Source organism: Hoplias malabaricus, chromosome 7, assembly GCF_029633855.1.
Source record: "Hoplias malabaricus isolate fHopMal1 chromosome 7, fHopMal1.hap1, whole genome shotgun sequence".
Taxonomy (NCBI): Eukaryota; Metazoa; Chordata; class Actinopteri; order Characiformes; family Erythrinidae; genus Hoplias; species Hoplias malabaricus.
The window spans coordinates 1,231,604-1,447,517 of NC_089806.1; the positions used below are offsets into that span (position 1 = coordinate 1,231,604).

Below are 215,914 nucleotides of genomic sequence, written 5' to 3' on the forward strand. Positions count from 1 at the left end.
GTAAATTACACTACAGTACACTAAAGTAAAATACTGTAAAGTAACATACACTACACTAGAGTACACTAAACTACTTTAAAGCAAACTACACTAAAGTACACAAAAAATACTCTATACTAAACTAAAATACCCTAAACTAAAAAATACTTAACTACACTAAAATACTCTAAACTTCACTAAACTACACTAAAATACTCTAAACTTCACTTAAGTACACTAAAATACTCTAAACTAAAGTTCACTGAACTAAATTACACTAAAATATTCTAAACTAAACTTCACTGAACTAAACTACACTAAAATATTCTAAACTAAACTACACTAAAATACTCTGAACTTCACTGAACTAAACTTCACTAGAATACCCTAAACTAAAGAATACTGAACTACACTAAAGTACTCTAAACTTCACTAAAGTACACTAAAATACACTAAACTACCCTAAACTAAATACTGAACTACACTAAAGTACTCTAAACTTCACTAAAGTACACTAAAATACTCTAAGCTTCACAAAAGTACACTAAACGAAAGAATACTGAACTACACTAAAGTACTCTAAACTTCACTGAACTAAACTACACTAAAACACCCTAAAGAATACTGAACTACACTAAAATTCTAAACTTCACTAAACTACACTAAAATACTCTAAACTTCACTGAAATAAACTTCACTAGAATACCCTAAACTAAAGAATACTGAACTACACTAAAGTACTCTAAACTTCACTAAAGTACACTAAAATACTCTAAGCTTCACAAAAGTACACTAAACTACCCTAAACTAAAGAATACTGAACTACACTAAAGTACACTAAAATACCCTAAAGCTCAGTGAACTAAACTACATTAAAATACCATAAACTAAAGAATAGTGAACTATACTAAACTACACCTAAATACTCAAAATTTCACTAAAGCACACTAAAATACCCTAAACGAAAGAATACTGAACTACACTAAAGTACACTAAAATACTCTAAACTTCACTAAAGTACACTAAAATACCCTAAACTAAAGAATACTGTACTACACTAAAGTACTCTAAACTTCACTAAAGTACACTAAAATACCCTAAACTAAAGAATACTGTACTACACTAAAGTACTCTAAACTTCACTAAAGTACACTAAAATACTCTAAGCTTCACAAAAGTACACTAAACGAAAGAATACTGAACTACACTAAAGTACTCTAAACTTCACTGAACTAAACTACACTAAAACACCCTAAAGAATACTGAACTACACTAAAGTACACTAAAATACTCTAAGCTTCACTGAACTAAACTACACTACCCTAAACTAAAGAATACTGAACTACAATAAAGTACACTAAAATACTTTAAACTTCACTGAACTAAACTACACTAAAATACCCTAAACTAAAGAATACTGAACTACACTAAAGTACACTAAAATACTCTAAGCTTCACTGAACTAAACTACACTACCCTAAACTAAAGAATACTGAACTACAATAAAGTACACTAAAATACTTTAAACTTCACTGAACTAAACTACACTAAAATACCGTAAACTAAAGAATACTGAACTACACTAAAATACTCAAAATTTCACTAAAGCACACTAAAATACCCTAAACGAAAGAATACTGAACTACACTAAAGTACACTAAAATACTCTAAGCTTCACAAAAGTACACTAAACGAAAGAATACTGAACTACACTAAAGTACTCTAAACTTCACAGAAGTAAACTACACTAAAACACCCTAAACTAAAGAATACTGAACTTCACTGAACTAAACTACTAACTAAACTACACTAAAATACTCTAAACTTAAATCTTCTAAACTAAACTACACTAAAGAGTGGTCCAGTGAAGACCGTGTAAATTGTTACAGTTTGAGGAAAATGAACAGCACAGTCCTGTTTTTATTGTAATTTTACAGAAGGTCCCACTGTTTCTGGAAATGGGTTTTATATTGTAATATTTAACTCTTTATTCTCCTCCAGATTCCACTGGAGCTGTGACTATGAGGAAATCAGTGTAGTTTAATAGAAGTGAAATGATATTGTAAAAGCTTTTATTTTTAAATCAGTTCAGTTCTGCTGTAGTCACTCCAGTAGTGCACCATGTAAACGGTGCTCAGACGTGAATTAAACCATATTTCTGTTGAGAGGGAGGGGTGCGGTGTGGAGGGTCGTTTCTGCTGTGAGATGTTCTCAGTGTGATATCAGGACTCAGAGGAAACCCAGGGTGGAACTGAGATAACTGAGATGTTGAAATGACCAACATGACTTCAGTGACATCACTGAGGGTGAAACACACACTCGTCAGGAAACACCTCCCTGTTCCACACTCACCTTCCCTCTGTGTGCAGTTAGACCTGAGACCTGTGTGTCAGTAGCTCCCCACAATGACAGAGGTGTGTGTGTGAGAGAGAGAGAGAGATGTTGGTTAATGGAGTGTTAAAAGAGCTCTAAAGGCAGCAGGAGGAAAGGGTTTCATTGTCTTTATTAAAACATTGTGTCACAAAATACAAACAGCAATAAAATAAACACAAAGAATCAAAATTAAAGCCAGAATTGAACATTTAACCCATAATTAGTCAGAGTTTGACCCTGAGGACACAGGGGGTTTAGACCCTGCAGAGGACGACGTTACAGAGTAATAAACTAAAGATAAAAACCCTGAGAAACTGCAGCAACACCAAACAAACAGCTTTAGAAATACACAACGTACAAACATCTCAGTTCACTCTTAATATCACAGTTATAACCCTGTATTACACAGTAATTAACCCTGTATTACAGTTATTTACCTGTATTACAGTTTAACCTGCTTTAAACCAGCACCAGCCTACATTATTGATTAGTGTGTGTGTGTGTTAGGAGGTGGTGGTAGTGGTGGGTTTGTAGACCAGGTTTTCCGTCTCCTCGTTCAGAGTAACCGCTGGACTGTGTGTGTGTGTGTGTGTGTGTGTGTGTGTGTGTGTGTTAGGAGGTGGTGGTAGTGGTGGGCATTTCCGTGTCCTCGTTCAGAGTAACCACTGGACTGTGTGTGTGTGTGTGTGTGTGTGTGTGTGTGTGTGTGTGTGTGTTAGGAGGTGGTTGTAGTGGTGGGCTTGTAGACCAGGTTTTCCGTGTCCTCGTTCAGAGTAACCGCTGGACTGTGTGTGTGTGTGTGTGTGTTAGGAGGTGGTGGTAGTGGTGGGCTTGTAGACCAGGTTTTCCGTGTCCTCGTTCAGAGTAACCGCTGGACTGTGTGTGTGTGTGTGTGTGTGTGTGTGTGTGTGTTAGGAGGTGGTGGTAGTGGTGGGCTTGTAGACCAGGTTTTCCGTGTCCTCGTTCAGAGTAACCGCTGGACTGTGTGTGTGTGTGTGTGTGTGTGTGTGTGTGTGTGTGTGTGTGTTAGGAGGTGGTGGTAGTGGTGGGCTTGTAGACCAGGTTTTCCGTCTCCTCGTTTAGAGCGACCGCTGGACTGGACACTGGAGCTCTTTGATGTTGAACTTCACTCCTCTTTTTCTTGATTAAACAGTACCCGAGCAACGCTAACAACACCAACACCACCACAGCGATAATCACCGCCGTCGCCACGGAGCCTGGACAACAACAACAACAACACACACATCACAAACAAACAAACACAGCAGCAGTGCTCTGGAGCTGAAGGGGTTAATGAGGAGTGTGTTCCTCCTCCTGCAGAAACACCACCCCCCACCCTCCCGGGAGACTCTACACACAGGAACACTGCTGTGAGGATCTGCTGGAGTTCAGCCTCATAATCATGAGTGAGGAGGCAGGGCTAAGGCTCCCTCACTCTGATGACCTCACGCTGTCGTCATCACGTGACGGATCAGGAAGAGGGGTCAGAGAGTGATGAGGAGAAAGAATGAGACAGAGACGCTGAAGGACATCTGTCTGTCTGTCTCTATGGAGATAAAACACTGGCATAACTATTTCAATCACAGCTCCCTCTTCCCTCGGCCGCCAGAGACTCCTCTGTGTCCAGGGCTCCTTTCACAGCTGTGTGAGACCCACTCTGTCCAGCAGCACAGCTGTGTGAGACACCAACCCCCCCCCCCCCCCAGCTTTAATCAGCTTTAAGACATTTATGAGATGAGAAGTGTTGAAGGTGAAGGCTTTACCTGACTGATGTTCCTCCTGCTCAGAGCGTTCAAACAGACCCTTCGCAAAGACCTCGCTGTCTACAACAAGACAAGAGCAAGTCAGTATCATTCACTCTGTCATGTACTACACTGCTTCATCTGTCTTCTAAGAGCCAGGCAGGCAACAGACCACCTCTCACCCACACACCCCCATGGACAGTTTCACACACACACCCAGTCACACCTGTAGACAGTTCACACACTCACCAAGTCACTCCTGTGTGCTGGACGCCCAAGAGATGACAGAGGGACAATGACACAGTGGGACAGAGAGACAGTGGGACCATGAGGCAATGTGACAGAGGGACAATGAGACCGTGGGGCCATGAGACAGTGGGACCATGAGACAGTGGGACAGTGAGACAGATGTAAGTGTTCAGACCTGTGACGTCTCTGCAGACGTCCATACAGCTGTCCTTCTTCTCAAAGTTGTTTTTGTTTCCGCCGCAGCCCCCAAAAGTGAAGCGATGGCAGTTTCTGTTCAGAGGGTCGTAATAAAACCGCGTCAAACTCGCTCTGCAGGGTCCGGTCACCGGGGGGTCCACACACCGTGCTGCGCACACACACACACACACATGGACTCATATCACACAGAGCTTTAAAAGACCTCCATTGTTTGAGGAAAACCCACCTTTTTCTTCATTTACTTGTATCTCCAGTAACCGAGAGAGAGTCCTGTTCACTGATAACACACACACAGAGAGAGAGAGAGAGAGACATGTGTAAAACTCAGATGATATCACTTCTATATTATTTAAATAAAAAAAAATAAAAAACATTCAAAAGTGGGCGTGGCCTCACATTGACCACAGTCACTTTCATCAGAGCCATCAGTGCACTGCGTCTGTCCGTCACAGTGAAGCTCCTCCTCCACACAACAATCACTGGAACACTGGAACTGACCCGCCCCACACGGAGAACCACACACTGTAGTTACACACACACACAAAGAAAATCAACAGAAACTGAGACCTGCACACTACTTAAACATGACCAAAAATAAGAGACACAAAAAACAACAGCACTGTGTTTAACTACAAACAAAAACATAAGCAAAAGCAACGTACTTAGAAATCTACACACTAACTATACACAGGGACACAAACAGACACAAATCTACACACTACTCACTGAGACACAAACAGACACAGACAAAAACAGACACACAAATCTACACACTACTCACTGAGACACAAACAGACACAGACAAAAACAGACACACAAATCTACACACTACTCACTGAGACACAAACAGACACAGACAAAAACAGACACACAAATCTACACACTACTCACTGAGACACAAACAGACACAGACAAAAACAGACACACAAATCTACACACTACTCACTGAGACACAAACAGACACAGACAAAAACAGACACACAAATCTACACACTACTCACTGAGACACAAACAGACAAAACTACACACTACACAAACAGACACAAAACTACACACTACACACAAAGACACAGACACACAGACAAAAACAGACACAAAACTACACACTACACAGAGACACAAACAGACACACAAAACTACACACTACACACAAAGACACAAACAAAACTACACACTACACACAGAGACACAAAACTACACACTACACACAGACACAAACAGACAAAACTACACACAGAGACAAAAACAGACACACTACACACAGAGACACAAACAGACACAGACAAAAACAGACACACAAATCTACACACTACTCACTGAGACACAAACAGACACAGACAAAAACAGACACACAAATCTACACACTACTCACTGAGACACAAACAGACAAAACTACACACTACACAAACAGACACAAAACTACACACTACACACAAAGACACAGACACACAGACAAAAACAGACACAAAACTACACACTACACAGAGACACAAACAGACACACAAAACTACACACTACACACAAAGACACAAACAAAACTACACACTACACAGAGACACAAAACTACACACTACACACAGACACAAACAGACAAAACTACACACAGAGACAAAAACAGACACACTACACACAGAGACACAAACAGACACAAAACTACACACAGAGACACAAATCTACACACTACACACTGAGACACAAACAGACACACAAATCTACACACAGAGACACAAACAGACAAATCTACACACTACACACAGAGACACAAATCTACACACAGAGACACAGACACAAACAGACCAAACTACACACAAAACACATAGACACAAACAGACACAAATCTACACACAAAACACAGACACAAACAGACACAAATCTACACACTACACACAGACACAAACAGACACATCTACACACTACACACAGACACAAACAGACACATCTACACACTACACACAGGGACACAAACAGACACACAAATCTACACTACACACAGAGACACAAACAGACACACTACACACAGGGACACAAACAGACACTACACACTGGGACACAAACAGACACACAAATCTACACACTACACACGGGGATAGAAACAGACAGAGACACAAACAGACAAAACTACACAGGGACACAAACAGACACACAAATCTACACACTGGGACACAAACAGACACACAAATCTACACACTACACACAGGGACACAAAGACAAAACTACACACTACACACTGAGACAACTCTACACACAGACAAAAACAGACACAAAACTACACACAGACACAAACAGAAATCTACACACTACACACAGGGACACAAACAGACACAAATCTACACACTACATACAGAGACACAGACACACACACACTACACACAGGGACACAAACAGACTACATACAGAGGCACAAACAGACTACACACAGGGACACAAACAGACACACAAATCTACACACTGGGACACAAACAGACACACAAATCTACACACTACACACGGGGACAGAAACAGACAGAGACACAAACAGACAAAACTACACAGGGACACAAACAGACACACGAATCTACACACTACACACAGGGACACAAACAGACACACAAATCTACACTACACACAGAGACACAAACAGACACACTACACACACAAATCTACACACTACACACGGGGACAGAAACAGACAGAGACACAAACAGACAAAACTACACAGGGACACAAACAGACACACAAATCTACACACAGAGACACAAACAGACAAAACTACACAGTACACACAGACACACAAATCTACACACAGAGACACAGACAAAACTACACAGTACACACAGAGACACAAACAGACACAAATCTACACACTACACACAGACACACAAATCTACACACTGGGACACAAACAGACACACAAATCTACACACTACACACGGGGACAGAAACAGACAGAGACACAAACAGACAAAACTACACAGGGACACAAACAGACACACAAATCTACACACTACACACAGGGACACAAACAGACACACAAATCTACACACAGAGACACAGACAAAACTACACAGGGACACAAACAGACACACAAATCTACACACAGAGACACAAACAGACAAAACTACACAGTACACACAGACACACAAATCTACACACTACACACAGGGACACAAACAGACACACAAATCTACACACAGAGACACAGACAAAACTACACAGTACACACAGAGACACAAACAGACACAAATCTACACACTACACACAGGGACACAAACAGACGCACAAATCTACACAGTACACCGACACAGACACACAAATCTACACACTACACACAGGAACACAAACAGACAAAACTACACAGTACACACAGACACACAAATCTACACACTACACACAGGGACACAAACAGACACAAATCTACACACAGAGACACAAACAGACACACAAATCTACTCACTACACACAGACAAACAGACACACAAATCTACACACAACACACAGACAAAAACAGACAAAACTACACACTACACACAGAGAGACACAAAACTACACACAAAACAGAGACACAAACAGACAAACAGACACAAAACTACACACTACACACAAATCAACACTACACACAGACACAAATCTACACACTACACACAGGGACACAAACAGACACACAAATCTACACACAGAGACACAAACAGACAAAACTACACACTACACACTGAGACACAACTCTACACAGACAAAAACAGACACAAAACTACACACTGAGACACAACTCTACACACAGACACAAACACAAATCTACACACTACACACAGGGACACAAACAGACACACAAATCTACACTACATACAGAGACACAAACAGACACTACATACAGAGGCACAAACAGACACTACACACAAACAGACACACAAATCTACACTACATACAGAGGCACAAACAGACACACTACATACAGAGGCACAAACAGACACTACACACAAACAGACACACAAATCTACACTACATACAGAGGCACAAACAGACACACTACATACAGAGGCACAAACAGACACTACACACAAACAGACACAAATCTACACTACATACAGAGGCACAAACAGACACACAAATCTACACTACATACAGAGACACAAACAGACACACTACATACAGAGGCACAAACAGACACTACACACAGGGACACAAACAGACACACTACATACAGAGGCACAAACAGACACACAAATCTACACTACATACAGAGGCACAAACAGACACTACACACAGGGACACAAACAGACACACAAATCTACACTACATACAGAGGCACAAACAGACACTACACACAGGGACACAAACAGACACACTACATACAGAGGCACAAACAGACACACAAATCTACACTACATACAGAGGCACAAACAGACACACTACATACAGAGGCACAAACAGACACTACACACAGGGACACAAACAGACACACAAATCTACACACAGACACACACAAATCTACACACTGGGACACAAACAGACACAAATCTACACACTACACACGGGGACAGAAACAGACAGAGACACAAACAGACAAAACTACACAGGGACACAGACACACAAATCTACACACAGGCACACAAATCTACACACTGGGACACAAACAGACACACAAATCTACACACTACACAAGGGGACAGAAACAGACAGAGACACAAACAGACAAAACTACACAGGGACACAGACACACAAATCTACACACTGGGACACAAACAGACACACAAATCTACACACTACATACAGAGACACAGACACACACACTACACACAGGGACACAAACAGACACTACACACAGGGACACAAACAGACACTACACACAGGGACACAAACAGACACTACACACAGGGACACAAACAGACACACAAATCTACACACTACACACGGGGACAGAAACAGACAGAGACACAAACAGACAAAACTACACAGGGACACAAACAGACACACGAATCTACACACAAACAGACACACAAATCTACACACAAACAGACACACAAATCTACACACTACACACAGGGACACAAACATCTACACAGAGACACACAAAACTACACAGTACACACAGAGACACAAACAGACACAAATCTACACACTACACACAGGGACACAAACAGACAAATCTACATACTACACACTGAGACACAAACAGACACACAAAACTACACACAGAGACACAAACAGACAAAACTACACAGTACACACAGGGACACAAACAGACACAAAACTACACACAGACACAAACAGACAAAACTACACAGTACACACAGGGACACAAACAGACACACAAATCTACACACTACACACAGGGACACAAACAGACACACAAATCTACACACTACACACAGGGACACAAACAGACAAATCTACATACTACACACAGAGACACAAACAGACAAAACTACACAGTACACACAGGGACACAGACAAAACTACACACTGCACACTGAGACACAAACAGACAAAACTACACAGTACACACAGGGACACAAACAGACACACAAATCTACACACTACACACAGGGACACAAACAGACAAAACTACACAGTACACACAGGGACACAAACAGACAAAACTACACAGTACACACAGGGACACAAACAGACAAAACTACACACAGACACAAACAGACAAAACTACACAGTACACACAGGGACACAAACAGACAAAACTATACACAGACACAAACAGACAAAACTACACACAGACACAAACAGACAAAACTACACAGTACACACAGGGACACAAACAGACACACAAAACTACACACAGACACAAACAGACAAAACTACACAGTACACACAGGGACACAAACAGACAAAACTACACAGTACACACAGGGACACAAACAGACAAAACTACACACAGACACAAACAGACAAAACTACACAGTACACACAGGGACACAAACAGACAAAACTATACACAGACACAAACAGACAAAACTACACACAGACACAAACAGACAAAACTACACAGTACACACAGGGACACAAACAGACACACAAAACTACACACTGAGACACAAACAGACAAAACTACACAGTACACACAGGGACACAAACAGACAAAACTACACACAGAGACACAAACAGACAAAACTACACACTGCACACTGAGACACAAACAGACACACAAAACTACACACTACACACTGAGACACAAACAGACACACAAATCTACACACAGGGACAAACAGACACACAAAACTACACACAGACACAAAACTACATACTACACACTGAGACACAAACAGACATAACTACACAGTACACACAGGGACACAAAGACACAAATCTACACACTACACACTGGGACACACAGACAAATCTACACACAAAGACAAACAGACACACAAATCTACACACAGGGACACAAACATACAAAACTACACACTACACACTGGGACACACAGACAAATCTACACACAAAGACAAACAGACACACAAATCTACACACAGGGACAGAAACAGACACACAAATCTACACACACAGACACAGAACCCTGAACACTATTAAACTCACACAACAGAGACACACAGACACAGAACCCTGAACACTATTAAACACACACACAACAGACACAGAACCCTGAACACTATTAAACGCACACAACAGACACACACAGACACAGAACCCTGAGCACTATTAAACGCACACAACAGACACACACAGACACAGAACCCTGAACACTATAAAACGCACACAACAGACACACACAGACACAGAACCCTGAACACTATTAAACACACACAAACAGACACAGAACCATGAACTCTATTAAACACACACAACAGACACACAACTACACACTAAACTACAAACAGACACAGAACCATGAACACTATTAAACACAAACTTTACTGTTTTTATTATTATTTAAAAAGGGAAAAAAGTGAAAAATTGACAAAACATTTCTTATTAAATTGCACAATAAAATGAAGTCACCTTCCACAAGAGAAGTCAATTTCCTCCCTCCAGGGGTCACTGCAGAGACAAAATAATAACCAATCACAGGTCAATAACACTGACCAATGTCTTCTCTCCTAAATAATTTTAAATCACTGATAATGAAAATGATCACAGCTTAATTACACTGACCACTAACTACAGCTCAACTACAGATGAAGCTAATGATAATACACTGTGTGTCTCGTCTCATTTTAAATGAAAACGTATGGGTTGTGTCCTGTGTCATCACTGTTTCTGCCGTTGTCCTAATAGAGTTCTCCTAAGACTACAGACGTGCTGCGGTGGTGTTTACCCGTGGTCCAGTTACAGGCCTCGTCACACTCTTTATTCTGTGCTAATAGAATGCTCCTAAAACTACAGATGTGCTGCTGTGGTGTTTACCTGTCGTCCCGTCACAGGCCTCGTCACACTCTCGCTGCGAGATGAAGTTGTTTTCGTTGGGGACACATCCTCCAAAAGTGAACTCCTCACAGCTGTTGGACGCAGCGTTGTAAAACCAGCGAGGAAAAGACCCTCGACACGGACCCACCTTCTTAGGCGTCAAACAATGACCTAAGAGTTACACAGTAATCCTGAGATTAACACAGGCTAATGCAGGATAACTCAGTAATTATAAAATCAAAACATAACTCAGATTAACACAGTAATCCCCAGATTAACCCAGTCAAACACATATGAAACCAGAAGTCCTGATCTTAAATATTCCTGGGATTAACCTAGACTGAAACAGTAAACCTCAGATTAACACAGTCACCCCGACACTGAAACCGTAAAAACTGTAATTACTCAAATAAAACCAGGCTAATCCAATAAAACAAACGTGACATATAGTTTATATCTAATACATAAACTTTAATATCTAATGTTCCACTGTTTTTAATGTTTAATCTCTGAATGATGAATGTCATTTTAATATCTAACCCGCATTAGATTCTAATATCTACCTGATTTTAAAATTATATGTGTCCAGTAGCTCACAAGCTTTAATATCTAATCATTTTTACTGTTTAATATCAACATTTCCAATTACTATTCCACACCGATATAACACATCCTTTCTCTATCTGTTCTCATCATCTGTCTCCGCCCTGAACAACCTCTACTCTAATCAAAACAACAGCATAAGGGCCGGGCTCTCCAAGATCAAATCTAACAGGCACTCATCAGACACTCTGCACACCTCTACATCTGGACTAAAAACACCTGGATCCAACACGTAAATCAAGCAGCATTTAAGGGGGACTGGAAGGTTGTTGTTACGGAGGACAGTTCTGAAGGATTTAAGGGGGACAGGAAGGTTGTTTTTATGGAAGGCAGTTCTGAAGGATTTAAGGGGGACTGGAAGGTTGTTTTTAAGAGGGCAGTTCTGAACTATTTAAGGGGGACAGGAAGGTTGTTTTTATGGAGGGCAGTTCTGAAGGATTTAAGGGGGACTGGAAGGTTGCTTTTATGGAAGGCAGTTCTGAAGGATTTAAGGGGGACTGGAAGGTTGTTTTTAAGAGGGCAGTTCTGAACTATTTAAGGGGGACAGGAAGGTTGTTTTTATGGAAGGCAGTTTTGAAGGATTTAAGGGGGACAGGAAGGTTATTTTTAAGGAGGGCAGTTCTGAAGGATTTAAGGGGGACTGGAAGGTTGTTTTTAAGAGGGCAGTTCTGAACTATTTAAGGGGGACAGGAAGGTTGTTTTTATGGAAGGCAGTTTTGAAGGATTTAAGGGGGACAGGAAGGTTATTTTTAAGGAGGGCAGTTCTGAAGGATTTAAGGGGGACAGGAAGGTTATTTTTAAGAGGGCAGTTCTGAAGGATTTAAGGAGGACTGGAAGGTTATTTGTAAGAGGGCAGTTCTGAAGGATTTAAGGGGGACTGGAAGGTTATTTTTAAGAGGGCAGTTCTGAAGGATTTAAGGGGGACAGGAAGGTTATTTTTAAGAGGGCAGTTCTGAAGGATTTAAGGGGGACAGGAAGGTTGTTTTTATGGAATGCAGTTCTGAAGGATTTAAGGGGGACAGGAAGGTTGTTTTTAAGGAGGGCAGTTCTGAAGGATTTAAGGGAGACTGGAAGGTTATTTTTAAGGAGGGCAGTTCTGAAGGATTTAAGGGGGACAGGAAGGTTATTTGTAAGAGGGCAGTTCTGAAGGATTTAAGGGGGGCAGGAAGGTTGTTTTTAAGAGGGCAGTTCTGAAGGATTTAAGGGGGACAGGAAGGTTATTTTTAAGAAGGGCAGTTCTGAAGGATTTAAGGGGGACAGGAAGGTTGTTTTTAAGGAGGGCAGTTCTGAAGGATTTAAGGGGGACAGAAAGGTTGTTTTTAAGGAGGGCAGTTCTGAAGGATTTAAGGGGGACAGGAAGGTTGCTTTTAAGGAGGGCAGTTCTGAAGGATTTAAGGGGGACAGGAAGGTTGTTTTTATGGAATGCAGTTCTGAAGGATTTAAGGGGGACTGGAAGGTTATTTGTAAGAGGGCAGTTCTGAAGGATTTAAGGGGGACAGGAAGGTTATTTTTAAGAGGGCAGTTCTGAAGGATTTAAGGGGGACAGGAAGGTTGTTTTTAAGGAGGGCAGTTCTGAAGGATTTAAGAGGGACTGGGAGGTTATTTTTAAGAGGGCAGTTCTGAAGGATTTAAGGGGGACAGGAAGGTTGTTTTTAAGAGGGCAGTTCTGAAGGATTTAAGGGGGACAGAAAGGTTGTTTTTAAGGAGGGCAGTTCTGAAGGATTTAAGGGAGACTGGAAGGTTATTTGTAAGAGGGCAGTTCTGAAGGATTTAAGGGGGACAGGAAGGTTATTTTTAAGAGGGCAGTTCTGAAGGATTTAAGGGGGACAGGAAGGTTGTTTTTAAGGAGGGCAGTTCTGAAGGATTTAAGAGGGACTGGAAGGTTATTTGTAAGAGGGCAGTTCTGAAGGATTTAAGGGGGACAGGAAGGTTATTTTTAAGAGGGCAGTTCTGAAGGATTTAAGGGGGACAGGAAGGTTGTTTTTAAGGAGGGCAGTTCTGAAGGATTTAAGAGGGACTGGGAGGTTATTTTTAAGAGGGCAGTTCTGAAGGATTTAAGGGGGACAGGAAGGTTGTTTTTAAGGAGGGCAGTTCTGAAGGATTTAAGGGGAACAGAAAGGTTGTTTTTAAGGAGGGCAGTTCTGAAGGATTTAAGGGGGACAGGAAGGTTGCTTTTAAGGAGGGCAGTTCTGAAGGATTTAAGGGGGACAGGAAGGTTGTTTTTATGGAATGCAGTTCTGAAGGATTTAAGGGGGACTGGAAGGTTATTTGTAAGAGGGCAGTTCTGAAGGATTTAAGGGGGACAGGAAGGTTATTTTTAAGAGGGCAGTTCTGAAGGATTTAAGGGGGACAGGAAGGTTGTTTTTAAGGAGGGCAGTTCTGAAGGATTTAAGAGGGACTGGGAGGTTATTTTTAAGAGGGCAGTTCTGAAGGATTTAAGGGGGACAGGAAGGTTGTTTTTAAGAGGGCAGTTCTGAAGGATTTAAGGGGGACAGAAAGGTTGTTTTTAAGGAGGGCAGTTCTGAAGGATTTAAGGGGGACAGAAAGGTTGTTTTTAAGGAGGGCAGTTCTGAAGGATTTAAGGGGGACTGGAAGGTTATTTTTAAGAGGGCAGTTCTGAAGGATTTAAGGGGGACAGGAAGGTTGTTTTTAAGAGGGCAGTTCTGAAGGATTTAAGGGGGACAGAAAGGTTGTTTTTAAGGAGGGCAGTTCTGAAGGATTTAAGGGGGACAGGAAGGTTGTTTTTAAGGAGGGCAGTTCTGAAGGATTTAAAGAGGACTGGTGATAATGAGTCAAGCGAATAATGCCAGAAGAAAGTTAAAGCCGTTAACCCTTAAACTCTACCTTTTGTTCTGCGGCTGAGAGTGAGGCACATGTTGAGGCCTGTTGGGCTTTTGTTATTGTTGTTCTTTCCTACGGGTTTCTGCTGAGTTTAAAGTGAGACTAAAGCTCAGTCTGAGCTCAGTTAAACCCACACTGTGGAGACAGACACTGTCAGAGTGCGAGTTAATTCCAAGACAGTTCTCCAGTGAGGGATGAACAGGATTAAACATTCTGTTCTACTAGGTGAATGGGCTACGCTACTGTAGGCTGGTTGGGTGGGGCTACTGTAGGCTGAATGGCTAAACAGACTCAACGTTTCTAAGATGTGCTGTAGATTTTGGGACAGTTCTGTTTTATGTCGTCTCAGGTCATAATGAGTGAGGGTCAGGGGCTAGTGTTGGGGATTAGTTCTGGATCAAACTCACCACTCTAACTCATCCCAGAGGAACTCCATCACTCCAGAGAACACAGTTCCACACACCAGAAGAACCCCATCACGCCAGAGAACAGTTCCACTGTTCCACACACCAGAGGAACCCCATCACGCCAGAGAACACAGTTCCACACACCAGAGGAACCCCATCACGCCAGAGAACACAGTTCCACACACCAGAGGAACCCCATCACGCCAGAGAACACAGTTCCACTGTTCCACACACCAGAGGAACCCCATCACTCCAGAGAACACAGTTCCACTGTTCCACACACCAGAGGAACCCCATCACTCCAGAGAACACAGTTCCACTGTTCCACACACCAGAGGAACCCCATCACTCCAGAGAACACAGTTCCACTGTTCCACACACCAGAGGAACCCCATCACTCCAGAGAACACAGTTCCACTGTTCCACACACCAGAGGAACCCCATCACTCCAGAGAACACAGTTCCAAACCCAGACTGAACAGAGTGACCCCAGACTGATGTCAGGAGGAGCTCAGATTAAACTGAGATGAACCTGTAAAGTAATGAGAGTCTGCAGAGTGAAAGAGAGAATGAGGAGAGGCTGGACTCACGCTCGGATTGTTCATGGGTCAGAACCAGGATTCGGACCGTGTCTGTGTCCGTCTGACCCTCAGAGTCTGTGACCGTCAGCTGGAACTCGTAAAGTCCTGCTCGAAGGTTGGACACCAGCAGCTGGTCAGGAAATTCTGCCGTCTGGAGAAATAACATTTATAAAGACTTCACTGCATCATTATAATAAACAAAACATAAATCATACATAATAATTATTTACAATAGATAAGACAACTGTGCTGTAGCCCCCTGGAATGTGACTCCACCAGCTTGTGGAGAGGGCATGGTGTAGTTTAATAACCCTGGAGCGGGAAGAGTGAGGTTAATCAGCCTCGGTTCTGTTCATTCCACTGGCTTTGGGAACTGAGGAGACTCAACGCTGAGGGTTTGAGAGTGAAGCTCTCTCTCGATACGAGACTCCAGCTGCTCCACAGTCTGTGGTCACCGCCGTCTGGTTCTCTTCATGACGACCACAGGAGACAGATCTGGACGCAGTCCTCTGTCTTTCAGACCCTGAGTCTAGTGTTTCTGTACAGAGTTGATAGTATTTCCCCTGTGTGTTTCAGAGTTTAAGGTGTGTTTCTTGATGAAGAAGCGGACTGTGTTCAATGTCAGTGGTTTTCTGAAGTTCTGAGTTCCTGCGTCTACGTTTATCACAGAACCAGGATCAGAATCAGACTTCACCAGGTGTGTGCGCACATACAAGGAATGCGTCTCTGGATACACAGCAGCTCACAGTGCACGGGATCAGACAAAAGACCTTTCACAGGACAGTAATATAGACGTCTCAACACACACACACACACCTCTAAATAAGAGTAAATGTTTATATAATGAAGAGAGAGTAAACAGAGGTGTTTAAATGTAGAACACAGCTGGATAAACATCATAAGATAATTATAAATAACAATGATCTAGTGTTTAATAAGAGAAAACATTAGTATTAAAGTTGCCCTGTACCTGAGAGACGACAGAGCTGTTTCCTGAGAAAAGAACCCACTTGTAGCTGGTGATGTTGTGTTCACCAGAGCTCTCAATGCCATTGAGTTTCACACTCTCTCCAGGTCGAATCACCACATCTGGACCAGCATTGGCTGTAGGAAGTCGATCCCCCTTATCTACACACACACACACACACACACACACACACACACACACACCATACCTGTAATCATTCTGACGATTATAAATCTACAAACCACAGAAATGTTGGCCCGTGTGTAAACTGCAGTAAACAGAAAAATCTCTGAACAACTGAGCTGTATTTTATAAATATAAACATATTTGGAGTTTACAGAATATTCCATTTCCTCTGATCGAGCGTTCCACTGTAAAAAGGAGAATATCAAAGGAATAAAAGGAGCATCCACCAAAGGATCAGTTACTGCAGCAGAGAGGGGGTGTGGCCATCATTCAGAGAGAGGCGTGGTCTAAACCCAGAGATCTCACAAGGTTTATGTCTCTCACCATCTCCCATCCACAGCACTGCAGAAGACTCAGGAGACTCCTGAGAAATCTCAGTCCACGTCAGACAAGGTTGGACACCACTGCTGAATGAGGATGACCTTCCAGCCCTCAGATGGCTCTGCAGGAGACACCCTTATCACACTGTGATTAACACAGACACATGGGCTCTGGAGGACTTTAGGAACTAAACTCTGAACCCAAGCTCATCTTAGAGGGACAAAAAGACAGAGGAGACCTGTGCCGTGGTCAGATGAGTCCATGTTTCAGCTTGATTTCAAGACAAATTCATAAAAAAAAATGACTTTGGAAATCTGTTCTTTTGTTGTTAAATAAATCTTCAGAAGGATTTACACAGCACAGAGTCTGTTTTACTGTGGTTTATAAAATGGCTGAATAAACAGAGATGTTTAAAGTAGTGTTACTGTATCAGACTGAACTCAGGCAGGTTTTCAGGTCACTCTCTTACTGTCTCGGAAACCGATATCGCATCTATAGTTAGATTTTACACCCTGTGAAACCTGACCAGCCCTCAGTGGAGTCGAGTACAGAGACAGGTGGTTCAGAAGAGCAGTCGGCTGGGACTCACCTGAAGCGCGAGTCGGTCCCTGCAGGTAACGCTCATACACAGACTCCCGGATGTAACTGCTGAACCCGCTCTTCTTCACGAACTTACAGACGAACCGGTTCCGGTAGACACAGTCGAACAGCACGCAGCTCTTGACGGAGTCGTCTCCCTCCGCGCGCTCCACCAGCGCCAGGTTACAGCGGCTGATCCCGCAGCACGCGCTCTGGCAGTCCTGCCCCCCGTGCACCGTCGTGCTCGAGAGCAGCGTGGCTCCGTCGGCCACAGAGTCCTCGGCGTTCACCACGAAGTCCGCGCGGCCCTCTCTGAACCCCGCGGGACAGCTCGGGCCCACGCGCGCTGCTCCACACAGCAGCAGGAGGAGGAGAGGCCAGGCCAACACCGCGCGAACACTCATTTCACACACATTCATATTCATAATTATACCTGCGCGCGACCACTGATCAATCAACTCATCAATAACAAAAACGGCCACGAGCTCCGCGAGACGCCCTTCTTCCTGTTTACCTTCAGAGTCTCAGTGAAAAAAAAGCTGATTCAGTTTCAGTCACACCCTCCACCTCCACATAACTCTATCTCTATCTCTCTCTCACCCCCCTCCTGTCTCTCTCTCTGACTCACCTGTGTCTCACGGCCTCTCTGCTCAGGTGAATTATCCAGGTGTGTCGTTCTCATACGTCTGAAAAACTCACGTGAACATATTTGAATGAATCCACTTAAGAACACACCTGACATGCCACAGAGCTCACCTGAATCATATGAACGACTCGTCTGAAAAACACACATGAACACACCTGAACAACTCACCTGAACCACTCCCCTAAACAACTCCTCTAAACAACTCACCTCAACAACTCCTCTAAACAACTCACCTCAACAACTCCTCTAAACAACTCACCTCAACAACACACACGAACAACTACCCTAAACAACACAGCTGAACAACTCACCTGAACAACTCACTTGAACAACCCACCTAAACAACTCACCTGAACAACTCCCCTAAACAACTCACCTGAACAACTCCCCTAAACAACTCACCTGAACAACTCCCCTAAACAACACACCTGAACAACTTCCTAAACAACTCACCTGAACAACTCCACTAAACTACACACCTGAACAACTCACCTGAACAACTCCCCTAAACAACACACCTGAACAACTCCACTAAACTACACACCTGAACAACTCACCTGAACAACTCCCCTAAACAACTCACCTGAACAACTCCACTAAACAACACACCTGAACAACTCCACTAAACAACACACCTGAACAACTCCACTAAACAACTCACCTGAACAACTCCACTAAACTACACACCTGAACAACTCCACTAAACAACACACCTGAACAACTCCCCTAAACAACTCACCTGAACAACTCCACTAAACTACACACCTGAACAACTCACCTGAACAACTCCCCTAAACAACTCACCTGAACAACTCCACTAAACTACACACCTGAACAACTCCACTAAACAACACACCTGAACAACTCCACTAAACAACACACCTGAACAACTCACCTGAACAACTCCACTAAACAACACATCTGAACAACTCCCTTAAATAACCCACCTGAACAACTCACTCAACAACTAACCTGAACAACTCCCCTGAACAACACACTTGAAGAACTCCCCTAAAAAACTCACCTGAAGAACTCACCTAAACAACTCATCTGAACAACTCCCCTAAACAACACAGCTGAACAACTCACCTGAACAACACACCTGAACAACTCCCCTAAACAACTCACCTGAACAACTCCACTAAACAACTCACCTGAACAACTCCTCTAAACAACACACCTGAACCACTCCCCTAAACTACTCACCTGAACAACTCCCCTAAACAACACACCTGAACAACTCCTCTAAACAACACACCTGAACAACTCCCCTAAAGAACTCACCTGAACAACTCCCCTAAAGAACTCACCTGAACAACTCCCCTAAAGAACTCACCTGAACAACTCCCCTAAACAACACACTTGAAATACTAGGACACAAGGAGCTTGAGCTAAGAGTGAAACCTACCCTCCTCCAAAAGTTACATAGTTTAGTCTGGGGGTGGTGAGGGTAGCCATGACCTTGAGGTTAGAAAAGTGAGCTTGAGTCCGGAGGGTCGCCCTTCAATTCCCAGGACTAGCAAAACAAAATTAATTCACAGCTGAAATGCCCTTGAGCATAACCCCCAAACTGCCCCCGAGTGCTGAGGTGGTCACAGCCCCCTGTTCTCGTTGTGTGTGTGTTCACTGCTCCTAGTGTGTGAAGAAAGACTAGTGTGTTTGTGTGTTCACTGTCAAGGATGGTTCAAATGCAGAGAAGCAGTTTCCCCAAGGGATCAATAAATCCCTTCTTCTGTTTCTGCAGTGCTGAGCTGGAAGTAGTAATGACAGAGCCTCTGTCCTCTCTGTTACAGCTCAGTGGAGCATCACAATAATTTTAAAGCTGCAATTTTAATATTAAAATTTACCTCAACTAAAATTTACCTAGTGTTGCTTTACATGAGCACTAAGTATTTATTGAAACTTATTGTATTTGCAGTAATTCTGTTCTTAACTCTTTTTATTTCTTTCCTGAGGAGAACACAGGGATTGTTTGGTACTGTAGTTACGCTGTGTTTAACTCATTGTTTTCCTCTGTAGGTGAGAGCACTGGCTCCTGTTCTGGCAGTGTCTGAGCTGAAGGGTATTTCAGACTCTAACCGATCTGTACTGGCTCCAACACAAACTCTGACTGAACACAAAGCACTTCTGTACGTCGCTGTGGATAAGAGTGTCTACTAAACACCATAAATGTAAATGAATGGAAATGAGAAATGGGCTGTGGTCCTGTGTCTCTGAGCCTGGAGTGTGGTGGAGTTCACACTGAGCTGAGGGCTGTTCTGCAGAGACCTTCAGGTTTGTGAACACACAGCCCAACAGTAGAAATCCAGAGGTGGATGTAAGCCTGTGGAGACAGGGCTGGTTCGTTTAGTCTGAGAGTAGTCTAGATGCTCAGTGACACCATAAAAAATGTTCAGTTTCCAAAGACCTCAGACCCTCAGAATGTTATCCTCAACTGGTCTCCAGAACCATCTCAGAGTCCACCTTCAAGACCCAGACCAACACCAGACTGGTCCGGACTGGGGTGCTACACCAGCTACATGTAAAAGCCATGTTCTGATGGTGAATCCTCTCTGTGGAATCTTTCGCCCTCTAGGGGTCAGTCAAATAAATACTAGTCAGCTCCCTTTTTTGTTCCAGAGCACAGAAGAAAACAAGACACAGCTCAAATAAGAAATACAGTCCTTTATTATTGATGTTTTTTTAGAAATATATGAATCAGCTAATTGATTAATGTTGTGTGTGTGAGAGAGAGAGAGAGAGAGAGAGAGACTAAGTAGGTTCATATATAACTGCACTGATGTTCTTGGCACTTTATAGATTATTTCTCTGATTTATTGTGGCTGACGTCTCATCAATCACAGATGCTCTAACACTAATTAAAACAGTTTTCATCATGTTTCAGAACCAGATTAGTTTAATTTCTGCCAGTTTTCAGCAGCAGGTTTAAACACCTGATCAGAATGGCCTTCCTCAGATCAGAGGAGCTCCAAACACCTCCACTTCACACAGCGTGAGATATTCTTTCTTCTCGGGAATCACCACGTTAACAAAGCGTCCCTCCACACCTTTACAGTCAAATGACATCACAGGGTTTTCTTTATCGACCGAGACCACCGCACACCTGGAACAGCAGGAAATCCTGATCAGCTGTGGATTCTTCTACGATAATTATTGGTCACAGACGTGTTTATACTGGTAAAAGACTCTTTATTCCCCTCCCAGCTGAAGCCGTTACCTGTGGTTGTTGTTGCCGTTGTTTTCCAGACTGTCTCCCACTCTGACCTCGGCTCCGTCCAGTCGGTCAGGAACGCTGTCCATTCTGTTGACGATGATGATGGAGAAGACTTTATGTGTCTTCAGCAGGTCCAGTCTCCACCAGGGGCCGTAGTCGTCGTTGGTGTGTGTGCAGGAGCCGTGCGCATACGCTCCATCTCGGTTCCCATCAATGGCATTAGACGCAAAACCACGGTCATACAGACTGGACTGTGTCGCTCTGCCACTCAGCGTCACATTTTCCCCTGAACAGAAATCAGTCTGAATACTGACACTGACAGATCGCTGTGCACATCCAAAAGAACAGCATTCTCATTGGTCAGCTCTTATTTCAGACCCAGTCCTCGGGTATTGATTAGTTAGGGATGTCTCCAGTCGATAAAAGACTGGATTTGAGATCTAACACTGTCTGCTCATGTCTGACTTTCTTCACTGAGGGTGAGACATTCATTCATTCATTTAATATCTATAACTGCTTATCCAATTCAGGGTCGCGGTGGGTCCAGAGCCTACCTGGAATCATTAGGCACCAGGCAGGAATACACCCTGGAGGGGGCGCCAGTCCTTCACAGGGCACCACACACACACATTTACTCACACACTCACACCTACAGACACTTTGAGTCTCCAATCCACCTACCAACGTGTGTTTTTGGAGTGTGGGAGGAAACCGGAGCACCTGGAGGGAACCCACACAGACACTGGGGTAGGGGGGTAGGGGGGAGTGAAGACATAGTTAAAGAAATTCACTATGTCTCTATTAAATTGAGAGAAAATAGCAGCACAGTTATGTTTAACACTGTCCCTGGGGCATGTTCTGAGGAAATGCGCCTGTAAGTTTACAGCTCTGTTCACATTTATGGGACACTGCAAACTGTCAATAAAACACAGTGCAATTAAGACAAAATATTAAATGAAACTGAAATGTCTGTATAATTTTATGAAAAATATTCAACCCTTTTTAATTTAAAGATAGAGTAGGCGTTTGGGAACGGGGGAGACCAGTTGCTGTATGTTTTTACACTATTGTGTGCTTCAGAATATTAGCTGCTCCATGTTCTAGGTCCTTTGATATATTCATTCATTAATTGTCTGTTACTGCTTATCCAGTTCAGGGTCACAGTGGGTCAGGAATACACCCAGCAGGGGGTGCTAGTCCTTCACAGGGCGACACACACTCACACCTACAGACACTTTTGAGTCACCAATCCACCCACTAACATTTGTTTATGAAGCGTGGGAGTTAACCCTAGCACCCGGAGGAAACCCCCTCATAGACAGTCACCTGGAGCGGGACTCAAACACACAACCAGGGTGTGTTTCTGCCTTGTGCCCAGTGATTCTGGGTAGGATCAGGACCCACCGCCACCCTAAAGTGGATAAGTGTTACAGAAAAAGTATTAATTAATTTATATTTTAAAAATTTGCAGTGTCCCAGTGTTTGGCACTAAGTAAATAATGGAGTCTCTCTTGGCTTGTTTTTGGTTTCAAAAGCTTGATTTCTGAGGAGAAGATAATAAAGTAGGAAAGAGATTTACGCTCTCACCTTGTGGTGTGGGGAAGCCGTAGACCTCAACCTCGCAGAGGGCCAGGATCTGGTTTTCTTTGGGGATAATTACATTAACGTAGCGACCAGAGAAATTTTTAGTTAAAGGTGATGGATTGTCCTGCAGGAAGAGTGGGGATCACTCCAGCCCTGGACACAAACCACACACACATCACACACTCTTCAACCGCTTATCCAACTGTTTATTTATATGAAGAGCAATTCTGTTTTACAGTGAGGTACAGTTCTGTTTAACAGCGAGATAGAGTTCTGTTTTACAGTGAGGTACAGTTCTGTTTTACAGTGAGTACATTTCTGTTGTACAGTGAGGTACAGTTCTGTTTAAGAGTGAGGTACAGTTCTGTTTAACAGTAAGGTGTAGTTCTGTCTTACAGTGAGGTACAGTTTTGTTTAAGAGTGAGGTAGAGTTTTGTATAAGAGTGAGGTAGAGTTCTGTTTTACAGTGAGGTGCAGTTCTGTTTTGCGTGAGGTAGAGTTCTGTTTAACAGTGAGGTAGAGTTCTGTTTAAGAATGAGGTAGAGTTTTGTTTTACAGCGAGGTATAGTTCTGTTTAACAGTGAGGTATAGTTCTGTTTAACAGTGAGTAGAGTTCTGTTTTCCAGTGAGTAGGGTTCTGTTCTACAGTGACGTAGAGTTCTGTTTCACCGTGAAGTGCAGTTCTGTTTTACAGTGAGGTACAGTTCTGTTTTACAGTGAGTAGAGTTCTGTTTTACGGTGACGTAGAGTTCTGTTTTACCGTGAAGTGCAGTTCTGTTTTACAGTGAGATAGAGTTCTGTTTAAGAGTGAGGTACAGTTCTGTTTTCACAGTGAGGTACAGTTCTGTTTTTACAGTGAGCTGCAGTTCTGTTTTACAGTGAGGTAGAGTTCTGTTTAAGAGTGAGGTACAGTTCTGTTTTCACAGTGAGGTACAGTTCTGTTTTTACAGTGAGGTGCAGTTCTGTTCTACAGTGAGGTACAGTTCTGTTTAACAGTGAGTAGAGTTCTGTTTTACAGTGAGGTACATTTCTGTTCAAGATTGAGGTAGGGTTCTGTTTTACAGTGAGGTACAGTTCTGTTTAACAATGAGTAGAGTTCTGTTTTACAGTGAGGTACTGTTCTGTTTTACAGTGAGTAGAGTTCTGTTTTACAGTGACGTAGAGTTCTGTTTTACCGTGAAGCGCAGTTCTGTTTTACAGTGAGGTAGAGTTCTGTTTTACAGTGAGTAGAGTTCTGTTTTATGGTGACGTAGGGTTCTGTTTTACCGTGAAGTGCAGTTCTGTTTTACAGTGAGGTAGAGTTCTGTTTAAGAGTGAGGTACAGTTCTGTTTTACAGTGAGGTACATTTCTGTTCAAGAGTGAGGTAGGGTTCTGTTTTACAGTGAGGTACAGTTCTGTTTTACCGTGAAGTGCAGTTCTGTTTTACAGTGAGGTAGAGTTCTGTTTTACAGTGAGTAGAGTTCTGTTTTACGGTGACATAGAGCTCTGTTTTACCATGAAGTGCAGTTCTGTTTTACAGTGAGGTAGAGTTCTGTTTAACAGTGAGGTACAGTTCTGTTTTCACAGTGAGGTACAGTTCTGTTTTTACAGTGAGGTAGAGTTCTGTTTTACAGCGAGGTATAGTTCTGTTTAACACTGAGTAGAGTTCTGTTTTCCAGTGAGTAGGGTTCTGTTCTACAGTGACGTAGAGTTCTGTTTTACCGTGAAGTGCAGTTCTGTTTTACAGTGAGGTACAGTTCTGTTTTACAGTTAGTAGAGTTCTGTTTTACGGTGACGTAGAGTTCTGTTTTACCGTGAAGTGCAGTTCTGTTTTACAGTGAGGTAGAGTTCTGTTTAAGAGTGAGGTACAGTTCTGTTTTTACAGTGAGGTGCAGTTCTGTTTTACAGTGAGGTAGAGTTCTGTTTTACAGTGAGGTAGAATTCTGTTTTACCTACATGCGTGGCTTTTCCATAGAGAGCCAGGTTTTTGGCTGAAATCCAGTTAATCAGGTTTTGTCTGAGATCACATTTTTACACTCTGCAGCTAACACAAGAGCTCAACACACATGGAGGAGAATGCTAAATGCCCTGTTCTGATAGATTTACATGAACTTCACATAACAGATGTAAACAGTGTGTTACTGCAGTGGATTAGAGGCTGTTGCTCCACCCGTGTCTTCAGTGAGAGAATTTGTGTGGCATTAGTCATATGATATAAAAGCACATCTTTAACAAAGAGCCAATAAAATGTGTTTAGAAATTGTGGATTATTTGTGTGTGTGTGTTAGTGTGTGTGTGTGTGTGTGAGTAAAGTTGATGTTTACCTTTCATAGAGGAGGTGACAGCAGATCCAGCCACTGTAATTATAATTCCCAACAGGTAAAACACACAAACCTCCATTTTCTTCAAAACAAATAAAAAAAAACACAAACACAAACACAGTCTTGAACTATTACAGACTCTAGCACTTCTGTTTAATCTACGCCCTGTTAAAGTCCATCTGAAACCTGCAGAGTCTCCAAACTGATCTGAAGAGCTGCTTATATAAGGTTTAAAGGGGGAACTCCACCCATTTTTATAACATATGCCCTTTAATGGACAGAGACTCAGATTTCTCTCCAGTGTTGGTAAATGGAACCAGACTACAGAGTCTCTATGGAGTGATGATGATCATGATTATTATTATTATCGTTACACTTATATAGCGCCTTTCTAGACACCCAAGGACGCTTTACAATCTACACTGCTCAGAACGCTTAATTCACACACACTGGCGAGAAGCGGCAGCCAAACGCGCACAGCGTACTCTCAACCAGAAACGACCGTCCACCTGGAGGACTGCATCGGGCACTAGGGTTTAACCCAGGACAGAGCGCCAATCCATTTCTGGGCTCACACATACAGACATTCATTCACACACCAGGACAGTTATTAGAGAAGCCAATTCACCTACCCTCCATGTTTTTGGACTGTGGGAGGAAACCGGAGCCCCCGGAGGAAACCCACGCAGACACGGGGAGAACATGGAAACTCCACCCAGATGGGACTTGAACCCAAGATCCCAGCGCTGGGAGGCGAACGTGCTAACCACCAAGCCACCGTGCCGCCTGATGATGATGGAGGTCAGTGTCCCCCACAGTGTCCTGTACGTCCCTCTTCACCAGGACTGGGTTTAAACACCACCCCCTTCTCCCAACTACAGTCAGACACCAGCCCTGTGTCCCCCACCGTCTACTGTCCTCACTTTCTGTGAGGGGCTTTTAGAGAAGGACGTCTGGCTCCATTCCCCTCCACTGTCCAATGTCCCCCACCATCTACTGTCCTCACTTTCTTTCTACATCAGTTTGTTCACATTTTACACAGAGGATACTGGAGGAATTTTGGAAAAGGGGTGGAATTCCCCTTCAGCGTTGTGTAGTTGAGTCTTGTCTTGTTGTTTTTTACATAATTATCTCCTCCTACACGGGTCTAAACCCGCAGAAATATCTGTGTTATATAAAACTTTACAGTACTACTATAACAAGGAGAACTCTTACCTTTTAATTTACTTATTTAGGAAAAACATTAATAAATATAAATAATAAAAAGAGAAAGATTTATGAGTGTAATATTATTATGGTTATATTTATCATAGTGTACTGGCAAATGTCTAAATACTAAATGGAGTAAGGATTATTACATTAACATTATTATTACATTCATTCATTCATTGTTTTATCCTCCTCATGGTCAGAGTCTGAAATACACACAGCACAAAACAGAATAAATATGAGCACAGTATCAAACCCCAAGGTCAGTCACTCTAAACCCTACTGGTCAGAGCCTCCACTCTCCTCCAGAGACTCACTCATGGTTCCTCAGCTGCTCCCCCTCCTTTTGACGGACAACACAGGTACAAAATCTCTCCTCTGAATACCCTGCAGGCTCCGACAGTGTTTGACAAATCTGTTCTGTTATTGGAGCCTGGGCAATCTGACATCAAATACATGGCATTTTACAAAGAGTGACATGGAGTTTAATATATTAACAGCATTATAAGTGATTATTTGATCAAATAACAGGTGATAATAATAGAGTTAATGATTAAGGGTTGGAGTTAGGCATAGGATTAGACTAAAGGTTCAGAATAATGGCTGGGGTTAACTCTTAATCAGGGTTATTTCAGACTCTAACCGATCTGTACTGGCTCCAACACAAACTCTGACTGAACACAAAGCACTTCTGTACGTCGCTGTGGATAAGAGTGTCTACTAAACACCATAAATGTAAATGAATGGAAATGAGAAATGGGCTGTGGTCCTGTGTCTCTGAGCATGGAGTGTGGTGGAGTTCACACTGAGCTGAGGGCTGTTCTGCAGAGACCTTCAGGTTTGTGAACACACAGCCCAACAGTAGAAATCCAGAGGTGGATGTAAGCCTGTGGAGACAGGGCTGGTTCGTTTAGTCTGAGAGTAGTCTAGATGTTCAGTGACACCATAAAAAATGTTCAGTTTCCAAAGACCTCAGACCCTCAGAATGTTATCCTCAACTGGTCTCCAGAACCATCTCAGAGTCCACCTTCAAGACCCAGACCAACACCAGACTGGTCCGGACTGGGGTGCTACACCAGCTACATGTAAAAGCCATGTTCTGATGGTGAATCCTCTCTGTGGAATCTTTCGCCCTCTAGGGGTCAGTCAAATAAATACTAGTCAGCTCCCTTTTTTGCTCCAGAGCACAGAAGAAAACAAGACACAGCTCAAATAAGAAATACAGTCCTTTATTATTGACGTTTTTTAGAAATATATGAATCAGAAAATTGATTAATGTTGTGAGAGAGAGAGAGAGAGAGAGAGAGAGAGAGAGACTAAGTAGGTTCATATATAACTGCACTGATGTTCTTGGCACTTTATAGATTATTTCTCTGATTTATTGTGGCTGATGTCTCATCAATCACAGATGCTCTAACACTAATTAAAACAGTTTTCATCATGTTTCAGAACCAGATTAGTTTAATTTCTGCCAGTTTTCAACAGCAGGTTTAAACACCTGATCAGAACGGCCTTCCTCAGATCAGAGGAGCTCCAAACACCTCCACTTCACACAGCGTGAGATATTCTTTCTTCTCGGGAATCACCACGTTAACAAAGCGTCCCTCCACACCTTTACAGTCAAATGACATCACAGGGTTTCCTTTATCGACCGAGACCACCGCACACCTGGAACAGCAGGAAATCCTGATCAGCTGTGGATTCTTCTACGATAATTATTGGTCACAGACGTGTTTATACTGGTAAAAGACTCTTTATTCCCCTCCCAGCTGAAGCCGTTACCTGTGGTTGTTGTTGCCGTTGTTTTCCAGACTGTCTCCCACTCGGACCTCGGCTCCGTTCAGTCGGTCAGGAACGCTGTCCATTCTGTTGATGATGATGATGGAGAAGACTTTATGTGTCTTCAGCAGGTCCAGTCTCCACCAGGGGCCGTAGTCGTCGTTGGTGTGTGTGCAGGAGCCGTGCGCATACGCTCCGTCTCGGTTCCCATCAATGGCATTAGACGCAAAACCACTGTCATACAGACTGGATTGTGTCGCTCTGCCACTCAGCGCCACATTTTCCCCTGAACAGAAATCAGTCTGAATACTGACACTGACAGATCGCTGTGCACATCCAAAAGAACAGCATTCTCATTGGTCAGCTCTTATTTCAGACCCAATCCTCGGGTATTGATTAGTTAGGGATGTCTCCAGTCGATAAAAGACTGGATTTGAGATCTAACACTGTCTGGTCATGTCTGACTTTCTTCACTGAGGGTGAGACATTCATTCATTCACTATCTATAACTGCTTATCCAATCCAGGTTCGCGGTGGGTCCAGTACCTACCTGGAATCATTGTTAAAGAAATTCACTATGTCTCTATTAAATTTAGAGAAAATAGCAGCACAGTTATGTTTAACACTGTCCCTGGGGCATGTTCTGAGGAAATGCGCCTGTAAGTTTACAGCTCTGTTCACATTTATGGGACACTGCAAACTGTCAATAAAACACAGTGCAATTAAGACAAAATATTAAATGAAACTGAAATGTCTGTATAATTATATGAAAAATATTCAACCCTTTTTAATTTAAAGATAGAGTAGGCGTTTGGGAACGGGGGAGACTAGTTGCTGTACGTTTTTTCACTGTTGTGTGCTTCAGAATATTAGCTGCTCCATGTTCTAGCTCCTTTGATATATTCATTCATTAATTGTTTGTTACTGCTTATCCAGTTCAGGGTCAAAGTGGGTTAAGGATACACCCAGCAGGAGGCGCCAGTCCTTCACAGGGTGACACACTCACACCTACTGACACTTTTGAGTCACCAATCCACCTACTAACGTTTGTTTATGAAGCGTGGGAGTTAACCCTAGCACCCGGATGAAACCCCCTCACAGACAGTCACCTGGAGCGGGACTCAAACACACAACCAGGGTGTGTTTCTGCCTTGTGCCCAGTGATTCTGGGTAGGATCAGGACCCACCACAACCCTAAAGTGGATAAGTGTTACAGAAAAAGAATGAATGAATTTATATTTTAAAAATTTGCAGTGTCCCAGTGTTTGGCACTAAGTAAATAATGGAGTCTCTCTTGGCTTGTTTTTGGTTTCAAAAGCTTGATTTCTGAGGAGAAGATAATAAAGTAGGAAAGAGATTTACGCTCTCACCTTGTGGTGTGGGGAAGCCGTAGACCTCAACCTCGCAGAGGGTCAAGATCTGGTTTTCTTTGGGGATGACCACATTAACGTAGCGACCAGATAAATTTTTCTCAAAGTTAAAGGTGAAGGATTGTCCTGCAGGAAGAGTGGGGATCACTCCAGCCCTGGACACAAACCACACACACATCACGCACTCTTCAACCGCTTATCCAACTGTTCATTTATATGAAGTGCAATTCTGTTTTACAGTGAGATACAGTTCTGTTTTACAGTGAGGTAGAGTTTTGTTTTACAGTGAGGTACAGTTCTGTTGAAGAGTGAGGTGCAGTTCTGTTTAAGAGTGAGGTAGAGTTCTGTTTTACAGTGAGGTAGAGTTCTGTTTAAGAGTGAGGTACAGTTTTGTTTTACAGTAAGGTATAGTTCTGTTTTACAGTGAGGTACAATTATGTTCAAGAGTGAAGTACAGTTCTGTTTTGCAGTGAGGTACAGTTCTGTTTTACAGTGAGGTGCAGTTCTGTTTAAGAGTGAGGTACAGTTCTGTTTTACAGTGAGGTACAGTTCTGTTGAAGAGTGAGGTAGGGTTCTGTTTTACAGTGAGGTAGAGTTCTGTTTTACAGTGAGGTACAGTTCTGTTTAAGAGTGAGGTACAGTTTTGTTTTACTGTAAGGTATAGTTCTGTTTTACAGTGAGGTACAATTATATTCAAGAGTGAAGTACAGTTCTGTTTTACAGTGAGGTACAGTTCTGTTTTACAGTGAGGTGCAGTTCTGTTTAAGAGTGAGGTACAGTTCTGTTTTACAGTGAGGTACAGTTCTGTTGAAGAGTGAGGTAGGGTTCTGTTTTACAGTGAGGTAGAGTTCTGTTTTACAGTGAGGTACAGTTCTGTTTAAGAGTGAGGTACAGTTCTGTTTTACAGTGAGGTACAGTTCTGTTGAAGAGTGAGGTACAGGTTAAAATCAGTTCTCACCACGGGTTGCTGTTCCCTTCGTTCACTAGAGAGTTTCCGATGTGCACCTCGGCCCCGTTGATCCTCTCAGGGCAGCAGTCCGCTCGGTTGGTGATGGTGATGGAGGTGATGGTGAACTCGTTCAGGAGGTCCACCCTCCACCAGGGGTGATGCTGTTGGTCTGTGGCAGTGCAGGAGCCGTGGTGATAGTGGGAATCTGTATTTCCATCAATAGCATTGTAGGCGTGACCGTACTGTGCCCAGGGGTTTTCAATCAGGTCCGACTGCGTGGCTTTTCCATAGAGAGCCAGGTTTTTGGCTGAAATCCAGTTAATCAGATTTTCTCTGAGACATCACATTTTTACACTCTGCAGCTAACACAAGAGCTCAACACACTTGGAGGAGAATGCTAAATGCCCTGTTCTGATAGATTTACATGAACTTTACATAACAGATGAAAACAGTGTGTTACTGCAGTGGATTAGAGGCTGTTGCTCCACCCGTGTCTTCAGTGAGAGAATTTGGGTGGCATTAGTCGTATGATATAAAAGCACATCTTTAACAAAGAGCCAATAAAATGTGTTTAGAAATTGTGGATTATTTGTGTGTTTGTGTGTGTGTGTGTGTGTGTGTGTGTGTGTGTGTGTGTGTGTGTGTGTGTGTGTGAGTAAAGTTGATGTTTACCTTTCATAGAGGAGGTGACAGCAGATCCAGCCACTGTAATTATAATTCCCAACAGGTAAAACACACAAACCTCCATTTTCTTCAAAACAAATCAACAAACACAAACACAGTCTTGAACTATTACAGACTCTAGCACTTCTGTTTAATCTACGCCCTGTTAAAGTCCAACTGAAACCTGCAGAGTCTCCAAACTGATCTGAAGAGCTGCTTATATAAGGTTTAAAGGGGGAACTCCACCCATTTTTATAACATATGCCCTTTAATGGACAGAGACTCAGATTTCTCTCCAGTGTTGGCAAATGGAACCAGACGTCATCACGTCTCCAACACACTCCCAGGAGGACGTCTGGCTCCATTCACCTCCACTGTCCACTGTCCCCCACCGTCTACTGTCCTCACTTTCTTTCTACATCAGTTTGTTCACATTTTACACAGAGGATACTGGAGGAATTTTGGAAAAGGGGTGGAATGCCCCTTCAGTGTTGTGTAGTTGAGTCTTGTCTTGTTGTTTTTTACATAATTATCTCCTCCTAAACGGGTCTAAACCCGCAGAAATATCTGTGTAATATAAAACTTCACAGTACTACTATAACAAGGAGAACTCTTACCTTTTAATTTACTTATTTAGGAAAAACATTAATAAATATAAATAATAAAAAGAGAAAGATTTATGAGTGTAATATTATTATGGTTATATTTATCATAGTGTACTGGCAAATGTCTAAATACTAAATGGAGTAAAGATTATTACATTAACATTATTATTACATTCATTCATTCATTGTTTTATCCTCCTCATGGTCAGAGTCTGAAATACACACAGCACCAAACAGAATAAATATGAGCACAGTATCAAACCCCAAGGTCAGTCACTCTAAACCCTACTGGTCAGAGCCTCCACTCTCCTCCAGAGACTCACTCACGGTTCCTCAGCTGCTCCCCCTCCTTTTGACGGACAACACAGGTACAAAATCTCTCCTCTGAATACCCTGCAGGCTCCGACAGTGTTTGACAAATCTGTTCTGTTATTGGAGCCTGGGCAATCTGACATCAAATACATGGCATTTTACAAAGAGTGACATGGAGTTTAATATATTAACAGCATTATAAGTGATTATTTGATCAAATAACAGGTGATAATAATAGAGTTAATGATTAAGGGTTGGAGTTAGGCATAGGATTAGACTAAAGGTTCAGAATAATGGCTGGGGTTAGGTCTTAATCAGGGTTATTTCAGACTCTAACCGATCTGTACTGGCTCCAACACAAACTCTGACTGAACACAAAGCACTTCTGTACGTCGCTGTGGATAAGAGTGTCTACTAAACACCATAAATGTAAATGAATGGAAATGAGAAATGGGCTGTGGTCCTGTGTCTCTGAGCATGGAGTGTGGTGGAGTTCACACTGAGCTGAGGGCTGTTCTGCAGAGACCTTCAGGTTTGTGAACACACAGCCCAACAGTAGAAATCCAGAGGTGGATGTAAGCCTGTGGAGACAGGGCTGGTTCGTTTAGTCTGAGAGTAGTCTAGATGTTCAGTGACACCATAAAAAATGTTCAGTTTCCAAAGACCTCAGACCCTCAGAATGTTATCCTCAACTGGTCTCCAGAACCATCTCAGAGTCCACCTTCAAGACCCAGACCAACACCAGACTGGTCCGGACTGGGGTGCTACACCAGCTACATGTAAAAGCCATGTTCTGATGGTGAATCCTCTCTGTGGAATCTTTCGCCCTCTAGGGGTCAGTCAAATAAATACTAGTCAGCTCCCTTTTTTGTTCCAGAGCACAGAAGAAAACAAGACACAGCTCAAATAAGAAATACAGTCCTTTATTATTGACATTTTTTAGAAATATATGAATCAGAAAATTGATTAATGTTGTGTGAGAGAGAGAGAGAGAGAGAGAGAGAGAGAGAGAGAGACTAAGTAGGTTCATATATAACTGCACTGATGTTCTTGGCACTTTATAGATTATTTCTCTGATTTATTGTGGCTGATGTCTCATCAATCACAGATGCTCTAACACTAATTAAAACAGTTATCATCATGTTTCAGAACCAGATTAGTTTAATTTCTGCCAGTTTTCAGCAGCAGGTTTAAACACCTGATCAGAACGGCCTTCCTCAGATCAGAGGAGCTCCAAACACCTCCACTTCACACAGCGTGAGATATTCTTTCTTCTCGGGAATCACCACGTTAACAAAGCGTCCCTCCACACCTTTACAGTCAAATGACATCACAGGGTTTTCTTTATCGACCGAGACCACCGCACACCTGGAACAGCAGGAAATCCTGATCAGCTGTGGATTCTTCTACGATAATTATTGGTCACAGACGTGTTTATACTGGTAAAAGTCTCTTTATTCCCCTCCCAGCTGAAGCCGTTACCTGTGGTTGTTGTTGCCGTTGTTTTCCAGACTGTCTCCCACTCTGACCTCGGCTCCGTTCAGTCGGTCAGGAACGCTGTCCACTGTGTTGACGACGATGATGGAGAAGACTTTATGTGTCTTCAGCAGGTCCAGTCTCCACCAGGGGCCGTAGTCGTTGTTGGTGTGTGTGCAGGAGCCGTGCGCATACGTTCCGTCTCGGTTCCCATCAATGGCATTAGACGCAAAACCACGGTCATAAAGAACTGGACTGTGTCGCTCTGCCACTCAGCGCCACATTTTCCCCTGAACAGAAATCAGTCTGAATACTGACACTGACAGATCGCTGTGCACATCCAAAAGAACAGCATTCTCATTGGTCAGCTCTTATTTCAGACCCAATCCTCGGGTATTGATTAGTTAGGGATGTCTCCAGTCGATAAAAGACTGGATTTGAGATCTAACACTGTCTGGTCATGTCTGACTTTCTTCACTGAGGGTGAGACATTCATTCATTCACTATCTATAACTGCTTATCCAGTTCAGGGTCATGGTGGGTCCAGAGCCTACCTGGAATCATTGGGCGCAAGGCAGGAATACACCCTGGAGGGGGCGCCAGTCCTTCACAGGGCACCACACACACACATTCACTCACACACTCACACCTACGGACACTTTTGAGTCTCCAATCCACCTACCAAGGTGTGTTTTTGGAGCGTGGGCAGAAACCGGAGAACCTGGAGGAAACCCACGCAGACACTGGGGTAGGGGGGTGGGGGGTGAGACATAGTTAAAGAAATTCACTATGTCTCTATTAAATTGACAGAAAATAGCAGCACAGTTATGTTTAACACTGTCCCTGGGGCATGTTCTGAGGAAATGCGTCTGTAAGTTTACAGCTCTGTTCACATTTATGGGACACTGCAAACTGTCAATAAAACACAGTGCAATTAAGACAAAATATTAAATGAAACTGAAATGTCTGTATAATTTTATGAAAAATATTCAACCCTTTTTAATTTAAAGTTAGAGTAGGTGTTTGGGAACGGGGGAGACCAGTTGCTGTATGTTTTTTCACTATTGTGTGCTGCAGAATATTAGCTGCTCTATGTTCTAGCTCCTTTGATATATTCATTCATTAATTGTTTGTTACTGCTTATCCAGTTCAGGGTCACAGTGGGTCAGGAATACACCCAGCAGGGGGCGCCAGTCCTTCACAGGGCGACACACACTCACACCTTAACACTTTTGAGTCACCAATCCACCTACTAACGTGTGTTTATGAAGCGTGGGAGTTAACCCTAGCACCCGGAGGAAACCCCCTCATAGACAGTCACCTGGAGCGGGACTCAAACACACAACCAGGGTGCGTTTCTGCCTTGTGCCCAGTGATTCTGGGTAGGATCAGGACCCACCACCACCCTAAAGTGGATAAGTGTTACAGAAAAAGAATGAATGAATTTATATTTTAAAAATTTGCAGTGTCCCAGTGTTTGGCACTAAGTAAATAATGGAGTCTCTCTTGGCTGGTTTCAAAAGCTTGATTTCAGAGGAGAAGATAATAAAGTAGGAAAGAGATTTACGCTCTCACCATGTGGTGTGGGGAAGCCGTAGACCTCAACCTCGCAGAGGGTCAAGATCTGGTTTTCTTTGGGGATAATTACATTAACGTAGCGACCAGAGAAACTTTTCTCAAAGTTAAAGGTGAAGGATTGTCCTGCAGGAAGAGTGGGGATCACTCCAGCCCTGGACACAAACCACACACACATCACACACTCTTCAACCGCTTATCCAACTGTTCATTTATATGAAGTGCAATTCTGTTTTACAGTGAGGTACAGTTCTGTTTAACAATGAGGAACAGTTCAGTTTAACAGTGAGGTACAGTTTCGTTTAATAGCGAGATAGAATTCTGTTTTACTGTGAGGAAGAGTTCTGTTTTACAGTGAGGTACAGTTCAGTTTTTCAATGAGGTACAGTTCTGTTTAACAATGAGTAGAGTTCTGTTTTACAGTGAGTAGAGTTCTGTTTTACAGTGAGGTAGAGTTCTGTTTTACAGTGAGGTAGAGTTCTGTTTAAGAGTGAGGTACAGTTCTATTTTACAGTGAGGTAGAGTTCTGTTTAAGAGTGAAGTAGAGTTCTGTTTTACAGTGAGGTACAGTTCTGTTTAAGAGTGAGGTACAGTTCTGTTTTACAGTGAGGTACAGTTCTGTTGAAGAGTGAGGTGCAGTTTAAAATCAGTTCTCACCACGGGTTGCTGTTCCCTTCGTTCACTAGAGAGTTTCCGATGTGCACCTCGGCCCCGTTGATCCTCTCAGGGCAGCAGTCCGCTCGGTTGGTGATGGTGATGGAGGTGATGGTGAACTCGTTCAGGAGGTCCACCCTCCACCAGGGGTGATGCTGTTGGTCTGTGGCAGTGCAGGAGCCGTGGTGATAGTGGGAATCTGTATTTCCATCAATAGCATTGTAGGCGTGACCGTACTGTGCCCAGGGGTTTTCAATCAGGTCCGACTGCGTGGCTTTTCCATAGAGAGCCAGGTTTTTGGCTGAAATCCAGTTAATCAGATTTTCTCTGAGACATCACATTTTTACACTCTGCAGCTAACACAAGAGCTCAACACACTTGGAGGAGAATGCTAAATGCCCTGTTCTGATAGATTTACATGAACTTCACATAACAGATGAAAACAGTGTGTTACTGCAGTGGATTAGAGGCTGTTGCTCCACCCGTGTCTTCAGTGAGAGAATTTGTGTGGCATTAGTCGTATGATATAAAAGCACATCTTTAACAAAGAGCCAATAAAATGTGTTTAGAAATTGTGGATTATTTGTGTGTGTGTGTGTGTGTGTGTGTGTTAAGTTGATGTTTACCTTTCATAGAGGAGGTGACATCAGATCCAGCCACTGTAATTATAATTCCCAACAGGTAAAACACACAAACCTCCATTTTCTACAAAACAAATCAACAAACACAAACACAGTCTTGAACTATTACAGACTCTAGCACTTCTGTTTAATCTACGCCCTGTTAAAGTCCATCTGAAACCTGCAGAGTCTGCAAACTGATCTGAAAAGCTGCTTATATAAGGTTTAAAGGGGGAACTCCACCCATTTTTATAACATATGCCCTTTAATGGACAGAGACTCAGATTTCTCTCCAGTGTTGGTAAATGGAACCAGACGTCATCACGTCTCCAACACACTCCCAGGAGGACGTCTGGCTCCATACACCTCCACTGTCCACTGTCCCCCACCGTCTACTGTCCTCACTTTCTTTCTACATCAGTTTGTTCACATTTTACACAGAGGATACTGGAGGAATTTTGGAAAAGGGGTGGAATTCCCCTTCAGCGTTGTGTAGTTGAGTCTTGTCTTGTTGTTTTTTACATAATTATCTCCTCCTAAACGGGTCTAAACCCGCAGAAATATCTGTGTTATATAAAACTTTACAGTACTACTATAACAAGGAGAACTCTTACCTTTTAATTTATTTATTTAGGAAAAACATTAATAAATATAAATAATAAAAAGAGAAAGATTTATGAGTGTAATATTATTATGGTTATATTTATCATAGTGTACTGGCAAATGTCTAAATACTAAATGGAGTAAGGATTATTACATTAACATGATTATTACATTCATTCATTCATTGTTTTATCCTCCTCATGGTCAGAGTCTGAAATACACACAGCACAAAACAGAATAAATATGAGCACAGTATCAAACCCAAAGGTCAGTCATTCTAAACCCTACTGGTCAGAGCCTTCACTCTCTTCCAGAGACTCACTCATGGTTCCTCAGCTGCTCCCCCTCCTTTTGACGGACAACACAGGTACAAAATCTCTCCTCTGAATACCCTGCAGGCTCCGACAGTGTTTGACAAATCTGTTCTGTTATTGGAGCCTGGGCAATCTGACATCAAATACATGGCATTTTACAAAGAGTGACATGGAGTTTAATATATTAACAGCATTATAAGTGATTATTTGATCAAATAACAGGTGATAATAATAGAGTTAATGATTAAGGGTTGGAGTTAGACATAGGATTAGACTAAAGGTTCAGAATAATGGCTGGGGTTAACTCTTAATCAGGGTTATTTCAGACTCTAACCGATCTGTACTGGCTCCAACACAAACTCTGACTGAACACAAAGCACTTCTGTACGTCGCTGTGGATAAGAGTGTCTACTAAACACCATAAATGTAAATGAATGGAAATGAGAAATGGGCTGTGGTCCTGTGTCTCTGAGCCTGGAGTGTGGTAGAGTTCACACTGAGCTGAGGGCTGTTCTGCAGAGACCTTCAGGTTTGTGAACACACAGCCCAACAGTAGAAATCCAGAGGTGGATGTAAGCCTGTGGAGACAGGGCTGGTTCGTTTAGTCTGAGAGTAGTCTAGATGTTCAGTGACACCATAAAAAATGTTCAGTTTCCAAAGACCTCAGACCCTCAGAATGTTATCCTCAACTGGTCTCCAGAACCATCTCAGAGTCCACCTTCAAGACCCAGACCAACACCAGACTGGTCCGGACTGGGGTGCTACACCAGCTACATGTAAAAGCCATGTTCTGATGGTGAATCCTCTCTGTGGAATCTTTCGCCCTCTAGGGGTCAGTCAAATAAATACTAGTCAGCTCCCTTTTTTGTTCCAGAGCACAGAAGAAAACAAGACACAGCTCAAATAAGAAATACAGTCCTTTATTATTGATGTTTTTTAGAAATATATGAATCAGAAAATTGATTAATGTTGTGAGAGAGAGAGAGAGAGAGAGAGAGAGAGAGAGAGAGAGAGACTAAGTAGGTTCATATATAACTGCACTGATGTTCTTGGCACTTTATAGATTATTTCTCTGATTTATTGTGGCTGATGTCTCATCAATCACAGATGCTCTAACACTAATTAAAACAGTTTTCATCATGTTTCAGAACCAGATTAGTTTAATTTCTGCCAGTTTTCAGCAGCAGGTTTAAACACCTGATCAGAATGGCCTTCCTCAGATCAGAGGAGCTCCAAACACCTCCACTTCACACAGCGTGAGATATTCTTTCTTCTCGGGAATCACCACGTTAACAAAGCGTCCCTCCACACCTTTACAGTCAAATGACATCACAGGGTTTTCTTTATCGACCGAGACCACCGCACACCTGGAACAGCAGGAAATCCTGATCAGCTGTGGATTCTTCTACGATAATTATTGGTCACAGACGTGTTTATACTGGTAAAAGACTCTTTATTCCCCTCCCAGCTGAAGCCGTTACCTGTGGTTGTTGTTGCCGTTGTTTTCCAGACTGTCTCCCACTCTGACCTCGGCTCCGTTCAGTCGGTCAGGAACGCTGTCCACTGTGTTGACGACGATGATGGAGAAGACTTTATGTGTCTTCAGCAGGTCCAGTCTCCACCAGGGGCCGTAGTCGTTGTTGGTGTGTGTGCAGGAGCCATGCGCATACGCTCCGTCTCGGTTCCCATCAATGGCATTAGACGCAAAACCACGGTCATACAGACTGGACTGTGTCGCTCTGCCACTCAGCGCCACATTTTCCCCTGAACAGAAATCAGTCTGAATACTGACACTGACAGATCGCTGTGCACATCCAAAAGAACAGCATTCTCATTGGTCAGCTCTTATTTCAGACCCAATCCTCGGGTATTGATTAGTTAGGGATGTCTCCAGTCGATAAAAGACTGGATTTGAGATCTAACACTGTCCGGTCATGTCTGACTTTCTTCACTGAGGGTGAGACATTCATTCATTCACTATCTATAACTGCTTATCCAGTTCAGGGTCATGGTGGGTCCAGAGCCTACCTGGAATCATTGGGCGCAAGGCAGGAATACACCCTGGAGGGGGCGCCAGTCCTTCACAGGGCACCACACACACACATTCACTCACACACTCACACCTACGGACACTTTTGAGTCTCCAATCCACCTGCCAACGTGTGTTTTTGGAGCGTGGGCAGAAACCGGAGAACCTGGAGGAAACCCACGCAGACACTGGGGTAGGGGGGTGGGGGGTGAGACATAGTTAAAGAAATTCACTATGTCTCTATTAAATTGACAGAAAATAGCAGCACAGTTATGTTTAACACTGTCCCTGGGGCATGTTCTGAGGAAATGCGTCTGTAAGTTTACAGCTCTGTTCACATTTATGGGACACTGCAAACTGTCAATAAAACACAGTGCAATTGAGACAAAATATTAAATGAAACTGAAATGTCTGTATAATTTTATGAAAAATATTCAACCCTTTTTAATTTAAAGTTAGAGTAGGTGTTTGGGAACGGGGGAGACCAGTTGCTGTATGTTTTTTCACTATTGTGTGCTGCAGAATATTAGCTGCTCTATGTTCTAGCTCCTTTGATATATTCATTCATTAATTGTCTGTTACTGCTTATCCAGTTCAGGGTCACAGTGGGTCAGGAATACACCCAGCAGGGGGCGCCAGTCCTTCACAGGGAGACACACACTCACACCTTCACACTTTTGAGTCACCAATCCACCTACTAACGTGTGTTTATGAAGCGTGGGAGTTAACCCTAGCACCCGGAGGAAACCCCCTCATAGACAGTCACCTGGAGCGGGACTCAAACACACAACCAGGGTGCGTTTCTGCCTTGTGCCCAGTGATTCTGGGTAGGATCAGGACCCACCGCCACCCTAAAGTGGATAAGTGTTACAGAAAAAGAATGAATGAATTTATATTTTAAAAATTTGCAGTGTCCCAGTGTTTGGCACTAAGTAAATAATGGAGTCTCTCTTGGCTGGTTTCAAAAGCTTGATTTCAGAGGAGAAGATAATAAAGTAGGAAAGAGATTTACGCTCTCACCATGTGGTGTGGGGAAGCCGTAGACCTCAACCTCGCAGAGGGTCAAGATCTGGTTTTCTTTGGGGATAATTACATTAACGTAGCGACCAGAGAAACTTTTCTCAAAGTTAAAGGTGATGGATTGTCCTGCAGGAAGAGTGGGGATCACTCCAGCCCTGGACACAAACCACACACACATCACACACTCTTCAACCGCTTATCCAACTGTTCATTTATATGAAGTGCAATTCTGTTTTACAGTGAGGTACAGTTCTGTTTAACAATGAGGAACAGTTCAGTTTAACAGTGAGGTACAGTTTTGTTTAATAGCGAGATAGAATTCTGTTTTACTGTGAGGAAGAGTTCTGTTTTACAGTGAGGTACAGTTCAGTTTTTCAATGAGGTACAGTTCTGTTTAACAATGAGTAGAGTTCTGTTTTACAGTGAGTAGAGTTCTGTTTTACAGTGAGGTAGAGTTCTGTTTTACAGTGAGGTAGAGTTCTGTTTAAGAGTGAGGTACAGTTCTATTTTACAGTGAGGTAGAGTTCTGTTTAAGAGTGAGGTACAGTTCTGTTTTACAGTGAGGTACAGTTCTGTTTTACAGTGAGGTGCAGTTCTGTTTTACAGTGAGGTACAGTTCTGTTTTACAGTGAGGTACAGTTCTGTTTTACAGTGAGGTGCAGTTCTGTTTTACAGTGAGGTACAGTTCTGTTTAAGAGTGAGGTAGAGTTCTGTTTTACAGTGAGGTACAGTTCTGTTTAAGAGTGAGGTAGAGTTCTGTTTTACAGTGAGTTGCAGTTCTGTTTTACAGTGAGGTACAGTTCTGTTTTACAGTGAGGTGCAGTTCTGTTTAAGAGTGAGGTACAGTTCTGTTTTACAGTGAGGTACAGTTCTGTTGAAGAGTGAGGTGCAGTTTAAAATCAGTTCTCACCACGGGTTGCTGTTCCCTTCGTTCACTAGAGAGTTTCCGATGTGCACCTCGGCCCCGTTGATCCTCTCAGGGCAGCAGTCCGCTCGGTTGGTGATGGTGATGGAGGTGATGGTGAACTCGTTCAGGAGGTCCACCCTCCACCAGGGGTGATGCTGTTGGTCTGTGGCGGTGCAGGAGCCGTGGTGATAGTGGGAATCTGTATTTCCATCAATAGCATTGTAGGCGTGACCGTACTGTGCCCAGGGGTTTTCAATCAGGTCCGACTGCGTGGCTTTTCCATAGAGAGCCAGGTTTTTGGCTGAAATCCAGTTAATCAGATTTTCTCTGAGACATCACATTTTTACACTCTGCAGCTAACACAAGAGCTCAACACACTTGGAGGAGAATGCTAAATGCCCTGTTCTGATAGATTTACATGAACTTCACATAACAGATGAAAACAGTGTGTTACTGCAGTGGATTAGAGGCTGTTGCTCCACCCGTGTCTTCAGTGAGAGAATTTGTGTGGCATTAGTCGTATGATATAAAAGCACATCTTTAACAAAGAGCCAATAAAATGTGTTTAGAAATTGTGGATTATTTGTGTGTGTGTGTTAGTGTGTGTGTGTGAGTAAAGTTGATGTTTACCTTTCATAGAGGAGGTGACATCAGATCCAGCCACTGTAATTATAATTCCCAACAGGTAAAACAAAGAAACCTCCATTTTCTACAAAACAAATCAACAAACACAAACACGGTCTTGAACTATTACAGACTCTAGCACTTCTGTTTAATCTACACCCTGTTAAAGTCCATCTGAAACCTGCAGAGTCAGCACTGTCTCCAATCTGATCTGAAGAGCTGCTTACATAAGGTTTAAAGGAGGAACTCCACCCATTTTTCTAACATTTTTTTTAGAACTTTGCCCTTTAATGGACAGAGACTCGGATTTCTCTCCAGTGTTGGTAAATGGAACCAGACCTCATCACGTCTCCAACACACTCCCAGGAGGACGTCTGGCTCCATTCACCTCCACTATCCACTGTCCCCCACCGTCTACTGTCCTCACTTTCTGTGAGGGTCTTTTAGAAGAGGATGTTGTCATTACCACGACGTATTAATCTTATATCTAGTCTAACTATAATACTTTAAAGAATAAGTTATAATAAATGTTCCTAGTTTTTTTAAAAATACTTGAAAGATGAAGACGACTTCTTGGAAGATCAGCAGGCTCTTTATTTTCTTACAGCATTGGGGAGCAGTCTCAGAAGCGTCCTGCAGACTCACTCACAAAGACACACGGAAAACCACAGTTTACATACACTTTGCAGTATATCATAGGAGCCCAATTAAAAAGGTATTCTTATCTTCTAAGGATGTCGTATATCACACCGTACCAGACAGTCCCATGCTACACCATTCTCCTTTTTTTCTACAGAGTGCAGGGCTGAGTTTTAACTCAAGTATCCCTTTGACCATTCTAATATCCTCTGCCACAAAACTCATTTGTTTAAAATAATTCTCATGTCTTTATATTATTTGATTATTACAGTCACACATTTTCTATATTATTTGTTTATTGCAGTCACATGTCTTTATATTTTTGCCTCTGGGGAAATGTCCCATGCCTGATCTATGAATAAGTGAATTCTCCATCATTCCCCTCTTTCACGACTATTAGTCGTGAACCACTGCATGTTTTTATAAGTGTAAATAAAGGTGCATATATTCATTTATATAGTTGTTAGTATATACTGTGTATAATAGCTGGATATATGTGTCTGAGTAATGCAGAGTATTGAACTAAAAATAAACTAAATAAAACATACCATAAAAAATAAAAATAAAAACATTAAACATACCAAAACATACCATCATTCCTCCCCAGACAGGTCATACTATTGTACGATAGAATATTAGGCAGGTACCCTTAATAAGACACGTCCTAGCACGGACGGCTATAACAACTTTTAGAAATGTCAACTGTCCTTGGACAAACTGTCTTGGGTGACTTTAAGAGTCAGTCAACACTGGAGGCTTGCACAGCTTATATACATAGACCATGCTCATCAATGAAGCACAAACCCTCTCTTGGGTAATAGGTCCATAATGCTGAATCTTCAGATCCTCCTTTCTCCCATTATATGGGCATTTCACGACTGCTCAGGCCTTATAGCCCTGTCTTCACACCCTTTCACAGTCTTTGGGGCTAATCAACCAATACCCAATAGGCCAAATTACATCCTAATATTGACTACCATACAATACAAAGTCTATCTGGGAGTAATGTATATGTAAATATTTAGCAAGCTTAACTATCCCTGTTCCTAATAAACAAGAATGGCATGTGCAACTGCATTTTCTCATGAGTAAATACAAATGAATATATGGATAATTGATTACAGCAAATAATAACAAAAAGAATAACATATGAGTAAATACATGGATAACATGAAACATGCAACGAAGCTGTTTGCTCCTGAAGATGTTGTCTTCTACCTATTGTGATTTTACATCACGTAGATAGGCACGTTGCTGACTATAGGGAGAGGTTCCTAGCACTTCACCTCAGTCAGATGACTTGACGATCCGAGTTGGTGTAAGGTCGGACATGACATGTCACACGAATAGTTCGAGAATATCCACTGGATTGTATAGCTTGAAGTACGGGATACTGTCCTGTGAGTCCAGACATGATCTTACCCACCATATTGCAAAAAAATGGCATAACACAACTTCCCAATAAAAACAAAATAAAAAGAAACAAAAGCAAAAACATACCCATTCTAATCAACACAGCTTTCCATTGGCCTGAAAATAGCCAAGACAACCATCCCTCTCCAGGGACTCCTCCCTTTGTGTTGGTCACATGTTCATCTCTCAAATCCTTTAACTGTGTCATAAATTTAGTGAAATTACCATCTTCAGCAGTGTTCATAGGAATGTAAGTACAACACTCTTCTCCAAACAGAACACAAACACCATCATCTGGAGTTCTCATAGAATCAATAGCAAACCTGTTTTGTACCACCATTTTAGAAGTTGCATCTATCTGCTGGCCTAAAGAAGCCAGAGCACCTATAGTGATATTAATAAATCTTTGTTGGTTGTACCAAATATAATTAATCCAATGGGCATTTTTATAAGTCTGATGCCATGGAAAAAAGGCTACCAAATTGTCAATACTAGAGTGAGACATTACCATGTGTTCAGCTGATATATCAGTTGGCACTCCAGAATACGTTAGAGTAGGTTTCAAAAATATAGTGTCTTTACCTGCGAGCCAAGATGATACATCTCGCTTGTTCCGAGCTGTTGGTATGTGTACAGGTAATAGTGCAACCTGACCTGATAAAGTAACTGGAGCACAACATCCTTTCCAGGTAGGAGCTAAAGATTGAGCTATTTGTTTACCATCATCACAGACCCAAAATATACCAGCCACTGGTACTGTACCCTCACCCAAGTCAATGTTCAATAACTTTGTATTACTGTCCAGATCCCAACCTGTACTATTTAGCTTTCTCCTGCATCTCCACAACAAGCAGATTAATGGGCACACTGTAGACTTATTTACACATTCAGCTAAACCTCCCAATGGAACAATTGTTGGGACCCCTTTTTTAGAGTAACATGCTATGTAATCATTGTCAACATTCGTATGGGCTGTGAATTGCAAATATTTATATAACATGTTCTGAGTGGTGTACATTGTAACTACCTCACCTTTATCCTCTTGGCCATTGTTTGTCTCTGAATCAATAGTTCCCATTAACACGTACCATTCTAGAGCTTCCCATTTGTGTATGACTACTCTGTGTGAATACTTAAGGTGTATACTTTCATAGCACATCAACAAGTGGCAATGTGCACTAACAGTGAAAATCCCACGCCTTGAACATTGTGAACTTTTTTGAGTTCCAGTTGAGTGGAACTTACCCTTTATGTCTGTAATTGTATCATTAGCTCCCAAAATCTGATTTTTCACAAAATAATCTTGCTCTATTTTGGACTGATTTAGGTGATGTACCATTATTAGTGCCAAGGCACAACGTATCTTATGAGACTGTTTTCTTGGTTTTTTGAAGCTGGATTGACACAATTTGGGATTTGAGTACAATTAGATATACCTGGCTTATGTAAGCATGTCATTGACCTCGTGTATTTCTTATTTCCTCTCACCAATGTCCATTCATTAAGCATATTGTATTCTCCTAGTGAACAACTTAATGTCTCCATGCAAACCTGCTGACTATTTATTGGACAGTAGCATTCACAAACTAATCCTTCTGATGTATTCCAGGTCTGCTGTACTGCAGAATATTCTATAGATAAGGCTACTGCTCGCTTCTCACGTTTGGGTGAAATTAGAACTGGACCTGCGTCATTTATTTTGACCTGTGTGGATGTGTTTAGTGGTGTGAACACATGTCTATCATTCAAGTTACCTTGTGGGTCATAATTTGTGTAAGAAACACCTGCAGACAGAATGATTATCACAATGATGCTGGACAACATAAAAAATACAGAAGTGGTTCCCTTCAGTCCACAAAGTCCAGGATGTTTAAATGGGTGCCAACCAGGCACAATGTCAAATTATTCAGTCAGAGTTTATTAGTTGTCCTGTTATTTTGTTACTGCAGCAGAGGCGGCGCTTGGCTCACACCTCAAACTGAGCTAAAAATAAAAATAAAAATGAAAAATGAGTCTGGATGACTGTTTGCCAGCCGTTGCCTAGACTCAACATCAATCAGTCAGAGTAGTCAGCTGATGGTGGTGTAGCTCTAGTGACGCTCCTAGTTACTGGTCTTTGTACTCCGCTCGGACCTGGCTCGATGACGTCTGGTGCTGGCGTTGTCTGGTCACTTGCTTCTGCTCCTGTGTCTGTGCTTGGTTGGTGCACAGTGGGTGTAGCTGATGGGAGTGTTTTTTTGTTTTTTTTCTTCAGACATTTGACATACTCTTGTAGTTCTTTTGCAACTGTTCAAGGCTGGGGCCACAGGTGGGTCCCTTCAAATATGTTACTGGCATTGGTCGACCAGTTAACATTTCATGAGGCGTTAGGTGAGTGACTCTGTTGGTTGACATTCTCATGCTTATCAATGCTAAAGGTTTTTTTCTCTTTACTATCTGCCATAATCTTTGCAATCTTTGCACAAATTATTCCATTTTGCCTTTCTACTTCTACTATGATAAACACACCCTAGTCTGTGTTTGATTCTCAGTGCTTGTGAGATATTCTGAATCACTTTGTTCACAAAGTGTTAACCATTTTTGCTAATTGGCACTACTGGTACTTCATTTGCCACTGTTGAGGCAACCAAATTTATATACTCCCCCCTTAGGTCTCCTGGGCACCATTAATACCATTCTTGACTCTGGCAATCACAACTGTAGTGGCCTGGCTTACCACACGTCCAGCAGTATACAGGAGATCTCTGATACTGTTGTGCTTCTGGCTGTCTTGTCTGCTGCACACTTTATTTCAGGGGCATACGGTGGGGGTCTATCTTTAACTCCCTGTCTTCCTTAGTCACTGTGTCTTATCTTTTCCAGGAACTTCCCTTTCTTCCTCCTGCACTTTTTCCTCTCATTTTAATTGCACGAGTTTCAAAAGCTTGTATTATAGCTAAGCAACATAACTTCCTCCCTACCTGGGCCTTAGTTCTAGTAATTTTCCTTTCCACCATCTCTCTCTCCTCCTGACATAATTCAACATCAAATGAACCTCTAAGCAGCCAATGCTTTTCTTTTTTAGCTGTTTTTTATTCCACTGCTTCATTCATTCTGACAATTCTGCCTTCGGTCCTACCCCTTCAGACAACATCAGGAAAAATAGTGTAATCTCATCTTTTTTCGGTTTCTTCTTATTCCCCATTTATACTTCACTGCTTCAACTTAAACTGTGTGTTCATAGTGTAATCAACTAATCCTGTGTTTGTGTATATATGTGAGAATAAATTCACACTTCCCTTTCTCAGTTTGGCTTTTCTCTCTCTCGCTCTCTCTCCTTCTACCTTGTATTGATGGCACCACCTGCTTTCAGCTTTATTTTGGTGAAAACACAAATTTGCTTGACAAACATATATACATGTTAATTTATCCACATTAATTCCCTATCTTATTTTATGTGTGTTATTCCTATTATTACTGGTATTATTTACATAATTTATGCTCAGCACACGTGTGTCTCTTAATTCTCATCCTGTCTCTTTGTACACACACAATGCTCTCCTGGAGCTGCATTCCTTTGAGTGGGTCTGGGGTTAAGCACAGTCTCCTCATTCCAGTCAAACTCCATACACGCACTACACCCACTGGAAAAAAAAACCTAGTTCAAACGCACCCAGTCTCAGGAGCTCCAAACCCCTGTACAGCACTATACCTCAATATTTTTCATACATTTATATTTTTAATTTGCCCCAGAAACTATTATTTTCCATTTAGACCAAATCAATGTGGTTTTTATCAGTAAGTCCTTCCATTTCTCTCTTTTTCAAGAGTGAATCTTAGGCCTTACACACTTGTCAGAGGAGACCCCCGACAAAGCATAAGATCTCAAAGATCCAGCGAAACTGAGAGGAACTTAGACCCGTGATCTCTTTTTTCTCCCAATAAAAGCCATCATATGGAGATCTCAATTTCACCTTTAATTCCGATGATTACAGCTTTCCCAATGTACCCTCAGCTTTAACACCTTTCTCTCCTTTTCTCTATTCTCAGCATCTAAAAAATGTCTTTCTGGAGCTCATTGTTTCATAGTCTCCCACAAAGCTCATAAGAAATGTCTTTCTGGGGCTCATTTTCTACTGTTTTCTTTAATTTACAGTCTCCCAGAAAGCTCATTGTTTTTTATTTAAAAACATCTTCTGTTCAAGGCTCATTTTCATAACAAATACAAAACCCTCAGTTTAGAGGTTCATTAAATTATTTACTAACTGTCCTTGAACGAAGCTCATAAATTTTACCATTACAAATGTCTTTCCCTATTGATTTCTAAATCTTTCATTCTTTATCACATTTCCCACTTTCTCTAAACACTTTTTTACTCTCTCTGATACTCTCTGAGCAGCGCTGTTTGTTTTTTCTTCTACTTTCTCTAAACACACACACAGAATATGTATGGCTCTTTACAGCACAAGAGAGAGACCAGTTCTGCTCACACTCTCCTGATGAACCAAAGAAAGGAGAGGGGTGATCATTCCCCCAACTGCACTCGACACTCACAAACATCTCTCAGCTGACCATACACAAACACACACACACATAGAAGGGGAAAAGGAGGGGTTAGAGACACACTCACACTGACACACACACACAGAAAGACAGTTCTTTTTTCTAAACTCACTAAGCTTACACACACACACATCACTTTCAACATTCAACACAATTCTCGTAGTCGACTCATTCACACTTTAACAGCATGCTTTTTATTTTCTACCTCTACTTATTTTCTTATACCTTTATTCCTTATTTTTAATTTATGCTCCTTATGAAGTGTAATAATTCAAAGAGAGGCAGCATCAAGACAGTGTTCGTCAACAGTGTTTTGAGTGGGCACCCCTAATAAAATCTCAGTATCACACCTCCAGTTTCTCATCAAACTGACCCTAAAATCACCTAGTGAATTATTCAGGGTTTACGGCCGGGCTAATCCCACCTCAACAAGAGGGCTTAATCCAATCTGCAGCATCCTTTCTTTATTTAACTTAACTATCAACCATTACTTGACCATAGACAAACAAACACACAACACTTAACTCTTGGTACCTTTCATGCGCATTTTTCTCTCTCTTTTTGTGCACTTTTATTTTTCCTTCTCTTTTCTCTATTCTCTTCTGAGCTCTTTCTCTTTCTTATTATTACTTTTTATTCAGCCAAAGGTTTTTTTTTTTGTTTTTTTTTTAAGTATTTTAGTCTTTTTATGCTTGCGGCCTTTTTCCTGAGCTTCCACTCTGCAGTTGTGTAAGTCCCCGCAGCTTTTTAAAGGACCCACAACTGTATTTTTATATTTTAGACTTTTTTAAGGCTGTTTTTTCCTTTTACTCCTTTTTCTCAAAAGGTTTTTAATCACGCCTCTCTTCCAATAAGCCTTCTTTACATAACAAACTGCATTACAACTTTTTGTGGCAGAGAGACACAAGCTCATCAATATGCAGAATTTATATGAAAAAAAGGCCCTGCTTACCTGTTTTAATGATGCATGCTACGATGAGGTTGGTTCTCTCACCCCCAAAACGAAATGCACAAGTTCTGGTGCTGATAACGCCAAGGTCGCGGGTTCGATCCCCGTACGGGCACCAAAATGTCGTTACCACGACGTATTAATCTTATATCTAGTCTAAACTATAATACTTGAAAGAATAAGTTCTAATAAATGTTTCTAGTTCTTTTAAAAATACTTGAAAGATGAAGACGACTTCTTGGAAGATCAGCAGGCTCTTTATTTTCTTAAAGCATTGGAGAGCAGTCTCAGAAGCCTCCTGCAGACTCACTCACACTGAGATACTGAAAACCACAGTTTACATACAGTTTTTGGGGTGAAGTCATCTCGCCCCTTCTATTAGGTTGTATTCCATAGGACCCCAATTAAAATGATACCCTCATCTCCTTAAGGATGCAGTGTATCATAGGAGCCCAATTAAAAAGGTATCCCTATCTTCTAAGGATGTCGTATATCACACCGTACCAGACAGTCCCATGCTACACCATTCTCCTTTTTTTCTACAGAGTGCAGGGCTGAGTTTTAACTCAAGTATCCCTTTGACCATTCTAATATCCTCTGCCACAAAACTCATTTGTTTAAAATAATTCTCATGTCTTTATATCATTTGATTATTACAGTCACATGTTTTCTATATTATTTGTTAGTTACAGTCACATGTCTTTATATTTTTGCCTCTGGGGAAATGTCCCATTCCTGATCTATGAATAAGTGAATTCTCCATCAACGTCTGGCTCCATTCACCTCCACTGTCCACTGTCCCTCACCGTCTACTGTCCTCACTTTCTGTGAGGGGCTTTTAGAGGAGGACGTCTGGTTCCATTCACCTCCACTGTCCACTGTCCCCCACCGTCCACTGTCCTCACTTTCTGTGAGGGGCTTTTAGAGGAGGACGTCTGGCTCCATTCACCTCCACTGTCCCCCACCGTCTACTGTCCTCACTTTCTGTGAGGGGCTTTTAGAGGAGGACATCTGGTTCCATTCACCTCCATTGTCCACTGTCCCCCACCGTCTACTGTCCTCACTTTCTGTGAGGGGCTTTTAGAGGAGGACGTCTGGTTCCATTCACCTCCACTGTCCACTGTCCCCCACCATCTATTGTCCTCACTTTCTGTGAGGGGCTTTTAGAGGAGGACGTCTGGCTCCATTCACCTCCACTGTCCCCCACCGTCTACTGTCCTCACTTTCTGTGAGGGGCTTTTAGAGGAGGACATCTGGTTCCATTCACCTCCATTGTCCACTGTCCCCCACCGTCTACTGTCCTCACTTTCTGTGAGGGGCTTTTAGAGGAGGACGTCTGGTTCCATTCACCTCTACTGTCCACTGTCCCCCACCGTCTACTGTCCTCACTTTCTGTGAGGGGCTTTTAGAGGAGGACGTCTGGTTCCATTCACCTCCACTGTCCAATGTCCCCCACCATCTACTGTCCTCACTTTCTTTCTACATCAGTTTGTTCACATTTAACACAGAAGATACTGGAGAAATTTTGGAAAAGGGGTGGAATTCCCCTTCAGCGTTGTGTAGTTGAGTCTTGTCTTGTTGTTTCAACATAATTATCTCCTCCTACACGGGTCTAAACCCGCAGAAATATCTGTGTTATATAAAACTTTACAGTACTACTATAACAAGGAGAACTCTTACCTTTTAATTTACTTATTTAGGAAAAACATTAATAAATATAAATAATAAAAAGAGAAAGATTTATGAGTGTAATATTATTATGGTTATATTTATCATAGTGTACTGGCAAATGTCTAAATACTAAATGGAGTAAGGATTATTACATTAACATGATTATTACATTCATTCATTCATTGTTTTATCCTCCTCATGGTCAGAGTCTGAAATACACACAGCACCAAACAGAATAAATATGAGCACAGTATCAAACCCAAAGGTCAGTCACTCTAAACCCTACTGGTCAGAGCCTCCACTCTCCTCCAGAGACTCACTCACGGTTCCTCAGCTGCTCCCCCTCCTTTTGACGGACAACACAGGTACAAAATCTCTCCTCTGAATACCCTGCAGGCTCCGACAGTGTTTGACAAATCTGTTCTGTTATTGGAGCCTGGGCAATCTGACATCAAATACATGGCATTTTACAAACCGGATTCCAAAAAAGTTGGGACACTAAAGAAATTGTGAATAAAAACTGAATGCAATGATGTGGAGATGGCAAATGTCAATATTTTATTCGTAATAGAACATAGACGACAGATCAAAAGTTTAATCTGAGTAAATGTAACATTTTAAAGGAAAAATATGTTGATTCAAAATTTCAACAAAAGTTAACAAATCCCAAAAAAGTTGGGACAAGTAGCAATAAGTGGCTGGAAAAAGGAAATTGAACATATATCGAACAGCTGGAAGACCAACTAACACTAATTAGGTCAATTGACAACATGATTGGGTATAAAAAGAGCTTCTCAGAGTGTCAGTGTCTCTCTGAAGCCAAGATGGTTGTTGCCCACCGTTGTTGCACAGAAAGATAATCTTGAGCTGTATTTCAAACTCAAGGAATGCAGATAAGTTAGAGATTTAATATGTGAAATAAAGGTGAGACATGGGTCAAATAGTACACCTAGGTTTCACACAGTAGAAAGTGAGATAAACCCAACTCTGTTATCAAGACAGACATAAAGGTCAGAGGGGCAGAAAGCTGCAGCTCAGAAAATAAAACAGCACACAAAACTAGACATACTTGGAAATAATCAGGATGTGACACAAGGAACATGAGGGGCAGGATGATCACTAGAAGGAAAACACAACCAGGAACCAAAACAAAACACAACACAGGGAAGAGCAGCGAGCACATGTTACAAAGACATGGATGTGTGCAGTCTGTGTACAAAGATGAGGGAGAAAAACTGACTGAAATATTTCAAAAACATTGAGTTCAGAAAAATCTTACAGCTCTGAGGCAACATCTTTCTCAAGAACTTCAGAGAAGAATGTTAAAGTTTTTCATAAATGAACTGAAAAGGCCTTTTTTAGAGCACAGGATTATGAGAGAGACTGAGGAGGTGGGAGATTGGGGTAAGAATGTCAGAGTTATAGCTTTATGAGTCGGGTAGGACCAGTGTACAGCTCACATGATGATGAGGATTTAGATTTGAGATTAATTCTGAGATGTGATCAGGCTCAGCAGGACAGAAGTCAGGGAGGAGGCAGCTGCAGGGGAAAGTATTTATAGATAGAGCTACTTTTATTTTGGAAAAAAAATGGAGAAAAGCTTTGCGGCAGCACGGTGGAGCAGCAGGTAGTGTCTCTCTCACAGCTCCAGGGTCCTGGAGGTTGTGGGTTCGAGGCCTGCTCCGGGTGACTGTGAAGAGTGTGGTGTGTTCTCCTTGTGTCTGCATGGTTTTCCTCTGGGTGACTGTCTGTGAGGAGTGTGGTGTGTTCTCTCTGTGTCTGCATGGGTTTCCTCTGGGTGACTGTCTGTGAGGAGTGTGGTGTGTTCTCTCTGTGTCTGCATGGGTTTCCTCCAGGTGATTGTCTGTGAGGAGTGTGGTGTGTTCTCGCTGTGTCTGCGTGGGGTTCCTCCGGGCGAATATATGTGAGGAGTGTGGTGTTCTCCCTGTTTCTGTGTGGGTTTCCTCCGGGTGCTCCTGTTTCCCCCACACTCCAAAAACACACGTTGGTAGGTGGATTGGAGACTGCAAGATGAAGAGACTACTGTGCAGCATCAGGTTCAACCATAATCCTAACCCCTAAACCTACATGTCTAACCCTAAACCCAAACCTTCACTAACCTTAAAACCCAACTTCAAACCATCCTCCGAAAGCCCTAACCCCTACACCCTTCACCACAACATAACCCAAACCTGTCTGGCTTTGGCAGAGAGGATTTGGCAATTTTTTCATGGGTGCAACCCACATACTCAGCTCTACTGCTCCTCCCACAAATGCATGTTCCTTACAAATGTGGCACCATTGAAAAGGGAAATTAACAGGCTCCAACGGTATAAGGTTTACTGCCAAGAAGCATTGTTACAACAAAGATATAATCTACAAACACACATTTCCTTACTTTTTGTACTATGTTTACATCATTTGAATATTTCACAATGAATGGACCCATAAAAATGCTCCAAAATTACTCTGAATAAAATCTTTTTGCATTGATTCATTTGAGAGTTAAGAGGTTTTTTGCTCTCCTGTAAAGTTAATATTTTGGGGAGATCCAGAATGGCTCCTTGAGTGATGCTCACTACTTAATAGATTTCTTGCCTAAAAATATTCACACCACACCCCTTCAAAGTCTCCGTAGATTTATGTAACTCCTTGATCCTGGAGAAACGTTGTTTCCTTTCACTTTGTAGTCTCCACACTCTATAGTGGAAATGACAATAAAATCCACTTGAACTTAAGAATCCTTAGATAACTTTTATTTTTAAGAGTATATTATAAATGCAGCAGAATGCTTTCCCACTCAATCCAACTAAGGAGCTCAGTGTACACCCTCGGTATCGAAGATTTCCCATAACATCTCTATCTCATACAAAATCTGCCTAATGAGATATATATTGTTATCATTTTATCAGCATGAGCATGAATATTTTTATTAGAAAAAATAATATACACAAGAACTTTCTTAAATACATAACTGTTTATTTGTTACACAAATAGTTTAATGCATATATTAACATAGTGGTACATAAATACAAATAACTTAATGTACAAATGAATATAACATTATATTATAAATGTACATCTGTATCTTTAATTTACATTATTTAAATTTAATTGCACCAAATGGAAGTATTTATTTAAGGGGAAGATTAATTTTATTTAATAAATTAATGACAAACACTGCAGGATGTTTGAAGTACCTCCTAAGCTTATTATACAACATTTTCAATAGTTAATTAAATGCTCTGAGGAGCTTTAAATCCATCCACCTGAAGATACTCTCACAGAGCTACTGCTTCTGCTCTGTGTGAATGCACACATGCTTTTGGAGATTCCTCAGTCGTGTAAACGTCTTTCCACACTCTGAACACTGATAAGGTTTCCCTCCTGTGTGAACGTGGCGGTGTTCTTGGAGAGTCCTTAAGTTCGTAAACATATTCCCACACTCTGAGCAGTAATACGGTCTCTCTCCTGTGTGAATGCGCTGGTGTCTTTGCAGAGAGTTCTGTTGACTGAACCTTTGCCCACACTCTGAGCACTGATATGGCTTCTCTCCTGTGTGAATGCGCTGGTGTATTTGGAGATCCCTCAAGTTTGTAAAATTTTTTCCACACCCCGAGCAGTAATACGGTCTCTCTCCAGTGTGAATGCGCTGGTGTATTTGAAGCGAATTATGCTGAGTAAAACTCCTCCCACACTGGGGGCAGGTATACGGTCTCTCTCCAGTGTGAGTGCGCTGGTGTATTTGGAGATGACTCTTTAGAGTAAAACACCTTCCACACTCTGAGCAGGAATATGGTTTCTCTCCTGTGTGCATGCGCAGATGTATCTGGAGATGACTCTGTCTAGTGAAACCCTTCTCACACACTGAACAGTAATATGGTTTCAGTCCTGTGTGAATGAGCTGGTGTGTTTGCAGATTACTCTGTGTAGTAAAACTCCTCCCACATTCTGAACAGTGGTACGGTTTCTCTCCAGTGTGAATGCGCTGGTGGGCTTGGAGATTACCTTGCTGAGTAAAACCCTTCCCACACTCTGAGCAGGAATAGGGTCTCTCTCCACTGTGGATGCGCTGGTGTTCTTGGAGATGACACTGTCTAGTAAAACTCTGTCCACACTCAGGGCAGAAATACTGTCTCTTTTCTGTGTGAATTTGTCGTTGTTTGAAATTACACTGTTGAGTAAAACTCTTCCCGTAATCTAAGCAGTCGTAACTTTCCTCTTTGTCTTTACGTTTCTGTGCTTGTGTGTCAGAGGTGTTAATGTGAGGTGTAGCCAAAGAGGTTTCCTGAGACCTGGACCTTCCACACACTGTATCTTCACATTTAATCTCTTCTAATTTCAACATTGTGTTCACCAGGATCATTTGGTAAGTCCCCTGATGATATTTCTTGCTGTATTTGTGAACACTGGGTTCAGGAAAAGACTTTCAAAAATGTTTTTCTAATCTGAAAGAGAAAATGGAAAAGGAAGTTTAAAATCAATGTGAATATCAGTAAAATCTTGGAAGTGTCAAAACTACTCGGTTAGATTTGCAAAAGAGTTTGATGCCATGTGATTTAACTTTAGCTGGGGACAGTCATCAAGAGAAGAAGAACAAGCAGAATGGAAGATATGGAGCCTTGGATTAGCAGTCATCATCCTCTGATTGGTAGGTAACATGTAACTAATACGACTATATACTGTTAAGAAACTAATGTTAGTTTCCTGAAATAAGCATGAAGTTTAATCTACTGAGGAGCATTAGCTTAATACACAGATAAAAACATAATGTATAATGCCATTAGGATTGGGCAGAGTCACAATTTACCTTTCTACACCTGTTACATCTAACAATACTGTCTCCAAGCAATGTGACATGTTGAGGATTAACTGAAAAACTACAGGAGGAGAATTAATGGGTTATTAAAGCACTCACTAATAAATTACAGGAGGATAATTAAAGGGTTATTAAAGCCCTCACTAATAAACTACAGGAGGAAAATTAAAGGATTATTAAAGCCCTCACTAATAAAGCCCTCGCTAATAAATGGGACAAACTCGCCATACTCCACACAAATCTATACCTTATTACCTCAGAGAGTCCGAGCTAAGAGCTAACACGATCCTCCTGAGTTCTGTGTGCACACAGCTCCCACATTTACCCCGTTCTCCATCTTCCTCTTCAGAGAGAGAACCTGTCTGTCTCTGTTACTGAGAGAGAGACAGTTACACAGAGTGTAAACAGTTAGAAAAATATCTTTACCTTCTGTAAACACAGCTCCTGATTTCTCTCCAACACATAGCTCTCCTTCCGCTCCTCCCTCAGACACAGACCGCGCCCACAACACCCGCTTCCTCTCAAGTGATTGGCTGAACTTCACACCCGCTGCTCCCTGATTGGACAAATATCGTTACGACGCAGTCTCCGTTACCATAGCAACCGTGTTCAGGGGCAGACTCTACTGCTCCGCCAAGGAGCCAATCGAATCGCAGCTCCGCGCTATACAGCTGTGCTAAGGAGCCAACCACTGTCTCTGAAAATACAGCGTCCTAACGGCAACTGGCCAATCACAGAGCAGGTGGTGTGAAGTTAGAGGGCGGGGCCTGTGTCTGAGGGAGGAGCGGAAGGAGAGCTGTGTGTTGGAGAGAAATCAGGAGCTGTTTTTACAGAAGGTAAAGAGCTTTATCTCACTGTTGACACTGTGTGTAACTGTCTCTCTCTCAGAAACGGAGACAGACAGGTTCTCTCTCTGAAGAGGAAGATGGAGAACGGGGTAAATGTAGGAGCTGTGTCCACACCGACCTCAGGAGGGTCGTGTTAGCTCTTAGCTGGGACTCTGAGGTAATAGAGAAGGGGTCACTACGTAATAACGTATTGCGTCCTGGTGCCCGCCGCATTGTGGGGCACGCCACATGTAAACAAAACAGAGTGGACGGGGGATTTGATCCAGCTGCTGCACGTCACGCTTCCAGACGTGTATTTACCTCGTCTGTGGTGAGAGCGTTTAAACATTGGGGCAGTTACAAAAGGAGAAATCTCTCAAGACGCAGTTTACAAATGGATGTGTGCAGGACCTGCAGTTTAATATGTGTGTACTACACTGAACTGTAGTGGAACTTAAGCCACTGTAAAGTGCATGTAATTCAAGACAATCAGAACTAATCTTCCCTCCTTTATTACACAACACATATATATAACATAGTACTTTTAACTCAGAAAAGCATTTTATATAACGCTATTTTTCAGAAGATTTATGGTCTTCTAACGACACTGGGGCACATATCCAGTGCAGAACACATGGCCACAGTCTGTCACGGAAAGTTATGTCCAAACTTCACATATAAGCGCCGTACTCAGTAAAGGACTATTTTGTACATAAACATACAATCAGCCTCTCAACATTGACCCTAAGCTTTATTCCGAGTACCAACATCGGAATAACTGGATTACAACGAGCAACCTTTTGCGACGCCCGCTGGCAGAAAAGAGAATTACAGCTTTGAAATGCAGGCAAAATATTCGCTGATGGCAATACGAGTGAAACTGCTTTAAATGATAAGTATCCTGTAAGAAGTACCATTCTGAGGAATGTCATGAAAGAACGTGTTCTGGAACTTGATGCAGTACAAAGAATATAATGAGGGTCACTGCAGTCAAATAACTGGTGCTCAGCACTTCTTGCGGGAAAGATTTTATTTACTGATGTTTTGAGGCATTGTTTTCTTGTGTGGTTTATAAATAAAATGATATAAAAATAGACAATGAGAGTTATGTATGCAGTGGATTATTTGTGAAACCACTTATTTCATATATTTAAAATATTAATGTTACAAAGTTGAACAATAAAAAATAGTTCAGAAGCACATTCTTACCTTAAAACGCTATTGATTCAGGAGTATTTAAATAAAGTGTAGGTTAAAGCCTTTTCATAACTCGATAGCTGCTTTTGAGAACAGCAGGAATGGTTATGTGTGGAATGGTGTGGAAATCCCATGATTTGAATTGTTTAGTTACATCCAGTTTCCGTTTACAGCACAAATACACTTCAAATTGCAGTGTCCCTCCCCTTGTACTTATGGTTTTGTATTGTCTTGTACTGTTTGGGTATTGTTTTGTATTTTCTTAGCCATATCTTCTGCACTTTAATGTGTGTGCACTGTTTTATGTTGCACTAGCTTTGCACTAGTTGCACTTTAATGTTGTGTACTGTTTTATGTAGCACCTTGGTCCTGGAGGAACACTGTTTCGTTTCACTGTGTACTGTAAACACTGTATACTGCTGAAATGACAATAAACTTCTTGAAGCTTGAACCTGAACTTGAATTAGCAGGTGTTAAGGGTTCAGGGTGTGAACAAACTGGCTCCACAAATTTTACCTAGAAACCTACAGGAATTTATTTAAAAAAAGTTTCAGTCAGAAGAATGTTTTGCCTTAATCCCTGCGCACTTCATTTGCACCAGTTTTCACCACTGGTCTTGAAACCATGATGTCAAACTCACTATCCAGTCTGTGCCTGCTTCTCCCACAATGCCTTGGGTTCACAATTACAAACATATATAGCTATAAACTATATAGCTAGCTATAAAGACACAGAGGTCTGGACCCTTTTTTTAAAAACGCTTTCCCCATCTCCCATGTTCCCATATCTCTAGAACATGGGTTTTAGACAGGCTTTAGTCTGGATATATTTTGCTGGACCTGGCAACCCTGCTCTCAGTTTGTCAGTAGAATTGCCAACCTGCTCTCCCAAGACCTTTCAATTACTAACCATCTTTATGTGCTCATTGAGAGGTATGTTATGCACATATTACAGATTCACATACGGCACTGCTGCTATGACATGAACGTGAGGACTTTGTGAGGGCAAACTGAAGGTTTAGTCAGAAACGTGTGTAGCACTGCTATTCAAAACCTGTTCCCTAGCTGCAGCACTGTTAGCTGAGATTTAATACCGGTCAGGTTATGCTATCTTGTCAGAGCTTGCTACCCAGTGTATATTTACAGGTTTAACTCCCAAAATACGAACATCTTAACACAGATATACATGGAATAATACAAAATGCGTTCGGTAGTTACATGTTTTATAGCAACATTATATTTATCTTTATAAAAATCCAACACAAATAATATAAGTAATATATTTTGTAATTTGTCTAAACATGATTCCAGCATCAGTTATTTATATAAGTTGCTCATTTCTGTATTGTAATAACTTGCTTCCAGCTTTAAACATTTATTATTAAAATATGATATAATCTATGCAGTATATTAGTACAATATAAGAACATTAACTGATTTAATTAGTGCTATAATACAGTAATTTTGATTGGTCATGCAGTGTATTACTAATATTACTAATACAGAAAGAGAGAGTGCACACAGTGAGAGAGAGAAAGGTAAACGTAAAAAAACATTCATAGTCTTAAGTGGAGTCAAAGCAGTTTATGGGAGAATTGATGGGAAACATAAATTAGAATTCAGCATTTGAAGTGGTAAACATTTAGCATTGTGAAGTGAAGTGAGTATGCATTCCCACAGTGTGGACCTCACTAAAACTTTAATTCTAATTATGGCCCGGCTTACAAATTCATATTAAATATAGATCTCAGGCCAAGAAAGTTTGGGCAACCCTGACCTAAAGGAATGCCAGCAAAGACCTTACGAAAAAATAAGAAACTGTTCACTCCCATCTGATGTCCCCATACCGAGACCCCAGAATATAAGTATGGGTCCTGTGTCTTCTGTCACGGAACGAGAGGAGCATCTGCCCTAAATGTTGACAGGACAATGTAGGCGCAGAGTGGATCCTCGTACTCTTATTGTACAGGATATTAATGGAGCCTTGTGTTTTATGAAACACAGGAGTTCATACGAAATGAATTCTCAAGCATTTGGGCCTAGTTTTTTGGCCTAGGTCATACATTCAGAGGTAAGATAACTGAATTATGTAGAGACTGAAATCTGTGAAGTGCATTTTTATCCATGTTTAGTTTACCATATCATTTGATCACAGCAGCTGTCCTTAACACTGTGTGAAAATTTCATTTTGATTGGACCAAAAAAACACTCCAAAATTACTTGGAATAAAATCTTTGTACATTGAGTTCCACTGGAAGTTGAGGCGTGTTCCTTCTCCTGTAAAGTTGCTATTTTGGAAGTAAATGTTTTACAGTGGGCGGCACGGTGGTGCAGCAGGTAGTGTTGCAGTCACACAGCTCCAGGTGCCTGGAGGTTGTGGGTTTGATTCCCACTCCGGGTGACTGTCTGTGAGGAGTGTGGTGTGTTCTCCCTGTGTCTGCGTGAGTTTCCTCCGGGTGACTGTCTGTGAGGAGTGTGGTGTGTTTTCTCATTGTCTGCATGAGTTTCCTCCGGGTGCTCCGGTTTCCTTCCACAGTCCAAAAACATACTTTGGTAGGTGGATTGGCGACTCAAAAGTGTCCGTAGTTGTGAATGTGTCTGTGTTGCCTTGTGAAGGACTGGCGCCCCTCCAGGGTGTATTCCTGCCTTGCGCCCAATGATTCCAGGTAGGCTCTGGACACACCGCGACCCTGAACTGGATAAGGGTTACAGATAATGAATGAATGAATGAATGAATGTTTTACAGTGGAGAGCGACAATAAGTGAATGACTTTATGCCTAACCCATATTGATTTAACTTGTCTTTAAAATTTGTGATTTTTAATCCACTACACTCCGGTCTTTAAGAATGATTTATGATTCTGCGTTATTGGGCGTTGCTCTGCCATTACACCGCCTGAACACTAGGCCTGAATTTCAAAGTGGTGGTAGTGGTGTAGCAGTATTAGCTTTATAATCTGTTAAGTGCACTATGAAAATAGTAGTGTACTAATTGAATCAGAGCGGCTGAACTCCCATGTTGTTCTGTAGAACAAAGTGAATTAAGAATGTGTGGTTTTTAGTTGCAGTGTTTAAAATGAAGTGATATATATATATACAATAAAATGACAATTTCCAGCATCTTTCTGTGATTTCAGGGTGTTTAGACCAAAAAAAAATTTATGTCTTAGTCTAAAGGTTCAACTACATTAAAAAATCACTTCCATTTTTTGTGTGAATAAATTGTACACTGTTAAAAGGCATATATGGGTGCATAAAACTCAATATAGAATATAAACAGTTTTAATTTGCATTATAAACTTATAAAGAATTACTACACCAAGCTCCAGAACTTATGTATTCCTGTATTTTTCTTTTTTGTTTTTCAGATTTGGAAAATATCAATTTGCAAGATTCGTCTGCTCCTAATGTCCAAGACAGTTCTACTTTCCATCCACAAATATAACAACAATCACCAAGAGGAATAAATGGCAATGTTGGGATTAGGAGAGATTAAATGTGAGGATACAGAGTGTGGAATCTCCAGTTCTCTGGGAAAAGCCTCAGATACGACTCTCACTAAAACATCTGGCAGAAAAAGACAGAAAAATCCAGACAAATTAAAAAAACATTACTGCTCAGATTGTGGGAAGAGTTTTGCTTTTCCCATAAGTCTCAGAAGACACCAGCGCATTCACACCGGAGAGAAACCGTTTTTCTGTTCAGAGTGTGGGAAGAGTTTTTCTCAAGAGGGTAATCTCCAAAGACACCAGCGCATTCACACAGGAGAAAAACCATATTCCTGTTCACAGTGTGGGAAGAGTTTTTCACAGAAGATTGGTCTCCAAATACACAGGCGAATTCACAGTAAAGGGAAACCATATTCTTGTTCAGTGTGTGGAAAACGTTTCAGTGAATTGGCTAATCTTCAAATGCACCAGCGCATTCACACAGGAAAGAAACCTTATTCATGTTCAGCATGTGGAAAGACTTTTAACAGGATCGATACCCTCAGAATACACCAGCGCATTCACACAGGAGAGAAACCATATTACTGTTCAGAGTGTGGTATGAATTTTAATACACTGAGCAATCTCAAAGCACACCTGCGCATTCACACAAGAGAGAAACCGTATCAGTGTTCAGAGTGTGGGAATAGTTATATTTGGATAAGTAATCTCAAAAAACAGCCAGGTATTTACACTGAAGAGAACCCACAACAGTGCTCAGAGGACACGAAAGGTTTAACTATGTGTAGTCATGTCGAGGGTCAACAGAATACATGCAACGGAAATGGAAAATATCACTGCTTTGAATGTGGGAAGGATTTTAGGAAAACATATCAGTGTATTTACGTTCAAGAGAAACCGTATTCCTGTTCACACTGTGGGAAGAGGTTTACTAAAGAGTTTTCACTCAAAACACATCAGTACATTCATACAGGCGTGAAACCTTATTCATGTTCAGCATGTGGAAAGAGGTTTACCAGGAATGATACCCTCAAAAAACACCAGCGCATTCACACTGGAGAAAAAACAATTTCCTGTTTGAAGTGTGGAAAGCAGTTTAATGAACTGCGTCATCTCCAAACACATCAGCACATTCATACAGGAGTGAAGCCGTATTCATGTTTATTATGTGGGAAGAGTTTCAGTAGGACTGATACACTCAAAAAACACCAGCGCATTCACACTGGAGAGAAACCGTATTCCTCTTCAGAGTGCAGAAAGAGGTTTAATGAACATAATGATGTCAAAACACATCTGCACACTCACACTGGCGAGAGACAACATTCCTGTTCAGAGTGTGGGATACATTTTACAAGACTGAGTTATCTCCAGGAACCCCAGTGCATTCAAACCGAAGAGAAACCAAGTCAGTGCTCGGAGGACCGAGATCATTTTACTATGGTTAATCATCCTCAAGAACCACAGCATATTCACACCGGAAAGAAATCGTATGCCAGCTTAGAACGTGAAAAAACTTTTAAGAAGACTGATCATCTCAAAAAACACCAGCTTATTCACAAAGGAGAAAAACCTTATCAGTGTTCAGTCTGTGGGGCGTCTTTTACTTTGCGGGTTCATCTTAAAAGGCACGAGCACAAACACATTAGAGAGAAACCATATTCCTGTTCAGAGTGTGGACAAAGTTTTAGTCGACATACTAATCTCCAAAGACACCAGCGCATTCACACTGGAGAGAAACTATATTCCTGTTCAGTGTGTGGGAAGAGGTTTAATAAGAAATTTTCTCTCCAAACACACCAGCACATCCACACAGGAGTGAAACCTTATTCGTGTTCAGCATGTGGGATGAGTTTTACCAGGAATGACAACCTCAAAATACACCAGCGCATTCACACTGGAGAAAAAACACTTTCCTGTTCAGAGTGTGGAAAGCGTTTTAATGAACTGCGTCATCTCCGAACACACCAGCGCATTCACACAGGGGAGAAACCTTATTCATGTTCAGCATGTGAGAAGAGTTTTAATAGGATTGATACCCTCAGAAAACACCAGCGCATTCACACAGGAGAGAAACCCTTTTCCTGTTCAGAGTGTGGAAAGGAATTTACAAGCCAGCACACCCTGAATACACACCAGCGCATCCACACCGGAGAGAAACCATATTCCTGTTCAGTGTGTAGCAAGTGTTTTAACGGACTAGGTTCTCTCCGAAGACACCAGCTTGTTCACACTGGGGAGAAACCTTATTTATGTTCATTGTGTGGGAAAAGTTTTACTGTACTGAGTCATGTCAAACGACACCAGCGCACTCACACAGGAGAGAAACCGTATCAGTGCTCAGAGTGTGGGAAAAGTTTTAAACAGATTAGGACTCTCAAAAAACATCAGTGTATTCACACTGGAGAGAAATAGCATCAGTGCTCATAGGGTGGAAATATTTTTACTGTGAAGAGTCATCTCCCAGGACAGTGTTCACACTGGAGAGAATACCTCTTCCCGTTCAAAGTACGGTGTAAATGTTACGTTCTCTCTAATAACATTAGCACATTCACACAGGAGAGAAACTGTATCAGAGGTCAGAGTGTGGGAAGAGTTTTATTATTACATTCATCCAGAACAGAAGAGGTATCTCTGCACATTGTGGGAGTACATTCAGACGTTGGATTTAAAACATTTATAAACTGCATTTAGAAGAAGTTGCATTCAGATGAAAGCCATTCTGCGGATGCTGTTATGTTGGAATGGTTGTGATTTTTCCAATCAAAGATCATGTGTTTTTATTTTTCCTTACGTCTTCATTGTATAACATTGAGGGGTTTGGATGCCTCTGTTGTGTAAATTATAGGTATGATGTAATTGTACCAAACATTAAACAATATTTTGTAAATGAAGTTCTTTAATTCTTAACCAAGTGGCTCAGCGCGCTGACTCCTGACACGGCTGTGGAGCTCGTTTCATCTGGGAGTTCTGTTTTTTTTAAAGCTGCAGTAAAATCAGGATACCATGTTCTGCCAGAAACCTTTACACACATACACACATTACTCCAATACACTACCAATAGCTACACATTTATTCAGGTGTTCACTCTCCATTCTCTCCCACTGTTTGGAAACTGTGTTCATTGTCTGTGTCTCTGTACTGTTCACGTAACCTTTGTCCATGCGCTTGCACTTTAAATTCTCTCATCCTCATTTCATAGCAATTAACAACACAGCAACGAACATTTCAGTTGGCGCTCCTCAATAACACATCCATGTTTTCTGCTCAGAAGAGATGTTTTTATATCTTTTATATTTAAGTCTTTATATTTCAGTCCAAGATCAAAGTAAAATTCAACGAGCTGCTCCATAGTTCACTTGACACACAACAAGCACATAATCAACAGCAAGCACAGTACTACAGAGCCCACAAAGTATTTGCGAGAGAACGCAAAATCAATAGTTTTTTTTTATTTTTCCCCCAGTTCCTTTAGGGGCTCCGTAGGATACCCCCAGTGGCGTTTCTGTTTTGTTTCTATTTCGTTTTTAATGTTTTATTTACTTTGTAAATATAATGCCATAATACATAAACTATAGCAAAGTTTATTAAAGTGATTAAGGTGTAATAGCATTTTTTCTCTGTAATTAAAATAGCCCCGTTCCCACAGCACCCGCCCCCTGAGTTACGATTGGCTGTAACTTAGCTTCAGCTCTTCTCTGATTAGACAGATGCCTTGTGACGCGCTCTCCTTTACTATAGCAACCGTGTTCAGGGGCAGACTCTGCTGCTCCGCGCTCTACAACTGTGCTGAGGAGCCAACCACTGTCTCTGCCTGCGCCGCGTCATGAAGGCAACGGGCCAATCAGAGAGCAGCTATAATGAAGTTTCAGCCAATCGTTTGTAAGGGGTGGGTGTTGTGGAGCGGAGTCTGTGTGTGAGGGAGGAGCGGAAGGAGAGCAGCGTGTTGGAGAGAAATCAGCAGCTGTGTTTACAGGAGGTAAAGATATTTTTCTCACTGTTTACACTCTGTGTAACTGTCTCTCTCTCAGTAACGGAGACAGACAGGTTCTCTCTCTGAAGAGGAAGATGGAGAACGGGGTAAATGTGGGAGCTGTGTGCACACCGAACTCAGGAGGATCGTGTTAGCTCTTAGCTCGGACTCTCTGAGGTAATAAGGTATAGATTTGTGTGGAGTAGACTGACTGCCTGTGCAAAAGAGTCATTGGGGGTGAGTGTGGAATGCCATTTGTGATTTACTGGCGAAAATGAACGAATTAATTTGTTTATAATTGAATGTCATTTAACAAACACTACCCAAAACACATGCTAACAAGGCTAGACATTTTCACTTGAGGGGGTATTTAGGCTTCATATTAATATCACTGGAGAGACTCTTAGTGCTTAATGGTTCTTATATCACAACAGAGAATTTTAATATTTTAATTTACATAAACCTGTAAAGAAGGTAATGTACACCAACTGCAGGCTAATGTCTTATTTACTTTTTTTTTCTTTTTTTTTGCTTTCCAGATTTGAAAAATATCACTTTGCAATTTTTCTTCTGCTCCTGATGTCCAAATGACTTATAATTTCCATCCACAAATATAACAACAGTCATCACCAAGAGGAATAAATGGCAATGTTGGAATTAGGAGAGATTAAATATGAGGATACAGAGTGTGGAATCTCCAGTTCTCCATCTTCAGCTACGACTCTCACTAAAACATCCGGCAGACTGAGATGTACCGACAAATTAAAAACCTATGACTGTTCATATTGTGGCAAAAGTTTTACTGGAACGCGTACTCTGAATAGACACCATCGCATTCACACTGGAGAGAGGCCGTATTCCTGTTCAGAGTGTGGGAAGAGGTTTACTCAACAGGGTAATCTTAAACAACATCAGCGTATTCACACTGGGGAGAGACCATATTCTTGTTCAGAGTGTGGGAAGTGTTTCAGAAGGATCTATACTCTCAGGCAACACCAGCGTATTCACACTGGATACAAACCATATGTTTGTTCTGAGTGTGGAAAGAGTTTTAATCAACTGAGTGATCTCCAAATTCACCAGCACCTTCACACTGGAGAAAACCCATATCACTGCCTTGAGTGTGGGAAAGGTTTTAGGAAGAGTGATAATCTCAAAAAACACCAGCGTGTTCACGCAAGAGTGGAACCATGTCAGTGCTCAGAGTGTGGGAAGACTTTTACTTTGCAGAAGAATCTCAAGAGGCACCAGCGCTTTCACAAAAAAGAGAAATTGTATTGTTGTTTGGAGTGTGGGCAAAGTTTCACTCAGCAAATTATTCTAAATATACATCAGTCCATTCACACAGGAAAGAAATCACATTCCAGTTCAGAGTATGAGAAGTTTAGAACTAAACCTACTCTCAAAATCCACCAGCGCATTCACACTGGTGAAAAACTATATTCATGTTCACTGTGCATGAAGAAGTTTAATCTGTGGCATGATCTCCGAATACACCTCGGCACTCACACAGGAGAAAAATCATATTGCTGTTCAGAATGTGGGAAGACTTTTAGTAGACTGAGCTATCTCAGACAACATCAGCTCATTCACACAGGAGAGAAACCACATCAGTGCTCTATGTGTGGGAAGGGTTTTATTTGGATAAGTACTCTCAAAAAACATCAGCTTATTCACACAAGACAGAAACCATATCAGTGCTCAGTGTGTGGGAAATGTTTTACTCTGCACCTTAGTCTCAAAAGACACCAGCTTATTCACACAGGAGAGAAACCCTATACATGTTCACAATGTGGGAAGAGTTTTACTCAACAGATCTCTCTCCAAAGACACGAGCGCACTCACACTGGAGAGAAACCGTATTCCTGTTCACAATGTGGGAAAAGTTTTACTCAACAGATCTCTCTCCAAAGACACCAGCGCATTCACACGGGAGAGAAACCATTTTCCTGTTCACAATGTGGGAAGAGTTTTACTCAGCAGAGTTCTCTCCAAATACACCAGCGAATTCACACTGGAGAGAAACCATATTCTTGTTTAGAGTGTGGAAAGCGTTTTACTGAAGTGGGTACTCTTCATGTACACAAGCGCATTCACACAGGAGAGAAACCTTATTCGTGTTCAGTGTGTGGGAAGAGTTTTAACAGGATTGATACCCTCAAAAAACACCAGTACATTCACACTGGTGAGAAACCATATTACTGTTCGGACTGTGGTATGAGTTTTACGAGACTGAGCTATGTCAAACAACACCAACGCATTCACACTGGAGAGGAACCACATCAGAGCTCAGAGGACACAAAGAGTTTTACTGCCTTGAGTCACCTCAAAGAACAACAGCATATTCACACTGAAGAGAAACCAAATCAATGCTTGGAGGACATGAAGAATTTTACTACATCGAGTCCCCTCCAAGAACAACAGAGTATTCACACTGGAGAGAAAAAGTATCACTGTTTAGAGTGTGGGAAAAGTTTTAGGAAGGGTGATAATCTCAAAAAACATCAGCGCGTTCACACAGGAGAGAAACCGTATTCATGCTCAGACTGTGGGAAATGTTTTAGTCTGCAAAATAATCTCAAAAGACACCAGCGCATTCACACTGGAGAGAAACCGTATTCCTGTTCAGAGTGTGGAAAGTGTTTTAATGATATGGGTACTCTCCAAAGACACCAGCGTATTCACACTGGTGAGAAACCTTATCCCTGTCCACAGTGTGGAAAGCATTTTAAAGAAAAGAGTCATCTTAAAACACACCAGCGTATTCATACTGGTGAAAAACCATATTCCTGTTCAGACTGTGGAAAGCGTTTTAACGAACTGCATCATCTCCAAACACACCAGCATATTCACACAGGAGAGAAACCACATTCATGTTCTGCATGTGGGAAGTGTTTTAATAGGATTGATACTCTCAAAAAACACAAACGCATTCACACAGGAGAGAAACCGTTTTCCTGTTCAGAGTGTGGAAAGAGGTTTAATCAACGGCATGATCTCCAAGCACACCTGCGCACTCACACTGGGGAGAGACCATATTACTGCTCAGAGTGTGGGATGAACTTCACAAGACTGAGTTATCTCCGACAACACCAGCACATTCACACTGGAGAGAAACCGTATCAGTGCTCAGAGTGTGGGAAGAGTTTTGTTTGGAGTAGTACTTTCAAAAAACATCAGTGTATTCGCACAGGACAGAAACCACATCAGTGCTTAAAGGACAGGAAAAGTGTAACTACGGTTAATCACCTCCAAGAACAACAAAACATGGCAGACAAAACACTTCACTGCTTCAAATGCGGTAAAAGTTTTAAGAAGACTGATCATCTAAAAAAACACCAGCTTATTCACACAGGAGAGAAACCGCATCAGTGTTCAGAGTGTGGAAAATGTTTCACTCTGCGGGTTCATCTCAAAAGACACCAGCACATTCACACTGGAGAAAAACCATATTCATGTTCAGAGTGTGGACAAAGTTTTAGTCAACAGAATTCTCTCCAAAGACACCAGCGCATTCACACTGGAGAAAAACCATACTCCTGTTCAGAGTGTGGAAAGAGATTTAGAAATCAACATACTCTTAAAATACATCAGCGCATTCACACTGGAGAGAAACCATATTCCTGTTTACAATGTGGGAAGTGTTTTAATGAACTGGGTCATCTCAAAGAACACCAGCGAATTCACACAGGAGAGAAACCATATTCATGTTCAGTGTGTGGGAAAAATTTTACTCTACTGAGTCACCTCAAACAACACCAGCGCACTCACACAGGAGAGAAACCGTATCAGTGCTCAGAGTGTGAAAAGAGTTTTGTTTGGATTAGTACTCTCAAAAAGCATCAGCGTATTCACACTGAAGAAAAAACACAGTAGTGCTGATAGGAGGGAATATGGAGTCAAAACGATAGTGAGTTTGTAAAAATACTAATGTACTGACATTTGCACTTGGGTTTGTGCAGTTGCATATATGTAAAATCTTATAACACTAATGAATTGAGATGTGCAAATATGAAACCAAAAGGAATTATAACAATTTAAATTCACAAATGTATTTAAAATAATTAATATTTAGATATCATTTTGAGTTTCCAGTTGTGATGTACAAATCTGCACATACAGCTACAGTTCTCCACACTGCCCACACATTAATCAGTCAGAAGCATGCCCACTGAGTCAATTGAAGCATTCATTCATTATCTGTAACCGCTTATCCAGTTCAGGGTCACGGTGGGTCCAGAGCCCACATGGAATCATTGGGCGCAAGGCGGGAATACACCCTGGAGGGGGCGCCAGTCCTTCTCAATTGAAGCAGCAGTTTAAATTTTATGGTTTCCATTTAAGTTCCCTCTGCATTTTCTCTGGATGCACAGGACAAGTCTTCCTTATTTTCCTCAAAAATACAATATCAGCTTTTAATTTCCTAGCTTTTTCAGAAGTTTCTGTTCCTGCCAAAATGTAACTGTAGAATGGGAACATTTTTTGTCTTTCTGTAAGTTCCTGTTAATGTTGTTAAGAAACATTGCACAAACACAAATATCAGTACATTTGTGAATATTGTTTTACAAGCACAATGTATTTTGTTCTTTTTTGATGCTATATAAGAATATCATTGGAGTCATATCCAAGTAAAACTCACACTGGAGAGGAAAAGTTTTACTAGACACTAGTCTCTAAAAACATCAGTACTTTAATCCAGAACAGAAGTGGTATCTCTGCAGAATGTGGGAGTACCTTCAAACATTTGTTTTCAAAAATGCAGTTAGAATGATTTTTGTGTTAATGAGAGATGTTCTTATGCTGATATGCAGATTGGCTGGGAAATTTTTAATGTGGAGTTCTGTCTTCTAGTGAGGATTTGTTTCAGTTACTAATAATCATTCATTTAGCCCTATTAATATAGTATGACACTAATTATGAACTACATTGTGTAATATTGAGGGATACACACCTCTGTGGTGTAAATGTGTAATTGTACCCAACATGAAGAACAATTTATTGTGTATTATGTCCATGTGAATTGATCTGATGATTAAGAATGACTCTGATGGACTTAGTATCTGCCATATACCCAGCCATCACGTCTTTACATATGACCATACCATCTGTAATAGAACCTCTCAGCTGTCCTACATATATAAAAGATTCCATGGTGGTGTGAAATTTGCTGCTGTTTCACAGGCCCTTGGGTTGTGGGTAAAGAAATAGCTCCAGGTCACTGTGAGGAGTTTGGTGTGTTCTCCCAGTGTCTGCACATGTTTCCTTATCATCCAAATACATGATAGGAGGTGAATTGGCTATTGAAAAGTGCTCATAGGAGTGAGTGTATGCGTGACTGGAAGCTATAGGCAGCCAATTTGAATGCATAAAGTGAGGGAGAGAAACTGCACATTTTTGTTCATTAGTCTTCAATAAATGCATTAATATACAATATTTCTGCAGCACATCAACCTGTGTATGTGGTTGCACATAAACTTAGCAAAAAAAAAAGTAAGGAAATGTGTGTTTGTAGATTATTTCTCTGTTGTAACAGTGCTTCTTGGCAGTAAATTTTATACCGTTGGAGCCTGTTAATTTCCCTTTAAATGGTGCCACATTTGTAAGGAACATGCATTTGTGGGATGAGCAGTAGAGCTGACTATGGGGGTTGCGCCCATAAAAAATTTGCCAAGTCCTCTCTGCCAAAGCCAAACAGCTTATTCTGTCATTGACTCGTTTGGTGTGTGGTGAACTGGATGATTGAAATTTGAAGAAATAAGAACATATCGGCAATTTAACAGTTTATTCATTTAACAAACAGGTGCCCCAGTAGTGTGTGAAAGAACCATACACAGCCACAACAGCCTCCACCTCCTCCTCATTCTTCAACTCCACACTCCGTCTGTTCTGCTGTGACCCTGGGGTGCTGCTAGTGTCTGCGACTAATATCCGGGAACTGATGAGAGGCTCCAGGATCCACCATCGCTGTAAAAAAATGGTCCATTGGAGTCAATGGAGTTGACGCAACTCACTCTCTCTATACAGCTCTGGTTTTCTTGTGCTGTGGATTGTTAGCTCCTCCCTCCGGCTGAGGGAGAGCTGCAGAGCTTTGTCTTTACAGCTTCACCTCAGAAATACAGAAAAAAACGTCTCCAGTATAAGCACAGAATATGGCTTTTAGTGTTCAAATACGGGACGGTTGGCTAGCCCTGATCCCCTCTAGTCAAAGATGAGCCCCATATTCATGAATCTTTAATGAACCCCCAGCCTCAGAGTCACATATTCTACGGAGCCCCCGAAGGGACATGTGGGGAAAAAAAAACCGAAAGGACAATGTGGGGGAATTTGTTTTTCCATAATACATTAAGAATTGGGAAATTTGGTTGGGGGGGGCAAAGGACATGTGGAGGAAACATTTTTTCATGATACAAAGATTGTTTTTAATTTTTTGGGGGGACATTAAATTTTTTTTCCTTATCTTAATAAAGGTATATATAAGAGCTATATCTGTATAACCCTTCCTTTGAAACAGTCTGTTGTGTTTTAAAACACATTTCAGATGGCGCTCTAATATAGTATAGCAATGTCTGTTAGCGAGTACAGAAATGTGTTTGTATTTCAAGCCAAGTTAAAATAATAATAATTATAAACTATAATTAAAAAATATAATAATAAACATTTCCCCACGTCCTTTCGTTTTCCCCCCCACTTGTTCCTTCGGGGGCTCCGTAGAAAATGAATAAATTAGCAGGTTCTTTTTATTTCTCCATTCAGTCCAAGAATAAAGCAAATAAAATGTACACGGACCCTGCTGCCACCACCAGGTCAAAACAAGACGCAGCAGATCACGCATGCGCACTATATCCAGTCGCTTGGTCGCCTGCTCAGTGTATTTTGCCCAGTGACGTATTTTTGACAGTGTTTACTCACTTTCCAGTTCATGTTCGTAATCTAGAAGTCGTACTCATTTTGCATTTCTTAATGTTCTTATGTGTGATTTCATTTGTGTTTGTGTGAAAACATACTTTTGTGTACAAATTAAATATTTATGTACAAATGTAGATGAGCCGTCATTTTACAGTCATTTTACTTCATACAGAGACGCCCCGAAATGAATGGGAGTGAATGGAGAGCTGCTCTCGAATGGTCCTCTCTCGTAGCTCCGCAAACCTGGCCCTGGGTTTATATGTGCTCCTGTCTCTTTAAAGACTTCACACACACACACACACACACAGAGACACGCCCCCTCGGTGAAGTAGAGAGGAGAAGACGAAAGTAGATTTACCCCTTCACAATTATAAAGAGAGAGAGAGAGAGTATGTATTTAACGGTGAGTTTCTTCATTGTTTCCGTCTTTATTTATACAAGAGGACCAGGAGTAACTTTAATACACACCACACACACTGAACCACACAGAACACACACATGTAAAAAGATCGAGACACACTTTAAAGATGTAAGAGCTGCAGTGAGGTAAATCAGTGAGGGACTGTGGTCAATGCAGTGTTACTGAGTGTGTTTGTGTTTAAAGGAGTAACGCCAGCAGCTCCAGAGTCAGAATTAGTTTAATAAATTAATATTTGTTTATTTGTCTATATTTATAATGTATTTGGTCTTAAAAGTGAGATCATTGTTGAAGTAAGGCTGTGATGTGAGGAGTGAGTGAGAGAGAGAGAACGGTGCAGTGTTGCAGCAGAAAAAGGACAGAGAGAAGATGCTGACTCTGGTGTAGTCGGAGTTGCCTGTTGTTAAATAGTTCTTGATGCACATGTCCCCAGATAACACAACGCAGAATTTGGCTACTTATTCGTTCCACATTAAATGGTGCACTAGTAACGACATTTTATTTCTTTTCTTTTATTGTATCATTTTAAATTGTTTTAATCATTTAATAATTTTACTCTTTTGATGTAATAGTTTTATTGGACTTTTATGATTTTATTCTGGCTTTTAATTTAACAGTTTTTTTCTGTAAAGCACTTTGAATTGCTTCTGTATGAAAGGTGCTCTATAAATAAACTTGCCTTGCCTTGCCTAGTTGCATTCTGTCGCCGCTAGATGGCAAAATACGAACACAACTTCCATACCGTGGAAAAAGTAAACGTTTAGCTTCCTTCCGCGGATATTATCTCTTTATTTTTAAAGTGTCTCAAAAATCTGAAAGGCTCACTAAAGACACAATATAACAGACTATTGATGTCCTGAAGATGAAGAAATTTTACTGTGGAATTATTTGTTCATGGTCCTATGAATATAGCAAGTGACATGATGAACATGTGGAAACATGAACTGTGGAGTAAATGTCCTATGGCATTTTTATTTTTTAATTGTCAGATTATCAAGAATCTGAAATTGATTTTACAGAAGGTGTAGTACAAATATAATATCCCAAAGTGTAGCGCTTAATTCATAAATGTGTGTTTGTTTAAAACCTGAATGTCAGTGTGTATATTCACAATGTCTGGTTATTTCCAATATTATTATTTTCTTATTATGATGCCATCTTATATCAATTAATCAGGCTGCCTGGCAACATTTTAACTGTAGGACCCTGTGTTCATGTCAATTGAGAAAACAGAAACCACAGCTGTGTATTAGACGCAGAACACTTCAGAATTTTTCACCTTTTTTTTCCACACCCCATGCATGATCCCGCCAATCATTCAAGGAGGTGCCTTTGCACTGCCATGGACCCAGATCTCTCCACCCATCCTCAAGAAGTTTGGACAGTGATAGATGAGGCTCAGAATGCAAAAATATACTTCTCTTTGAACAAACAGTTTAAAAAGTTGCTTTTGTGAGGGTGAGAGGATGACCTGAGCCACGGAGTGACAATTTTCCCACTAGAGATACACAAGGTTTAGCTTTTCACTTAAAACCCATCAACTTCCTTTTGGTTTAAAATCTTCATCAGGCACTTCATGCATGTGCACGGTTCGATGGAGGTCCTCTACCGACATGACATCGACCCAGTCTGTTAGGAGGTCAGTGGACTGCAGAAATTTAGACTGAACAGTGGACAGTAAATCTGCTGATAAAGCCAAGCTTTCCCAGCTTCCACTCATATATATAACAGCAAGCCACATGCCTGCTTCACCATGACATACACCACTGTATCCTCCACACAGCCCTCGATACCCACATAGACTCAGTATACATTAAATACTCAATTTACACATTAAATCCCCGAATCCCTGCTCAGGAGATTAATTGGGTGAAACTTGCAATTTTTTTTCTGTCTGCATGGAACATCCCAAAGACTCTGTTACTGCATCCGGAACTTTGGCCAGACACCCCTTACGCTGAGGTCTAATTGAAAACATGAAGCTCAAAAGTGGCTACTAAAAGCTAAATTCTATCCTTGCTACTGTCATCTTTGTTCTAGGCATGGCAACATAAGAATCAGTTTGTGTTAATGATAAAAATTGTTCACTGCTCTTGGTCTTGTCCAGATGCTCCATTCCCCTCTGGCTCCTCTGTCCCGCTCCCTTCATCTCGGTCTGCTGCCTCCATTGTCGTCAGGTTCAGTCTCCTATGAAGTGGTCATACAGTCCACAGAAGAAACAACCTGAGTTTCATCCTGCTGTTCCGTGTCCTCGCCCATGTCCATGACCATGGTGAAAACCCCTTCGTGGGTCTTTACCAGCTACTTGTTTCCACAGAGCCAGCTGAGCCTCTGCCGGTTTACACTCTTCTTTCTCCTTGCTGTTCAAAGTCTTTTCTGCGTGTAAAGCAAAGTTCTCCACATAAGCAATGTGTTTCCTCATGAGCATTCAAGTCTCCCATTCGAACTACCAACACTCTTTCTGTTGCAGTCATCTTTGGAAATGTAATCGAAGAAACTGTGTTGTCTCTCCGATCTTAACTGTCTCCCTGACGGCCCCTTCTGCATGCTTCAACTGTTGTTGTGGCTGTGTGGTCAGTGCCGGCTGCTGCAGCTGCGACAGTAGCACTGGCTGTGCTGTCAACTGCGCTACAATGGACAGAGGTGCAGGTGGTGGTGGAGATGGTGCAGGTGAAATCAGTTGAGGAAACACGTCCAGGTCCCAGTCAATCTTCGGATGATGACCATACTCAGGAGGCGCATTTGGAGGAAGCCGGTTCAGTGCCAGAGCAGGAGCCAGAGCACATGGAGAAGTTGAGCAAACATAAGACACACATCAGTTTTTGTTCTTTTATATTCATTGTTTTTTTTTTCTTCAAATTTTTATTCTGTGTCTGAATTCTTTTTCTGACTCACCCTTCCACATCTGTAGTGCTCGCCAGTCCGCTACAAATGTCCCACAAAAATCCCAAGTTGATAAAATTAACTAATTAATTAATTAAAGTTGAAAGAAAAACCCCTTTTCCCTTTTTTGTTATACAAATCCCAGGTTGATAAAACTATTTTTTTGTTTCTCCCTTAGAAACTATTTTCCGTGTCTCTCATAGAAACTGCTCGTTTCTCCCATAGAAACAAACCTGGCATCACCTGTATGTGTCACGCCCTCGTCTTGTCATGTCTGTTTTCCCCGCCATGTGCTCTCTCTGCACATGGCTCTATTTGTTATTGTCCTTGTCTCCGCCTTTGTTCTGCCTCCTTGTCCGTCGTCCTCGTTATTTGTTTCAGGTGTGTCTTGTCTGTGAGATGTATTTAAGTTCCCTTGTGTCCCTCCCGTTTGTCAGTCATTTTGCATTGTTTAGTTTCATGGTTCCCGAGTCTGTCTGTCTTTGATTCGTTTCTTGTCGTTTTCACTATTGTCACCGCTTCCTTCCCGCTGTCATTGTTGCAAGTCTGTCTGTTTCTGTTATTTCTCGTTTTGGTTTGTTTCCTTGTCTGTTTCCTCTGTTACTAGTTTTGTTTTGACCCAAGTCAGTCTGTCTCTATTTGTTAGTTCGCTTTATTAAAGTTTGTTGTGTTTTAGTGTGTGCGTCTGCCTCAGTCAGTCCGCCCCGCTAATCAGAATGACTGACCATTATAAGGATGCAGCAAACTTCTCAATCAGGCTCTCTCTAAAGGTGGAATTAAAGCTGAAGACCTGAACAAAGCTCGAATAGATCAGCTTGTAAAAGGTGCTCTTACGAGTGATATGGTGGCCCTCAAGTTTCGACTCACTCATAAGTTGCTAGATCCCATATCTTTTGCTCAACTACTAAGAGAAGTTAGGGAGGAAGAGGAATGGATCAGAGTAAGAGCAAAGGTTGCCACTACCATAATTTCTCCGCAATCTAAGACATCTGAGTCGGAAAGTCTAAAGCATGAGGTGAGAGAACTGTCCGCTCGGGTAGCAGCACTGTTGAATACAACTACAGAGAAGCCTGTACCTGATGTGTTGGTGGAAAGGGCTGAGGCTGTTCACCACAGAGTGTCTGATGATGCAAAATGAGATCAAAGCAAAGCTAGACCCAAGCCTGCAGGGGTCTTTTGTTATAGGTGTGGGGAGGATGGACACACCAGAAGAGAATGCAGGGGATCTGAAGATTTAAGGAAAGCTAATAGAAAACTGATTGACCTGCCTAAGAAGAAGGGAAACCCCAACGGAGCTCTATGAGGGAACGGCATGGAGTTCCAGTTGAGACTCGTTCCACCAAATGCTCATCCACCCCAGTTCGCACCACATATTTACCTAAGGATTGAGTTTATTCTAAGCTTGAGTTTTTAGCATTGAAATGTGCTGTAGTAGATAAATTATATGATTATCTCTATGGTGGTCCCTTTGAAGTAGTAACCAATAAAAACCTTTTGACCAATGTAATGACCTCAGCGAACCTCGACACTACTGGGCACAGGTGGTTGTCTGCTTTTTCTACGTACAATTTCAGCCTGAAATACAGACCCGGACGACCAAACATAGATGTTGATGCTTTGTCCAGATGCCCTCATGATAGTCTGTACTCTGAAGATGAATGGCAGGAGATCTCAGCTCCAGGAGTTCGAGCCATGTGCCAGGGACTGACCCTGAACATTGGGAACAGTTCTTCTAGTTGCCTGATAAATCACATGTGAGCCCATGTATCTGCTCTTCCTAAGGATTATTGCAAGAGTACCACAGTGGGAGCTCGCCTACCTGAGGTTCTGATGAGATTCAAAAGGCTCAGAAAAGTGACTCTTATATTGGAGAAATCTGGTCAGCTCTTAACGAAGGTAGAAAGGCAATGAATATGAAGACTAAGCATCCAGACATTCGTGTCCTGAAGAAAGAATGGGAGAAATTGTCTTTGAAGACAGGTCTATTGTACCGTACCATTAGGCTGGCTGACCAGAGAACCAGACGACAACTTGTGCTGCCCAGGCAGTTTCATAGCTGTGTCTTAAAGTCTCTGCACGATGACAGTGGCCATTTAGGATTTGACAAAACCTATGCACTACCTTGCATAAAACGTGAGGTAGAGTCATATCATCAGACTTGTGACAGGTGCATCAAGAGAAAGACTTTACCCCACACGGCTGCTCTGTTATCTCACTTGAGTAGTTCTGTGCTTATGGATCTTGTGTGTATTGATTTCTCACCATTGAACCAGATTCCCACAACATATGTAATGTGTTGGTGGTGACAGATCATTTCACACGCTACGCACAAGCTTTCCCTACAAAAGACCAAAAAGCTGTATCTGTAGCCTAAACTCTGTGTGAGAAATACTTCTTCCACTACGGTCTGCCTAACCGAATATATTCTAACCAGGGGAGGGGTTTCGAAAGCAGTTTGATTCATGAGATGTTGTCCATGTTGGGAATAAAGAAATCCCGAACATCACCGTATCACCCTCAAGGGGACCCGCAGCCAGAAAGATTTAATCACACATTAATGAATATTTTGGGGACTTTGAGTAGTGAGAAGAAGTCTAACTGGAGTCAACACATCACACATTTGGTACATGCATATAATTCTACTCCCAATGAGGGGACAGGTTTTTCTCCTTACCTTGTGTTCGGACACGAAGCTAAACTTCCCATCGATATATGTTTTGGTGTATCCGTTGATGGGGATTCCAACACTTCATACTTGAAGTATGTGTCCCATATGAAGAGGGATTTGGAAGGGGCTTATCAGCTGGCACAAGCTACTGCGGCAAAAATGAATCAGGGAAACAAGCACCGTTATGATCAAAACGTGAGGTACCATTGCTTGAGCCCTCATCCGAAGCTTGGGTCTTAAAGGAAAGCAGAAGCTTGCTGACCGGTGGAGTCCTAGTTCTTATGTGGTGGAAAGTAAACTTTCTGACTTACCAGTATACCGTCTGAAACCTTTAGATGGAAAGGGGCCTACAAAAATCATGCACCGCAATCATCTGTTGCCTTTAGGACAGGAAGTTAGGCTAAACGCTGATGTCGATCCTAGCCCTGTGTCCTCAAAACATGCCCTTAGGAGGAGTAAATCTAAAGAAAAGGGAGTTATGTCCATTCCAGCAACCAGTCCTGTTATAAGTGATGATACCTTACCAGCGGCACAATATTCATCAGACAGTGAGTCTGAGGATGGATGTTATGCTGAGGATATTATTGAGACATCTCGGAGAGCAGAAGAAAGTGCCGGAGACTCTACTAGTGAGCCTGTTTTGTTCTATCTGTTGAAATGGATGCTCCCCTTGTGTCTGATTCTCTATGTACTATACCTGAGCCAATAGTCTTTTCCTCAGAGAAAGTAGTGGAACCAAGTCAGGAGGAGAGGGACATTAGTCAAGCTGAGGTTAATGACACTGACATAACAGATAACAGGCCTACTGAACATTTAACTTATGATTTACTAGGTGAACCTAGTAGAAAGCTTGTGGTAACAACTAAAGCATGTAGTGTCAAAGTACCCCACTGGGAAGAGACATGTTTTCCTTTTGATTTCAACAGTCACCATGCCTGGCCTCACAAGCCTTATGTTTAAAATGTGTACATACCGCTATGGCATTGCTTCGTCCAATTGTTGTGACTTAGATGACAATTCATTAAGGTTTAAAAGATTTACTCCCTTGGAATTTGAGTTCAGCATGGGGTCCTGCTGTGTTCTTTGGTCCTGTGCTTTTTTTCCAACTGTTTCCTGTGAATTCCCGGGAGAATTGGCCAATCAAGTGAAGTAAAAGTCATTCACCTATCAGGTGTTGGTAGAGGAGAGGATCCAGAGAGAGAGAGCTGCTGCAGAGGCTGGAGAAGACATGTTTTATCTCTCTCTGAAAAAGAAACTGTTATCTCTGTGTTTTGGTGAAGTTTATCCTCCGTTTGTTTTTGGAAGTGAAAACCCATGGGAATTGGCCTTAAATTTACTGTCGAGGGTTTTAGTAACGGCTCTGGACGTTCAGCTCAACACTGGACACTTTGGGTGCGCTAGCTAACTTACTGCTAGTAGATGCTAGTTGTTCGTAGTCTCGAAGGCGGCACGGAGAAGGGACTGTTCCGGCTCCATATGTGAGTACGGTGGTTTTTCTGAAACTCCATTTTTTTTCGAGGAGTGGATTTTTTTTTCATGTGCACCAACGATATGGGCCCCAACGATAAACTGTAAACCAATCACTTTAAGAGAATACCGTGGTTGCTTGAGACTGCAGTACTCTGGATAGATACTTACCCCGAGAGTTCCACTCTTTGTGTTTGATATTATTTCTTTCAACTTTTCATGCTATATGTTAAGTAAATTCTCTTGTTTAGTTTAAACTGTGTGCTGTTCTGGTGGTAATTATTTTATAAAGTGCTTTAACAAAAACAATATTCAACGGGACAAAACAGGAGTTGTATTTTACATTACTACAAAATAATCTTTTAAAGCCTAAAAGAGTTTTACATCTTACCCGGCGATTTAGGAAAGGGTTACATAAAATAAAAGAGAGTTTAAATATGAATAAAATTGTGTAAAAAAGCCATACCCCCCCCCCCCTCACTGAACTCCTACCAGAGTCTGTACACACCACTGGTTCTGAATACATACAGTATCCCTTCCTGTGTTCTCTTAATCAGTCTACTGTCCTGTTCACTCTGTTTAATATCCACAGGACTGAAACCCAGAGAGCAGAATCTCCAGTGTCCAGCTGTGTGTCTGTAAAGAGTGACCAGATCATGGAGGACCCTCCTAAAGTCAGCACTGGGGGAGGAGAACCCAGCTGTGTGTCTATTAAGAGTGACCAGTCCATGGAGGAACCTTTTAAATTCAGTAAAATGGAGGAGAACCCAGCTGTGTGTCTATGAAGAGTAACCAGTCCATGGAGGAACCTTTTAAATTCAGTAAAATGGAGGAGAACCCAGCTGTTTGTCTATGAAGAGTGACCAGTCCATGGGGGAACCTTTGAAATTCAGTAAAGAAGGAGGAGAATCCAGCTCTGTGTCTATGAAGAGTGACCAGTCCATAGTGGAACCTCCTTAAATTATATTTAAAAAATTCAGATACTCTATCACAGAAAAACAAGAAGCTTTTGAGAATAAAGTAAAGAAATAAAAGATAGTTAAGCAACAAAGTATCTGAACGGCAAGGAAGCAGTTTATTGTTCTTTACATCAACATACACATGAATATATATATATATAAACATATTCCATCCTTGTCTCTCTCTCTCTCTCTGTAATAACTGTTGGCATTGAAGTCATTTTTTGTGAGTGAACACAGCAGAGGGAGCCAAAATCGCATCTCATTCTTAATAAAATTACTGAATACAAATCCAGCTGATCTGTTGTTTTTACAATATTATATTCTAAAAATGAATAAACCCAATATAAATACAGTGTGTACAGGACTGCAGCTGCACTGCTGAACACATGTAGATAAACTACTCTTTAAAGTCTATGTGTATGACTATATTTGTGTGTGTGTGTGTGTGAGTGAATGTGTGTATATTCTCTCTCACACAGATGCACTGAGGAGTCAGAACTCCAGACTGTAAACCCAGCGTAGAGGGGCTCAGTGAATGTGGAGGTGAATGTGTGTAAGTGTGTGAGTGTGTGTGTGTGAGGTGAGATGGTGTAGAAGGACAGAGTGCCGGACCCCCAGTCCAGATACACTCCGACTCTGTTAGAGTGAGAGGGGGGGTGTATCTCAGTTTCCTGATTATTGTGTCTGACCCAGTATATGTTCCCAGAGCAGAACAGACTCCAGGAGAATTTATTGGATCCAAACCTACTCTCAGCTCCAACTCCTTTCCTCCTGATTCCTCTGTACGACACTGAGATAGAAACCATTTCCCCGCTCCACTCCACCTCCCAGTAACAGCGTCCAGTTAAACTCTCCACACTCAGAACCTGAGGAACAACAACAAATCTCTCTGGATGATCTGGACACGGCTGAGTCTCCTCCACACGCTCCATCTTCCTGTTTCCCTCAGACAGAGAGAGAGCAGTGTGTGCTGTGTTTGCATCCAGAGTCAGATCACAGTAATCTGTAACACACACACACAGATTTTAAAACAGTACAACAGAATAGTAAAGTTTGTAAGATGTTGTATTACTGTGTGTGTGTGTTTAAGTTTTCGTGTATATCTTGTCTATTCAGTGATCAGCCATAACCCTATGAACAACTCCTTGGTTCTAAACTCATTTAGGGTCTGGTTGAGCCTGTAACCAACAACAAAAGTTTAGAAATTTCTGGGTTGATAACATTTGAACACAAGAGATATTGTGAATGCTACACGGCCAACTTGCCATTGGAATAACTTTTCTGTGATATTACCGAAACCAAGACAAATAATTTCATGCTGAAAGATGAAGTTCCTCTTTAGCTTCAGCTTTCTAGCAGAAACCAGAAGTTTTTGTGCCAGAATTGACTGGTATTTGGAACTCTTCATAATTACTTCTACCTTGACTAAGGCCCCAGTACCAGCTGAAGAAAAACAGCCCCACAGCATGATGCTGCCACCACCATGCTTCACTGTGGGTATGGTGTTCTTTTGGTGATGTGCACTGTTTTTTTGGAATTACCTTTTATAATTAAGGCTGAAAAGTTAAACCCCACCCTACTCCATAGCCCAGACATATGAACAATACAGGATATTGTTGTCACATGTAGTACACAGCCAGTATGTGCCAGAAATTCCTGCAACTCCTTTAATGTTGCTGTAGACCTCTTGGTAGCTTCCCTGACCAATTTTCTTCTTGTCTTTTAATGAATTTTTGAGGGACGTCCTGTTCTTTGTAATGCCACTGTTGTCCTATATTTTCTCCACTTGATGATAACTGTCTTCACTGTGTTCCATGGTCTATCTGACTGATGCCTTTTGACAATGAGATCCCTGATGCTTTGGGAGCTCTCTGTGGACCATGGCCTTTTTTGTAAGACGCAACAAAGAAAATGTCAGGTAAAGCCTGCTAGAACAACTGAACTTATTTGGGGTAAATCAGAGGCACTTTAAATGATGGCAGGTGTCCACTGATTCCTATTTAACATGACTTTGAATGTGAATGGTTCATTCTGAACACAGCCACACCCCCAGGTATAAGAGGGTGTGCACACTTATGCAGCCACATTAATTTTATTTTATTTATTTTTTTACTATGTCCCCCTAAAGATTTCAGTTTATTTTTTAATTGAGATGTACAGGTTATAGGTCTCATTAAAGGTGGAAAACAATTCTGAATTCTGAAATGATTTGTCTGGGTCTCGTTTTTTAATATCACTAAACCTAGTATTTTAACAGGGGTGTGTACACATTTTATATCCCGTGTGTGTGTGTGTGTGTGTGTGTGTGTGTGTATATATATATATATATATATATATATATATATATATATATATATATATATACACAAACGTTTAAAGGTTGTGCAATGTTCTTTTTCATGTGTGTTTTCAATAGAAACACACATGAAATTAGGAAATATAGCAAAAAAACAGAACCTAGAATGTCATGCTCCCTTTTATGTTCCCTTATTAGTATACTGTTGTTCAACTATGCAACAAAATAGGAAAAGGGTTTCCTATCAATCAGTTAGTCTAATAACATTCTTATCTTGAACCGGCAGCCATATACGGAGATTGGGGCAGAAGACTGAGAATTGCTGATAATAGGACTATATGCAAAATAGGCCTCTATACAAAAATATGATCTGATCCACTCTACACCAGCACAACACACTAACACACCACCACCACGTCAGTGTCACTGCAGCGCTAAGAATTATCCACCACCACATCACACCTGCTCTGTGAGGGTCCTGAGCGCAGAAGAACAGGGGGAAAGGGGTCTAAGAATGTATGCAGAGCAACAAGTGAACTACACTCTGTAACAAAAGAACTACACAGTTACATTTGGTGTTCCTAGTACAGTAATTTTTCAGAGTATGGTTGGTTTCTGTATTAGTGTATAGTGTGTGTGTTACTGTATAGTTAACAGTGTGTGTGTGTGTGTGTGTATTGTGTATGTGTGTGTTAGTGTATCTTACATTTCTTTAGTCCTGGTCTCATTCTGCTGATTCCTCCGTGTTGGACTCTAAAGATCAAACACACACATTTATAAACTCATTAAACTCCACATCAATCTGAAACTAGGTCAGTGACCCCTCTGTAACTCTTCTCTAGACATTGTGTAAAATGCAATAAAACGATCTGTGATTTTTTAAAATTCTCTTGAAGCTTCAGTTAACAGCAAAATTTCTGTTCTATCAATCAGTCACTGTAACTGTATATTTAAAAATGAACTTATTTACCCTGTGATGCCTGTAACACACCCTACAGCGTTGGGAAAGATGCGAGTTTATCACTGTATCTATTTTTAACATAAACCCTCCTGTTCCTTTCAATGTTAATTCATTTGCAACTGGGACAAAATAAACATGTAGAAAAATCCCATAATTTATTAAATAAACTCTCTAAAAAGATAATTACAATTAAAATAACTTTTTTGCACTTCACTGCACACAGAGCAATCTGCATTTAACCCAATCTGTGCAGTGAAACACATATTTACATACACACTAGTGAACACTAGGGGCAGTGAGCAGTGCCTGGGGCGGTGGACAGCCCTAGCAACGGCACCTGGGAAGCAGTTGGGTGTTAGGTACCTTGCTCAAGGGCACTTCAGTCATGACCTGCCAGCTCATGCCCAGTTCCCTAACCACCAGGCCATGGCTGTCCCCTGGCTTCATGCAATAATTACCATGCACAATCAACACAAGATAAAAGCAAATCAAAAAATAATAAGTTAATAAACCCATTAAAAATATTTGCAAAGAGACCAATCGTGTGAACACTTGAAATGAAGTTATGTAATAGCATAATTTTGGGAGTAGGACCATGACTGAATACCCAGTGAACTCCCGTCATTTCCATGTTGGACAAATTCATTCTCACCTCCACCCTTTCTCCAGTCTTCTTCTTGTATTCATCTATCCAACAGGCGGTTTGGCTTTATATACATTCCAAAGCCACCCTGAACTTCTGCCAAAAACATCAGAGTTCACCTACCCGTTGCATCCTTTATGGGTGTGGTCCATGCAAGAAAATGTGCTGCAGAAATGACAGAGCCTGTAAATTGTCGGTTGGCTTCTCAAGTGTATATATTTCTATGTGGAGTTTGCGTGTGTGTATGCATGTGCGCCACCATTTTTTGCAACCTGGGTTTATGTGAGTGAGTGCATGGGTACATGTGTTTGTGTTTAATGGTGCCAGAGAATGCCAGTTGTAGCTGCCAAGAAAATGCAGCTAAAGAGTCCTTATGGCAGGTTTAAAGCATTAACGACGGACGGAGATTCTTAATGTGAGTCTAGGTCATGTGCACAATGTGTGTTTGTGTGTGTGTGTGTGTGTGCATGGCCTGCACATTGTAGGATTGGAAAAGAGGAAGGCTAAGCAAATAGTGAAGTACCGTTCTGTCTCTGTAGTTATAGGGAGCCTGTTTACCTGGAGAAGACTCTCTTACTTGTCTTCATAAGCAATGAATATTAATCGAACCTAATACTTAACTGTGTAATGACTCTGAACTAACATTTGGGTTTTATATGTTAAATCCAAACAAAGTATTGAAAACTTTGTTTAACCATGGACTTCCCATGAGATAAGTTGTAACAGAGGCATAATATATCTCTCTTAAAAACAGAATGTTGGATTTTGCACCTATCGCTGATAACAATCTGGATGGTCCCCTTTCATTATTAGAAATGAAAACATGGAATTTTTTTTCAACAAAACTATATGAAACATGGACTCTCCTGACCACAGCACAGGGCTCAGAGAAAACCCTAGATGTTCCAGGTAGAGATGATGTGTGGCTTTCGCCTTGTGTAGTAGAGCTTCATTTCTCAATAGAGTGGACGACTATGTTATGTGAGAAATCTATTTATCACCGTAACCTGACAATTTCTCATACCGTGCCATCTGAGGGCTCAAAATCAAGCACTTCAATGGCGTGGCTCTACAAAGAAAGATTTCTGTGGATTACCAGAAAGTAAATTTACAATCCCCTCCCTGGATCACCAATTTGCATGCCTGCATGAGCCTAGGAGCTATGTTGTCAGGGGCAATAGCACCTGGTAGGGTCTCCCAAGGCAAATTGGTCCTAGGTGATGTGCCAGACAAAGAGTGATCCATAAGACCCTGATGAAAAATATAACAAGGGCACAGCTTCCCTTGCCCGGAGTAGGATTACCGGGGCCCCACCCTGGAGCCAGGCCTGGGGGAGGGGCTCCTTGGCGAGCGCCTGAAGGTCAGACTTTTACTCATGGGGTCCAGCCGGGCTCAGCACGAAGGAGCAACATGGATCCATCCTCCCATGGGCCCACCACCTGTGGGAGCGGTAGTAATCCGGGTATAGATATATAATCCGGGCTATATATAGTTGGGCTCACCTCGACACACAGTATGGGCTCTGGAACCTAGAGAGGGGCTGGATGCTCTTTCATTCTGGAGTTGCCCAGGGTGAGAGGCGTAATGCAGTAGTGGGCTTACTCATAGCCCCCCGTCTTCACACCTGTACGCTGGGGTTTACCCCAGTGGATGAGAGGGTAATTTCCCTGCGCCTTCAGGTTGGGGAAAGGGCTCTGATGGTTGTTTGTGCTTATGCACTGAACAGCAGCTCAGAGTACCAGGCCTTCTTGGGGACCATAGAGGGGGACCTGGAGCGGTGTGATTGGGAGGAACGGCCCCGCTGATCTGAACCCGAGTGGTGTTCAGTTATTGAATTTATGTGCTTGTCACAGTTTATCCATTACGAACACCATGTTCTAGCATAAGGGTGTCTACAAGTACACCTGGCATCAGGATACCCTAGGCCGCATTTTGATGATAGACTTTATAGCCGTATCATTGGACCTGTGGCCATATGTTCTGGACACTTGGGTGAAGAGAGGTGCTGAGCTGTCAACTGATCACCACCTAGTGGTGAGTTGGATCAGATGGCGGGTAAGGAATGCCGGACAGACCTGGCAGGCCTAAACGTGTGTTGAGGGTTTGCTGGGAACGTTTGGCAGAGGAACCTGTCAGAAAGATCTTCAACTCCCATATCCGGCAGTTCTTTGTTGGCATCCTGGGTGAGACTGGTGACATTGGAAGTTGGAAGTGAAATCCTGCCTCATGTGGAGGAGTTCAAATACCTCAGGGTCTTGTTCACAAGTGAGGGAAAGATGGAGCAAAAAATTGACAGGCGAATTGGTGCAGCACCTGTAGTAATGACTCTGTACCGGTCCATCGTGGTGAAGAGAGAGCTGAGCAGAAAAGTACAGGTCTCGATTTACCGTTCAGTCTACGTCCCAACCCTCACCTATGGTCACACGCTTTGGGTAGTGACCGAAAGAATGAGATCGCAGGTACAAGTGGATGAAATGAGTTTTCTCCACAGGGTTTCTGGAAACTCCCTTAGAGACAGGGTTATGAGCTCGAACATCTGGGAGAGACTCGGAGTGGAGCCACTGTTCCTCTATGTCGAGAGGAGCCAGTTGAGGTGGTTTGGGCATCTGGTCCGGATGCCTCCTGGACACCTTCCTGGTGAGGTGTTTCGGGCATGTCCAATAAGGAGTAGGCCCCAGGGAAGACCCAAAACACGCTGGAGAGACTACATGTCTCGACTGGCCTGACCACGCCTCGGTATACCCCCGGAGGAGCTGGAAGCAGTAGCTGGGGAGAGGGAGGTCTGGGTTATTTACTCTGACTGCTTCCCCCACGACCCGGATAAGCAGTGGATAATGGATGGATGGATTGATTGATAAATTTATAATATTGTCACTTACAAGAAAAATATAAAGTCAAAGAGAGAAATCCAAAATTCCCTTTGTACATGCTATACTAATGTCAGCAAAGTGAAACGATTTTTTGGACCTGACTTTATCCACTCTACAGATTCTGCTTTTAAAATGTATGCAAATTAACAAGTTTTTAATTAGATAGTTCCTGCACATTTAGCAAAAACCCCTGAAAAGCTATAATACAAAAAAAATGTATAATTAATAATGATTAAAAATAATAATTAATGCAAGTGGAAATTTCATAACTTTGAGTATCATGATTATATATATATATATATATATATATATATATATATATATATATATATAAACATAGATATGACTAACAGATAGAATGAGGATCATCAAGCAAACATAGGAAGAGAACAGTAAATGAGAGCATAAATAGAGGAAGACTGACATTACAGATATTCCGTGTTGCACCATACAATATCAGGGGATTAAGCCAAAAGACATTTTTGTATGGCAGCAAAGTAGTAATACATAAAATTGATTAAAAAAATTATAAGTAAAAATATAAAAATTTAGTAAGTACATTTTGATACACTGTTCTCAGCCTGCTAAAGAAAGGGAAGACATCCATCTTCAGAAGTTACTGCTCATTTTGTTTAATGAAGGGGCTTCCCAAAGTGACATTTTACATGTAATACTGACTCCCAAATATTTAAATCTATTGGGTTCTGATTTAAAATTGATTTCCATTTGTGCAATTGTTGAAGATTGTTGAAGTGAGAATTCACTTACGGAAAAATATAGTTCATAAACAGAATAGGAGACACATATCTTCTAAAACAGAATTAATAATTGGGATAGATTTGCAGGGATGACCTAAGTATATTAAAAGGTCATCAGCATATAGAGAGATATAACGGTATAGTTTCAATTCCATTTAGGATAAATCCCTGTATATCAGATGTAGTTATAAGGGCAATCGAAAGAGTTTCTAAGGCCACAGCAAAAATTAAGGGCAAAAGAGAACATCCCTGACATGTGTCTCTGTGTAAGAAAATATAGAATGAATACAGAGAATTTGTGTGAACATGTGCCAAAGGTGCAGTGTAGCGTAACATAATCCAGGAGGTAAGATTTTCCCATATCTATTATAAACAAGAAATAAATAGTCCTACTTTATATGGTTGATTCTCTGCATCCCTTTTTTTATTTTTTAAACACATCTACAATAATGTATTTCAATATTTCAAATTTTATTTCAAGGTAAAGCTGGTAAAATGTGTGTGCGTGCATATATGTAAACCACAGTAGTTTTTCCAGAGTGGATCCTGCAGTAGATCAGAGAGCAGTGTGTGTGTGTGTGTGTGTGTGTGTGTGTGTGTGCATCTCACTGTAGCTTCTCTAGTGCACAGTGTGGATCCTGTAGTAGATCAGAGAGCAGCTTCACGCCGGACTCTTCTGGGTGATTGTAGCTCAGATCCAGGTCTCTCAGGAGGGAGGGGTTTGATTTCAGAGCTGAAGCCAGAGAAGAACAGCCTCTCTCTGTAATCATACACCCAGGCAATCTGCAGAAAGGATGGCAAGAGAGGTACAGTTGCAATTAATACAGAGAAAAATACAGCAGCACTTCATTAAAACAGTAGCTAGTTTTTAAACAACAAATGAAGTTATTGACAAGTTAATACTTAAAACATTAGCATCAGCCCCTGTTTAGCCTGGGTTGAAACCCCTGCAAGCGAAGCACAAAATGAAAAAGATTCACACAATCTACAATAACGTGCACTTGCACATTAATTTGTGTATCTGGAGTTCAGGTGATTTATGCTGCTTCTTACTTAGATAGCAGGGACTTCAGAACTCTCCCACCACCTCATCTGTGTCTGTCCTATCATAGCAGTGAATCCACATCTATGTGAGATCACCAAAATGATTTTAAATGCAGCAAAACAGACACAACGAGCACAGAGAAATAAGAGAACTGAGTAAAAGAGGAAAAAAGGAGAACAGAGAAGAAAGAGAACCGAGTGAAAACAACAAAAAAACAAAGCTTCTTCTCCTTGCTCCTCACTGCCATGCGCTCGGGGTCTGGGTGAACAGCAAGTGACTCATTATCATTTAAAGGAATAGGCATTCTTAACAGGGCTTTTAGACAGGGAGAACACTGATGTGGGGGTTTTACCAAAGCAGGTTTCTGACAGCCACAGAATTTCTTCCTCCTGGATTCACATGAAGCCAACTCTAAACAAAAACAGACAGCCTGAAAGGAAGGCCACATCCAATTTTTTTTTGTAGCAAATACACTTGTGTTTTTTGTTGTTTTTCACTGTGACTTTGTGATTATACCAATGAATATTAGACTAAATGTTTTACCCCACACCTGAAAATCCATAATAAAAACAAGCACATTAAACAAATTACAAACTGGATTTCAAAAAAGTTGGGACACTAAACAAATTGTGAATAAAAACTGAATGCAATGATGTGGAGATGGCAAATGTCAATATTTTATTCGTGATAGAACATAGATGACAGATCAAAAGTTTAATCTGAGTAAATGTAACATTTTAAAGGAAAAATATGTTGATTCAAAATTCACATTCAAATCACAGTGTCAACAAATCCCCAAAAAGTTGGGACAAGTAGCAATATGTAGCTGGAAAAAGGAAATTGAGCATTTAACGAACAGCTGGAAGACCAATTAACACTAATTAGGTCAATTAACAACATGATTGGGTATAAAAAGAGCTTCTCAGAGTGTCAGTGTCTCTCTGAAGCCAAGATGGTAAGAGGATCACCAATTCCACCATTGTTGCACAGAAAGGTAGTGCAGCAATACCAGAATGGTGTTACCCAGCATAAAATAGCAAAGACTTTTAAGTTATCATCATCAACTGTGCATAACATCATCAAAAGATTCAGAGAATCTGGAACAATTGCTGTGCATAAGGATCAAGGCCGTAAAACTCTACTGGATGCTCGTGATCTTCGGGCCCTTAAATGTCACTGCACCTCAAACAGGAATGCCACTGTCAAGGAAATAACAGAATGGGCTCAGGAATACTTCCAAAAAGCATTGTCAGTGAACACAATCCACCGTGCCATCCGCCGTTGCCAGCTGAAACTCTACAGTGCAAAGAGGAAGCCATTTCTAAGCAAGCTCCATAAGCTCAGACGTTTGCACTGGCCCAGAGGTCTTTTTAAATGGAGTCTGACAAAATGGAAGACTGTTCTGTGGTCAGATGGGTCACGATTTGAAGTTCTTTATGGAACACTGGGACGCCATGTCATCCGGACCAGAGACGACAAGGATAACCCAAGTTGTTATCAATGCTCCGTTCAGAAGCCTGCATGACTGATAGTATGGGGTTGCATGAGTGCTTGTGGCATGTCTGGAAAGGCACCATTAATGCAGAGAACGATGTTTAGGTTCTAGAACAACATATGCTCTTATCTAGATGTCATCTCTTTCAGGGAAGACCCTGCATTTTTCAACAAGATAATGCCAGACCACATTCTGCAGCAATCACAACATCATGGCTACATAGGAGAAGGATCCGGGTACTGAAATGGCCAGCCTGCAGTCCAGATCTTTCACCTATAGAGAACATTTGACGCATCATAAAGAGGAAGGAGCGATAAAGAAGGCCCAAGACGATTGAACAGTTAGAGGCCTGTATTAGACATGAATGGGAGAGCATTCCTATTTCTAAACTTGAGAAACTGGTCTCCTCTGTCCCCATACATCTGTTGAGTGTTGTAAGAAGAAGGGGGGATGCCACACAGTGGTAAAAATGGCCGTGTCCCAACTTTTTGGGTATTTGTTGACGCCATAAAATTTTGAAACAACATATTTTTCCCTTAAAATGATACATTCTCTCAGTTTAAACTTTTGATCTGTGATTTGTGTTCTATTCTGAATAAAATATTAGATGTTGGCACCTCCACATCATTGCATTCATTTTTTATTCACAATATGTCCCAACTTTTTTGGAATCTGGTTTGCACATACACATGCAGTAGCTTGCAAAAGTTATTCATACCCCTTGAAGTTTTTTACATTGTTTCACCTTTCATTTTATTGAGATTATAAGTGATAGACCAATACAAAGTAGCACATAATTGTGAAGTGGACAAAATGGTCAAAATTTTAATCAAAAGTATTCAGGCCCCCTATATTAATACTTTGTAGAGCCACCTTTCGCTGCAATTATAGCTACAAGTCTTTTGGGGTAAGTCTCTAACAGCTTTGCGCATCCAGACACAGATTTTAGCCCATTCTTCTTTGCAAAATATTTTTGCTAAATTGCTGGTGAAGGTAGGTCCCAGAGTGCATTGTGTCAACTACACTAAGGTGAGATATGGTGCTGTTCTCTGAAAGTAAACAGATAGTTTATTTCATAGAGTTAACGGTTCCATTTGAGGATGCAGTAGATGAAGCATTCAAAAGGAAGATGCTGACGTATGCAGACTTGGTTGCTGAGGTGAGGGAACGTGGGTGGCAGGCACATATAAGACCGGTGGAGATAGGTGTTAGGGAATTTGTAACACATCCCTGTTTGTGCAGTTTCTCATCAGGGGCTGGAAACTAAGAGCAGCTGTGAAGGAGTTATCAGAAAGAGCTGAAAGGTGTAGTGAGTGGTTGTGTATAAGGAGAGCACAGAGTACTTGAAGAAATGCACTGTAGAGGTGCTGTTTTGGTGGTTAGCAATATATCATGTAAATTTCACATGGAACTGAGCATGCATTAATGGTATCAGTGGGGCTAGGTACAGCCTTAGATACCAGGGAGTCCAGTGTGGATTTATGGTTGCTGATGGTAAAGGGTAAGGTAGGACTGTAAAGCTGGCTTGGTGGGGGGTGGGTCTGGGACGTCACTTTTGAGACTTCGGGAGGTGTCATGGCCTTAATTCAGTGAAACACAGATGAGAGGAGGTGCCCAATTGATGGAGAAGAGCTAGCAACGTAGAGTTTGGTTGTAATTGACTCAGTGAGTAACCGTAGAATAAAACTAGATGGATAAACAAAAGACAACAGGATTAAGGACTAATAATAAACATCAAGGGAGCTGAAAAATCAATAAACCTATCTAAGGAGAGGAGAAAGGGCACAGGACATGAGACAAGCATAAAAAAGATGCTAGATAACAGAGAAAGCTAAAAAGGAGACAAAATGAATGTAAAAGCTAGAATTGCGGGACTAGAAATATAAAAGAATAACAATGAGAACAAAGACAGGACAAAAGCCTAAAAGTACATCCTGAACACAAACCATGAAGGTAAAGGACATAAAAAATCACTAGGAATGAAAGACTAAGACTGAAACCTGTACTGAAACAAACAGCAGCTGATACAAAGGAGACAAGTAAAAACCTGAGGTAGAAATCAAAATTGGGACTGGGGATATCCGAGGAACACAAAGATAAAAAGAAACCAGCAAACAAGAGAATAACATGAGAATACTACAGAACTGAGAGAACCATGGAAACTCAGGGAGTCCAAGATGGAGAAAGTTATAACCCTGACTGTACAAGGAACAAACATCACAACCAAGAGCAAATAAATAAAGCAAGAACCAAAAATGAAACACAAACAGTGAGACCAGGAACAGGACTTAAAAAGCTTAACCCTCTGGAGTCTGCGCTCCCGCAGACTAACACAACTCCACGAGTTTTGAGATGTATTTTTACCTGGTTGTTATAGTAACAAGAGGTTCGTCTCTCTTTGAGACTCAGACCATGAACCTTGATGGCCCAGCCATTCATATTAATATGATAATAGCATGCTAATCCAGCTGCTCTTATTGGAGGATTATGACACATGAAAACGCTCATTTTAGTCATATAAACAAATGCACATGGCTGTGTTTTTGCACTGAGCGCGGAGCTCCAAAACAGCGCTGTCACGCCCTCGTCCTGTCAGGTCTGTTGTCCCCGCCATGTGCTTTATCTGCACATGGCTTTGTCTGTTATTGTCCTTGTCTCTGCCCTTGTCCCGCCTATGTTCCGCCTCCTCGTCTGTGTCATTTGTTAACCTGCCCCCTCGTTATCTGTCCAGGTGCATCTTGTCTGTGTCTAGTATTTAAGCCCCCTTGTCTCACATTCTGTTTGTTGAACATTTCACCTTTGTTTTGTCGTGTTCCCAGTCGTGTTATTTCTCCTTTCTCCTTGGTCGTTCCTTATTCAGTTATCTCGTTTCCGATCATCGTTTCGTTCCCCAGTCTAGTCTGTCTTTGTGATAGTTTAGTTTCATTTCGTGTTGTGTTGTTTCTACTGTTACCTTTGTTTTGTTATATCTTTTGTTAAATTAAACTGTCCGTGTTTTAGCAAGTGCTCAAGTAACAACATATCGACACCTTCCCTTTCCATCAACTCCTTTTTGTCTCCAGACCACAGAGAGGAGACAACCGAGACCAACTGAATAGAGGGGGTGCACAGAGTCCACCTGGGAGGGTGTTAGAAATACAGAAGAGAGTAAAAACAAATGGTAAAAGACTTGGAGTCAGACTGGAAGCAGAATACATTGAAAGGTGATTGAAATATAAAAGAGCAAAAAGATGGTAAGTTCTAAAGGAATTCTGGGTATAAGAGATGCTACAGTGCTATGCGTACCATTCTCTCTCCATTAAATTGTTGTTTTACTTGATGCAGACTCAGAAACTCAGCTTTCTTATTTCTGTCATAATTTTCCACCACAATTTGGCGTTGTCTGCAGGATGAGCAATGGATTGTGGCGGAGAGAGGAGCAGTTAACATGGACCAAGGAAGCTCTCCAGTAGAGACTGGACCCAAAGGCAGGGAAGAAAAAACTGGTACAGTGGGGGTACGTGTGACTGATCGTCCCTCTGCTAACAATCCATGTCTCATCTACGAATATTGGTGGTGAGTGACAGACTAATTATTTGAGAATAATTATAGTTTAATCTGTTCCCCTCCACCTCCCTTTAAGCACTCCATCCTGAATAAAGTGTAGTTGCATAACAGTGTAACTAGTGGTGTACTGCTTAACGGTGCAGTAGTGAAAGATTAGCCTGCTCATAGCGAGTCCTCTATTGATAGATGTATCTTTAGAGCAATAGGTCCGGACCGTGGGAAGGAGTGCTAATAATGTTAGGTACAGGTTACCAAAAGTGAATAAGTAGATAAAGAGAGGTGTTGTATTGTTTTTTGTTTTTTGCTAGTTTGTTTCACTAGCAGACGTTCTGAAATCTCAGGTGTCAGTGGCCCAGTGGGCTGATGGCTTATCTGAGGAAATGAGGAAGGTTTTGCCGCTGTTGAAGCCCAACTGGCGCACTAGTACACTAACTGAATTGTCTGAGTGTTTAACAGCATACGAGAGAGATGCCCATGTTAAACTACATGTTGCCTCTGTTTTGCAAACTGTTCCCCAGCTGACAAGTAGTCAGGTCCTCCAGAATAAACATAACATGTGTCACTTTTGTGGGGAATAAGGGACATTTGAAACGAGATTGTAAAAAGAGGAGATGGCAAAATTATAAATACAAGTCTAGTCCAGAAGAATTACAGTCTCAGTCAGATAGTCCTCTTACCCCAGAGGTAGCAGGACATCTGTTAAAACTTATACAACAGGCTACTCAGCTGGCAGCCCCCACTCGGATTTCTGCTCTTTCAAAAGAGTCAGAGCATTTATACTAGAGATGTCTGCTGTGAGAGCGTATTTGGAGCCAGTTCTCCAAAATAATGACAATAGATTGTATGTGAGAACCACTGTGAATGAAAATGAATGTGATTTTTTGATTGACACAGGAGCACAAGCTACTTTACTACCCACTGCAATGGCTAAAAAATCAAACTGTCTTTGGTTAATACTGGTACTGTGATTACAGGTGTAACAGGTGAAAGCTACAATACATATCAAACAGAGCCTGTGTGTTTAAGGTTTGGTCCTAAATCTATTTCTCTCTCCCTCATAGTAGCTCCAATTAAGTCACCTCCAATTTTGGGTATTGATGCCATTTATCAATTGAAAATGCAATTGGAGTTTGGAGCTGGGAATCCTAAGCTATCTGTCCTTCCAGTTCAAGTGTTTGATCCTCAAATTAAAGATCATCTTATCTGGTCAAAAACCAAGGATGAATATGGACTGTTGGACATTGAACCAGTAAAGCTCACAGGAAAACCTCCACCTGTGACTAAGCAATATCCGCTAGCCAGGGAAGCAATTGAAGGTGTTCGACCAATTAAACAAGAATTGGTTGATAAAGGTATATTAATTAAGGCACAGAGTGAGTCATGCTCTCCAATTTGGCCTGTAAAAAAGGCTTCAGTGGCATGGCGTCTCACAGTAGAATATCGCATTGCTAACACGTGCATAGATCGTATAACACCTATGGTTGCAGATCCTAGCAGCATTTTTGATGGAGTACCAAACACACACAGTCTTCTCTGTCATTGATATGTCTAATGGATTTTGGTCTGTTCCACTTTACCCAGACAGTCGACCATGATTGGCATTTTCTTTTGATGGTGAAATGTTTCAGTGGTCAAGACTAACACAGGGCCTACACAATAGTCCAACTATTTATCACCAGGCACTAAGGCAGCATTTGGCAGAACCACAAGGTCCTGTTTACAATTTCACACTAGTTCAATACATTGATGATGTCATGCTTGCTTCACCTAATAAGGAAGTGCACATCAATGAACTTGTGGCATTACTAACACATCTCAGTGCACATGGTCACAAAGCTAGTCTGGCCAAAGCACAGTTAGCCACACCTTCAGTGCATTATTTAGGGCAGTTAGTAACTGCAGGATAAAGGTCCATTCTTCCTTACCGTGCTTCTGCAGTGCGTGCACTCCCAGTCCCAACCACCATCAAAGGGCGTAGGTCATTCTTGGGCTTGTGCAATTATTGTCGTCCCTGGATTGAAAATTATGCTCAAATTGCTCAGCCACTATATGATATTTTGAAGGGAAGCCCCAAAGAAACAGATACTGTTCAGGTTTTCAACACGGTTGAAATAGCAATTAAAGAGCTTAAGGATGCTCTGACATCTACCCCAGCATTAGGTTTTGTTCAACCTGATCTGCCCTTCACATTGTATGCTCATGAAAATGATGGTTTTATGACAGCATGCCTCATGCAAGATCATGGTGGTCAGTTACGGCCTGTAAAGTACTGTTCAGCTAAATTGGATATACATGCAACTGGGTTTGGTCCATGTTTGCGTGCCGTGCAAGCAACATATTTAGCCATGACTATGTGTACTCCAGTGGTCTTATCACAGTCACTCACAGTGCATTGTCCACATGCTGTTAAATCTCTATTGTCTTCGGCTCGTGTAATTACAGTTACTACTCAGAGATGGGGTAACTGGCTCTCTGCACTCACAGCTCCTAACATTTGCCTGCAAAGGGCACAGATCACTAATCCCTCATCATTAATGATGACTGCATTGTCTGATACTTGTAATGAGAGTGAAGATGATCATGACTGTGTTGTTTTGTCACACAGTCCACATATGGATATTTCTGAAATTCCATTGGAAAATCCTGATTTGATTTTGTTTACTGATGGTCCAGCACAGATTCTGAATGGCTGTAAACATGTTGGATGGGATGTGTGCTCGCCACATGCAGTAATAGCTCAGGGTCGTCTTCCTGATCATTTTTCTGCTGAATTGGTGGCCTTAGCTAATGCTTGTATGCTAGCTTCAGGTCTAACTGCAACAATTTATACGGATTCAAGGTACGCATTTGGTGTCATTCATGATTTTGGCTATATTTGGCGACGTCATGGTTTTCTGACAGCTGCTGGTACAAGATGCGTCTTTGGTTTCTGATCTCATGTCAGCCAGTGAGCTTCCAACAGAACTTGCAGTTGTTAAAGTAAAAGCTCATAATTCCTCTGACACAGATGAAGCACGAGGTAATGCCATGGCTGATGCAGCGGCAAAGGCTGCAGGGAAATTACCAGCAGTGACAGTGGCTGCTAAAAAAATCTAATGACACTAGTTTACAAACTGTACGTTCATCACTAATGCAAATATACTCTGATGCTCCTGCTGTTGAAGTGTGGTCTTGGATGGATAAAGGTGCGTGTTTTGATTCCAGTGGGTTTTGGACTAAGGGAGTGAAGTATGTAGCACCTGAGGCACTTTTACCATACTTAGCTCAGCAAATTCATAGTTTAGGACATGTGGGTGTCCACAGCATGGTTCACCAGTTCTCCTCAGTATGGTGGAATCCTAAATTCCGCTCCCATGCATCTGATGTAGTGAAGCGGTGTATATTGTGTCAGTCAAACAATACAGTGGCGGGTGTCTCCACACCAACTGTGCACACAATGGCACCCCCAGGACCATTCACACATCTGCAAGTTGATTACATCACACTACCTCCCTGTCAGGGAAAGCAAGATGTGTTGATTGTTGTTGATAAATTTTCACGCTGGATAGAAACTTATCCAACCAAAAAGGGAACTGCTTTGCACACAGCCAAGGTTCTGGTCCAAGACTATATTCCACGTTGGGGTTTGCCTGACATCATAGAGTCTGACCAGGGAACACACTTTACAGGAAAAATAGTGCAGGAAGTGATGAAAATGTTGCAGGTTAAATGGAAGGTCCATTGTCTGTACAGACCTCAAGCATCTGGTCAGGTGGAACGACAGAACCAAAATATAAAGCAGCATCTGTCAAAGCTACACCAAAGTGGGGTTTCTTGGGTGGATGCACTACCTGCTGTATTGTGTAGCATCAGAGCCTCACCTACATGCAAAATTGGTTTGAGTCCATATGAAATCATTACAGGACATGCCATGTCTGTACCAGGAAGCATTAACCTTAGACAGGCAGATGTGCATCTTACGTCAGATGCCTTATTAATGTACTGTAAGCAGCTCACCAATTCTGTACATTCTGCTCAACAACGTGTCAAAGATGCTTGGACTGCTGAGGCTTCCGGGGGGACATCCAATTTTTCCAGGACAATTTGTGATGATTAAAAATCACACAGCTGGTCCACTTGAAGCAAAATGTAAAGGCCCATTCCAAGTGCTTTTAGTAACAGATGCAGCAATATTGTGTCAAGGGAAGAATGCTTGGACACACGTGTCACATTGCAAAGTAGTTTTACCACCTAACTAGGGACAGATGGCTGAACTGGTTGGGAGAGCTTTGGGAAGAACTGTAAGCATGTAGGCTACAGGGGCCACACCCAAAGTGAAGACACCCTCTTTTCACCCTACGATTAGCGTTCCACACTTCCAGCCAGTATCTTAGGAGCCCAGTGTTAGGTAGGGTAAGATGTGGTAATACTCAATGCAATAGTGAAGTGATGTTCCTCAAAATGTTAAAAGTTTATATACAGCCAACATGATACTGCCAAGTCTTTTAGGTTTTGTTTTTGATTTTTTTTTTTTTAACATGATACTGCCAAGTTTTCTTGTTTATTTGTATTTGTACCTTCTAGGTAAAGTCAAGAACAACAGTGGATGAAATGAAACTCCCTTGAAGATTTCTGCATGGATGTGTTCATCTCACCATTCCTGATAATTATCAAGGAAAATGACACAAATGAAAATGGAATTGTTGTTTCTTCTACTGACTCTATGGACTACATGTGCTGATGTTCACATCTCAGATGTGAGCAGTGACAATGTCTTTCAACTACACTACACTACGCTACACTAACAATTATATCTAATGTAAGATACATTAGGAAAGAAATAAGGCCTATTCCACATAGGAATATGAAATGTTTTTTTTTGTTTGTTTTGTTTTGTTTTTATTTTTTGTTTTATTTTTCTTTAATTTATTGTGTGTACGTTTCTTTTACGTACAAGAGGGAGGAATGTTGTATTGTTTTTTCCTTTGGATCTGAATTGTGCCATTTCTCCCATAACATTTTGGACTGTTTTAGAGATCACACATTCCCTGTCTTAAACACCTCTGATAAGAACAGCTGTTAACTTTATAACTTTTTACGACAGTTCCTGGTGCTTCCAGATCCTGTTTTAGGTCAAGATCAATCCATGTGTGAAGTTGTAAAATGGGTATAAAGATGTATGCCTCTTACAAATCATTAGATCAGTCTGAGATTCAGCCTGTGACCAGATCATTCTGAGATCAGTCTGAGGATCAACTAGAGCGCTCAATAAACAGCATTATATCCAGACTGGTCTCCTCTCTTCACTTTGAAACCACCAGAAGACAAGTTTACAACAGAGGTGAGACGTTGTTGGGGCTAAATTTCTCTGAGTCACTAAATCAAGTAAGAGAACAGGATGGGATCCCAATTAATCAAAATATTATATTTTAACCTAAAGATTCACACTGCAGCTCTTTTTAGTCCGATGAGCCAGGATTGTGGCACTGAGTGTAACATATGTCCCATTGTGGATTAAATATTTCCGATTCCCGACTACTGGGAACCTCAGTGTGAAATATTTAAATAAGTTTACAGGGTGAAACAACCACCTGTGAGGTGCCCACGGACGGTGACTAAACACTATGTAAAAGAAAAGAAAAAGTACCTCTGGGTGCCCACAAGCAGTGATTAAACGTTGTGTAAAATGGAGGGCAAAACTAAACCACTGTTTCAGTGTGTCCCTTTTCCAGGCGATCCTGACCTCGATGCTGCCCCGCCAAAAAGAACCACACCAGAGAACAAGCAAGCCACAGCAGCACCTGAGCAAGTGGCAGTGCAACCACCTCCACCAAAAAAAACCAAAACAAAACACCAGAGCACCAGGCCTCAGTGGACCCACATCCAGCACCCGGCCCCTATGTCAATCTGCAGCAGGAAATCGAAGTATTGAACAGAGAGCAGTGGGGAGCCGGCTTTTACTCTCCACCTGTCTCCGCCCGATCCCGAACAAAGACTTCAGGTGGAACTGAAGAGGGAGAATGATTCCAGAACCCAAGCAGCTCCTTCCCCATGGTAGAGGTGGCTGGCCCAGAAGAACCCCTGTTAGTACATTGATACTGGACTGAAAATGACATGAGAGAAGCTACCTCTGATCTGTCCAACCCCCTACAAGAAGGAGGACGGAAGTTCATGGAAGAATTTGAGGATTTTTGCAAGTCATGTCGCCCGACTGAGAACAAGATAAGGCAAAAAAGAAAGAGAAAAAAGCGGACAGACACTTTGGTAAAGCAAGTTGACGATGGAAAACGGCAAGTTGATGATGGTAAAGCAAGTTGACGATGGTACAAGCAAGTTGCGACACTCCCCATCAACGTTTCACATGAAGGAGGCTGAGGAAGAGGACAGGGGAGGGGTCGAGGGCAAAGCAGAGGAAGAGGATTTGCAGGCAATAGGCCAGCTTTCCAGCCAAACGTGTTTCAGAGAGATATATGGGTGAATCGGTGCTACAATTGTGGCAAACAGGGACATTTTGTCAGAGACTGCCTGGAGCAATATGCTCAGGAGGAAGAAAACCAGAAACAGCACACTGCGAGAAGTGACGGGTGGATCTTAACAGGGTCCACTATATGCTGGCTACATTTGTGAACCAAACCATTAAAGGACTAGGAGGAGTAAGATTTGAACTAACAGCATTAAGGTTATTGACCACACAGGACTGTATCCCGCTCGATTTACTCCTGGCAAAGGAGGGAGGAATCTGTAGCATGATTGGCGAACATTGTTGTACGTATATTCCTTCTAACGATGCCCTGGAAGGTAACATCAGCACGGTTCTGGGCAAAATGCGTACTGTGGCTGCTCAACTCAGGGATGAAGAATGAGGGTTTAGTTCATGGCCTAGGGTTTGGGGCTCTATGTTTGCTAGTTTACAGAACATATTCTTCATGATTTTGCCTATTCTCATATTGCTGGTGCTTTTGCTTTGCTGTCAACCATTACTGTATAATTGTATTATCGAAAATTTGTCTTGTCATGTTCAAGCAAGATACCAGCTCCTGCAGATCGCAAAGGACTCTAAACCTGATGAAGTAGATAAAGACCTGTAACTGGAACATTTGTTTGATGAAAATAATTTGTAAAATGATTGATTAGAATCAAAGGGGTGAATGTGGTGGAATTTGTTTAAATGATTCATAATCAATAGAGGTACTTTATTATTTTAAATCATGTATGCTTGTGTAACTGGGATTGTTTTATTCTCTGTGAGGACAGCAGACTTAAGTGTGTGCGAGTGTTTCAAATAACAACATATCGACACCTTCCCTTTCCATCAACTCCTTGTTGTCTCCAGACCACAGAGAGGAGACAACAGAGACCAATTGAATAGAGGGGGTGCGCAGAGTCCGTCTGGGAGGGTGTTAGAAATACAAAAGAGAGTAAAAACAAATGGTAAAAGACTTGGAGTCCGACTGGGAGCAGGATACATTGAAAGGTGATTGAAATATAAAAGAACAAAAAGATGGTAACTTCAAAAGGAATTCAAGGTATAAGAGACTAGTTGAGAAACGGTCAGACAGAGAGGAAACAGTGCTACGTGTAGCATTCTCTCTCCATTAAATTGTTGTTTTACTTGATGCCAACTCAGAGACTTAGCTTTCTTATTTCTGTCAAAATTTTCCACCACAAGAGGCACAGAGTTATGCTGATAGAGGGGAAAAAACAGCTCGTTGTAAAGTTTGGATGCTATCTGCTGCTTTCAAGCAGTCATCTGAAGCTCATATTTATGGCTTTGTTGCTCCAAAGCAGTCAGAGTCTTTGCTAAATAAATAAACACCACCGTTTCCAAATGATTCAGTTGTTCTCAATAATGGGGTGGGGGCTAATGGCCCGTTATCTTTGACAGTGGGCAGGGGATTTCTCACGTGTCTCACACCTATCTCATGAATAATCAATGTGTGAGTCACAGGTTTAGAAAAATATCATGTAGCACTTTTGAAAATATTTTTTGTGAAGTCCATGTTTAGAGTTTAAAAAAAAAACAGATGAATGACACATACTTGTCTTACATTATTCTTGTTCAGTTTGTGCTAAACATTAGCATCTGTAGCTTTTTGGGAACAAACGTTTTTAAGTAGGTGAAATTTGTTAAAAGATCAAGGCATGTCAGATTACCTCAGATGTGGCTGAAAGGCCTCAGACTCCAGGGGGTTAAAAAATAAGGAACACCAGTGAAAATCAAATGAGGGGAAAAGTGTGTGGCTAGCAAAGGAACACTAGGGTGAATCACATGAGAGGAAGGGTCCTAGCTAGGGAAGCATGTACATGAGAAAATAAGTACAAAGTGAAAACAGAGCACAAGGAACCACATGAAAACATGGACAGGATGTGGTAAGGCAGAAATCAGCTGACAAGACCTGGCAGAATCACTGTAGCAGTGCTAGAACTGGTTCCATGTTCTCACAGGTTTTCATTATAATTATATGAGTGTTTATACATAATTGGCAATACTATCCCGAATGTAGTTTACTAATTTTTAACCGTCCATCTCTCAGAGTCCCTTTTCTTTGGTCAACCCCATATTAATCATATTAAAACAATTTTCTGTAAACTCAGCTAACGTCTGGCCAAATTAATGCCCACTCCTTGTCCTCAGGTTGTTGTCCTTTGGAGTCTTGACTTATCTTGTCCATTGTTGTATACTTAGGATTTTTCCTTTCAATGTCACATTAAACAATGTCTACCATGTCTTTGTTTTGTATCTTTTTAGCTGTCTCTCTTCATTGCATGCACCTCCCCTATCATTGTTTTGTGTCTGTCTCTCCCTCCAACTTTAATGTATTCAGCTTGTAGTAAAGTGTCCGTAGATTCCAAACTATTACACAGGTCCTATCTCATTCCATTTTGTGCACTTTTATTAATCACAACATGAAGCACAAAGCCTGTACAGTCAGCTCAAACTGACCACATTGCTCAAAGTGAGTTTGTTTTCACACATTTCATCTTAAACCAGTCACGATATTTGATCATGCCAGTGTGAACAGTGACTCATGGGGGGTTAAAGCAGCAGATATTTTTGAATTGATGTTAAGAATGTTAATCCCTCGTGTCATGGAGATCAGTCAATTTTTAAAAAAGAATGTAAACAATGAGATTTATGAGAGTCATAGAAACCTCACCTGAGAGTCTCCATTTTACAGAGTGAAGTCTTCAGTCCAGCAGAGAGCAGCTCCACTCCTAAATCCTGCAGGTCATTGTTACTGAGGTCCAGTTCTTTCAGGGAGGAGTTTACTGACTGTAGAGCTGATCCCAGAGTTTCACAGGAGTCCTTGGTGAGATTACAGCCAGGGAGTCTGAAAAGAAATAATTATCACTGAATACTGCTGATTTAATGCATTCTCAGTTTTCCTCTTGCTGTAAGGGGGTGGCTATCTACAGGGGAAAACTAGAAAGGGTAAACTCTAGGATAGCAGTCCTGATAGTATTTACCAAGAGAAATATTCAAGAGCAGATATGAATGCTTTGCAAATAGGAGGATTCAAACCGAGGCTGTTTGGGTGAGAGAGCAGTGTAACTACTGCTGTACTATGCAGGAGGTAGTAGTGCTTGTGACAGTAAGTGTCCTAATCCCAGGGAGAGGAGAGAGACTCCCAAAAAACAGAAAAAATAAATTCTTGGAATGAAATCAATAGATGCTTAAAAAGGGACAGAAACTAAAAAAAAAGGGAAAACAGAGTAAAAAGACATTAAGAAAGATCAAAAATTCAAACCCAAAAATAATGCTTAGAGCGGGATTTGATCACCCGCATGGAGCAGTAGTCGCTGGTCGATGTTTGTTGTCTTTGCACTGTTGTATAGTAGTGTTTCAGTCTTGCTGCTTTCAACAGGGAACAGATCCAGATGAAGAGCAGACCCAAAGTGTCAAGATGTGTGTTCTCAGTGTTGAAGAAGATGATGAACTTGCCTTGCTGCCGAAAGTCATCAATATGGTCATTGTGTTGGAAAAGGCCATTGTCCTCACAGATCTTCCAAACAACACTACTGCATTTACCTGTATCTAACAGTGAAGCTAATCAGAGTGTTGGTTGTTTATTATTTACTGCAACTCCTTATTTATATTATTTTGCTTGGTGACCTCAAAATATGTATGGATAATGTAAATGACATCAATATTAAGGACTTTACATATTGCTTGGACAGTTTTGGGCCAGTTGGACATTAGATTACAACAATATATCAACTTCCCAACTCACTCTAAAGGACATACCTTGAGCTTGGTCTATTTTAGTAAGTTATTGGAAACTGTTATGAAAAAATATTAGTGACAGTACAGATTTTCAGATTTTTCACAGTGCCATATTTGAGTAATGTGTACATATCATACACCAATCGAACGGTCAGACTCTCAGAATCACGAGGATATACACTAAAATGTAGGACTAAGGAATTAAAGCCAAAAAAATAAGATATTCCAAACTTCAGATTTCTTCCTCATCAATGACAAACATGCTGCTTCTCGAAGCCTGAAGAGCTCACAAGCGGCTCACACACAGAGTTAACACAGCAGCGCTTACCTTATATAGTCTACTTCAAAACAAGACTAAATCTGAGTCAAACTTCTCCGTCAAACCGTTCGTGAGTAATCCTCATGTTTGTGTCAAGAGTACTGGCTGAAAAAATAGTACACATTTTCAAAAAATTATTAAATAATTAATATGATCCCCGTGGACCCATGTCACACCTACTGCCGCTTAGCTTAGGCTCTCAGTTTTCCAATGACATGTCAATTAAGTCAATTAGACCAATCAGGGGCAGAGTTATGGCGATGTGCACCCAAGGACGAGGGACAAACACACAGCAGAGCGCATATGTTTTCAGCACCTAACAGACCCAGACACTGCGAGACCCAGACGCCGCAATAGAGACTCAACCGGTTCTGTTTGGCAGCCACAAGCTCCACAAACAATGATCAAGTCAATAAACACGTTTCAAAGCTTAGATGTCTTTTATTAGTTACATTTCCCCCACTGAGGACATTTAAATGCAGCAGGGGTGTGGGGGAGGGTGCCTCGCTCTACAGCCAATCAGAGCGCAGCTCTCGCCTTTAACACGTCAGACATTTAAAGGAACACTGTACTCAGTGAGAAACAAGTGAGCCTCTAGTTTATTCATTGCCTGAGGAATGGGAATATCGGCTTTACATATCGGCCATCGGCCACTACTGCTGTCTAAACATCGGCCATCAAAAAACCCATATCGGTCGAGCACTACCCAGAACAACAAGTGGGGGAGCTGCAGTGCATGCTGGGAGTGCAAACCATGAGTCTTAGCCCCGCCCCATCTCTGACCACACCCACAATATGAATATAAACATAACAGACCTGATAAAGATGTAACACTCACCGAGCTTTTCTGCAGACAGTCACAGCTGGGATCAGTCTCCTATAACCCTCCTCTGATGTTCTGTATTTACTCAGGTCCAGTTCCTCCAGCTCCTCCTCTGAGGTCAGGAGCATGTAGGCTACAACTGAACACTGTCCAGTAGAGAGCTTCTCTACTGAGTGTTTCTCCGAGTTTAGAAACTCATCAATCTCTCTGGAGAGGGACTGGTCCTTCATCTCAGACAGACACAGGAACAGGTTGATGGAGCGCTCTGTGGAGATTGGATTTTTATTTCCTTTGATTAATCTCTTGATGCGTTCTGTGGTTCCCTCTGAGCCCCTGTGGATTTGGTACAGTTGACCCTGTAGGCGACTCTGATTGGACTCCAGTGAGACTGGATTTCCATCATCTTTGATTAATCTCTTGATGTACATTGTGGTTCTCTCTGGTCTCCTGTGTGTGTGGGTCAGTAGACCCTGTAGGAGACTCTGATTGGACTCCAGTGAGAGTCCCAGCAGAAACCGGAGGAACAGATCCATGTGTCCAATCTGACTCTTTACAGCTTTATCCACTGCTCCCTTCAGAAGATCATCCAGAGGAACCTTCACAGACCTCCCTCTATACTGTGATATAAAACACTGCAGTGGCTCCATGGTGTTGTTCTGAAAGCAGTGAAACACAAAGACAGCAGCCAGGAACTCCTGAAAACTCAGATGAACAAAGCAGTAGACCTTCCTCTGGTGGATCACACACTCCTCCCTAAAGATCTCAGTGAAGATCCCAGAATACACTGAGGCCTCAGTGACATCAATGCTGCTCTCTCTCAGGTCCTCTTCATAGAACATCACATTGCCCTTCAGCAGCTGTGTGAAAGCCAGTTCAGCCAGTTTCAGAAGCTCGGTTCTGTTGGACTCCAGTAGTTTCTTTGGGTCTCTCTCCTCTTTCTCCTCATACTTCTCCTTCTTCATGTTTGTCTGAGTGAGCAGGAAGTGTGAGTACATTTCAGTCAGAGTTGTAGGGATCTCTGTGTGACTCTGTGTGACGATTCTCTGAAGAACAGTGGCTGAGATCCAGCAGAAGACAGGAATGTGGCACATGATGTGGAGGCTCCTTGCTGTCTTAATGTGGGAGATGATCTTCTGGGCTTGGTCTTGGTCCCTGATTCTCTTCCTGAAATACTCCTCCTTCTGGGGGTCAATGAATCCCTGAATTTCTGTCACACGGTGGATGTACCGAGGAGGGATCTGAATGGCTGCTGCTGGTCGGGAGGTGATCCAGATTAGAGCAGAGGGAAGCAGATCTCCTCTGATGAGGTTTGTCATTAACACACCCACTGATGATGTCATGGTGATGTCAGACACTTTCTCACACTGTTTAAAGTCCAGTGGAATTCTGCTTTCATCCAGACCATCAAATATAAACACAGCTCTGAGCTGGTCATATTTTTCTGGGTCCAGATCTCTGAGCTCAGGATGGAAGGCACACAGAAGTCCATGAAGACTGTACTGATCATCTTTAATCAAGTTCAGCTCCCGGAACGGAAGCACAAACATGAGATCTACCTCCTGATTGGCTGCTCCTTCAGCCCAGTCCAGAATGAACTTCTGCACAGAGACAGTTTTTCCAATTCCAGCGATGCCTTTAGTCAGAACTCTTCTGATCTCCTGCTCTTCTGCTCCTTTCTCCTCTTTTCTGTCTCTGAGTCTGAGATCTTCAGCCTTCACTCCTCCATCAGGACCTTGTAGAAGTTTAAAGATGTCTGAGCAGTGGATTGGAGCGTCCTGCTGGTGTCTCCTGGGGGTTTTCTCCATCTGTAAAACCTCATGTTCTTCATTCACTCCTTCACTCTCTCCCACGATGATGTAGAGCCGAGTGTAAACCCTGTTCAGGAGGGTTTTATTCTCTGGGGTTCTGTTTCCCTCAAATAAGTTCTCGTACCTGTTCTTCATCCTGGTTCTGTGTGTGTGTAACACCTCCTCCACTGCTGGGTAAGAACCCTGTTGCAGATCTCCAGGTCCCTCCTCCAGAGTGAGAGTCTGTAGAGCTTTTACTGAGGAGTGTTTCCTGGTGAAGATCAAACACAGAAACACCATCAGACAGTGACCACTGTGAGTTACTCAGAGTCTCACTGAACAATAAAAACTGCTGTCACCTGAAAATAATACTTTAGATGGTGTCTTTATCACAGTGTATTTGACCCCATTGTAAATCAATAACTCCAGATAAATAGAGCATTACAGAATGATTCTAACTTCACCTCATTTATTAAATATGTTCCTAAGCTCAGTGAGCCCTAATGTCTGAGTCTAAGACGCCATCAAGGAAAGATACTTTATTAATTTAGTATATTATTATTATACTTTATTGTCAGAACTCTCGTCCTCTCCTCCCTGTGTGTGTTAATGTCCATAAAGTCTTTACGGGTAATAAACTGCAGCGGTGATAGAGAATGAGGAGCTGAACGTGGAGGAATAACGTTAACACCACTCACAGGATAAACACCTTTATAAAGCATTATTATTACGGCTTTTATTTTCTATTTACATTTGCCTTGTCCCTGTGTCAGTGCAGCACCTGATCCACCAGTCAGAAAAAGACTCATTGTGAACAGAAAGTGTCCACATTGTGAAAAGAAATAAACTGCAGGGACATGGGGACAGAGAAACACACCTAAGTGTATGAGGCTTTAGAGTTTCCCACTCGAAAAACAGAGAAACATTAACCCTTTAACTGTAACTAGGATCTGTATATTTATTAAGACCAGTGAGGTCTGCTCTGTTTAACCTGGAGTAGTGATATATACAAATGTCAGACAGTTCAGGAGAGTTTCAGGACTATTTTATGTTCATAATGAACTGAAAACTGAAGACTACACTGAACTGAATCAACAACATATTAACAGTGTTAATGTAATGTTACTAAAGGCATGTTCGTTTATATTTTATCAAACAGAAGTAATATAAACTTGATAAAGAAACAGGACGTCACTGGTAACCAGATATTTATGAAGAAACATTTACATTTCTGTGTAACAGTCTGACTGATAAATAGTTCTGTTTGTAATGGAGATCACAGGTGTGTTTAATAAACACTGACCAACACACTCTCTGCTGCTGTAGCTTTAATAACCTGGAGTTATTGTGTAAGGTTTTACAGAAAAGCTGTGGTGAACCTCTGTAACACAGCCCCAGGAGACACAGCCTGCACACAGCTCCACTCAGTTTCAAATCTATGTCTATGACTGAGTCTCTGTGCTGGATTTAGAGAGATCTTCCTGTGAGATATAATTATAATTATCACTAAACTCAAACACAGTATCTTCATCATAAAGTCAGGTGTGAATCCGTGTTGTTGCACAGTCAACTGTTACTGATTTCACTTTGTTTCTAGATGATATGATTAAACATATGAAATATCTACATATCGTGGATAAACAGGAGTGTTCTGGATGAGTCTGGAATGGCCTGAGTGATCTAAAATCAGGAACAGCAGGAAGTGAGATATTTTTTACTGTGTTACACTGAGGGACTGTAACTCACTTTCTGTCATCACTGAGTACAGGAGGTTTCCTCATAGACACATCACTCTTCACAGACACACAGCTGGGTTCTCCTCCATCACTGAATACAGGAGGGTTCTTCATAGACCCTTCACTCTTCACAGACACACCGCTGGGTTCTCTTCCATCACTGAATCCAGGAGGGGTCCTCATAGACCCTTCACTCTTCACAGACACACCGCTGGGTCCTCTTCCATCACTGAATACAGGAGGGGTCCTCATGGACCAGTCACTCTTCACAGACACACCGCTGGGTCCTCTTCCATCACTGAATCCAGGAGGGGTCCTCATAGACCCTTCACTCTTCACAGACACACCGCTGGGTCCTCTTCCATCACTGAATCCAGGAGGGGTCCTCATGGACCAGTCACTCTTCACAGACACACCGCTGGGTTCTCCTCCATCACTGAATCCAGGAGGGGTCCTCATGGACCAGTCACTCTTCACAGACACACAGCTGGGTCCTCCTCCATCACTGAATACAGGAGGGTTCTTCATAGACCCTTCACTCTTCACAGACACACAGCTGGGTTCTCCTCCATCACTGAATACAGGAGGGTTCTTCATAGACCCTTCACTCTTCACAGACACACAGCTGGGTTCTCCTCCATCACTGAATACAGGAGGGTTCCTCATAGACCCTTCACTCTTCACAGACACACAGCTGGGTTCTCCTCCATCACTGAATACAGGAGGGTTCCCCATGGACCCTTCACTCTTCACAGACACACAGCTGGACTCTGGAGACTGAGATCTGTGAGTCTGAAATCTGAAAACACCAAAAACAACATTATTCCACACACATCTGTAACAGCTCATTAATTTTACTGTAAATAGAACCAAACATATAAAGATCACAGAGTAAACCAAAGGCCTGACATCCCTCACCCTACAACTTAAAGCTCCTCTGTGACAGATTCTGTAAAAGCAGAATCACGCTTATATTTCTGTATAATTCCAATTCGTGTGGATTTTATTGTCATTTCAACTATATTCAGAGTCAAAAGTTTCAGGACACCCTTTTATTCCAGAAAGGAAAGGGTAAATGACAGATCTGAATACCCCAGCAGGTAACGGGTGAGGGGCCGTGAGGCTGAGTGTAGCGCTTTGTGCTCCGCTTGACTTCGAGTGGTGTTTGTGTCATCAGCGCACATGTTTTAAACCGTTTTTAAAAACAACTCCTTCACATTTGTGAAAAATGTATTTCTCAATGTATTTTGTCGTTTTTACACTATTCCATTTTGAAGCTATTATTATTCTTTTCTAACGCACAGCCAGTTACTGAATGTAGAGAAAAATGGACAGTTCCTGTCATTGCTGCTTATTTGTTAAATTCATATGTGTAGTGGCCTCGTAAATGTAAAATTGTTATCTGAGAGTGAACCTGTTAACCCTGTCTCACTGCTCACAAGTCACTGTGTTCTTCCTCACAATGCCATTATATACTTTTAAACTGTTGTTAGAGAGCTCTGGGTACTGGGAGACCGTGATCTACAGTGTCTGTAACCTGCGGCGCTGCTTGTGTTACATTGTGGTGGAAATTATCAGAATGTTTTTGTTTTCCTTTTCCTTCCAATGAAAATACATGATTCATTTGTATTAAATGTGTGTGTTTAGAACTATGTAATTGGTAAAGGAGAAACAGACAATTCATGTTTACAACCTTTCAAATGTATGACTTGATACCATTTGGGTGAAGAGCCTCTGCTCTCTGTAGGGATTCGAGAGAGTGAGAGGGTAATGCAGGGTCAGTACAGTGTCAGTGAGTGACTTTAAGGTATGAGAAACCTCATGTGAATGATAGACAATCTATTTGATGGAGAACACAGACCTCATGAACTTCAAGAACGACGAACTGATACTGAGAAACTACATAAAAGGCACTGAATCTGCGAGAGTGAGCCGCTGGAGAGACAATCTGCAGAATAACCTTTCATTCTCATTTCTAGGGCTATTGACATTTGGTGATTTGTTTGTGTTTGAATTTTTACTTTGACAACATCATACACTTCAGTCTCTCATTGGCTGTGCTTTGGAAAGGTCAGCAGAAAGTATGCGGCAAAGTGACAAAACCCCACGGTGCGCACCGCTCACAGTAACACAGCGCCGGTGTGAAGCAGTGCTGCTCTTTCCATAGAATAACAATCACCAGTGCAAATCGGTTTTGCTGTGTATTACGGGAAAGCGCCCTTAGGCTATGTCTGGAACATGGCTGTCATCTTGAAGGCTGCCACTTTGGATCAAGGGTGAGTTTTTCTAATGGAAAGATGGTCATGTATCATATCAAAAACCTGAATCGTCTCAGAAATCGCCTGCTGTGATCACTCTTATTTTGAAATTATCAACACAGAAAGTCATTGTTTGTTACAAGCTACAGACTCGATCAGAACCAAAATGCTGCTATTTCCACCACACTACTATTCTACAGGGTGTCCTGTGTCTTCTGTGTCCTGTACACAGTAAACAGTGAAATAAACAATGTGTCTCCAGGACCAAGGTGATAAATAAAACAATTCACATTAATTCATTCATTCATCCATTGCCTGTAACTGTTTATTCCTGTCATAATTTTAATATTAAGGTGTTTTAAACAAATAAATCAATTAATAAAATACAAACTGAAATGAACGGAACTGTGAATGAGGTGAAGAGCAAAAAGCCTCACTCCTAATAATCTCTGATTTAAAGTTACTCACTGTGGGTCAGAGGCTCCTCCTCCAGCGCTGGAGTCCTGAATTTTAGCGTATTTACTGTTCACACACAGCAGGACACCTCCCTGTGGTCAGAACAAGACATTACACACTCACATGTATTAATGAAGTGTTTATAGGTCATTTATTAAGTATTTAAGAACATCTGTTACAGTGTAGAATCATCAGCGTTACACTTTACACAGAGTTACACAGTAAAAACTGCCCTTTACTCAGAGTTACACAGTAAAACTGTCCTTTACTCAGTGTTACACAGTAACAACTGTCCTTCACTCAGAGTTACACAGTAAAAACTGTCCTTTACACAGAGTTACACAGTAAAACTGTCCTTTACACAGAGATACACAGTAAAAACTGTCCTTTACTCAGAGTTACACAGTAAAAACTGTCCTTTACTCAGAGTTTCACAGTAAAACTGTCCTTTACACAGAGCTACACAGTAAAAACTGTCCTTTGATCAGAGTTACACAGTAAAACTGTCCTTTACTCAGAGTTACACAATAAAGACTGTCCTTTACACAGAGTTACACAGTAAAAACTGTCCTTTACACAGAGTTACACAGTAAAACTGTCCTTTACTCAGAGTTACACAGTAAAGACTGTCCTTTACACAGAGTTACACAGTAAAAACTGTCCTTTACACAGAGTTACAGAGTAAAAACTGTCCTTTACACAGAGTTACACAGTAAACACTGTACTTTACACAGCGATACATAGTAAAAACTATCCTTTACTCAGAGTTACACATTCATCAGAAAGGAACCATTATGGCTGTCTCCACCCTCAGAGAGGGCCTAAGATACTCTAAAAGTAATATTTTAAAAGTAAGCCATTGTAAATCTATTTTATTCACTTGACAATCATGTAAACAAACACAAATGTAAGTAAGTACATATTTCAGACCTGCCTGGGGAATGTAAAAGCTCAGACCTGGCTGTAATTTCCACAAACAGGTTTCTGTTCAACATCATCACAGAGATGTGGGCCACCAGGAGCCAGACATCAACAAAGACATCTCTCTTTACGCTACAGAGCAGCAATGACAAGGAGCTGTGAGCAGTGAACTGCATCAACCACAGAAAATATAGATGGGGAATGTTCAATATCCAGAGGAGGTCACAACCTTTTATCAGAAATCACAGACTATGAATCCAGAAAATCAAAACAGAGGATTGGGTCGCAATGGACCCAGAGCAGGGGCCTCGTTAGATTCAGATTACTGGGCCATGTGCCCCGGTAAAATGTGGCTGTGCCAAACTATCAGCCATAAACATTTGATTATCTCCTGGAGTTATGAACAGAACTACAGTACAGCCCACACACATTCATATTAATATGCAGTGAACCAACTCTGCCATAGTATTTTAATATTGAGTCTAAAATACACAGATCTCCACTGATTACAGCAGGTGACTCGTTACTGTCCTGTGATCGACTGATACCCAGGTCCTTCTGGAACCACCCTGTGATACAATGAGGAGGAGCTGAATCTAAAACCAAAGGATGAGTTGCAAGTTGCAACTAGACCTGTCACGTTTATTACATAATCACGATTATTTGAGCTAACTGCAATGATTTGTGCTGACCGTGATCATATTGCATTTTATTTCAATCCAAACAAACAGAATATCATTCATTCATTCATTATCTGTAACCGCTTATCCAATTCAGGGTGGCGGTGGGTCCAGAGCCTACCTGGAATCATTGGGCGCAAGGCGGGAATACACCCTGGAGGGGGCCACAGAATATCAGTTACGTGTATTTCTAAACAAACGGTGCTATTAAACATTGTCTGTAAAAGGTGCCAATAAAACAAACCTGAGATTCAATGTGATTTGTGGTGTTCACACAGCCACATGAATGACATGTGTCATGTCTGACTGGGCCTCTACCTGCTGTTTGAATGTAGCCTTAGTATTTATTGCCCAGAATACGCCAAGCCACTAAATAACAGATGTTTAAAACATAGTACATTTGATTTTTTTTTTTTTCTTACTCAAATATACAATTTTAACTAAAAACAGGACAAGGGGCAAATATCTTTACATACCTTTATGTATAAACTGTTCAATAAACTAACTTTCTTTACCATAATAGTGTGTGTACATTATTATGTTATCATTAAGCATAAAGACATATTAAAAATACTGGGAGTGTAAAAAACAGGCAATTACATCATTAATTGCAATTACCTGTATGACAAATAATCGTCAGTTAAAATTTTGTGATAGTGACAGGCCTACTTGCAACCCAACATCAATCAATCATCCCCAAGAAAAGCTGCATGGACTTCACAGCTATGCTCTCCCTCTGCTGGACACACAGTGCTACTGCACCTCAACACTGAACTTTTTTGTTCATTCAGAAGCACTGTATCTTTTAAGGTGGAGTGGTGTGTGTGAGTAAAGACGACTGTATCTTTTAATGTGGAGCAGTGTGTGTGAGTAAGAAGTGACTGTATCATTTAAGGTGGAGCGGTGTGTGTGAGTAAGAAGTGACTGTATCGTTTAAGGTGGAGCGGTGTATGTGAGTAAGAAGCGACTGTATCGTTTAAGGTGGAGCGGTGTGTGTGAGTAAGAAGCGACTGTATCTTTTAAGGTGGAGTGGTGTGTGTGAGTAAAAGCGACTGTATCTATTAAGGTGGAGCATTGTGTGTGAGTAAGAAGTGACTGTATCTTTTAAGGTGGAGCGGTGTGTGTGAGTAAGAAGCGACTGTATCGTTTAAGGTGGAGCGGTGTGTGTGAGTAAGAAGCAACTGTATCATTTAATGTGGAGCGGTGTGTGTAAGTAAGAAGCAACTGCATCTTTTAATGTGGAGCTGTGTGTGAGTAAAAAGTGACTGCATCTTTTAAGGTGGAGCGGTGTGTGTGAGTAACAAGCGACTGTATCTTTTAATGTGGAGTGGTGTGTGTGAGTAAGAAGCGACTGTATCGTTTAAGGTGGAGCGGTGTGTGTGAGTAAGAAGCGATTGTATCGTTTAAGGTGGAGCGGTGTGTGTGAGTAAGAAGCAACTGCATCTTTTAATGTGGAGCTGTGTGTGAGTAAAAAGCGACTGCATCTTTTAAGGTGGAGCGGTGTGTGTGAGTAAGAAGCGACTGTATCTTTTAATGTGGAGCGGTGTGTGTGAGTAAGAAGCAACTGTATTTTTAATGTGGAGCGGTGTGTGTGAGTTAGAAGCGACTGTATCATTTAATGTGGAGCGGTGTGTGTGAGTAAGAAGCAACTGTATCATTTAAGGTGGAGCTGTGTGTGAGTAAAAAGCGACTGCATCTTTTAATGTGGAGCGGTGTGTGTGAGTAAGAAGCGACTGTATCTTTTAATCTGGAGCGGTGTGTGTGAGTAAGAAGCGACTGTATCTTTTAATGTGGAGCAGTGTGTGTGAGTAAGAAGTGACTGTATCTTTTAAGGTGGAGCGGTGTGTGTAAGTAATAAGCGACTGCATCTTTTAATGTGGAGCTGCATGTGAGTAAAAAGTGACTGCACCTTTTAAGGTGGAGCGGTGTGTGTGAGTAAGAAGCGACTGAATCTTTTAAGGTAGAGTGGTGTGTGTGAGTAAGAAGCGACTGAATCTTTTAAGGTAGAGTGGTGTGTGTGAGTAAGAAGGGACTGAATCTTTTAAGGTAGAGTGGTGTGTGTGAGTAAGAAGCGACTGTATCTTTTAAGGTGGAGCGGTGTGTGTGAGTAAGAAGCGACTGAATCTTTTAAGGTAGAGTGGTGTGTGTGAGTAAGAAGCGACTGAATCTTTTAAGGTAGAGTGGTGTGTGTGAGTAAGAAGCGACTGTATCTTTTAAGGTGGAGTGGTCTGTGTGAGTAAGAAGTGACTGTATCTTTTAACGTGGAGCGGTGTGTCTGAGTAAGAAGCGACTGTATCTTGTTGGTGTCTGAAGTGTAAATTGTAAGTGTTTATTCAATGAAATATTCAAAAAATACAATAAAATAACAGCTTCTAAATTACTCTAATGTTCCACAGAGTTGTAAAATCGAGAATAGGGCCTCTGTGGCTGTGGCACTGTGAAATCACAAACATCACCTTTAAAATATGTGCTTTCTAAACTCAGACTCTTAAAAGTTCCTGCTCCAATATTCACTGGAATATTCAAACTCACCTGGCGTTTTGGAGCACTGTGACATGATCTGGGGTCTGCTTTTCTGTTCTTTGGCATTTTTCCTGACCTGAAACACACACACATTAAATTTGATTTTAATAAATAAATAAATACATGCTGTTATTGTCATTGTACATTTTAAAAGCAATGTTTTTATTGTTATTTAATCCATCTATTAATTATTAACAGTGTGACCACAAACCTCTTACTGAACTAAGGTTAATATAAAACTTATTAGATTTAGTTTTTCTGAAGAAGCAGATCTCTTATATTTTACTGTCAGTGTGTAAAAGAAACTAGACCCAATTTACTGCAGCATGTGTCCAATGCCCCTTTCTGGTGTTTACCTGGAGGAGCTGTGTGTGTGAACGCGACCTGCACCATCCGTCCCAGACATTACCCAGACTTCATCCTCCTCACGCCCTGGTAAAGACTCCGGGTGAAGTCAGAGTTGGTGAATGTGAGAATGGAGCGGGAATGGGCTCTGTTTTTTCACGAAGTAAAGTACATTAATTAATATTTAAACGAGAGTCAGACGCGCGACAGATAGTTAATGATTGTCACTTATAATCTACCAGGGGTGTCTTGTCAGCTTTTACAATTTTTGAGTAATAACCACATTTTTTAGATGTTTTAGTCTGGTTTTAAGGCTATGTGGGTCTTCTGTGAGAAATCCTGGTGTTGTGTTTGACTCGGAACTCAGTTTAACAAATCAACCCTGTGGTGAGAGAAAGGTCCTTCCCGCAGAAACACTGCAAACCTTAAGCCTTGTCTCTGTTTCTCTGATCTGAAGAAAGTCATTCATGCTTTCATTCTTCCAGAATTGATTACTGTACCTCATTATATACAGAGGTTAATCAGTCTCTATTTCGACGCCTGCAATTAATACAGAATTATGTCTCACTTTCTTTATATAAAACACACAAAACACAGCCCTGACTCCTCTCAAACACCACTACGCCTCACTTTCTTTATATAAAACACACAAAACACAATCCTGACTCCTCTAAAACACCACTACGCCTCACTTTCTTTATATAAAACACACAAAACACAGTCCTGACTCCTCTAAAACATCACTACGCCTCACTTTCTTTATATAAAACACACAAAACACAGCCCTGACTCCTCTCAAACACCACTACACCTCACTTTCTTTATATAAAACACACAAACCACAGTCCTGACTCCTCTCAAACACCACTACGCCTCACTTTCTTTATATAAAACACACAAAACACAGTCCTGACTCCTCTAAAACATCACTACGCCTCACTTTCTTTATATAAAACACACAAAACACAGCCCTGACTCCTCTCAAACACAACTACGCCTCACTTTCTTAATATAAAACACACAAAACACAGCCCTGACTCCTCTCAAACACCACTACGCCTCACTTTCTTTATATAAAACACACAAAACACAGTCCTAACTCCTCTCAAACACCACTACGCCTCACTTTCTTAATATAAAACACACAAAATACAGCCCTGACTCCTCTCAAACACCACTACGCCTCACTTTCTTTATATAAAACACACAAAACACAGCCCTGACTCCTCTCAAACACCACTACGCCTCACTTTCTTCATATAAAACACACAAAACACAGCCCTGCCTCCTCTCAAACACCACTACGCCTCACTTTCTTCATATAAAACACACAAAACACAGCCCTGACTCCTCTCAAACATCACTACACCTCACTTTCTTTATAAAAAACACACAAAACACAGTCCTGACTCCTCTCAAACACCACTACACCTCACTTTCTTAATATAAAACACAAAAAACACAGCCCTGACTCCTCTCAAACACCACTACGCCTCACTTTCTTTATATAAAACACACAAACCACAGTCCTGACTCCTCTCAAACACCACGCCTCACTTTTTAATATAAAACACACAAAATACAGCCCTGACTCCTCTCAAACACCACTATGCCTCACTTTCTTTATATAAAACACACAAAACACAGTCCTAACTCCTCTCAAACACCACTACGCCTCACTTTCTTAATATAAAACACACAAAACACAGCCCTGACTCCTCTCAAACACCACTACGCCTCACTTTCTTTATATAAAACACACAAAACACAGCCCTGACTCCTCTCAAACACCACTACGCCTCACTTTCTTCATATAAAACACACAAAACACAGCCCTGACTCCTCTCAAACACCACTACGCCTCACTTTCTTCATATAAAACACACAAAACACAGCCCTGACTCCTCTCAAACATCACTACACCTCACTTTCTTTATATAAAACACACAAAACACAGTCCTAACTCCTCTCAAACACCACTACGCCTCACTTTCTTTATATAAAACACACAAAACACAGTCCTAACTCCTCTCAAACACCACTACGCCTCACTTTCTTTATATAAAACACACAAAACACAGTCCTAACTCCTCTCAAACACCACTACGCCTCACTTTCTTTATATAAAACACACAAAACACAGCCCTGACTCCTCTCAAACACCACTACGCCTCACTTTCTTTATATAAAACACACAAAACACAGTCCTAACTCCTCTCAAACACCACTACGCCTCACTTTCTTTATATAAAACACACAAAACACAGCCCTGACTCCTCTCAAACACCACTACGCCTCACTTTCTTTATATAAAACACACAAAACACAGCCCTGACTCCTCTCAAACACCACTACGCCTCACTTTCTTTATATAAAACACACAAAACACAGCCCTGACTCCTCTCAAACACCACTACGCCTCACTTTCTTTATATAAAACACACAAAACACAGTCCTAACTCCTCTCAAACACCACTACGCCTCACTTTCTTTATATAAAACACACAAAACACAGTCCTGACTCCTCTCAAACACCACTACGCCTCACTTTCTTAATATAAAACACACAAAACACAGTCCTGACTCCTCTCAAACACCACTACGCCTCACTTTCTTAATATAAAACACAAAATACAGCCCTGACTCCTCTCAAACACCACTACGCATCACTTTCTTTATATAAAACACACAAAACAGTCCTGAATCCTCTCAAACACGACTACGCCTCACTTTCTTTATATAAAACAAACAAAACACAGTCCTGACTCCTCTCAAACATCACTATGCCTCACTTTCTTTATATAAAACACACAAAACACAGTCCTGACTCCTCTCAAACATCACTACGCCTCACTTTCTTTATATAAAACACACAAAACACAGTCCTAACTCCTCTCAAACACCACTACGCCTCACTTTCTTAATATAAAACACACAAAACACAGCCCTGACTCCTCTCAAACATCACTACGCCTCACTCTCTTTATAGAAAACTCACAAACACAAGTCTCAAAAGAGAACACGACAAGCACAGACATGAGTTTAATATTTCCAGGAGCCGCATTTATACAGCTTCATATCGACATAAACAAAATCAAACTGATATAGAACTACTTCAAAGAAGCTCTTGTTTGTTTTATTTTAAAAACTTAATTTTATACAAATTTCCACGTTTTATTTTCTCATAAATGAGAGATAGGAACCTGGTTTCTGGATTTTCACAGGTTTTTCATTTCCAAATATTGTTACAAAACGGAAATCCTTTGACTTGGTTATTTCCACCCCCTAACACTAGAACTACCAAACCACTGCCATTTGGCAGTTATACCTTTAAATCCCAAAGAACTGCCATTTGGCAGGTGTGAACAGCTCTTCTTGCTTCCAGTGTTATGTAAATGAGGCCATGAGTCAACCCATGGGTCACAGGGGTTGACATGGTTGAGGATCATGTCCAAAGTCTGCTGTGTACTGTAAACCTTTGCCATCTTTGCTTCTCAGTCAACAGAGTAAGTGAAATGTGTGGTGACGTGGCTTTTTATCCACATGGAGGTGGATACACACATAATTGTTATCATTATCGTTCATGCTATCACCCATCACACCCATTCCTGTTCACTTTTACATAAATCTATACAAAAAATACAACCCTCAGCTACTTGTAAAAAAGACATTTTTACTTAAATTTTTTTTAAAACCCAAAGTAAAAGAATTTTATCAGGACATTTTGTCTTGTTTTAAAATAAATATAGAACCCATCTCAGTTCCCTCCATCGTGTATATTTGTAATATTGTACTATAGTGAGAAAGGTTTATTCTATTTTATTTCACTCAGCATGTAGCCAGATAGGCTATTTACTTTGGTGCAGTTTATTATATAAAGTTTATGCACTTTATTAACAAGTTTTCCAGTGTCTGCAGTCATCTTTCTCTTTATTCTAAAACTCACACAAAGACATTATGTGAACTATAATTCCAAAACATCTCAAGTCTGCCTCCTTTGTACTAATTTTGGATTGTTTTCTCACTGATGACTGGTCAAAATAGCTAAAGTTCAGATTTTTTAACCATTACTTTAAGTAATTTTGTCTTTTGAAAAACTGCCAATACGTAAAGATATTTTTACATAAATTTATAAAAAAAAAAAATAAAAAAAACCCAGCTACTTGTAAATAAGACATTTTTACTTAAACTTTTTAAAACCCAAAGTAAAAGAATCTTATCAGGACATTTTGTCTTTGTTTTAAGTCAAAATATCTCACCCCATTGGCAAACATTTTTTTTCTTGACAAGTAAATATGACTCAAATTAAGATAAAATACTATTTTTGAGCAATTTTTACTTTGCTAATTTTTTTAATTTATATTTTTCAAGGTTTTTTTAAGTTTCACATCAAATAATACTGCATTAGATCAACAAATATACTCCATCCATCCATTCATTATCTGTAACCGCTTATCCAATTTTTTAGGATAGCGGGGGGTCCAGAGCCTACCTGGAATCATTGGGCGCAAGGCGGGAATACACCCTGGAGGGGGCGCCAGTCCTTCACAGGGCAACACAGACACACACATTCACTCACACACTCACACCTACGGACACTTTCGAGTCGCCAATCCACCTGCAACGTTTGTTTTTGGACTGTGGGAGGAAACCGGAGCACCCGGAGGAAACCCACGCGGACACGGGGAGAACACACCAACTCCTCACAGACAGTCACCCAGAGCGGGAATCGAACCCACAACCTCCAGGCCGCCCAACAAATATACTAAAAAGCTTAAATAATTCTTTATTGTGTGTATTCTAAATAAACAAGTATTATTTCATCATATTTTTAAAAGATTATAATAATAATAATAATTGTAAATATTATCAGCATCTGAGAAAACTGCCAAATAAAAAAATGTTTTTTATTTGTTGGGAAATTTTCCATATTTGCCCTGAACTAAATTCCTGAAAGTCTGGGCCTGCTGTGACTGTCAGAACTTTATCAGTCATACATCCCAGAGCTTAGAATATCAAGAAAAATATGTCCGTCTGATGCTACAAATTTATTTTGTCACAGTAATATGACATGTAATAAATTAGCATCAAAAATGCTTATGTTTTCTACTAACAGACACCTCACACTAACAATCTGTGTGAAGATATCTGATGTGGGAATATGATTTCAAGGCTGTACATTGAGAAATATGGAAAAAAAAAGCAGGCGTTAGGTAAAATTTTGGTCAAAACATGACCAATTTATAGAAAAATTGATTTATTGGTCAGCATGAAAACCTCAAGTGATTACATATTTGAGAAGCAAAGGGTCTTTAGAAAATAAAACAACATATTGAATATGGTTATGTCACATAATTACTGTTTAAATGCAACTGAAAGAGGCACTGAAAAAAAAAACAGAATACGAAAATAGCTATATAGATAGGGTTCTTAGGGTTAAGAAGGGTTAAAATCAAGGTTTTTTTCTCCATCTGAGTCAATGGATCAACATAGTTCACACTAGGCAGGACCTCGGAGAGCGGGACACAGGCAGGACCTAGGAGGGCGGGACACAGGCAGGACCTCGGAGAGCGGGACACAGGAGCTCCGCTCCGGACAGGGCACTTCTTAAAGAGAATATACTGCTTCAGCAATGCTCTGAGATACAGCAGTGTTTTAGCTTTGACTGTTTCCTTAATCTATGATCACACCCTGGACATTTTAGGACTAAGTGCAGTAAATATCCTACAGATGTCTCCTTATTGTGTTACATTTCAGCCAATGCCATTAAAGAGCTGCAGAGGGGTCAGTCATTAGACACCTCTCACATTTTCAGTGAACACAGCGTGGGTGTCAGTGGAAAAGTGGATGTTGTTTTGGGTGAATGTTGCAAACCAAGGAGATTAATCCATCCATCCATTATCTGTAACCGCTTATCCAATTTAGGGTCGCGGGGGGTCCAGAGCCTACCTGGAATCATCGGGCGCAAGGCAGGAATACACCCTGGAGGGGACGCCAGTCCTTCACAGGGCAACACAGACACACACATTCACTACGGACACTTTCGAGTCACCAATCCACCTGCAACGTGTGTTTTTGGACTGTGGGAGGAAACCGGAGCACCCGGAGGAAACCCACGCGGACACGGGGAGAACACACCAACTCCTCACAGACAGTCACCCGGAGCGGGAATCGAACCCACAACCTCCAGGCCCCTGGAGCTGTGTGACTGTGACACTACCTGCTGCGCCACCGTGCCGCCCCAGGAGATTTATTTCTTTTTTAAATATCAAAAAGTGCAAATAAACAAAATAGTGATTTTGTTCTTCGTTTCTCATCCATTGTATGTATGTATTGATGTATTCAGTGTTTAACAGTCTGTTTACCAGATGTACAGCTGTGTTCCTGTGGCTGATTTGCGAGCAGAGCTGTGTGTGTGTGTGTGTGTGTGTGTGTGTGTGTGTGTGAGTGAGAGAGAGAGAGAGAGAGAGAGAGAGAGAGAGAGAGAGAAAAGCAAGTGTTGTAACGCCCCTGGTGTCTGTTAAAAAGTGGAAAGTTACACAGAATCCAGCGTCAGTACCTCGCTTTATTACTGTTTATGTGGTGAATGCCATCAAAACTTCACAGCAGTGACCTATAACCTCTAGTTTAAACAATAGAACTCACTGCTGGAGCTTAACTTTCAGCTTCTCTCTTTCCTTCTGTTTATCGCAGTCTCTCGGTCATTTCCTCCCGGTGTTTATTTTATCTCTCAGCGCCACGAGCTTTCTCTAATAAACACTCAGTTCTTCTGAACTCACCGTGTGGAGGAACAGCAGTGTTTCAGTGTTGTTTCTCCTTCAGATACGTTTCTTCTCTCCACACACTTCCGCTATTTCTCCCTCCGCTTTATAACGGTCCTCCGCCATTTTCCCCTGATCTGAGTTCCACTGAACTCCTGGAGACTCTCAGAGTCCTGTTCTCAGAGTCCTGTACTTCACTCAGGAATAAACTCACCGTGTGGAGGAACAGCGCTGTTTGGGTGAAACCTCTCTGTTCGTCTCCTACAGCTCCGTCTCTTTATTCCTCCTCTCCGCTCCGTCTCTGCTCCTTACTTTCTCCTCTGACTCTGGGAACAGACTCAGGAATGTCGCACTTCAGTCTCTTAAAGACAGGGGGCGCTGTGTAGTGGAGTTCTCACTGTACATCAACAGGAACAGAGAGGGCAGTGATCCAGCGAGTGCTCACAGAGTGTGGAAGACGACCAGAGCTGACAGAAGGAAATAAATATATAAAATATATACATTAATAAACAAATGTAAAAATGTGGAAATATAAATAAATGTAGAAATGCAGTAATCAACTCAAGAACTTTACTTAATTAGGCACTGTTTCAGGGCAAACTTTATATTATTTTTTGCATTTATTTATTCAGTCATTCATTTATTTTGATTTTATTTATTTTATTTTTTATAAAATGAAATAAGAGCCATGTATAGAGCAGATCTGGTCAGTACAGCTACTGTAAACTTCACAATAATCCAATACTCTCTGTTCTGGATCTCCTGCTCCTGAAATACACTGTTAACTGAGGAGTGGGGAATGTACACAATGTTATGGAGCTGGTCTCTCTGTAAAATATTTGTGAGAGTAACTAAATTAAATGTAAATGTTTAAGAGCAGAGCTGGTAGTTCAGTCGCTGTAGTGTAGTATAATGTGTATAATGAAGCTCTGTGTATATCTCCACAAACACTGCACTGTGTAGATAAAGAGAACAATGATGTTCGAATCTTTATGAACCTAGTGGTTCCTGGTGGTGTTTCTACATCAGGTGACTGTAGATCATTTGGCTAAATGTCCTGAATGTGTTGTTGAAGGTTCTGTTTGTCCATCATGGGCTACCATACCTGTATGTGCCCAGCGTATCAACACAAGACTCACTCTGAAGCACCACTACGACAAGTCGAGTCACCTACAGCCTTTAGCAGAGGGACAAGTGGTCCGTACGCAGACCCCCAAAGGATACGACCAGCTCAGGACTGTGAAGGAGTGGAGCAGAGAGACACACTCCTACATCCTTCAGCCCACTGGTGAGACATAGAGGAGGAACCATCGCCACATCCTTCCTGTTGTGACACCGTCACTAGCACAGCTCCACACAGAAGACCAAGACTCCCAGAGCACTGGCACCTCCACAATAGACAGTGTTCCCCAATCACCACAGATCCCAGAGTCAATCAACATGGTGTCTTTCCACAAGCCACACCCACAGCACACTTTCCCACTGAGAACAACACTGCACTGTACACAACATGCTCAGGACACATCTGTAGACCAAACCCAACATATATTCACTAAAAGATTATAGACTGATGTTTATAAAAATCTCTACACTCAGTGGTTTAAGTAGCTACCTAGTGATTTACTGAAATGTCTGTTTACTGAGTGTCCACGAATGCACTTCTGATAATGGAACTATGAATAGTCCACTGTTAAGTGGATGTGTTAATCTAATCTGATTTCCTGCTGGACTCTCCTGGGTTTATCTTAGACTATAGTTACTGGTTGTTTACTGATAAAGTAGTAAAGCGACATGGTCAGAATGTAATTAATGTTCTTTATATAATTTTGTGCTTCAGCATCCTTCACTCCTACAACCAGATCTTCTCGACTATGCTGTGGTGAGAGCGAGGGAGTGAGTGATGAGACAAAAGGAGGGCATGATTTACAACGCATGACCTCCAGCGAGAAATGAGTTAGCACCAGGTGAAAGAGTATTAATTACAGAAACCAAGAGAGAAGAGCCAGTGGTGACTGTTATGGAAAATGTAAAATTAATCTATGTATAACCAGGAAGGAAGATCGAAAGATCAATGCTCAAAGAATTCTTTGGGGAGAAGAGAGGAATAAGACACACAGTCAAAGATTCTCTCTTATCTCTCGAGTTTATTGAACAAACCCAAGTCATATATAGAACCCCAGTCACGTACACCATCATCATGTCTCGGTCCATCAACCCAAACATTCTCTTATTGGTGCTTCATTATCTCCAACTTTATAGTTGCCAGGGAGTAACGGTGAGAGATGTCCTTCAGTTGTTGACTGTCTTCCTTCTAATCTGCTCAGTGCCTTCCTCCCACAGGTCACAGTAACCACACAATGCAATAATTCCCTTCACCTTCAAGCACTAAGGCCTACATAATTTAGTAAGAATTAACCAAGATTAATCAAACCCCATATATTATGTCATTAGTTATTATTAATCATTACTCATCAGTGTTAATCTGCATTTTTCTGTCACATTCCTCCTTTTTTATGATTTAAAATCTTTAATCATAATATTGCTAAAAGAAAATGCAAAAGATAACATCAACCATAGACTAGCTAAGCTTTCAGTCTAGGCATCATAACTCATGCATTTAAAAAAAAAACATATTGAATGATGGGCGGCATGGTGGCGCAGCAGGTAGGTGTCGCAGTCACACAGCGCCAGGGGCCTGGAGGTTGTGGGTTCGATTCCCGCTCCGGGTGACTGTCTGTGAGGAGTTGGTGTGTTCTCTCTGTGTTCGCGCGGGTTTCCTCCAGGTGTTCCGGTTTCCTCTGACGGTCCAAAAACACACGTTGGAAGGTGGATTGGTGACGCCAAAGAGTCCGTGAGTGTGTCTGTGTTGCCCTGTGAAGGACTGGCGCCCCCTCCAGGGTGTATTCCTGCCTTGCGCCCAATGATTCCAGGTAGGCTCTGGACCCACCGCGACCCTGAACTGGATAAGGGTTACAGATAATGAATGAATATTGAATGATTACATATCAAATGATTATTTAAACTTATAAAATCAACCTGAAATCAGCATTAATAAATGAAAAGTGAATAAATAAAAATATTTACTCCTCATCAAATGAGGCATGAAGTGGCTGGGGCATTTCAAGAGGCACCTCATCCAGCAGATTTTTCTCGGCTGCAGGGTCAAGCTCCATGTACACATCTGCACTCACCATACTGAATTGTATACCAACAGAACACTCAATAATTTTGATGATCAGTGCTATTACTAATAGAGAAATGATCACCACCACAGCCAGTTTCAGCCCCAGTGCTCCCCATTTACCAAAATAGGAATCAAACCATGCCATCCAGTCATTATTTATACCTGAAAATTCATACAACTCCTCAGTAAAAGTTGTTAACTCCTTCATTGCCTCAGTGAATGACCCGTTTGCTGCTGTGTGATTAGAAATGAAAGTGCAGCAGTGATCACCAGACACGTGACAGACACCTCCCTTTTCAGACAAAATCATATCTAGGGCAATTCGGTTCTGATATGTCATTTGTGAAGTGTAATGCAACTGTTCCCCCAGAATTCTCAGTGTGTCACGAGTCATATTGGCCAGACGCTGTTGATTATACCATATGAAATTTATCCAATCCACATTTTTGTTCATCGTTACCCATATGAAATTAGACTCAAACCCTGCGGCTATAGGGTTCCGCGCTTTAAATTCATCGGGGACCCCACGTGGAATGCCTGTTGCATCTAAGTAAATCAAACGGTCCCCCAAGAAATTTCTCTTGGCCCTGTGAATCACCTTTTTAGTCGGAAGGCCGGACAATTTGGATCCAGGAAAAATAAGTGTCGGCTCTGCCAACATGACCAGAGCAAATGTACCTGTCCAGTTTGAAGGAAGGGTCGATCTAAGACAACCTCCGTTGCCAAAATATGTCAGCCCTTGGTCTCTGTTGGGTCACCAGGAGCGTGTAGTGTGGTGGATAGAGAGTATACATGTTCTGAAATGTAGTTGTGTGATCAGACCCCAGTTGAAACACTCTTTGATTTTGATCAACCACCCACATGATGGAGCAATGCCCTGGAAAATGTCCCACTTCTATCGCGCAAGGGCGCAAGCGGTTTGCTACGACAAACATTACATCTTTTGACAAGTTTCTAGTGTAAAAATAGTGAACCCTTTTGTGTACCAGATTCGCTGTACTGCAGATACCATAGCCCCTTTGGATGCATGATCTCTCCCATGAGACAATTTTGCAAAATAGGAAAAATAAGCAGAGGGTAGACAAGGGCTACCATCTAAAGCTTGCCATATTCCGTCCTTGAAAACACAGCCTGCTTTGCGCCAAGCAGAACGCTCTGCCTCTGAGGCCTGCGAAGTTAGTTCTGAGTGTGAGAGTGTGAGAGGGTGGGGCTCTGGAACACAGGATTCCTGGAAAGGAGAAAGCATTAGGTCATTACCAGCTGCTTTTTCTGCTGCTTCATCTGCAAAAGCATTTCCTCGTGCCACTTCTGAAGTGTCTTTTGTGTGAGCCTGGCATTTAATCACAGCAACAGCTTTTGGTAACATGAGTGCTTTTAATAGTGCTGCCACCAATGTGTGATGTGCAATGTGTTTCCCTGTGGATGTCAGAAAATTTCTGTGGGACCATATCATTCCAAAATCAAACACACAGGAATATGCATATTTGGAGTCAGTCCACCAGAGCCACCAATTCTGCTGCCTGCGCTGATAGAGAACTTGAAAGCCTGCCAGAACACAAACACTCATGCAAGGTTACAACTGCAAATCCCACCCTGTTTTTTCCGCAGTCATCACGAGACGCGGATCCGTCCACATACAATTTGAGATCAGCGTCAGTTAAATCAGGCCTGGGAGAACACACCTGTGAAATGGCTGCTAAACAGTCATGAGGTTCTCCATCATCTGATGTAGGGAGTAAAGTTGCTGGATTTAAAATTGTACAACGCTGAATAGTGACATTGGGTGAATCGAGCAGCATACCATGATACCGCAACCATCTCGCTGCTGACAAGTGAGATGTTTTCTGCTCCAACAAAATCATTGAAACTGCATGTGGAACCAACAATGTCAGAGGGTTGTAACACACAAGATCTCGGGAAGCTAAAACTGCTCTCTCTGCTGCTGCTGCTGCACGCAGACACTTAGGCAACCCTTGAGCTACAGAATCAAGTTTACTAGAGAAATACGCCACTGGGCGCTTACGACCCCCATGCTCTTGCAGCAACACAGAAGTCATGAAACCATTTTTCTCATCCACTGTTTGAAAGAAAGGTTTGTTAGGATCTGGTAAACCCAAAGTAGGTGTTTGTGTTAAAGCAGATTTCAAATCTGTGAAAGCAAAATCAGCCTCAGGAGTCCATTCAAATTTGTCATGAGTGGATAGTCCTTTCCCATGAATTAGAGCAGATAATGGTGCCTCTCGCTCTGCATAATTTAGAATCCACTGTCTACAGTACGATGTCATACCCAGAAAACTCCTCAGCTGCCTTTTAGTTACAGGTTTTGGAATTTGGCAAACTGCCTGCACACGTGAGGAGGACAGTGATTTCCCCCCTGCAGATATGTCATGTCCTAAATAAGACACTTGTTGTTGGACAAATTGAAGTTTTTTCAGACTGACCTTGTGTCCTTTCTCCACTAAGAAACACAACAGTGCTATTGTGTCCTCTTTGCATGTCTCTGCATTAGGTGAACAAACCAACAAATCATCAACATATTGTACAAGTGCACTTCCCCCCGGGAAAACAAAATCTTCCAGATTAGCCTTAAGGGCTGCATTAAAAATGGTCGGAGACTCCGCGTACCCCTGGGGCAGGTGTGTCCACGTCCACATTTTACCCTTAAAGCAAACCAGTACTGGCTTTCCGGATGAACCGGAATGCTAAAAAATGCATTTGCTAAATCAATTACAGAAAAATAAGTGCTATTTGCAGGTACCTGTGATAGGATTGTGTGTGGATTTGGAACCTCTGGCACGCGCGGGTGAATGGCGGAGTTTACAGCTTGTAAATCCTGTACAAACCTCCATTCATCAGGCTCCCCCGGACCATGGATTTTTTTCACCGGAAATATTGGAGTTTGGACCGGAGATTCAGGACACGGAACGATCACCCCAGCCTCAACGAGCGAGTCAAATACCGGGGTGATACCCTCTACAGCGTCGCGTTTTAGAGGATACTGACATTTTTTTGGTCGGTAATCGCCTTTTGGAGTGACCACGACTGGTTGGGCAGATTTTATTAATCCGACGTCGTATTTGTTTTTTGCCCATAGACACTCAGGCCCCTACACAGCTCTGGCCTGTGTGCGTCTGCAGATCGACGAGTTGAACAGTGCGAAAAACAGAGACCATAGCTGTGTATGGGATTCGGAAAACCCCTGTTCCCCTGCTTCTCTGTTCCCCACCATCAGTATTTTCCCAATTTCCCAAAAGGGTGCATTTATACAACAATGGCCCCAAATCCACCCACTCATCCTCACAGGGCTTTGTCAATTCGGTGCATTTTTCAATTACTGAATCAAACAAATGCCTCTGTGAGGGTGAGAGAAGGACCTGTGCCGCAGAACGTCCATTTTCCCAGTAAATGTAATTCAAAGTCAGTTTCTCATTTAAAACCCACATGTCCCATTTTGATACAAACTCACTGTCAGGACCTTCATGCACAGAAGCTTTACAGTGAAGGTCCTCTGCTAACATCACATCGATGTTTGTGAGGCGGTCAGTGGATATTGAACATTTAGCTTGTACAGTGGATAGTAAATCATCAGCTAATATTAAATTAGCTAGTTTCCACTCATAATTATACAAAGGCTGGCCACATGTCTGCTTTATCATTGCATAATCCACTGAGTCCTCCGCACAAACCTTGCCGTTAGAGGATGCCTTTAAAGAAATTTTCAGTTTACACATTAAATCCCTTCCCAAGAGATTAATTGGACACACTTCTGAAAACAATAATGCATGTGAGAAAGTTTCCCCTGTTTGTAAAGAACACTTTAAAGTTTCTGTGACAAATTCTGTGGTTTTGGTACCTGATACAGGTGAAGTGTGAAGCTCTAAGAGTGGATGTAGTGGCCCCTGAATCAACTAAAAACTAAGCTCTCTCCCTGCCACTGTCATGGTTATCCTAGGCATGGCTGTGTAAGCATTAGTTTGTGTTAATAATAAAAGTCGTTCACTTATCGTTTCTGATGTTCGTCCAGGCACTCCATACCCGTCCAGCTCCTCCACCCCCAAGGCCTCCTCTCAGTAGGAAGGCTCCATTGCTTGCAGGGCTTGTCTCTGGTCTCCGTGTCTGTTGGGATAGTCTCTTATGAATCAGGTCCGATGCCTGCTTCCACAATGCTAGCTGTGCATCAACCGGTTTGCGCTCCTCCTTTTCTCTTTGTTTTTCTCTCTTGGCATTCGGGAGTTTTTCTGCATGCGCTGCATACTTTTCCACCTCTTTCAGTCGGCCCACGTCCACATCTAAACAGTTGGTTTCAACACAGGCGCGTAGATCTGGGCGTAATCCACACACGAAGTGATATTTCAGCTGGCTTTCCCAGGCTGTTATGTCCGCAGTTTCCCAGTCCTCCGTTGGTGGTCCGCCGCCTCCGTGTTTCCTTGTCACTTCCAGGAGGCGGGAAAGGAAGGACCGCGCGGATTCTCCTGGTTGTTGTTTACACTCTGCAATTTTTCGCGGGTCATGTTGGTGCAGATACCACCCTTTGATGCGTTCACACAATGCATCAAATTTGGTCAGATACGCCTGACCCAACTCTGTTCTCTGGGGTTGAATGTCCACTCCAGTCATGAGATCTCCTTGCACTCTCGTCCAGTCAACTCCCATCTGAACGGCCAGCACTCTTCCCAGCTCATGCAGGCTCGGACGGAAAGTCTCACAGAACTGTTTTAAGCGTTTGCAGAATTCCTCTCCCCCATCTGTGACCTCGGGGAGAGAAGCACCCACCTCCTTGATCTCAGCAAATGTCCATGGTCTGAACACCTGTCCGATGGTCTCACCCATCGGAACCTCAAGCATTGGCATGCTAAACTGGTTCATGGCCTTGACAAGGCCGGGAATCTCTTCGTCGTTGTCCCTGGAGCGGAGTTTCATGCTTAGTGGCGCGACCTCCCTTTTCTTTGCTTTGGGCTTTACGCTTGGCTCTGTGGTGCTCTCAGGCGTGTCTGGAGGGGGAGAGCCTGGGAACAGTGGCTCTTCTTCCTCCTCAGTCTCATCCTCCTTCACCCTTATCTCTCGCGCTGCCTGGATGGGAGGGTCCTTTGGCGAAGTCTGCAGCAGTTGTTGAGCGGTTGGTTGTGTCTCGGTGGGTGGAGGGAGTGCAGGTGACTGCGATGGGAGAGAGGCGGTGCTGAGGCCTGCGCTGGGCGATGTGCATTCACGTCCAGGTCCCAGCTGATCTTTGGATATAGGCCGTACTCAGGAGGGGGTGGAAGGTCCAGAACAGGCACGGGAGTTCATGGAAGAACAGCACAAACATCACAAACATTTGCACAATGGTTAGATATTGGTGAAATAGCAGAAACATTTGATTTAACATCCTCATTAACTTCTCTATTCCTTGCATTTCTGTTCTTTTTCTGAATTCTTTTATCTGCTTCTTCCTTCCATTTACATTTATGCATTTGGCAGACGCATTTATCCAAAGCGACTTACAAAAAGAGGATCTAACATTCAAACTTCAGCACAAATTATACAAAATACCTTACATTAAGTGCAATATGCAGGAAGTAATAAGTGCATTAAAGAAAGACTTTCAGTGCAAAAGACACTCTCAGAATAGTTGGGTTTTCAATGATTTCTTGAATGCAGAGAGGGTTTCTGTTGCTCTGATGGTGCTTGGAAGCTCGTTCCACCAGCGTGGTCCCAGAGATGAGAATAGCCTCGACTGACCTGTACGGGGGTTTGGTCGTGTTAGTGTTAGTTGGCGCTCCTTTGAGGAACGGAGAGGGCGGGCGCTAGCGTATGGTTTTAAGAGTCTATTGAGGTAGATGGGAGCAGAGCCAGTGAATACTCTGAAGGCCATCATTAGTGACTTAAATTTGATGCGAGCAGCTAAGGGTAGCCAATGCAGCTCAACTATTAGGGGCGTGACATGTGCTCTTTTAGGCTGGTTGAAGACCAGGCGTGCTGCAGCATCCTTCCACATTTGTAGCGTCTGACGGTCTGCTACAAACGGCTCTGGAAGTTTTTTACAACACCCACACCCACTAAGGTGAAAATTCTGTCTGAGTGTTTCAGTCTCGTGCTCTTTATGTATTAATTCATCTGTCAACTGTTCCAACTGACTTGGACTGAAGCTTCCTCCCTCAGGGAACCCCAGTTCAACCCATTCTCCCATCTGCCTCACACTGCTTGGGCCATACTCCTTCGGCATGTATCTGTATTGTGATGCAGCCTTATTAACTTTATCTTTTTCCTCAGCCTGGTTCTGTGCCGTTTTGCTGTAACAACACCCCATAATTGTATTTTAAAATAAATTCCAAGTTAATTAAATGAATTAATCAAAATTAAAGGAAAAAAACCCTATATATACACACACACATATATATATATACATATATAAAGCTTTTTTGCAGGAGATTACCTGCAAAGTAATCTCTCTTAGAGATTACTTTGACGTCACCTGTATGTCCCTCTCTAGCGGACTATATCTAAAGGCACCTTACTCAATAGAATGTCCTGCCCTAGGAGCTCGTCAGCTCTGGAAACATAAAATCAACAACACCTTACTGCGGGTCAATCGGTGTTCCCTCCTGGCGTCCCGTGCCAAGTTCAATATCAGCGGTGCCAGTGGACCCAGAATGGAGCCACCTCCTCACTCTGGAGGCTTCTGGTGGATGGAAGGATTTGCTCTTTTCAATCCGCCTTGTTTCCCTGCTCGGAAGACATCAGACACACGAGATATCCCGGACAATGAGCCCCCAAATTGTTATGGCGAATTTAAAATTAATCTATGTATAACCAGTAAGGAAGATCGAAAGATCAATGCTCAAAGAATTCTTTGGGGAGAACAGAGGAATAAGACACACAGTCAAAGATTCTCTCTTATCTCTCAAGTTTATTGAACAAATCCAAGCCATATATAGGACCTCAGTCACGTACACCATTATTACATCATGTCTCGTTCCATCAACCCAAACATTCACTTATTGGTGCCTCATTATCTCCAACTTTATAGCTGCCAGGGAGAAATGGTGAGAATGTCCTTCAGTTGTTGACTGCCTTCCTTCTAATCTGCTCAGCGCATTCCTCCCACAGGTCACCGTAACCACACAATGCAATAATTCCCTTCACCTTCAAGCACTAAGGCCTACATCATTTAGTAAGAATTAACCAAGAGTTATCAAACCCCATATATTATGTCATTAGTTATTATTAATCATTACTCATTAGTGTTAATTTGCATCTTTCCATTACAGTGACTAACCATTCTGCACCATGATCTTACCTTATCGAAAGCCCTCATGGAGTTCTTAGAAGAAACAGACGTCATCTGGTCCCTATACCTGCCTCTAAGATGAATGATGAGCTTCCTACATTCTGGCTCAACCAGAGGAGGAGATTCCAGCTTCACCAGTGCTGCACCAGACTTATACACCAGTACAGTCAGACTCAATTCAGAAGTCACCAGTTATGGTGCAGACTCGTTATGGCAGAGTTGTAGTTAAACCAAGGAGACTGGACTTATAGGAGTATGAGATTTGATAAGATATGATTAAAAAGTACAGTTATAGCTTTAAGTGTGTTCTTCAAGTTAAATGAGCCCGTAGGGTGTTAAAAGAGCAGGTGTACAGGACATTTCTAAGAAGGGGAGATGTGGAGTAATTGTTCGGATGTTTAATAAATGTAGTATGTTTATACGAATATAGCTACGGCCTCAATGGATGTAGCGGGGGCGTGGGAGAAGAGGAGGAGTTTTCGGGGCTTGGCTTGTGCTGTAGACTTGTATGTACTGCTGTGAAGAAGTTTGTGTAAACAGTTGATAATACATGTGACTTGCTGCAGTGAATCCTTAACGCTCAATACGACAGGGATGAGATCCTCAGACCCACTGTGAGACCATATGCTGGTGCAGTGGGCCCTGGGTTCCTTCTGATGCAGGACAATCCTAGGCCTCCTGTGGCTGAAGTTTGTCCAGTTCCTGCATGATGAAGGTATTGATGCTATGGACTGGCCTCCTTCCCCAGACCTGAATCCATTCGGCACGTGAAGGACACACACACACACACACACACACTACTGAGACTCATTTGAACTTGTCTTGATGATTTTCCACTAAAGTTGGATCAGTCTGTGATTTGAGTATGATTCCAAACCCAGACCTCTTGATGTTTGTCCTGATAAACCCTTCAGTCCCTATTATGTTGACAAAGATGTCTCGATGACAAAATGGTCTCCTATTTTTTCCTCTGTATTTTCGTTTGTGCCCTTTTTGTCCACATTCACATCTCTGTTACAGTTATTCCTTTCCCATACACTAATCCCAACATACAACCTCATTCTGTAATGGCTCAACCCTAGACTGGGTTGTAACACTCAGCCTGTTCTTTAGGCCGCCTGGAACAAGCAGAATAAACCAGTCACAAAGACAATAGCTCCATGCACAAAGTGTTGTCCTTACCGTCTCACCCTTGGGAAGTGATAGGGGAACGTTAAACCCCTGAACAGCGAGTCCGTACTCAGACGTCCCGTGTGCATGATGACCCAAAGATCATGGCTCCTCCTGAGGTGGACAGTCTCTAAATCTTTCTCTGTGACCTCCAAGCAGACGGAAATATCCTTAGAGTCATCAGCACATCATTAATGAGAGACTGCTGAAACGTGGGGGTGTTCTTGGTGCTCTGCCTCTCTGTGACGCCAGGGAGGACGAAGAGACACTGTGTCTGTCCCCCGAGGACCCAGCTGAAAACAGAGGGAGAATTCGACCTGAGAGATGTGTCCAGTGAAGAATGTGGACGTACACCAAGGGGACACCTCACATTCAGCTCCGGAGCTGAAAGAGGTGCCGGAGTCACGGTCTCTGCTCTTCCTCTGTTTGTCCATCTCAGTGGCCATAGGAGGGTCTGGCACAGACATCCTGACGATGGAGACCAGTAAGACGCAGTCCTTTTTTAATCATGAATGTGTTCGACTCTGGCCCAGAGAGCTTCTGAAGAGCAGTGAAGTGTGTGTTTCTCTCATATAGAGCACTGTAAAGAGGCCTTGTGCCTTCCCCTGGTCGCTCTCTCAGCTTCAGTTCAGCTCGGTCCACAGTGTGGGGCTGTCTGAGGTGTAGAGGTGGGTCGGAGTGTTCATCCGCACTGAGGGGACCCTCTCTCTGAAGAGATAAGAGAAGTTTAACAGTGTAACACCACATTCAGCTCAAATCCTTTCTGTTTTCACAAATAAACCTTACTTTCATTAAACAGATATTTACTAGTGCTGCAGAAATGTTACTGTGTCCCTCACTAAAGACTCAGAGAAACACTCAAGTGACTCCACTACGCCACCTAGGGACTTTCACTCCAAGAAATGTAACGTAAAAAGCCCACAGACACCTGATACATTTAGAAAACATCGAGACATGACTGAGTTCAGTTCAAAATGTTTAATAACCATTTAAAAGATGCACTTCCATCAATCAGCAAACATTCAGAGCTTTATCAGTGTCCTGTTTACTTTCTATAAGCAGAGACAGTACAACAGGAGCTTCTTCAGGGCCCTGCTACTAAAGACGGGGAAAGGAAGGAGGACACAGACAGAGGTACACTGACTGTGCAGGTTTCCACTGGTGGGACAGCTACACACACTCCTGAAATAAAATGTAAACAACACCTTTAATAAAAAACACACAAAAGAAACTAAATGGAACTTAAAATAAGGATTAACAATGCCTTTAATACCAAATATACCACAGCAAACTACATTTAAATCAAGACTGAATACCTTTTAATGCTAAATAGGAAAGTGAATCTTAAACTGAAAACAAAAAACACAAAAACAAACCCCAGAAAAGAAATAATTTCAAAGTAAACACTCTACTCAAACTGAACAAATCAGCAGTGTCTCCAATGAGAAGCTCTTCTGGATTAAAAAGGTGTTTCCTACGTCTGGTCCAGCCAATGGTAACGGACCAGCCCAGACCCTGAATTAAAACACTGTTTAAAGCATCACCAAAGAATGGTCCACTGGAGTGAACAGAGCTGATATGACTCTAAAAGATCTTCCAGCTCTGTGAAACAAGTAAAATCAATTAAGCACAACCCTCTAAATCCAGAACAGATAGACCGTCTGTCTAAAGAGTTTAAGCATCCAAAGGAAATGGGCATTGATCCTTTCTTAACGCAAATGACATGTAAAATCAAACTGTATTCTCTCCATCCATTAGACATCATATCTGTGTGCTCACAAATACTCCTGCCGGATGAGGTTGAAGTCATGGAGGAATATTATGAGACACAGATAGATAAGTTGAAATCTAGTAATAATCTAGAAAAGCAGTGCAGGGATGTAATATGGGGTTGTTTACAGTACATTAGGAACTGTTAAGGGTCTACTGTTTGCTGGAAAAAGGTTGTGGAATGTCATCAGGGCAAAAATGCGTTTGTGAGTCAGTACACACAGAGGTTTGCTGAAATGTTTTTGCTCCATGGGAGAAGTTCAGAGTTTGTTTCAGTTGCAGATGTTCTCCCTGTCAGGGAAAGCAAATGTGTTGATTGTGGTTGATAAATTTTCACATTGGATAGATGCTTATCCAACCAAAAAGGGAAATGCTTTTCACACAACCAAAGTACTGGTCCAAGACTATATTCCACGTTGGGGTTTGCCTGACATCATAGAGTCTGACCAGGGAACACACTTCACAGGAAAAGCAGTGCAGGAAGTGATGAAAATGTTGCAGGTTAAATGGAAGGTCCATTGTCTGTACAGACCTCAAGCATCTGGTCAGGTGGAATAACAGAATAAAAATATAAAGCAGCATTTATCAAAAATACACCAAAGTGGGGTTTCTTGGGTGGATGTGCTACCTGCTGCATTGTGTAGTATCAGAGCCTCACCTACACGCAAAATTGGTTTGAGTCCATATGAAATCATTACAGGATGTGCCATGTCACTACCAGGAAGTATTGATCTTAGACAGGCAGATGTGTATCTTATTTCAGATGCCTTATTAATGTACTGTAAGCAGCTCACCAATTCTGTACACCATTCATGTACAACAACATGTTAAAGATGCTTGGACTGAGCCTTCCAGTAGGGGACATCCAATTGTTCCTGGACAATTTGTGATGATTAAAAATCACACAGTTGGTCCACTTGAGACAAAATGGAATGGCCCATTCCAAGTGCTTTTAGTAACAGATGCAGCACTGTTGTGTCAAGGGAGGAAAAGTAGTGTTACCACATAACTAGGGACAGATGGCTGAACTGGTTGGGAGAGCTTTTGGAAGAACTGTAAGCATGTAGGCTATAGGGTCCACACCCAAAGTGAAGACACCCTTTTTTCTCCCTACGATTAGCATTCCACACTTCCAGCCAGGATCTTAGGAGCCCAGTGTTAGGTAGGGTAAGACGTGGTAATACTCAATGAAATAGTGAAATAATGTTCTTCAAAATGTTACAATTTTATATACAGTCAACATGATACTGCCAAGTCTTTTTTTTTTGTTTGTTTACTTGACACTACCAAGTTTTTTTTTTTTTGTTTGTTTTTGTACCTTCTAGGTAAAGTCAAGAATAACAGTGGATAAACTGAAACTCCTTTGGAGATTTCTACATGGGTGTGTTCATCTCACCATTCCTGATAATCCAGCCTAGTTCATCAAGGAAGATGACAGAAATAAAAATGGGATTGTTGTTTCTTCTACTGACTCTATGGACTACATGTGCTGCTGTTCACATCTCAGATGCGAGCAGTGACAATGTCTTCCAACTACACTACACTACACTACACTACTCTACACTAACAATTATATCTAATGTAGGATACATTAGGAAAGAAATAAGGCCTATTCCACTTAGAAATATGAAAAAGTTTTCATTTTGTTTATTTTTGTTGTTTTATGTTTCTTTAGTTTATTGTGTGTACGTTTTCTTTTACGTACAAGAGGGAGTAATGTTGTATTGTTTTTCCTTTATTTTAATTGTACCATTTCTCCTGGAATTTGGACTGGTTTGGAGATCACATGTTCCCTGGCCTTACCTCGTCTGATAAGCTCAGACAAATATGGTTAATTTTACGACTGTGCACCAGGAACTCAGATGATGGCCTAAGTTGTTTATGGTATGTTTACGACAGTGATACGTTACAACGGTTCATCCTGTTTTTAGATCCTGTTTAGATAATGATCAATGGAAATGGGGTATAAAGATATGTACCTCTCACAGACCATCAGATCAGTTTAAGAACAGTCTGAGACCATCAGCGCTCTCAATAAACAGCATTATATCCTGACTGGTCTCCCCTCTTCACTTTGAAACCACCAGAAAACCAGTTTACAACAGCAGTCAAACCAACATAAAGGATTTGGCTGAGAATAACTCACAGCTGCATAAACCTTCCATTTAACCAAGCAGCTTACAGGGCAGATATTCATAATAACAGGAATTAACTGCATTCAAAAGTGGTAGTTGTTAATGAAGAAAGAGTACATCGAACTGAAATGAGAATTATTTAATATTAAATTTTGTTATTTTACTTGAGAAGAGACGCTGAAGTTTGTTGTTAGGAGGAAAATATGGCTGAAATTGACATAAAAATACTCAGGAATATGACATGTGTCTTCTTTGTAGTCTAGTGAGTTGGATGAACTTGAATTTAGCTGGAAGTTGAAACAACTCAACATTATATATTTTTTTTTACGGCCAGCATAAATAAGTACCACAAACATATAACAAAATATAAATCTTTATTAAGGCTTTAAGTGTTAAAATATTAAGTACAATTGTCTAGGGGGAAGATTTAGAGTGATGATGAATTAGAAATAAAAGTGATTTCAAACCGGACATAGCCAGTGTTCAGTTCCAGGGGAGGTCCTGAATCCTACAATAAGAGAGAGAGAGAGAGAGAGAGAGACCACAGAACAAGATGTCCTCTCAACATGCCCTATAAGATTGGCAGAGGAGCTATAAGAAGGGCTTGTTCTTAGAGCTCCTCTGCCAGTTTCCCCACAGGTGTAGCCAAGTATGCCTCCAACTCCACCCACTGGCCTTTCCAGTTTCTAACTCAGCCAGCAGAGGGCACAAAATGGGTTCATCACATCTCCCCTCCCAAAAAAAAGGTGTCCCTAAGGGACGAGCCCTGTGAACTCTCATCACCTCCACTTCTATCCCATCACCCTGGAAATAGGAATAACAAGACAGTTAACAGCCAATACAAGACAAGGAACAACATTATTTTGCCCTTGAATATGTCTAATCATCAGATTAAAGGACTGCAAAAGCAGACTCCAATGCATTATCCTGACATTTTGGTTTTTCATGTGTGCTATGAACAATAAAGTTTTATGGTCAGTATAAACCATAACTGTCCCAACATTTGAATGCCAATGTTTCCTTCTCTATAGTAGACTAAGCCTGCTGATGTCAGTTGAACTTCTTGGAAAAGTAGCATACAGGATGTTCAATTCCATCCAACCCCATTGGCAGCAATACAGGGCCCATTCCACCATCACTAGCATCTATAGCAAGACAAAATCATTTACAGAAATCTGGGGGAAGTAAAACTGGAGCAGTTATCAAGAGAGCCTTGGTCTCTTCAAATTGCTTCTTGGGCCTCCTCCAACCATTTAAAAGGAATTTTAGCACCTAAAAGGTCTGTCAATGGTGCGACTACCATAACAAAGTTCTTACAAAAACCTCAATAATAGCCTACCATGCCCAAAAATCTTTGGAATCCTCTCCTGTCTGAATTTACATTTAGCAAGATTAACAGTTAGATTAGCTACTTTTAGGCTGCTAAAGAGCTCTCCAATTTGCTTCACATGTCAAACTTACTTACATAGATGGCTGAACCAACTCAATCGATGCAGTCATTTAACCTGGGTAAAGATTAACAATCAGGCTTAGTCACAGCATTCAGTCTCCGGTAATCAGTAGAAAACTGATATGTACCATCTGGCTTATTCACTAAAAGGCAAAGAAAACTCCACGCACTACAACTAGGATCAACCAAGTTATTAGCACCAAGATAATTCATCTCATTCCTTAAGGTTTCCTCTTTTAACAGAACTCATTAAAACTGCTGTTTAAAAGGCTGTGCAAGCCCTACATTAATGTCATGTTTTAGGACAGAGGTACATCCAGGTACATCTGGAAATAAAGAGAAAAATGACTCCATCAACTCCAAAATATTGCTTCTTTGCTGCCCTATTAATTGTGGCAGATAATTATCCAATACTGTCCGCATCTCATTATTTTGGAGACATCCCTCAACTATCTCCCATGATGGTACTTTCACACCATCATTGACTTGCCTCAAAGTACAACCCCTGGCAAAAATTATGGAATCACCAGTCTCTGAGGATGTTCCTTCAGTTGTTTAATTTTTTAGAAAAAAAGCAGATCACATATATGACAAAAAACTAAAGGCATTTCAAATGGCAACTTTCTGGCTTTAAGAAACACTAAAAGAAATCAAGAAAAATAATTGTGGTGGCCAGTAACAGTTAGATTTTTAGAACAAGCACAGGGAATATATTATGGAATCACTCAATTCTGGAGAAAAATTATGGAATCACCCTGCAAATATTTATTACAAATACTAACACCTGCATCAGATTAAAGCTGCTCGTTAGTATGCAGGTAAAAAGGAGTGATCGCACCTTGGAGAGCTGTTGCAACAAGTGGACTGACATGAATCATGGCTCCAACACCAGAGATGTCAATTGAAACAAAGGAGAGGATTATCAAACTCCTTAAAGAGGGTAAATCATCACGCAATGTTGCACAAGATGTTGGTTGTTCACAGTCAGCTTGTCTAAAACCTGGACCAAGTACAAGCAACATGGGAAGGTGATTAAAGACAAGCGTACTGGTAGACCAAGGAAGACATCAAAGCATCAAGACAGACAACTTAAAGCAATATGCTTTGAAAACAGACAATGTACAGCAAAACAAATGAGGAACAAATGGGAGGAAACAGTCTGTGACCGAACTGTAAGAAACCGCCTGAAGGAAATGGGATTTACACACAGAAAAGCTAAAAGAAAGCCATCACTAACACCTAAACAGAAAAAAACAAGGTTACAATGGGCTAAGGAAAGGCAGTCGTGGACTGTGGATGACTGGATGAAAGTCATATTCAGTGATGAATCTCAAATCTGCATTGGGCAAGGTGATGATGCTGGAACTTTTGTTTGGTGCCGTTCCAATGAGATTTATGCAGAAGACTGTCTGAAGAAAACATGCCAATTTCCACAGTCATTGATGATATGGAGCTGCATGTCAGGTAAAGGCACTGAGGAGATGACTGTCATTACATCTTCAACAAAATGCACAGGTTTACATTGTCATTTTGGACACTTTTCTTATCCCATCTATTGAAAGGATGTTTGGGGATGATAAAATCATTTTTCAAGATGATAATGCATCTTGCCATTGAGAGAAATCTGTGAAAACATTCCATGAGGAAAGACACATAAGGTCAATGTCATGGCCTGCAAAGAGTCCGGATCTCAATCCAATTGAAAATCTGTGGTGGAAGTTAAAGAAAATGGTCCATGAAAACGCTCCAACCTGCAAAGCTGATCTGGCAACAGCAATCAGAGAAAGCTGAAGCCAGATTGATGAAGAGTACTGTTTGTCACTCATTAAGTCAATGCCTCAGAGACTGCAAGCATTTATAAAAGCCAGAGGTGGTGCAACAAAGTACTAGTGATGTGCTGGAGTGTTATTTTGTTTGTCATGATTCCATAATTTTTTCCTCAGAATTCAGTGATTCCATAATATATTCCCTGTGCTTGTTCTAAAAATCTAACTGTTACTGGCTACCACAATTATTTTTCTTGATTTCTTTTAGTGTTTCTTAAAGCCAGAAAGTTGCCATTTGAAATGCCTTTAGTTTTTGGTCATGTCTGTGATCTGCTTTTTTTCTACAAAATTAAACAACTGAAGGAACATCCTCAGAGACTGGTGATTCCATAATTTGTGCCAGGGGTTGTATTTGCAGACAAATCTTTCTCTGTGTCATGGTTTGGCAGGACAGGCAAGGGAGACGGACCTACATACAAGGAATATTATTTACAACAAAGACAGAATCAAAATAAACACAGGTAATACAGAAAGAATGAAGACAAGACTAAACTAAACCGAATTAAACAAAGACAGACAGGAAAAAACCATGAACCAGGGTAGATACATGTAAACACAGAGACACAGAAACACACATCTACACACACAAGAGCCAACAAAGGAGCACTGAAACAAAGGTACTATATATACACACAGCACAGGCAAGGAACACCTGGGACAGATAACGAGAGGGCAGGACTACAAAGAAGCACAACGAGAGGGTGGAGCTAAGGCGGGACAAGGGTGGAGACAGGAGCAATAACAAACAGAACCATGTGCAAGAGCACATGGCCGGGAAAACAGACATGACCAGGGCGTGACACTCTGCCTCACAAGCAGTCTTATTAATCAAGATAACAAATACATAGGAATAATATGGTTTAAGCAAATTAAGATGACATACTTGAATCTCCTTTCTCCAGTCTTGTCTTCTCAACAAATAGTTATGAGCGGAAAGACACCTGTCAATAGTATAAGGACCTGCAAACCTTGCCTAAAAAGGATTTCCTACCACAGGTAACAAAGCTAACACTTGATCCTATGGATTATACTTACGAATCCAAGCCTACCGATCAAACAGATGCTGCATTTTTGCTTGGGCCTTTCCCAATTTTCTGTGAGCTACCACCCGAGCTTGATACAGCCTATAATGAAACCTCCTTACATAATCCTCCGCATTCTCTGGAGGATCATCAGAGTTCCAATTATCACTTACTAAAGCAGTAGGCCCTCAAACTGTATGAGGAAATACTAATTAATTTGGGCTGAAACCCATGCTTTCCTGCACTACGTCTGGAAGAGCAAGAAGCAACCACGGAAAGCCTTCTTCCCAGTCAGCCCCAAGATCCACACAGGAAGCTCTCAATAAAGACTTCAAGGTCTGATGAAAGAAATCCAAAGCACCTTGACTTTGGGGGTTGTAGGCACTTGAAATATTACGTCTTGCTTAATTTTGCCTCATAGCTTTTGGAATGTGCCTAGACATAAAATGAGACCCATGGTCTGACTGCATTATTTTTGGAATGCCAAACACGGATATAAAGTTAGTCAACGCCTTCAAAATAGCCTTTGTGTTTATTGATCATACATGATAAGCTGCCAGCTAGCAAGTAGACTGACACATTATAGTGAGCAAATAACAGTGGCCTGCCTTTGAGCAGGGCAAAGGGCCCACCCAATCCACTATCAAATGTTTAAAAGGTTTTAATGCAATAGAAATTGGTTGCAATTGAGCAACAGGCACCTTTTGGTTTGGCTTGCTAGTAAGTTGACATGTGTGACACGTCCTAATATAACTAGCTACATCTCTTTTCAGCTTAGTCCAAAAAAAACCTGTGTGAAACCAGATCATAGGTTTTTTCACCCCTGTATACCCTGCTATGCCATCATGAGCCACTTTCAACACTGCATTCTGGTTGCTGGGTACTGCTACCTGAACGACTTCCTCAGTGAAACCATCTCTAACAAAAGGCCACTTCTAGTGCAGGAAACACTCTCTCAATAAATAAAAGGGTAATTTGCCCTCTGATTTACATTCAGAAATAACCTGTGAGAAGAATGATTTGAGAATAGTGTCATCTGCCTGCTCTTTTATTAAATCTTCTCGAGAAACCTGTAAAAGAGAAGTCAATGGACTTTGAAGCACTTTATCTAGCTTAGAATGACCAACCTCTTGTAGTTCAGCCAAGCTATCAGCCCTAACGCTGTCTATACAGCTGCCATCCTTAGTATTACAACAATTATCAACTGGGTTACCATAATACTTTCTCTCAGTAGCACTAAAACCACTCCCACCTTCTTTTGACTGAAAAAGTATCACACAAAGCAGTGTCCCGTTCCTTTTTCATCAAATTTGATCGCTCTGCCATAGGCCTACTCAGAAAGTCTCCTTCTTAATTTCTTTTTCCATGCATGCCTAAATACAAAAATGCTCATTTATTTCACATAAGCCCATCTACTTCTAAAATACCACATTTAACTGTAACATCACTAAATTCCAAATACACATATGCTTTACTTTGTTAAATACTTCACTGACTTACCACTTTGGCGAAAATCTCACACACGCATGCGGACAAAAACATTGCTGTCTTTTTCTCATTGGATCTCCCCTGTGCTAGAACTGATGACCCGTGCACCCATGGAAACTGAACCCTGTAACTTGGGTTCCCAGTAACTCTGAGTCCTAACTGCCTAAACAATAAACTAAATCCTTCCTCTAGTCTTCAAAGACGAACAAGTCTCGAGGCAACTTTAAATGCTAACTTCATAACACCTGATCTTATGACTTAGATCAAGTGCCTGAAATGCGTATCCCCAACAGAGAATGAAATCTCCACCTGGATTTACCTCCAAACACAAAAAAGGAAAAATAACAAAACAAAATAACAAAGAAGTGAGCCAATGGAAGAACTGAAACAGTCCAGCTGGAACATTGTAACTACTCCGAGTTACTTACTACAGTGATTTTACGGTTCATCTAAATGCCTATTAGTAAATCATATAGCTAATTTTGGACAAGCACCCCTAATTTTTTATGTTACAGCCAGCTTGTTTCAGGCGCAACATAAATAAGGAGGTAGACCATAAACTTATAATAAAAAAATAAGTATCTTTATTAAGGCTTTAAGTGTTAAAATGTTAAAAAATATTGTCTAGGGGAAAGAGAAAAAGAGAGAGAGAGAGAGGGAGAGAGGGAGAGAGAGAGAGAGAGTGAAAGAGAAAGAGAAAGAGAGGGAGACCACAGTACAAGATGTTCTCTCAGCATGTGACATTAAACACATCTCTCGAGCCCTGCTTATAGCTCCTCTGCCAATTTCCCACAGGTATAGCCAAGTATATCTCCAACTCCACCAACTGGCCTTACCAGTCTCTATATTGGCCAGCATTGGGTGCAAAAGGGATCATCATACTTTCAATGCATTTATATGAATTCAAGGAATAATAAAAATTTTGAGTTGCATATAATGTACATGTACATGACGTACAGCTAAAAAACTAATTTTTAAGTAGAAGCTAATGAATTTCCTAAGTATGGCATGCTGAATCAAATAATAATTTTTTTTCAGTGTTGTAAAAAGCGTTATATAAATACATTTGATTTAATTAGATTTGATGATTTATCACATGGCCAATATGCTGTTGCTGCTAGCTAACAGTGTAGCAAGACAGCATGGATAGGAGAGCACACATGTATTCAGTGACCCACATGTACAGAAACACAGTCACATTAATATCAAGTTTATTTTAAAACCTAATGAAAGAGCATGCTAACACTGTGCATACCTTCAAGCAGACATAACCATCAATAAAATCCAGCATTAAAAATCTTGGTAACAGAGGATACATGAGCACAGCTAATCCACTCATACTTCACCTGGAGAGTAGCTAAACATCAGGGGGGATCCTCACTGCTATGGTGGCAGTGCAAAAATAATAAAAGTATTATGAAAGCAGAGCCTATGCCTGTCACACATGCCTAATGTTATGGGATAGCAGTGTATAAATTGGTTATGAATTGGTGACAGCTTGGGAATGCTCACATCTCTATAAGTTGTGAGGCGTTTTCATGTTTGTGAAGTTAAACTCTTGGCAGCCCGCTAAGGGAAAGCTGACATCAGATTAATGGAACATTCCATTTCTAAAGATGTGCAGGCATTTAATATTCCTGTATTGACAATATCATGTGTCTCAGGCAGGAAAAAATGACACTGACTTGTGTGCTAAATAATGAATTAAAACTAAATATTTTTATGCAAACACATCACGCATGCATATCCCACAAGTCATACAGAGTTCTCTATCATTCAAGGGATATGGTAATCTATGGTGTGCTCTTATGAGACATGGTACCAATTATTTTGGTCTGACAGGCAGGTTTATGTATGGCACAGACACCATAAAGCTCAGGCACTTTTATATCCCGTGGAAGATAAAGAATGCTGCACTCATCATCACTATTCACAAGGACAAAAAGTAGAACACATTTGACTGAATTGCTTCACTCAAAGTAAAAAAAAAGCTCTAACTGAACTGATTTACTCTAACAGAGCTCTGAACTGGGAGGATCTTCAGAGGAGGCACAGTTTTAAAAAGACAAAGGACCGGCAAAAGTGTCTCAGTGAATCTGTGTGTTAACGTGTGAATGTGTGTGTTAGTAAGAGGATCAGTGAATGAGAGTTTTCCTCTGTTCCAGTCCAGCTTCACTCTGACCCTCTGGATCTTCTGTGAAACTAAGAGGACAGTATCTGACTGTGGTGTTGACCAGGCTCTATATTGACCACTGTAATATCCCATACCCCACACTCCACTCCTGGAGCCTATGTCTCCCTTCCTTTGAGCTGACTCTGTCATCACTCCCACCTCCCATTCTTTGCTTTCTCCAACATCAACATCCCAGGAGTGTGTTCCTGAGTTAAACCCCTCAGAACCCAGCACACATTCACATTCATCAAATCTCTCTGGAAGATCAGGGAGCTGCTGTTTCTTATTCCATCTCACACTGGTTAAGTCATCAGACACAGTCAGAACAGGATGAGCAGTGTTGGGGTCCAGAGTCACAGGAGCTGAAAATAAAACACACACACACACACAGTATTTCTATACTCTTATTTTTGTGTTTCTATACACACATAAACACACTCAGAGACTCACTAAAGCTGATGATCTCCTGCATCTTCTCCCAGACGGTGAACTTCAGGTTGCTCAGGTGGTTGCTCACATGGAGCAGTGCTCCTGAAAGCCTCTCTGGATCTTGAAGTGTGCACTGAGCTCTGGAAGAAAATTCAGGAGTCAGTGCTGCTGTGGCTTTGAGTTCAGAACCACAGAAAAGAGAGAGACAGGAGACACAGCACTCACCTCTCCAGAGTGGACTTGTACTTCTGTAAAACAATGAGGCCAGTGAGGGTCACTGTGGTCATTTTAATCAGAAAGAAATAGAGAATAACGTCTGTGGACAAACCCTGACTAAAGTGTCCTCACCTGTAAGAAGGGGACGTCCTCGATGCTCATCTGCTCTTCTACGGCTCTGACCGTGTCTGAAAGGGATGAGATCTCTCTGCTGATCTTCTTGATCTTCTCCTTCATCCTCTGACTTTTCTGCTCCTCTTCCTCCCTCAGTGCAGCGATCCTGGCTGCCTCTTCATCTCTGAGAAACTGGTGGAGCTCCTCAAACTCCTCCTTAATCTGCCTCTCTGTGAGCCGAGCCTGAGTCTGGAGTCAAGAGGGGATGGAGTGAGAGAGGATTGATGATGTGATAATGTTTAACATTGTAATCTCTGTAGTGTTTGATTCTCACCTTTATATGTTCTGCAGTCTGATCCCAGTTCAGTTTACACTCTTTAAACAGATCCAGCTTCTTCTGCAGGGTCTTCAAAGCAGACTTGAGTTCATCCTGAAATAAATCAAAACACACTGGATTAAAACTGGGTTTAATTGTCCAGGGTTCAGTCACTGATCACTGGGCAACCTGGACTGAACAGTGTTCATCTACAGATGAGGTAATTAGTGACCAGCCTTTACTAATTGTAGCTGTGTAAATTCAAATTCATATCTGTCTGCACTTCAAAAGTTTTGTACTGCCATTTTACAGTCTCTTTTAAGTATGAGGACCATCATCTAGATAAGGGTGTTTGATTTTGATACCCCTAAATGTATTGAAAATCACTGTAAAGGAAACTGTAAAAGCTTTATAGTCTCTGCTGAATTTACCACACATTGTTACATATGCTACATTATAATAACAACTCTCTAATAGAAAGATTTCATCAGGTGGTATAGTTATAAATATAATTAAGCAATAATACACAAGAGGGAGTGTTATAATGTGATATATTGGCATTGGTGTACTGTGGTCATAGACACAAGGCGTGAAGTTCTGAAGATCAGTGACCAGAACCAGTATCTTTAGTTACAGTTTTCAAATTAGAAATTGGATGATGGGTTCACTGCACAGTGATAATTCTCTGTGCTCTTTCTTGAGCACCTTTAGCACCACAACCTAACAGACAGCATCAATGTTTGTGTTCAAGTATATACTATTCTGTGATTCCAGCAGTCAACAAATATTTCAGGTTCTGAAGCCTGTTTATTTTGGTGGTGATGTGCTAAACCTTTTAAAATTTGGTGCAATCCAAATGTTTTCCTTGTTGGAGGAAAATGGCTATCAGAAACCCACCCCCAGCATCTTGTAATAAACCATTTTTTCTGTCCTCTTTATCTGGAAAATATATGGTGAAAACTGTAATATACAACAACAATAATACACTTGAGGTTCTTTCTGTAATGTGAGATAATGGCTCTGGTTATTGATATTTGCGGCCTCATGCCTATGACCACAGTACACCAATATCTTACATTATAGCACTCTCTCGTGTATTATTGCTTAATTTTTATGCCCATTCTAATAAAAAATGACTGCCTTTTCATGTTTTAATCAAATCATGTAAACAGTGTGTTTACCTTGCAGTCTGTAACAGCTTCATCCACAGGGCAGAGCTTGTGGTTGGTGTGTTTTCTGGAAGTCTGACACACCACACACACCAGCTGCTGATCGTCCTGACAGAAGAGTTTGAGTTTCTCACTGTGCAGACTGCAGGGTGTTTCAGATCCTGCTGCAGCTTTCTGAATTCTCTCCTGTAAAAACTTGGCACTTTAAAGCCAAGCTTAAAGGAGGAACTTCTGGTGAAGATCTTCTTTTACACACTGGACACACTCTGGATACTTTGGTTTCCCAGAACCTCTGCAGACAGGCTTTACACACACTGTGACTACAGCGCAAAAGAACAGGATCCTTGAAAATTTCAGAGCACACAGGACACAAGAGATCCTCCTCCAAGAAAGGTTTGGAAGCCATTTCCTTCAGCTGTGGTTCCTTGTTGTCAGATCTTTCACTCTTTCAGTTTCAGTTCTGTGAAAATAACTCTGATTTCAGATGTGTTTCAGGATAAACAGGAAGATTTCCCACTGCAGTTAGTCACCAATTTTTTCAGAGAACTGAAAATTTGTCTCAGAATTCTCCATAAAGCTCTTTATAAAACTAGACTCACCCCAGCACAGTGCAGTCTGTCTGTAAAGGACAGGAGATGCCTCACACTCAGCACTTCCTCAGTAGGAGGAGCTTTACACAAGGAAGACCATCACTGACTACTGCTCACATTCATTTCAACAGAAAACAGGGGAGTTCCAACAGGTGTTTATTATGAACACATTATTAGGGCTGCAACAAGTAATCAATCACACTGATTAAAAATGTATTATAAAACTATTTAGCAGGCAATTTCATGATTAGTTATCAGGCTTATTGTTTACTCATAGTATCCACATAATACCACAGATACACTTTCAGTCTATTTGTCACTCTGGGCATGTGCAGCTGTTTTGACCTGGATGATTAACTGGATGTGAAATGGCTAGCTGAGAGAGCAGGACTGGGCTGGAACTAGTGTTGACAACCACCCCATAAAATACAGAATCGTCCAATATTTGGAAACTAAAGGTTTACACATTTTATTTATTTATTTTTGGGGAGACAGAACAAGCAACTCTCTTTCAGCCAGGGCGAAGGGCAGATACTCCACGGCTCCTAAAGAGAGAATGCACTTCTCACTGGTCATCAGCTTTATTTAGCCAATCAGCAGCCAATGGAGTCACAGTCCCTACTACAGGGTATTGTTTCACTGTGGCACTTAGACAAGAAGGTCAGTGCAGAAGAACTGGGAATTTAAAGCTCTGCTTTTAGATAGAATATATGTTAGCACCATATTTTATTTATTTTTATTTTTATATGAAAATTTCTAGTACCAGTCATATTTCCCAAGAGAGGCCTCTTTGACCTCTACATCAGAAAATAAAAGGCGGCTTCCTCGACCGCTCCTGTCCCCGAGATGGCGGCTTCCTAGGCCATTCCTGTCCCTGAGAAGGCAGCTTCCTTGGCCGCTTCTGTCCCTGAAAAGGTGACTTCCTCAGCTGCTTCTGTCCCTGAGAAGGCGGCTTCCTCAGCCGCACCTGCTCCAGCGAGGGCGGCTTCCTCAGCCGCTTCAGCACCCATGACTGTGGCCCCGGCTGCTTCTGCACCCATGACTGTGGCCCCGGCCGCTTCTGCACCCGTGACTGTGGATCCGGCCGCTTCAGGTCGTGTCCGTAAATTGGCCCCACAGACTTCTAGGCCAATCCCCAGAACTGTGCCCAGGCTAGTACCTCGGACAGCCCCACATACTTTTGCCAGTCCTGGGCACCCTCCAGTTGTTTTGGTTCCCCTGTTTGTTCCTGTCCTAGTTCCTGTCTCTGTCCTCATCCCTGTACCTGTGTCTGCCTTGGTCTCTGTTCCTGTCCCTGTCACTGTGTTCGTGTCTGTCCCAGTGAACGTCCTGGTGCCTGTTCCCCTGCCAAGTCCTGTCCAGTCCCCTGTTAATCCTGTCCAGTCCCCATTTCAACCCTCTGTCCTGTCTCAAGTCCAGTCTCCTATCCATTCCCAGCACCCAGTCCCGTCACCTGTCCTGTCTCCAGTCCAGTCCCCAGTCTTTAATCAAGTCCAGTCCCAGTTCCGCGTTTTGTCACCTGTACAGTCCCAGTACCTAGCCTCAGTCCCATCACCAGTCTTGTCCCTTTTTTCTACACCCATCCAGTCTCAGTCCCCATCAGTCAAATGTCCAGCCCCCTGTCCAGTCACGTGTGCCTGCTCCTGCCCTGTCTCCGATTCTGTCCTCTGTCTTGTCACGATTCCCGTCTCTTCTTTCTAGTCCTGTCCAGTGTCCGTTTCAGTCGAGTCTCTTGTCCCCAGCTCCATTTCCTGTCTTGTCCTGAGTCTTGTGGGTTTGTTCTGTTTTGTTCTTCCTGGCCCCTCCTGCACCAGCTCCTGGGGAGTTTAGCTTTTTGCGTCCTGGGAGTTGCTGAGTTTGTTCCTGTTACAAGTCTTGTTATTTTGTTTCCTAATCCTAGTCATGTTTGCGTTCTAATTCCTAGTGAGTTGTTCCTTGTTTTTGTTTCCTCGTTTCATGCTGTTCTTTCGAGTCATTTCATTTATCAGTCGTCGTGTTTGCCCTCAAGTCTGTTTGTGTTTGTTTTGTTATTTTGGTTTAAATACACGTCTGTGTTGTAGCGTGTGCCTCCGCCTCCGTCAGTCCGACTCTGTGTTCTTGACACTGTGGTGTCCCTTTCAGATCTACATAGAGGTACTCAAATGTTGTGAAGTCACCAAATGATAACTGCTTGCACTGAAAATAACCATGGAAAAGAGCAGATAAGTGTGATTTGTCTGGGAGAGATCTGATATTTAAAAGAGCTAACTTAGCAGCTCGTGCACTTTGCCACAGAATCTGTGTCTCACATTTTATTTGCTGTAGATTGGCTACATTCACAGAATCTGACCTGAACTCCCTGTTCTTTCTCTCTCTGATAAGTACTGGAATGGGAGAGATTACAGGCGCCAAAGGTCCAAGCTTGTTTTGAAAACATGCTGCCATCATCACTGCAGCAGCCAGGACCCAAAAAACATCACATTTCCTCACCCTTATCAGCTGATGAAGCTGTGTGAAACTCCTGCTGGCGATGGGGTTGTGAGCAAAGCTCCCTTTCTGGGGTGAAGGAGCTTGTCTCTTCCATTGAGGTGCTCTAGGTGGTGATGGAGCATGATTTTTCTTAGGGGACAGGCTGCGGGACTGCAGTGGGGAAGTGGCAGTAGATGAGGGTGGAGTAGAAGCTGGGGTGGTTCTTCTTTGCACCTGAGGGCTGGCTGACAGGGAAAGTGACAGCCTTGTCCCAGCTGATACCAGCTTCTCCATGGCAGCTGGGAGGTTCAGGTGGGGTGATGTTGGGGGGGGGGGGGGTAGAGGACATGGAGGATTCCTCTTGGGGTTTTGGTGTCTCTGGCAGCTGATAAAATTGGTCATTTCCACTCATGTCCAGTGTCTGCTGCTCCCTCAGGTTGTTAGCAGAGTTCGTGGATGTTGGTGCTGATGTGACACCACCAAGAGAAGTGGATAGATTACACACTGAGAGAATGTGGTTGTCTGTCAGTAGTTTAACACCCCTCTTGTTCACGTGCAGTCCATCTCTCCTAAAAAGTTCTCTCTTCCCAAAAAACAAGTTAAAGTTGTCAATGAAGTTCAGTCCATTTGACCTGCAGCTGTTCTGTAGCCAGGTGGTTAATCCCAGTAACATTGAGAACATATTAGTGCCTCCTGCAGGTAGAGGTCTACTGATGAAAAATTGTATGTTGAACTTACTGAGTGTGTTAAGGAGGTATTTAAGGTCTCTTTTTAAAACTTCAGACTCCTGCTTGACAGTGTCATTCTTTCCAACAGTAAGTTCAGGTACTGTGATGTTTGGTTCACATCAAACTCTTTTTGGATTTGGGTTTGTTACCTCATTAACAATGTCATCTCCAAAGATTAGGGAGTTTGCTGTAGGTTTGTTAGGGTTTTGTGACCGGCTGGCACTTCTGGCACTTTTTTGGTGTGTTCTCCCTGTGTCTGCCTGTGTTTCCTCTGGGTGACTGTCTGTGAGGAGTGTGGTGTGTTCTCCCTGTGTCTGCATGGGTTTCCTCTGGGTGACTGTCTGTGAGGACTGTGGTGTGTTCTCCCTGTGTCTGCTTGGGTTTCTTTCGGGTGCTCCGATTTCCTCCCATGGTCCAACAACACGTGTTGATAGGTGGATTGGTCACTCAAAATTGTCCGTTGGTGTGAGTGAATGTGTGGGTGAGTCTGTGTTGCCTTGTGAAGGACTGGCGCCCCCTCCAGGGTGTGATCCTGCCTTGTGCATTCCAGGTAGTCTCCGGACCCACAGCCACCTGAATGATGTGTGTGTGTTGTTTTACTTGATTTGAATATTTTGCACATTGCAAAAACTGTCAATTAATGTTTTAAAATTGTTACATGGAATATTTGTAAATCAATGAGATGAAAATATAATGATAAATGAAAATCTTTGTTTTTATTTGTCAGCTTTATATTACAGGGACACATACACAATAAATATCTCTCCTTTTTGAACATGCTATACACATGAACAATCTGTTCTTACAAATACAAGGATACAAATGTTTCACAAAGGCTGAAACCATATTGTAATTTTTTACTAAATTAAAAATATTTGGACATCATTTCTTCATATATATACCATTTAGCCATGTGGTGTTCAAAAAACACACAGTGTTGACTGCATGTGGTTGATAGAATATAATATCATTATGCATGATGTTTTAAGAAAATGACTAATGATTTTAAGGTACTTGTCATAGACAAGAGCATTTCCAAAACTGTCAAAAAAACATCCAATATGGTCTTCGCTGATGTAAACAGCAAGTTCACCAGGAAGATTATATGAGTGTGTATTAAAAATTGCCATTGCCAGTAATATCCTTATAGAATTTTTGGTAATGAATTAAATGCTAACACACCAAGAAAATGTGTGTTGATGGCCACTACAGTATTCAGCAGTAAAAATCCACTAAAACTTGTTTCCGGTTAGACACTTCAATGATGCTATCAAAAACTGCATACACAACCAAATTTATGCTATGCAGGAGAGGCTGTCTGAAACGAGCCTCCAGTCTAATATTATTTTATTTGACCAAAAACATGTGTTGACCGCATTCTTCATCGGGTGTGAGGTTAAACACCTAAAGAGTGTAGCCATGTAGGAAATCATGTCTATTAATGCAAGTGCTAACTGAAAGAATTTGCACACAGCAGAGCCAGAATTAAAAGAAGGCTGGTGTGGTTTAGCTGGAAATTGTTGGCTGTCTAAATAGACTGCAAGAAACTCCAAGTTGAAATGTTTAAATGCAAAATGATTTTTATTATTTGCATTTTTATTGTTATCTGGGAAAGCATCATTATCAACCATCGCTATTATCATTTGGTAGGTTCCCCCAAGAACAAATTGTATTGCTTAGAAACACATGTTCTAGTCGGTATTGTTTTTAGGCACAAACTATAAATAGTATATTCAGCCTTGGGTTGCTTGATTTGTGGAAAGCTTTTAGTATGGCCTCATCACCAGAGAGAAGGTGAATGATGACTAATTTTATTTGTAAGGAGAAAAAGGAGGCACGGGGCATAACAACAGCGTCACAGGCAAAACAAGGCCAGTGGCTTCAATTGGAGAATTTAGAGAGGCAGAAGATTTCCTGGCAAGAGGAATGCAGGTGGCAGGCATATGTACAACCAGTGGAGATAGGTGCTAATGGATTTGTAGCCAAGTCGACCACATCCCTGCTTGTGCAGTTCAGCATCAGGGGCCGGAAACTGAGGGCAGCTATCTGAAATAGTTATCATAAATAGTTGAAAGGTCTAGTTAGTGGTTGTAGATAAAAAGAGAACAGATTACGTGTGGAAATGCATTATAAATATGCTACTGTGATTGTTGGTGATGCAACATGTAAATGGAATTGGTAGCACTGAGCATGAATTAATGGTGCTGGTGAGGCTAGGTAGCCTTAGTCACCAGGGAGGCCAATGTGGATTTAACACTTGTTGATAGTACAGTGTAAGGTAGGGCTGTAAATCTGGCTTGAGTGTAAAGCAGAGACTGGACCAGCCCCTTCCTGCCTTATTGGTCAAGAGTCAGACTGTACCTCGACCCCTTCCAGCTCGCCTTGAACTTCCACTTCTAAAGTCACATGGAGAACTAGCATCAAGACCATTCTCAGTCCTGGCACCCAGATGGTGGAACAAACTTCCACTGGCTTTTCGAACAGCAGATCCTCTTATGGTCTTACAATGCAGACTGAAGGCCCATCTCTTTGTGACACACTTAAATGAGCACTAAGCACTCACCATAACAGAGTGTTTTTGCACTTACACTGCACTTAATTCCTTTCTTTCTAGGTACAAGCTCTGACTAGTTTTCTTTCTAAATTTGAGCACTGACTAAATTGTATTGTGTATTAAACTTAATACATTTAGTTCTTTCTAGGTATCAGCCCTTGTTCTGGCAGTGTTTGACCTCAAATGAAGAGTGGACGCAAACCTATTTGTACTAGCTTTGATACACACTCTGTCTGAAAACTATGCTCTTTTGTGATGCTCTGGATAAAAGCATCTACTAAATGCTGTAAATGTAAAGGTTTTTGTATGTGTGTTATGGTGTGTTAGCATGTATGTGTCTGAAATTGTGTGTTAGTATAATTTTGTGTTTGTGCGTTATTATGATTGTATTCTTGTCTGTCTGAAAATGTGACTGTGTGTGTGTGTGTGTGTGTGTGTGTGTGTGAGAGAGAGAGAGAGAGAGAGTCTACTCTGTCTCACACAGACGCACTGAAGAGTAAAAACCAACCCCAAACCCAGCGTAGAGGGGCTCAGTGAATGTGGAGGTGAATGTGTGTAAGTGTGTGAGTGTGTGTGTGTGAGGTGAGATGGTGTAGAAGGACAGAGTGCCGGACCCCCAGTCCAGATACACTCCGACTCTGTTAGAGTGAGAGGGGGGGTGTATCTCAGTTCTCTGATTATTGTGCCTGACCCAGTATTTGGCTCCACAGCAGATCAGACTCCAGGAGAATTTATTGCATCCAAAGAAACTCTCAGCTCTGTCTCCTTTCCTCCTGATTCCTCTGTACGACACTGAGATATAAACCCCCCTCCTCCACTCCACCTCCCAGTAACAGCGTCCAGTTAAACTCTCCACACTCAGAACCTGAGGAACACCATCAAATCTCTCTGCATGATCTGGATATGGGTGTGTATCCTTCACACTCTCCACCTTCCTGTTTCCCTCAGACAGAGAGAGACCAGTGTGTGCTGTGTTTGGATCCAGAGTCAGATTACAGTACCCTGTAACACATACACACACATACCCCCCCCCCCCCCCCCCCCCCACACACACACACACAGAGAGAGAGAGAGAGAGAGAGAGAGAGAGAGAGAGAGAGAAACTTTGTTAAACATTTATCATTTGTAAGCAGTTTTGCATTTGCTGACTTCACAACATTTGTGATATTACTAGTAACTGTCTTCAGGACTCAGAAGTACAGTGCTAATTTTATTGATGCATTTATTTATTTATTTTATTGATGCTGTCTTTTATTTCTACTGACTTTGACCTTTTTGTTATTGCTGGTGACTTTAACATATCGACAATCCCAAGGAGCCAAGGAACTACACGCCATAATGGACTCTTTTGGTATTTCACAGCATGTTACAGGGAGTACACATTGTCATGGTCACATGCTAGATATTGTTATCTTTGTGTAATGTTACAAACCAAGTTATAATATAAACAACTCCTTGTCTGCTCTCTCAGCTCCACTGCCCACACGCCGGTCACTCTGTAGTTCTACAGTTACACACCGTGTCCACTCACTGTCCGCTCTCTCAGCTCCACCGTCCACATGCCAGTCACTCTGTAGTTCTACAGTTACACACTGAGTCCACTCACTGTCCCCTCTTTCAGCTGCACAATCCACACGCCGGTCACTCTCTAGTTCTACAGTTACACACTGTGTCCACTCACTGTCCACTCTCTCAGTTCCACCGTCCACACGCCGGTCACTCTGTAGTTCTACAGTTACACACTGTGTCCACTCACTATCCTCTCTCTCAGCTCCACCGTCCACACGCCGGTCACTCTGTAGTTCTACAGTTACACACTGTGTCCACTCACTGTCCACTCTCTCAGCTCCACCGTCCACACAACTTTCACTCTGTAGTTCTACAGTTACACACCTTGTCCACTTACTGTCCGCTCTCTCAGCTCCACCGTCCACACGCCGGTCACTCTGTAGTTCTACAGTTACACACAGTGTCCACTCACTGTCCTCTCTCTCAGCTCCACCGTCCACACGCCGGTCACTCTGTAGTTCTACAGTTACACACAGTGTCCACTCACTGTACTCTCTCTCAGCTCCACCATCCACATGCCGGTCACTCTGTAGTTCTACAGTTACACACCGTGTCCACTCACTGTCCACTCTCTCAGCTCCACCGTCCACACGCCAGTCACTCTGTAGTTCTACAGTTACACACCGTGTCCACTCACTGTCCACTCTCTCAGCTCCACCGTCCACACGCCGGTCACTCTGTAGTTCTACAGTTACACACCGTGTCCACTCACTGTCCTCTCTCTCAGCTCCACCGTCCACACGCCGGTCACTCTGTAGTTCTACAGTTACACACCGTGTCCACTCACTGTCCTCTCTCTCAGCTCCACCGTCCACACGCCGGTCACTCTGTAGTTCTACAGTTACACACCGTGTCCACTCTCTCAGCTCCACCGTCCACACGCCGGTCACTCTGTAGTTCTACAGTTACACACAGTGTCCACTCACTGTCCACTCTCTCAGCTCCACCGTCCACACGCCGGTCACTCTGTAGTTCTACAGTTACACACAGTGTCCACTCACTGTCCACTCTCTCAGCTCCACCGTCCACACGCCGGTCACTCTGTAGTTCTACAGTTACACACAGTGTCCACTCACTGTCCACTCTCTCAGCTCCACCGTCCACACGCCGGTCACTCTGTAGTTCTACAGTTACACACCGTGTCCACTCACTGTCCACTCTCTCAGTTCCACCGTCCACACGCCGGTCACTCTGTAGTTCTACAGTTACACACCTTGTCCACTCACTGTCCACTCTCTCAGCTCCACCGTCCACACGCCGGTCACTCTGTAGTTCTACAGTTACACACCATGTCCACTCACTGTCCTCTCTCTCAGCTCCACCATCCACACGCCGGTCACTCTGTAGTTCTACAGTTACACACCGTGTCCACTCCACTGTCCTCTCTCAGCTCCACCGTCCACACGCCGGTCACTCTGTAGTTCTACAGTTACACACCGTGTCCACCCACTGTCCTCTCTCTCAGTGAGTGTGTAGTTGTGTTTGGGTATAGTGGTGTATAGTGTGTGTTAGTGTATAGTTTTTGTGTGTGTGTATATATATTACATTTCCTTGGTCCTGGTCTCATTCTGCTGATTCCTCCGTGTTGGATTCTAAAGATCAAACACACACATTTATAAACTCATTAAACTCCACATCAACCTGAAACTAGGGCTGTGACCATAAGCACATTCCCCCAACACCCACGGGATTCAGCTCCTCCACCTCATCACCCCAAAGTGACTTCTCTGTGTCTCTGTTCTGGACATTGTGTAAAATGCAGTAAAAACCTTTTATGTTTTTGTTTTTGTGACTCATAGGTCCAGTGTCAATATCTTGCATCATGGGTCTTAATTCTAAATTCCAAATTCTGAATTCCAGTGTTCTGGGTAGAAGTGAGGGGTGAGCCAGATCATGGACTCACTGGGATCATGGGAGCATGACAAAAATCCACATTTAAAAACATCCCGAAAATTAATTAAAAAAATATTTCTGAAAAAGAAAACAATCACACAACACTTACTATGAATGCAATCTGCATTTGTGTGTATATTTATGTATCTGTCTTTGTGTGTGTGTGTGTTTGCTTGTGTGTGTGTGGTGGTCATTGATGCCCTTTTTGCAAGTTATATGCACTGATGGTCACTTTCCCTTTTTTAGCAAGTTATATGGTGTTTTACACTTCTGTGTTTGTGTGTGTGTGTGTGTGTGTGTGTGTTAAATTAACCTCATGAGTGTAATTTTTCCCAGCTATTTTCTAAACTGCTGCTGAAAGGCAAAGTGTCAGTATTTGTTTATGAAATGGAAACAATGGCAGCAAACAAGACACAAACTCAAATGCAAATTTGGGAGCATTTTGACTTTCAACGATAAGAAAAAAGAAGCAGACAATTCAGACGAGGCATGGTCACTGTGAAACGAGAGAATGGTCACTGTGTAACAGGGAAAAACACTGAATTTGAGTGTCATCTAACTTCCTATTAACCAGCTCAGGTGTGTCTAAGTGTGGGAAGTGTCATTTTTAAAAGGGTTTTGTATAGAGTTTGGAGACTTGATTTAGGAAGAGACCTGTGAGCACCCAATAAACCTCATCTCTAGATTTCGAGTCTGCTATTTTCAAAAAACAACAGAAAACAACTTCTGGTGACAAAATTTGGGAAAATATAGCAAATTTAAGGGGGGCATTTGAAGGAGGTTTAAAACAGATTCTAAACAGATTTTGTCTAAAAAGGAAAGCTAAACTGTAAAAAGTTTACCATCCCAGAACATTCAGAATGGAGTCAAGAACAGCATTTCACAGCTCTAGCAAAATGTGTGGTAACAGTTTATAATACAGCACGTGTCTTAATGTGTACTTACCCAGAACTTACAATGTACCTTCACATGTTTTATCGTGTATTTTCCCAGTACGTACAGAGTACCTTCCCATAACTTCATTATATGCATCAGTACATCTAAGACACTTACCAGCCCGAATTTGAATGTGAACTTCCTTGGCACTTACAGTGTATATCCTCACTTTTTTATTTTGTATATTCCGGCGTTTTAAGGGAGATTCACCTCATACGTATAGTGTACCTTCACATAACTTATTAATTCTTTATATGAATTGGTAAATATCAAATACTTATGGGTTCTTTCTGGATGTTGGTGGAGTGGAGCGTTGCCTTTTTATTGATAATCACATTTATCCTGAATGTTGGTGGAGTGTTGCCATTTTATCGATAATCACATTTATCCAAAAATATCAGAATCTCAAAATTAGAAACTACCCAAAATTAGAAAAATACCCAGCCAACATGCGACGTCCCTTTAACATTCGCCGCTGTTGTATTTTGGTCCTATGCATGACGTAACATGCAATACGTTAAGGGAATTGTATGTATGTCCACTGTATGTTTTTGAATGTCACGATATTCTGAGGACATCCAGCAATGTTAATATTTGGTCATCTACCTGTCATTGTACAATGTTGAAGAAATTACATTCAAGGAACATTGAGCAATGTACATATATGATCCTCTGCTATTTGTAACATTATGTTATAAAAACGACATTCAAGGGACATTGCTGGTTATAACATGACATTATACTATAACATTCAGGGTACATTAAGCATAATATTATAATAATAATAATAATAATAATAATGATAATAATAATATAATACATTTATTTTTGCTGTTTCATAGAAATGACAGTATTCTTTGTTTTTAAGCTCACATGATAAATCATATTTGTTAGGTTTGCCAAGTGCAGTAATTTCCAACACAGTGGTTACATCAAATTGCACCTAGAGAAGATGATACCTGGAAATCCACAAATCTGGCAACTCAGTGACGGGTGACGGTGATGGTTAGGTTAAATGGATTTCCGTTTATTCGTTCTCTTTTTCTCTTGTACATTGTTCAGTACTGCATTCGGCATTTAAAATAAAACGTTCTCTTCTTTATATTGTTTGATAGGTCACCTGCTAAAGCTATTTATTTAGTTAACTAACAGAAACAGCTAGCAGGCAGACTTCTGAGAACCGACTGGATTTGTTTGAATATTACTTTCAAATTTACACATCCTAAACAATATTATAATGTGTTAATATTATAATATATTATATATTTAAATCGACTGAAAACGGTCCTTCCAGTCTTTAGAGCTGTATGGTGTGGTTTTATGTGCTAAGTGGAAAACATTTCAAACTTGTTTATGTAATAAATTTATAATATGTAATACATAAATTTAATAAACATGTAATAAATTAGACTTGGGCTAATCAAATTAAAAAGTAAATGAAAAGCTCTTCTTGGAAAAATTATTTTCAGAGTCAGTATGTTTACAGGTGTTCTCATTATATAGAAAAATATAACCTAGTTTTCAGGATATTAGTTATATAAGTGCATTGTTGCTTTGTATATTATCAGTATATACTGATATATATTATCAGTATAAGCCAGTTTATGTATACATTTATTTATTTTACTGCATTTGTAGACATTACATGATAAAGTGTTTCTAAATCATGTCCTAGAACTAGGATAAGCAGCAGAATCACATAGACTTGTTTACAATAGAATTGGGCTGCAAAGCAAGTCTTCTGTTGCTTATATATATCTTGCATTTAAAATTATGATTTCTGTAGGGTTCCATAGCCTTGTTTCTTAACCATGCTCCAGGGAGTGTGTAATACTTTATGTTATTAATAACAACTCTGTTTTGTTTGTCATATATTATAGGTGTGTGCAGTAATGCCCATTCAGAGTCAGTGACTCTTACTATTGTCAACTGCACTGCAGTGACACTGAAGCACTGCCCAGTTAACGGTTCCATTCAGAAGGTATTCAGATAGCTTGTACAGTTGCTAAATATGATACATTCCTTGCCTACTTCACAAGGATCTGTCTGGTGACATCTGTACTAAAACTTAATTCATATAGACATTCAGAATTTAAAAGCTGTGGTTCCGTTCTGGCCTGATTAAGGAGTAAAGTGCATTGAAAATATTGAGCTTATAATAAGACTTGTTTATACTAACACTGTTAAGACCCTAAAGTGGAATAAATATCTTAAAATATTAAAATAGTTTTAAGAACTCCCAGAATACTTAATTATGAAAATTTGACTCTTTTTTGAGATTTCTGACTTATGGAATCTGTTGTTATTTAGATACACAATGCACTAGAGCTAGTTCTCTCTGACTTTTCCACTGTTTGTTCACATGCAGTCATTGACCTTAACTGAGCCTGAGTGTGAACAATAAAATTAAACTCCATGTCTATGTTTATTTATAATGTGAGATCTGGAATCCATGTAGATCTATGTTCTAAGCTCCGTCAGTATATTTAGTGAAGCTGCTAAATATTTAGTCTCTGCTAAGACTTTTAGACTGGTTATGACTGATACATAGTTTCTATCTTTAAACAATGCCTTGTATTAAGCAGCAAAAATATATAGAAATGGAGAAACATCGGCCTAGTCCCATTTTTCTCTTTGCCCTTAGTGCATAGAAGCACATAGTGTGAGGACACTTGAGTTTATTAGGATTTTTCTTATTATTATTATGGTTTGTTATTATTATGGTCAAATGACAGACCTGTCACACTCATCCGTCCCATTTTATCCCTCTTTCAATATCGCTCCATTCACTTGAATGGGGATGGCTAGAGCATGTGATGTCACAACACACTCTGTCTTCTCTGTCCAGGAAGGCTTTTTACACTTCAGCCGAACATTGCTCAATATGCACCATATTTGCAATAAATTGATTGTTATCACAACAATGTCTTTGGTTAAGCAATTTTGGAAACATATTCAAAACTACAAGCATTTGTTTGGAATGTGTACACACCCATAGGAGTGTATTTAAATGAGTAGGGCGGCACGGTGGCACAGCAGGTAGGTTGTGGGTTTGATTCCCGCTCCGGGTGACTGTTTGTGAGGAGTTGGTGTGTTCTCCCTGTGCCTGTGTGGGTTTCCTCCGGGTGACTGTCTGTGAGGAGTTTGGTGTTTTCTCCCTGTGCCTGTGTGGGTTTCCTCCGGGTGCTCCGGTTTCCTCCCACAGTCCAAAAACACACATTGGTAGGTGGATTGGTGACTGAAAAAGTGTCCGTAGGTGTGAGTGAATGTGTGAGTGTGTGTTGCCCTGTGAAGGACTGGCGCCCCCTCCAGGGTGTATTCCCACCTTGCGCCCAATTATTCCAGGTAGGCTCTGGACCCACAGTGACCCTGAACTGGATAAGCGGTTACAGACAATAAATGAATGAATGAATGAAATGAGTATCTCTCAGAGGAGGAGCTTTGTGTCCTATTTCTGTGTATGTGTGTGTGACAAAGAAAGACATATGGGGATAGCAATCTTGTTTTTCTATCATGGAGAACAATCTAAGTTGTGCAACAATTAGGCATTTCCTTTAGGAAAGGCATGTTTCTAGTTATTATACTTTTTCTGGGCTAAAATGTGATGTGGAGAAAAAACAGTAAGGCCTAGAAACACCAAACTTGGCAGCAAGGTACAGCAGGTGTGAAATGACTTGAATGACACAAAATATTACACCAAATGACCTGTGGGGAGCACTATAGCACAGGAAAATGTGTTTTGCTATAAAAGAATGAAACAAAAATCTTGGTTTGGCTGATTAATTGAGAAATATCAAACATTGAACCATTCATTTCCACCTAATTCATTTTTTGCTAATATGCATCATTTGCAAAACCTACTTTGCAATCTAGTCCTATATTTATTTATTATGAATGCATTAAAACTGCTTTAGCATAATTTAATAATTTAATTTAATTTAGCATAATTTCATTCCATTTACTATTGATTTTAAGATTTTTTTTAACCATTTTATTTTACCATTTTACCAAAACTTTTAGGCACCACAAAAAGCTACTTTTTTTCTGAGCAGTAAGTGATTATTTGATAAAGAAAAAACAACAACAAATAATGCCCAACATTAGAATAAAACCAAATAACATTATTCCATTGTGATACTCTGTGTGTGAATCTGCAAATCTCTCCTCGTGGAGTCTATATTATTTAAGGTCATCATCCAATACCTAGTTTTAGTTGTTAATAAATAATGATTTTAAATAAAGTGGCCTGTTGATTTAATGAAAGCATGCAATCAAGAAGAATCTGAACAACAGGACACACAGGAGAGAAACCGTATCACTGTTCAGAGTGTGGGAAGAGATTTACTGAACAGCGTAGTCTCCAAATACACCAGTGCCTTCACAAAGGAGAGAAACCGTATCACTGTTCAGAGTGTGGGAAGAGATTTACTGAACAGCGTAGTCTCCAAACACACCAGTGCCTTCACAAAGGAGAGAAACCGTATCACTGTTCAGAGTGTGGGAAGAGCTTTACTGATCAGTGTAGTCTCCAAAGACGCCAGCACATTCACACAGGAGAGAAACCTTATCACTGTTCAGAGTGTGGGAAGAGTTTTACTGAACAATGTAGTCTCCAAAGACGCCAGCGCATTCACAGAGGAGAGAAACCTTATCACTGTTCAGAGTGTGGGAAGAGTTTTACTGAACAGTGTAGTCTCCAAACACACCAGCGCATTCACACAGGAGATAAACCGTATCACTGTTCAGAGTGTGGGAAGAGTTTTACTGAACAGTGTAGTCTCCAAACACACCAGCACATTCACACAGGAGAGAAACCATATCACTGTTCAGAGTGTGGGAAGAGTTTTACTGAAAAGTGTAGTCTCAAAACACACCAGCGCATTCACACAGGAGAGAAACCATATCACTATTCAGAGTGTGGGAAGAGTTTTACTGAAAAGGGTCTCCAGGAACACCACTGTGTTCACCCAGAACAGAAGCGGTAGCACTGAGTGAGGCATTACCTTCATATATTTTGATTTAATGACTGTATTGGAAGTGTCGCAGTCACACAGCTCCAGGAACCTGGAGGTTGTGGGTTCGATTCCCGCTCCGGGTGACTGTCTGTGAGGAGTTGGTGTGTTCTCCCCGTGTCCGCGTGGGTTTCCTCCGGGTGCTCCGGTTTCCTCCCACAGTCCAAAAACACACGTTGCAGGTGGATTGGCGACTTGAAAGTGTCCGTAGGTGTGAGTGTGTGAGTGAATGTGTGTGTGTCTGTGTTGCCCTGTGAAGGACTGGCGTCCCCTCCAGGGTGTATTCCCGCCTTGCGCCCGATGATTCCAGGTAGGCTCTGGACCCCCCGCGACCCTAAATTGGATAAGCGGTTACAGATAATGGATGGATGGATGGATGGACTGTATTGGACCGTATTATTTGACGTTATTATCCAGTAACTAGATTTATTGGTTAATAAATAATGATTTTAAATAATGTGTGCTGTTGATTTAACAAAATAATGCAATTAAGGAGAATCTGAACAAAACATTGTTCTTCACACTACTACTACTTTATAGAAAAAAAACTATCTTATATTACTTATTATGTTTTGTGTTTACTGTGACTATATGCAACTTTATATCAGCCCCTTGCTCATTGAGAAGGCATTAGTTTAAATATATATAATAATCTTATATGCCTAAAACTTTTGCAGAGTGCTGTATACATTTACATTTACAGCATTAAGCAGATGTTCTGGCTGGTAGAACTACTTACATAATAATCTCAGGTTCTAGCTCCTAATGCTGATCTTTGAAATCTGAATATTATTAGTCTTGTGTTGAATTGTTTGTTTTGAATTTTAATTTGTATTTAAATTTTTCCAATAGATCACTTCAGGCAGACAGATAACATGAAGAGTAGAATCTGTAAAATAGAGTAAAGTAGGGCTGGGTGGTACATAGATCATACATCATTCAGTTATATACATATATATCAAGATTATTGTCCATATCGCCCAGCTCTACAAAGCATTAAAATGTGAAAATAAATTTAACACATGGCATCAAAAAGTGGAGGAGTTCAAATACCTCAGGGTCTTGTTCATGAGTGAGGGAAAGATGGAGAGGTAGATTGAGAGGCAGATTGGTTCAGCGTCAGCAGTAATATGGACTCTGTACTGGTCCATGGTGGTGAAGAGAGAGCTGAGCAGAAAAGCAAAGCTCTTGATTTACCATTCAAATCTACGTCCCAACCCTCACCTATGGTCATGAGATTTGGTATTGACCGAAAGAACGAGATCGCGGGTACAAGTGGCTGAAATGAGTTTTCTCCGCAGGCTGCCTGGACTCTCTCTTAGAGACAGGGTTAGGAGCTCGGACATCCAGGAGAGACTTGGAGTGGAGCTGCTGCTCCTCCACAGCGCAAGAAGCCAATTGAGGTGGTTCGGGCATCTAGTCCGGATGCCTCCTGGACGCCATCCTGGTGAGGTGTTCCGGGCATGTCCAACAGGGAGAAGGCCCCGGGGAAGACCAAGAACATGCTGGAGATACTACATGTCTTGACTGGCTTGGGAACACCTCGGTATAGTCCCTCCAGTGGATCGTGAGAACAGCTGAGAAGATTATCGGTGTGTCTCTTCCCTCCATCACAGACATTTACACCACTCACCCACAAAGCACTCAGCACATACACACACACACACACACACATGACTGAAAATGATATGCTGAAAATGAGTGCCCTGTTGACACATATACTGTTTACATCATGGTTACATCCAGTTACCGTTTACAGCACAAATACACTTTAAATTGCAGTGTCTCTCCCTCAGCCCCCCCCCCTCCACCGTACTTATGGTTTTTGTACTGTCTTGTATTATCGTATTGTATGTATATTGTTTTTTATTTTTCTTAGCCATGTCTTTTGCACTATAAGTGTGTGCACTGTTTCATGTTTGCACTAGCTTTGCACTAGTTGCACTTTAATGTTGTGTATTGTTTTATGTTTTATGTCTTTTGCACTTTAACGTGTGTTCATTGTTTTATGTTTGCACTAGCTTGACACTAGTTGCACTTTAATGTTGTGTATTGTTTTATGTAGCACCTTGGTCCTGGAGGAATGCTATTTCATTTCACTGTGTACTGTAAACACTGTATACTGTGAAATGACAATAAACTTCTTGAACTTGAACTTGTATACCACCTGAGGAGCTGGAAGTGTTACGGGCGCGGGGTGAGGACTGACAGAGGGCGGACGCAAACGCTTAGAACACAGACTTTATTTACAAGAGACAAACACAAACAAACTGGGGCATGAAACGAGCGTGAAACGAGCAAGAGAAAGAAGCAAGAGAAACGAACGAGAGAAACGAACGAGAGAAACGAACGAGAGAAACGAAGAACACTGACATACGAAGAACAAAGAACAAGGCGTGAAACAAGTAACAACGTACAGCGCGAACGAAGGAACAGAGAACACGAAACCAGGAACCGAGAACAATGAACGACAAGAGGAAGTGAGACGAGAGGGCTTAAATACACTAACAAACGAGAAACAGCTGAAACGGAAAACAAGGGTGACGTAAAAAAGGCGGAGACGAACGTAGAGACAAAGGCGGAGACATGAACATAAACAAAACAAAGCCATGTGCTGAGACAGGAAAACAGACTAAACGAGACGTGAGTGTGACAGGAAGCAGTGGCTGGGGAGAGGGAGGTCTGGGTTTCTTTACTCGGACTGCTTCCCCCGCGATCCAGACCCGGTGGATAATGGATGGATGGATGGATGGACATCATTTCAATATTTCAACAGGCAAGAAACATTAACATGCAAGTTGACTTACTCTGACACAGATCACATTGTGGATTTTGTACAATTTACAAAAAATATGTAATGTGTATAACAACACTGGAGATTTAATTATTTTTTGACATGTAGGCTGTCTCTTGGGTAACTTTATAATACAATATCATTTACATAGCCACACAAAATGTGGTCATGTGTAATGTTATTTTTTATTATTAATTAAACAATTACTGTCACTTTAATGATAATGTATTTAGAAAAGTAATTCCTATTTTCTAAAATGTATTTATTTTACAAATGTGTATTAATCTTGCTCTATATAAGCATCCTACAAAATAAATAGACATCCTAAAGATGTAGCTTTGAGTGCTGGGGACATTGTTGAAATGTGAGGATGTCTGAACGATGTTCTGGGACCCTACAAAATAACGTCCATATAATGTTATTTTTACACATATTTACAACTTTCAAGCAATTCTAAGGATGTCCTATAGAAATGATGTTATGAGTGCTGGGGACGTTGTTAAAAAGTTGTGAGGACATCAGAAAGAGGTTTCTGGGACCCACATTATTTTTCTTCTCTAAAGGAAATTATAAGGACATTCTAAAAATGTCATTTTGTTAGCTGGGTACATACCCAATGAACAAATATTTGAAAACCTGAATATTTGGGGCCAGCCCTAGACCAGGGAACACATTTCACCTGGAAAATGGTTCAAGAGGTAATGAAAATGCAGCAGGTCAAATTGAAATTTACGGTCCATATAAGCCACAAACATCTGGACAAGTGGAATGCCAAAATAAAACCATAAAGCAGCATTTAGTAAGTCCCTATGAAATCTTTACAGGACACTGCCTGGTACCATTGACTTGGACAATGTTCTCCTAACCTGATGCACTGCTAAAAAATGGTATGGAGCTCAAGGACTCTATTAGCTCCCCACAACAGAGTGTAAAAAAAGAAAGTGTGGCTAAGTCGCCAGAGGGTGGAGACACAACTGTTCCGGACAGTGGGTAATGATTAAAAACCATACAGCTGCTCATTTAGAGGACAAATCAAAAGGTCCAATTTCAGGTCTTGTTATTCACAGATGCAGCAGTTCTGTGCCAAAACTATAAGACATGGACACATTTCTCAGTAATTTACACCATGACCATAAGATACTGGTAATGTTTTTTGTCTTCACAGCTGCCGATGAAGACACATTCTGAATTCTGTTGTTCATCTAGACCCATCATGTGAAATTTCTGAACTCCGTTAACACATCCTGGGATTTTATATAAATAATATCACTTGTCTACTGGGACAATAACAACGTTTAAGATCTTATCAGCATAGATATAAACTTTGTTATCTGGATTTTCATTTTGAATATCACCAATTTATCACTTCCCAATGTGAACATTGACAACACTTTTAAATCATTATTCAGTTTAACATGACATGCATAGTTTCCTGGTCAGAATGTCTGTATTCCACATCCTGTAAATATGACTACAGGTTTATCATGTTCTGAAAATTTCTGATACATGCTGTGTTACACACTATTACAATGTTCAATGTCCGTTCATGACACAATGTAACCCAACCAACGAACACTCAATGCTGCACACCTGGTATGCCTATGCATGTGACTAAACATATGGGCCTTTAAATATCATTACTGATATCATAACGCTAGTTACGTATGTAACTGTGGTTATGTGAGTAGTGGATGACTACTAGGGGCGGAGCTTACTAAGTGAATGATCCCTTACTGTGCCAACTACAGACAGAGATTTTGAATACCAATCTGTCATAGGTGACCTGGCGAGTGACGTGAGTGCTATATCAGCTCACGACTCCCACCAGAATTCACTCTAGGTCTTGATCGCCTCAAGCACAACCAGTGACCAGGAACCCTGGCGGTCATCCACTACTCACATAACCACAGTTACATACGCAACTAGCTTTATGTATCGTATTTCCTGACTGCCAGGGGCAGAGCTTACCAAGTGGATGACGTATCCCACAAAGTCATGAGGAGTACCCAGTCGCAGCCTGTGCTGTGGACAGGATGAAAGGAGCCACTCCAAAAGATGCAGCCACATTCACCCTGTAGAATCTGGAAAAAGTGCAGGGCAAGACCATTTGCCACTGCACAAAGTTCTGCCAAAGATACCCCTTATAAGGCAGCCCAAGGTGTTGCCACACTTCTGACAGAGTGAGCTGTAATGAGGGAAGGCATGGAACGACCAGAGCTCAGATAAGCCCACTGGATGACCTCCACCACCCAGTGAGAAAGCCTATGTTTTTAAAGAGGAACTTGGAGCATCCGAAGCAGACAAATAGGTGGCCAGTCTGATGAATTCCTTCAGTGACCTGAACATAGCGCCACAATGCCTGAACAGGACACAACATATGACACCTCATATCAGTCTCATCTGTATAAGCTGCCAATGTAATGGATTGATTGACAAACTCCGGGACAAAAACCTTCGGTAAAAAGGCTGGGTTAAGCCTTAGAGTCACTGATAAGTTGTCAATACCCCACTGAAAACATGTAGGGCTGACTGACAAAGGACAAAGTTTGCTAATGTGCTTAGCAGTTGCCACTGCAACAAGAAAAGCAGTCTTAAGGGACAACAACTTGAGGGACTCCACATCAGCTGGCTCAAAAGGAAGACAGCATAGAGAGTACAAATCCCTATGCTGAGAGATCCTATGGGGTGCGCAGCGCATGAGAGGTGGACACAGTCTTCTCGCTCCCTTCAAAAAGGCCACAACCAAGAGACATACCCCTGAAAAGGAGAAGAAAACTTGCCAGAGCATCTACATAGACCTTGATCATAGAAGGAGACTTCCCAGCCTCCAAGAGAGACTGAAGAAAATAAATAATAGTCTCGACCGGACAAGAGCGAGGTTCAATCTTCTGCTCACTACACCATAGTACAAATGCCTTCCATCTATATGGAAGTATATGAGTGGATGGAGCACGTGCATTAAAAATTGTAGACTGAACACATATTCAAACCTGGTAGGGCCCCAGGGGCCACAGTAAATGTCGATGTCTCTCTGGATGGGGGTTCCGGATCTTGCCCCCAAGCTGGGACAGCAGGTCCTTCCTCCGAGGGAGCTGCCACAGGCTTCCTTGTACTAAGGACATCATCAGGGGAAACAAGGATGAAAGGGCCACCATGGAGCTACTAATAACACTCTGTGTTTCTCTTTCTGGACCTTGTCCAGAAGTGACGGAATAAGTTGTAATGGAGGGAACACATAAAGCCAAGTCCTTGGCCGTGAACCAAGGCATACTGGCCCAGTGGACTGCTCTGCTCCAACTCTGAAAACCACAGGGGACTGCATTGTGTCTTCTGAAGCAAGTAGGTCTACTTGAGCTACCCTGAAACAATCCCAAATGGTGGAAATCACCTTTGAATAAAGACGCCATTGTTCCGAGTTTAGCCTCTGGCATGACAGAGCATCTGCTGTGATGTTGGACCCTCTGGGTAAATGGGCTGCCCTCAGTGAGAGACACTTGGGATGAGCCCATTCCCACAGCTCCTGGGAGATGGCTAACAGTGCCCATGACCTTGTGCCGCCATAATGATTTATGTGATATACTGTCGACAGTTTGTCTGAGCGCACTAGAACATGATGGTCCTGCAAAACAGGGAAGAAACACTGAAGTGCCAATCGCACAGCTCTCAGCTTGAGAAGATTGATGCGTTCTTGAACCACAGCGTCCGATCAGGTACCTTTTGTCCACCTGTGTCACCACATCCCACCCCAACCAGCGGTAGATGCGTCTGTAATCACCACCTCCTGACGTGCATGGACGGCTCCCCTCGGTACACCCGAGAACAGCCTCTCCTCTGAGGTTCACGGATGAAGGGCCCTGAGACACTACTCTGAGACCTGAATTAGACAAAGTCTGTGGCACCCTGGATCCAACCGGTGTTCCCGCAACCATATCTATACATAACGCTTGGACACGCAACTGTAAAAAGGTGGAACTGGGGTCAATTAATATTTAGTTAAAAACTAATAGTAATTTACACTTAATAAAAAGACTTTATGTAGTTTGAAATCAAATTGAGCTAAATTCAACAAATTTGAACAAAGTATTATTTGCAATTTACACAATTTTGGCTAAATAAAATTAGCTGGGATATGTTGAATAGAATTTATTCATATTTTATGAGTAACACCAAAGATCCAGAAAATGTAATAGATTTTACTCATTGGGAGGTCTTTAATTTTAATCACACACTTCCGCCCAACGCATTTTGAAACTCGTGGACACCAGCATTGTTGGGTTCTGAACGTCCTCGACTTCCCAAAGTGAACAGCTTTTAAATTATTAATAGGGAATAAACAATTTTTATCTAAAATTGTGTATTTTGTTTGAGGCGCTCTTAAATGTGGGGACACGCAGTTCTAAGCTCCGCATTTTTTAATGTGGATCGGTGTGTTTGAGGGGGAAAAATGTTGTTTTTATGTGGATGAAGTTTAACTTGTCTGTAAGTTTTTAATTCACTGACTGAATTACCAAAGACACTCAGGCGGTTTATTTACAAACACTGGTGCTTTGTAAAGACCGGGTTCGAGCACAGACTGGGGAGTTAGCAGATGGTGAGGAACAACGTTTGATTAAAAAGCAAAGTGTTTTTGTGATTACAATCCTGAATTACGGTTTTAAGAAGCTGATGTTGTGCTTTCTGTAGTTTGCATGTCGTTTCATGTGTCTGTTGATGGTATAATGAAGCCATGACAGGACGCTCAGTCTCCTTAAGAGTATACTTTCAAATGGTCATTGCAGCTCTAGCTCACTCTCACTTAATACATAGAGTTGCATTTGAATGCAGAGTTCAGCAAATTAGAGTACAGTGCACACCATGAAATCAATGATTCGCCTGTTTACTAAACATTTAACATTTTACGTATTATTATTCCATACTCAATATATCGGAATGCATTTTTTCATAATCTTGTGTAGGAAAAAATTTGTTTTTATTTTTAATCTCTTTGGTTTTCTTCTAAGTTTAAAAAAAAAAATCTATTTCCCAACAGCATTTTCTCTTTTTGCGCCATATACCTGATGGTTTCTGTTAAAGTAGACCATTCAGATCACTCTTAATTTTTACTGCTGATGTTATTTGTGTCAGAAACTGTGTTATATTCACTGTTTAATTGCACTAATTTGTGTTTCGGCCATTTTGTAGTGTTCAAAAACAGGCTGTAGGCGATATGGCTCCCAGTTTACTTTTTTGCTGTGAATCTGAATCGTAAAACCAAATTCCAGCGTGACTTGAGAGCACTACTACTATAAACAATATACTTAGTTCTTTTTAAAAGCAAGAAATATTCCAATTCCAATCATTTCTATAAAATTTTATGACCTGTGTTTGCTCACTGTCTACAGTCTGGTTTAAATTATTTGACTGTACAGCAAGGCTATGTCTGTTTATATTTTATGTACATAATGTATTTGAAATACAAGATATCATATTTTGTTTTACAACAATTATACCCAGTCAATCTAATTAGGACTCAGGACGCACCTGCAAATAGATGAATAGAAAAGACCAACACTAAAACATTACACTTGCTTATGAAGTTAAAACTAATATTCCTCTATTTGCAGGTGCTAAGTCCTAATTAGATTGATCTGGTATAAGATGAGTGCAGTCTAAAAACATTGTTGTGATTTAAGTGCACCAACAATTTTGACCTTGCATCACATCCCCAAAATATATTCTGCCTGTGATCCTTGTTGTACTTGTATCAATTTTCAGCTTTTGTATGAATAAATGTTGCAAGAGTTGAATAAATGTTTACCTGGTATTATTTTTATGCATATTGACCTGTTGACTCGAACATTGCACAAAAAGGACATTTTAAGTAGATTTAAAATAAAATAGTTATGGCAACAAACTGACACGTGAAATTATTGAATAGATGTAAAGTTACTATAATTAGTAATTATTATGGTTATTATTATGACAGCTATTTACATTTATTACGCATCCATATTCATTCATAAGCTGTATGCATTCTTGAACAATATTTGAATAGACTGCAATTTTTAAATATTTTGTGTGGTGAAGGATTGATTATAAACCAACTTGTTGGAATAATATACTTTTCAATATTTATACCACTGTTCATTATATTCTACAACTTACAAGCTTGTTTGATTATTACAAAAATCATTACAACCTGTCACATACATTTGTAAGAATAATAATGATAGTATTATTAATGATAATAATATCATATTTCCAATAATGTATTTCAACATTCAATTTCATTTTAAAAGCGCAATTGGTAAATTGTGTGTGTGTGTGTGTGTGTGTGAGAGAGAGAGAGAGAAAGAGAGAGAGAGAGAGAGAGAGAGAGAGAGAGAGACTCACTGTAGTTTCTCCAGTGCACACTGTGGATCCTGCAGTAGATCAGAGAGCAGCTTCCCTCCAGAATCTCCTGGGTGATTGTAGCTCAGATCCAGTTCTCTCAGATGGGAGGGGTTTAATTTTAGAGCTGAAGCCAGAGAAGAACAGCCTTCATCTGTAATCATACATCCAGACAATCTGCAGAAAAGAGGGAAACAAAGGAACAGGTGCAATTAACAGAGAAAAATACAGCAGAAATGTGGTAAAGTAGTACATTTAAAACCAGCATATAAAGGTGATGACATGTGAACACATAAAACATTAGGATCAGCCCCTGTTCAGCTTGAGCTCAAACCCCTGCAAGAGGAGCACAAAATAAAAACAAATGTTTTATTACACAATCTACCAGTTTCAAAAAGCTAGTGAATATATGTTAATAACAATAGCACATTTTGAGATTATTGGCAAATTCATTTGTGTATCTAGAGCTCCTATCAACCTACACATGAACATGCAACTGAAATATAACTATGTGGTTAGTTTTTTGTGGTCTGTCTAAGAATATAATTTTTTTTCTGATGTGCTGCATCATACTTATATAGCAGGTACTATAGAACTGCATCCCCAACCCAAACCTTAACCCTAAGCACACCCAGAGTCTCTCCAATCACAGTGCTGGACCCATGTTTATGAGAGAGCCCAAAGATTAGGTTGAATATTAGATGATATATGAATATTACACAAAATGGTTTATACACTCACCCCCCAAAAAATTGTATAAAAACAAGCACATTAAACAAATAATGAGAACCAGCAAATTAACACAAATATTAAATTAATAATAAATTATTAATTTACTGTCTAAATCTGTTTCTAAATAAAATTAATTTATAATATATCAGTGTATCGTATTTATATCAGTGGCAGATGCTGGTCTTTCAAGGAGGGGAAGCTCAGTTTCGGTCTATATCATAAAATGTGTCGGTTTATTTATACGTAAATTCTACCCTCCGTTCCTTTTCAAGAAAATGATCTGTGACCCTGTCGTACCAACAAGGCGTCTTTTCCAGGGACTTGACTAGTGTCCTCTCAATGGCCAGCAGAGCTAGGCTGCTTAAACAGCCTTGGCCATGTGAAGTGTGTTCGCCTGTGAGTGCTTTGTGACGGTGGAGGGGCTCAGCAGCACCCGCTGGACAGAAAATGCGATAGAAGTCCGAAAGAGTGATAGAAGTCAGTCTCCAAACACAACCAGCTACAAAAAAACCCCACCAAATAGAAGCTTGATTTGTCGCTAGTCATTCTTAACAAAGAAAATGCCGCTAAGGGGATTAAAAAAAGATTCTCCGGTTCAACTCAGAACTGAATGAAAATGTAATGCTCCCACAGATCTTTACACCAAAGGATCGCTGATTGGCTCATTTCGCTGTCAATCAAAAAGGGATTCAGCCTCAGACAGATCATCAAATCATCATGCAGAAGCTGAGCGTCCGGGCCAGCCGAGGCCAGCCCACTGCCCCATAGACCCCCAAAGACGCTGAGCGTCCGATGGGCGGGACAAAACCCAGAATTTATCCAATGACTCATCTCGTTTCGCTGCACTTCGCTGCTTCGCTATTGAACTCTGTGGACGCTCAGTGTCCTCACTGTTTAAAGCACTGTGAAGCTGCAGGAATGATTGAGAGGAAAGCCGCGTCTTTACCAGTGATTAGAAGCTGATTCTGAAGAAAAGTTGAGCGCGTTGTAGTGCATATTTATTCAATGACATGTACACACAACAGTATATAATTGATAACTTATTTTTTGACATTTTAGGGGAAGCTGAGCTTCCCTTGCAGTCTTAGAGCAATTGTCTCTGATATATATATACAGTCAGGAAAACTGGGGGTGGTGCGCTTGGAGGAACAGCACTGTCCTCCTCCTCAATCCATGGCTGAGGGGCCTTTGAGCAAGGTCCTGAACCCACAACTGCTCCCACGGCATTGAGGATGACTGCCCCCCAGCTGTAGGTGTGTTCAAAGCTCCTAGTGCACTAGTGTTTGTGTGTGTGTGTTCACTGTGGGTTAAATGTGGAAAACATATTTCATATTTCATTACACATTGTACAATGAGTAATAGTTGTACATTATTTATTATATATATACATATATATATATATATATATATATATATATATATATATATATATATATATATATATAAATATGTATATATCAAACCAACAACCTTTCACTCCTAAGCCCTCTTCTGTAACTATTAAGTCACAGCTGCCCTATACATTTTTTTTAACTCCAGTCCATTAAAAACATTGCAAAAATAAACCATTTTTAGAGAACTAACCAAAATAACTTGTGACTGTCATGCCTCCATCTCATTCCACTACAGCCTCACAAACATTTGAGCTCCTGAACTCTAACTCCCAGAGTTGAGGGGAACACATGACTCTATGTTCTCAGCCATCTGCCAATCACAGATCAGTCTCACCTGATTAGTGGCACTGCTCACCTGTGTTTGTACTTTAAATTTGGTTTGTTTGGACCTGTTCTTTTGGTGAAGCATTGCCATTTTAATTTTCTAACGTTTTGCCAGTTTTGACTTTTCTGTGTTGTTCATTTTTCTTCATTTTCCCATTTATTTGGAAAGATTCTTGCTGTGAGTTTGGATTTTTTTTTTCATTACACTTCCTATTAGTGCTCAATCTGGTAGTGTCTGGTTTGTTTAGACTTGATACAGTGCCATTTTAGAATGATTTTACCTGAGAGTCTCCAGTTTACATAGTGAACTCTTCAGTCCAGCAGAGAGCAGCTCCACTCCTGAATCCTGCAGGTCATTGTTACTGAGGTCCAGCTCTTTCAGGGAGGAGTTTACTGATTGTAGTATTGATCCCAATGTTTCACAGGAGTCCTTGGTAAGGTTACAGCCAGTGAGTCTGAAAAGAAATAGTAATCACTGAATACTGATAATTTAACTATTTCTCAGTTTTCTTCTTACATTTACAAAGTACTTCACTACAGTCACTGACATAAACCCACAACATAACCCACAAATATTAACCCCAAAACTAACCTCAAAGCAACAAGTGGGGGAGCTGCAGTGCATGCTGGGTGCGCCAAACATGAGTCTTAGCCCCGGCCAATCTCTGACCACACCCACAATATGAATATAAACATAATAGGCCTGATGTAAATGTAACACTCACAGAGCTTTTCTGCAGAAAGTCACAGCTGGGATCAGTCTCCTATAACCCTCCTCTGATGTTCTGTATTTACTCAGGTCCAGTTCCTCCAGCTCCTCCTCTGAGGTCAGGAGCATGCAGGCTACAGCTGAACACTGTCCAGGAGAGAGCTCCACTACTGAGTGTTTCTCTGAGTTTAGATACTCCTTAATCTCTCTGGAGAGGGACTGGTCCTTCATCTCAGACAGACACAGGAACAGGTTGATGGATCTCTCAGTTGAGATGTATGGATCTTCTTTTACTAATCTCTTGATGCGTTCTGTGGTTCTCTCTGAGCTGCTCTCTGTTTGTGTCAGTAGACCTTGTAGGAAACTCTGATTGGACTCCAATGAGAGTCCCAGAAGGAACCGGAGGAACAGATCCAGATGTCCTTTCTGACTCTTTATGGCTTTATTCACTGCTCCCTGTAGAAGATTATCCAGAGGAACCTTCACAGACCTCCCTCTATTCCATGGTATAAAACACTGCAGTGGTTCCATGATGTTTTTCTGAAAGCAGTAAAACACAAAGACAGCAGCCAGGAACTCCTGAAAACTCAGATGAACAAAGCAGTAGACCTTCCTCTGGTGGATCACACACTCCTCCTTAAAGATCTCAGTGAAAATCCCAGAATACACTGAGGCCTCAGTGACATCAATGCTGCTCTCTCTCAGGTCCTCTTCATAGAACATCACATTGCCCTTCAGCAGCTGTGTGAAAGCCAGTTCAGCCAGTTTCAGAAGCTTGGTTCTGTTGGACTCCAGCTGTTTCTTTGTGTTTCTCTTGTGTTTCTTTCCATATTTCTCCTTCTTCCTGTTTGTCTGAGTGAGCAGGAAGTGTGAGTACATTTCAGTCAGAGTTTTAGGGATCACTGTGTGACTCTGTGTGATGTGTCTCTGAAGAATAGTGGCTGATATCCAGCAGAAGATGGGAATGTGGCACATGATGTGGAGGCTCCTCGCTGTCTTAATGTGGGAGATGATCTTCTGGGCTTGGGCTTGGTCCTTGATTCTCTTCCTGAAGTACTCCTCCTTCTGGGGGTCAGTGAATCCCTGAATTTCTGTCACACGGTGGATGTACAGAGGAGGGATATGATTGGCTGCTGCTGGTCGGGAGGTGATCCAGATTAGAGCAGAGGGAAGCAGATCTCCTCTGATGAGGTTTGTCATTAACACACCCACTGATGATGTCATGGTGATGTCAGACACTTTCTCACACTGTTTAAAGTCCAGAGGAACTCTGCTTTCATCCAGGCCATCAAATATAAACACAGCTCTGAGCTGGTCATATTTCTCTGGGTTCAGATCTCTGAGCTCAGGATGGAAGGCACACAGAAGTCCATGAAGAGTGTATTGATCATCTTTAATCAAGTTCAGCTCCCGGAACGGAAGCACAAACATGAGATCTACCTCCTGATTGGCTGTTCCTTCAGCCCAGTCCAGAATGAACTTCTGCACAGAGACAGTTTTTCCAATTCCAGCGATGCCTTTAGTCAGAACTCTTCTAAACTCCTGCTCTTCTGCTCCTTTATCCTCTTTTCTGTCTCTGAGTCTGAGATCTTCAGCCTTCACTCCTCCATCAGGACCTTGTAGAGGTTTAAAGATGTCTGAGCAGTGGATTGGAGCGTCCTGCTGGTGTCTCCTGGGTGTTTTCTCCATCTGTAAAACCTCATGTTCTTCATTCACTCCTTCACTCTCTCCTTCAATGATGTACAGCTGAGTGTAGACACTGTTCAAGAGGGTTTTGTTCTCTGGGGTTCTGACTCCTTCAAATAAGTTCTCGTACCTGTTCTTCATCCTGGTTCTGTGTGTGTGTAAAACCTCCTCCACTGCTGGGTAAGAACCCTGCTGCAGCTCTCCAGGTCCCTCCTCCAGAGTGAGAGTGTGTAGAGCTTTTACTGAGGAGTGATTCCTGGTGAAGTTCAAACACAGAAACACCATCAGACAGTGAACACAGTACTATGTTATAACAGTGAACTTTAGTATAATATAATTTTATTATTGTCAGACAGCCTTCATGGATATCACTGTCTTGAAAACATTGTGTGTAGGGCTCTCCCTACAGCTGCAGAGTGTAGTTCACTTTTACAGTACTGTCCTGAATTCAAGAGCTCCTCTGGCCATTGGACTCTTATCTCCACTAATTCACTAACACATCACCTTCCCCTGACAACAGTGGGAACTCACTGCTCCACATGGACACTGCATGCTCCATCCCCCGGAGCTCAGAGGTGCTAATTTTCCACCTTCCATCTTCCACCCTGGTGCTTTTTCCACCAGGGAACACAACACATATATGGTCAAAATCTAGAGACAAATTCCTTCTCTTTCTTTAAAGATCACTGACCTGTTTCACACAGAGCATGTTTACAAACAATGCTGGATAGCCCTAAATATTTACAAGTCTACCGAACTCCTTATATTTTATGATTCTGAGAATTTCATGTGTTGCATGTTCAGGTCTGAATCTCTCTAGATTTGAGAATATTGTGGGATATAAGATACAATTTCACAATTTACATAAGGCTTGTTTCTGTAACATGAATTAAAGCTCAGCTCTGTCTTTAAATTACACTAACAGAGCTCCTACAGTCTCTGTGTTTGTCTTAAAGTATTATTTTCCTGTGAAACATGATCATGAATATCACTAAACTGGAATATAATGCAGGAATCAGTGTTACACACACAGTCAGGGGTTTTAGGACAGTTTCTACATTATCAGTGTGTTTGTCTTAGACATGTTGATCCTCTTCTACAGATCAGTGATAAAGGAGAGCGTGCTGGATGTTCTGGAGCATGACACTGTGCTGTGATCTAAACTCATGGAGGAACAGGAAGAGAACTGAAGAACAGGAGCTGAACTGTGACCTGTTCAGTAATACTTTAACTGTTATTACTCATCAGTTTAAAACTCAAGAATTAAAACTCACAGTCTGAACCCTTCACTCTTCATAGACACACAGCTGGGTTCTCCTCCTTCACTAAATCTTGGAGGGTTTCTCATGGAGCGGTCACTCTTCATAGACACACAGCTGGGTTCTCCTCCTTCACTGAATCTTGGAGGGTTTCTCATGGAGCGGTCACTCTTCAGAGACACACAGCTGTGTTCTCCTCCTTCATTGAATCTAGGAGGGTTCCTCATGGACCCTTCACTCTTCATAGACACACAGCTGGGTTCTCCTCCTTCACTGAATCTTGGAGGGTTTCTCATGGAGCGGTCACTCTTCAGAGACACACAGCTGTGTTCTCCTCCTTCATTGAATCTAGGAGGGTTCCTCATGGACCGGTCACTCTTCATAGACACACAGCTGGGTTCTCCTCCTTCACTGAATCTTGGAGGGTTCCTCATGGAGCGGTCACTGTTCATAGACACACAGCTGGGTTCCCCTCCATTGCAGAATCTAGGAGGGTTCATCATGGACTGGTCACTCTTCATAGACACACAGCTGGGTTCTGGAGAAGCTGACCACTGTGATCTGAAAACACCACACACAAAAACATTAATAAACACACTTCTTTTTCAGCTCGTCAGTTTTAATAATCAGTTAATCCTGGTCTAACATTTCTAACAACTAAAGAAATATGAAATCAAACACAAGGCTTGAGGAGAAACGGACACTGTTCCACTGATGGACATTTGTAGAATCATCAATTCACTCACATTTACACAGTAACAAATATCTTTAATCAGTGTTACACATTCATTAATACCTCTTACCTACTGGCCATTTTCTGAATTTCTGTCTGAAATTACATCTCCAAATGTAAAGGCTTATTATTTTCCACCTGCTTGGAATAAATTAAGACAGTTTTAAAGTTGAAAAGTCTTTAAAGTAGAAAAGCATGTTCACAAGAATGTTTCTATATGCTTCCATTTTTCTCCTGAATGCCAAAAAAATGTAGATGCTCACAATTTGTTTTTGTTTTTTTTTAACATTATATGTGATTGTAGAGACATCATCTGTGATCTGATTTGTGGCTCAGTTGTGGATTTCTAAATTTAAACATTAACCAGAAGATGATTTTGAGTGTTCCAAATTTATTAGTGTGATATTTACTGAAGTCTAAATAGAGGATCACATGTGGTGTCCAAGAGTTTTTGGTAAAAATACTGTATTTGTTATGAATTATAATATATTTATATATATTGCATGGCTTGTGTTTGGGACATAACAAATCATAGTGTGCAATGTTAAGATCTAATAAGCAATAATGGATTCAATATGGGTGTGTAAATATTTGTCATTTTTTATTCATTTACCTTAAATAAGGTGTTAAAGTAAAGCTTAGGGTGCCCTCTTGTGGCAGTAAGGTATCGAATGATTGTGTGTAATTTAGATGAGTTCAGCAGTCTGTAAATATAACGTCCACATTTATAGTTTCTTTATTACTAATAAATACACTGAATTATAAGACATTAGACAGACAATAAGGGATTGTTAATTTCAGATTAATCTCAGGAATTCAGTGATGCCTGGTTTATGCAGCTGTATAACCACAGACATAGTTTAGTACAAGTGAAAAACAATATTTATTTAAATTTTAAATCAGCTGTTATATTTCATATATTAAATATAAATCTGAACACTTCTCTGTTTAACAGTTAAACAATAAATAATCCTGATAACCAGCCCTTCAATTTGATGCATCATTTATTCATCATCATAATCATCATCTTCTTTTCCACTTTTCCATTTCAGGGTCACGGTGATCATTATATCATTATATCATATCATTATATCAAATGAACAATTTTATTTTATATAATTTTTTATAATACCTTCATTTTATAATACCTTCATATTTCTTTATACTATTTTTGGGCACATGGTTTATTTGAGGCAGGTTTGTCATAATTTGTCTTAATATTACATAAATTACACCATACCAATGGAAAGAGGACAGGTCCAGCTTTGATATGTCACATTCACCTTGTGTATATCTTATAAAATAGGAAAGATAAGAAGTGGTGAATGTGTAAATTACAAGTCTGAAACCACCAGTGGCTTACCAGAATTGATACAGTAGCAATATGACATTTATGAAACCAAAACAAAACTCAGCGGTACAGCAGCTTTTAATATGTTAAACAGGTCATGTGACCTGAACCATACAGTGTAATCACTTAAAAAAAAATTGTGTGGGAGCCAGATAAATATTACAAATATACAGGGTCACAGCAAAAGGTTACAATAAAAAATTACTTTTACAGATACTTGATGGTAATTTGTAAAATAGTTTATATTCATTAAACAAAGTAATATATATAAAATGTCTTTTGATTTTATGAAAATCAGAAATCCATTATCTCTATTATTTCTAAATCCAGTGTTATTCTACTGTTTTGATGTGGCACTGCACTAGTGTGTGTGTATGTGTGTGTGTGTGTATAGTGAGTTGTGCAGGTCCTATCCTGGTCTATCTCTGACCCTGCAGATCAACCGGCCGTATGTGGGGTCAACGTTCCAGGCTTATGCTGCACATAAGAGTCTCACCTCTGTGTGCGGGGTGTGAAGTGTCTGTATTTCACTGACATTAACTCTATTTACACTGAACATAATTTAGTAACTATTCTCACTTCCTGACTCCACAGTTTGTTCACATGAGCAGCCAGTTCACCACTGCAGAGTTCACCACAGAGTAGTATAGAGGATATTAAACATCAGCCAACATAAGAGAAGGAACTGCCCACTCGTCTGAGTCAGTGGTCAGTTGAGGAGTTTAGTGTTAAATTTGAGTTAGGGGTCAGTTAGAGCTGATACAGGGGTGATGTATTAATGACTGTAACTGGTTTGTATGTGTATTAACAATCACTACAGGGGTCAGGTCAGGACAAAATTATATATGTTCAGGTGAGTTGAGATAATATACAGGTCCAGGATTTACCTTGAAATGGTCTTTAATTTGACTTGTCCATTAATATTAATCTGGTACAGGTCTCCACATGTAATTAGAAGTGGGTGTGGTGTTCTACACAAAGATAATAAACAATTACAATAAGAAATACTGGTCTATGAGTACTCCCCTTATTACAAATACAACTTAAAATATCCATAATGAATAAACATGATTAAAGGCTTGTCACGAGGCTAAGACCTGACTATAAATGAACTGGAGATGTACAACATAAATGCACATACATTACTTATCACAGCTAAAAGTAATCTACTCAACATAAGGTATACATCACACAAACATTTATGGATGCATTTAATTAGAAAAAACATTAACTACGGACATGTACTGCGTCATTTACATATATCAATTAAGTAAAGCTAGTAGCTAGCAGCTGACTTCCCCAGGACTCCATATCCCAGAATGCCCCAGAAGATCACATGACTCAACACCGGTCCCATTTACCTGAATTCTAAACATGCACACCTATTTAAACCTCAGTCATTTTCCCAGTCTTTGTCGAGTATTGCCGTGGTTATTTTCCTGCATACAAAGCGTTCTCTAGTATCTGATTTGTCTTGCTATCCTGTTGCCTACTCCTCGTCTGTCTTTTCGGTTTACGTCTGTTGCCTCGTCCGTTTTTTACGCTATTTGTTACATCCCGTCTGCTCTCTGTGTTGGACCCTTGCTTGTTTTTTGACTTCGCTTTTGGACTCGTGTTAATAAACTCTATTTGTGATCCGCAAGTGTCGGCTCTCTGTTCATGACAACACTCGACAAATCATAGTGAATATATACATATATATGTCGGTCTTATACAACCAAAGATAAAGCACAAATAAGGTTACTCATGTTCAATGAGCGCACATTGTTAATGAGACCGATTAAATGAAGACCGTTTAATGCCAGTACCTCGTTAGCAGGATTATGCATTGGTGCATTCGGATAGCCAGAAATTAGAACTACAAACAAAACACAAAACTACAGACATACTAGGCTAGAGGGATGAAAACAGGTCAATTAACAGTCTTTTCTACAGATGAGATACAGAGTGACATTTGTTATGGGCATGGATGTTTCTCTTTGTATCTCTATCCTGTCCTGTCCATATGTTCTAGGATCCAGTCCTGGGTTCCTGACTGACTGCATGCTGGATGCAGATGTTTTTTATCCTGTCTAAAAGTGTTCCCCCTACATAAATCTGTGTTTTTATATTCACTTACATTAATCCCTGTGCTATATTAATTAATAATGACTAAATGTCTCACTCCCATCAGTACTAGATCACAAAAGACTACTTTAAGGTGATTATGACAGGGGAACAGATCTGGACAGACTATTTCCCCCGACTAAAATCCAGCCTCCTTTTTGTTTGTTTGTTTTATTTTATTTTAATGATAATAATCCCTGAGTAAATGCCTATTACATAGTCGTGCATAAATGTTTCATTCACTCAATTAACATTTTAAAAATATTAAAATCGTATTTCACTGTCTCCATAAAATGTCTTTATTGTACTTAATAAAACACACAAATCATTCCGTTAGCTTTTTCAATTATATTAGACAAAATATTATTAAGAAACGTCTGCATAAATCTTCTTTTTTTTTCAAAGCGGATTGTGTTATCCGTTATTTAGTACTTTTTGTTGTGTTTCGGCTTCCGTAGATGTAGCACTCGGTCGCGCGCACGGTGATTTCTTGAATGCGCGTTCTTGCAGACTCAAGAAACATGAACTGGACGGGGAACTGAATCGGCCACAACACCGGAATCTGTGTCCACGGTTTGGCTTCAACCATCCGCTATAAAAGAGAGGGTTACGTCACACACGGGAGGAATGGTTCCTCACTCGATTGTTTATGTTTTGCGCTGTTGTACTCGGTTCGTGTTTTGAATTGTTAATTGTTATTTGTGATTGTTGACAATCTGTTAATTGTGTATATATTTGTAAATTAGTACCAGTTGTAGGGAGTGGCTGCCGTTTTTGTTTTGGGAACTGGGGGTTTGTCTCTGTTTATACATAGCAAGGGAGTAAGGTTAGCACTGTGTCTTTGTTTTTGTCGTCCTGCACAGGTTAGTTAGTGTACCTAAAAGTAGTTAGTGTGGTGTTTGTTTGTTGTTTTGGCCTGGGTCACTCCTGAAGTAAATTTTCTGGTTCACTAAACTGTATCAATCACCTTTCATATATTTCACAAAAACTGTCCTAAGTTGTAGTTTTTTTTGCAATCATCACACTGTCCGTTATTTCATTTTTGTGTTGTGGTCTGCCCTAGACCAGGTCGTAACACATTGTTTATTTTCCGGAGCAAAACCCACCTGGAACTTATTATGGACATAAACATGGGGAACATTTTCAATTTCTGGAAACACACCAGAGAGGAATCACTGAGAGCTAAGAGACAGGACACAGAAGTGAAAGTTTGTCTAAACACTGATTCAGATTTCTGATCATCCCTAAACACTGAGACACAGCGCTCTCACTCCCTCTGCTGGACGCGCTACTGCTTTAAACAGATTTTACATTCAGACTTCTCTTAAAAACACGGTTTGTATGTCTTCATAAACTACAGTAAATAACACACACACACAATTTTACTATGTTTAACCACCTCTGTGTTCAATTCACATGATGCAGCATCACAACAGAAACGTGTGTCACATCTAAACCCTGAAATTAAACTGAATAAACTTACTCCTTATTTCTGTAAAACTATAAGAGAAGGTTTTAAACTCTCCGCGAACAGCGAGGACTTCATTCACCAACAGGAAAGAGACACAGAAATGTTCCCAAAAACAACCGAAGAGGAAGTGTGTGTGTGTTTCTTATTGAAATGAAAATGTAATCCAGTAATTTCAGCATAAAGAATAAAGAACAATAAAAACTCACCTTTAATTCCACATTTTTCTTTCTTTCTCTCTCTATCTGTGTGTGTGTATGTGAGAGAGAGTCTAATGGCGGACCGTCTTTTCCTCTCTGTTTACGGGCTTAGTGATGAAGTTACTTTCGGTTTCTCCGCTCTCCGTCACCGAGTGACTGGAGTCAAGCTATCCGCACTTTGGAAACTGACGGTCAAGCCATCCGCGCTTCAAATCCGAATGCACGTATAGGCGCGTCATTACGGTTTTTCATTGCGGAGAACACCACATCCGCTTTGGGACAGATAGAGAGTCTGAAACCCGCGTTTGAGCAGCGATGTCTCTGTTACTAAATAAATGCACGCAATGCTAAAATGGACTAAATGGGCTAAAATTAACAAGCCATTAGGAATATATTTCGTTTTAAATCACTTTAAACAGGCAAAACACGCTTTGATTTTATTATTTCATACATTTACGTATTTTTTTTTTACTTTTCTATAAACACTTAACTGGCTTTGAATAGTAATCCTGGTGGACATGTAGAAATACAGATTACATTTTACTGTCATTAAACAGAGGTAGCTCACTGTATAATATTCTCATGGATTTATACTGAATACCTACCAATATGGATTTCTCAAAAACTACCCATAATGCCTAAACCATTCCACTGTCATTAAACAGAGGGGCCTCGAGGCTATTACCTGTATGATTTTGGTAGAATTTCACTGTGTTTTTTTCTCATAAACTCATACTGAATATTACCAACATGGATTTCTCAAAAATTACCCATAATGCCTAAACCATTGTACTGTCATTAAACAGAGGGACCTCTTGGCTATTACCTGTATGATTTTGGTAGAATTTCACTGTGTACTTTTCTCATAAACTCATACTGAATATTACCAATATGGATTTCTCAAAAATTACCCATAATGCCTAAACCATTGTACTGTCATTAAACAGAGGGACCTCGAGGCTATTACCTGTATGATTTTGGTAGAATTTCACTGTGTACTTTTCTCATAAACACATACTGAATATTACCAATATGGATTTTTCAAAAATTACCCATAATGCCTAAACCATTGTACTGTCATTAAACAGAGGGACCTCGAGGCTATTACCTGTATGATTTTGGTAGAATTTCACTGTGTACTTTTCTCATAAACTCATACTGAATATTACCAATATGGATTTCTCAAAAATTACCCATAATGCCTAAACCACTGTACTGTCATTAAACAGAGGGACCTCTTGGTTATCAGCTGTATGATTTTGGTAGAATTTCACTGTGTACTGAAGATAAAAATGTTCCTTTGGACCACTCTCAAAGTATTTCAAAGTTTACAAAAAGGTCCAAAATACACTCTCCCTCCTCGGGGAAGGCGTGTCCGTCACGAGAGAGTCGCAGACACCAGTCGAGTGAAGTTCAAAGCAAATCAAAGTATTTATTTTACAAAATATTGGATCCAAGAGAATTAACACATTGAGAACAGTGTGATACCCCTCCCAAGTGAAATTCTGACCTCCCATCCTCTGACTCCGAAAGTTATACCCATGATGACGTATAGCCTGGTGGTGAGGCGTTTCTGGCTGATTAGCGTATATTAATATGCATAATTTCACGTGTTAGTACAGCTCTTCACGTGCAAGATTCAGGTGCCTGTTGTGACCCTGAAGACATTCATTATCCGGCCAGACTAACAATGGGCCTCTCTTCTCAGCACTTTTTCCCTAGAGACTAAAATTTAGGGAGTTAGAAATACACTTCAAGGCCACAAACAGAAGCTACAGATCAGCGCCTTCATGCCCAACACTATGATGTCAGTGTGTTACAATCCTGGAGTGCACATCCGTTCAAGGTTAGATGTTAAGAATTAAAACTGTGTGTCAATATCAAGTTGTCATGCCATATAGTGAAGTTAGCTTATAATATGTCTTTTAGGATTAATTATCATATGTGTTAGTAGTGCAGAATCAAGTAAAAATATGTGTGAGTAATTCATAATGTAAATACTGGTTAGTCATTCATATACATGCATATAGGGTACAGGATTTCACACAATGAGTATATAATTATAAATGCTAATTTAACTAATCATCATTTAAGGATATTTATCAACAAACACAAAGTAATACAATTGTTTTCTACAACAATTCCCCCTTATGACGTGTCCCAAGACACGTCATCACACTCTAAATCCTCCAAACATGTTTTTGACATGTGTTTAACCTGTGAGAGCGAAAACCTGTCGGGCAGCCAACCAACCAATTTTTGACAGGAAAAATTCTCTCACGACCCCACTGCCCCCTGGCGGCCAAACTTTTATTATTTTTTTTTCCATGTCAACAGGAGGAAATGACATTATTTCCCTGTTTGTTATCTCCCAGACTAATTGTCTCACAACAGTAGTTCCTCCTGCTCTTCCTCACACTCCAGTATGGGTAACATATATGGTGGTGGAGAATCTTTGCCCTCCATCATGCGTGTTATTGTTCTTTCTATCAGAGACCTGATACAGGGCACACAGCAGCATCCGCACGTGACTAAAATAGCGGCGAATACCGCTACGGCTGAAGCCATAGATATGAACACGCCTTTCCATTGTCCGAAAGTTTTCTCTAGCCACTTAGTGATTGGATTGTCTACTCCCGTGTTTTCTGCCATCTCTTTAGACAGGGATTTTAGGGCCATTAAGGCTTTAGTCACCTTTCCATCTGGGGCCGTATTATTTGGAATTACAGTACAGCATACATCTCCGAACATATGGCAAACACCACCCTGATTAGCGAGTACCATATCTAAAGCTATACGATTTTGTATGGTCATTAGTGAAGTTGCAGCTAGTTGCTCTGATAACCCAGTTACTGCTGCTCCAGTGATGTTAGCCAGTCTCATTACTTGGTAATTTACGTAATTAATTCTATCAACGTTCTTGTTTGGTGTGATCCAAATGAAAATACTTTCCCATCCGGCTGCTATCTGATCTACCAATTTATGTTCGTCTGGCACTCCGCGAGGAATTCCTATTGCGTCTATATAAGTGGGCGTGTTCTTAGTTAAGTCGAAGTCATAGTCACCTGATCGTCTAAGCCTATTGTGATTCGGAGTGGGTTTGTGCGCGCCATACATAGTGAGTGGGGAAATTAGTCTGACCATAGCACAGAGGCCGTGACTATCCGTGGGTAGTCTGAGCAATAGAGTTAACCCTCCGCAATAATAATACAGTCCTGCTCTAGCCCATGGCCCTATAGAGTTACCGGAGTCATGATTGAATATAGTGTGGCACCATTTAGGATTTATGTTACCTAAGTGTTTTACACTCCGTGTCTCGTCGCCTGCTGTATGGTTAAAGCAAGTGAAGTTACCTGATTCAGGAATCTTGAATGGCCCTGAGCCGGTGTTGTTTGCTATGACTGGAAAAATGTTTACCAATGCAGTACAATTAGCGGGATTGGCCATACGTGTTAAGTTAATCATACACTTAAACCCGATTGGGTCTTCCCTCGGAAATAATGGGGCTGGACCTAAAAACAATGTTGGTCTGGCTGCCGCACATGCTATGCACCCGTCCATGTTAGCTTCTCTGGCTTGCGCATTTATCCATTTGATCCATAAGTTACTCCCTTCAAACCCTGTGCTTAATTTTACGATTTGTTCGGTTGTCCATGTAGAATAATCTGTTCCCAATATAGACCGATCCCCCTGACTGTTGTCTGTCATGTTTTTTGTGTCCTCAACGGTTTCGGCTGTTGGTCTATGTTTAATTCCGACCTTAATCCATCCCACAGGGTCATTACCACTTACATCTACCCCGAGCCCCATGAAAAATGCTGAAGACTTTTTCCCATTAGGGTCGGCTTGCCACTCCAATGCAATAGTTATTAAATTGGAAATTGGACCATTATCCCTCTGTATGTTAAGTTTTTCCCATTTCTCCCGTTCACGAGTCGCCCAACGTGTAGTCGGATTCCAGTTAACATGTGTTGACCTCATCACATCTTCCCACTTGTTACAGGGTCTAGCCTTATAAGCTGCTTGGTCGGTGTTCTGATTACATTTAATATTGTTGTCCCGAGACCAACACAGATACACCGGCTCCCCCTTATACCCCTGCTGATTTTTGCCACAATTAACCACTTCACATAAGTTCACTGTCCATGCGGTTGTCTCACCCCAATAATAGTCTAATTCGATACCTCCCCAGCGTCTGATGCATTTTGATTTAGGCTGAGAGATGGTTGATCGTTTGGTTCTGTTTAGCTGTGATGTCGGGTCTTTAATTGTCGCGTTTGCCGGGCGTACGATCGCTGAAGTATTGACAACTGTTCCCTCTCCCGTTGTTAATTGTTCCTTTGTTCAGACAATGGCCAGTGTTATTATCATTATACCCAAAAGGATAATGGTTATGGTTACCTGGAGCCATATCGGAATATCAGGAGGAAGTACTGGTTGGTAATGGTATCTGTATTTTATCCTGTCCCACCCCCTTTTACCATACCAAGCCATCATTAAACAATCAATGTGTTTCCCCACTAAGTTTCCTTCTACTTAGTAAAATATTATCTAAACCCTTATATGTGTAAGTGTCAAAGTTACAGGGTGCGTTTTTTTTTTTTTTTTTTTTTTTTTTTTTTTTTTTTTTTTTTTTTACAAATTCATTTAGAAAGTTCAACCTGCAAGGAAAGAAGGAGGAGAAAAAAAAAAAATTAAGAGTCCAAGCAACCTGTAAAGAAGAAGAATAGTCCACTAACACAAAGTAATAAAATTATTTTTCACAACACAGGTCAATACATTTAGATAAATGGTAAGCAATTAATGTTAGATTGGTCTGCCTAGGTCACCCCCGGGTTGGCGAGTGACTTAGGTAGAGCGTGATAGCAGATTGTGGTGGTAGCGGGCAATTACACCGCTCCTGTTGGGAGTGGACACCTCTGTCCTACCACTCACCCTCTGGACTAAGAGATTACAATGAGCCCTATATGTATATGTGTTAAATTGTATTCTTCATCCGTTGGTAGGGATCTGCGCTGGGGGCAAGGATAGACTTTCCTTGTCGTGCCCCTGCCTCAGGGGATTATTCTGCCCCTATGTTGTTTGAGGCTGCTTGATCAGCCTCTTCTGAGGTGTTGTTTTCCTTCAGTGAATGTTTGATGTTAGGTGTCGGTGCGGCTCTGCACTGTGTGAGGGGGTACCACTATAAGCCTTTACCCTTCAGCCGGACTGCACAACTGGTTCTCTCTGTCACCTGGTAGGGTCCTGTCCAGCGAGGTTCGTACCACTTCCGCTTGATGACCTTCAGGAGGACCCAGGGTGAGACTGTCACTTCTGAATCCTTCTCCTCCGTTTTTTCACCTTCTCTCCTTTCCTGCACCTGTATAGAGAAATCTTTACAAACAGCTTTTAGTTCTTCATATAGCTGTCGGTACTCTGCTTGAGGTGGTTTCTGTGGGGACGCAAGCGCATTGTTGGGGCCCGGAAATGGCATGCCTCTCACTAATTCAAAAGGAGTAAATCCTATAGTTCTATTTACTGAACTACAGACACTAATTAAAGCAATTGGAAGGGCATCAAGCCAATTCATGCCCGTGGCCAGTTTGATTTTTGCTAATTTGGTTTTCAAAGCTTGATTCATCCTCTCCACCTGACCTTGTGAGGCAGGATGATACACACAACCATAGCTATGGCGCAGCCCCAACGACTGCTCCACCCACTGCAGTGTTTTACTCGTGAAATGACTCCCGTTATCTAAAAAAAAAAAATTTTCTAGGATACCCATGGTTCGGAATCCAACAATTAATCAGAAACTTACAGACTGATTTTTACATCTTCCCTCAGAGTGGGGACTGCCTCCACCCACCCCGAGAATCTATCTACAACGACCAGGAGATATCTATATCTCCTAATGAGGTCAATCATATCTGTGTAATTCATTTAAATCTCATATCCATGAGAATCTGGCAATGGAAACCTTCCTGGAGCTAATTTAAATGCTTTTGCTACGTTCTGAGTGTTACAAATCTGACATTTAGTGATGTAATCAGCCACTAATGCTGACATGTATGGGTGCCACCATTGTTTTAGATTTTCCAGTGTCTGTTGTTTTCCTATATGTGCCACTTCTAATGCTGAAATTACTGCTAGCAGTTCTGCGTTCCCCCTTTTTCTGAAACAGTACACCATTAATCACAGTGTCTGTTTCAGAAACATCCATGTAAAAACGTAGTGAATAGTCAGGTCTGGCTAAGTCAACTGCAGCAGATAAAGTTTGTTTAACATCTATAAACGCCTGTTCAGACTCCACCGTCCAAATGAGCTTACCAGGCAAATTTCTCATCCCTAGAAATTTCACCATGTCCCTAAGAGGTTGTGTACGTTTGACAAAGTCAAGAATGTATTGTCTGCTGTAACCAGTCAGTCCTAAAAATGCTAACATGTCTTTCACAGTCTCTGGTTTTGTGTTTATATTGGGGAATCCAAATTGGTTGTGTAATATTCATACAAAAAGAGACGGGTGTCTGATTAGTGTATCGTACATCAACTGGTCCTGTGGACCACAATGTGTCAGGTAGTGATACTAATAATACCTCCATCTGTAGATAATCACAGTCCTCACAAACATGGTGTCTAGGCAGCAATTGATGGTGCAATGTGACTTGAATGGATGAGTTATCAGTGATGTGATATGTCTGTGTTGATTGTGAAAACATGACACCAGGCAGCTGGGTCCGGACCCAATCCGTGGCCTCATTTGCTCTTTTTACCATAGGGCCCAACTGCTTGGCCTCCTGTCCCGGATGGAGAGCTAGTGAAATGTGTGGTGCCGCCGTGTCAGACAGTTTGTACCAATTACGTTGTTGTGGTGCTAGTGAGACAGGAGAAGCCACCCCTTCAGGACCCACATAAATCCCTGTGGTATCAACCGACCACTGTATGCCCTCTAATTCTGTTTGAAAAGATTCATAATAAGTTAAATCTCCCCCTACATCATAAAACAGGGTGACACCGAATGGGTCGGCGGAGGAACATAGGGTGCCATGGCTGTAATCCAAGACGACCACTGTTGGAACAAGTCAATTAGTGGTGGTGACGGGTCCGTCTGTCCAGTCACTAAACCCCAGTAAATGTCTACTGACTCATCCTGTTGAGGTCTCATCAGATGTGCGGGTAATACTGTGTTGATGGCTGACCATGTGGCTCCCGTGTCTACCAGAAAAGTTATTTTGGAGGCCCCCACGGTTAATGACAGCATGGGTTCTGCCCTGGCCCTGCTGTCCTGGTGCTCCTCTGGGCCCCGTCAATGTCCACCCCACGGCTCCATGCTGTATTGGCCAGCAGGAAGATGTGATAGCTCCGGTTTTGGTGCCGCCTGTGGGTGTGGTGCCTCACATTGTGCTACCCAGTGGTCCAAAGCTCCACATCTTAGGCACGCCCCTGTCCGGCGGCGGACCCTGCCCCTCCACCTACCATTACCGCGCCCCCTGCCCCCTGAGTAGGGCTGATATGGGAAATATGGACTTAGTCCATAATTATATGGTGGGTTTGGTGGTGGCCCTGATTGTGTAGGCATGTATGTGTTTTTGTTCATAAATGTTAGCGGTGATTGCATATGTGGCAGTGCAGTCATAGGCATCATGGTGTCAGACTTTGTTTGCTTTTTATTATCATTTACAGATTTCCTGGCTTCTGCTAGTTGAACAGTTAGTAGGTCTCTTTGTAACTTAAGTATCTCCTTGTCTTTATTATCTAATTTTACCTTATAATTGTTCATATAGAAAAGATCATAGTTAGGTTTGGTAAATGTCTCAGCCTGTTTCTCTATTTCAGCTGCTTCCATGGAAGTAGTTGATCTTTTAATAATATTTCTAAAATCCCCAAGTGCTAAAGTCATGCCACCTGTCAGACTGTCCAGCTTTCTAATCCAAGCAGCCGCTCCACTACATAAAGGCGGAAGCTGATCGACCAAAGTCTGTGCATCAGTCAGTGATAATGGTACATATTTATATGTTCCTGTACTAGTGGCCACTAATGGAAGCATAGTGTCGACGTTAGTGTCAGTTGTATATCTGTCAGGCGGGTGTCGGGGTCTGGTGCTTCGTCTCAAAGTGTCCGTTTTGTCCGAAGTGTGCATGTCGCATTCTAAAGTCTGTTGTTTTAAGTCCAATTGTCTCTTTTCTTCTAATATGAGGTTTTCCATGATACGCAATGTATGGTTCAAATCAGTCATCCGTCTATCACCACATCGTCCGTTTGCACTGTCCTCATCATCTGCTATATGTCCGTCATCATGGTCAGAGTCATCAACAGTTGTGACATGGCGCTCTAAATCTGCTTTAATCCTAATGTTTTGTTTAGTTTTTTGTGGCATTTGGTTCTTAAATGGTGTTGTCAGTGTTTGTTTATGGTGAAGGCGCGGCTTATCCTGTTCTATATAATTTCCCGTGGTATCTATAATGTCAGAACAGTCGGTGTTAATATTTGTGTGTGCAATTAAAATTGACTCTCGTGGCCTCCGCAATTCAAAAAGATTTTCTGTGTATGCGTTTGTGTGTGTGTGTGTGTGCTGCCTGCTCACAGAGCCCAGCCCCCCCTTCTGTGTGTGCGTTTGTGTGTGTGACTCTGTAAACTCACTGTGCCCGAGTCTACACTGAAGACAGGCAGGATGGTGTCAGCTGGTGGGATGTGGCCTAAGTTGTATGGCGCAGGCGGGGCAGTAGGTGAAGCTGCCGTCGGCTGTGACGGACCTGGTGTTTTCAATGTAACAAGCTGTGTTGTCATGCTCAGAAAGACCATTTTAATAGTTTGAAGCTCCGCAAGGTCAGTTTTAGCTATTTTTAAACTTTTCTTTGCTTTAGCTCTTTGGAAAAGGCTAGCCCTACTAACCTCTGCTTCAGCCTGACTTAATATTTGCTCCTTTGCTCTTTTCAACTGATTAATACAGGTTATCAAAGAAGCAGTGTCCCCTGTGTGTGTTTTAACCCACGTTTCAAATCTCTGGAGCACACTTTTGTGCACAATATCCCGCTTTTTCAAATTTATTACTCCCTGTTCCAATCCCTAGTTAATCCCTAGTTTCCCATGGTCTCCCCCACAGAGCGCCCACACAACACTTAGCGCTTTCCGGCTCAGTTTATATAAAAAAGAAAAAAAAAAGTTTTAAAGTCAAGTTTTCAAGCTCAGTCAAGAAAAGCAGGACCACCTCAGCCCTGTGAAGAATTTCACAGGCTGATAAGAAACGTAGTACATGTCTTCAACCACAGTATTGAATTAGAAGCAAGCCAAGCCTAATGTACATTAATCATCAAACCGACCCACGAACCGAAAAAGCTCTTTAGTCAGACGCAAATATCACACCAATATATGAGATAGAATTTGTAATAAACAGAAAAAACCAAAGACTATAGTTTAGATAACTGAACACACTTATCAGTCAACAAGCCACCATCGTGCCTATTATGTAGAGTATCAATTTCCAACCGAACAAAACAAACATCATCTGCACACCGTTAAAAAGGCAGTCAAATTACAAGATATATTATAAAAAGTAAAAACAAAATTTTGAGAACTACTGAAATAGCAAGTTACAAAATATCTTATGATGAACAAAAAATTCAAACCTAGGGAGAAAATAAATTTTTAACACCAACTACCACAGTCAAAAAAAAAAAAAATGCAAACTGAACCGGAAAAATAAGATTCTTTGGACAATAAGCAGTAAACGAAATACAATTTATATTTTATCCACTAGAAGTCTAAATTAACCCCAATAACGAAGAAACCAGATTCAAAATTACAGCAAGTGTTCAATTAACAATTTTCCTTTAATTCCCATGTTTAAACCTTACAGTTTCCCCAATATACCCTATTAATTAATCAGCTTTACACCTTGCTCACCTTTCTCCTATTGTCAACCTCTAAAAACGTCTTTCTGGAGCTCATTGTCTATATTTTCTTAATATATAGTCTCCAAGAAAGCTCATTTATTTTACTTTATATATTTTTACTTTAAAAATGTCTTCCGTTCAGGCTCATTGTCATAAATAAACAAACCCCTCATTTTATTGAGGTTCATATTCTTTAAATAACTGTCCTTGAACGAAGCTCATAATTTATACCATTACAAATATCTTTCTCTATTAATTTCTAAATCACTCATTCTTTATCACCTTCCCCCACTTTTTCTTTAAACACACCCACAAAAAAATCATGGCTTTTTACAGCACATGGAGAAACTAGTTCTCCCCACACCCAAGCAACCACAGAAGAAAAGGGGTTGATCAGTCCCCTACTTTCTCCTTTTTCTCCCAAAAAAAAAAAAAAAAAAATTCTTTCAGCTGACACACACACATACACATACACAGCAAGACACTCCTCCATCGCCCTCTAGCGAGCAAAAACATACACGACAGTCACATAACAGCCTCTAAGAATAACACAGGCATTCAAAACAGAGATAAAACATTAATACACAATCACATTTCATTAAAATATACAACAAATTGTGGCGGGAACAACTTCCGCTCTTTTTAAATTAATAAATACGCGGGAACAACTTCCGCTCGCGGGCACAACATCCGCGAAGAATATACTTCTGAGGAGACGAACTCTCACGGCCTACCCCTAGACCAGGCAATTAACACGAAACCTCGTCAGGCTTCGAGCTGAGGACGCCACCACTCTGTCTCAGATGGGCACAACATCCATCTACACCATTTTAAATACCATGATGGGCAAAACAGCCATCTATTTCATTTTAAATACCATGATGGGCACAACATCCATCTATTTCATTTTAAATACCATGACCAAGCAACCCCAAAAGAATAAACCAATAACAAATTATAAAAACATATTTAAAATAAATTGATTTGCTCAATACCCCACTCCGGACCACCTTCGGGGCTCCACACCACTCCAATTTAAAAAGTCCAATATGCAGAATTTGAATAAAACAGGGTCTGCACACCCACCTTAGTATGTTGCAGCCGCGAGTGGAAAGTAGTCCCAAAGTTGTCCGGTCTGGACCTCCCGCACGTCGGGGTCACCAATTTGAAGATAAAAATGTTCCTTTGGACCACTCTCAAAGTATTTCAAAGTTTACAAAAAGGTCCAAAATACACTCTCCCTCCTCGGGGAAGGCGTGTCCGTCACGAGAGAGTCGCAGACACCAGTCGAGTGAAGTTCAAAGCAAATCAAAGTATTTATTTTACAAAATATTGGATCCAAGAGAATTAACACATTGAGAACAGTGTGATACCCCTCCCAAGTGAAATTATGACCTCCCATCCTCTGACTCCGAAAGTTATAACCATGATGACGTATAGCCTGGTGGTGAGGCGTTTCTGGCTGATTAGCGTATATTAATATGCATAATTTCACGTGTTAGTACAGCTCTTCACGTGCAAGATTCAGGTGCCTGTTGTGACCCTGAAGACATTCATTATCCGGCCAGACTAACAATGGGCCTCTCTTCTCAGCACTTTTTCCCTAGAGACTAAAATTTAGGGAGTTAGAAATACACTTCAAGGCCACAAACAGAAGCTACAGATCAGCGCCTTCATGCCCAACACTATGATGTCAGTGTGTTACAATCCTGGAGTGCACATCCGTTCAAGGTTAGATGTTAAGAATTAAAACTGTGTGTCAATATCAAGTTGTCATGCCATATAGTGAAGTTAGCTTATAATATGTCTTTTAGGATTAATTATCATATGTGTTAGTAGTGCAGAATCAAGTAAAAATATGTGTGAGTAATTCATAATGTAAATACTGGTTAGTCATTCATATACATGCATATAGGGTACAGGATTTCACACAATGAGTATATAATTATAAATGCTAATTTAACTAATCATCATTTAAGGATATTTATCAACAAACACAAAGTAATACAATTGTTTTCTACAACAGTACTTTTCTCATAAACACTGAAGATTAAAAATGTTATTTTGGACCGTTCTCAAAGTAATTAAAATTTAAACATATCCAAAAGGTCCAAAATACACCCCCACACATGTGCTCGTTCCGGGAGCTTTGCAAAAACCAGTCGAGTGAAGTTCAAAGCAAATCAAAGTATTTATTTACAATACTGGATCCAGGAGAACTTAATACATGGAAAACACAGCCTAGTGCCCTTCCACGCAGAGTTCTGACTCATCGCATCTGACTCCATAGTTTTATACCTCAAATGACGTATAGCCTGGTGGTGTGGCGTTTCTGGCTGATTAACATATATTAATATGCATAATAAGACATGTTAGTACTCAGGTTTCTCGCGTGCAAGTTTCACATGCACCGTGACCCCAAAACCTTAATTCTTATGTAGGCTTGACAATCACCTTTTCTTCCCACACTCATCTCCCATCAGTAAGATTCAGACGAGTCACTAATGGCCTTAAGGTCACTGAGATGCCCTACAGTTCAACTCCCTCTTTTGGCTAACACTTTTAATTTATGTGAGCTTGGTATGGCCTAAGTGCAGATTCTGTTTAATGTTAAACGTTTAGGAATTTAAAAAGGTGTATATATCAGTGAGTCAACATATGAGTGCATATAAGATACAAGATTTCACACAATTATAAATGCTTAATTTTAACTAATCATTTAAGGATATTTGTCCACTAACACAAAGTAATAAAATTATTTTTCACAACAATTCTCCCTTTTGACCTGTCCAACTGACAGGTCAATACATTTAGATAAATGGTAAGCAATTAATGTTAGATTGGTCTGCCTAGGTCACCCCCGGGTTGGCGAGTGACTTAGGTAGAGCGTGATGGCAGATTGTGGTGGTAGCGGGCAATTACACCGCTCCTGTTGGGAGTGGACACCTCTGTCCTACCACTCACCCTCTGGACTAAGAGATTACAATGAGCCCTATATGTGTATGTGTTAAAGTGTATTCTTCATCCGTTGGTAGGGATCTGCGCTGGGGGCAAGGATAGACTTTCCTTGTCGTGCCCCTGCCTCAGGGGATTATTCTGCCCCCATGTTGGTTGAGGCGGCTTGATCAGCCTCTTCTGAGGTGTTGTTTTCCTTCAGTGAATGTTTGATGTTAGGTGTCGGTGCGGCTCTGCACTGTGTGAGGTGGTACCACTATAAGCCATTACCCTTCAGCCGGACTGCACAACTGGTTCTCTCTGTCACCTGGTAGGGTCCTGTCCAGCGAGGTTCATACCACTTCCGCTTGATGCCCTTCAGGAGGACCCAGGGTGAGACTGTCACTTCTGGATCCTTCTCCTCCGTTTCTTCTCCTTCTCTCCTTTCCTGCACCTGTATAGAGAAATCTTTACAAACAGCTTTTAGTTCTTCATATAGCTGTCGGTACTCTGCTTGAGTAGTTGGTGGTTTCTGTGGGGACGCAAGCGCATTGTTGGGGCCCGGAAATGGCATGCCTCTCACTAATTCAAAAGGAGTAAATCCTATTGTTCTATTTACTGAACTACAGACACTAATTAAAGCAATTGGAAGGGCCTCAAGCCAATTCATGCCCGTGGCCAGTTTGATTTTTGCTAATTTGGTTTTCAAAGTTTGATTCATCCTCTCCACCTGACCTTGTGAGGCAGGATGATACACACAACCATAGCTATGGCGCAGCCCCAACGACTGCTCCACCCACTGCAGTGTTTTACTCGTGAAATGACTCCCGTTATCTGAAAAAATTTTCCTAGGAAACCCATGGTTCGGAATCCAACAATTAATCAGAAACTTACAGACTGATTTTGCATCTTCCCTCAGAGTGGGGAGTGCCTCTACCCACCCTGAGAATCTATCTACTACGACCAGGAGATATCTATATCTCCTAATGGGGTCAATCATATCTATGTAATCCATTTGAATCTCATGTCCATGAGGATCTGGCAGTTGGAAACCTTCCTGGAGCTAGTTTAAATGCTTTTGCTACATTCTGAGTGTTACAAATCTGACATTTAGTGATGTAATCAACCACTAAAGCTGACATGTATGGGTGCCACCATTGTCTTAAATTTTCCAGTGTGTTGTTGTGTTCCTACGTGTGCCACTTCTAATGCTGAAATTACTGCTAGCAGTTCTGCGTTCCCCCTTTTTCTGAAACAGTACATCATTAATTACAGTGTCTGTTTCAGAAACATCCATGTAAAAAAGTAGTGAATAGTCAGGTCTGGCTAAGTCAACTGCAACAGATAAGGCTTGTTTAACATCTATAACGCCTGTTCAGACTCCACCGTCCAAGTGAGCTTACCAGACAAATTTCTCATCCCTAGCGATTTCACCATGTCTCTAAGAGGTTGTGTACGTTCGACAAAGTCAAGAATCTATTGTCTGCTGTAACCAGTCAGTCCTAAAAATGCTAACATGTCTTACACAGTCTCTGGTTTTGTGTTTATATTGGGGAATCCAAATTGGTTGTGTAATATTCATACAAAAAGAGACAGGTGTCTGATTAGTGTATCCTACATCATCTGGTCCTGTGGACCACAATGTGTCAGGTAATGATGCTAATAATACCTCCATCTGTGGATAATCAGAGTCCTCACAACCATGGTATCTAGGCAGCATTTGATGGTGCAATGTGACTTGGATGGGTGAGTTATCCGTGATGTAATATGTCTGTGTGGACTGCGAAAACATGCCACCAGGCAGCTGGGTCCGGACCCAATCCGTGGCCTCATTTGCTCTTTTTACCATAGGGCCCAACTGCTTGGCCTCGTGTTTCAGATGGAGTGCTAATGAAATGTGTGGTGCCGCCGTGTCAGACAGTTTATACCAATAATGTTGTTATGGTGTTAGTGAAACAGGAGATGCCACCCCTTCATGACCCACACAAATCCCTGTGGTATCAACCGACCACTGTGTACCCTCTAATTCTGTTTGAAAAGATTCATAATAAGTTAAATCTCCCCCTACATCATAAAACAGGGTGACATGGAGTGGGTCGGGCGGAGGGACGTAGGGTGTCATGGCTGTAATCCAAGGCGACCACTGATGGAACAAGGCAATGAGTCGTGGTGACTGGTCCGTCTGTCCAGTCACTAAAGCCCAGTAAATGTCTACCGACTCATCCTGCTGAGGTCTCATCAGATACATACCATCAGTGTACCCCACCACTGCCACAGTTTTGTGTCCGTCCAACCACGTAAGTGTGATCCCATCTGGTTGACATAAAATAGTAACTCCCCTTTTCATCAACAAGTCTCTACCACAAATGTTCAAGGGTGCTTGTGGTGCAATTAAAAATGAATGTGACACAGTCTGTGTACCAGTACTGACTGGCAAATGTCTTGTTATTGGCAGTGATGTAGATGTCCCCGAGAAGCCCCTTACTTGCACAGTGTGTTCGCTCATCAGATGTGCAGGTAATACTGTATTGATGGCTGACCATGTGGTTCCCGTGTCTACCAGGAAAAGGATTTCGGAGGCCCCCACAGTTAATGACAGCATGGGTTCTGCCCTGGCCCTGCTGTCCTGGTGCTCCTCTGGGCCCCGTCAATGTCCACCCCACGGCTCCATGCTGTATTGGCCAGCAGGAAGATGTGATGGCTCCGGTTTTGGTGCTGCCTGTGGGTGTGGTGCCTGGTGTGGATAGCTGGTGTCGGTAAAAAGTGGTGCTGTACATTGTGCTACCCAGTGGTCCAAAGCTCCACATCTTAGGCACGCCCCTGTCCGGCGGCGGACCCTGCCCCTCCACCTGCCATTACCGCGCCCCCTGCCCCCTGAGTAGGGCTGATATGGGAAATATGGAGTAGTTTCATAATTATATGGTGGGTTTTGTGGTGGCCCTGATTGGGTAGGCATGTATGTGTTTGTGTTCATAATTGTTTGTGGTGATTGCATATGTGGCAGTGCAGTCATAGGCATCATGGTGTCAGACTTTGTTTGCTTTTTATTATCATTTATATATTTCCTGGCTTCTGCTAATTGAACAGTTAGTAGGTCTCTTTGTAACTTAAGTATCTCCTTGTCTTTATTATCTAATTTTTCCTTATATTTGTTCATATGGAACAAAACATGTCTAACCCACAGGTCATGTGGTGCGTCAGGGTCCATATTATGATCGTCCTCAATTTTGTCCTTTATGAGGGCTGGCAAGCCTTTCAAAACTGCAATTCTAAACCAAACCACCTGCTGCCCCCTAGCAGGGTGAACCCCTGTAGTGTTAAACCAGTCCACGAACCGAAAAAGCTCTTAAGTCAGAAGCAAATAACACGCCAATATATGAAATAGAATTTGTAATAAACAGAAAAAACCAAAGACTATATTTTATATAACCTAACACACTTATCAGTCAACAAGCCACCCTCGTGCCTATTATGTGGAGTATCAATTCCCAACCGAACAAAACAAACATCATCAGCACACCGTTAAAAAGGCAGTCAAATTACAAGATATATTATAAAAATTGAGAACTACAGAAATAGCAAGCAGGTTACAAAATATGTTATGATGAACGAAAAATTCAAACCGAGGCAGAAAATAAATTTTTAAGACGAACTACCACAGTTAAAAAATGCAAACTGAACCGGAAAAATAAGATTCTTAGGACAATAAGCAGTAAACAAAATACAAAATATATTTTATCCACCACAAGTCTAAATTAACAATATCAAAGAAACCAGATTCAAAATTAGAGCAAGTGTTCAATTAACAATTTTCCCTTTAATACCCATGTTTAAACCTTACAGTTTCCCCAATGTACCCTATTAATTACTCAGCTTTACACCTTGCTCTCCTTTCACCTATTCTCAACCTCTAAAAACGTCTTTCTGGAGCTCATTGTCTATATTTTCTTAATGTATAGTCTCCAAGGAAGCTCATTTAATTTACTTTATATATTTTACTTTAAAAACGTCTTCCGTTCAGGCTCATTGTCATAGATAAACAAACCCCTCATTTTATTGAGGTTCATATTCTTGAAATAACTGTCCTTGAACGAAGCTCATTAGTTTTACCATTACAAATTTCTTTCCCTATTAATTTCTAAATCACTCATTCTTATCACATTTCCCCTTTTTGTTTAAAGAGACACTCTCTCTGACACTCTCTAGTCAGAGGTGTCCTTTCCCCCCTTTTTCTCTAAACACACCCACAGAAAATTTATGACTCTTTACAGCACATAGAGAGTTCTCCCCACACAAAGTCAAAGGCAACCGCAGAAGAAAAGGGGGTTGATCAGTCCCCCACTTTCTCCTTTTTCTCCCAAAAAAAAAAATTATTTCAGCTGACACACACACATACACAGCAAGACACTCCTCTATCGCCCTCTAGCGAGCAAAAACATACACAACAGTCATGTCACAGCCTCTAAGAATAACACAGGCTCTCAGAACAGACATAAAACATGAATACACAATCAAATTTAATTAAAATACACAACAAACTCTGGCAGGAACAATTTCCGCTCTTTTTATTTTATTATTTCGCGGGGACAACTTCCGCTCCTATTTTTTAATTATTTCGCGGGGACAACTTCAATACCCCACTCTGGACCGCCGTCTGACCTCCTCACCACTTCCAATTTAAAAAGTCCAATATGCAGAATTTGAATAAACAGGGTCTGCGCACCCACCTTATTTCATTGCGGCCGCGAGTGGAAAGGAAATCCTAAGCCGTCCAAAGACTCCAGCTTCCCGCACGTCCGGGATCACCAATTGAAGATTAAAAATGTTATTTTGGACCGTTCTCAAAGTAATTAAAATTTAAACATATCCAAAAGGTCCAAAATACACCCCCACACACGTGCTCGTTCCGGGAGCTTTGCAAAAACCAGTCGAGTGAAGTTCAAAGCAAATCAAAGTATTTATTTACAATACTGGATCCAGGAGAACTTAATACATGGAAAACACAGCCTAGTGCCCTTCCACGCAGAGTTCTGACTCATCGCATCTGACTCCATAGTTTTATACCTCAAATGACGTATAGCCTGGTGGTGTGGCGTTTCTGGCTGATTAACATATATTAATATGCATAATAAGACATGTTAGTACTCAGGTTTCTCGCGTGCAAGTTTCACATGCACCGTGACCCCAAAACCTTAATTCTTATGTAGGCTTGACAATCACCTTTTCTTCCCACACTCCTCTCCCATCAGTAAGATTCAGACGAGTCACTAATGGACTTAAGGTCACTGAGATGCCCTACAGTTCAACTCCCTCTTTTGGCTAACACTTGTAATTTATGTGAGCTTGGTATGGCCTAAGTGCAGATTCTGTTCAATGTTAAACGTTTAGGAATTTAAAAAGGTGTATATATCAGTGAGTCAACATATGAGTGCATATAAGATACAAGATTTCACACAATTATAAATACTTAATTTTAACTAATCATTTAAGGATATTTGTCCACTAACACAAAGTAATAAAATTATTTTTCACAACAACACATACTGAATATTACCAATATGGATTTCTCAAAAATTACCCATAATGCCTAAACCATTCCACTGTCATTAAACAGAGGGGCCCCTTGGCTACCAGCTGTATGATTTTGGTAGAATTTCACTGTGTATTTTTCTCATAAAGTCATATTACATACTTACTGATATGGATTTCTCAAAAATTACCCATAATGCCTAAACCATTATACTGTCATTAAAAAGAGGGACCACGAGGCGATTACCTGTATGATTTTGGTAGAATTTCACTGTGTACTTCTCTCATAAACTCATACTGAACATTTACCAATATGGATTTCTGGAAAATTACCCATAATGCCTAAACCATTCCACTGTCATTAAACAGAGGGGCCTCTTGGCTATCAGCTGTATGATTTTGGTAGAATTTCACTGTGTATTTCTCTCATAAAGTCATATTACATACTTACTGATATGGATTTCTCAAAAATTACCCATAATACCTAAACCATTATACTGTCATTAAACAGAGGGACCTCGAGGCGATTACCTGTATGATTTTGGTAGACCTATACCGAACCACCTCTAACCCCCCCCAACTCCAACATCCTAACAACTTGAACGTTAATAATTATCAAAATTATGAAGAACTTGAATTACTGTGTATTTCCAGATTCTGTTTAAAAACAGCTGTGCAGTCTGCCTTCCAAGCATCACAGAAAAACAACTGTAACTCAAATGCTTTTGCCATATGATATGAAAATGCACAAGGTCCTTTCCCATGGGCTTCAGAAAATATCTTTCTTATCTATGCGAAGCATATACAGTGAAATTCTGTAAAAATCATACAGGTGATAGCCAAGAGATCCCTCTGTTTAATAAGAGTAGAATGGTTTAGGCATTATGGGTAATTCTTGAGAAATCCATATCGGTATATATTGAGTATGACTTTATGAGAAAAGTATACAGTGAAATCTTAACAAACTCATACAGTTGGTAGACAAGATGCCCCTCTGTTTAATGACAGTAGAATTGTTTATGCATTATGGGTAATTTTTGAGAAATCCATATCGGTAAGTGTTCAGTATGACTTTATGAGAAAAAGTACACAGTGAAATTCTACCAAAATCATACAGTTAATAGCCAAGAGGCCCCTCTGTTTAATGACAGTGGAATGGTTTAGGCATTATGGGTAATTTTTGAGAAATCCATATCAGTAAATATGTAATATGACTTTATGAGAAAAATACACAGTGAAATTCTACCAAAATCATACAGTTAATAGCCAAGAGGCCCCTCTGTTTAATGACAGTGGAATGGTTTAGGCATTATGGGTAATTTTTGAGAAATCCATATCAGTAAATATGTAATATGACTTTATGAGAAAAATACACAGTGAAATTCTACCAAAATCATACAGGTAATAGCCAAGAGGTCCATCTGTTTAATAACAGTGGAATGGTTTAGGCATTATGGGTAATTTATGAGAAATCCATATTGGAATGTATTCAGTATGAGTTTATGAGAAAAGTATACAGTGAAATTTTGCCAAAATCATACAGCTGATGACCAAGAGGTCCCTCTGTTTAATGACAGTACAGTGGTTTAGGCATTATGGGGAATTTTTGAGAAATCCATGTTGGTAATATTCAGTATGAGTTTATGAGAAAAAAACACAGTGAAATTCTACCAAAATCATACAGGTAATAACCAAGAGGTCCCTCTGCTTAATGACAGTACAATGGTTTAGGCATTATGGGGAATTTTTGAGAAATCCATGTTGGTAATATTCAGTATGAGTTTATGAGAAAAGTACACAGTGAAATTCTACCAAAATCATACAGCTGATAGCCAAGAGGTCCCTCTGTTTAATGACAGTGGAATGGTTTAGGCATTATGGGGAATTTTTGAGAAATCCATGTTGGTAATATTCAGTATGAGTTTATGAGAAAAGTACACAGTGAAATTCTACCAAAATCATACAGCTGATAGCCAAGAGGTCCCTCTGTTTAATGACAGTGGAATGGTTTAGGCATTATGGGTAATTTTTGAGAAATCCATGTTGGTAATATTCAGTATGAGTTTATGAGAAAAGTACACAGTGAAATTCTACCAAAATCATACAGGTAATAACCAAGAGGTCCCTCTGTTTAATGACAGTACAATGGTTTAGGCATTATGGGGAATTTTTGAGAAATCCATGTTGGTAATATTCAGTATGAGTTTATGAGAAAAGTACACAGTGAAATTCTACCAAAATCATACAGCTTATAGCCAAGGGGCCCCTCTGTTTAATGAAAGTGGGATGGTTTAGGCATTATGGGTAATTTATGAGAAATCCATATTGGAATGTATTCAGTATGAGTTTATGAGAAAAGTATACAGTGAAATTTTGCCAAAATCATACAGCTGATGACCAAGAGGTCCCTCTGTTTAATGACAGTACAGTGGTTTAGGCATTATGGGGAATTTTTGAGAAATCCATATTGGTAATATTCAGTATGAGTTTATGAGAAAAGTACACAGTGAAATTCTACCAAAATCATACAGGTAATAGCCTCGAGGTCCCTCTGTTTAATGACAGTACAATGGTTTAGGCATTATGGGTAATTTTTGAGAAATCCATGTTGGTAATATTCAGTATGAGTTTATGAGAAAAAAACACAGTGAAAATCTACCAAAATCATACAGGTAATAACCAAGAGGTCCCTCTGTTTAATGACAGTACAATGGTTTAGGCATTATGGGGAATTTTTGAGAAATCCATATTGGTAATATTCAGTATGTGTTTATGAGAAAAGTACACAGTGAAATTCTACCAAAATCATACAGGTAATAGCCAAGAGGTCCCTCTTTTTAATGACAGTAGAATGGTTTAGGCATTATGGGTAATTTTTGAGAAATCCATGTTGGTAATATTCAGTATGAGTTTATGAGAAAAGTACACAGTGAAATTCTACCAAAATCATACAGCTGATAGCCAAGAGGTCCCTCTGTTTAATGACAGTACAATGGTTTAGGCATTATGGGTAATTTTTGAGAAATCCATATTAGTAATATTCAGTATGTGTTTATGAGAAAAGTAAACAGTGAAATTCTACCAAAATCATACAGGTAATAGCCAAGAGGTCCCTCTTTTTATTGACAGTAGAATGGTTTAGGCATTATGGGTAATTTTTGAGAAATCCATGTTGGTAATATTCAGTATGAGTTTATGAGAAAAGTACACAGTGAAATTCTACCAAAATCATACAGCTGATAGCCAAGAGGTCCCTCTGTTTAATGACAGTGGAATGGTTTAGGCATTATGGGTAATTTTTGAGAAATCCATATTGGTAATATTCAGTATGAGTTTATGAGAAAAGTACACAGTGAAATTCTACCAAAATCATACAGCTTATAGCCAAGGGGCCCCTCTGTTTAATGAAAGTGGGATGGTTTAGGCATTATGGGTAATTTTTGAGAAATCCATATTGGAATGTATTCAGTATGAGTTTATGAGAAAAGTATACAGTGAAATTTTGCCAAAATCATACAGCTGATGACCAAGAGGTCCCTCTGTTTAATGACAGTACAGTGGTTTAGGCATTATGGGTAATTTTTGAGAAATCCATATTGGTAATATTCAGTATGAGTTTATGAGAAAAGTACACAGTGAAATTCTACCAAAATCATACAGGTAATAGCCTCGAGGTCCCTCTGTTTAATGACAGTACAATGGTTTAGGCATTATGGGTAATTTTTGAGAAATCCATATCAGTAAATATGTAATATGACTTTATGAGAAAAATACACAGTGAAATTCTACCAAAATCATACAGTTAATAGCCAAGAGGCCCCTCTGTTTAATGACAGTGGAATGGTTTAGGCATTATGGGTAATTTTTGAGAAATCCATATTGGTAATATTCAGTATGAGTTTATGAGAAAAGTACACAGTGAAATTCTACCAAAATCATACAGCTTATAGCCAAGGGGCCCCTCTGTTTAATGAAAGTGGGATGGTTTAGGCATTATGGGTAATTTATGAGAAATCCATATTGGAATGTATTCAGTATGAGTTTATGAGAAAAGTATACAGTGAAATTTTGCCAAAATCATACAGCTGATGACCAAGAGGTCCCTCTGTTTAATGACAGTACAGTGGTTTAGGCATTATGGGGAATTTTTGAGAAATCCATATTGGTAATATTCAGTATGAGTTTATGAGAAAAGTACACAGTGAAATTCTACCAAAATCATACAGGTAATAGCCTCAAGGTCCCTCTGTTTAATGACGGTACAATGGTTTAGGCATTATGGGTAATTTTTGAGAAATCCATGTTGGTAATATTCAGTATGAGTTTATGAGAAAAAAACACAGTGAAATTCTACCAAAATCATACAGGTAATAACCAAGAGGTCCCTCTGTTTAATGACAGTACAATGGTTTAGGCATTATGGGGAATTTTTGAGAAATCCATGTTGGTAATATTCAGTATGAGTTTATGAGAAAAGTACACAGTGAAATTCTACCAAAATCATACAGCTGATAGCCAAGAGGTCCCTCTGTTTAATGACAGTGGAATGGTTTAGGCATTATGGGTAATTTTTGAGAAATCCATGTTGGTAATATTCAGTATGAGTTTATGAGAAAAGTACACAGTGAAATTCTACCAAAATCATACAGGTAATAACCAAGAGGTCCCTCTTTTTAATGACAGTACAATGGTTTAGGCATTATGGGGAATTTTTGAGAAATCCATGTTGGTAATATTCAGTATGAGTTTATGAGAAAAGTACACAGTGAAATTCTACCAAAATCATACAGCTTATAGCCAAGGGGCCCCTCTGTTTAATGAAAGTGGGATGGTTTAGGCATTATGGGTAATTTATGAGAAATCCATATTGGAATGTATTCAGTATGAGTTTATGAGAAAAGTATACAGTGAAATTTTGCCAAAATCATACAGCTGATGACCAAGAGGTCCCTCTGTTTAATGACAGTACAGTGGTTTAGGCATTATGGGGAATTTTTGAGAAATCCATATTGGTAATATTCAGTATGAGTTTATGAGAAAAGTACACAGTGAAATTCTACCAAAATCATACAGGTAATAGCCTCGAGGTCCCTCTGTTTAATGACAGTACAATGGTTTAGGCATTATGGGTAATTTTTGAGAAATCCATGTTGGTAATATTCAGTATGAGTTTATGAGAAAAAAACACAGTGAAAATCTACCAAAATCATACAGGTAATAACCAAGAGGTCCCTCTGTTTAATGACAGTACAATGGTTTAGGCATTATGGGGAATTTTTGAGAAATCCATATTGGTAATATTCAGTATGTGTTTATGAGAAAAGTACACAGTGAAATTCTACCAAAATCATACAGGTAATAGCCAAGAGGTCCCTCTTTTTAATGACAGTAGAATGGTTTAGGCATTATGGTTAATTTTTGAGAAATCCATGTTGGTAATATTCAGTATGAGTTTATGAGAAAAGTACAAAGTGAAATTCTACCAAAATCATACAGCTGATAGCCAAGAGGTCCCTCTGTTTAATGACAGTACAATGGTTTAGGCATTATGGGTAATTTTTGAGAAATCCATATTAGTAATATTCAGTATGTGTTTATGAGAAAAGTAAACAGTGAAATTCTACCAAAATCATACAGGTAATAGCCAAGAGGTCCCTCTTTTTAATGACAGTAGAATGGTTTAGGCATTATGGGTAATTTTTGAGAAATCCATGTTGGTAATATTCAGTATGAGTTTATGAGAAAAGTACACAGTGAAATTCTACCAAAATCATACAGCTTATAGCCAAGGGGCCCCTCTGTTTAATGAAAGTGGGATGGTTTAGGCATTATGGGTAATTTTTGAGAAATCCATATTGGAATGTATTCAGTATGAGTTTATGAGAAAAGTATACAGTGAAATTTTGCCAAAATCATACAGCTGATGACCAAGAGGTCCCTCTGTTTAATGACAGTACAGTGGTTTAGGCATTATGGGTAATTTTTGAGAAATCCATATTGGTAATATTTAGTATGAGTTTATGAGAAAAGTACACAGTGAAATTCTACCAAAATCATACAGGTAATAGCCTCGAGGTCCCTCTGTTTAATGACAGTACAATGGTTTAGGCATTATGGGTAATTTTTGAGAAATCCATATCAGTAAATATGTAATATGACTTTATGAGAAAAGTACACAGTGAAATTCTACCAAAATCATACAGGTAATAGCCAAGAGGTCCCTCTTTTTAATGACAGTAGAATGGTTTAGGCATTATGGGTAATTTTTGAGAAATCCATGTTGGTAATATTCAGTATGAGTTTATGAGAAAAGTACACAGTGAAATTCTACCAAAATCATACAGCTGATAGCCAAGAGGTCCCTCTGTTTAATGACAGTACAATGGTTTAGGCATTATGGGTAATTTTTGAGAAATCCATATTAGTAATATTCAGTATGTGTTTATGAGAAAAGTAAACAGTGAAATTCTACCAAAATCATACAGGTAATAGCCAAGAGGTCCCTCTTTTTAATGACAGTACAATTGTTTAGGCATTATGGGTAATTTTTGAGAAATCCATGTTGGTAATATTCAGTTTGAGTTTATGAGAAAAGTACACAGTGAAATTCTACCAAAATCATACAGCTGATAGCCAAGAGGTCCCTCTGTTTAATGACAGTGGAATGGTTTAGGCATTATGGGTAATTTTTGAGAAATCCATATTGGTAATATTCAGTATGAGTTTATGAGAAAAGTACACAGTGAAATTTTGCCAAAATCATACAGCTGATAGCCAAGAGGCCCCTCTGTTTAATGACAGTGGAATGGTTTAGGCATTATGGGTAATTTTTGAGAAATCCATATTGGAATTTATTCAGTATGATTTTATGAGAAAAGTACACAGTGAAATTTTGCCAAAATCATACAGGTAATAGCCAAGAGGTCCCTCTGTTTAATGGCAGTGGAATGGTTTAGGCATTATGGGTAATTTTTGAGAAATCCATATTGGAATGTATTCAGTATGAGTTTATGAGAAAAGTATACAGTGAAATTTTGCCAAAATCATACAGCTGATGACCAAGAGGTCCCTCTGTTTAATGACAGTACAGTGGTTTAGGCATTATGGGGAATTTTTGAGAAATCCATATTGGTAATATTCAGTATGAGTTTATGAGAAAAGTACACAGTGAAATTCTACCAAAATCATACAGGTAATAGCCTCGAGGTCCCTCTGTTTAATGACAGTACAATGGTTTAGGCATTATGGGTAATTTTTGAGAAATCCATGTTGGTAATATTCAGTATGAGTTTATGAGAAAAAAACACAGTGAAAATCTACCAAAATCATACAGGTAATAACCAAGAGGTCCCTCTGTTTAATGACAGTACAATGGTTTAGGCATTATGGGGAATTTTTGAGAAATCCATATTGGTAATATTCAGTATGTGTTTATGAGAAAAGTACACAGTGAAATTCTACCAAAATCATACAGGTAATAGCCAAGAGGTCCCTCTTTTTAATGACAGTAGAATGGTTTAGGCATTATGGTTAATTTTTGAGAAATCCATGTTGGTAATATTCAGTATGAGTTTATGAGAAAAGTACAAAGTGAAATTCTACCAAAATCATACAGCTGATAGCCAAGAGGTCCCTCTGTTTAATGACAGTACAATGGTTTAGGCATTATGGGTAATTTTTGAGAAATCCATATTAGTAATATTCAGTATGTGTTTATGAGAAAAGTAAACAGTGAAATTCTACCAAAATCATACAGGTAATAGCCAAGAGGTCCCTCTTTTTAATGACAGTAGAATGGTTTAGGCATTATGGGTAATTTTTGAGAAATCCATGTTGGTAATATTCAGTATGAGTTTATGAGAAAAGTACACAGTGAAATTCTACCAAAATCATACAGCTTATAGCCAAGGGGCCCCTCTGTTTAATGAAAGTGGGATGGTTTAGGCATTATGGGTAATTTTTGAGAAATCCATATTGGAATGTATTCAGTATGAGTTTATGAGAAAAGTATACAGTGAAATTTTGCCAAAATCATACAGCTGATGACCAAGAGGTCCCTCTGTTTAATGACAGTACAGTGGTTTAGGCATTATGGGTAATTTTTGAGAAATCCATATTGGTAATATTTAGTATGAGTTTATGAGAAAAGTACACAGTGAAATTCTACCAAAATCATACAGGTAATAGCCTCGAGGTCCCTCTGTTTAATGACAGTACAATGGTTTAGGCATTATGGGTAATTTTTGAGAAATCCATATCAGTAAATATGTAATATGACTTTATGAGAAAAGTACACAGTGAAATTCTACCAAAATCATACAGGTAATAGCCAAGAGGTCCCTCTTTTTAATGACAGTAGAATGGTTTAGGCATTATGGGTAATTTTTGAGAAATCCATGTTGGTAATATTCAGTATGAGTTTATGAGAAAAGTACACAGTGAAATTCTACCAAAATCATACAGCTGATAGCCAAGAGGTCCCTCTGTTTAATGACAGTACAATGGTTTAGGCATTATGGGTAATTTTTGAGAAATCCATATTAGTAATATTCAGTATGTGTTTATGAGAAAAGTAAACAGTGAAATTCTACCAAAATCATACAGGTAATAGCCAAGAGGTCCCTCTTTTTAATGACAGTACAATTGTTTAGGCATTATGGGTAATTTTTGAGAAATCCATGTTGGTAATATTCAGTTTGAGTTTATGAGAAAAGTACACAGTGAAATTCTACCAAAATCATACAGCTGATAGCCAAGAGGTCCCTCTGTTTAATGACAGTGGAATGGTTTTGGCATTATGGGTAATTTTTGAGAAATCCATATTGGTAATATTCAGTATGAGTTTATGAGAAAAGTACACAGTGAAATTCTACCAAAATCATACAGCTGATAGCCAAGAGGCCCCTCTGTTTAATGACAGTGGAATGGTTTAGGCATTATGGGTAATTTTTGAGAAATCCATATTGGTAATATTCAGTATGAGTTTATGAGAAAAGTACACAGTGAAATTTTGCCAAAATCATACAGCTGATAGCCAAGAGGCCCCTCTGTTTAATGACAGTGGAATGGTTTAGGCATTATGGGTAATTTTTGAGAAATCCATATTGGAATTTATTCAGTATGATTTTATGAGAAAAGTACACAGTGAAATTTTGCCAAAATCATACAGGTAATAGCCAAGAGGTCCCTCTGTTTAATGGCAGTGGAATGGTTTAGGCATTATGGGTAATTTTTGAGAAATCCATATTGGTAATATTCAGTATGAGTTTATGAGAAAAGTACACAGTGAAATTCTACCAAAATCATACAGGTAATAGCCTCGAGGCCCCTCTGTTTAATGACAGTGGAATGGTTTAGGCATTATGGGTAGTTTTTGAGAAATCCATACTGGTAGGTATTCAGTATAAATCCATGAGAATATTATACAGTGAGCTACCTCTGTTTAATGACAGTAAAATGTAATCTGTATTTCTACATGTCCACCAGGATTACTATTCAAAGCCAGTTAAGTGTTTATAGAAAAGTTAAAAAAAAATACGTAAATGTATGAAATAATAAAATCAAAGTGTGTTTTGCCTCTTTAAAGTGATTTAAAACGAAATATATTCCTAATGGCTTGTTAATTTTAGCCCATTTAGTCCATTTTAGCATTGCGTGCATTTATTTAGTAACAGAGACATCGCTGCTCAAAAGCGGGTTTCAGACTCTCTATCTGTCCCAAAGCGGATGTGGTGTTCTCCGCAATGAAAAACCGTAATGACGCGCCTATACGTGCATTCGGATTTGAAGCGCGGATGGCTTGACCGTCAGTTTCCAAAGTGCGGATAGCTTGACTCCAGTACCGAGTGAGCGTGTCTGTGTCTTCAGCCACACCCCGTTGTGGATGGACAGCACTGTTTTACAGAAACTGGATCAGAAAGAGCAGCGCTGCTCTGTGAGGTCTGGATTTATTCACAGAAAAAATAACAGCCTCAAAAACAATGAAAAACATAATAACCTCCAGAATTAGCAGGGATACGCATTGCACTGTAGCCTGGGGTACTTCCAGTATGTCTTTCTCCTGCCCCTTTAGATTTAGGTCGCGGTGGGTCCAGAGCCTACCTGGAATCATTGGGCGCAAGGCTGGAATACACCCTGGAGGGGGCGCCAGTCCTTCACAAGGCAACACAGACAGACACACACACACACACACACACACACACACACACACATTCACTCACACACTCACACCTACGAACACTTTTGAGTCGCCAATCCACCTGCAACGTGTGTTTTTGGACTGTGGGAGGAAACCGGAACACCCGGAGGAAACCCACGCGGACACGGGGAGAACACACCTCACAACTCCTCACAAACAGTCACCTGGAGCGGGAATCGAACCCGCAACTTCCACTGTGCCGCCCTAATGTAAAACATGAAAATATGAATATATTATTAAAAGGGGACTTGAGGTAAACTGAAATATAAACTAGTGTTTTGTTTGGGAAATAGACATATGAAAACAGTGCAGTTCATTAAAAAGTCATAACAAAATAAATGTATTCATTCATGCATTGTCTAATGAATGACTAACAGGTGGACTACAGTTTGTAATTGTACTGATCCTGTGTGGTCAGTGGAGCTGAGAGAGTGGACAGTGTAGAACACGAAGAGAAGGGACTAACAGGTGGACTACAGTTTGTAATTGTACTGCTCCTGTGTGGTCAGTGGAGCTGAGAGAGTTGACAGTGTAGAATGGGGGAGAGGGCACTAAAAGGTGGACTACGGTTTGTAATTGTACTGCTCCTGTGTGGTCAGTGGACCTGAGAGAGTGGACAGTGTAGAATGGGGGAGAGGGCACTAACAGGTGGACTACGGTTTGTAATTGTACTGCTCCTGTGTGGTCAGTGGCGCTGAGAGAGTGGACAGTGTAGAACAGGAGGAGAGGGGACCAACAGGTGGACTACAGTTTGTAATTG

General features: G+C 41.1%; 9 protein-coding genes and 1 pseudogene across 14 annotated transcripts; 2 read left to right on the forward strand and 8 right to left on the reverse strand.

Annotated features, from left to right (window-relative positions):
* Positions 1–2,473: 2,473 nt before the first annotated feature.
* Positions 2,474–19,178, reverse strand: LOC136701610 (kunitz-type protease inhibitor 1-like). Its single transcript, XM_066676236.1, has 10 exons — positions 18,391–19,178; positions 17,298–17,455; positions 16,337–16,478; positions 11,896–12,066; positions 11,491–11,529; positions 4,938–5,063; positions 4,768–4,818; positions 4,519–4,689; positions 4,116–4,175; positions 2,474–3,569 (listed from the first exon to the last, which is right to left on the reverse strand). The coding sequence occupies exons 1-10, from the start codon at positions 18,803–18,805 to the stop codon at positions 3,379–3,381; spliced, it is 1,524 nt and encodes a 507-aa protein (XP_066532333.1). The 5' UTR covers positions 18,806–19,178; the 3' UTR covers positions 2,474–3,378.
* Positions 19,179–21,895: 2,717 nt separating this feature from the next.
* Positions 21,896–32,273, reverse strand: LOC136701615 (uncharacterized; annotated as a pseudogene).
* A 1,873-nt stretch (positions 32,274–34,146) lies between these two features.
* LOC136701662 (fucolectin-4-like) lies at positions 34,147–37,503 on the reverse strand. The gene is given in 6 exon segments (XM_066676303.1): positions 34,147–34,380; positions 34,495–34,736; positions 34,738–34,778; positions 36,064–36,218; positions 36,721–37,018; positions 37,344–37,503. Coding segments are annotated over 6 exon segments (963 nt in total). The 5' UTR covers positions 37,420–37,503; the 3' UTR covers positions 34,147–34,229.
* Positions 37,504–39,259: 1,756 nt separating this feature from the next.
* LOC136701642 (fucolectin-4-like) lies at positions 39,260–42,981 on the reverse strand. The gene is made up of 5 exons (XM_066676282.1): positions 42,841–42,981; positions 42,214–42,511; positions 41,304–41,458; positions 39,736–40,018; positions 39,260–39,621 (listed from the first exon to the last, which is right to left on the reverse strand). The coding sequence occupies exons 1-5, from the start codon at positions 42,914–42,916 to the stop codon at positions 39,471–39,473; spliced, it is 963 nt and encodes a 320-aa protein (XP_066532379.1). The 5' UTR covers positions 42,917–42,981; the 3' UTR covers positions 39,260–39,470.
* Positions 42,982–55,158: 12,177 nt separating this feature from the next.
* On the reverse strand, positions 55,159–57,358 carry LOC136701635 (zinc finger protein 551-like). 2 transcript variants are annotated; one of them, XM_066676270.1, is made up of 2 exons: positions 57,294–57,358; positions 55,159–56,496 (listed from the first exon to the last, which is right to left on the reverse strand). In XM_066676270.1, the coding sequence occupies exon 2, from the start codon at positions 56,412–56,414 to the stop codon at positions 55,338–55,340; it is 1,077 nt and encodes a 358-aa protein (XP_066532367.1). In that variant the 5' UTR covers positions 56,415–56,496; positions 57,294–57,358; the 3' UTR covers positions 55,159–55,337. The 2 variants fall into 2 exon arrangements, with proteins under 2 accessions (XP_066532367.1, XP_066532368.1); XM_066676271.1 differs by lacking the exon at positions 57,294–57,358 and adding an exon at positions 57,123–57,261.
* Positions 57,359–57,638: 280 nt separating this feature from the next.
* LOC136701600 (zinc finger protein 850-like) lies at positions 57,639–65,179 on the forward strand. The gene is made up of 2 exons (XM_066676218.1): positions 57,639–57,703; positions 62,259–65,179. The coding sequence occupies exon 2, from the start codon at positions 62,358–62,360 to the stop codon at positions 64,749–64,751; it is 2,394 nt and encodes a 797-aa protein (XP_066532315.1). The 5' UTR covers positions 57,639–57,703; positions 62,259–62,357; the 3' UTR covers positions 64,752–65,179.
* A 1,001-nt stretch (positions 65,180–66,180) lies between these two features.
* Positions 66,181–73,232, forward strand: LOC136701595 (zinc finger protein 585A-like). 3 transcript variants are annotated; one of them, XM_066676212.1, is made up of 3 exons: positions 66,181–66,315; positions 66,849–70,219; positions 72,110–73,232. In XM_066676212.1, the coding sequence occupies exon 2, from the start codon at positions 66,952–66,954 to the stop codon at positions 70,183–70,185; it is 3,234 nt and encodes a 1,077-aa protein (XP_066532309.1). In that variant the 5' UTR covers positions 66,181–66,315; positions 66,849–66,951; the 3' UTR covers positions 70,186–70,219; positions 72,110–73,232. The 3 variants fall into 3 exon arrangements, with proteins under 3 accessions (XP_066532309.1, XP_066532307.1, XP_066532308.1); XM_066676210.1 differs by having other exon boundaries at positions 66,849–73,232; XM_066676211.1 differs by lacking the exon at positions 66,181–66,315 and adding an exon at positions 66,354–66,546 and having other exon boundaries at positions 66,849–73,232.
* An 8,455-nt stretch (positions 73,233–81,687) lies between these two features.
* On the reverse strand, positions 81,688–134,052 carry LOC136701579 (NACHT, LRR and PYD domains-containing protein 3-like). Of its 3 annotated transcripts, XM_066676178.1 has the most exons (11): positions 133,783–134,052; positions 124,255–124,507; positions 117,291–117,427; positions 116,944–117,010; positions 112,823–112,902; positions 110,107–110,895; positions 106,589–108,631; positions 104,365–104,538; positions 89,751–89,924; positions 84,616–84,662; positions 81,688–82,616 (listed from the first exon to the last, which is right to left on the reverse strand). In XM_066676178.1, the coding sequence occupies exons 3-11, from the start codon at positions 117,338–117,340 to the stop codon at positions 82,018–82,020; spliced, it is 4,023 nt and encodes a 1,340-aa protein (XP_066532275.1). In that variant the 5' UTR covers positions 117,341–117,427; positions 124,255–124,507; positions 133,783–134,052; the 3' UTR covers positions 81,688–82,017. The 3 variants fall into 3 exon arrangements, with proteins under 3 accessions (XP_066532275.1, XP_066532276.1, XP_066532277.1); XM_066676179.1 differs by lacking the exon at positions 117,291–117,427; XM_066676180.1 differs by lacking the exon at positions 117,291–117,427 and having other exon boundaries at positions 124,059–124,507.
* An 11,962-nt stretch (positions 134,053–146,014) lies between these two features.
* On the reverse strand, positions 146,015–150,178 carry LOC136701649 (E3 ubiquitin-protein ligase TRIM35-like). The gene is given in 7 exon segments (XM_066676289.1): positions 146,015–147,887; positions 147,976–148,094; positions 148,180–148,202; positions 148,303–148,533; positions 148,619–148,714; positions 149,782–149,965; positions 149,967–150,178. Coding segments are annotated over 7 exon segments (1,404 nt in total). The 5' UTR covers positions 150,176–150,178; the 3' UTR covers positions 146,015–147,345.
* A 4,085-nt stretch (positions 150,179–154,263) lies between these two features.
* LOC136701593 (NLR family CARD domain-containing protein 3-like) lies at positions 154,264–186,753 on the reverse strand. Its single transcript, XM_066676205.1, has 7 exons — positions 186,634–186,753; positions 180,782–181,327; positions 177,838–179,763; positions 177,394–177,567; positions 174,666–174,839; positions 159,204–159,250; positions 154,264–157,091 (listed from the first exon to the last, which is right to left on the reverse strand). Exons 2-7 carry the CDS (start codon positions 181,285–181,287, stop codon positions 156,556–156,558), a joined length of 3,363 nt encoding a protein of 1,120 aa, XP_066532302.1. The 5' UTR covers positions 181,288–181,327; positions 186,634–186,753; the 3' UTR covers positions 154,264–156,555.
* Between the last annotated feature and the right edge of the window lie 29,161 nt (positions 186,754–215,914).

Bases quoted from the DNA above. Each gene is read 5' to 3' on its own strand.
- LOC136701600 (XM_066676218.1), top strand. From the start codon at position 62,358: ATGGCAATGTTGGGATTAGGAGAGATTAAATGTGAGGATACAGAGTGT.
- LOC136701635 (XM_066676270.1), bottom strand. From the start codon at position 56,414: ATGATCCTGGTGAACACAATGTTGAAATTAGAAGAGATTAAATGTGAA.
- LOC136701579 (XM_066676178.1), bottom strand. From the start codon at position 117,340: ATGTCTGGGACGGATGGTGCAGGTCGCGTTCACACACACAGCTCCTCC. The intron at 112,903-116,943 runs GTGAGTTTGAAT...TTCTGACCACAG, and splicing joins ACAGTGCTCCAAAACGCCAG to GGAGGTGTCCTGCTGTGTGT. The intron at 108,632-110,106 runs GTGAGTTACAGT...GATCTTCACCAG, and splicing joins GTACTCAGTGATGACAGAAA to GAAACACTCCTCAGTAAAAG.
- LOC136701610 (XM_066676236.1), bottom strand. From the start codon at position 18,805: ATGAATATGAATGTGTGTGAAATGAGTGTTCGCGCGGTGTTGGCCTGG. The intron at 5,064-11,490 runs GTGACTTCATTT...GTGTAACTACAG, and splicing joins ATTGACTTCTCTTGTGGAAG to TGTGTGGTTCTCCGTGTGGG. The intron at 4,176-4,518 runs GTCTGAACACTT...GTCTTGTTGTAG, and splicing joins CGTCTGCAGAGACGTCACAG to ACAGCGAGGTCTTTGCGAAG.
- LOC136701595 (XM_066676210.1), top strand. From the start codon at position 66,952: ATGGCAATGTTGGAATTAGGAGAGATTAAATATGAGGATACAGAGTGT.
- LOC136701642 (XM_066676282.1), bottom strand. From the start codon at position 42,916: ATGGAGGTTTCTTTGTTTTACCTGTTGGGAATTATAATTACAGTGGCT. The intron at 42,512-42,840 runs GTAAACATCAAC...ACTGGATTTCAG, and splicing joins TGTCACCTCCTCTATGAAAG to CCAAAAACCTGGCTCTCTAT. The intron at 41,459-42,213 runs GTGAGAACTGAT...GTTTGTGTCCAG, and splicing joins GAAGGGAACAGCAACCCGTG to GGCTGGAGTGATCCCCACTC.
- LOC136701593 (XM_066676205.1), bottom strand. From the start codon at position 181,287: ATGAAGAGTGACCAGTCCATGATGAACCCTCCTAGATTCTGCAATGGA. The intron at 177,568-177,837 runs GTGAGTGTTACA...ATTTCTTTTCAG, and splicing joins ACTTTCTGCAGAAAAGCTCT to ACTCACTGGCTGTAACCTTA. The intron at 157,092-159,203 runs GTAATATATATA...TATGTGTTACAG, and splicing joins GAGACCAGGACCAAGGAAAT to GGTACTGTAATCTGACTCTG.